At 45.0% G+C, this 288,358-nt stretch overlaps 1 protein-coding gene and 1 pseudogene across 2 annotated transcripts; both read left to right on the top strand.

Moving 5' to 3' along the window:
• The first annotated feature begins 60,960 nt into the window (after positions 1 to 60,960).
• Positions 60,961 to 274,292, top strand: PLD5 (phospholipase D family member 5). 2 transcript variants are annotated; one of them, XM_045816494.1, is made up of 10 exons: positions 60,961 to 61,149; positions 147,366 to 147,502; positions 182,673 to 182,841; positions 197,337 to 197,448; positions 225,399 to 225,526; positions 255,460 to 255,657; positions 258,973 to 259,109; positions 261,405 to 261,573; positions 264,961 to 265,075; positions 272,762 to 274,292. In XM_045816494.1, exons 1-10 carry the CDS (start codon positions 60,961 to 60,963, stop codon positions 273,016 to 273,018), a joined length of 1,611 nt encoding a protein of 536 aa, XP_045672450.1. In that variant the 3' UTR covers positions 273,019 to 274,292. The 2 variants fall into 2 exon arrangements, with proteins under 2 accessions (XP_045672450.1, XP_045672460.1); XM_045816504.1 differs by lacking the exon at positions 60,961 to 61,149 and adding an exon at positions 111,777 to 111,878.
• Positions 229,079 to 229,259, top strand: LOC123805825 (annotated as a pseudogene).
• Positions 274,293 to 288,358: the final 14,066 nt, after the last annotated feature.

Raw genomic sequence — 288,358 nt, 5'->3', positions numbered from 1 at the left:
TGAGAAGAGGAAGCCCAGTATTTAGAAAAACAAACCAACCCTTGGAGAGAATTTTCAGGGAGAAGAAGGAAAAGGCTGAGACCAAAGCACGAGATGAGAAAATACACCAGTGTCACGCATTTCAGGGAAGCCTTAATGTGGAGAGACTTAAAGAATCACTTAATTGCTCGTCAGTGTGTATGATCGCAAATGCTTGTGTTGCAACCTGCAGAGGAAAAGGAATAGAATGAAATAAAATGATCTCATAAGTATCCCAGAGTGGTGGCGAGATAGAATACATGCCTGAAACATATAAATAGATAGGCTTTTTTTTCTGAGTACATTATATACATATGGAAAGGAAAAAGAGGAATACTTCAAAATCTAGAAAATTTCCCGGCACCTAGTAGGCATTCTCCGTGTTGGTTGAATGAATGATTTCTTTATGTGGAGAAAGTATGCTCTTCACTGAGTGTCAGAGAAATTCATGTAATTAAAGCTGGCCCAGGGAGAAGCCCCAGTCTCCTAATGGATACGGCATCGGCCTCCTAAAGACGGCGCCAGGGTCGGTGCCTGCCTGCTGGGGGGCGGTTGCTGAGTGGTGCGTGTTGTATTCTGTCCAATTGCATGTGTTGAATTAATGAACAGATAAAGACAGAGACCATGTGAGTTAAACACCCAAACAGTAAGAGAAAGTGGACAATGGACAAGCATGTAAATGTAAAGATCTAGAAAGAGGTAAGGTCTAGAAGCATTAGGCTTTGTCAACTAAGTCGGCATCTGTTGTGCAAAAGACAGAGCATCTTACTGTAAATTCCTGACGGGCCCTGGTCACATTTCATCTCTCAGTTTATAGGAGATGGTAGAAAAGCTGGCATCCCATACTTGTTTCTTTTTCATTCATCAAAATCATTAGTCATTTAGAAATTTAAAAAAATCTTAGGCAAAGCATTCCTGAAGTTCACTCTACAACAGGTTGTAAACACTGGACACAAATAATGAAACATGTATCTAGACTTCAGGAAGATAAACATCAGAACTACTCGGAAGAATTAAAGTTTTTATTCGAATGCCAAAATTTGGGATAGGGCATATAGCTCACAAAAGGTGGAGCGTCATTAATAAAATGTACCTCTGACCACCCAAGAGACATCAAAAGAACTCAGAGTAGCGATATGCAAGAGCATCCTGATGAGAAAGGACAGCTCTGGAAGAATATGTGACCCCCAAAATGACACACACGTCTGAAGTGTCAAGATTCAGATGAACCAAAACCCAGGATAAGAGTCAACCATGGACCTTTTGTGAAAAAAAAAAAATTTAAAAGCAAGGGCAACAGCAGCAGAGAGATGCTTGAACTGCTAATAAATAACCAAGAGGCTGCAGAACAACTTGGCCGTGACTTTGCTTCACTGTTTTTCAGTGAGGACAACCTCCGTGTTCAAAGGTACAGAACAACTGACTCGCAGGAGGAGTAACTCTCCACGATGGCATAGCCGATTCTGTGTGCGGGGTCTCCTCCGTGGGAGATCCTTGCTGCTCAGCTGCTGGAAGACGCATCGCTGAGTGGTTTTTCGAGAGTGAGTGGGGGTTCTTCAGCCAGAGGAAGACAGAGGAATTCTGTGCCTTCGTTGGGCTGGGATGGGCACAGGCCCGTGGTTTCAAACAACAGGGTGGGCGGCCCTGCGAAGTCCCTACGTTGTACAGGGAAGCGGGATTTGCCTCTCCCGAGTGTGTCTCTTTAGTAGGGGGGTTGTTTTGAGCTGAAGACAATTGAGACCCCAAAAACTCAGGAAAAGCTTTTTGCTGCCCTTTCGATGGCCTAGAAGAAGTTAGATGAAGGGCCAGAGAGAGCAATGAGATCACTGGAGTTGTCTACAAAGAACACAGGCTAGGTGTGGTCGGGGGAACTCAGCGGGGTGGAGACCAAAGTCCTCTTGTGTCCCATTGCCTGCGTGGCGTAGCCACTTTTTGTTCACCAAACATTTGTTTCTCGTCTTTTCATGAAAGGCTGTCCTCCCCTTGAGGTCCCAGACTGCTGCTGCGTTCCTTTATGAATGGCATGCACGCTGCACTCGCCTGACTGCCTGGAGCTCTCACACACGGGAAATTAAATTTGTTTTTTTTTCCATCCTATTACTCTGTCTTGGGTTCACTTGATTATTAGTCCAGCCAAAGAACCTGGAAGGGTAGAAGGAAGGCTTCCTCCCCAGCAGTATTGAGGCGGAAGGTCAGGAGTATTCACACTGGAGAATCTGAGAGGCCTCTAAGACTTAGGAGAAAAGGGCGAGAGTTCGGCCAGCGGTGCGTGGCAGGGTTGATGCGGGAGCGGGGTGCAGAGTGGTGAGGCTTGGACACTTGCTGCAGAATTGGAAGTTGGAGCTGAATGGGGGACTATAAAAAGATTGCCAGAGTAACAACAGCCCGCACGAAGCTGGTGTCCAAGGCTTTATAATAGCTCCACTCGCATCTGATTGGGTATAACACAAATAACAGTTCCAGACAAAGAGAGACACGTGGGAATGTCAAGCAAAGACAATTCCAGGACTGCCTGTTTTGCCCCAGTAGTGCAGGCGGTACAGATGGAGTGTGCCCTGTCAACTGGTCAGACTAAAGAGCAAGTTGCGGATGTTTGTTTAGCCTGGTTGCCAGGAGCGTTTCACGTTTCCTGAGGCTCCCTTTGCAAGCTAGCAGCCCCTCTGTAAGTCTTTTCTCCAAGAACTTGGAACCAAGACAATAGGGAGGGCCCCAGGAGTTTACAGCAGATAAAGGGAAAGATGCCACTGGCCCTGAGGGTCCAGGGAGGTAAGGACAGGAAATTGGATGCAAAAAATTTGGAGCCTTCTGAGGGGTCACACTCCTGCAGCTATCAGAACTCTCTTTTTTTTTCTTGCGGGGCATGAAATACCCGCCACAATCATTTAAGTCCTAAAACCCAGTGTTCACAGGTACACGGATCCCCCCCCTTTCTCTTCCTTCCTGACCATTCTATTCCCTCCGTTCATCTCATTGATTTTTCTTGGTCCTTTTCCTTTCTTCCTCCCTCCCTGTGTCTCTCTTCCTTCCTAACCTTAGACTGATGATTTTTCTATTGGGAACCTGGCTGCTGTACAATGTCAAAGTACACAGAGCAATTCTCACTGACATGGGTATGTCGGTGCCATCCCAAGTAGCCTGATTGCAGGTGCTGCTGTGTCCTGAGTCTTTTTCTGGCTCTCCGTCTGTCTCAGGGACACATACACACCGTTTAAAGTCCTCGAATGTCACTGGAGTGTGACTTTCCATCCCCGCTGCCCACCGCTACCCACCATCACACTAGCTAATCAACATGGAGTTAACAGGGGATGGAAGAGTTTTAGATGACTTTCAGACCTAACTACTGATATCGAAGGAAAACAACTGGATTCAGAAAATCCAGGGGATCCCTCTGTGTTAATATTTGACTAACTCTTGATGTTCATATCCTGGATATGCAGTATCTAGAATATAATAAGCAAGTAAATATTTTCAAGTTTGGAGAAAGATAAAGTCACAGAGATGGAGTTAGCAGGAATCTTCTGCCCTACAAATGTAAAAAGAAGCCACCCTGGCAATGAACTTCCCAGTCTGTACCTCTGTCCTGGTACCGGGATAATTCCATTTGAGTTCAATTTAAATCCAAAATATCAACCTAAAGCTCCCAAGCACTGATGCTTAAAACAAAGAGTGGGAATTACGTTCATAAAAACAAACAAATGTTGGAACCATGGCTGAGATAAATTAAGAATTTTTTTTAGTTTACATTTATTTCCATGTTTCTCGCATTGATGTTTCTCTCCCCTTCTCTCTCCCTTCCCCTCTAAGAATAAACAAGTAAATAAATAGTGTTGGTATACAAGCTTTTATTGGTTGTATTAGTTTTGGTATTAGTATTGGTATATATTGTGATTTGACATTTTTATACCTTATGATGTGATCGTCCTCCTAATTCTAGTAATCATCTGTCACCGTGTAAACCTATCACAGCATCATTGACCAGATCTCCCTTCCTCTTCCCACCCATCCCCTCACCCCTCCCGCCGGGTAACCATCCCTTCTGTCTTTGTTTCTACAAGTCTGTTTTGTTTTTTTGTTTGTTTTTTAAAGATTTTATTTATTTATCTTTAGAGAGGGAAGGGAGGGAGAAAGAGAGAGAGAGAGAGAGAAACATCAATGTGCAGTTGCTGGGGGTCATGGCCAGCAACCCAGGCATGTGCCCTGACTGGGAATCGAACCTGCGACACTTTGGTTCACAGCCCGTGCTCAATCCACTGAGCTACGCCAGCCAGGGCAGTCTGTTTTGTGTTGTTTTAGATTCCACATGTAAGTGGATCCATATAGTATTTGTGTTTCTCTGCCTCACTTATTGCAGTTAGTAGAATATCCTCTAGATCCATCCATGTTGCTACAAATGTCACGATCCCATTCTTTTTATTGCTGGGAATATTCCATTGTATATACACTCCACAACTTCTTTATCCATTCATCTATTCATAGACACCTAGGTTGCTTCCATGTCTTGGCTATTGTAAATAATGCTGCAATGGATGTAGGAATGCATATACCTTTTCAAATTAGTGTTTTCAGGTTTGTTTGGTATTTTTTGATAAATACCCCAAAGCATGGTCATCTGGTATACCTGCTTTTAGCTTTTGAGGAATGTACATGCTGTTCTCAAAGAGCCACAGCAGTTTACAGCCCAACCGACAGTCGTGCACAAGGGTCCCCTTTCTTCCCACGTCCTCACCAACCTGTTGTTTGTCAACACGTTAGTTGTTGACTTTTTGATAATAGTTTTATGGTTTCAACTCAAGTCTTTAATTCATTTTAAGTTTATTTTCGTATATGGTGTAAGAAGGTGGTCTAGTTTCATTTTTTTTTTTGCATATACCTGTCCAATTTTCCCAACGCTACTTATTGAATAGACACTGTACCCCACTGTATGTCCTTGTGTCCTTTTCCAAATATTAATTGCCCCTGTAGGTGTGGGTTTATTTCTGGGCTCTCTATGCTGCTCCATTCATTTATATGTCTGTTTTTATACCAGTATTCGGTGGCCATTCTATATGTAGCCGTAAATTATTTACAAATGCTTTTCCTGAAAATACAATCTAGGTTTTCAATTTTTCAGAACTATAAAAACTCTTTAATAAAACACTTTGAGCTGTGTAAATCTTGAGCTATATAAACGATGGAGTACTGAAGAGCATTGAAAATTGTAAACTCATCTATTGTCGGGGAGGGGAAAATTATTGTTTCTTCTGTTGTTCTATTTTGTTTTGTTGGGGGTTTTTTTGGCTAGTCCAATAACTAAAAGGACATAAGACTGATTTAACAGAGGGATATTAAATTTAATCCTACAGTGAACTCATATCTACATGAGGAATTCCAAAGACAGTCAGGCACAATGGGGTACAGATGTCACCCCGGACTGAGAAGAAGGAGGAAGAGGCCTAGGGCTCCAAAGGGAAGGGAGGCCGTTCACGGGAAGATGGAGAGAGTTCATGTTTGGTAAACAAATGTTTGCTGGACCATTCAGAAATGCTGGGTGCCAGCAAGGACTTGGATCAAATGGGTCCTGCTGAATGCCTCCCTGTCCATCACACCTGGTTCATACTGAACCTTAGCGGCCTCTGGTGACACAGCCCTTCTATCCAGATCCTTTCAGACAGCTGGGGAGAAGGTCAAAGCTTCTTCTGGAGTCCCTGGGGCCTTGATTGTTCCGGCTTGAAAGAATCTGCCTACCACAGTGGCCCACGTTGAGATGATTTGTTCTCAGCCTCTACGCTGGCATTCCAGGTCACCAGAACCTACAGCATAAAGTGGCAATGTCCGCTTAGATAGGCACTGTGTTCTAGTTCCCTGATGGTTTCGATCCCACATCATGACTGTCAGAAATAGTGACAGATTGCAGTTATTCAGAAAGCAAAAGATAAAAGTAAACTCACATTCCAGATATATATATATATGCTGCAGAATAAAATCATATCATTTTTTAAAATACTAATTTGTGAGTAATATAACACTGGAATGTAAGCTTCATAAGAGCAGGGATTTGGTCTATGTTGGTTACTGACCACTTCCCTGGGTCTAAAAGCCTGCCCAGCAAGAATAGACACCCACTGAATATTTGTTAAACTGTTGGGTAAATATTATTAAAAACAAAGTCTTTCCACAAAGGAAGTGAAGAAAGAGGAGACTTTGATTGTTGCACAGGCATTCAATCAGAATGCGATAACTCACCTGGGCAATCCCCAGAGAGATCCATAATCCCCAAAGATAGAGAGAAATCTCACCCTGTTATGCAGCCAAACACACACAATCCGCTACATGCATGTTCCCAAGAAGCAATAACTCGTCCTCAAGTATGAGAACTTGACAATGCCGTGTGTTGCCCAGCCTTCATCCTGACTTTGCCTGGTAGTTGGGGTGACCATCTGTGCCATCACATTGGCTTTATCAGGAGGATACACCCAACTTCTCACAGCCCCCCGACGAGGCTCGTATCCTCTCACAGAAACTGGGGCGAGGGGAGGCCAGCTCCCAGGTTCCTGAGAAAGGCAGTTCTGGGTCTTAAAGCTCACAAAAAAAACATGTCTAGTTGTCACAAGGGTTTACATACATTTTCAAGAGAAGAGAAAAACATTAACCAGGACAAGCTTTCTAAGATGAATGCTCCAAGAAAAATGGGCAGAGTGTCCATTGCCTTATTTTAAACCTGTGTTTATCTTTCCAGAATGAGGAAGGTATTTCTACCACCCAGATCGCATTTGGTCCTAGAAAGCAAACATACCTGTGGCCTCAGTGACTGGTGACAATACTGCTAAGTGTTTTACCATAGAAGCAGGATTGGGAAAAACCCCAACCACAGCGTTATTTACTTTTAGTAACAACAAGCAAAATGATTTGCCTTCATATCACATGTATAGACCGGACCCTGAATGGTAAGCTTGCTAATTATTATTTCCGATTGTTAATGGCAGTGTGTATCTGTGTAACTATGCATGCGACTGTGTAAACATTCACTAATGAACCTCTCATGTTCTTCCAGGGTCAAGGCAGGCTTTTCAAAGCGACTGAAATAGTGTTGGGAAGACACTGATTAAATTAGGGGAGGCATGTGAAAGTCACTGTCAGATTAATCACAGGTACAGAAATGCTCTCTTAATTGAGCTGAAGAAATTCTGTGATTAAAGTTATCTTAATGATGATTCCAGTTCACTTTTCATATGTAAATCAAACCACGGGGTGCTCGGAGATATTAATTGGCCATGAGATTAATTGTTCCATGAGGTTCAACTCACTTGCTACTAACCCCTCTCTTCCATCAAGATATTGAAGAGGAAGAAATCATTTCTTCTCTTATCGCCACACACCCAGGATGGAGCCCTGAGAACTCCATCTTAAGCTCCTCAAGTGGGAAGTAAAGATATAATAAACACTGCACTGTCCTATAGTGGAGAATTTTCCTCTGCCCCCTGAACCTTCTTTAGGTGTAAAAATGGATTAAGTGGCACTAAGTGTGAGTATGTCTTGGGTATAAATGGCATGTTCCTGGGCATTAGAAGGATTCCCAGAGTTCTTGGGTTCTAAGTTTAAGGATTTTGTCAGTCTAGATCCACCCACCGATCTCATCTATACTTTGGCCAAAATATTTTAACCCTCCCATAGGAAAGCCTGTCACTGCGCACCCCCTGGGCCAGCCATTGTGCCTGGGTTCATATGCATTATCTTGTGTTGTCCTCACGGAAATCTTATGAGTGAATTTTCACAGATGAGAGATGAAGGCTCGGGTGTTGAGTGATGTGCCCTAAGTCACGTAGCTTGTAAAGAGCAGGATGAAAATTAGACCCTCATCAGTTCAACTTCAAAGCACATGTGTGATAAGGCACTTTTCTTCCGCCGAAAGCCGTGGCCAATGAAAAATAAGTTTCGTCTTCGTCCTTTAGCCAAGACCGCTTAAGGAAATCCCAAATCATTAAGTATTAACAACAGGAGCCAAGGATTAGTGCCACGAGGACCAGAGGAGAGCTGTAGATAATCGGAGATAATAGGCATCTGCCTTGCTTTCTAGGTTTTCTTCCGTGCGTTTAGATGTTTGCTTCTTCAGGCGACGGTGGTGGACAGCTTCCCAGGCGGGCAGCGTCTCTCGGTCACCCTCCCAACCACTGGGGCTCCCAGTGCAGAGCCTACTTTGGAAACAGTGCAGAATTAACAGTGAGGGCATTTCACTTTTATGAACCAATGTCTTCTGGGTAATGGAATGTGTTCATTTTTTTTTTAAAGTGACAGTAAAAGCCCATCGGTTTGTCTAATTTCCCACTAAGGGAGCTTAAAAAGAAATGAAAAAGGAAGGTGCTTTTTTTTTTCTCAGTGTAAATGGGTTTAAGTGACAATAAATCTAGTGAGTTAGATAGCCCCAAACCGTTCCCAGGCGTTGCGTCAGGCAATCCCAGCAGCCACATGGATGACCTTTTGCTCCTTGGCAAGACTTCAGTAGAAAACCCCCATGACACTATGGTAAGTTTATAACCAGCTGCAAGATGACACCCAGAGCTATGTTGCTCTGCATGGGAACAGACCACAGCCGTGTCTACGAGCCATTCCACAGGACGGAAACACAGGAGCGCTATCTCCCATGTTCAAGTTCTTTTCTTGAGAAGAAAACTTCAGTGACGTGACTGAGATTTGCGGAACCAGAAATATTCTTTGCCGAAAGTCAGAACTGTAAAATATTTGTTGCAAAGAATGAAACTGAACATAAATATAGAACTAACAAACTGATCAAAGTCATTAAAATGTCTTTCAATCATGGGTATTGATGCACTAAATTTAGAAGCATCTTAATTAGCTGGGAATAGGATTCTGGAGCACTTTTAAGGACTGTGTTGAGAGCGGTGTTTCCCTTGCTATTTTCAACTGGCTTGGCTGGTCAGGTTTCAGCTTCAGGAGTCAATGTGAAGCAGACATAGAACAAAAACAAAACAAAAACTGCAGAGGAAAAGCCAGTACATGCATATGTAAAAAGTGGCTGCTCTGTTTGGAGCTTCTTATCTCAGGTAAATATGTTTTATTTGAAACCTGGCATGCCCATGTTCTAGGTCCTGACACCGACAGTCCCTAAGGTCTTGGAGGAGATTTATGGCAATCTCAGATTTAGGTCCTTTTTAAGTCTAACTGAGCTTCCTAGAGAGCTGAGAATCCCCTAAAAGTCTGTGCAAAATTGTGTGCAAGTGTGTAGATTTGTATGATGTGATGTGAGAGAATTTTCAAGGAAAAGGGTCATAGTTTCCATCAGTTTCCAAAAAAATATATACAATTCAATAAGTTTAAAAGCCATACTATATGGATGTTTTTGGTATGTAAGTCTAGAGTTAATGACAACAAAGGACCAGTGGAGTTTCCTAATTTATTGAATTGGAGTCATAAATTCAGAAGAAATATCTCTTGTTTCTTTGGGAATATAATTTTCATTCTTTAGTCCCAGATAATGTTAGTTACTACACCAGAAATAGTGGTGAATAATTAGAAAGACTATTAAAAATAGAGTGGCAAGTAAAAATAAGTGTTTTTGAATAAAATCATCACTTAGGCCCAAATTAGAGAAGTACCTAGAATCCCTGCTTCATGGTGAAACTTGGGAAACTCTACATAAATATTTAATTTGTACCCCTGTCGGCTCCTGCAAACAGCCATCCTAAGTTGGCTGCTTCATCGCTAATAAAGCAATAGCATTACATCTCATCCGAGCCAATTTGCCTACTGAGAATAAAAGCTCCTCGCATAATTCATTCTGCATAAAATCATCTGGTTTTTGCTCGCTGCAAATAATTGATTCTTGGCACCAGAACTTGAACTATTTACAGTCCACGTCTGTTGAAATGACATTGAGATTTAGCTTAAACAAACAGAACCGAAGTCAAGGGTATGTTTTCTTCATGCTGTTGGTTGCACCTGTTGTAATGAAATCTTAAGATGCCTACAAAGATCTGTAGTAGGAATGGCAATGAGGAATTCCAAATTCTAACCCAATGATACTTTCTGATGCAATCTGTACACGAAGAAGAGAGGACACTGATGCCCGAGAGGAGACTTCTTTGAGGAGGCACAGGAAAGGTGACTTTCTGTGAGTCAGGAGCACATGGTGTGATTTGAGGGTTCACCAAGTCCAATATCACACTTAAAGACTCCTATAAAAATAGCACCTTATTGCCCTGGCTGGTGTAGCTCAGTGGATTGAGCATGGGCTGCAAATCAGGCATCACAGGTTCGATTCCCAGTCAGGGCACATGCCTAGGTTGCAGGCCATGGCCCCCAGCAATTGCACATTGATTTTTTTCTCTCTCTCTCTTTCTTTCTCCCTTCCCTCTCTAAAAATTAATAAATAAATAAAATCTTTTTAAAAAACTTATAAAAAATGTCACCTTATTTAGGAAGCAGCATATCAAGCAACTATGTTATAATGTTGTAGCATATTTTATTGACCTAAGTAATCTAATAAAGAACTCTAGCAAATTCTGGGAGAACAGGAACTTGGACAGCAGCTTTATGATACTGAGGGGCAGACGTGAATCAATGTTCAGCTGGGAAGCGAGTGTAAAAATAACTGAGAATTAACATGTAGTGAATGAATAACATCTACTAGGTATTGTTTTAAATTATTAGGGCTAGATAAATGAATACATATAAGATACTCCTGGCCCTGCCTGGCATGTGTAAATGCTCACTGTATTAACTATTATTATTAAGGTATTAGTGTTATTAAAAGCAATCTCAGCACTTACTATTACCTTGTGCACTTTGAAATCAAATGTAATTTTTACTGAGGTTTCAGATGGAATAACAATGATTATTTTAATTACTACTTCTTTTAAAAATGATTATGTGTAAACTCATAGGACAAACACAAACATCAACAGTTTAAAGTGCTTAGAAGCTTTGGAGAGTTTGAAACACAGAGAAGTTCAGCGTGGTTAAGTTTTTGGATGAATGCCTATAACAAGGTACGCAGAGCACTGGAGTCCCGGAGCTGTGCAGGCCCTGAGTTCCTTTGCTGACGCTGCAGACGCGGGACCTGGCTGCTGGGCTGTGCGGGCCAGGGCAGAAGACATCACCATCAGAGAGGGACTAGACCCCCTCGGGGTAAGGGCAGAGGGCTAGACCACCTGACCCCCGCCCCCTGCCCCAGAGGGCTGCCGAGAAGGCCCTGCTGGGGCTGAGCAAAGTCGAAGAAAGGAAAAAATGGAACATTTCCAGGAAATTATGTGTCTTCAGTCCCCTGCCCTCTTGGGGTTATATAAAACCAAGTGATAATGTATAATGACTTTAAAGGAATAAAAATAAGGTAAAGAATACCAGATATGAGTAACATACAAGTTTCAAAGAATATAAAAGGAATTAAAATGTTCTAATGGTCACACATTATCTTAGAAGAGGATAAAATCTAGATTAATTTTAGGTTTGGATAAGTTAAGTAAGAACATTATCATTTCTATGGTAATCACTAAAATAATAGAAGCAGAATGAAACTTTCAAACTGGTAGAAGTAAAAATAAAATAATAAAATATGCTTAGTCATTCTAAAAAGGTAGGAAAGAACAGTTAAAGAACCACTAAGCATAGGAAATGAATGGAAAATATAAAATATGACCAAATGAATCCAGATTTGTGATTAATGTTATGTAAATTAAAAGACAATCATTATCAGACAGTATTTTAAAACAAAGCACAATCAAATCTAACAATATGCTATTTGCAAAAGACAATTCTAAACAGATACATTCAGAAAGGTTGATTGTTCAGACAAGCATGAATAACATAAATACTAATAAAGAATCAATGAAACGAAACTTGAAGTGACATAATATCCCTACTGATAAAGTTCACTTCAGCCCTGGCTGGTGTGGCTCAGTGGACTGAGTTCTGGCCTGTGAACCAAAGGGTTATGGGCTCGATTCCCAGTCAGGGCACATGCCTGGGTTGTGGGCCAGGTCACCAGTTGGGGGTGCATGAGAGGCAATCACACATTAATGTTTCTCTCCCTCTCTTTCTCCCTCCTTTCCTCTCTCTCTAAAATAAATAAGTAAAATCTTTTAAAAAAAGGGGGTCACTTCATAAGTGTAAAAATTTTCATTTACCATGAAGATATGATAGGTAACAGCTTCAAAATATAGAAAGAAAAAAAACTGACAACTGGAAATAAGAAGTAGCTAAATCTATAATCATAGTAGAAAGTTAAAGTACACAATCCTGACACTTAGCAGCATGGGCAGACAACAGCTCACAGATTTAGAGAATATTTGAACAGCGCTATTGACACACCGACTCAATGCGGTAGACATTGCCCTGTGCACAGAATGGGAACCTAAAGCTCTTTTTGGCACCCTGAATAGGGAACTTTCCCATTAATCAAAGGCAGATATTTTTTATATAGTAAGCATGTATAGTTTGCATATAGTCACAGAACACAGAAAATAACAATGTTTGCTCAGTTGTTCCGTCTGCCTCACACCTTGCTCGCTTTCCCCATGAGGGGAGATCAGGACCTCAGAGCACCTCTAACTAATTGACCAGCGGCCAGAGCGCATGGCACAGTTGGGAAACTGAGGCAGAGAGGATTCTTGGGGGCTTTCAGGGTGGGAGGGTCCAGGGCTTTATGCAAGGCTGCAGTCACAGGTTACCAACAGTTCGTGTCCCGTGTTTCATCCAGAAAACCCTGTGTGACCCCTCTTTCACCTCCCTCCTTGCGGTACCCAGACTCGGGTGTGGCCCGGTGAGGCTGACCTCCCGGCTGCCCAGAGGACGCACGTCAGTAGTTACCTAATGCGAAGGTCAACCGGACACTTTTCCAACTTCTTAGCCCATTTCAGGCTCTCAGATTCCATATCCACTCAAAGCCGCACCACAGAGTCCTGACCTTGTACTGGATTTTCTCGTATGCACCGCGGGCAGGAACAGAAACGTCCCAGAGGGCTCACGGGGACTGTGGCGGCTGGGCCACGGGGGAGGAGTGACTAAGTCCCTCTGCCGCACCAGTGCCCTCTGTGTGTGCAAACCGGCCTCTTCTTCCGCAGCACTGGTCTCCGGGGGCAGCCACTGCGGTGCGCCCCCAGGGCAGCCATTTCCAGCCTTTGCGCATCTCATGGCGCACAGAAGCGAATGACTCAGGTTCTGCGGCGCACCAAAAAATGTACTGTTGGCTGACGTGACAAAAAAAATAGGTATAATTTCGACTCTTTCACACCAAGTGGCTATTGTTGTGTTGGCTGTTGTTGTTGTTTTAATTTGACAGTCTAAAGGAAAAGAGGTCAGTGCCCCTCAGTCAAGTCCCTTACTGCCTGTTTTATACCCTGTTGCAGCACACCGTTGAAAATCGCTGCGCTAGAGCATCTGTGTTGCCATAGTAACGGGCACGTTTGGTTACTAGATTCGAAGTAAGAGTGTCCCACTACATCTGAGGTGGGTGGAGGAGAGGGCTGGAGCAACCTGCAGAGGTTTCCAGGGCATCCGGACTGCGCCGGTGGGAGAGGCAGAAAGATCTAAGGATTAGGTCAGTCCCTGGCGGAAGGGGCACCCGAGAGTCAGAGCAGAAAGCCTGGCCGCAGGGATAGGGTGGACCTGGGAGCAGGGGATGAAAGCAAATCCAGCACCGGGGCCCTAGGGAGCAGGGGATGGAGCCCAGAACAAAGGCAGATGAGACGCAAGGAGGGTGGACGTTCCCCAGAAGGAGGCTGGGCCTGGGATGCGTTCCAAGTGGGCACCGCAGAGCCTCCCAGATGTGGGGAGAGCCCGGGGCGGTTTCCATTGTGTGAGGCTCCCGATAAAGTACAAAGGACATAAATAAGACAGGAGAAGACTCAGAGAGCGATCAGACTGACGGTAGCCAGAAGGGAGGGGTGTTAGGGAACTGGCTGAAAAAAAGTAAAGGGATTGAGGAGTGCAAATTGGTAGTTACAAGATGGTCACGGGGATGTAAAGCACAGCACCGGAATGTAGTCAATAATATCGGAATGACTGTGTCTGGTGCCAGCTGGGTCCTAGAACTAGCCGAGGGACCACTTTGTATACAATGACCTGACCACTGTGCTGTGCACCTGAAACCAATACAGAATGATACTGAATGTAAAGTGTAGTTGGAAAAGAAAATAAATTCTTCGATATAGAAAAGAACAAAAAGAATAGCTAATACAGGTTATGAAATAATGACATATTTTAAATGATTATATTTACCAAACTAATATTTTAACAAGAAATTAATGCCGTGTATGTGATACTTGCAAGGTTGTTGTAGGTTTTCTTTGAAACATAATGGTCAGTGTCTAAATCTAAAGCCCTTAGTGAATGGAAGGGCAGGGACTCACCATGCCCCTGCCTCACCCCACTGTGATGTCTTGGGCACCAGGCATGGCGTAGGGCCGGGCTGACTTAATTTGGCAGGAGATAGAAGCAGAGCAAAGCATCAGTCAGGGGGAAGAAGGCACTGGGAGGGATGCAGGGAGGATGGAAGGACAGCGGACGGAACAGATGCTATTGTTAGTGCTCCCTGGATCATTCCGGAAAAGCAGATCAGGCCCCCTCTGCATCCTTGTTTACCATGGTCTGAACAGGACAGCACCACAGGACAGTACCTCAACCTCGGTCTCCTCTATTGCTCTACACAGCGGAAAACAGTGTGTTTTAATACATGAACTGTCAGTAGACTAGGCAATTGAAAAGTATTCAGCTTGCTAGCCCTTGCTTCAGCTAAGCCTCATGAAAATAATCTCTGCCCTATAAAGAAGGACTTCTGCTAGATTTCAGAATGAACAGGACATATTTCAAATTGTTTCATTGAGGTACTTATTGTTCTCAGTTCACAGCAGAGACAATAGATCTTTGCATGGCCCTTGCAGTGTGGGTGAAGCAGCAGGTGTTTCTGAAGGTCCCCAGATGTGCTTGTACCCATTGCTCCACCCACTCAGGCATCTCCTGCTTCTAGTAGGGCGAGCTGGCCTTGCCAGCGGGCACTGCCTCCGAGGGCTCCCAGGGCAAACGCGGCCTTGTATTCTAAGATCTTTATGAAGGACCATAGATGCCCAGTGATAACAGCCATGCACTTTTAAAATACAGTGCACTTAAAAAATGCAGTGCAATATAAATATCATGTTAATAAAATAATGTTAACCTTTACCCTTACATAAGTGATTTAAATTCTGAGTTCACTGGACTAGTGGTGAATGCCTGCATTTTCTCCACTTGCCAACACATGTTCTTTACACTCACATTCTGTTATTCACATTACCCATACGATTTATTTGGAACATGTGTCCCCCACCCCACCCTCTACAGTCACAGGCACACACACCTGTCTCTTGCATGCTGCCATTTCTGTCTATTTCAATAATACCATCAGGATGCCTTGCTCAACACAGAGAGACTCAAGTCCCAACACCCATGGCTGAGAAACTTCCAGAAGCAGCCTCCACCACTCCCATTGTGGCTTCTGGTCCACGGTTTGTTCTGGTGGCAGTGAAGTGGGGAAGCTTCTCTTCCTTCACTGTCCCATGCTTGGTTCAAGGTCTTCTGCATTTTTCTGCATGCACCCACAGTGTCTTAAATCTGCAAGTACACAAACCAGACACTACCTCCTTATCTTCCCTGGTCATGATGCTTCTTGGTTCACCTCATCCAAACCCGCCCCCCAGTCTTTCTGTGTAATTTCTAAAAAGTAGGTTTAATGTTTTGTTATATAATAAAATACACAGGTATAAATTTCTTGCATTCCAATCTATTCCAAGTAGAAGACAACAAATCTTTGATTCTGAAGACATAATGCAATTAGACCTCGCTTTTTAAGTTGTAAGTTCCAAGTGAGTTTTAAAACCCACTGAAGTCCACGTGACCTAATATCAGGTTGGTGTGAACTCCCAGAAATGCAAGGGCATCCTCTTTGAAAAGCATGATGACCTTTCTGCAGATATAAAATTTCCAGGAAGTGATAACACCAGACAGAAAAATGATGATAATGTCTGTTATTGTCACTTACAGTCATCTTGTATAATGCAATAAATCTCTTCCTCGAAGTCTCAGTTGACCCTGTAGGCATACACCCAGAGCAAGGGGAAGAAAGTACATGAGGGGTTCCTAGTTCATGGGGTTGTTCCACGGAGTGAAGGAAATGATACTTGCTGAGTGCTTGGCACAGTGCTGACAGAGGGCTCAACTCAACCAGCCGTGGTTACAATTATTGCTTTATCCAGCCTCTCTCTCCATAACGTCCACCCACTTGCTCGTGCCGGCCTTCTGGAGGTTCAGGTGGTTAGTGGAATGTCTCTTCCAACTAAATAATAATCCAACTTAAAAATGGCAAAAATGGCTCCGGCTGGCATAGCTCAGTGGATTGAGCACGGGCTGTGAACCAAAGTGTCACAGGTTCGATTCCCAGTCAGGGTACATGCCTGGGTTGCAGGCCATGACCCCCAGCAACTGCACATTGATGTTTCTCTTTCTCTTTCTCTTTCTCCCTCCCTTCCCTCTCTAAAAAATAAATAAATAAAATCTTTTAAAAAATGGCAAAAATGTATGAATGGGTACTTCCGAAAAGCAAATGGGCACGTGAAGAGATGTTCAACATCATGAATCAACATGAAAATGCAAATTAAAACCACAGCAAGATACAAACAGCCACTCTGAAAAACAGTTAAGCAGTTTCTTAAAAAGTGAAACACACACTTATCATTATGATGCAGAAATTCTACTCCTAGCTATTTACCCCCCTCCCCAAAATGAAAACACGTCCACACAAAGATGTGCATAGAAATGACCAGAGTAACTTCATTAGCAATAAACAAAGATTCTGGAAAGAGCCTAACTACCCTTTAATGAAAAACGATTTATTTAATACAAGTAAATCTAATAAAATTAAAAAAATAAAATTCAGAAATTTAAATTAAAAAATGCAGAAAAAAGTAGAAAAATGACTGGATGGACAAAGACCGAGGTCTATTGTTGTAACGGAGTGGTATTCGGCAGTGAGAAGAGAGGGAACTGGGACCGTGCCTGAGGACATGGATGGATCTCAGAAGCGTACCCTGCTGAGTGAAAGAAGCCAGACACAAAAGCCAACATATTATCAGATTCCATGTCTATGACATTCTGAAAAAAAGTGAAATTATCATGACAGAAATCAGAACAATGGTTGCCTGGGACTGAGGCTAGCAAGGGGGTATTGATTATGAGGAATTGTTTTGTGGCGATGGGAGGGTTTTATATCTTGATAGTGTTGGCTAGACAATTCTATGCACTCATCAAAACTCATTAGACTATACACTCATGTGACCTGTTGTTTGTAAATTATATTTCAGCAAACCTGGTTTTAAGATACTGGATATATAATCTCCAACATGTGTGTACCCTATAGAACTCTATTTTTAAAAATGAAACCTCTTTACTCAGAAATTAGAAAAATGAAGACATGAAGGAAGGTGGGCATGTGGGAAAGAAGGAGGAAGGAAGGTGAGAAGGAGGGAGAAGGGAGGAGGAAGCGGGGGGAAAGGAAGGAAAATCAACCATAGCTTGAAGCACAGATTGGATCCCCAAAGCCCTGCCCATTCAGCTCCCCTGAGTCCCCCTCCACTCCTAACTCCCACCTCTGAGGGCCATTCCAACAACCTCCGAGACTGAATGGTGCACAGTTTGAAAACTGCTGTTGCCCTGGCTGGGTGGTCCAGTTGGTTGGAGCATCATCCCGAACACCGAAAGGCTGCAGGTGCCATTCCCAGTCAGGGCAAATACCTAGGTTGTGGGCTCCATCCCTGTCTGGGCACATACGGAAAGCAACCGATAGATGTTTGTTTCTTACATCAATGTCTATCTGTCTGTCTCTCAACCAAGAACATATCCACATATCTTCTGATGAAGATAAAAAAAAAAAACTATTTTTTCAGAGCAGCTCTCCAGTTCAGGAGCAAATGTTAGAATATAGGAAGAGAGCAACACAGCCATTTGAATTGTGCCTGAATATTTCATTTCTATTAGGTTTTTCTCAATCTAAAGTGCTGGAAAGACTAGAAGTGAAAAATGCCTTTTCCTCTGTCTACTACCGCTAGAGGCCCTAAGTACCTGTGAATAAAATGCCCATCTAACATGCCAAAGCCAACACAACTTACTAAAGCTTTATTGGTCCCATATGTCTACTAACGTCACCTCTCTCAGTGACACTAGATGACGCCCTTCATGGCTCAAGATTTGGTTTTATGGCTTAGCTGTCCATTACTTAAATGTATAATGACCAAACTCCTTTCTCTGAGCACAGCTTTGGGAACATGTAGGTAAGTCTGCAAAGTCACGGGGACTACTTGTGACTGTGCTTATTGAACCCAAGGTGGCAAAAGCTGAAAAACAGAAGCAGTCACACTGCGAAGCAAAACACTGACCAATTAGTTTTGTGTATGAGAGTTGAAGCATCTATTCCCATGCAGGAAAATTAACCTGCTGTGTTCTACTCTTTAGGGGACTGAGAAGCAAAATAGCAAAACATGGAGATGACAAATAAACCTCAGTCCTTGCTAAAACGCCAACTGTGCCAGTGATACTTACTGTCTTAATGCAAGTGAAGTGGTTTTTTTTTAATTTTTAAAAAGATTTTATTATTTATTTTTAGAGAGGAAGGGAGGGACAAAGAGAGAGAGAGAGAAACATCAATGTGAGGTTGCTGGGAGCCGTGGCCTGCAACCCAGGCATGTGCACTGACTGGGAATCGAACCTGTGATACTTCGGTTCGCAGCCCATGCTCAATCCACTGAGCAATGCCAGCCAGGGCAAGTGAAGTGTTTTTGATCTCTGCTCATCTGAAATTCTGTGGTAGATCTTGAAATGGCAACAGAACAGATGTAGTTACTGCTCATGTTATTTCCCTCAACATGTGTGCAGTAGCGATAAGGCAATGAAAGACAACGGACTTACCTCTCTGTCTGCCACCGATTCTCTCCATTGGAATGGTCACAGGCAGGTCATTTGAACTTCCTGAGCTTCAGCAATCTTATTTGTAAAATAAGATTATTCGACTCCACAACTCTCCCATTGTTATTTGTGCTAGAGACACGATGCCCTCTAAACGTTGCTGAGGTTGACCCCATCCACGGGGCACCTGCTCTTTGACCCCGCCTCATTACATCTTAGAGACGGGAAGACCGTGAAGGGATTGGGGAAAAGAAATGGGACGTGAAATGAAGACTACACTGGTTTAAAATCAGCAATAAAAATGGGGACAGCAGCTGGCTTGCCCTCATTCCTTGTGCCCTCTTGCCCTGGGTCGCATTCAGATCTATGGGAAACACAGAGAAAAGTGTCAAGGGCAGAAGGTCATTCCCGCCCCACCACCAGATGCCCTCCTGTGTGCAGTGTGTGAAGTGGAGAAAGGGAACCCCAGAGAGCTGTCCCATGTTGTGCATAATGTACTGTCACAGTCCGGAGAGGGAGAAGGGCAGGAGGAAGGAACCAACGGAGAAAGAACCCAGCAAATGCTGAAGCCACGGAACTCAGCTCCCCAGGGAGAGAAAACGGGCTTCCAAGACAGCGATGGGTGGGGTCTTGGGTTGCGAGCAGACTGGAATTTCATCAACTCTCTGAATAACCATGGATAAGACCTTTCTCAACATCTTGGCTTGCCACCTACACATCAAGGGACAATACAAAAAGTCTATTAAAAATATTTATCGAATATCTTCTCTGGCTAGGCACATGTTCTAGGCACATAGACCCTGGCCTTAAGTAGCTCACACTCCAGCACGGGTGACAGATGCACTAAAGCAACAAGAGCCACGGTAGAGGCAGGGCAAAGTGCTGGAGCCAGAGGAAAGGGAGATTGCTCAGCAAAGCCTTTTCCTTTCCCCTGTCTGGGACAGGACAGCCTGTCCCCCTCACCTGCTGGATTTTCTGGAATGAAATCTCTTCTCTGGAACTCTGGTCACTGGCCTTTGTCTTTCTGTAGTTATTGCCAAGCAGCGCATTAAGTGATCACTCAAGACTGAATGGACTGATGGTCATCTTTTATTAAAGATGACATTGGGAGAGAGTGATCAACCATGGGGACTGTGGTGGACAGGGAGACAAGGGGAGTCCCTTCCTACCAAAGCCTCACACAGGTTCTGCCCCCGCCCCCAGGACTGTAACCACTCCTGATCCCCGCTCACTACCTGCACTCCCCGGGCAGCAGAATTTTCCTATCATTTCAGAAGCAGCCCTGAGCCCTATGAAAGCACATCAAAACCTTTTAAAAAATAATTAGCTACTCTTTGGGGGGTGAGGGCTTTTGGATGTAGGGAGAAAAGAAGGTGGAGGAAAAAATATGCAGAAAAGTGATTTTCAAACTTCTTGGATAATTCTAGTTAGCCCAGATCTTATAACCATGAAGTTATCTTTAATGTGTAGTCCAAATTGCTCTCCCTTAATCAACACATTCTACCACTACCCTGCCTTCAGTGGAGAAGGGATTTGAGAGGCCCTTCTCCAACCCTGTGGCCTCTAGTAAGTCTATAGGGTTTGAGTTCAGTCCACCTGGGTTTGAGGCATAGGTGCGCCATTAACAATGGCTACCCTCTTTGTCTGAGCCTCTCTTCTCTTTTGTGTCCTCGTTTTCATCTATAAAATGAGGCTGATAATTGTACCTCTTTCATAGTGTCATTACGAGGCTCCAAGGAGATTATCCATTTAAAATGCTTGGAACAGTACCTGGTGCACAGCACACACTCAGCAGCATTATCTGGTGTTATAGAAGGTACTGCTCCCGGGGTGCTCGCAGAGGCTGGAGGAACACCTCGTTTCTGCTGTTTTAGAGCGTCCAGATCTTTACCCTCAAAACAAAAATTCCAAAAACAACAAAAAAATTGTGCTATTCAACTGTGGGCTTCGGGGACATTTAAAGCATAATGATGTCTACTAGAGTACATGTTCTGCTGCATGATTTTTGGGTTTCATCTTATGAAGCCTACAGTTCTTTTTCTACAATGTGGGGACAATATCTACTCTATATGTTTGTTGGAAGGATTAAGTGAGCTAATACATGCAAGTTCCCTAGCTGGATACTTAAATTCAATCAATCGTGGTTCCTGATTGGCTATGGAAATGGTTCCTCTCATTGTCTCTTTAGATGCATTGGTCTTATAGTTATATACATCTTATAGCAAGGTCCCTATCAGCTGTGGCTCGTGGGACTTGAGCAGCACCTGAGTTAAAGTACCCGCAAGTTAACTTGGTGTAAGAAGAAACATGCCTAAGAAAGATGAGTTGGAACCATCAAATGCTTGCTTTGGGAAACTTTATTTGAGAAAATAGGAAGGAAATTAACTGTGTGCAGTGGAATAACAAAACTAGGAGAGATAATGAGATACGGTCTAGACCATGAGGGAGCATGACAAATTTAAATTATGAGTAATTATGAATAAGCAAAAGCTCTGATCATGAGAAAAGATATACAAAATAGAAGCCAAAGAGGGCCAGCAAGAAGAGACTAGAAGGAACAGTTGACAGTATCTGAGTTCCTTTAATGGTGATATGCTTAAAAGAAGGCCCATAATATTTTGCTACTGACTTCCCCAAAGCATCTTCTTTCTTAGGCTGCATCAAAATTTGGGTCCTGTCATTGGCTCCCTAAGCACCTCTCCCATCCTCGATCTACAATATGCCTTCTCCTCTCTCCACCCCCTTCCTTTCTTGGGCTAATCTATGGGAGTCTCTGATGTAGGGGCAGGCTTGTGGGACTGGAGCCCTTAACTGGGAGAATCTAACACTAGCTTTAGGTTCATAGTGTCAGAATCACATTCGATTGTCGGATGCCCAGTTGGTGGCAAAGGATGAGAGAATTGGTTATTGGTGAGAAAAAAAAACTCAGACCTTGTTATATTTCTCTGTTCCCTCATTTTTTTAACTTTCAACATGTAGGTATTGAATGAACGGACTTGGTTTGACTAGTCGTCTAACAAATGTGTTGGGTAAATGTGTGTGTGTGTGTTTGGGGAGGTAAGTGTATTCATTATCTAAGACACACAGGTGCTTGCTGCTTTTGAAGAATGAGAGTTTAATAAGCTTAGGAATGAATAGTGAGGGGAAGCAGAGTTTGCTACCCCAAAATATGCCTTTTGGGGATATTGATTATTTTAAGCTGATTATTTTTTAAGAAACAAAAGGCTCAGAAAGCACCTTTGAACTTCCCCTTTTACCTGAAGTGGATTTGGGTAGAAAAACCTGCTTAAAGGAAAGGAGCTATCATCTTAGCATAATAGGATGCAAGTGTGGCAGACAGGGAGGATCCAAGCAAAAGTCTGTTTGATACTCTCCTCTGGGTCCCATTGTGTCTAGGTGGCCCCATGGACCAGCAAGAATTTACTTTGTGTTATTCACTCTTTGTCATCTACCTGTGAATTGCCTACTTTCCCTTTGAAATCCCAGACCCCTGCCCCCTCTCCTTAGCCCAGAATGCCATGTAAACCTCAACTGCTTGATGCCTCCTAAGATCTCATATTCGTAGGGAACCCCCATACGTGCATACGTAATAAAATTTGATTTTCTTCTGGTAATCCATTCCATGTCAATTTCACTCTTAGGCCAGCCAGAAGAACTTAAAGGGGCAGTAAGAAAATTGTTTTTCCTAGCCCTGGCGGGCATAGCTCAGTGGATTGAGTGCGGGCTGCGAACCAAAGTGTCACAGATTCGATTCCCAGCCAGGGTACATGCCTGGGTTGCAGCCTATAACCCCCAGCAACCGCACATTGATGTTTCTCTCTCTCTCTCTATCTCCCTCCCTTTCCTCTCTAAAAATAAATAAATAAAATCTTTTTTTTAAAGAAAATTGTTTTTCCTCTCCTCCAGTTTTCATGAGCCAATGAGGAGGAGGCAAAATAATTTTCCCCATAGGCATATTTTTGGGTTGCAAACTCTGCTTCCCCTCAATAGCTATTGGATCAGAATTTGTTGCTGCATTCGATTGTTGATGCTGTCACTTCTTCAGTAGCTCATGGAGTAACAACTGCCTAGCAACTAAGAAAGAATTAACTTGTTAAAGGTAGAAATTTTAACAATGCCACCATGCACTTGCATGGTATTTTACAATTTATAAAGAGCTTTCATGTCCTGTAATTTTATTTTCACAACTCTGTGAATTAAGCCCATATGAGAGTGGGGAAATGAAAGTTTAGGTCAGAAAGCTAATAAACTGTAGTTCCAGCACAAAGACCTGTTTCTTTTCATGTCAGCTGCAATATTTTAGTAGGTGACACTAACCCCCAACTAAGCACAGCCCAGCCCAGCCCACAGAAACCAAAAGAGAGACATCATCTGTGAGTTAAGTGAGGGAGGGGTACCCCAGAGCATAAGGGAGTGGCATTGTGTTGGGTCAGGACCTGATTCTCGGGCAGAGACAAGAACAGAACAGGGCTCAGGAATCCACCCATGGATGTGGGGAAAAAAAAACACATTTACCTTGGAATATTGTCAAAATACATCTATCCCAGCGCTCCTCTTCCTCAACAGTAAAGCAGTCTAGAAGTCATTAGGAATGCAAAATGTGCAGTGTGCAGAGCGTCAACTGTGCAGAAAACTTAATCTCTCCAGTTAAACTCTGTTGGGTGCCTGCATATAGAACAGGCATACAACAACATTTCTCTAATGGATGATGGAATGTTTTCAAGGGGTTTTATGATGCATATACATGAAGAACTAGAGGATATATATATATATATATATATATATATATATATATATATATTCATTCCCTGGCTCCCTCCAGAGTCTATTACTGTATTCCTCTATCTTAGACCATGGATTTACCCTCCTCCACAATTCTTCTTTTCATACTTAATCTTCCCTCTGTGTTCTAGTAGAATATCCTTAGCTACTGTTTTACTTCCATTTTTTATGTTCTAATAAATGAATAGCTACTATTCATCAAGGACTCTATATTCCACACACTGTGCTATGTTTATTCATGTATCAACTCAATTTCTTTCCCCAAACTCTATGATGTAGGTATTAGTATAACCCATTTGACAAATGAGGAAACTAGGACAGTGAGAATGAGCAGAAGATTGGACTCCAGGTTGTCCGTCTCCAAAGCCTGTGCTCTGACCATGAGGCTATACTGCTTCCAAATTCAGCCCTTTCTGCTGCCACAAACCCACCAACAATCTCTCCCCCTCTATACTTCCTTCCTTTCTCTGACTTTCTTCCTTTGGAAGATTACTGCTTTTCTGTACTCAGGAACCACCCAGTAGGTGCAGTTCCAAATCCTACGGAGCTCCCTGAGGTACCTCCTGCTTAAACCTCTCCCCCTCTTTAATCCTATACCTTTAACAAACATTTTCATTGGAATGTCCCCCTACAAGTTCAAAGCTGACATCCATTACCAATTCCATTTATTTTCCCCACCACTGTGGATGACGCTCCTATTTATTAAGCTTCAAACCTGGGAACAGTCCAGGACCAGGGCCTGTGTCAATTGGCGCTAGCTGGGTGGCCTCCTTATATATAAATCTTTATGTTGGCCAGAAGTATAGCAGGGGCTTGGGGGCACCACTGTTCCCAACACCCTTTCTATCTCCACTAGAAATATGATCCCTGGGAGGCGATTGACACAGCTTCTCTTTGGGAATCTCTCTTGCCTCACTTTCTGCAGACATTTCCCGATGAGCAGTTTGCCTCTTTGTACATCCCCATTTCTACACCACTTGGGATAGTGCAATGCACATTTACTACAAATGTGTATAGCATCCCACTGTGTATGTTACGCATTGTGCTGGCTCTGTGGGTGCCAGTTCAGCGACCAGCTTTACCCAGGAAAAGATGAACAATGGTAGGAACATGCAGCAGCTGGCCTGGCCTCTGCTCAGTGCTGCGGGCTCATTATGCGTTGTGGTCACACCTTGGCCAGGGGCTGCGTATGTACGTAGCACAGAGATTCCCCCTTCACAGTGCCCCGTGTCACTGTGCTCCGCAGGGTACTGTTTCATCATCAGGGCTGCTTTTGCAGCATCTGGCTGCTCTCGGTGCATTAGGTGTTCTCATCACACCGGCGATGTTTCCAAGTCTCTGTGCAATCACACATCCCTTCCGAATGTGGTCCAAGGCCAGGGCGTGGGCGCTGATGTGGGGACAGCTCCTGAAAGCGGTGGTTTGTGACAAATGTTCGCAGACACACACGAGTGTTAGGAGGGGGCTGTCATTATAGGTTGCCGTTTGCTCAGACGCTCCATTTAGTGAGACCTTGAGAGAAAACATGGAAAGCCCTTCATCTTATGCAAGAAATGCACTGGCACGGAATGTTTATCCAAAGGGGAAAGAAGAAATTTTGCAAAATGGCACTGTCTCAAATGCAAATGAAGTGAAATCCCTCGGGGAAATTAAGGAACTACCTGCTCTGTATATAAAAACTAAAATGAGCTCACCTTGTGTTCACAACCGAAACCCACGGTTCTCCACCATCTCTCCTGTCCTCTGAGATATTTGAAGTTGCCTCAGACAGCTCCCTTCGCCAGTAACTGAGAAGTCCCGTAAAAGCACTTTGGACAAATGCTCTCTGACACCTTTTATCTTCACACTATCAGGCACCTGGGTTTCCTAATGAGAAAAACTTCATTTCACACAGATAACTCGGAATACAATGGACTTCCGGTGCATCCAGCCTCGATGTCTTCTGGCAATCAATGCATGGGTGCAGGACACTGCTTTGACCTACCTCAGAATTAGGAAGATACATACTTGAATGTGCAAAAAGACGAGGTAAGGAAACACTATATCAGAAGACTATAACTCTAAAGTGAATAGATTTAATTTTCATTCTTTAAGTGGAGAACAAGGAAATCCCTAAAAAGCAGATATAAAAGATAAGGTCATATTCTTCCTGAATGTTTGCTCAAAATTATTTAAAAGTCATTTCCTTTGCAATTTTTTAAAAAGATTTTATTTATTTATTTTTAGAGAGGGAAGGGAGGGAGAAAGAGAGAGAGAGAAACATCAATGTGGGGTTGCTGGGGGTCATGGCCTGCAACCCAGGCATGTACCCTGACTGGGAATCGAACCTGCAACACTTTGGTTCGCAGCCCACGCTCAATCCACTGAGCTATCCCAGCCAGGGCTTCATTTCCTTTGCAATGAATAGCCTCGTACATACATTATTTTTTTCTTTTCTTTTTCTTTTTGCCAGTGTGACTGGGGAGTATTCCTAGAAATGAGATCACTGAGTTGAAGAGCAAATGGGTGTAATTTTTGCTGGATATTGCCTAATTCCCATAAATAAACATTGTGTGCAGTAACTAAACTCAATGCGTCGTGACTTAACATAAAGACACTTTTCTTTTGTGGTTCAAGCTTCAGTTTCAAAACAGAGGAGCAAGAGGCGGGCATGCTGAGCTGTGCAGTCGCAGTGACCAGCTCAGGGACCCAGGCTGATGGGGGCTTCGAGCTTTGTCCTGCCACCGTCTCAACACTCAAACGTCACCAGGTCGGGAAGAGCTCACGGAGAACTCAGCCTGTTTTCTAGGCTTTGTCCACAAAGTGACATAGATGACGTCTACCAGAATTTGTCACATGAACCTGTCGGGCAGCAAAGGGTCAGAATTTAGAGGACCACAGATTGTGCCTATGTGAACAATTAGTTATTATTCTCCTGCCATTTTTCAAATTTAAACTTTGAAAATATCAATTTAAATAACATGAAAAATACTATCTAACCAGATAAATTTCACAAAACTGGACAAATTTCTATGTAGAAAACTATACGTATTTTTAAGAAAAATATAAAATGATCTGAATAAATTGAGAGGTAGATCACCTTCCTGGATTGAAAACTCAGGATTTTAAAGATGTTCTTTATCCACAAGTGGATTTATAAATTCCCAAGTTTACATACCTCGATCAGCTAATTTGAAAGTATACAGAGAAATATGCAGCCAAGAATAATCCAAAACACAACTGAAGAAAAATAATAGGAAAAAAATTGTTCTACCTGATAGTAATATGTCTTAAAAAGTGGGCCAATCTATTGTTGTTGTAGCAATAGGCAAAACAATGAAAAAGAAGGCTCAAACACAGAGTCACATATGTTGGCATGATTTATGGCAAACGCAGCATGGCAGAGGAGTCAGGAGAGAAGAGCCTTCTTTGGGGATGCTGGAACACATTTTTGGAGTCAAGAGAACTCTACCTCACTCCAAAAATCACTTCCAGGCCCAAGTGTAAGAAGCAAAACAAAATTTTTGGAGAATACTCTAGGAAAAATTGTTTAGAATATCAAGATCAGGGGATACTTTTTAAGCAAAAAAAAGCCCCCCAAAACTAAACACAATTAAAAAATTAATTGCATACATTTAAAAGCCAATATTTCTATTCATCAAAAGTAGTCACTAAGAGAGAGAAATGGCAAGCCCCCTGAAAGAGAAGAAAATATTTGGAACATCTATAACCAACCAATGTGCTGATATCCTGAGCATAGAACTAACTATAAATCAATTAGAAAATCAGACATCCCAATGGAAAATTTGGCAAGAGATTTGAATAGACATTCCTAAAATTGGATCTTCAAATGGCCACCTTTTATAATAACTGTTAACTTTATTAATATCAGGAAAATGTGAATTAAAACCACCATGAAATACCAGAAATGATGGTAAGAAAATGACTGAATACACCACATTGTTGGCAAAGATGTAGAGTAACTGAAACCATCTCGTGTTGCCAGAAGGAGAGTAAATTGGTACATTTATTTAACTAGAGTTAAATATGCACTCGACTCAGTAGTTCACTCTGAGGTATACACCCAAAAAACAAAGATGCCCATATACTCCAGATGGCAATGTGCTGGGACCAGCTTGCACCAGCTCAGGAGAGATCTTAGTGCACATCTCTTCCCAATGCCACGCTCGGGGACTTCCCATAGACAGCTTGAAACCAGCCGTGGTGGAAGTATTTACACTGTGGAAATAGCCAGATGCTACAAATCAGGGCTTTTCTCCCTGGAAAGCCAGTTGTTAAGTATTTGGCAACATACCACTGGCTTCCGGAGAATCAACATAATGTTCTTATGTATAAGAAGCATTACATATAATATACCATAACAGGAGCCATACAGATGTTGTTTAAGGATAGCATGGGTAATTAATTCGTAACTATGAACACAATAGAATACCATATGCAATGCAATGAACAAACTGGAGGTGCACCCAGCCACGTGGATAACTCTCCCAAGCATGCTCTTGAACACCAGTGAGAAGTCACACACAAGAAAAGTATTTCTACAGTAGATTCCATTTAAGTTCAAAATCAATGAAAGCTGAACTATAGTCTGTAGAAATGCCAAATAAGAAGATAAACATTTGCAGGAAAGTAAGGAAGTGATAACCGTGGATACTGGGGGAGCCGCTGAATTCAGAGGGGAAAGGGGGTGTGATCAGGAGTCCACAATGGTGGGGGGGCGCCTGTGCTTCTGTGGTGCGGACAAGGGTCTACTTCTTGACCTTGGTGGTGGCTGCACAGGTGTTTGTTTTTCATTATGCTGGATATTTAGTTTTCAGATACTTGTATCTAAGGGGTTGCAGTCAATCATAGTCTCTACTGCCCAGGATGAGGATAAATCATACATGAAAAGCTCTTTGAAGCATAACTTGGAGTAATCACTGATTAAAAATGAGCACAGAGTGGTGGGTGGCAGTATAAAATAGGACTTTGAACTGGAATCTATTCAAAGAAATGGTAATCTTGGTATAAGGGAGTTAGAATGGTACTCCGATTGGATATGACAATAATAAAGCACATTTTATATAATTGAAGCCACTTTTTTTCCTTCTCAAATACAGACCAGGCCCAGTGGCAGGGGCCAGTTAAGACAAAGTAAATGAAACATAGTCTTTTTCTTTGAAGCCAAAGTTTAGCCAAGAAGAAAATTTGATTACTCAGTTGTTTACCTAATCAACATTTGCTTGGTCTCTATGATGTGTCAGGTACCAAAGATATAAGTAACGTTTCCAAGGAAAATACCTTTAATTCTGAAAAGGCACACATAAGTAAACACATGTGACTGCAAATGCTGTGCTGGAAGAATGTGATGAGGGAAGGAAGTAGCTGTGATCCACCCGGTAGGTAAGTGATGTGCTGGAGACTCTGAATGCACTCACTCTACCTCGACGCCAGACTTGCACTAGTCAAAGAAAGACATTGACCAGCTAACAACCGCATCTCTAGACTCCCTTGCCACAAGGATTCTGAATGTCCATCAGACTCTCAACTACATGCACACATGAGATGTGCAGGACTGGGTGGGGCCGTCCTTGACAATGACTGGCCCTTTCTGCAGGTGTGTGAGATCAAGGAAGTGGAAGGCTCCCCTGCGGCGGGTCCTGGGGGCACTCCCGGGTTTCCTGGGTGTCAAGAAGCTGTGGAGGCGGCCACAGGTCCAGGAGCTGGCTCCTCGATCCCTGGCTTACAGTTAGGTTTCCGGCGCTCTCTGCCGAGGCATTGAGGACCAGCTCAGGCAGTGGCAGCTGATGACTGCCAGCGCAGCTCCGGGGATGCCCTCCGAGGTGCCATTCTCCCCAGTGGGACAGCTGTGAGCTGTTCTAGAATGTGCGGAGGGCCCAGATGGAATCAGCTCCTTCCATGAATTTCGTTAGCACCTACTTCCCTAGACAGAATCTCTTTCTACTTCGAGCGGCCTCTCGTTTTAGCACTGACTCATGAATAGTACCAATGGAACCTCAACTCTTCGTTTACTAAAATTCATTGGAACGAAGTAGTTTACACACTTCTCATCGTGACTGCCGCCAAAACAATGTCTATTGTTCTAACTGCCATTGTTGCTTGGGAAATGCTCTCTGCAAGAGCCAGAGCTACAGGTGCTTGACCGAAGGTGAACACAACACGGCAGACACGTCTTTTTCTAGAATATTCCTTAGTAAGACATAGGACACAGAACTGCACCTTTCTTATTGCAAACAAACACTTTTTTCTTTTGTTGAAGTTAAATAGTTGTATGTGCCAGATGTGTCCCAAATGCTCATGCTATGTGTTTACCTCTTGGAAACTCCTGGCACGCAAGGCAAGTTGGCTTAAACAAAGAGAGCAAAAAGTGGCTGATAAGGTTTCACACTTATTGCCAAGGATGAGACAAATCAACTAGATAAGTAAATAGGCCACACACACCACCACCAGAACCCCCACTATTTCTTCGAGGAATTCTAAGCAGTGCACTGGAAATTTTCCTAGAACAAATCTATTTCTTGAATTCCCAAGAGCTGGGAACAATGCGATTCACCAGCACATTGCCTTAAAAAAATGGTCCCTGTGAGCATAAAAAAAAAAATCATCCAGGTAGAATTTACTCCTCAACCTTCTAATCAGGGAAAACAAGGTAATAATTGTCTTGTGTTCTCCCTAGAACTTCCTGAGATGCGGAGAGTCCATTTAGGATCTATTTTTTCTCCTCCTTCCGGTATCCCCGTGGGGCTGGATTCGGGAGAGCAAAATACAGCTCGGATCTTGTACACAGTAGGCTGTCAAAGGCTGTATCCTGAATTGATTATCAGCCAGGACCCGAAAGGCGAGGCAGCCAGTTCCCACCCTCTCTGGCAGGACGGGCGCGTGGACTGTGCATGCGGTGCGCTCTCCCCTCCGGCCTGTGCCCGCAGTTCAGGCGCACTGTGCTCATCCGCCCTCGCGGGAGCCCTGCCCCACGGCTTCTGCTGCTTTTCCTCGTTCACAAATAAGGAAGCATCGGCTCCGAAAGTGGCTGTTGCTCAAAGTCGCATCACCTGAAGTGTAGAGCCCAGAGTGCCAACCGGGGTTGACTTCTCTCAGAGCCCCTGATGCTGGCTGTGGGCACCACACACCGCAGGGGTGACTTGTCATTGGCGTCATGCTGCTGCAGCCCGTGATCGGCTCATCTCACAGAGTTAGCTCCTCGGAACTCCGGAACAGTCCGTGGTCACGGACTGCTACTTTCAGTAGATAGGGGTTTTTGAGGGATGGGGGGCAGAGCAAGGACAGGTCTCCAACGTGTTTGTTTTTTTAGAAAGTCAGGTTACAGGGACACACGTGTATACGAGGTACAATGCCTGCATCGCCGCCTAGGGGGCGCTGTGTGGCACGCAGATGGAACCTGCGGTGGGGGTGGGGGCATGATACAGGAGGGACAGCGGGACCGTACCCAGTGCATCAGGTTTCATGCGGAGCTCCAGTAAATTCTGAAAGGAAAAGATCATTATGTTCTTGTGAATAAAGAGCTAATAGTAAATCAGTTACATCAACGAATCCTATTTCGTTAAAGCTCTACTTCCCTTCCCTTTGGACACACAAAACGTACTAACTCCAAATTCCAACGTATGATGGACACAGAATTTTTTAAATCTTCACCTGAGGATACATTTATTGATTTGAGACAGAGAGAAAGAAAATCATTGGTGTGAAAGAGAAACATTGATCGGTTGTCTCCTGTATGCACCCCAACCAGGGTTGGAACCCACACCCTAGGTATGTGTCCTGACCCGGAATCAAAACCATAACATTCTGAGGTACAGGATGATGCTCACCCAACTAAACCACCCATCCAGGGCCATGTGAATGGAATTTTAATAGTGTAGTCACTTGTATCAAATCCCTTAAGACAAAACAAGACCTTCCAAAGAGCCGTGTTATTGCAGCTCGTGGTGCACACCCAGACGAGTGCTGGGCGAGAACCTGGGGCAATATCCCAGCTGCTCTCCTGTTGCTGATTATGGTTCTCACGGGCCAGCTGCCTCCCTGCTGTTCCCACAGTTCAGTTAGGACAATGCATAAGTAATTTGGATCGGAATCTGGTCACTCAAAGCCCAGAATCCTGACGAATTAAAGTAAGATCTGCTATTTATTGAGCGCCCACTTTATCTCAGGCATGGCTGGGTATTTTACATATACCTATTATCTTACATATAGTAACAAAAAATATTGCAAATGGGAGCTGTGATCCTTATTTTGCATATAGGAAACTAATGTTCAAAAAGTTACTCACCCAGTGCTACAAGCTAATAAGCGGCGCCAGGTGTGAACCCCAGACAGCCAATGCCTGGTTCATGCCTTTTCTACCAGTCTGTGCCTTACCGAGATGACTGTTTCTTCTCAAAACACCTTGAAACATCAATAACATCGTCACAGATTTTTTCAGGACCAAATGATACATGTGCAAACACGCTCTAAAAACTGTAAAAGGAATGCACAACCACCAAATGTTACTACTGCTTCAGATACTACCTCAGCAGGTTTTTCCACCGCAAATTTAAATGAAAAGGGTGTTGCTTGAGAGGAGCGGCCACACTCTGGGCCAACTTAGAAACATCCCTACTGAAGATGTCTTGGTAATTTCAGGTTTGAAATGACTTTTTTTACTCCCTGCTTCTCCCAACTGATAGCTTTGGTCGGGGGGTGAAGTGTGCCCCCGCTGGTTCCTCGTCCCTGCTGTGTCCACCCTCCCTTCCCCCCAGATCTCATCTTCTCTCCTCTTGCACCCACTCCTGGACTGACAGCCGCGCTCTGTGATGTACTCAGTGCCCACCACGAGGGCGCTGTTACACTCAGTTCTGAATTCTCAGAGTCCTTAAGACAGTCCATCAGACCTGTTCCAAATTTTGCATCATATCTTATAAGCGGGGCGTCTGGGGCTTGTTCTTTACTCTGTCCTTCTGTTATCAGGAAACAGTGCATGTGACAGACCAGGGCCAAATGGTTCTGTGTTGCTGCGAGGGTGCCAGCAGCTTCCATGCTTTTATCTTCTGTATGGTGCTTTCTCTTCCAGAGGACTCCTCATCCTCTTGTCATTTCTCCTGTCATTTCTCTCCACCGCCCTCCCTGCGTCTGCATTCTGTGGTCTGCACGGCATCCCGTTTCCTTTCCTACTCTTGGGAATGCATCCCCAGGTGCTTGCACAAAGCTGTGCTTCCTTTCTTTCCTGATGGGGCTGCTGAAGTCTGCTGTGGCCCTGCAACTCTCTCCTATGATTCTAGAACACCGTGTAGTGCTTCAGACCTGGGCTGAAGTCCAACCTACTGAATTCTGGTGTTGTGGTTTTAGTTATCATGGACTCACTTCACCACGTGAGGGGCCATTTAATTAGCCTCTATTTGCACTGGTAACATGGTGGGGTGTTCAGTGGCACGGGGGTTTGGCTTTGAAATGTATGGTTTCCACGTCAGAGTCCGCTACTAACTGGGTGCATCAGCCCCTAGAAAAGTTGCTTGCTTAGCCTGCCTGAGTCTGAGTCTGCAAATAGAACAGAGATTATCATCCTATTAACTCGTATGAGGTTGAAATGAGATAAAATGTGTTAAAAGTTCTTTTTAAACTAGGGAAGCACCACACATAAATTAGCTATTATTCTCGGAATAAACCATTCTTGTGAAGAAAAGGGCATGATCGCAGGAGGAGCCCTGAGAAGGGCCATCCCCCATGGGAGAAAACAAACATGAATTCTCATGGGTGCGTTCCACGACCTAATGTCGGTGATCTACAGTTCAGGGTGCTGGACTTTCCCCTTCAAAGAACCCGAGCAGCCTTTTCCTCAGCAGAAGCAATTTTGCCTTTTTCTCCTTCGCACTTGCCTCTCTTTCCAAGACGATGAAAGTCTTTATTAAACCAATATTTGCATCTCTCACTTTGGGTAACTAGTGCACAGAGAAATCCATGCTAATTTATATTTATTTAATCTGGACTCTGTAATAATCATGAGTAATGCTTAGCCACGGTTTACTTTAGCTCCCTCCATCTATGAAAAACAATTTTTTTCCTTAAAAACATAATTACATGATAAATATTACCTAGTTATAGTTTCAGATATGTAAATAAAATAGCTATTTTTAAAAACATATTTTTCACAGGTAACTAATAATAGCTGGTACTATATGACAAGCATGCTTCTAAATGCTTTATATGAATTCACTTACCTAAAAATAATTGACTTGATGATTTTCAAACATTCTCATCTAGCCATTTAATTACAGGAGAAATGCAGCTGGATGAGGTAAGTAAAGAGAAACTCACATGGAGGCGCACCACAGCCAAAGAGGCGAAAGTGAAAGATTGAGAAGACATCTTGAAATCACCCACGGAAACAACAATCTGAATGGCTGATACTTGTGATCACAAGCAAATGGAGCACAGGAGACAGGGGGGTAAAACCTTTCCACGAAAAGCAAGAAGTTGCCAACCCAGAATTCTATATCCAGCACGAGATCTCTCAGAAACAAAGGAGACATTGCTGGCGAGAATGCAGGCTGGCGCAGCCACTCCGGGAAGCAGTTTGGCAATGTCTTACAAAACTAAGCACGCTTTACTATATGACCCAGCAATCTCCCTTGTTGGTAAATACCCACACGAGTTGAAAGCTATTTCACACAAAAATTTTGCTCTTTATAGCCAACACTTGGAAGGAAGCAAGATGTCCTTCTGTAGGTGAATTAAAAAATAAACCGTGGTACATCCACACAGTGGGATATTACTTAATGATACAAAATGAACTATCAAACCACAGAAAGACATGGAATCATCTCAAAGGCATATTGCTAAGTGAAAGGAGCCAGTCTGAAGGGGGCCATAGGCTATGCATGTCAGTCATGTTCTCTAGAGAGACAGAACCAATAGGAGATACATTTATAAATAAAGATAGACCTACATAAATCTATATCTATCTATATGCAGGATATAAAGCTTTATTCTAAGGAATTGTGAAGGCTAACAAGTCCCCAGGTCTGCGGTCAGCAAGCAGGAGACTCCAGAGGGCTAGTGATGGAGGTTCTGGGCTGAGTCCCATTCTTCAGGCAGGAGAAGATCAGTGTCCCAGCTCCAAGACAGTGAGACAAGGAAAGCCAATTCTCCCGTATCCTGCCTTTGTGTCCTATTTAGGCCTTCTACATTAAAGAGAGCAATCTGCTTTACTAGTCGCTCAATTTAATTATTAATCTCATCCAGAAACACCCTCACAGACACACCCAGGATAATGTTAAACCAAATATCTGGGCACCCTATGGCCCAGTCACGTTGACACATACAATTAACCATCGCCCTGTGTGATTCCTGCTAGATGACGTTCTGTAAAAGGCAAAACTATGGAGATTTAAAAATATCAGTGGTTGCCGGGGATTCCGGGGAAGAAGAGAAAGATGAACAGGTGGACAGCAGGGGGTTTAGGGCAGGGGGTTATAGGGCAGTGAATCCGTGCCATGAGTTGCTATGGTGCTGGATACATGTCCTCGCACATTCGTCAAAGCCCATAGAATGCACAGCACGAAGAGTGAACAGTCACGTAAGCGGTGGACTTTACTTAACAATACTGTACCCGGATTGGCTCATTGGCTGTAACAGCTACATCGAACTAATGTAAGATGCAATAACAGGGAGACAGAGGGGAGGCAGGAGGGGGTTTGTGGGAACTCCTAGTACTTTCTGCTCTATTTTCTTTTGCAGACCTAAAACTGCTCTGAAAATTCAAATCTCTTCATTTAAAAACATAATGAAGGTGAAATAAGACGGTTTAAAATTAAAGAAACGCTGAAGTTTCTCAGACTGAATGGAAATGGCACCAAATAGAAACAAACCTTTTGGAAGGAATAAAGAGATGTAGAATTTGCCCTGGCCAGTATAGCTCAGGTGGTCAGACCATCATCCCATAAACTGAAAGGTCGTGGGATCGATTCCTGGCTGGGACACATGCCTGGGCTGCTGGTTTGGTCCCTGGGTCAGGGCCTGTGCAGGAAGCAGCTGTTTGATATTTCCTCTCCTTTTCTCCCTCCCTCCCCCTCTCTCTAAAATTCAAAAGCGTGTCCTCAGGTGAGGATTAAAAAATAAAATTACAAAAAAAGAGTACTGAATTCATAAACATGTGGGTAAATGGGAAAGACTGTCTTTTCCCTCTGAACTTGTGTTCTAATCACCTCTATTAGTCAGCATGATGTTACCCTGTGGCTCTGGAATGTAAATACGGGGAAAAGATGGAAATGAAGTCCTCCAAAATCGTTAATAATTTATATTTCTATAATTAAAAAATTTTTCATCCCAATTCAGTGGAATTCATGGGAGTTCCCTTAAGAGAATATGCAGGATGTCTAAAAGAGAGAAGTTAGATCGTGAAAATATGCACTCTCGGTTTGAATCTGATTCATTCCGCCTGGCCTCTTTTGGCCGCAATGGGGTGGGCCACTGAGTCCCTCAGCAAGGGAGGGAGGGCCCTTGAAAGGACTGCAGTCAGCCGGACAGTATTCAAGGGGACGGGAGAACCTGCCGCCCTGGCACCTGCAGCCAAAGACAGAGGGGGAGGGGCAGACTCCGGGGGGCGGGGCGCGGGCGGGGCCTGGAGCTAGATCGTGCTGCGTCTTGTAGGCCACCGGAAGAACTGCAGAGTTTACTGTGGATGAGATGCACAGCCAGGGGGATGTTTAGAACAGAGGGAAGAGGGGATCTGAATGACCAGTTATCTGGATCTCTGGCTGCGATGTTGAGCATGGAGTGTGGACAGACAAAGGTGCGCCCTCGCTGCCCCATCCCCACCCCGGGCCTCTGTCCCCGCAGCTTCTCCTGCTGAATGCTCCTCCTCCACACATCAGCATCTCGAATCCACCCCCACCCTGTTTTGTTTTGTTTTTTTTTAGGAACTGATTGCAAAATTGTTCATGTCGCGAATGAAGGTCCATTCTACCCTCTCTTTTTATTCGGGAATTGGCACTGGAGTGTGTCCTTACATTCTTTAAGCCCAACAGAGTATTTAAAAGTCACCCCCCTACCCCCGCCAGCTGTTACGTGGGAGATTGGCTGTGCGTCAGGTTCGGCTGTATCCCTAGAAGCAGAATCCCACCAGGATGTATTCTTTCCAAATTTATCAACTGAAATAAGTCGAGACATAGAACCTAAGCCCTAGGTGGCCAGGCCAATCGGGACACTGGGACTGGATAAGCAAGCCAAGGTTGGGGACTGGAAAGTTACTCAGCTAAGCACGGACCAGCCTTGATGCAAACACAGCTCAGAGTGCAAAACAGCTCAGAACTGTGGAATCCCAAGCGACAGGTCATGTATGGCCCTGGGCACGACACAGAGCCTGTCTGTGCCTCAGTTTCATCATCTCTCAACTTGACGATGACGGTAAATCATAGGTGACGGAAGAAGTAAGCAAGGTGGTTTCAAGTATGTTGATGACTCAGCACAGAGAGAAAGTGCAATAAATGTTAACTTCATCACCTTTTAAAATATAAAATGTGTTTTCTTTCGTTTTCATGCTCAGATTTTCTACTTTAAATTTAACTAATTTGTGCTTTATCTATGTGCATTATACATATAGTTATTTGTTCATTATCATATTGTTATTGTGTTTACCTAAAAGCAACAGATCTTCCTTTATCCCAAAGCAGCTCTCTCTTTGCAGGCATGGCAGAGGGTACAGAGGGCTGCAGAGCTGGGTGTCTTACTTTTGGGGGGGTCAGAGAAAAAGCTCATGTGCTCTGCCTGCTGTGCTCCCCACAAAAGTCTTCCCTTCATCTTGGTGTGTTAGCCCAGATGCCGAGATTGGGGTAAATGTTTAGAGATGTTATTAGGGGAAATGCCTGTGGGAGGAAAAATAGTAAGGGTGTCAGAGAAGCTGGAGAATTAATTGTCAGGTTGGTCCCAAGTAAAGGAGAGAGGGACACAAGGCAGGGAGAAGTGCCCTAGACTGTCGCCCTGCTGTCATAGGTAGGTTTAGCAACAGCTTCTGGAAACAGCCAATCCAAAGTCAGCCATCCAAGGAGTCCCTTCTCCTTAGTCGGGGGTTTCTTCCTCTGAGCTCAGTTCTGAGGCCTTAGGGCGCTGGCTGGGCACAGTTGGTGGGGCTTCTGGCGATGTCCGAGCGCCACTTGTTCAACTGAGGGCTGTGAGGTGCATTTTCCTGGCTGTCACACCTGAGCAGGAGGACAAACAGAAAACAAGCCACAGGTAAACTGGAGGATGGACAGGAAATGAGCCACACCTGAACAAGGGGTTGAATAGGAAATGAGCCACACCTGAGCAGGAGGTTGAATAGGAAATGAGCCACACCTGAGCAGGGGGTGGACTAGGAAACAAGCAGCAAAACTATCTTGCATTGGGTATTGATGTAATCCAGTTGTTAAGACTGGGCTACATCTGTAGGCCTGTGTTTTCAGCTCTATTTATCCTTATTTTAACCAGGAGCTTTCATTCTCAAGCTTAATATTTTTCATCGGCTTGAGTGGTGTGTTATTCTAATGAGGTGACAGCTTATCTGCAGAACCTAACAAAATGTTCTGTGCTTGAGGAACTTCTTGTGATTTACGGAGTCCTTGAACCCGTTCATTTACTTCACAGTCATGCATCAAGTGCCTCCTACGTGCAAGGGTGATGGAGACGCTGTACTTCCTGCCCTCAAAACGGATACGATGTACTTTCTGCGCTGGCCACCATGTCTCCCCTGGGGTGTGATGGACCCCAAAGACCAATCCCTCTTAAAGTAAGCTTGAAAGCTTACAACATTATATATTTATAAGAATTTTAAAAAGTACTCACCCATTTAAGGGTTCGGGTTTTATTCTCACTGAAAAATCTTAGCGGAGGTGAGAGAAGGCTGACCTTTCTGAGCATCATCCGCCTCAGCCAGCCCCCCCCCCCCCCCACCCCGCACCCAGCCTCCCTCGTCTCCGACAGCAGGCAGTTTCTGGGTTCAGACTTCGTCCACTGACAGGTTTGATGCGATTTGCAATAACATTTGCATGCTTCGTGTCAAGTCCTGGGCTGCCTGATTGAAACCCGGGTCGCGTTTTGATTAATGTTAGCCCGTATTTCTTCTCCGCACTCTCATGGTGGAATGAATGGCTGTTGCGGGGCTCCAGGCGCCAGGACCGGCCTCGGAATGGATGAGCACTACCTGGGGCCCGGGGAGTAGAAGATTGCTTTTGCAGTCGGCCCTTCCCCGAGGGACGCGTTTGTCAACAGAGAAGGAAATTTCTTTACCAGATTTATACACAAGTGATCCTCAGTAGCGCAGAAAGTAGCGAGTGCCATAAATCTTGGAAAACTTTACGTGTCTGTGTGGCTTGGAGCCTTTTAGAGCCTCTCACCTGCCTATTCACAAATGGTCACCTGCCCACGGGGAAAATCAGAATTAAACGCTCAGACACCCTAATGCTGGTAGAGGAGTAGGGATGAGGTTACCGATTGTTTGAATCTGGTAAGCAAGGTCCTGAAAACCTAGATTTCATCTGATATCAAGAGAGGCGTCTATTTGAATTAGATGTAGAAATCAAGGTCACGTGCTTTGAACAGAGTAGAACTAAGACCTCATGATTGCCAAACCCTGGTAACACTCCCACATACTGAGCATTTGATGAGAAGTATTGCGTTAATGAAGTCAAAAAACTGAGGAAGATTTTCTTCCTCTAAGCCTGTCTCAAGCTAATCATTCGAAGTGGTGAACTTCGGTTCCCTGTTTTAAAAAATCCTCTTAAGGGTTTTAAAGATTTATTTATTTATTTATTTTAGAGAGAGGGAGAGAGAGCGGAGGAGGGAGAAAGAAGGAGAGAGACATTGATCGGACATCCCCATGCCCTGACTGGGAATCGAACTGGTGACCTTTATTTTGCAGTCTGGCACTCAATCCACTGAGCCACACCAGCCAGGGCTGCTGCCAGAATTCTCACACTGACTTCACTGGAGCCACCCTGCTTCAAGCCACTATCCTCCCTTCCCTGCGTCACTGCAATAGCTTCCTAACCAGCTTCTCTGCTCTAGGACCCAGCTGCTGCCGCTTCCCAACGCCTGCTTCCTTCTGTCCTCAAAACAGCAGTGAAGAAGTCCCGGCCATCTCGGAGGCCGGTCATCTGACCGCTCTGCTGGGAACTCTCTGGTGACTTCTCTCATTCAGAGTTAAAGCTAAAGACGCTCCCTCTCCCTCCGTGTTTCTCAGTCCGCAAGCCTACAGTGAATGTACTGGTGTAAAAGTGTAAAAGTTGTCTGCGTCGGTAGTTTTCTTCTGAGTGGTAAAAACTGACACAGTTAAGACCAGTTGTTTCTGTTGAGAGGAACTTTCAGTGTGTTTCAAAATTATGTTTATTTCTTATTGAATTATTTTTATTTCTTGCATATGAAGGATATTAACATGGTTCCAAGGCACAACATGTGTTTAAAAAGGTATACTGAGAAAAATCTTCTTTCTTCTCCTTGTAGCCACTCCCCGCCCGCCCTCCCGCCGCAGGTAACTAATTTCACCACTTCCGGTCTGTCTGTCTGTGTTTCCTTTCACCGTATTGTGCAGAACAAACTGCAAAGGAGCCAGGGTCCAGTACAGAGGACAGAGGAAAAAACTGTGGTAGACTCACGCCGTGGAATGCTACAAAGAGTGCAAATGATAAGACTGCTTCAAGACAAGCAAGTGTGGATGAGCCTCACAACCATGATAATGAAGAAGAAGCAAGGTCACAAGCCAGAAGAACTAAACGTTTGTTTGAGAGAACATAGATACACAATAAAATGCAGCATAAAGCAGAGGAATGGCCATCACAGAAGTCAGGGATGCAGTGTCGGGATGCAGTCAGGTGGGCGATGTTCTGTTTGGTTATCTGGAAGTTTGCTTAATTTTTCATGCTTCAAGTACACATATACATGTTACTTAGACCTCTCTATGTACAACATATTTACAAGTTCAAAAAATTATAGTCCAAATACAGCATTTTGACTAAAAAACATAGATTTTTTTTTCTAAAAAGTAAACTTCAGAAGATAGTGTTTTATAGTCTTTCCCATGTGATTACCTTTATAAATTATGCTTACTGACTATTAACTCCCTGGTCCGGTGTGAAGCTCACAATTGCCAATATGAAATTGGCAAGAAGGGAAATGAAAAGTTTATTTACATCTCCGTGTTGGACTCTGGGAAGATAATGAGGCCCGGGTCCTCCTCGGCTGTGGGATGAAGGGAATAGTCAGAGCGTTAGCTAAGGCTGCACATTTCTCACTGTGACATTTAGGACCTGGCTCATCTCATTATTTCCGCCAATTATTCCCAAGAAGGGGTGGAAAGATAAGAAAAGAAAAAAAGGACTCCTCCTTTGGTCATTGCAATTTATAGGCTAACAAATTCATTTTAATGGAAAGAAACTGAGAGCTGCTCCACAAACGGTAAGCAATCGATCATCTTTACAGCGCCGGGATGTGATGGTCATGCTCAGTCCCTTCTGTCTACAATGCAACCTATCCCAGAGACTTGATTCCCTGCAGGCCACGCCCGAGACAGTTTGAGTACTTACGTTGATAGATTAGCTGCAAGAGGGACCCAGAACCCAGTGTGATTTGACTTAAATGGTAATGTGATCGTCTGGGGTTGGTGACCCCTGAACTTGTGGGGATCTATTGCACCACGAGTATTAGGCACAGAAGCCCCGCCCATCACCTGGCGATGATTAGTGCCTGGAGGGACAGCCTCTCCCACCCCGCATCTGCTCACTGCCTTAGCACGGGGTGTGGCAGCCATCACTGTGGGGTCCCTGTGGCTCTCCGCAACCAGTTTCCCTAAGGGCTTTATGCAGTCTTGGCTTCTGGACTCCTGGTAGCCCCCCTTAACACTGAGAAAAGGCAACTGACCGGGCCCAGCACTTCATGTGCCTGTGTTAAGCAGAGAATCAGAGGTGCTGACCTCTTTAAAAAAAAGATTTCTCCATTTTCATTCTCCTATGCCCTTCTCGACTCTTTTTATTGTTCAAAGTAATTTTATATCACTTAATGCCCTACTTTGACATTCACAACAACCTTGGCCTCCGTAGGTTCCCATGCAAATGGAAGAGAAGGACCAGGGTGTAGCAAAGCCGCAGGACTTGGATTAAGAGCCTCTGGCGCAGAGAGCAGTTCCAGTGTACGGCTGAGCATGGCTCTCAGACGGCTTCATGAAGAGATCCGGATTCCACAACTGACGTTTTGGTTCTCGTCATCTAACGGCTAAAAGTTTTCCGTCTGCTTCCTCTCTGCCTCCTTCCCTCCTGTCTGTGTGCTGATGAGCAAGGTCCAGCGCTGCTACAGCAGAAGATTTATCTCTTGTCCTTGAAGTAAATAGAGCTCTTTGGGCAAAGGGAAAATCAGATCAAACTCCTGCTGAGTCCTCCTTGAGGCCTACGACTGGCCCATTCTGCATCGTCTTTTATCCATGGTGTTGCTCTGCCCTTGGTTCTTCTGGGATGCTGCACATGTCAGATCAATGTGCTGTCCCTTCCCTCATTAGCTAGCCCTCCCTGAGCTGGTTACTTGGCTCTCTGAACTGCATTTCCACATCTGCAAAATAAAAAGAAAAATAGCCAGTTGGGAGGATTCTCATGGGTATTAACTTAAACGAGGACCTTTGACAAATAGCTATTTGCAGTAGCTATTATTGGTCTCTACCCAAAGTTTGCTATCTCTGCGCAATGGAAACACCCTTATGCAGTAGGTAGAGCAAGTTGATGGGCAGTGGAGGGCCCGAAGGTGGTGAACAAGTGCCATGTTTAGAGTGAAAGTATGTGCCTGACAGGCTTGCAGAGGGGGTTGACTAGATTTCCAAACACTTCCTCTAAGGTTGATGCAGGTGGAAGTGCTTCTTCTCAATTTTTCCTTCTAGTCCTAACCCAGGTGACTCAGTGGCCTTCCTGGCACCAGCAAGGGCCTGACTGACTTCTCCATTCCTCCAGAGACTTATTCAGGCAGCGGCTGAGAAAATTACACACACACACACACACACACACACACACACACACACACACACACACGAAGCAGCGCTGAGTGGTGGAGTTGGGGTCTGAACCCAGAGCTGAGGCTGACCAGTCAGGCGGTCGTTACTCTCCACCACAGATACTAGTGTTAATAAAATTAAAAGGTGAAATTCTGTGTTTCTAATCACTAGCATAATGAAAAAGCCGAGAAACAGAAACCTAAACAACCATCGTTAGTTCTAGAACATTCTAGAGTTGGCAATGAATATGTTATGTATATATGTATGCATATGGATACACATACATGTGTATGAGATATATGTGAAATATGTGGGTGCACATCTGTGTGTGTTTCATATGCATAGATATATCCATTTAGTATGTATACATGTATGTATATACCTACAGAACCATATACAGACTGCAAGTTTTATCAGTTCTATTCATATGGACATTGATTTCAATGGACTTGGTTTTTGCTTGTCCCTCAAAGAAAGTTCTTATATTAAAGACATCATAGCTATGGTTTTAAGGAGAAAGAACATACTCTAGAAGAATGTTATCATTTATATATTTTCATTCATGCTAATGAATTATAGTCTTACTTATTGAATAAAACATAAAAATAGCAAAAGAGAAATGATTGGCCGAATCTTGGTACCACAGCAAAATGCCCATTAGCATTTTCATGTCGTTCTGCCCAGCCTCCTTCCTGAAGGAATTTTCTCTGTGATAGTCTTCTCTACCCTGGCTGGCGTAGCTCAGTGGATTGAGTGTGGGCTGTGAACCAGGCATCGAAGTTTTGATTCCCAGTCAGGGCACATGCCTGGGTTGCAGGCCATGGCCCCCAGCAACTGCACATTGATATTTCTCTCTCTCTCTCCCTTCCCTCTCTAAAAATAAATAAATAAAATCTTTTAAAAAATAGTCTTTTCTGTACACCTCTTGGTTAAAGTATTTTAAATAAATACAATAACTCAATCATCTAACTGACAGTACTAGCCATTACTTCTCCCAGGAGATTTTAAATTCCTTTAGACAGGAACCATGTCTTCTTCCATTCCCGATATTTCTCTCCCGCCCCCCGCCAAGGCCTACCACAGTACCTGGTACCCAGCAAGTACGCAGGGAGTCTTGCTGACTCATATTTTGCTGAAAATTGTAGAAGACATAAAAGGCCCTGGGACTAAAGATTCAAGTGTCAAATGAAAGATGGGTTTTAAACTGAAGACACAGTAATAAAGCAGCCAGGCTCTTCCCAGGAGACCAGCCTGGTTCCAGATGTGCACTGAACACTGAGATTTCCATTTTCTCCCAGGTAAGCGTTCCAGTTCATTGGGTCCATTCATAACTGGGGACAGATTCCTGTCATTCAAATCAAGTTGGCCTAGAGCAATGGACTTATGCAAGTGGAACATGCAAAGTGGATTTTTATTAACAAATGCCCCTGTTCAGTCTCTGAAGAAAGTGCCGGAACTGCTTTTTGCATAATAAAAAGGATTAACTAAATGAAGAACTCCAGCTAATCTGAGAGTTTGCCCTGGCTGTTCTGGGGTGCTCTTTTTGAAAACTGGGAGGTCTTGATCTCACCGGCTTTCTTTTTCATTGCACCCTAGTTCAGCCTGCAAAAGGAGTTGCAATGGTGGGCGAAGTGTGCTTGTGCACGCACTCGTGTGTGTGACAGACTGTCACACTTCTGTCCAAGATTTTTTTACTTTAAAATATCATTGTTATTGAGCTAAAGGGGTGCATTTGCCTGTGTGCATCAAAGCCCAAAAGACACACGCGGGAGTTTGCAGCAGAGAAAGTAAAAGCTTATTTAAGGAAACAGCGCCAAATCTGGCTCCTTGACGGCCTCTAGGGGATGGGTCTTACAGGGGACTGAGGGAGTTAGGCTCCTGGATAGGGTCAGGTCATGGTCTCTATTGGTTGGAGGGTGCTAGGACAAGGGGTAGTGTGATCATTCCACCTGGTGCTGAGGTCAGCCCTGGCATCGGTCTGTCTGGTTTCACAAGGGTGTGGTTGGTGGGGACATTTGGCATTTCTGAACCTGGAGCTAGAACACAACGGAGGCCTAGATGTGTTATCTCGGGTTCGACTGAAACTCTGTCTCTGGGGTCCACAGACCTGAGGCTCTGTTCCTGAGGTTACTGGATGTGGATCAGAACCTCATTGTCCTGAGGGCCTAATGATGCAGGGAATGGCCTGCAGGGGTGGAAGAGGCAGGTGGGTCAGGGTGCTGGCTGAGGCCAGTTTGAAACGAAAAGATACAAGGTCAGATTAAAGAAATGAAGTTTCTGTGTGGTTGCATAATGATTGTAATGCCAAAATAATGTGAAATTTTGATAGACTCATCGTATCTGTCATTTGGTCGTCTTATCCATTCCTCCTCTCGGTATTTAAGTGTGTGTAGCTGTGGTCTCCCAGCCTGTGCTTGAATGTTTTCAGTGTTGGGGAATTTCCTACTGCCCACCTGCAAATCCATCTCTGAATGCAGAAATTTCTGAAGACTGTCTCCCCGCACCTTCTGCTCACTGGTCCCCCATTAATGTTCCCTTGAAGTGGGGCTTGCTTCCTACCCCTCCAGGTCCGCCTATGCCCCCACGCCCAGAAGACTCAGGTACTTAGCTAAGGGGGTGGAAGACACACATCCGGAGATTGTCAGAGGGAGATAAAGCAAATTTTTAATGGAAAGATGGCGGGGAATTGGTCAGAGGACAGAGAAGGAAGTAAATTCCAAAGGAGATGGTCCTCTGGGACCCGGAGAGGAGGCACAGAGCACAAACATGAACAGGATTTTGATTCAAATTTGAACATCCTAGAATTTCCACTGGATCGCCAACCCTATAGCCACACTCATCCCAGAGACTCCGGAGCAGCAAGGGGAGGGGACGGGGCAGTGGGCCACCCTCAGTGAGCTGGCCCCCTCAGGGAACCACCTAAAATAATGCTAACAACAGCTGCCATTGTTAATGAAGTGCTGAGGTCTTTATCTCTATCCTCTCTAATAACCCAGTTTGCAGCCAACCCTCTTGAGTTATCCTCACATTACAGCTGAGAAAACTGAGGCCGAGAGAGATACGGAATATGTGAAGGTAGAACAAGTGAGTTACAAAACCAGGCTGTAAACAAAGTCATTTGACCCCAGAGCCAATGAGCCCAGCTTCATGCCACACTGCTGGAGCACTGTGTAGCCGTGGACGAGTGGTGGTGGGGTGGTGGCCGCAGGGACGGAGTGTGTCTCTGCCCACTGTCCTCGGCCCAGCCCGCCTGTGGACATGTGCCGCTCCGGGGGCCCAGAGAACGTCTGCAATCAGAGACCAAACTCAACTGAGTACTCGGAGTCTAGGAGAGGAATGGAGAGAGATGAGCATTTGTTGAGAATCAGCATAAGCCAAGCAGAGTGCTAGGAATTTAAGATAATTCTAACATATAATGGATCTAATAAACTAAATAATAAATAAACTCTGTCTTGAAAACTAAAAATTTCCCCAAAGAGGATCTCTAACAGAGGAATGTTATTGAATTCAAGGCCTACAGAGGCCTCACTCTAATACCATGCGCTTAATGCATTTATTGAATTAATAACAGGTGCACAAAAATCTCCAAAAAAGGTAAAGCTAAGATTAAGTCAGCACTGTTTATGAGCACCAACAGGATTCTATGCAAGTGACACTGGGGACATGAGAGGAAGGTGACACAGCCCCCTCCCCTCACAGACACATGCCAGACAAGACGTTACATGCTAAGTCTCACACACGACTAGACAAGTGACAGGAAAGAGGAGAGGTGCAGGTTTTACGTAGGAGGGGGAGAGAGACAAGAGCCTTTTCCCTGTCCTTGAATTTCAAGGCTCAGCTCTGCAAAATTGGAAAAAGAAACCCTTTTGTTCTCGCACATAAAACAAGTCCCCAACTACCCACTACAATGACTAATGATGACTGCGCCAGGGCCGCGCTTTGGGAGCCGTCTGTGAAGACACACTGCCTGCGCTGGTTTCCAGCGGGAATTACAGGGAGGGGGCTGCTCGCTGAGCTTCAGATCAGGTTCTCCTTTCCTGCAGACTGCCGCCCCGGTCAACTGAACGCCCATTGCGGGGCGGGGAGGGGGGCGGGGCCTCCACACCATCCCTGCCCTGGGCCATTTCCGTTTCTCCCTCTAGGGGCAATGTGTTTACCCCTTGGAAGCCAAACACAGTTGTATATTTTTCTTTGTTTTTTTAACAGATAGTCCTGAAAGCACTGGTGATTCTGAGTGATCTATTTTGGCCATTCCTTCCCAAGATTCTGATCGTTTGTCTCTCTTATTTCCGAATGCCTTCAGATTTGTGCGCACGAAAGCTGAAAGATTGGCGTCCAGGGGCTTCGCAGAAGCCTGTGCGTGTGCTATACGCTAACGGGATAGAGGCGATGTCTGTGAGTCTCTGAGTTTGTTTTTGAAGAAAACAAGAGTGAGTCACAAAAACCAAGATGTAAATCGTACGGAGGTAAGCGAGCAAAGGAGTGTTGTGGGACCCCGAACAGGCTTCCTGTGCTCACGGGTCCAGGACGCCCACTTGTGGTCCCCAACTCCAGCCCTCAGGACCAAAGGCGACACTAGTTGCAACAGTTATATTGCCTCCTCTTTTACCGATTCTGCTGTGAAGGGACAGACAAAATAAACACAATAACTGCTTAATACACTAACCAATAGGATAATGTCCCAGGGAGTCTGTTCTCTTGTTCACTCTCATCAGGAGCCAGTGTTGCAGCCAGATAAACAGCATGCTGCTTTTCAGACGCATCTATGCAAACCGCGAACTAATATTTTAGTTTATTTTTATTTTCTTTACCTCCCCCCCCGCAGCTATCCCCACCTCCTTCCCCTGATTCCACCCGCCCTTGGTTTTGTCCACGTGTCCTTTATAGTGGTTCCTAAAAACCCTTTCCCTCCCCCCCATTGTCCCCTCCCACCTCCCCTCTGGTTACTGTCAGATTGTTCTTAATTTCAATGTCTCTATTTATATTTTGCTTGCTTGTTTGTTTTGTTGATTAGGTTCCACTTAAAGGTGAGATCATATGGTATTTGTCCCTCACCGCCTGGCTTATTTCACTTAGCATAATGCTCTCCAATGAACTGACACTTTAATGAAATAAGACTGTTGCGTTGTAATGAAGCAGGAACACAAGCCACGTTTCTCTCTTCTTCCTTCCTTCTGTGTGTAGTGGTGTCTGGCGGATGTTTAACAACCAGCTCTTGGTGATGGGGGTGGGGGGTGCCGATATGTAGTGTTCGCTGACTTCCATGGCATAAGTACTCCCATCATTGCTGAGTTCCAGTCACCAACCCGAAGTCGCTGAGCATGGACTTGAGAAGAACAGCGCACCCTGGCCCTCGGCAGCCTATAGGGGGCGGCTCTGCCCCGACACGGCCGACAGACACAGCTAAGTGATTAATATTCTACAGGCAAACAATCCTACGGTGAGAACTCTAATATTCTTCATGATTGAGTCCTGACTTGGCAAGCTATTACCTTCAAACTAAGATGAATGAGTTATTTACTGTGATATCATCACAGTGAGTATTGAATTTTTGATGTATATTTCCTGTCCAAGTGTACTGTAACACTCCAATTGACTCTAACAATAAGTCCTCCTCTTAAAGCTGACTTCACATTGCCTGTATTCACACATTGCTCTGTGCTTTCCTGGCAATCATAACATTAGATGCTCTTTTGGTAAATGATGGCAATTTCTTAGGTGGCATTTGTATTCCCAGGGGAATTCTGGGAAGAAAGTCACATAACCTCATAGGGAATTTCTTTTGAATTTTTTTTTTTAACCAGAGGATTCTTGTTGAGTCTCTTAAAATAACTCCATTCTCTTTTCTCCAGATAGTCTGCCCATGGAGTTCAAATTGCTGCAAAATTGAAGAAAAAGAAACTCTTCCCATTGAGAAGACAGGCAGAGGCAAATAAAAAGAAATGACTTTTTAAATGAAAGGAAAGAAGATCTTTGGAAATTATTCTACGTTCTAAGCTTAGGGATTGAAGGAAATAATGAAAAGTGTTGAGGTTTAAAATCCACAGATCCCTGGATAAGTCCTAATAATACAGAAGAAAGAGAGAGAGAAAGAGAGAGAGAGAAGAATGGGGGGATGGGGAGGGAGAGGAAAGGGAGGAAGTAAAGAAGACGGAGAGAGAGAGAGGGAGGGGTTGGAAGGCAGAAAAACAAAAGCAAAGACAGTACCTTTCAAGTGATAAGCTCGTACCAGGCATAGGGTCCTTGACGCTTTTCTCTTGGAGCCTGAGGTCTCCATCCTAACCCCCTGAACTATTTCCAGGAAGTGGAAACAGAATATATCCCTTCCGTCAACATGACATCATGTGAAACATTAGGTGATATTAATCATGGAATTCTGTGTTCTCCCCTCATGGCTCTCTTCCACCTCCTCCTGCAGCTCGTACCTTCTCTGGGGACTAGGGTCTGCCGCAGTAACTTCCCTTCCCTTCCCTTCCCTTCCCTTCCCTTCCCTTCCCTTCCCTTCAAGTCATGATTTCTGCACCTGTTTAAAACAGAGGTATTGCCCTGTCGTCAATCCCACCGGCTACGAACTTCCCCTTGTCCTCGGTTTTGGCCTGTCAGCTCTCACAAGGAGCGTGTTCTCACCTCTGGGCTCTAAGAGCACAGGGGGTGCAGTGTGGGGTGTACAGAGAACGCACCCTCTGCCCAGCGCGCTCTGCTTCCGGAGATAAACGAGGTGCCAGGGCAGTGAAGCAGCGCCAGCACTTCGGAAGGGTCTCAATGTCTTTGTAAGACAGAAATGTCATTACATGCCTTGATTCCTAATCACACTTTGAGACAGGGACATTCATGATCTTGAATCGCCCCGTGCCACCACTAGCAGCAGAGAAATGGAATGGCCACTTTGCCTACGAGGTTTTGGGCGCTTTCTTGATTTAGATCGTTTTAGTGCACCCCCTGGGAACAGTAAAAATCCTTCCCTTCGAAAAGCACAGAAGGCGATGTGCACTATTTTCTCTCTTCCTAGCCAATTCATACTTGGAAATATAATTGGACATGGATCATTTTGAGATAGAGGCAGGGGAGAGAATTCCCAAACTTTTTTTGCCAATGCTTTCCTGTGCCTTAAAGCTCCATCAGATCCCTGGGGTCTTGCACAGAACAGCTACTCAGTAAAAAGTACTTCCTAAATAAATGGCACGTGAGAGACAGAGCATTCCAGCTTGACCACCTGGAATCAATCCATTAGGCATCACACAGAGAGGTCGCCGCTGCTGCATCCCGACCCAAGAGGGACAGGGAGAGGTGAGGGGCGGGGGCATCCTTTCTGTGACTCCCAGATGGTGGTTATTACTTGAATGTGGTCAGTGCCTGTGACCATCACTGATGGCTCTTTGGGTTTATTTCTTAAGGACTAGGGGCATTTTGCAAGCGCAAACCACCTCATTGTCTCTTGACCCTACCGATATGTCAGCCTGGGTTGGCTGTGTGAACCTTCCCCTTACTTTGCCAGTTGCTGTTTCCTGCTGGCCAAGGAAATAAATAGATCGATAAAAAATATCTGTGTGCCTGTAAGGAAGCTCTGCTCAAGACATTGAATGTTTCCTGCCAGTGAATGAGAGAAAAGCCACAGTGGGATAGAGACTGGGTTTTCCCACTCAGGCTTGAGGCTTTGGAACTCTCGGTGGGATGGGATTAGGCTCAGTCACGTCCAGGGGCACCTGGGGGGCTAGTTGCCCCTACATGCTCTGCCCAATTATTCATGTACTATTATGGGGAAGGGAGCTTCTAGCACATCTTATGAAGCTGCCCACTTGTGCATTGTGGACTGATCTGTAAAAGCCATTTTAAAATCCAGCACTATTCTAATGTACGGTATTGTTGTCCATGCTATTTCTACTGACTATAACACCCTATGTCTTGTGCTTCACTAAGGACTGATACACAGAGGATGTTGCCCTATATCCTCCTAGACTTTGTACCCGCCTAAGCCAGAAGATGGGAGCCAACAGTGCAGGTGTTCTGAACACACTGATTCACAGGGTGAGAATTGCACCGAGCCTCTGCTAAGCCCCAGAGGCCTCACGAGAATTGAACAGAGATTACCAGAAGCCGAGGCTATGCTCCTTGGCAACAGTAACAGGTACTTGGGATTCGAAGTCATTTTTGCTCTTAACCAGTTAGTGGGTTGACCCTCCCGCCGGCACATTTTAAAATTTATGTATCTGACCAGGGCTCTGGTGTTGATTGTACAGACTGCGTAACCTTGTGAAAATTGCCTGTCACCGCAGGGGAAAGTAAAAATCTCGACGTTCTCAAAATGCACGTGTGAAGGCATGGCCCAGGTGGCTGGGGCACGCCATCAGGTGACAAGAAAACATAAATATCTTTGGGCAGGGAGATTGCTCAGGCTCCTGTCTTCACAGTGTGACATGTGAAAATAGAGGCAGTGTTATTACAGGGCAGTCGAAGTGTTTAGCATACAGGTTGCATGGTCTTATCGCAGAGGAGATGGGCTCTGTCTCTGCCCCTCTATAAGGGATCCTCGTAGGGCTGTGCCCTCCACCTGGCTTCCCACAGACTTCCAGGATCCAGCAGTTCCTGGCCAGAAAACGAGAGCATTCCTTAGTGGATTCAAATGCAAAATGAGAACACAACCTGGGCCATTCGAAAGGAGAAAATGGGGGAGGATGGAGCTGGGTTTACACGGTAGCATGCATATTTGCACAACACAAAGTCCAAGATCCTCCTTTTACTAAGCTGAAAATTTCATTGTCAGAACATTTGAATGTAGTTTATTAGCAAAACAGACACGAATACATTTTTAAGGATTTTTAAATTTATTTTTAGAGAGAGAGGAAGGGAGGGAGAAAGAGAGGGAGAGAAAAATCAATGTGTGGGTGCCTCCTGTGTGCTCCTTACTGGGGACCTGGTCCACAACCCAGGCATGTGCCCCAGCTGGGAATCAAACCAGCGACCCTTTGGTTCACAGGCCTGCGCCCAATCCACTGAGCTACACCAGCTGGGCCTAATACATTTTTTTTTTGGATTGAATGATGGGTCATAGTAATGTTAAACCATTTGAGATACATAAAATAAAGATTAGGTGGGGATTAATGTCCAAATCCAATACTCAAGGCCAGTAGTTGGCTGAAGTGTGATGTTTGCAAGAACTTCTGTCCGCCCTGTCCTTTAAGCACACCAGCAATTTGGAACAGGTTTTGACAGCCGAGGTCCATTCTAAATCAAGTAAGTGATGACGTGGTATGGATGGGATACATTCAGCGTGGAGCACTGGGGTCATGCTTTATGGGTCCCTACTTTGGCAAGATCCTGCCGGCCATGGCGTAACGTCAGCCTTGGCAGGAATAGCAGCTGGGAGCAGATCTGCCTGTTGCTCTATTTCTCTGACCTACTCACTGTGTGTGCCCATCTTCCTTCCTTCCCAGGGGCGACCTACAAGCACTCTTCCTTGCATTAGAACCACAGAGGGCTTTCGGGCCCCTGTGGGCAGATAAGTGAAAGGCCGTGTAGTAAGACCTCATGGAAAGCGGACTTGATGTCCCAGATCGGCAACAAAGACATTGGTTGGGAATAATGCTACAGATGCCAAGTATTTCTGAGGTGCGAGACCAGCCTGGCAACAGCCTACTTCAAAACTCATGCTTCCAGATCAACCCCATCATCTGCTTCTAAGCCAGACCAGAAAAGGAAGAGAATTCACTGACAGGTGAAGAAGCTAGGTGATGAGGATTTATCAGGGGAAGGGGTGTTTTCTCCGGTCACCTCAAGCCAAGGGAGGGGTCTTCCAGAGAACCAGTTTGGGAACTTGAGGGGTGAACCCGGGAGTTCGTGGGGACACTAGACTTAGGACCCAGCCCTTTCCTGGGGAAGTCTAGAGATGGAAGTTCAAGTCTTCCCCTTGAAGCATGCAAAGTCAAGGCTACTCTGGAAAGGTCTGACCATCTGGAGTTCAGGAGCAGGGATGCCTGACCTTCCGGGCTACAGTAGAGGCTTTTCCAGCCTTGACCGTCTTTGAAAGCTCCACCCAAGAAGCCTACTTGGAAGGTGACGTGGCCCAGAGGATGGGTGGACCGGAGGAAGTCAGAATGAACGGGGGCTGAGAGAGGTGCTCTACGCGCTTAGCCTGAGAACACCTCCGCAGCATCAGAACCACAGCAGTGAGGAGCTTGGCGCCGAGAAAACCTCCAAAGAACCGAGAAGAAGAAAGCAATCAGCATTCAGTCTACTCAAAGAGCATCAGGGCCTGGTGACTCCTGTCAGGAAGCGGGGTTCTCCCCCCTTGCCCTTCCTCCCTGTGGCGGCGGCCATGGCGTGCCACGGAGATCCGTTTTCAGAAGAGAAAGGCTTGTCTCTAGGTTTCATAAGGGTTGCCCGAAGATGGTCCTCAGCTATCAGCTTCCTTTGTGGATTACCTCAGCTGAAGAAAACCCCCTCGGTCAAGGTCACGACCCTTCCCAGGGCAACAGCCCATCCGATGTCATTAATGGGGGATGCAAATAAACTCCCAGCCCCTTGCTCCCTCTCAGGCCGCCCCATCTCCAGAGCACCCCCTGGAGTCATCTGACGCCTTTGCTGGGATTAACCTGCTTCTCCCTCGGGCCCCTCTCTTCCACAGGGGTTGGTCCCCAGCGCACTCCCAGGCTTACTCTCCGCATTAGAGTGCTCCTGGGGGGACCCGCCTGCAGGTCTCCACGTTCTGCCCCCGACCTGGAGGGGCTCCAAGCCGCAGGCAGTGAACTGCGGTGTCCACAGGACATCCCTCCCCCGCTGCAGGTTCCCAGAGAGAGGGGAGGACCTTCCAACGGCAAGCAGATTTGGAGTTTGTGATTCTGAGATCGAATCTTCTCAAAGTGCAAAAAATGACAAAAATAAACTGTGAAACATGCCATCAGTGCCCACCAGGAGCAAGGAGAGAACAGGTCCACAGTCCAAGTTCAACAGGCAGAGAACCCCCAGAGGCTTTCTGCCCACTTCCTGACCTGGTTACAGCAGACCTCGTGTGGAGAACTTGGGCTTTGGAATCAGTCCTGGGTTGGATTCCATTTCTGTCACTCACTCTTGTGTGACCTGGAGCAGCCCACCTAACCCTTGAAGCCACGGTTTCTAGCCTGTGAACTGGAGATGATAGTAGTTTGCTGTGAGGACTGAAGGGAGCCGTATGCAAAGCTCTCAGCACAGCTCCGGGCAGGGGGCGAGTGTTCGGACTTGCTGCTCTACTGAACAGCTTCTGCGCTCTTAGCCCAGGCAAGGATCTCCCAGGAAAGGGAGGATGCAGAAAACGACTTCTCGGGCTGGGCTCCGTCTCTTCTCACAGACGAGGAGCGTGACCAGGTGAATTGTAAAGAGTTTACATCAATCACGTACCAATTTACTTCCCCTGATAAGACTGTAACTGGAAGCATCGGTTCTTTGCAACTTCAATTGGCTGGTTGCAATCATATCTTTTGCTACATGGATTCGTGTAGCAATTTACATGCAATTTACGAGACACACTTATCAGCAAAACCAGTTTTTCACCTGCATTTGCTAGGTGGGTTCTTACCTAGTTGCGGATACCTGATTTTGTTAACCTGTTTTCCATCTTCTCCCATTCCCTCTGAGACCCTGGTCTTTAGATGTGAGTCCTTTTGTGTCTCCTGCATACTAAGGGACACCTTGGTTTACCTGTCCTCCAGGTACTATGGTTCCTCTGCTGGCACTTACAGCCTCCCTCAGCCATTGCTTGCAGGTATGTGAACACTGTGATCTTTGGGTATAAGTCAGGGAGCTTCCTTCTTGGAGAACCCAGAAGTTTCGATTGCCTTTCCCTCATAGTGTAGACCTTGGCTGTGAGATTCTCTCCGTCCAAATTTTAGGAATTGCACGGATTCAGAGGTAACCACAGATTTAACAAATAGCTTACAATAATTTAACTTTTTCTGTCAATAAAATTGTAGCCACGCAATCACTTGGAATAATCCAAGTGCACTATTGGTTTAATATATTAGAATTCTAGTTTTTAAATCTGTACTAGTGAAATAAGTAAGTGGGCAATTTGCTAACAGGATTGAAAGGGAGGCAACTGCATGTACCTGTTACTACATTGTTAAATTTAAATTATGCCCCACGTGTCCATTCCCAACAAGGACACTGAAGTCTGCAGAGTCGGCACTATCCTTCCGTAGCTGGGAATACCGCCACCTATAACCCCAGGCCCAGGTGATAGCAGATTCAGGAGATGCCCTTGGCACGCACCCGATTTCACAGTGATGCCTGAGCTACATCAAACAAATCCGTGTCTCCCTTCTAAAAAAAAGCCATTTTATTTTTTGTTTGCCTCTGTTCAACAACTCTGAGAGTGAGCTTCCTGCCTATAACCTACTGGCTTTTTCCAACCACTTGGACCTGCCTTCCCGGACCAGGTCATGTACGCCAAACTCTGGAAATGTGCATTTCTCCACAGCATAAAAGGCTGCCTCATTTGGGAACGAGTGATCATTTCTTAACATTTGACCCTATCTACCGTTATTTATCGTTTCATGAGGATTTGTCTAGCTTTAAGATTGTGCATTCATTCATATCAGGGTTTATGATTTCTCAGAATTGTGAATCCGTTGTGCTTATTAAGCTCTAAATACACACTGGAAACTCAATACATGCTTGTCAAGTTGAAATTATGAGTTCAATTTAGCACAGCCCAACTCTCTGTTTTTGCTAAGATCTTCTACATGTGTAACTACATTTTCATTTCAGAATCTCATCCCCATTCGGGTCCTTTTCTCGGGCACAGTTCCATCAGCTCACCCCCCACCCCCAGTGGTCTCCTCCTCCCCCGTGGGTGTGTTCTGCGACAACACTCACTCGCGTGCCTCCCCAACCACATCAGGCTTAAATAGTGTTTAATCTTCTTGTGTTTTATTTATCTTGTGTCTCCGTGGCCTAGCACACATCAATTACCGAAATGAATGCTTTCAGAAAGAACAGGAGTGGCCGAGCATAATTAGAATGGAAATGTTAAAAGGAGGAAATGGACGGTATTTGATGTGCCCTGTCTCTACTTGTATATCAATTTAATAGTTTTATAACCTGAAACTAATCCGTTAGGTTGACGTATTGACAGGCAGTCTTGGTTCATGACAGATGAATAGATTAACTAATTCTTCATCTATTATTTATACTCTGCCTATATTTAACAGAGCCATTAGCAAGAAAAGAAAAGCATTGTCAAGAATTAAGACAAGGGCAAAGAACTAGAACAACGTAATAAGGAGAAGAAGGATCTTGTTGGCCGAGGCCTAGAAAACCTAAGACCAATGGAGATTCTAGCAACTGAGCATAAAAATTAGCTTTGAGGTTTTTGAATTTCATTGCTGGGAACTGAATCTATTACATCCTACCTTCAAAAGATTTCTGTAATGTGCAGAAGCTATCAACACTGAACTTGGACAAGCATGGAGATAATACATATCAGCCTATATTTGTTTAAGTGATTTGCAGCAGAAAAAAAAAAGTACTCTTAATTGCCAAGAATACTAAAAATCTATGGAATCAGTACATTCCTCTTTAGCACAGGTGAACAGGTGGGGGATGTCAGAGGTGTCCAAATAGTTTTATGACATATACTAATTCCTTTTTGTTGGTCTCAATAACAGCAATAGGCTCAAAAAAAAAGTGAAAGAAAGCCATGAGCACTACCAGGGGGGAGTAAAAATGTAAGAAACCACACTGTCAACATCTGTTTTTCATAGGCACCCAAACACCGGAAATATACCTCATTCTCACATCACTTGACTTAATGTTAGATTTCAGTTTTCAGAATTGAGGGACGGGTGAGAATTATGGGGTGGCTTACCTCATCATCAGATAGTTCCTTTTTTACTGTTGAGTTGGACATGCTTAATATTGAATACCGTGACAGATACATAAAAGACAGTCCCAGGTAGTCATAGTAGAATTGAAACTATCAGGCTGACTTTGAAGAATTCACATTTCCAAGGTGTTGGGCACGCAGGCCGAAGGAAGTAATGATTTGAGCAATGACCTCATCATCTTAACCAATCCGCACTAGAAGTTAAAATAGTTCAGGGGTTTTTTTTCCTACCAGAAGATTTTAGTTGTGCTAAGCGTCCAGTTAATCATTTTAACTATTTTATTTTTTTTCAGCATAGACGTTGCATAATTTTTTGCGACAACAACATCAGACGTGTTGATATGGTGGATCTGCCTGGGGCTCCCCGTGAGCCCCAACTTTGTGTTTACCCCTTAGCCACGTGACAGGTTCAGTGAGGCAGAGCAGGGTAAGTCCCTGCTGGTGGCTGGTTAGCAAGTGAGCTGGCCTTGGAAGCAAGGATCCTAACTCTCAGAAACATCCCAGTCTGATTTGGTTCTTCTTCTCGGGTGAATAAAAGGGGAGCCTCCGTGTGAAGGTGTAAACTCAGTCTGCAAGGGCTTCCCTCATGCTGGGGGCTAGCTGACTCTCTCGCTACTCTGCAGCTCATCTCCGGGTCACGCTGGAGCTGCAGCTCAGCCGAAATGCAAGGGGCCCCGCAAGGCCAGGCAGGCTTGTGCTGTGTGAAGGCAATGAGAGTTGAGCCACCCCGGGCTTCAGCCATAATGCTGCCTCCTGCTAGTGTGTCTCTGGGGCATATGAGACTTTCTGGGTCTTCGTTTCCTCATCCGGAACACAGAGGTGGGTGATGTTTGCTTTGCAGGGTTTTTATGAGAAACAAATGACATAACGCCATTGATAATGGACCAACACAGTAAACAGAACACAGCAAGCACTCAAAAAACGAGTTGGTAGTCTAAAATAAGTTTGTGTATAGATGGATTTACTTTGTTAACAATTTAACAAAACAGTTTAAAAATCCACATGATCGTTTTATAATTGATCAACAATATCTACATGGCTAATGAAAATACTACATATAGAATAAAAGATCCTTCTCAGAGAATAATGTGCTACATTCACGTTTTCAGAAACATGCTAAATCGAGGACTACTTTAGTTTTGTTCTAATGGTATTTTATTATTCCAATGTTCTCCAGGGATAGTCTTATCATTAACATATGTATTTTTTAAAAATAATGCTGTCTAATACTCCTCAGTGCTTGCCCAAAGGAGCAGAGAGCTTACATCCACAGAGAAACCTGCATGTGATGTTCACAGCATCTTTATTCATCATCACCTTGGCTTGGAAGCAACTGAGATGCCCTTCAGTAAGTGAATGGATGAATAGCTGGTACCTCCAGGTAGCAGAACATTATGCAGAGCTAAAAAGAAATCTCTGTACTTGCGTCTGAATTTTCCTGTGAACCTAAAACTGCTCTAGAAAATAAAGTCTTAAAAAGAAAGTGATGCTGTCTAAAACTGCCAGACTTATTTCTTGGCGACAAAGAACAATTACTGGGGTCAGTGTTTTAATGCGGCCTTGCATAATGGGAGGGTGATTAGGGAAGTCACAATGCAGACTACCAAGGAAGGTCTCGTAATTGAAATGTTTTATTCATCAGTAATAAACCTTTAATAAAAGTTGGTCAGACGCAGCAAAAACACACACAAAAAAATAAACCATCGAAGTACTAAGAAGTATTTGTGATTTTTTGATCTGACTCAGTAAAAAAAAATAAAATCATTTATTCAGAGTCAGTGAATCTGATTCGCCAGCCAGATTCTGCAGACGCCTAGCTTTGAGTAGGTCATTTAATCTCCATAAACTATGGATTCCTTTTTTTCAAAAAAAAATGGAGATGGTAGCAACACCCAAGAAGACTTTGGGATAGTTTTCCCATTAAGTAAATGTGATAAAGGGTGTGCAAACATGTGAAAAGGTATGAAATATTATGGAAATGGTCACGATCGCTATAAAAGGCTTCATAAAATACTCCCAGGTACTTCTTGATACTTTCCGCCTTGGGTTTTATACCCAGGCAGACTGAGTAGAGACAGTAAAAGTTTGTGCTTTTCCTGATGTTTTTAATCCTAACAAACATTATCTCTAAATTGACAATAATGCCCTCTTCAGTATTTTGCCTGTAACATATGTGCTACCAGGATACTCCTTCCAAAAAAACAGAGATGGTGGCAACCATTAGAGTGGTTTCCCTATAAAGGCATAGTTTTTTTAAAAACAACTTTGATGTGAAAACCCGATTTGGTATGGACACCATTTGTTTAAAGGGGACACTTCGTTATTACTCTGAATTGGATATCTGTCACCTGTCCAGGTTTGGAGACGTCATCGAACCTATGGTATATATAATCCTATAAAGCAAAAATCGGAAGTATCCTTTGCAGAAAGGCAGTCAGGATTTTCCAACACTGGTATTATCAAAGATATCTATATATCTATATATAGCTGTCATTTATATAATTGGGTATATATATAATTGTAGGCATTTAAATTGTGCGTTTATACTCAGAGAAAAAGCAAAATCAGTGAAGACTAAATTGTTAGTAGCAAAAAATGGAAGACAAGGCGATGGGGTGTGTGGCATTCGCAGCCCTTTAATCCTGGTTCAGATCCTTGCTTTGACGCGTAATTTCTGCTTCAGCCTCAGTTCCCTCACCTTGACAATGGGGTTAATGACATTTACCTTGCAGAATAGCTGTGAAGCTCAGACATAACCCACCAGCGGGGTTTCACTCCTAAGAAAGCCAATCTAGAATAACAAAAAATGATGTGTTATTTGTATTTAGTTGTTCCATCCCCAAATTGAAATAGGATTTTATTTCAACTACTGGTATTACAATAACACCTTCTACTGTGGATGCTCTAAAAAGGTATGAGACACAATGCTTGCCCTCAGAAAACTTCAAATTCTCCGGCGGAATTTCTTCTTTGAACCCATCAGGCGCGTTGGACAGAGCTAAGTGACAGCTGCCGCCCGCCCCCCCCCCGCCCCCTCCGGGGCTGGAGAGAGAGATTAGTTACCCTTTGCAGCTGTCTCTCTTTAACATTTCCAGAATACTTCCCCATCTTTCATACATTTCCCAAGCTTTTAAATGGACCCGAGGGACCCTTACCACTAGTTATTATATATAGCGTTTCCATCAAACCACAACATGCTTTGAGGTGCTGACGCCAAAGCCAGCAAAAGATAAAGATTTAAGATGCAGTCATTGACATGCCATCTCCTTTCTAAAGTCATCGTGCCTGGCTGTTTTAAGACTGGGCCTGGGAGGGAAAGCTGGTGCAAAAACCATCGGGGAGGAAAGGCTGGTCCTGGGGACCTGCGAGCAGAGTGAAGGCAGAGCGCTAGCGGACAGGGCCCAGGTGTCGCTCGACTAGGAGCCGGCGGGGTGGCGCCGCTGGGAGCTTTGTTCGAAGTGGACGCAGGATGGTGAGCGAGCCTCGCAAGCCTGGCCGCCCAGCTCCTGCACCGCCAGACCCTCGCAGGAAAGTAGCGTGCAAAGCTCTACAAAACAGACGTCCTCGTGGCCATTTGCGGGGGGTTGCTAGGCACCCCCAATGCTCTAAGGACCCCGAGGTGGCAAGTTATTGAACTTTCAGAGTCAGGGGGCAGGGAGCCCGAGGAGTCAGGGCGGGCTGCGGGGGCGCTGCAGGCTGGCAGTGGGGGAAGGGCGGAGGTGGCTCCGGAGCTTCTCCAGATCCATCCCAGCGCCCGGCCGCAGGCGGGAGGAGGCGCGGAGAGCGCGCTCACTCCTCCAGGGGGCTGCTCGCCTTCAAGTGAAAATGCGGGAGGGAGCGCTGTAGCCAGTGGAGGACAGGCGGGCCCGCAGCCCAAGTCGGCCGCTCGGCCAGGGCGCGGCTGGAGGGGCGGCGGCGGCTCCACACTGCACCAACCTGCGGGCTCCGGCGGGCTCCGCCGCGGCGGCCCCTCCCACCGCACCGCCGCCTCCCCCAGCTCCCGCCCGGCCGGACCCTGGGTCCCAGTCGGTGCCGCAAGAAGCCGGCTTGCGGAGCGCCCGCTCGGGACGCCGCGGGTGACAGTGCGGCCACACCGCGCGCACCGCACTTCTGCCTCCCGGAGAAAGCTCCCTTCGGTCCCTGACTCCCTGTCGTACCCGCCCATCCTCCCCCTGTTTCCTACACCCCTCTCCTCCCCCGACCTCGCCCGGCCCACACCCCCCGCCCCTCTCCTCCGGAGCTGCCCCTCCCTCCCGGCCGTGCGCTCCCCGCGCTCCCCGCGCGCCCGCCCATTCCGTCTCCCGCTCCCACCCAGCCTCCTGCTCGCCCTCGGTGCCCCGCTCTCCGCGACCATCCCAAGCCCGCTGCGCTCCGCCCGCAGCCTGGTCATGTCAGGATGGAGATCCGGCAGCACGAGTGGCTCTCGGCCTCCCCGCACGAGGGCTTCGAGCAGATGAGGCTCAAAAGCCGCCCCAAGGATCCCTCGCCGAGCCTGACCCGAGTGGGCGCGAACTTCTACAGCAGCGTCAAGCAGCAGGACTACAGCGCCAGCGTCTGGCTCCGGAGGAAAGACAAGCTGGAGCACGTAAGGGCGCCTCGCTCCCTGGGGCCTCGGCCCGCACCTGCCGCGCGCGCACCCACCTACCCCGTTGGCCGCTGGAGCGCGCGGCGCTCTGGGACCTCGGCCGGTGGCCTGACTCCGAGGCCGGGCGACCGAGTCCTCCTTCCGATCCCGGGCGTCTTCTCCTGCACTTCCTTGCCCTAAGGACCGGGCGGTGGGGAGGGAAGGGGAGATACCTTTCCCGGGACTGCCTGGCCGCCGCCCACCTCGACCTCCCCTCAGACTTCCTCGCTGTAGGGCTCGTTTGCACTGTGCCTGGGGGTGCGGGGTGACAAGAAGTGGAACTGCCACAAGCGTGGTCGGAGGAACCCGGCGTTGCGCGGTAGTGGACTTTAGAAGGGGATTTGGGCGCATCTTTGGAGGCTATTTAACTCCGTCCACAAACTAACAAATTAAAAAATGCGTAAAGTTGTCGCCGCTGGCGACTCACCCTGGGGCCTCGTACCATCAGAGTTTTCTGTAGAGTGACCTCTGGGAGGAGCAATCGGCGACCCTCTCTAGCTGAGCCCAACTCGGGTGAGTTTGGCGGGTTGCCAGGAGCAAGAAAAAAGAAAGAGCCGGTCGCCCAGCGCCCCAGGAACCCACCACTGTGGGGGCGGGGGGGGGCTGAAGGGCGGGGACCTCCACTCCCATTCAGTGCAGGCTTCCCGCCAAGCATATACACGGGCTCTGGGCTGAGCCCCTGAGGGTCGTCATTCCGGAAGGCAGGTCCCTCCAAAGAGGCGTTTAGCGGATCCACAACTTCAAACCTGACCCATCAGCATCTCCTTAAACCAAATATTAAAGTGAAATAAAGAGGGTTATATCGAGTACAGCACAACCCGCTAAGGAGAGGATGGTGTTTCTTCCCGCGGAGCTGCATAATCTGAATTGAGTCTGCTCCTGGAATGTGGAGGTTCCCTTGTATTTGGGTCACAACGCCAGTTCTGCTAGAAAGGTAGGAAGGAGAACTTCTGGAACTCGCACGTCTCCCACCGCTGCACCACCTGAGTCCCATTTGCACCCTCCCCCCACCCTTCTCCTTTCCCTGAGCTTTGCTGAGACACGAGGAGGGAGCCCGCACAAAGGTATTTCTCTTACACTCTGAAAGGAAGGTCTCTACCGTTTCTCCAAGGGCCTGATAAAGTCACTGAAAGCTCAAATTTAAAGCTTTGATTTGGGGGATGGCTTCTGTCTTGTGGGTAGAGAACCGTTTCCTTAACATCAAAAGCATGTCTCATCCTTAAGACCAGGAAAGTACCTCATTGAAGATTTCTAGGATGGCGAGTTGTTGGAGAGGGAACTGTATCCACTTAAAAACGCAAGCTCTAGAATTAGCAAAGGTGGCGTTATTAGTTTAAAGAGGAGCAGATAGCATCCTCATGTAATTTGGCACTCGATGTTACCTGGTTTTGGTACCAGGGAGAATGGTCTGGCCTTAGGACGGTGATGCATCTTCATTTCAGCTTCCCTCGGAATGTGTGTTCATTTGCAGCTTGTGCTTTTAGCTGATCTATTTCCATTATTCTCTTACTGAAAATCAATAGTGCAGTCATCAATAGTGCAGTCTCCTATGAGTGTGTCCCCTTGAGTCATGACTGCATGCATCATATTTAAATGGTTCCCCCCATTTAGATTTTCACTGAAAGTACGAAGACACACTGGTACCAGGTGGGCCGCGGCAGCGTCACCTTTCTGGACAAGTAGGGGATGCTCAGCCACTCCTGAGAGCTGCAGACCAAGGAAAGGGGACTCTGGTGGTCTGGAAGCATGCGGGGATCTGTGCTTTCTTCTTCACTCAGGTGCTCCAGAAGAGAGCATTGTGTTCATTAAACAAATACACACACACGTACATGTATATATGTATATGTACATGTACAATATGTATATATGTATGTATATACATATATACACATATATGAATCACCTCATTTGTTATTTAAATTAATATATAGTGTGTTTGTTTGCTTTCTCAAATACATTTCCTGAAACGTATTCTGTTTTCCTCTATACTTGCTTTTAATTAGAAAGGGGGTTTTGCTTAAAAGAAAGTTTTCGTGATGTTGTTTTGCTCCTTTGAAACATGTGCAAACCGTTAAATAAAATAATATTTATGAAAGCGTGATGAAGAAGTTAAATTAGCATAAAAATGTAAATTTCTTTGAATTCCACTTCTGAGTGTTCAGAGTATATATCAAATGTTGTGTGTGTATTAGGATGTTTCAGGTAGTTTGGTGTTCGTTTCAAATTAGATAGTAGAAATTTAAAAGCCCATAACAAATGCTGCTTAGTGTATCATGGCCACACAAAGAGTGAAAATGGAATGCTGACTGTATTGTAGATGACGTTCTGGACATACGTGGCATCTTCAGATCTGGGTGTTGCAGATATTAGGATGAGTGTGTCGTGTGAAGTTCAAAGGTGACGGTAGCTTAGAAAAACCACCCTTTGTTCTGTCTAATCAGCTGGATGACCAATGATTTTCATTATGTTAAAAGTGAATTAATAGTTGTTATGGAGATCATGTGCATGAAAACAACCCACTGTTACCTTGCTGGTGCTTTAAGAGCCAATGTAGTATTAAGGGCAAAAATAAATTAGGGCTTCAGATGACGCTGGCACCGGGTCACTGCAGTGACGGGATTCCCTGAAATGAAACGTTGGGCCGTGCGTGGGCTCTGTCCAGACTCCAGAGGCGTTGCTTCCTCTGCAAGTCAGTAACACAGGGAAAGCTGACAACTAAAGAATAGATTTCCGCCCACTTCGCTGAAAGTGAGGATGCGTAGCTTCTTTCTCCTGTTCTAGTGTAAGGACTGTGTCCCCAGGCTGGACAAGAGAAAAGTGACATGAGCTGGTGCAGGGTTGGAACACTTCTGTAAATTTGATTCCTGTCCGTCAGTGGTCTGCTGATAATTAAGATGAACACCCATGCAGAAATAAATGTCTGTGAGGGAATTCTTCTCTTCGTAAGTCACGATTAGAAGCTACTAGGAAGACCAGTTTATACCATGGATTCTGGACATTGAACTCCACTTGGGAATTTCAGGGACAAGTAAAATTGCTGGCCATACGTAGAATGTTGTCGTACTACCTACAAACAGCATTTGTGGTTCTTTGATTGTTTTCCTCCCAGTTCTGCATCATAATGCCTGTGGCTATAGAAGGGTTAGGTGTGGGAAACAACAGAAGTCTATTCTCTGTGGGATCTGTATTTACTTTAGGTATAATGTGAAAGTGAGGTATGTGTTCTAGCAAAGCCAGAGGAGCACACGGACACCTCTTCAATGCCCCAGCCCCCCTCTGCTCAGCCGTCCCTCCCTGGGTCACTTGAGAGTCACCGTGTGGTTTCACCATCCAGAGACCAGCATGACATTAGACTACTGTCTGTTGGTGGTACATGGCCTGTTTGAACCTCTCTTTTTTTCCTGCAGAGTGGGAGAGGCTACTCTGCTTAGACACCTGGTTTTATGTTAGTTGTGCGCATGTAGAGGTTCCCAGATGCCTTGTTTTCTCTCGTGCATATTCGGTTTGCTTTGCTGAAGTGTGGATAAGAGCGGGGCTCAGCGTGGACAGACCTGGGTTTAGACTCTGATTCTACCTCTTATCAGCTCTGTGGTCTTAGGCAAAGTACTCACAGTCACCAGGATGGATGTACATGCTCAGTCCTCTGTAAAGGACTTGCAGGTTTGCTGGGATGATCCAAGGAGATCCTGGGGTGACGCGCAGTCTAATGTCGGGGACTCAACACGACAAAAGTATATGTTCCCCTCATGCTTCACGCCTGTGCAGGTTGACAGGTGGCTTGGTTCATTCGGGCTGCTATAACAGAGTACCTTGGACTGCGCAGCTGATACCCCACAAACATTTTATGTCTACAGTTCTGGAGGCTGGGAAGTTCAAGATCAAGGTGTGGGCAGATTTGGTGTCTGGGTTCATAGGCAGCCCTTTTCGTGGAGTCCGCACATGGTGGAAAGGGTGAGAGAGCTCCCCGGAGACTGTTTTAAAAGGGCACGAATCCTACTCACAAGGGCCCCACCCTCATGACCTAGTCACCTTCCAAAGGCCCCACCCCCGAATGCCAGCATGCTGGGTGTTAGGATTCAACATCCGAAATGGGGGAGTAGAGGCATCTGATTCTGGGGAAATACAAACATCCAGTCTGTAGCAACAGGAAAACCTCATTTTAGTTGTCTGAGCCAATGGAAGCTTCCTCCTGCTCATTGTTTTCATGATTGTCAAGGTTAGTTAATGGGATGCTGGCGAATCGTGCCATGCCTCTCACTGTTTCCGTCCAGAAGTGATACATCCTTTGGTCCCTTTTTATTGGCCAAAGAAAGCCTCATGGCTAAGGCTGCTTCAAAGAGGGTGAAGGGCCCTCACTGGTATGGCTCAGTTAGTTGGAACATCGTCTGTGGCCAAAAGGTTGTAGGTTCGATTCCTGGTTGGGGCACATGCCTAGGCTGCAGATTCAATCCCCAGTCCTGGTGCGGACGTCCCCGGCACGGGTGTGTGTAGGAGGCAGCCAATTGATGTCTCTCTCTGGCATCGATGATTCTTTCTCCCTACCTCTTTCTCTTCCTCTCTCTCTAGAAGCAATGAAAAAATGTCCTTGAGTCAGGAATATACATATTCTTTCCTTCAAGGGCGGGGAGAGGAAGAAAGGAAGGCAGAGTCAGCCAACACCCAGAAGAAAGAGAGAGAGAACATGCAGGACTTGCTCATTAGAATGACTACAACACATAGGCACCCAGCACAGGGCATGGCCCGTGTTCAATCTCACCACATGGGACCCACAAATGTAATTTCTTCTCAGACACTGCCTGCCTGTCTGGCTGGCGGAGCCCTCACACTATATGCAGAGATCTTCCACTCTTCCAACTGGAGATCAGCCTGTCTGCATAATAGTTCTGGACACAGGGTGTGCGGGTCCTTCGGCCAGCAAAGCCAACTCACCACCTGGAGCCTGTTAGGCTGCCTCCTTGCCTGGCCTCCAGTCTGTCCCCTGGGGTCCCAACTCTCTCCTGGGCAGTGGGCCCCTGCTGGCTCCCTGCCTGGCCATTCTGTGGCTGCCGACTCTTCTCTTTCTCTCTCTCTGCAGGCTCTGCTAGCCGAGACCAGCTCCTCGCTCGGTCCCCAACCCCTGCTTTCCTTTCCAGCTCTGCGCACAGTGACTCAGAAGGCCTATTTAAAATTAAGAGAGAGAGCAGAAGAGATCATTTGTAAAGAGTGGAACTTAGAGTCTTAGATGTTCGCATTTGTACGCAGCCTTACTTTCATGCTTGGTTTAGTAAGTGCCTCGCTTAAAAGAAACATCTCCTCTATGTGCGAATTTGCACCTGCTTAAATAGAGTTTATGTTGCCAGTGAATAGTAAATAAATGCCAAGTGCACACATGCCTCCTGGAATAAATTATTCACATGATGAGCAAGGAATAAATGGATGGGAGCAAACTTGGTCGCTGTGGTCTGGGCTGTCGTTATGTAAGGCTATTTATGTCCCACAGAGCAGATTCATGAAAGTATTATACCCCGCAGAGCAGATCGGTAAAGCACCAGAAGATAAAGTTCAACCTAAGGGAATGAGTCTTTGAAGTGTTCCATTAAAAATCAATCAAACAAACAAGCAGCAAATATCCCTTTCTATGTTTATGTATTATTGGCCTGACCGGATAATTTTAGTCGGGCAAACATTTACAAACATTAACATTTACCAGGATTATTTGCTGTGTGATTTTAGAGAAACAGAACAGACAGAGCCCGGGCCGAGGCAGGACTCGCTGCCTCTCTCTTTGGTTAAGAGATAAAAGTTGAACTGTTGAGTGGGTTCTGATGGATCTCACTGTTGTGTCCATTGTCGTGTTAGTTACTCTTGTAAGTAGCATATTTACCCCATTCATGGGCTTCTCTCACCTGGGCTGACATTTCAGTTTGTTTTGAAGAACCTTTGACTTCTTTGAACTCAGCTGGGTGTGGCTTACTGATTTATTTCAACATCACAGTCTGTGGTATCATGTTTAATATATTTAACTGGAGCCGTCCAAGTTACTGTATTTAAGATTTCTTTCCTTCCTTCTTACCTACGTATCCTAGCCACATACCACCTTCTGGCTAGTTCCTCTAAAAAGTTTTTCCTTCTCTTTACAGACTTCTGTATTATTTATCTCAGGTTTAAACCTATGTGACAGTTTTTCATTCTTCTATTTTTAGCTCCAAAGATTGAGAAATCTGATGAATCGTTTGAACTCCTGAGTTAAGGCTGTTGTGTTATGTGTTCGTGCTAAATTGGCTGATGGGGGGCTAGATAGGCAGAGGTAGACTTTGTGGTGAACTCTTGGCCCAGAAACTTTGCTTTCAGTGTGTGTATTGGGGACATTTAAAGCCACTGAATCGCCTAAGAGTCACACCTGCACAGATTGTGCTGTGTGCGTTTAGAGGACGGCATAAATGTTGAGAGCAGTGAAAATGCAAAACCGTGGTTGTTGAGAGACAGACCTTTTGTTGCCAAAAAAGTACGCTTCTGCTTTCTCAGAAACACAGAAAGATGGGCCCAGTTTCTGAACTCACATACCAAGCCCTTGAGCTTGGCAAACTTCCCAGGCAGACTTATTCACGTGCATTGGAAGACCTCACCGCTGTGTCACACGTGAAGGGGAGCCACCTGACCAGGTATCGTGAGACTGGCTGCCATGGTCACTGGGTGATAAATACGGTCCATCACCCTCTAAGGAGACAGCGAGCCTTGTGAACACACGGTTCCTCTGCACGGAGGCATCATTGTGCTCCTGCCAGTAAGCCCTGTGGTCTGATTCTTTGATAACATGAGGAGGTAAGCTGAGAAGATGGGTCTAATAGAGACAATAATTTAAAAAGCACTAACTGGCAAGCTCATTATTAACAGGCATTTACTGAGAGTATCTTGTGTGTGAAAGACACTTCATTAGGAGAGCGTGAGTACTTCATTGAACAAGCATTTATATGACATGCAGTGTTCCCAATGGGATGGAACATTCAATGATAGAGCAGGGTCCCTCCCTGAGGATGTTTAAGTTTTATAAATACAGTTATAATATAATTACAGTGCTGTGAATAATACAGAAAAGTGCAAAACAGTATAAGACCCTGCCTTCAAAGGTGTTGTTTAGACAAGGATAATATACAGCTAAAAAATAAGAAATGAATCCTGTCACATATAATGATAGCATATACCAAAGTTGTATTTATCCCATGATGCAAAGTTGACATAAAATTGGGAAATCAATTAAAGTAATGTGTCACATTAACAGAACAGAGGTAAACCCATGTGATTATCCCAAGAGATGAAGTAAAAGCATTTGATGAAATTCTCTACCTGTGATTGATAAAATTCTAAATGACCTGGAAGTCAAAAGAAACTTAAATTTTCTGATAAGGATTTCTTTAAAAAGATCAGAGTTAATGGTAAAATATTGAAAAATTGTGTAGATTGTGAGACAGGGATGTCCACTCCCATGATGTCTGTGCAGCATTGTACAGGAGGGTTGTAGCCAATGCAATAAGGCAAGAAATAGAAATAAAAATATAGGAATTAAAAGGAAGCAATAAAATTGTTATTATTAGCAGATGACATAATTGTGTACATTTGGAAATCCAAAGTAAACTACAGATACAGTTAATGAATTAATGATAATATCTTTGGGTTTATCACAGACACTGGATACAAAGTCAATACACAAAATTAAATTAGGAAAAATCAATTCCAAAATAAAACTGAAAACCATTAGCGTTCACACTAGCATGAAGACATCGAATACTTAGGAATAATTCTAGCATAAAAGTTTCAAATCCTTAATGAGACTGGTAAGGTCTCTTTAATTCTCTCCCAGATTGATCTATAAATACATTTTCAATGAAAATCCCAACAAGTTTGTGTGTGTTGAAAAATGGATATACAATTTATGTGGAGTTGCAAAAGGCCAAGAATAGCCAAGACAATCTTGATGAAGAACAGTAGATGGCTCCTGCAGATAGCAAAACTTATTCTAAAGCTAGGTTAATTAGAGCAGGGTGGTTTGGTGCCAGGATAAGGGACCAGATCAGTAGACAGAATGGAGAGTACAGAACAGACTTGTGTATATTTTATTGTTGACAGGTACTTGATTGATGACAAAAGTGGCAGGCACAGAAGTGCTCTGGGAAAGAGATGGGCTTTTAAAGAATGATGTTGAGTCAGTTATGTAACTACATTAAAAATGGACCTTGAGCCCTGGCTGGTGTGGCTCAGTGGGTTGAGTACTGGCCTGTGAACCAAAGAGTCAGTGGTTTGATTCCTGGTCAGGGCCCATGCCTGGGTTGCAGGCCAGGTCCCCAGTGTGGGGCATGTGAAAGACAACCACTGATTAATGTTCCTCTCCCTCTCTTTCTCCCTTACCCTCTCTCTAAAAATAAATGAAATATTTTTGAAAAAATGGACCTTGACTTCTCTTTTTGGCACACACAAAAGTCAGGTAGATATGGGTTATAGAACTAAATTAGAAAGTGAAACAATGAAACTTCTAGAAAATAATATAATAAAAAACCTTCATCAAGTTGGATTAGGAAAATATTCAAAAGAAGTTTAATAATCCCAATTTGTTAAGATCAGTAAACTGAGCTACATCAACTTCAGTAATTTTGCCTATAAAAGAGTCCATTAAGAGAATAAAAAGGCATGCCACAAAGCAGAAGGGTATATATATATATTTTTTTCAACACACATTCTGATTGAGAGTTTTAGCTAGAATATATAAAGAGCACCTACAAATCAATAGGAAGAACATAGACAACCCAACAGAAAAGTGAGCAAGATGTTTAAACAAGAAAGTGTGCTTGATGTCATCAGTCATCATGGAACTAAATAGTTAAAGTCATACACCATTATACAGTCATCAAAATGGCAGAAATTTAAATGATTGACGGTAACAAGTTTTGATGAAAACGAGGAACATCTCTGGCTTTCATGAGTTCTGGCAGGGCTGTAATTCATAGGGCCACTTTAGAATAGTGTTAGCAGTATCTAGTAATTTGAATACAGGTATACCTATGACTCAGCAGTTTTAAGTGTATATATATCAAACAAATATGTGTTCATGTGCACCAAAGACACGTACCTGAATGTTTATTGAAGCTTTGTTTTAGTAGTTCTCAATAGGATGCATCCATAATATCCAGTATAGTTGAATATTCCATTTTCTAATATCTAATATCCTAATACCCAATATAGTTGAATGGATAATGAACTCTAATTTATTCATACAATGTAATACATTAAGCAATGAAAAGAGTTTAATTATAACCATACATCTCTCTCTATATATATGCATTAATGTGGATGACTTTCAGGCTTGATTGAAATGAAGACAGATACATGAGAAGACCATAGGATTCAATTTATGTGGAAAAAACAGGCAAAGCTAGATTATGGATATAAAAATCAGTATTAATGACTACCTTTGAGGGTCAAATGGATACAAGGGAAGCTTCTGGAGGACCAATAGTGTTTTACCTCTTTTTTTAGGAAGTGGTTACAAAGCAACATTTATCAAGCTGTACCCTGAAGATTTGTGCACTTTATGTCTGCTATACTTCAGTGATGGCTTAGTAAAAATAAGTAAAATGTAGATAGCATCCTTCCCTTGCTTCCTGCTTGTCTCTGGCTATACCCTTCAGACTCTGTGCCTCCAGCCTACTGTCTCCAGCGCATAGACCTGGGGTTGTGACGCCTTCTGTCATTGTTGTTTCCACATGGGTGACTCTTACTTGTCACCTCCCCGCATGTGGCATCCTGCATCCTTGCTTCTCCTCTCCCCGACCACTAGCTTGCAGCAGCCTTCCATGTCCTCCCTGATAAATATTTCACTCTGTGTTCTGATGGTGTGTTTATTTGTCTTTTCCACTGGACCGTTCATTCTTTAATAAATCCTTAATGAGCTCCCTTCAGGAGCAGTTGTTTAGTGAATTGTAACTCCTGGGGCTGAGAAACCTTGAATTGCTCCTGTCCAGAGAAGGTGTTCAAAGGAGGCTTTGCCCTGGGCAAACATTTGCATTGGGCCTTAGGTGCCCAAGACAAAGCACTGCTGGGTGGAGGACTGGCATGAGCCAAGGCTTTGAGTGGAATCTTGGCAGCAAAAAGCATGTTTGGAAGATCAGTGAGTTAACTAGCATGACCAGGGTTTGCTTAAGGGGACATTGGCTGTGAAAACACAAGGTAGATCAGGATGAGACCTTAGAGGGTTTGAGGATTTGAATGGTAAGCTGAAGGTGTTGGGCTGTATTCTATAACAAAGGAGAAATATTTAAAGAAAGAGGCACTCTGGAGAGTTCAGGCTTCAGAAAATCTGCTGGTGGCATGAGGTGTTTAAGAATGAGAGCTGGAATCGGGGGGGTGTGCACTGTCAAGGTTCTTTTAGTGGTAGAGATGGGAAGGCACAAAAATGTGTGGCAGAAGTAGAAAAGTGGAGGCGGGGGCAGATGCAAGAACTATTGTGAACTCAGAGTTCATGGGACTCGGTGCTTTGCTGGGTGAGGGGAGTCTGAGAAAGCTCAGCCATTCAGCAGACATTACTGGGCCGGGGATGTCCCAGACATTGTAACTGGCAGGCTGGAGACAAGTACAAGGATGAACAGGGAAAATTCCAAAAACTCCTTGAGAGTTGGAATTCTGCCCTATTCATCTTTGTGTCTTGGACCCAAGCCACTGCTACTCTCCTGATCCATAATACCAACATTTTGATGATTATAATTAATGAAGATTCCGATTCCTGCTCCCTGCAAGGAACTGAGCTTCAGGCTTGAGAAGATTCCCATGTCTACAATTGGGCCTTTGGCCTCAGTTGCTTATGATCGAGCCCTTCAGAACTCAGCTTAGCTTTCACTTTTAAACCTAAAGCCTGGTTAGGTGCCCCTCCTGTGTGGTTCCCTAACATCAAGTGCAGGCATCTTTCATAGCACTTAATGCACTATTTCTTTAATTGCCTAATTCATGGTCTATCTTTTACCTTCAGTGGAAAATGTGAAGACAGCAATGTTGTCTTATTCACAATGTACCCTTAATGCCCAATGTGGTGGCTGGTAGACATCCAGCATTGATTGACTTGACTTTTACTGAAATAGTGGGTGAATAAATGAATGAATGAATGGTTGATTGAATGAATGAATGAATGGTTGAATGAGTGAATATGTGCTTAGGGAGGCAGGACTTACAAGTGGAAAAGAACAAAGTGCCACATACTGCTTGCCAAAGACATGCTACAGACATTAAATGCAACAAGAATTGAGTAGAAAGAAACATCAGAAGCTCCATGAGAAACTACTGAAAAGGGTTATGATCAAATGTCAGCTGGAGAAAAGAATGCATTAGGCTGCATCTAAACCATCCACAGGTTGAGATGCATTAAATTTGTTTTAGCCTTGGGAAGTGGGGGATTCATGGCCACTGTAGTGGCCTATTCGAATGTCTAATGCTATTACTTAGAGTGAATTTTTTTGGTTTTAATTGCTATATATCTTTATTTTTATGAGTCAAGAGGTGAACATTAACTTTTTAACTTCTCCCAAGTATGCTCTGGTACGGCTTGTTGTCATTTCTAAATCTGCTCATTCATTATTTAGCATATGGCCGGCTCTGGCTGAGTGCACTTGATTTGAGATTGTAAGACAGACACTCCGCAGCAGGGAGTGTGTCAAAATGGCCCAAATCCCCTTAAAGACCTACCAGGCTTGATCCTTAAGAATCTCCCACTATGATTTCCGGGCTTGTCTGTTTCTAAACGTTTTCCATTCCCTAAGATCTTCTTGCTCTAATCCATGACTGATGCACACATTGCTTAAAACCTGCCCTGTAAGGGTCCTAATGTATCTTTTTTAAAAATAAACTTTCGTTTTGGAATACATTTAGAGTTATGGAAAACCTGCAAAGATAGGAAGGGTGTTTCCTGTACATTCCTCACCTATTTCAGTTTCCTATTAAATTCCAAACTCTAGGCTTTATTAGAATTTCAGCAGCTTTAAAATTAATGTCCTTTAATGTACCACAACCCAATCCAGGTACCACATTCCATTTAGTTGTTGTGTGTCCTTAGCCAACCTCTGGTCTGGGAAAATTTATCATCTTTCATGACCTTGATGGTTTTTTTCCAGCTTTATTGAGGTATAATTGACTAATGTAATTGTAAGATTATATTAGTGAACATTGGGGTGATTTAATGTATTATGCACCTATTGTGAAAGAGTCCCATCATCATATCACGGAAAACATCCATCATCTCACATATTTATCTTTTTTGGGGGAGGGTGTGAGAAGATGTAAGTTCTGCTCTCAGCAAATTTCCATTATATAACAGAGTTATCGACTATAATCACCATGTATCTCTGAGATCCTCAGAAGTTCTTCATCTTAAAACTGCAAGTTTGTCCCCTTTACCAGACTCTCCCCATTGCCTCCAGCTCCCCAGTGGTTCTCCTCTAGTTCTATGAGTTAGACTTTTTTTTAAGATTTTATTTATTTATTTTTTTAGAGAGGGAAGGGAGAGAGAGAGAAAGACATCAATGTGCAGTTGCTGGGGGTCATGGCCTGCAACCCAGGCATGTACCCTGACTGGGAATCGAACCTGTGACACTCTGGTTCGCAGCCTGAGTTAGACTTTTTAATTTAGATTTTACATATTAGTGATACCATGCAGTATTAGTCCTTCTCCATCCAGCTTATTTCACTTACATAATGCCTTCAAGTTCCTCCATGTTGTTGCAAATGACAGCATTTCCTTCTTTCTCGTGACTGAATAATACTTTATCTCTCCCTCTCTCTCTCTCTCAAGTCATCTGCTGATGGACACTTAAGTTGTGTTCCTGTCTTGGCTATTGGGAATGCTGGGGTCTTCCTTTCCTTTGGACAACACCCAGAGTAGAATTGTTGGATCACACAGTGGTCCTATTTTTAATTGTCCGAGGAACCTGTGCAGTGCACACTGCTTCCCATAGCGGTGGCACCAACTTACACTCCCAGGAATGGTGCACAGGGTCCCCTTTTCTCCACATCCTTGCCAACACATATTTCTGGGGGGGTTTTTTGATGATGGCATTCTGACAGGTGTGAGGTGACATCTCATCGTAGTTTTGATTTTCATTTCCCTGATGATTAGGGATGCTGAGCATCTTTTCATGTGCCTGTTGGCCATTTGCATGTCTTCTTTAGAAAAATATCTATTCAGATTCTCTGCCTATTTATTTATTGGATTGTATTTTGCTGTAGAGTTACATTAGTTATTTCTATATTTTGGATATTAATTCCTTGTCATATATGGGATTTGCAAGTATTTTTTCCATTTGGTACACTGCTTTTTTAAAATATTTTAATAATGGTTTCTTTTGCTGTACAGAAGCTTTTTAGTCCGATGTAATCCCACTTATTTATTTTTGCTTTTGTTGTCTCTGCTTTGGTGTCAAATCCAAAAAAAATCACCAAGATTGATATGTGGTTTACTGCCTGTGTTTTCTTCTAGGAATGTTACGGTTTCAGGCCTTACACTCAAGTATTTAATCCAGTTTGAATTAATTTTGGGGTCTGGTGTAGGACAGGGCTCCAGTCTTACTCTTTTGCACGTGGCTGTCCAGTTTTCCCAGCATCACTTATTGAAGAGACCGTTCTTTTCCTTTTGTATATTGTTGGCTCCCTTATTATAAACCAGTTGTCAATTGACCATATTATACATGAGTTTAATTTGGGGCTCTTTTTTCTGTTCTGTTGGTCTCTGTGTCTGTTTCCATGTCATTATGACACTCTTTATTACCATAGTGTTGTCATACAGTTTGAAATCAGGGAGCATGATGTCTCCGGCCTTATTCTTCTTTCTCAAGATCGCATTGGGTATTTGAAACCTTTTATGGTTTCATACACATTTTAGAATTGTTTGTCCTATGTGTGTGAAAAATGCCATTGGAATTTGAATGGGGATTGCATTAAATGTGTAGATTTCTTTGGGTAGTATGACCATTAATTCTTCTGATTCATGAATGTGGAATATCTTCCCATTTATTCATGTCTTCTTCAACTTCTTTCATCAGTGTCTTATGGTTTTCAGTGTACAGGAGTTTCGCCTTTTAGCAAAAACTCATATAAAGATTTTTTTAAAAAGGCACCAAACAACAAATGGGTCAAAAAAGAAATCGGAAAGAAAACTGAAGACAAATGAAAGGGAAATACAGCACATCAAAGCATATGGATGCACCAAAAGCAGTTTTAGGAGGGAAGTTCGTAGTGATAAATGCCTCCATTAAGGGAAAAGAAAAAGCTCAAACAGGCAACCTACTTTACTCCTCAAGACACTAGAAAATGAAGAAAAAAACTAAACTGAAAGTTAACAGAAGGAAGTCAACAGCAAAGATCAGGATGGAAATAAATGAAATAAAGACTAAAAGAAAATAGAAAAGATCAACAAAAGTAAAAACTGTTTTTTAAAAGATAAACAAAATAGGCAAGCCTTTAGCTAGATTTCCAAGAAGAAAATAGGGGATAACTCAAATAAAATTAGAAATAAAAGGGGAGATAACTACCATGGATACCAAACAAATACAGAGGATCATGAGACCACTACGAACAGTTAGACACCAAACCATGAACAACGCAGAAGACCAAGGCAGAATCATGAAGAAATAGAAAATTTTAACAGACCAGTTACTAGTAAGGAGATTGAATCTGTTGTTGAAAACCTTCTAACAAACAAAAGTTCAGGACCAGATGGCTTTACTGGTAAATTCTACCGAACATTTAAAGAAGAATTAATACCAATTCTTCCCAAATTTTTCAAAAAATAGAACATGAAGGAGCTCTTCCAAACTTATGAGTCCAGCATTACCCAAACCTAAATGAGGATATTACAAGGAAAGAAAATTACAGGCCAGTATCACTGATGAACATAGATGCAAAAATCTTCAACAAAGTCTCAGCAAACCAATTTCAAGAGTGCGTTAAAAGAGTCAGACCCCATGATCAAGTGGGACTTATTCCAGGATGCAAGGATGGTTCAACTTCCACAAACTAATTAATGTGCTACACCTCATAAACAAAATGAAGGCAAATAATCCTATGATCATCTATCTCAATAGATGAAGAAAATTCATTTTATAATATTACAAATCCATTCATTGAATGTTCTGTAAATATCTAAATCCATCTAGTCTTATATATAGTTTTAGTTGAAGAATTCCTTATTGATTTTCTGTCTGGATGATCTAGTCATTATTGAAAATGGGATATGGACGTCCCCTAATATTATTGTATGGCTGTATATTTCTTCCTTTAGGTCTGTTAATATTTGCTCTATATATTTAGGTGCTCCTGAGTTGGGGGCCACATGTGTTCTATCCTCCTTTATCATTAGGGGGTCATATGTGTTGACCTCTTTATCATTGTATAATGACCTTCTTTGCCACTTACTGCAGTCTTTGACTTAATGTCTATGTTGTCTGATGTAAGTATAGCTGCCTCTGTTTTCTTCTGGTTTCCATTTGCATGGAGTGTGTTTTTCCATTCCTTTACTGTCACTCTGTGTGCTTGAATCTGCAGCGAGTCTCTTGTGGACCATATCTCTATCTCTTTTTTAATCCACCATCCACTCTGTATCCATTGATTAGAGAATACAGTCCATTCACATTCAGAGTGATAATTATTGTTAGATGTGGACTTACTATTTCAATTTTGTTCATTGTTTTCAGACTTTTTTGAGATTAATTTGCTTCTCTTTCTTTTGCTTCCTCACTTGTGACTTCATTCTTTTTGTGGCGGTCTGTTTAGATTCCTTTCTCTTAATCTTTTGTGCATATATTACATGTTTTTGCTTTGTGGTTACCATGAGGCAAATAAAAATGTTATATATATATATATATATATATATATATATATATATATATAAGATTTTATTTATTTATTTTTAGAGAGAGGGGAAGGGAGGGAGAAAGAGAAGGAGGGAAACACCAATGCATGGTTGCTCCCTGTGTGCCCCACACTGGGGATCGGCCCGCAGCCCAGGCGTGTGCCCTGACTGGGAATCAAAACAACGACCCTTTGCTTTGCAGTCCAGCAGTCAATCCACTCAGCTGCACCAGCCAGGGCAAAATATGTTATATTTATAACAGTGTATTTTAAGCTAATATCAACTTAAGTTTGAACTTGTACTAAAGTTGTATATTTTTATTTCCCCTGCAGCGTTTTATGTTTTTGATGTGACTATTTACATTTTCACTTTATGTATCATTAATAAATTATTGTAGTTATGGTTATTTTTATTTCTTTTGCCTTTTAATCTTCATGCTAGACTAATAACTAATTTGCCCTCCACTACTGCAACATTAGAATATTCTGCATTTAACTGTGTATTTACTTTTACCTGTAAGTTTTACACGTTCATAGGTCTTCCTGTTATTAGTTAGCATCCTTTTATTGGAGCTTGAAGAGCCCCTTCAACATTTGTTGGAGGGCTGGTTTAATGGTAATGAATTCCTTTAGCTTTTGCTTGTCTGGAAAACTCTTCATGTCTCCTCCAGTTCTGAAGGACAACTTCGCTGGGTAGAGTGTTCTTGATTGGCAGGGGTTTTTTTTTTTCTCATTTGTTTACAGGGTAAGGCAAAAGTAGGCTTACAGTTGTGAGTACATGAAACAATTTATTCTTGCATTATTAATTATTTTATTTTTTTTCCGTATGAACAACTGTAAACCCACTTTTTCTCCACCCTGTATTTTAGCACTTTGAATATATGGTGCCACTCACTTCTTGTCCATCAAGTTTCTGCTGAAAAGTCTGCTGTTAGTCTTAGGGTGGGTTCCTTACATATACTATGTTGCTTGTTTCTTGCTGCTTTTAAAACTCTTTCCTTGTGAGAACTTTTGACAATTACAGTGTGTCTTGGGGTGGATCTCTTTTGACACATTTTATTTAGAACTCTCAGGGCTTCCTGGATCTGGATGACTATTCCTTTTCCTACGTTAGGGGAGTTTTTTGGCTATTACTTATTTAGATGAGCTTTCTGCTCCTTTCTTTGTCTGTTCTCTTCTGTCTCTGCCTCCTCTCTCTCTCGTCTCCTTCTGGGACCCTAGAACGTGGATATTGGTCTGCTCCATGCTGTTCCATAAGTATTATAAAATATTGTTAGTGGTTAAAGACCTCCCTCCCCCACCAGAGATCACCAGCCTATGTGTGCTAACGAAACATCTCCAAGCAGAACCAAAAGAGCTGGGTGAAAAGAGAAGGAACTATGGTGAGATAGACATTGAGATGCTTGAGGGCGTGAAGCACTCTAAGGGGGACACACTTCTGGGGTGGCATTTCAGCTGTGTGAAAGTGGGGAGAGTGTGCATTTGTCTCTGGCGTCTCCCAGCCCTCATTTCAAGATGCTTCTTCCCAAGTACGGTCAGCCTGAATGCCTGCTGGGCTCCCAGCAAGAAGCCAGGCACTTCTGGCTTTCTCGTCCTTCTAACTCCCTACTTAGACCATGAACGTAGGCCTAGTGGGCACTTATTCATAGGGGTATCCTGTAAACCAAGAAAATGAATCATCATTATAATTGTAGCTCTTTTCACTCTAGGAAATGTTACAAAAAACAGAGTGATGGCCAGATAACCATTCCTAGGGCTTTGCTTAAGTGGCTTGTGAAAGAAATGTTTTACTATCATTCTACCTGTTTTCTTGAACACAACCAAAGATGGATAGGGTGCTTATATATCCTCTGAGTGTAAAGAAAGATGAAAGAAAAGGAGATGACCAGGGGCCATGTGGGTTGGATACAATAAAGCTGATGGATTGGCGTTAGTACTGTTGGAGCATCAGCCATGAACCCCACACACACAGGGAGCATTTGAAAGGCAGGCCTTGCTTTCTACGGCTTGCATAAAGTTGCCTTTCTGATTTTTTAGGATCCCTTTTTTTCTATTTGGATACGTCACTTCCCCCGGTCTTATACTGGGTTTAGAATAACTATCCAAGCCTTGGTGCTGAGGTCAAGGAAAGGAAGTCGAGAGGTGGGGAGAATCTGAGCGTTGAGGAGATAGGCAGGCAACAAGGCTTGGAGGTCCAGACGCACTACTGGGGATGGGGGAGTGTTCACCTGAGTTTAGTCTTTTATCTCTTTCCCGTGTTTACAGGCAGCACTGGAGGGTGTGCTTCTCGTGCACAGAGCAAGATGAGAAACTTGCCAGTGTGGCAACTTTTAGGGTCTCTGGATTTTTGATTAAGACCTTGACACATAATACACTTGGCTATTTTTGTTTGCTCACATAGGGAAAGGCTGGTGAGAATGAACATGCATTTCCTTTACTTAGGAACTTGACAAACTATTTCTGTAGAGCTGCTGGTCAACAATAAAAATGGATTAAATTTTTTTTTCATTGATAAAATTACTTAAAAGCGAAGTTCAATGTCTTTCATGGGTCGAGAACAGTGACTTCTTATTTCCGTACATTAGCTTTGATTCCCGCTAAAATAAACAGGCCACTACCTCGCCCCACACCTATTCTGAATCTCTCGCTTACCTGTTTCACACTAAACATAAGAAGGTAAATGGACTTCAGGGTAAAACTTTTGGGAGGTTGTTTGTGCTATTAATCTAGAAAGACATTTCCTTTTTTGTATGAGCAGAGTAGACTGATGATTACATTGAGACTTGTGTTGTTTCAGCCAATGGGCTTCTTTGAAGGAGAAAGAGACATCATATGATCTTTGCCTGAATGTAATTCCAAGATTACTTGTCCAAGCCAAGTAGGATATTAGGTGAATGGACTGATCATTACATGAATATTTATGTCTGTAGCTTGGGATAGTTACCAACAAGGGGTGGAAGTCCACATGGGTGATTTAGTATTTTATTGACTGTCATTATCTCCACAGTGAAAGGACTGTCATTCTCACAAGGAAGGATCTTTCTAGCGCAGCACCTTCCTAAAAAGAGTTGGGGGTCATAGCAAAGGCGCCCTGAAGTGTAGAGGCCAGCTGGCCCGCTAGCCTTGCTCACTCCTGCCCAGCACCCCTGATTCCGATTTGTGTCTCAAAGTTTACAGCCATCACACTTGATTGAGTTTCAGGGTTGCTTGTCAAAATTTAGACCCAGTCTATGAAATCGCTAAACGGCAGTGGTCTGCTGTCCTCAGAGCGTTTCTGAACCAGAAACAAAATTTTGAGTTTTAAGATCTGTAAGTGAGGAGGGATCACAAGAATTTCTAGACACCAGCTCTTCTCAGGAGCTCGGTTGTCAGGGGAGAAGCATGGACTGGAGGGGCAGGCTGCTCCTTCTGGGAAACGGGCGCTTGCCGAGGGTGCCGCTTCCCGCTGCCCACCAGCGCTTTACTCTTTCAGAAGCGTGGTAACCACCCTTCCCTTGGGTTCCCGAGAAGAAAAACGAGAACATTTGTACTGTCTCAAGCAGGTGCTACATATTTGTTTCTCCACTATTGTGGGTGTTTTTTTTTAAAGCCTCGTACATTTTCGACGCCTATGGTTGTGTTTGCGGGTCTTTTATGATGCCGTCACTCTGCTTGGATGCGCTGGGCTCCGAGGGGGAAGGGTAGCAGTTTCTCGGCAGACTGATTGGCGTTTGGACGTGGAGGTGCTTGAACTGTGCAAGCTGAGAGACAGTGGCCTTCACCTTGTCTGTCATCTCCAGGTCAGACGATGGCATTTGCAGTTGCCAGCTCAGATGGTAAGTCTCTCTTTCTCTGGTCCATTACGTGAAATCACAGGATCCAGAGGTGATGCCCAGAACCTTCCCGTGGTGTCGGTGGAATACAATAAAGTCACAAACGTATTAAAAATATATGCCCCTCACAGCTGCTCTTAGAAATACATCTTTATTTAGAAAAGCCCTCCTGATGCCTAATTAAATTTTCTTGTTACAAATAAACCCATTTCCCCATTGTTCTGGCCTCCTTAGAACAGAATAAAAAGCACAGACTCTGTAGTTTTTTTTTAAGGGGAATAGCTTTAAAATATCAGTTTAATTTCATATTAAATGTTAATTTTTCAAATTTCAAATCACATTTTACTTTGCATTTTAGCAGTAAAAAATTTTTAAAATTCAGATTAATTATAAAAACGAAGTTTTTAAAAAAGTCTGTGTGAAAAATGAAAACCTAAAGAACATTATTTTTTTCTAGGGGGAAACCGCCTTTTCCCCAAGTAGTCAAATGGTATGTTTTAGAGATGTAAATTTCTAAAGCAGAGATGAATAAACATGGATGCTTAAAAGTGAACTCGAGCTACGAGATCACTCTGGGGCGAGCTTGGAGTTTAGTTCTAGATGTTACAGTACAAGGAGTGCTTCCACAGGTGGGGGCGGGGATTTGACAGGAACCCCCCCCACCTCGTGAACGCTGGGAGCTAGTCTGTCTGCCCTGCAAAGGTGCTGAACATTCTGGCTCTGTTCTGGAATGAGGACTCCTAAGTGGGCCTGTGAGTCGCAGAGTCCAGGACGGGGCTCCTCATGCATGTTGCAGTTTAACAGGCTCTTGAAGGGTACTCACTTGTTGACACCCTTTTTTTAAAAAAAGATTTTATTTTATTTATTTTTAGAGAGGGAAGGGATGGAGAAAGAGAGAGAGAGAGAGAAACATCAATGTGGGGTTGCTGGGGGTCATGGCCTGCAACCCAAGCATGTACCCTGACTGGGAATCGAACCTGCAACCCTTTGGTTCGCAGCCCGAGCTCAATCCACTGAGCTACGCCAGCCAGGGTTGACACCCTTATATGTCCATTTTTTTTCCCAAGATAAGCTCCTAAAATAAATCAGTTGAAGAGAAACCAGTTGCTTTTGACAGAGCTTTATTTTAAAGACTGGTGATTTAAGTAATACATTCTGAGAGGTACCTGTGGAGGCACAAAACATCATTATTTCCTCCCACCTTTCTAAGTTCTTCTGTCTGAGCTTATAGTCAAATTAACACGGGACAGACGCAGTGGTGCCGTAAGAATATGAGAACCAAAGACTTATGGGGCAGTGCAGGCTTATGCCATTTTGGACAAAGGAGAAAGGGTCTGAGACACCAGAGGTGGATGAGAAGGAGTAAATGTATGGGAATCAAATTCTTTCCTGGCCACTCAGAAACTGTGAGCACTGAGGGAAGGTCGATGAACAGGCTATGCTAGATTGTTCATGGCTGCCATGTTGAGTTCATATTATGATGCTAAGGTGATGCTCCCTCTTTTTTTTAAAAGACTTTATTTTTATTTATTTTTAGAGAGGGAAGGAAGGGAGAAAGAAAGAGAGAGAGAAACATCAATGTGCAGTTGCTGGGGGCTGTGGCCTGCAACCCAGGCATGTGCCCTGACTGGGAATCGAACCTGCGACACTTTGGTTCACAGCCGGCGCTCAATCCACTGAGCTACACCAGCCAGGCAGTGATTCTTCCTCTTTAAGCAGGTTTTTCTATTCGAATTCCTTTAGGCAGGTAAATGGAGAGGGTCACAGGTTTCTGAGTCTTTGGTTTCTTTTTCTTTTTCTTCTTTTAAACATCCTTTTTTCTTTTAGTAAAGATTTTATTTATGGGTTTTTGGAAAGAGCGGAAGGGAAGGAGAAATAGAGGGAGAGAAAGAAGACTGTGTGGTTGTCTCTCATGCGCCCCCTACTGGGGACCTGGCTTGCAACCCAGGCATATGCCCTGACTGGGAATCAAACTGGCAACCCTTTGGTTTGCAGACTCATGCTCAAGCCACTGAGCTACACCAGCCAGAGCTCTTTAAAAAAATTATTTATTTTTAGATAGAGGAAGAGAGGGAGAAAGAGAGAGAGCTTTACTGCTTAATGCCGCGAAGTTTAGGAGTAGTGGATTTCATAGCTGTAGATAGTTGGAACGTTTCCTAAAAAAAAAAAAAGGAGATTGTAGTCTTCAGAGTTTAGCCCTTATGTGGCCCATCCTACTGCCGGTTGCATTACAGTAGAACAAATAAGCAAACCGAAGTACAAAGTAAGAAGAGGAGAAAATCGTAGAAGAAAGAAAAAAGGTAGAAAAAGCAACAGATGTAGATACAGATAACTATACAGATAGACATAGATAAAGGCTCAGGTTCATTATTAGCATAACTGTTTGTTATTAGACTTTGCTTCCAAATTCTTGGTAATACCCAGTTCACTTAGTTAATGAAGCCCTTTGCTACATTTGGTATCCTTTCTGCTAATTTTTGTTTCTTAATGGAATCTACTTTTGTAGCACATTAGAGCCTGAGGAAAGGAGCAAATGTGGTCCCAACTTTTCCCTAATTATCTCCTCTGAGATATTAATGTGCCATAAACACACAAAAACGGCTCATTTAACTAACAATCAAGTAGATGCACATCAAGAGTAAAACTTGTAAATGGTAAAAACCCCTTTCTCTAATAATTTGGCAACCTACATCTAAAGAATTAGTACTGTTAATACACTTTCGCCTGGAATTGTCTTCTTTCATAAATTTATTTGAAGGAAATGGATAGACATGCATACAAATATTCTTCAAGGGTGTTCATCACACCATTCATTCTTTCATTTATTTGGTCAAAAAAGTTATTGGCAAAGATAAAATAAAGAAAGATAAATATTTATTGGCATTATGATTCTAACACCAATTCTGATGTGTGGGTTCTTTCGGCGCTTTAAGCTCTTCTTCGACCACAGTTGGGTGTTGCGAGATTCAGCTCCGCTCCCACGAGGTCTGCTTGGAGGTAATTAATGTCAGATCCCGCAGCCTGAGGGCGCGGCTCCACGAGACTGGCTCCCCCTTCAGACACCCATTGAAAGTACAACCTCTGCTTCTGCGGCACTGTCTGTAGCCAGAGCCTTCCTCCCTCCTTGGGTTCCATTAAACTTGCTGCAGCAGCTCTCAGAACTCAGAAAAACGTGTCACCTACCAGATCACCGGTTTCTTATGAGAGGATGTAACTCCGGAAGAGACCCACAGGGCAGGTGGGAAGGCCGTGGGCGACCCATGCTCTCCGAGTGTGCCTCTGCCCAAATCTTCAGGCCGAACCCGGGCATGGGCCCTGAACGGGAGTCGAACTGGTGCCCTTTCGGTGTGCAGGATGATGCCCAGCCCACTGAGCCTCACCAGTCAGGGCACTGTCGGTGACTTTTAAACTGCCACTTCACTCGGTGCTCTCATAGGGGCGATCTCTGAACATGTGATGAAGTGAAAGAGAGGGACCGTATCTGAAATGCTTCTTACAAACCTGCCAGTGGGAAGATAACCCAGGGATGTTCAGTAAAGCTGAAGTAGGAGCTATCAAATCCTTACCTTATATGACATTAAATAGCAAAGAACTGCATATTGAAAAATTATTGAAAGCCATGTCCGTCTGTGCCTGCAGCAGTTTAACTGACTTTTTCAAGAGTCGTTGTAAGGAGTATTATTTTCTTCCGAGCTGCCTTCCACCTCAGAAGAGCAAAATTCAAGCAAGGGAGGGTTTTTGCCACCCCCCACCCCACGGCTTTATCTTCTTTATGCGTTTTTTAAAAAAGAATTAAGCCTATTTTAGCTCTCTGACTATTTTTGCCCATTGCAAAAACTTTCTGGTTGGAGTGTAACCCGGTGTTCTGAGGTATTATTGTAGCCTGAGGAGTATCCGTGGCTGCACCACAGAACATTAAAGAAACGCCTGTTCTTCCTTCGAAAAGCAAAATGGAACATTTGGGTGTAAGTGCTGATGGTGATTTCTTCTTCAATTTATGTTAAACCACCATGATGCCAGCATTAATGGGAGGAGTAAGATGATGTCATTAAATGTCAAACGTGACAACACGTGGAAGGTTAACATTACGTCTGTAGCCCGTAAGTTACCATGGGGCCTGATTATAAATGCCACGTGTGTTTACTTTGGTAGTTTTCACCACTCGAATAATCAAAACTTTGTTGATTTAAATCGGTGTTCTTTATGTTGTGAGTCTGGACCCCAGATGAGGCTGTGTTTGGTTTGAGACCAGTGATTGTCAGGCTTGGAGATCTTGCTACTCACATGCGGCCTTTTAGGCCCCTCTCTTCTTGTTGACGTCTTCACTTCTTCCCCATTCTTCGTCTTGACTCCCTTACTCATTCAGCACCAATATGTCTGCAGAATGGCAACGACATCTCAGCAATATTAAAGATATTATTTCTCTTCTAATTTTAGAAGGCCTGTTATAGCTTTGCTGTGTTTCTGCCTGGGATGTTGCTTAGAGCTATACCTTTTTAAAAATTTTTATTTATTCACTTTAGAGGAGTAAAGGAAAGGAGGGAGGGGGGGGAGAGAGAGAGAAACATCAATTTGTTGTTCCACTTATTTATGCGTTCATTGGTTGATTCTCCTGTGGATCCTGACTGGGGATTGAACCCACAACCTTGGCATATTGGGACGATGCTCTAACCAACTGAGCTACCCAGCCAGGGCTAGAGCTTATATCTTCACTGCTGTTTTCATTTGTGAACTGGTTGGAATCCAGCTCCACCAAAACATGTCTTTTCCTATGACTGGTAAAAAAATCAGTGGGCCTCCTGATTTATTAACCCATAAAGGCAAAAAAATTAAGTACATTTATGGTAATGTTAGCTGATTTTTTAATAGTCTTATAAAAGGAAGGTTTGCAGCAAAAAAAAAAAATAGGCTGCGATTATTATGTAAGAGCCCCCATAAAGAAATAATCGGTGATGATGGAGCGATGTTCTCTTTCTGTTATTGAGATTCCATGGATGAGAGAGCCAGAAATGAGTTTGAGAGAGTTTACGGTCATTTTGGAATATAAAATAAACCTTGGCTCGGGCTTGGGGTGGCGCGAGGCAGACAGCTCTTAAGTCCCAGCCGTTTCTGTTACGTAAACCCCATGCACAGTTGTGCACGTGTGTGGTCGGCCTGGGCTTGGCTTGTGTGACTCTGGTGATCGGACGGACTCTGGTGGTCCAGGGAGGCTGTGCGGCCGAGAGCAGATCTGTGGGGCCCTTCGGTTGGGCTGTCGCATGCCTAAGGGTGCCTGGTGTACAGAACAGGGGTTCTGGGGGTCATGGGCAGAAACAGGCATACGGCACCACTGGTGAGAAGGGTATGTGAGTGCCCTTGGCTGGCCAGTGGGAGGGACACCTAACCTTAAGAACCAGAGAGAGAGACAGGAGGCACCCCAAACGCCTGGGCAAATCTATCAGGTGGGATGAGAGATAAAAGGAGTTTTCTGTGACCTGTGGGCTCACTCCTAAGGACTGCATTGTAAGGTAGAGTGGCTCGTGGCTTAAGTCCCTTGGGGCAGAGCTTACCTATAAGAAAAGACTTGCAGTCGGGAATGCTGAGAAAGACGCCATGGGGAATATTACGTAAAATCCTTAGCCATGTAGGTCCCTCGCTGCTGGAGCCCTGCTCCAGAACAGGTCCCAAGGAGGTGACAGCCTCCCTGCCTGCCATCGGGGCGGGCTGAGAGTGAATAGTCCGCCGCCGTCCTCTGCTGGAGCCCGACAGGGAGGGGTGTGGGTGAGAGCCGCAGTTCCGGGGTCCCTGGGCTCCCTCGTGGCCCAGCCAGGGGGTCCGGGCGCTGGCTCAGACAGGCCCGCCCTCTCTCCACCTGCCCCCACAGGCTGTTTGGCTGCCTCGGGCTTCGGAAGCGGAGGGGAGTCTGGCTTCTCTTGCCCGGCTTCTGCTTGTCCTTTCTGCCCATGAGGTTTCTCATTTGTTCTGGGCCCGCTCAGCCCGCCACCTGGAAATTTCCCTTTGAGCCTGCGCGCGGGCACTGCCCGGGATGCAGTATGCCTCTGCTCACTTCTCTCTTCCTCCTTCTACTCGGGCCCTTGTGTATTGATGTTTGAGCAAACTTGCATTTGCTGTGTGTCCTCTGCACTTGGGACCTTGGACTTGAGTCTCAGGAAAAGGGTGGCACCAACCCCTTTATCTCTGTGGGGTTTCCCAGCTTCTTCCTGGTCAAGTCCAGGGGTTGCTCTTTTGTCTCATTGCAGGAAGAGTGTGGGATGTGACCAGGGTGAAGACGTGCATGACAGTCACGGTGATTGGCCAAGTGAGACATTCGGAATACAATTTAGGAAAATTGCTGACTTTTTTTTTTAATCCTAAAGGTAATAATGGAGTATTCTAAAACAGTATGGATTGAAATATTTCTACCTTCTTGTTGTAGTGCGCTTGAACTAGAAATTTATATCTCTGTCTATCAGGTTTGTTTCTTATTCTTTTTTTCTTTTTTTTTGTCATGTGTTTAAAACATAGTGTTATGGACTGAATGTTTGTGTCATTCCCAAAATTCATATGTTGAAATCCTAACCCCCCATGTGATCGTGTTAGGAAACGGGGCCTTTAGGGTCATGAGGGTGGAGTCCTTGTGGATGGGATTAGTGCCCTTCACAAGAAGAAACAGGGGAGAGATGACCCAATCTACAGTATTCTGATAAAGCAGCCCAAACGGACAGACACATAGTAACCATGTAGGTTGTTTTGCAATTTCATCAGAGAGATGGGATTTCTATACCAGGGCATACTGTGGCAACACTATGCATACTATTACCATATATACCGTGTGCTTCCATTGGTGGCTGGGTAGGAGAGACAGCGCATCAGAGGAGAGTGGGGGTACTCATGGAATTCTCAGCTACGTGCCTGGATAGTAGACATCCTCATTCAAAATGACTGGACATGTTGAAAATCAGTGGACTGTGAGATAATAAGAAACAATTATAGGGGTAGAGCTTGATACGTTGCTTACACAGATAAAAATGATGGGGACTAGGGAAGAGACGAATTGTGAGTTTCAAGCCTATGATACGTAGAGATCTTGAGCTGCAAAGTTCATAGAATTTGGGTAATGGCTGCTCCATGTGAGTGGAAGTGGAAAGGGGAGGTATAAACATACCAAGTTTTAGGAGTGCATATGGAAATTCACTCCAACTGTTTCTTGGAGACAAAGTCGGGTAACATCAAAGGGAAGCCACGTGTGGCCTGGAGTTAATTTCCAAAATAGCAAACAGGGCACCTCAGGGTGACCCTGTGGTCATGCAAAGCCCTGCAGGCAGAGCTCCAGGAGGAACAAGGAGGCGACGGCAAACTGATGAAGGAGAGCGAAGGGGTTGAGGTTGGTGTAAGACAGTGGGCTCCCTGGAAGATTTTCTTTGTGGAACAGAGCCCGGTTCACAGAACGATTGAAATAGTGAGAGCATTTAGACATAACACGATAACTACTTTTTAATTTTTCTACTGTTTTGTGCCATTGGGTTTTCAGCTCAGTAGAACTGTATCTGATGTGTTTGCCTTCTGAAGGTTTGGTGGCCTTTGGAGTTTTATTTTTCTTAAGCTGGTCAGTGTGTATACGTGCATATATCTATACCCATGTATCTCTGTCTCTCAATCTATTTATCTGTCTATCTATAAATAATATGGAAGAGAGGAGGGTAATTGGATTTTCTCATCTGGAACCATAATTAGGAACTCAGAGAGGAAAATTTTACCTTAAAAAAAAAAGACCCAGTAGATGAATGGGCGTGGATTTGGGAGCTCTAACACAGAAAAAGAAGGTGCTATGTGAAAGCATACTACACTAGGAATAGGACCGTGAAAGACTATGAAAGATAAGGAAGATGCAAAGAAGGTTTGAGCATGCCAGCTTACTAGTGAGAATTAAGAATGTAATTTAGATCAGTTTAGCCTGAGGAATCTCTTAGTTACGGTCAAGGGAATAAAATGGTTCTGAAGGGAAGAGACGGCTGTGCCCCGAAGGTGTATAGGTGAGGAAAGACGGAAGCCCAAGTCTAGAAGCTCTTGTTAAGCCTCGCTACACCAAGTGCGGTCCAGAGTGGCAGCCTGAGCATCTCGGGAGCTCTCGAACCTAAGATGCCTCCCTTCCGGTTTACTGAATCGGTTACCAAGATTACGGGGTGATTCAGGAGCCCATTGCAGTTTGAGAAGCACTGTTTTTATGGGGACTAAATAACAGTAGGTTTGGTGGAGAGTTTTTGGAGGATATTGACTTTCTCGGGATTAAAGAGATGAGTCGTGAAAAAATTCTGTAAAGTAGATGTGGGTTCTAGGCAAAGGGTTACTGCAAACCGGGGCGTTGCTATGTCATCCCAATATTAGATGGTTTAGGAATAAAGTTAATACAGTAGAGGAGCTGTTAGAGCCAGCCAATGAGGAACCCAGGCTGTTAAAAGAAAAACACATAGTATGAAGAAAATGTGTAACTGTACAAAACGGAAAAGGGTCCAAGACTAGAAATCTTATATTCAAGTTATAGCCTTGAAATGTTATGTTCAAAGGAAAGGCTGAAAGAAAACTTCTATGTATACAGACAATTGCAATATAAGCAAAAACGGTATTTGGTTTATTTTAGCAAAGCCGTGGTCCCTAAGAGGCAGGACACAGCTTGCTGATTTTGGCTGCATGCGTTTATTACTAATGAATGCATGAAAGCCTTGAGGCGAGGCGTGATTCTGGGAAAACAGGTGGTATGGAGTCACCAGTGAGACCCAGCACCCAGCCAGAGACTGCTTCTGGAGCCGTGCTGCTGGCCAAGGGTTATTACTGTTTGTCCACGGCGGGCTTCAGAGCTCACCAACGTGACAGTGGCCATGGGCAGAGGTGAGCTCAGCCACTCCAAGTGGGTCCTTTGGAAAGTTCTTAATCAGATGTCCCTCCATTAGTGATGCACTGAAATCCCAGGCTGGAGTGGACCCTTTCTGAGTGTTTCAGTCAAGAATTTGAGGACAAAGAAGCCTTGTCCTCTAAATGACAGCGTCAGTATTCTGTCTTCAGGAAGCGCCTTTCTGCCTTCTCCACATGCACGTCTGCGGAAGTCAAGTTGTCGGGCGCAGCTGGATGCGTTTCTGCCAGTGTATTCGCCGTTGCAGCCAGTGTGTCACTCATGATATGTGTTTAGTGCGTAGCTTGTTAGATTGATCCTAAGTCACGCGTGCCTCTATGCTCCTGGCAGCTGTATTTTTAATTGCAGTCATCAATTTTTCATTGCATTTGTCAATTTTTCATTGCTCTGTATACGCAATGTAGATCAAGGTTCATTGTCAATTGTGTATAAAAATACAATTCACTTTTTATATTGGGCTCATTGCATTTCCTGCCTCATTTCCTGTGTTGTCTCTAGGCCAATGTCTGAATTTTTTATGTTTTGTTCGGTTTCCTAATTATTAACAAGGGCAAGGCTTGTGCGGTACAGTAATTATCAGGCCCAGAAGAGGGAGTTTTGTGAGTTTTACTTTAGCAGAATTGATCTTATTCCACGTATCCTGTTCAATATACCACGTTTTCATTTAGCATTGTCATGAACACATCTTCATAGCATTAAAATTTCTTCATAAAAACATTCAGTGGCTGTTCAGTTTTCTATCATATAAATGTTCTATAATTTATTCAAGTAGCCCTTTATTATTGGACTATTACGTTGTTTACATTGGTTTCCGTATTGCTATAGCAAACCTTTGTATGTCGCCTTTTTGTATTTCTCATCCATTATACTTATTTCTGGTACAGGAACTCTCTCTTTGTACTACGGTTTCTTTCATGAGAGTCTCTGTGAGGAGATTACAAAGGATTACGGTTTCTCCATCTGCCCCAGTGCCTAGCCACCCATGGAGCGTCAACACTCTGTAAATGTCCCATGAACAGATGGGACTTGGTACTCCCCGATCGTCACACCTGAGAAATACTACCTTTTATTTCTGTAAGCTTGGACCTTTCCAAGAAACACCTACTCTCTCATTGGACCCTCACATTCCTGGGCGTCAGTACGTTGGAAATGAAGAAGCCGAGACACAGAGGGGTGGAGAGTAGGGCCGCTGAGTTAGTTGCTGGCCGAAGGAGACCAGGGTCTCAGCCCCCTGCCCCCCGCACCTGTACCTTTCCTCCCAGCTTGCCCTGAATCCTCTGAACCAAGCCAGCCTTCCAGAGGCCCTCTGAATTTCGGGGCCCCTCTTCTGTGCATTCTTTTCCCAATAACAGCTGGTGCTGTGAGCTTCTGAAGGCCTTTGAAGACCAAGTTTTCCTCTGGGAATCCGGGTTTCGGGGCCAGAGCTTTCCCGGGAGCCCATCAGTGGTGATGAGCGGAGATGCTCTGGCTGACCTTGAATGTATCTCGACCCCGCTGTTCTGTCATGTTCCATTTGGCAGTGTGCCCAGACTTAATGGTGGTCTACAGGGTTGCTTTACAAGTGTGTGCTTTGAAACATGCTTTAGAGAACGTGTTCTCGTGTAGCGCTTTTACACAGTCAGCGTCCCCAGACCTCACCAGCTGTGGACACCAACGCAAGGACACGTTACATTTAAAACTCCATAATCAGAGCTCCATGCTGTCCATTTGTGTGGGCACATTTTAACATCCCCCATATCTTTTTTAATGCTCACCTGAGGATATGCTTATTGATTTGGGAGAGAGAGGAGTGGGGGCGGGGAGAGAGATCAATCAGTTGCCTCTCCCACATGCCCCTACTCGGGATCAGACCACAACCTACATACATGCCCTGACCGGGGCTTGAACCTGCAGCCTTTTGGATGACACTCCAGCCAACTGAGCTACACTGGCCAGGGCCATCCCCTGAACCTTTTAGTACAGTCGTGCACTCGGGGTACAACTCCTATGCTGTTATGGATTCTTTCAAGGTTGGATTCATGTCTCTGACCCTTTGCTCCGTGCTGTTCATCGTGTTCCACCCGGGCCCCTACCGCACCAGCCCCGTTCTTTGCTTGTCCCAAGCCTAATGACCTTGAGCATTGGCTCACTCTGCCACTCGCCATTCTCTCGTCCACCAGTGAATGGTGTGGTCGCTTAGCCTGCACCGTCCGTAACACTCTGTTGTGTGACCTCTGCCTCCAGGGCCAAGCCTCACCTCTGAGCTGCTGCTGGTCCTCTCCAGATGCCATTACACACTGCTGCTCATCTGCGAGTGTAACCCAGCACTTCAGGGGTGACATTGGTGCATGGCATAGTTCCTTTGCTATACTCCTTCTTCTTTGAGAGTGGTCTAGTACTTTGTCGTCAGATCCAGTTGCGCAGAGTCCCGGAGGGCGGCTTTCCTGATGTGACATGACTTTTCCTCTCCTCATGACACACACGTGGTCAGTGAGTGGCACTGTGTTGCTTCGGTTTGGTCAACAACCATCGGGACCAGCATTTCCCATCTCTCTTTGGCCCTGGCTACAATGTCTTTCTCTTCTTAGAGATGCGTCTTCTCTTGCTTGTCCCCCACACACCTGGCCTGTATATGTGTGAACCCCAATAGTGGACAAGTTTGGATTCTTTTCCTGGGAAGTCCTCCAACCTGCATGTCAGTCAGTGGAGGAGGAAGAAGCAGATGGGCAGGGACCAGGAGGTATGTAACGGAAGTGTCTGAATTCCAGGGTCTGACCTTGGTCTGTCATACGGTGATACTTCCCATAAGGCATCACCTATAATACTATATCCACTTGTGGAGGTGTTTTGAGTTCCTACAAGGCAAATCTTAGTCCTGTCTGTAATTAAACATTTTAAAGAGGAATATCTTTTTTAATGATCATGGATATCAAGACCAGAGGGTATCTTTAAAGTTAACGAATTCTGAGATGAACCTTCCTTATTTTGAACTGAAATACAGTCATTCTAGGAAAAAAAACGACTGGGATTTTTTTCTGCCTGCCAGCCTTTCAAATACTTGAAGACATTCCTCATGCCTCACACATTTGCTCTTTTCCTTACTAACCTAACCCCCCCCCCCATATAGAGAGCACCTGTTAGTTTTCTAGGGCTGCTGTAGCAACATGCCATAGTCTGAGTCACTTGAATAATAAAATTCAATTTCTCACAGTTCTGGAGCCTGGAAGCCCAAGATCAAGGTGCTGGCAGGGTCAGTTCTCTTGGAGGGCTGCGAGGGAAGGCTCTGTCCCTGGCCTCCGTCCTTGGCCTGCAGACGGCTGCCCTCCTACTGCCCCTTTACATGTTGTCCCTCTGGGATGCACGCACTTGTCCCCGGCGTGTCTTCCTCTTCCGGTAAGGACACTCGCCACGTTGGATTAGGGCCCATGTGAAAGGCCTCCTTTTTTTAAAAAAATTGATTTCCTCTATTGTTTTATTATTTTCTATTTTTTGTCATTCTTTTTTTCTTTTAATTTTTTTAAAATTTTATTTAAATTGTTGTTGCAGTACAATTTTCTATCTTTTACTCCCATCCCAACCCACCCACCCAACCCTCCCCTCCTCCCTCCCATTTCCACCCACCCATAGTTTTTATCCATGTGTCCTTATACTCGTTCCTGTAAACCGTTCCCCTTTTCCCCTGAAATTCCCTCTCCTCTCCTCTCTGAACTCTAACTTAATCACCTTTTCAAAGACTTCATCTGCAAATATGGTCACATTCTGAGATACTAGGGTGGGGACTACAAAGCAGGAATTTTGGGGACACAGTTCAGCTCATAACAGTATCGTAGTGGTGTTTTTGCTGCTTTGGTTTGCTCCACTGAAGATACTGCAGGAAACTTGAACACCTTGGTGAACAAGGACAGTTACCTGGTTATAGGTGTCATCTGAAAAATTGCTGTTAGCTACTTACATTTGCTCTCAGAGTGAAGCCTCTTATGGCTTTCTTGATGTCCCTCTCCCCGCTCCTTTCCCTCTCTTTCTCTCTCTCTGCTTTCCCAATTGTTACTGGCACTTAACAGGAGGTCTCTCTTATTTGACACCCAGGGAAGACAGTGAAGGGGCTGTAACTTTTCAATTCAGCATTCATCCCTGGAGCACTGTTGTCACCAGGCACCGTGGTAGACATGAGAGACATAGGGGTGACTAAGCAAGAGCTCTGCCTGCTGGGAGCTCGTAAATGACGGGACAGCGAATATACACACGTGTATTTATAATGCAGCGTGTCAAGCGCGGTAACAGAACTACGAGCCAACTGCAGAGGTAGCAGAGAGAAGGTAGCAGTGAACCTGGGGCAGGCGGAGAAGACTTTAGGGAGCAGGCGACTTCATGTTTGGGTTTTGAACGACGATTAGGATTTGTCTGCTGGGTGAAGTGGGAACTCGAGGGTGCATTTTGACCACAGCAGTATTTATGGCTATAAAAGAAATGTGAGGGGTGGCAGAAGTGAGGATGCCACCGAGAAAGGAACGAGGCAGACTGGGATGTGGGCCATGCCAGTGAAGTAGAGGAAAACAGCCAGGAGGCTGGCGGAGACTCCACCGCAATATCTTAGATAAGGTATAATAGGAAGCTAAATGAAAACCGTGGCGGTGGAAATGGGAAGGAAGGGACACAATGGAAGCCTATGTAAGAAGTCATTCTGGAGGGGCTTGGGAGCACCGAATACGGGGCAGGGATGGGGAGCAGCCCGACTTCTGACTCGAGTCCTGGGAGTGTGGAGGTACTTCCGGCTGGTCATAGGAAATAGAAGAGCTGCAGCTTTGGGGGTGATGAGGAATTCTGTCGTGCACGTGTTGACCTGAAGGACTTGGGGGAATCCATCTGGACGTGGCCACTGGCAGCTGAGGGAGGGTGTGAGGCTTGTCCCTCATTGATCTCTCAGCTCACGCTTACTTTCCAGAAGACGATAATTCCACGTGAGTGTCTCCTTAGAATTAATTCCGTGATGCCTAACTAATAAAACTGTCATCACGTGGGTTACCAGTTTGTTTGGTGCTGGGTTTTCTGGTACCTGTGACTCCAGAGACTGAGAAGTAAATACACTCCACAAACTTACTGTTTCAGGAAACGGAATGTTCCCTGGTAGTTGCAACTCATTTAAAGAAAAAGAAACCAAAGAGCTCTCATCGGTTTGTATAGGTGCCTCTTTCAAGTTCTCACTGTTTTATGGAGATGTTTCCTAGCTCTGTGATAGAACCCTAGCTGTCGTGTCTTTGAATGTGCACGAGCCACCTTCCGTTTTCTTCCCTCGGTGTTCCCCGAGAGATGATGGATGTTCATGCTTGTATCTAATTCCAGAGCTAATCTATGGGTCTCCCTCTAGGGAGAAAAATTTTTATATGATTTTTGTTTCTCTTGTTTAATAGACCCCATGCTATGTTATAGAACATACTTATCCTCTTCTTCCGTAATACTGGAAACACAAGCCAAGTTCTTAATTTTCCTGACAGCGTGAGTGTTACAGCTAGCCAGGATGATGTCAGCCTTTTACATTCTTTGTGCGTACAGTGTATTGTCTTATTTATCGTCACGCTGGCCCTGTGTAAAGGAGTACGTGTCATTCCTACTTGGAAATTGAACCACCGTGGAGCGGTTGTGTTTTATTCAAAGACATACCGCAAATTTGTATTGAAACAGAGCCCAGAACACTGTTTCTCTGTCTTCCCAACTCTGTTTCTATCTATTTGCTTGTTTTAAATTCCACTCTTTTTTTTGACTGAAAGAATGAAGCCTCACTGACTCTTTAACTCTAGACTTGGGAACTCTTACAGCATGGAAGTCTACTGCTAACTGAGTTCCTTTTGGATGTCCTTGCTAATTTAACTGGTAGTGTCAGACACGTCTCCTGCACAGTACAAACCGTAAGTATGAGAATCGAGACTTCATTTGGACCAAGGGAATATGTTACTATACGTGGGCAGCTGTGTGTGTTCCAGCACACAGAAGTGTATGTGTGTGTGTAGGAACCGAGGTGTCGGTTGTTCTCACATTTGCTCAGCATCAACGACGCATTTCTCTAAGATGTAAAGAAGAATCACCGCTCATAGGAATGAAGTCATTCAGATTGGATACAATGAAAGGAAGGAACTGCTTCGCCTGGCTCATCAACGTATTATATGAACAGCGCTCCAGAGCTCTGTCCTTGGTGCTTTGAGCTCCATCATGTTAGGGAAACAGAACAACTTTGGAATTCCAACAAAAAGGATTGTATTACAGTATGGCACATATTGATAAAGGTATAACTTATATTAAAAACTGAAAACATGAGAGGAAAATCACACACACACAAAGGAAATATTCTCTGGGGGCACTTATTAAACATCATGGATTCCTGAAAGCTGTCATGCAATCTCAGACCAATGTCTTAGCTTATCCTTGAACATTTTTACTCACTTTAAAATAAGATCTCAAGGCATTTGGAGATTAAGAAAATGAAATGAAACATTCTCTTCTCTGGATTTCTTTTTTAAAATGTTCTTTGAAATTCAAACAATTCTACTCTTTTGATTAAAAAGTAGTCAAACCTGAAAGTTTATTTGGGATGCATCTAAAATTATTTGTTTCATAGGCTTTGTAATCTGAAACCCATATATGTTTGTAACACACGAAATTCAGAGTGGAGACTTGTAAAGAAAAAAATATATACATTATATATATATATGCTTATTTAACTTTACTTTTGTCAAAAATAGTTCTAGGTTTAGTTGCTTGATGAAATAAAATTATGTGTATAGTTTATTTAATTTTATTTTTTGCAAAACAATAGTTATAGGTTTAGTCATCTGCTGCAATAAAAACACTGTTAGATTATATTCAAGCCAGAGACTGCTGCATTTAGCAGAATGGAACCAGCCTCTCACTGAGAATACCAACTAGAGGGCTTCACATTTGGACTCCAGGATTCCACGGCTGAAAGCAGCACTCCATTATTGTAATCCTGGCAGCCTTGTGAACACAGTTTTTTTTTTCCTTTGATAAAACAAAAACTTTCTTTCTTTCTTTCTTTCTTTCTTTCTTTCTTTCTTTCTTTCTTTCTTCTTTTCTTTTCTTTTCTTTTTTTTCTTTTCTTTTCTTTTCTTTTCTTTTAATTGTTGTTCAAATACAGTTGTCTCCAACTTCCCACCGCCACTTTCCTCCACCCCAGCCTCAATCCTAACCCCCTCTGGCTTTGTCCGTGAGTTCTTTATCCATGTTCCTTGACGACCCTTCTCCTTCTTTCCCCGTTGTCTCCCCTCCCCCACCCCTCTGGTCACTGTCAGTTTGTTCTTTATTTCAGTGTCTCTGGTTATATTTTGCTTGCTTGTTTGTTTTGTTGATTAGGTTCTACTTATAGGTGAGATCATACGGTATTTGTCTTTCACTGCCTGGCTTATTTTACTCAGCATAATGCTTTCCAGTTCTATCCATGATGTCACAAAGGGTAGGAGCTCCTTTTTTCTTTCTGCTGCATAGAATTCCATTGTGTGAATGTACCACAGTTTTTTGATCCACTTATTTACTGATGGGCAGCTTGGTTGCTTCTAACACTTGGCTACTGTAAATTGTGCCACTACGAACATTGGGGTGCTTTGGTTCCTTTGAATTAGTGTTTCAGGATTCTTAGGGTATAATCCCAGCAGTGGAATCGCTGGGTCAAAAGGCAGTTCCATTTTTAGTTTTGTGAGGAAATCCCATACTGTTTTCCGCAGTGGCTGGACAAGTCTGCAGTCCCACCAACAGTGCACTAGGGTCCCCTTTTCTCCACAATCTCACCAGCACTTATTGTTTGTTGATTTGTTTATGATGGCCACTCTGACCGGTATGCAGTGGTATCTCATTGTGGTTTTAATTTGCATCTCTCTGATGGCTAAGTGATGCTGAGTATCTTTTCATATGTCTCTGGGCCCTCTGTATGCCCTCCTTGGAGAAGTGTCTGTTCAGGTCCTTTGCCCATTTTTTAATTGGATTTTTTAAAAAGTTTATTATTGTTGAAGTATAGTTGTCTGCATCCCCCCCCACTACCACTGCCCCCCCAGCCATCCCCACCCCCTCTCCTGATTCTGCCTCTCCTCAGTTATGTCTATTCATCCTTCATAGCTGTTCCTGAAATCCCTTCCCCGCTCCCCCCTCAACACAGTTTATTTTTGCACAACCAGCGGTACCCAGACCTTGCCCTGCATTTGGCCACCGAGCCGGACTTTGCAGGACAGTTCTTCACAGGGATGAAGACCAGGAGTCACTTTCTGCTCGATCAGCCCACCTTGACATTGAACCAGATGCCGGGTCCCTTAGACCGGTCCAAGCAAAGTGGGCTCCGTGTGCATCAGTCCTTTGGGAATAACTTTGGAAACTCTGTGGTCACGAAGCCTGTACATCTTTAGTTTTTCAAATTCCACGATTCCACTCAGCCCGAGCAGCTCAGCAGTGGGAGACAAACACAGTCTCCACATTCCATTTTCTGCTCTGTGACCACGCCGCATGTACAGGGAAACCCCTGCCCTTCCGTGAGCGAATCGGCAGGGCTTACCTTCCTTCCTCCATGACTTTTAGGTTCAACACGCCGAGATGCTTTTGCAGCACCGAGGAAAGGACCCGACCTCGTGGGCTGTTGAAACCCAGGGAGTGGAAAGGCCTTTCGGAGCCTTTTAATTTCAAATCCAGGATCTGCGAAAGCCATTCAGTAAATGAGTTCAACAAGTTTCCACCACTTCAATGACTTAATTAAAGCAAATTGCTTTCAAGTACAGGACAAAACACACTGGGGTGGCTGAGGGTAGGAACAGGAGGCAAAATTATCATCTTGGTTTTTTTTCTAGCCCATTATGAAACAAGCTTGATTGGCTTCAAAGTTCACGAAAGGACACATTTTATTTCCCCTAATGAATGCTGCCACCAAGACAGTCATAGCTCACATAAGGCTCTGTTTCAGAAGTACAGCCAGTGCCGTTGCTTATTGTGTGGGGGTGGCATTTACGGTATCGGATGGAGGAGAATGGCTGACCCTGGCAGTTCCGGCAGGCTGGGGGCAGATGCTGTATCCACTTGGTTCAGGAATGAGCTTCCTGAGCTCGGAGGCCTGCCACAGGCTGCACATGTACCTTGACTTCGTGTTGCCCGTACGCAGCTAGAATGGGCTGGAATCTGCAGGAACTACCTACATGGGAGGAGGGTCCCTTGTAATGTGGTAAGAGTAAGCTATCCTTGAGTGACCAGCATTGTTTTTACTGAAATAGTTGCCTTGCTTTCTGCATCAGTTAAAGGACATGGGCAGAGGGGAGGGACTTCGGAGTAAGGGAAGAACTGGGAGGTGTAGAAGCTAAATACCCCTGCAGTGGTGAGGTGGCAGGCAGCCCCCCTGGGGGAGGCCAGCTGTCTGGGCAAAGGGCCTCTGGGTGAGCCCAAGGAGAGGGAAAGTTGAGAGCCCAGGCCGGCTCCACCAGGGAGCCCTTGAACGTGCTCTGTCTTATGTAGGTTGGCGAGCGGATGCCCCAAGAACCACTGTGGTTTGGAAGGGGATCTGCCCTCATGCGGGTGCCAGAGGCCCGGCCACACTGTCTTGGACAAAGACTAGTGGCAGAGAAGCCCGCTAACCTCAGAGGAGACCGTCCAAGTCTGGAGCCAGCGCGCCACGCAGGAGCGGAGGGACGGGTGCCCTGGGCACAGCCAGACTCCTGGACAAGGAGAGCGAAGAGCAGGGCAGATGAGGGAGTCAGACTTCCTACTCACTGGGTTAACGGAGCTAGAGGTGAGTTTTAATTTCAAAAGTAAAGATCATCACCTAGTTTTATCCATTGCTCAGCTAGCAAAGCTGGTCATGTCCATTACATTTGGTGAATCAGGACATTGGTTTCTCCTTAATCACCATCAAAAATATTAGTACAGTTGACCCTTGAGCCACGCAGGGATTAGTAGGGTGCTGACCCCTGTGCAGTTGGAAATCCACATATAATTTTCGACTCCCCCAAAACTTATTATAGTCCCGTTGTATCTACGGAGGATTGGTTCCAGGGCCAAAACTGTGGATGCACTAGTCGCTCATATAAAATGGCCCTGCATCGGTGGATTCCCCACCATGGCTTTGCATCCCAGTTGAATTCACAGATGCAAAACCCATGGATTGGGAGGGCTGATGTATACTTACGGAACATTGTCCAAGTATAATTGGACCTGCGCAGTTCAAACCTGTGTTGTTCAAGAGTCAACTGTGTTGTTAACCATAATGTAAATATGATTACCCAGTATTAACAATTAGATACCTATTGTGTGGCCAGATTCTATAATAGAGACTTACAGACCTTGTTCCTTAATTCTTATAACTTTGCATGGCAAATTTTATGATTCTTGTTCCATGGAGACTTGGACACTCGAAGCAATTAACCAATGAGCCCAAAGCCACCCAACTAGATAAGGGAAAGCTCCAGAATTCAAGCGCAGGCCAGTCCCATCCTCTGGCCCCTCCCGCATGCTCTTGGCCGCCATCTTGTTTGCTTTTGCCAGCACATCACATTGACTGAAGGCAAATTATTTTCCGAGGGCAGATCATGAGCTATAACATCATCAGCTTCTTTATCTCCCTGTTGTGCTGGTGATTCTGATCTGGAGGAAGCACCTGTAACGTCATGCGTGCTGGTCTCAGCTCTTTGCGCCTGGGCCTTACACAGCAGCTGTTCCAAGTGCTGGTAGGGTCTCCCCCCAGGTGGGTGTTCAAGGGGGCCAAAGTGTGTGGGGTGAAGAGCTTTTACAACTCCACAAGAGCTCAGTAGCATGATGGGCCAGAATATGAGAAGACTAAGTTCCAAGACCAATCAGTACAGAAGGACAGTAAATGCCTGAGATGCTGCTCCAGCTCGTGAATGACCAGGGGCCTGCGAATTAAAGTGAAACCACAATGCCGTTTTGTGTTCGCCAGCGCATCTGGTGACACCTGGGGTCAGCAAGGGGCAAGCAAACAGCATCGTTTGCAGGAAATGTCACCTGGCCAGGCTTTCCTGGAGGTCAGCGAGGCATGACCTCCCTAAATTGTTGATGCCTGCACAAGCCATCTCACTCCTAGAAATGAATCATCAGGAACCATTGATACACACGTTTAGGGTATCTCCTGTGGCATTGCTTAAAATAGTAAACAATCTAAATGTCCACTTCCCGAGAGATTGTGGAGAGCATCGTCAGTCTGGAGTGAGCTTTGAAACCATGAACTTCAGAACCAGCTTGTCTGAGTTTGAATCTCAGCGCCACCTCTTAGCAGCTCCGTGACCTTCAGCGAGTTCTTTGTCACTTCTGTGACTCAGCTTTCTCATCTGTAAAGACAGTGATGAGTAGCACCGAACTCACAGGGTTGTCACTCGAGACTGAGTTTAACCATGTGAAACTCTTAGAAGCCAGCACGTAGTACGCAGGATAGAAGTGTTTCTACTGTTGTTTTTATTCTCCTGGGAGATGCTATTGGATCATTAAGAGAACGAAGCGTCCGACCTGGACTATTCCAGCAAAAAGATGGTATGTGACTAGAAGAATGTTTCAGAACAACATACGTGGTAAAATCCCACTTAGAAAAGTAAAACATAAAGTGAGGTTTTTAAAATCCGCAAATGCATGCATAAAGCTGCTGACAGTAGTTTTAATAATTTGAGGAGTGGGACAAAGAGTGGGCGAAGGTAAACGGAGCTACTTTATTTTATATGTCTCGAAAGTACTTCTATCTACTGCAAGCTTGTATCACGTTCACAGTGAAAAAATAAGAATATCACACCTCTCTGGCCAGTGTATTATGAGCATATTACATATGCTTGTATGGTTATTGGATTTTTTAAATTTTAATTATTATTCAAGTACAGTTTTCTGCCCTTGTTTATTGGATATGGATCTGATTATATTGATCTGATTATGAGAAACACTAGAAGTTCAGGCACAGCCTAAAAACTGCATTGTTTAAAATTTTGTTAAGTGAGGCATTTCATTACGAATGCCTAAGTCAGTAAATCGCTATGAAAACTCAACCATTTGGGGATGTGAGTTGTTTTGGAACTCCAAATACTTTGGCTACATTAAAAGACTTTATTATGAAAATAACAGATTTCCATTTCCTCTCTAATTTTATAACTCTTGGCAATACAACCTTTGTTGTACTGTGAAAGGTTTGAAAAGTGTAACATACTGAATCTTATCTTCTAAAATAGATACATTTAAAATTTTTGTCTAGGGGATTGAAAGATGCTGCAATATCATGGTATCTCTTGGAAGGGGGTTTGCAGAGCAGGTCGGGGAGATGCGCCTCCTTCGGGGCTCTAGCTTTCAGCTTGAGCCCCTAAATCCCAGGCCTGCGGTCACAGCTTTAAAACTACACGCCAGGACATTTGACAAGGGTGCTTGGGGGTGCTTGGGAGGCCTCTCTGGGTAGTCCTGGTGCCCACGCACGCACGCCACCTGGTGGGCTCTGGAGGTAACGGCAGTGGGTGTGACACCAACGCCAGCCCCTGTTGCAACTTGTCATCCCGCAGCGTGGAGGTCAAATGAATGAAGGTCGTATTTCTGTATCATAACTCTGATCATTCCTTTCTCCAGTGATAAGAGATGGAAATGACTATACTCGGTCAACAAAAGACATTGTTGCAGGTGGGAGAAATAATAGCACGGGTGTGCTGGTAGGCGTGATCTGTATAGAACAAAATAATAATAATAATAATAATTATTATTATTGTAGAAAAGGGCCTAAGTACTGAGGAGACGTCCTTGAGAAGACGTCCTTGAGAAGACACGAGGGGTGGGGTGTACCGTACAACAGAGGGACCGCCTTCCGTGGGGAGCATCCTTGCTCAGGGGCGGGAAGGCAGGTCCTGGGTATCCGGGTCCCAGGAGGCAGGGAGCGAAGTAAGAACAAAGGTCAGAAGCTGAGAGTGAGGATGGAGAGGGAAGCATTGGAGGTTTGGGGTGAGATAAGAAAATGTGGACTAGCCCTTCGGGAGAGGAGATGAACGGCCGGGCCAGAGAGGAGAGTGGCCGATGGCCCCACCTGTGGTGCCAGCATGAAAGTGAGTTTGCTTCTCTCTAGCCTCGCCTGGCCGCGCAGGTGCAGGAGCGGAGAGTAGGGGAGGGCGGGGTCCAGCAAGCACACAAAGCAGGGGATGTGCAAGGGACGGTGTGGGCTGGTTGTGGCCGCCCTGGCTGGCTTTGAGTTTCAGCTGGGCCAGGGGGAGAAGAGAAGACAGCCAGGGCCCAGGTACAGAGTGCTGTGCTGCTGTGATCAGTGGGTCGCCAGCCTTGGTGGGGGCAAACGTCGCTGAGGTCAGCGTAGCAGAGAGAGTGCAAGGGAAGACAGGGGCTCGAGGGCAGAGAGCGGGGTGCATCGCGTGGAGACTGCGGGGTGTTTAGCTAGGGGTGATGACCTGGGGGAGCGTGGCGGAGGCCGAGGGGAGGTTCATGAAAGGGGTGGTTCAGGGTAATGGAGATGCCAGAGAGCTGGAAAGGCCGTTACATACAGACGTCCTCGGGATTAAGACAGAAGTAGTGGTGGAGACGTTCTGTCACAGTGAGAAGAAAACAGACGAGACCGGCCTGGGGACCAGCAGATGATGGGGACAAGGACACTTTGTATTTGATGATCTAGTCTGATGGCACGAGACCCCAAGGTGGGGCTTTGGGGGGACAAGGGAGGGAGACTGAATGGTCTCAAAGTGGCCGGGAGGAGCAGGGAGGACACCCACCCGCACCTCCTCATCCAGGGGTACGAGGACTGAGGGAGAGGGGACAGCCCCCTGAGGCGGCTGCAGGGAGAAGGGTGCCTGGGGGTCGGTCAGCCAAGCTCCTCTTGGGGCAAGGTGGGGAGGGGGAGGTCGAGGAGTAGGTGATGTAATAATAGTACAATAGATGTAGGTCACATGAGAGATGTTATTAATCATATAATAGATATGTTATGTAAGATAATAGAATGCACAAATTATAGTATTGTGTTGTGTGGGTGCAGGTTTTTTAAAAAGGCCATGAGTTGTTCAAAATCACATTCTTCTTGCAAGACCGCCGTTCCTTCCCTACACATTTGACTCACGACTCCGAGCGTCGGACCTGCATGCTAACGCGTTTCCCCAGCAGAGCCCGGCGCATGGAAGGCTTTGTTGAATAAATTAATACAAACATCATGCCGACAGGCCGCCATCGAGGGGGCTGCGGCGGAGGCTTAGCGTTTCTCAGCAAGTGTTCTGTTCCGCTGCAGGCTCCGTTGTTCGGGGTCGCACACGCTTACTGAGAACTGAGTGCCCGCTCCGGTCCGGCTTCCAACGGGACCCAGAGAGTCCCCATTTCAGTGGGGATGCGTTTAGATTGCTGCAAGGCATGAGCATAAGATTAGATTTGTGAATGAAGAGCCTTGTGTGGTTGAGCTGTTTTTGCATTTATTTACCACCGTACTCACGGTGGGCTCATTTTTATTTATGCATGACTGCACTTGTATCAGCTCCGCTGTCCCTGAGGGTCCCAGGCTCCCGTGTGAGTGTCTGTGTGTGAGTGGGTGTGGTGTGTGGTGTGTGTGGAAGAGCAGGGGGGCAGGAGACAAGAGGGGAAAGGGTACACCTCTCTGTCACTTCTCCCCTCCCTTGCCTCCCTTCCTTTCATCAAATTTGAAACTCTAGAGTGTGGAGTACAGAATTATTGGAAAATAGGACGTTTAAGCTTATTTCGTAGTCCACTAATCCTATTGTTATAGATCAAAGAGTACCATTTGGGTAAGTGAATGGAATTTATCTATTTAAAGATATGGAGGGAATAAGTAAGAGCATTCTAGGTATCTTTTATGATATTGCATTACAGCCACACATTTTTCAACACTAGGTATATTATTTTGGTTCCATTCCGATGCACATGCAGCAGGAATTGGAGGAAAGCCCCGCCCCCTGCCCCCCCAACGCAGCGCAGGTGGGGATTGGGCGCTGAATGGAGGCACGTGCTTTTGAGGGACAGCAGCTCCTTGACTCCGGGGCTGTGCTCCAGGGTGGGGAACGCAGGCCCAGCAGGGCCGGGTCTTCTATGTTTAAAAAGAAATCAGAATACTAGATTTTTAAAGGTTGGAGACTATTCCCCCCGTGTTTACAACATGACAGAAACCCCCAAAACGATTCATTCCACAGGTGGCCAGCCTGTATTTCTGATACAGACCGTCCTCACCAAAGCAATGCTGCCAGTTATCGTGTCTGACAACAGCCAGGGTCCCTGCGGACTGTAATTCCGAATGAGCAGACTCACCTGTGGATTCGTCCTCCAGAACACTGTGTGGTGATGGAGATGTTCTGTGTGTCTGTTGTCGGATCCCGGAGCCATGAGCCCCAGGGGACTACTGAGCGCTGGGAACAGGGCTAGTGTGAGTAAGGAATTGCATTTTAGATTTGTTTGAACTTCAATTGAAATAGCCACGTGTGGCCAGTAGCTGCAGAGCCTTATCACTTGCATAGAAACTGGACCAGGAGCTACCGAACTGGACCAAACCGAGATACCACACCTTTGATTTGTGAATCGGAATGAGGAGAGAGGGGAGCAAACTCACCCCAGTATCGGCGGGGGCCAAGGCAAAACTTAATGCATCCACATATATGGAGCTGGTAAATCAAGCGGACACACTTTTTTTTTAGATTTTATTTATTTATTTTTAGAGAGGGAAGGGAGGGAGAAAGAGAGAGAGAGAGAAACATCCATGTGCGGTTGCTGGGGGCCATGGCCTGCAACCCAGGCATGTGCCCTGACTGGGAATTGAACCTGCGATGCTTTGGTTTGCAGCCCGCGCTCAATCCACTGAGCTATGCCAGCCAAGGCAAGCGGACACACTCTTAACGTGCTTTTTCCTCCCACATTCAAGGCCAAGTTCAAATTTAGATGCCTGGACTCCTAGGGCTTCTGCCCTGGAGCACAGTGCTCAGGGAGAGCGGGGCCCTTTGTCCCCACCCCAGCTCCATCCTGTGGCACAGATGCCCTGGACAGAGCGGAACTCTAGGACCCCAAGGGCCATCTGTGGGACAATTCTCCTGTTCCTATGACGTGTACCGCATACCCTCCCCCCGGCCCCTGGCCCCCTGCCTCTTGGCTGTAGCTGAATTTGACTTTGAGACACTGTGCACAGCTTTGTAGAAGCGTCATAGAAAATGAGTTCCTGTATCGATCTGGCAGGGACCGTGGGCCTCCCCGGCCGCATCGTCATTCATTCAGCGGATGCCTTTTGGGGCCCCGCCCACTCACTGCCTGGAAATGGAGGGATAATTGCTTTTGTAAGTGGTCTTGTGCTGAAGTCTTCAGAGGCAAATTAGAACTGAACTTGGCTCCTGCTTTGAAAGAGCGTTTAAAAACTGAGACAAGGAATGGGTACAGGTGTGACTTTGGCCAAAGGTTAGCAAGGAGAGTTCCCTTCATTAAACGGCTTGCTTGCCACCACTCAATTGTCTGTGGCAATCATTGATGCCGAAAGGACTGGGGAGTGGAGGATAAGTTGCCCATTGCTTATAATCCACGTGTAACTCAGTCCATTGAGTTCCATGTGATTAAAAAATCAAGTGTCTGAATGCTTAGGATGGGTAAACGGATTATCATGTCAATGACATCTTCCAGATGATTTATATTACAAAACCTGCTATTAAGGTAGATAAAAGGTGAAAAGATTAGTTGCAGGAAATGCGCGCCGGTGTGTATGTGTGGCACTGGAGCAGTTTTCAGTTGGAGGGCAGCTTCCAAAGCTTATTTTAAGCAATGGACGGATCACCTCGTTTTCTGGTTGGGGGCACTTCCGCCCCTGGGTTTAACTGGGGATGGGGGTCCTCGTTCCCGGCTCTGAAGGCTGGGGAGCTCCACCCTGATTGTGCTGCAGCTCCCTCTTGTGGTGAAAAGGAAGAACAGGAGCGCGGCCGAGACAGTTGAGAAGAAGCAGGTGGTCCCGCAGAGGACCGGAAAGGGTAAACGGAGGTGGTCTGCCAAGACTTGGGGCTACTAGTCAGCGGTCCCTGTAATTCAGGATGCTCTGGAACAGGTTGCCTGTGTTCTGCAAGACTGTCGAGACCCCGCAAAGGACTCTCTTCTGCGACTGCTGGCACCCCTGCCCAGGGCAGTCACCTCTCATTTCTCCTGAGTTTTCTCCCTACTGGACCCACTTTTCATGGTTAGAAACGACCTTGCATGATTTCCTACCTCACAAATGCTACCATGATGGGAATTAATGTAAATATTTTACTGCCGAAATACGCTTTCCCTTGTGTAACTGTGTTCGTAATATAAATATTTGGCGATCTTGGGGTGGTTTTAGGATGTGACGGTTTCTTTTTCTCAGTACCTTGACCTAATTTCTGCTGTGCCAACATCAATTTCCATCTACCGAAACAGAGACTTTTGAAATATTATTAGGAATTGAAGGGCATCGCTACATGCTTTGTGATTCTTAGACTGAGTGACTTTGCTTGAGATTAAACTTGAAAGCACCATCTGGCCGGTGCAGTTATTTCTAAGGGATTGTGTAACCGCTGGTCCATGCCGAGCTCTCTGAGCCCTCTCTCTGAAGGGGCTGCAACCACGGGGCCGTTCAAGGTGAGCGGGTGAGGCCACCCTCAACCAATAACAGAGCAAAGCATCCAGGCGACATGGAAGGTGGAGTGTGGGGTTCACGCTGGAGCTGGGAGAAGCAGGGAATGGGACACAGTTCCCAGCAGGACTCTCTTATTTTGAAGGGGTGGTTGGGCCTCATTCTGCCACCATGGGATTCAAGGAGTCTGTAGTCTTCATCTCCTCTGGATTCTTGCTCACAGGGGGCCCTGGGTGGTGGCGGAAGGGCTGGGTGTCACAATGGCCACACGGAGCTTCCAGTCTTGGTTGGCTACTTTTTGGGGATGCCGCATAAGCATTTTACTAATGCAGGACAAACATTTTAAAATACTGAGTAGGGTGGAAAAAGGAAGGGATTAAGAAAAAAAGAAAAAAAACTCATAGACACAAAGAACAGTGCAGTGATTGCCAGAGGGAAAGGGGGGGGCGGGTAGGAGAAGGTGAAGGGGGGATACGCAGTAACAGAAGAAGACTGGACTTCGGTGGCGAACCCACCATATAATAGACAGATGATTATTACAGAACTGCACACTATGTAATTTTATTAACCAATGTCACCCCAAGGAATTCAAACCAAATTAAAAAAATGAATAGTAAAACCGTAAGTTGATGAACAATCAGCGCTCTTTGGAGGGAGGAAATCGTGTCTTGTTGGCTTCCTCAGATGCATTTTAAATATCGTTTAAAGGAGCGATAAAGACTTTGCTGAAAAGGTAAAGTGGACTTGTTCTATAAGAAAATATGAAATAGGTGCTATCTGTACACGTTTGTGAAAGAATTTCTCTTGTACCCTTCCAGGCTCAAGGTCGGGCAGGGCACACCTCCACTGGGCCTTTTGCTGTGGATCTGCGATTCTTCAGTGTGGCACCCGCAGCCCCGCTGTTAGGGTGTGTGTGTGGGGGTGTGTAGGGCCTGGGCGATTCAAGAGGAAAGGACTGGCTTTTTGGATGTCCACATTTTTAATGAAAATATGCAATCTACTGTTTTGTAGAATATTTCCTTTTTTTTCTGCTTCTCACCTCCCACAGGTTTTTAGCTTTCTTGCTGGTGGGTCTGCAGCTGGGTTTCTGTGCAGTGGCTGTGACTCACTGATTCAGTGTGGTCTGGCCAAGTCGGGCTGAGAAGCCCAACATTGGTGATGAACACAAGTGTCCAAACGATCCTTAGCGTCAGTGGCATCCGGATTCAGTCAATAGACAGACGAGCATTCGGAAATCCTTCTTCGGAGTCCCTTGTGGGTTATGCCCAATGGTAACTTATTTGAAAAAAAAAAGTCTGTTTTTCTTGGGGAAGAATAAGGCCAATACCCTGTGTGAGCATTGCTCATTGCAGAAAAAGAACTGAGCAGAAACCTACTAGGTCTGTGTGCAGGGCTCTGGCACCGCTGTGGAGGGCCCCCGGCCTCTGGGTCCCCGCGGAGGACCTGGCGAGCGGCCCGGAGAGTGAGCGCTGCAGGAGGAGGCGGGGCACCCCAATGGGAGCATGCGCAAAGGCCTGGGAGCCGTGGGAGCACAGAGACTTGGGGGGACTGCGAAGTCTTCGTCACTAAAGCAGAGGTACTGGCGGGGGCCTGGGGGGAGGGGAAACTTGGAGACACTACTTATAACTTCTATGATGAATTGTCTGAATCGTCTGTTTTAAAACAGAAATTTTTGTTGATTGGTTGTAGAGGGAGAGAGAGGGAGGGAGGGAGAGAGAGAGAGAGAGAGAGAGAGAGGGAGAGAGAGAGGGAGGGAGGGAGGGAGGGAGGGAGAAGTGGTATCATTTTGTCGTTCCATGCATTCATTGGTCGATTCTTGCGTGTGCCCTGACCCAGGATTGAACCTGCAACTTTGGCGTATCGGGATGGTGCTCTAACTGAGCTACCCAGTCAAGGCCCCGTAGTGGGTCGTCTTAACTTTCCATCTTGGAGTCAGCAGGATGCCATTTATACATTTTACACAGGAATAACATGCTTACCCTTCGGTTAGATGGTAAGAGAGAACTAAAAGTCAGAAAGTCAAAAAGAAAATGAAAGCAGTGGCATCTGATGGGCGTCCGACGAAGGCAGGACGTGATGGAATGTGAAGTGGTTGCGCGCCAGTCGCGGAGCAGAGAGGTCGCTGTGGGTTGTGGGTGGCTGTGGGTCAGGGGCGTATCCTCGACGGGAGAACAAAGGACGTCGCACCCCAAAGAGCAAGCAGCAGAGATGGGAGGAGCTTCATCGAGGGCGGCAGCAGGGGTGGGGGGGTGTCTCCATGGCTGACGAAGACAAAGGCTGGTGGACAGCGGGGGAGAGGCTCTTTTCCTGGCCACCCCAGAATCGATGTCGCCACCTCATTCCACGTGAGTCCAAGGGTGAGAACAGCTGCAGCAAAGTGGGCAAGTGTCCGGGAGATGGGGTCATCAGCTGACACCCCACACCAGGCAGTGTTGGCCCCTCCCAGCTTGAGGACCAGTGTCCGACCTTCTGGAGTTGCAGGCAGCCCTGTGAAGCTTTATATGAACTCAGTCAGTACCCAGATCCTACTATGTGCACGCACCGAGGTACCTCTTGGCCACAAAAGTGGGCTCTGTTGCCTCACCTGGGCACCAGATCTGCCTACCAGCTCTGCTTCTCTGTTCCGGAAGACCACGGCCTATGGGGAGGAAAACGTGAGCAGTTTTCTGGGTCTCTGTTGATTCACAGCTACTGCTTGATGCCATTGGGCCTGAACCATGCCTCGGACTCTTCTTAGAAACCAGAGTCTTGGCCATAAGTGTAACCACACAACCAGCTCAAACTGCTCCTGTCCTGTTTCTGACAAGACCAGGAACCAAAGTTGGAACCTTGGATACGCCGCTTGGGAGGAACACTTGTGAAACACCAGTCACGAGTAAGCCTGGGAACCCTTAACCACCACCCCGCACCAGCCTGCCTCGAGCCCTGGGCCAGGGAGACAGATCTGCGTCTAATATCTCGTCTCCTCTCTAGTCCATTCTCAAATCGACGCCTTTCCTTCTCTCCAAAGCCAGGGCTGCGGTATTGGCTTCTCTGCACGTGGGGCAGAGAACCCCTGTTCGGCAACCCGAACACGGACTTTGACCATGGGGTTGCATTTGCTCTGGGACTGGTATTTACCTTTGCTGGAGGCTATTCCTGCCCTTTCTGGGCCCCACCCTTTTGGGGGACACGAACCTTCCCTTTTTGATAAGAGAAAAAGCAGTGATGAAAAAAATGCATCTGAAGCCTGGAACACAGCAGTGAAAGGAATTCTACCAGTTTGTGGGGCTCTGGCAATATTTCCGGCCGTTGCGGGAAATAATTAGTTGAGCCGATCCCTACCCTGCAGGGGCGTGGATGCTGTGCTTGGTGTGGAGAAGTGACCAAAATACACTTGGGGCCGTCCTGCTGGAATTTTCAGTAAGTGGAGAAGCGAAGGCGGGTGGACAGATGGCAACTGGTAGATGTTTTACTTTTGTATACTGTCATTTTACTTTGCTTTTTTGTTGTTATTTTTTAGTCCTCACCTGGAGGTATGGTTTATTGATTCTCGAGGGAAGGGGGAGAGAAAGAAACATCAGTTGGTTGCCTCCTGTATGTGCCCTGACCAGGGATTGAACCCACAACCTAGGTAGGTGCCCTGACGGGGATCGAGCCTGCAACCTTTTGGTGTGCGGGATGACACTCCAACCCACTGAGCCACCCAGCCAGGACTGTGTACTATTATTTCAAAAAGTCCTGGCCTGAGCTTCGCCTGAGATCCCCCCTAGGCCACGTGTAAGTTGTGTGAACAAAACCTTTGAGATAAAATTTTTAAGCACTAAAATGTTGACAAAACATAGGGAAAACAAAGAGCGCAACAGTTTGATACAGTCTAATTAACTGTTTGATACAACCCAGCTGGATTCTAAGAGTCCTAGCAGGTGGGGTTGCCACACTTGAACTTCGTTTGTCCTTCAAGATCAGGCCGTGCACCACTGGATCCTTGGATGAGCAGAGAACTCTTCTCGCCTCTGCTGGAAGTCGGCTCCGCAGGGTTCAAATATAGGTCCGATGTGTGCTCCCCAGCGCGCTTTGCAGACTCCCAGCAACAACGGAGCTGCTGGAACCCGGAGCTCTCCGCAGCCTTCCCCTCTTCCTTCCACTCCTTCTAGAAAGGATTCTCTTCTCAGGAATAGCAGCCAAGTCTGGTTAGGTTGGAGGTCGGCTCAGTGCCTGCCTGCCTCCCCTGGGTCAGCAGGAGCTCTGGCCATAATTTCACTCTCCGAGCAGCAAAACCCACCTCGGTTGAAAAGGAAAAGAGAGAGAAAGGTAACTGAATGGAGCCGCCCTCGCTGTTCACTAAAATGCTTAATGAGGGGCCCACCTTTTGAAGAGCAGGTTCCCCGGGGAAATTCTGAAATGCAAGCTGCAGCCTTCTTGCTCGGCTTGGCTGATTGCCAAGGCATCCAGGCCAGCCACTGAGGGACGGAAATACAACCGGTGGCGATCCCTTTGCACCACACAAAACCGCCTCTGCCGCCAAAGGCTCCGGTGGCTTTGGGAACAGCAGACCAGCAGCAGCCCCAGGCTGCCCGGCTCCACGGGGAGGGAAGGTCGTGTCACCATGGTAAGAACCTCTGACTTTCCCAGACCTACTTTGTTCCCGGAGGCAGAGTACTTAGCAGGTGTTGATGAGACTTTCCCCAGACTGACTTTGTTGCGAGAGACAGATACTTAGCAGGTGCTGCTGCTGATGGCTGTTGGTGGCATGAAACTGACAGTCACCTGAGCTCTGGAGCACTGTCAGCTTTGCATTAGAAGGGCAGGAATGCCTTTGTAGCCAGCACACTGAATTTGGGAAAAACGATCCCCTTCATGTCAGGGTAATGCTGCCTCGTAATTGAGAGAGCCGTTTGCTGGGCTCTGCCAGGGAAGGGACCGTCCTATGGGGACCGCCAATGTGAGCCCTGCTGAGGGCTGTCTCTGAAGTGCACGCTCTCGTCCGGATGTCATTGTCGTTCTCAGGAGACTTCTCCAGAGAAGTGCCTGCCTGCTCTCTTGGTATTTGCGTGTGTGGGTACAAGCCTGTTCGTACTGAAGCCGCTTTCTGTTCTAACGAGTGAATTGTCACAGTCTGTGAGCTGCACTGCTGATTGGAGGCATTCAGTGTTATACAGCAAACTTCTAAGTGGTTTTTTTTCCCCCTTTATGCAGGCAGGGATGCCAAGAGCCCACACCGTATCAGAAAGTGTGGTGTGACTTTTTGGGGGGGAAGTTTGTTGGATGCATGGGGCAAGGCAAACAGTGCCAGAGTCAGGTACACCTCCGTGGAGACAGGAGGGTGGACTTGGCCTTGGAAATGACTGTGGGCTTAGTTCATCGCCTCTGCTCCCTGTGTGACTTCTCTTCATCACTCAGGAGAAAGGGAGGTGGCGGTGACCTGGTCTAACAGTGAAGTCCCTACACGTTTCCTTTAAGGAATTCAGGATGAAGGACATTGGTAATAATATTACATAACGTTTAGGAGAAAATAAAACCTATTACTATATAGAGAGAATGCCTGAAATACACTTATTTGACTGCACAGCTGATGTGTGGGAAATGATTATTCCGTTCATAATCCAGATGAATGAAGGGAGCTCTGGGTGGCAGGGCGGGGTGGGGGGGCGGGGGAATTTATAGAAGTCAGCCTGCCTTTCCAGCACCCCAGAAAAGGGGGCAGTGGAGCCGGATTTATGAGACCATTTCAGTTCACTTCCCGCCCCTGGCACCCACCCTGGGTGGTCAGTCATAGGCGAACAGACCCCAGGAATAAAGCTGCAAAGATGAGGGTCAGATTCTCTTTCTCCCCGAAATCCCGCACCATTTGCCATTCCCTCCACTGTAGAAACCCCTGTGGCCTGAGCGGAAGTGGTCACACGACAGGCACTTCTCCTGAACCAGCGGGATGGGTGAAAACCGACCCCTCCATCCTGAGGATTACACGGGGCTCCTCAGTGCTCGGGAATGTTTTGCCTGGTTTCTTGAAACGTAATCGTTCTCCTCTTGAGCAGCCTGAGAACATTCCTTGGAGGATTAAAAAGCGCGGGGCTGAAGTGCCCATGGAGTCCCCTGCCAGCGCGCGCCAGCGCGGGCACAGCGGGAGCGCAGTGACAGTCCCGTGCAGTTGTCGGGAGACGTGCCAGGAGCCGCGGGGGGGGGGGGGGGCCTGGCTTCGCTGGGACGCAGCAGCACAGCCTGCTGGGAAAGTGCGCTGACCTCCGAAGGAGAGGGAGCCCACTCTCCTTCTGAGTCCGGGGCAGGGGCCCTGGGAGCTAGGAGGGTGGCCAAAAAGGGGGGCGCGTGTCACTGCAAGCTGCTTGCATCCCCACCATCCCCTGGTTATTTTGACTAATTACTGTTTAGAGAGTGGGCGGGGTGGAGGGGCGGGGTGGGATGACCCAATTGTACGGAAGCTTTGGTCTGCATGAGCTCTTCTAACTACAAACACTGAAATGATAGCACTTGTGTAGGACCAGCCAGCTTTCCCTCTGGGGAGAACTCTGTCCAGAAAGCAGTAGGCTCATAAACTAGTCTCTGGTTGTAAGGGGAGCGAGTCTGCAGATTAGACTTTCGTTCAGTCGCTTCCCCGATGCGGAGGAAACCGGCGTGTTTCCCGATGTGGTCGGTTTTCTCATCCCGGAGGAAAGAGCTCACTGTGCGTGCAGCCCTCTCGCCGACACCTCATTCAAGTCCCGAGCCCGTCAGCACTTGCTGGGTGTCCTACCAAACAGCTTCTGGTGGCTTTTTTGGCCTTAAGTACAAATTTTAAAGGCATGCAAATAATGAAATCCGTACTACGTTATTACAAACAGCTCTATTCCAAAGCAAATGAAGTGTCTAGATGTTTTCAAATAATATTTTATACATATGTAGGACATTGTGCTATATACCGAGTGTTTTAACCACATTAGTAATCTTCATCTTTCCTTTTAGACAGATGATGTCATTAGTTTCATTATCATCATCATCATCATCATCATCATCATCATCATCCTGATTGCACTGAGGTGCGGCTCAGAGAAGTGAAGCAATTTCCTAAGGACACACAGCTAGTCAGAGGTAGTGCCAGGGTGGGAACAGATGCAGGACCCTAACTTCTTAAACTCCCTCATCACACAGACAGCCTTCGCAGAGTGAAGGGAAGCCAGGGCAGTCTGCAGTGACGCAGCCTCCAAAACTTCCAGTCTCCAACACGTCTCTTTCTTCCTCACGTCCAACCTGTTCCCAGGGTCTATTCTTCCTTCTTGACGCCACCTGTTCTGGGGTCCTGGCATTTATAATAGGATGTATGCATTTGGCCTTTGTCCTGTTCCTGGCACAGAGCTCCTCAAACCCTTGGGAATTTCCTCAGTGATAAGAGCAGTAGAAATGTCTTTGGTTTTGTGAGTGAGGTGACTTTTGGACTGCACCTAAGGATGGGGACCGAGTGCCAAGGGAACCATCTGTGTGATTAGAAGACGGGAACGTTCAGTCCCACCCACTGGCCTCCGGGGAGGGGAGAGGGCTGGAGGTTGGACCAATCCCAATCCCCAGTGGGCAATGACCTAATCAACTGTGCCTATGTAATGAAGCCTTCATGAGAAACCCAGGAAGATGGGGTTAGAGAGCTTTGGGGTTGGGGACCACATGCAGATGTGGGGACAGTGGTGCCCGTGGAGAGGGCGTGGAAGGTCCTAGCTGCTCCCCACCTACCTCACCCTCTGCACCTCTTCCTCCTGGCTGCTCCTGAGCTAACACCCTTTCACAATAAATCAGCTATCTAGCAAGGGACCTGTTTCTCTGAGTTCTGTGAGCCGTTCTGGCAACTTAATTGAACTCAGGGCAGCAAACTGTGATTTATAGGCCATTGGTCAGGGGTACTGGTGATAACCTGGGCTTGTGGCTGGCATCTGAAGTTCATGCGTGGGGCAGTCTTGTTGGATGAACCCTTAGCCTGTGGAACCTGATGCCCTCTCTGGGTGGACAGTGTCAGAACTGAGTTGAATTCCTGACCCCCAGGTAGCGTCAGAGGGCTACTTGGTGTTGTGTGTATGTATGGGAGGAAGCCCCCTCCCCACCCCACCCCCATGTGGAAATTGGAATCTAATTTACATACCAGCACCGTAATTCATACCTTATGTTCCCACTCTGGCCACCTCCCCTTTTTTAGGTTATGGAATGAGAGTGAAATCACTGTGCTGCCCACCTGTTATTGTGGGATTTTTAGACAGTATTTGTTCTAATTCTTTAACAGCTACTGTTCTTCCCTGCAAAGTGGGAATAATGGTCTTGCCTCCGTTGGGTCATTGTGATAATCACGTTAATGTCTGTCTAAAGGAGGATGTCTGATGATGCTGGAGACCAAGGCAGACAGGGCAATGGGAAAGAAGCTTTTGAAATTATCCAGGTACGAGATGGTAAGGATTTAAATGAGGACAGTGGGGCAAAAATGGGAAAAGAAATCAAAGTAGGAGATGACGTGAATCTAAAATTCATCTGCAGTGGCCACCGATGGGCTGTGAAACATGCAAAAGAAAAGGGAAGACTCTGACCCTTAAAGCAAGTAGCTCAAGAGAAGTGGACACAGGTCCCGATTGCAATTCCTACATTCCCTGGCGGGGCGCCTCATAGCGAGGCAGGGTCTGTGCGTCGCAAAGGGAGTAAAAAAATGACGTACGTCAAGGAAGAAAAGTCTGGCAGTCAGAATGTATAACGGACGACTTCTATAGCTTGTGATCCAAACTCCAATAGGGTATTTAGAAGTGAGTGGCAACGTGGTGTGTCTGGGAAGGATGGAGAGGCTTAAGGTAAAAAGTAGTTTTTTGACTATGTCCCTGAGAAGGTGGAGGTTACACGCACCTACAGCCATTTGTCCACAGGTTTTGGAAGGTTCAAGGTGACATGTAGAGGACAAATAGTTATAGCTGGGACATTACTAATAGCTGCAGGGCAGTTTTCTTAATAATTGATCACCCGTAGCCACATGGATAAGACGAATGGGAAGACATGGAGGACGGTGAGTGGATAGGAAACCCGCTCTTCTCAAAAATGAAACCACATAGAGTGAAGGGGTGAGTAACTGTACTGATTACGGTGGGGAAAATACTGATTGTCAAGAAAGGGGATATCGTGGTGACAATTTTAGGGAATGGAATGTGTTGGTGTCTTTGAGTTTCTCCTTGAATATGGTGTCAAGAGCATTAGAAATGATAACTTGCTCTCATCAACAACATAACGTAGAAGAACAGTCTCTCTCATTCATTTTTCTGTGGTCTCCTGTGAAGGAACTGCACTCGATAGGCTAAAGGAAGCACAAAGCTGAAAATAAGCAAATATGGACTTGGTTTAAACGTTTATCCCATTGGTCAGCCTCGTTGGTACAGGTGATCCGTGATGGATGCTGGACCAATCCCATTTGGCGAGAAGACCCGGAACAAGTATACATGGGATGATGGAGAGAGGCATCCTTTGACGTTGCTGCTGATGGAGCATAATGTTGATTGTAAAATCAATGTGCTCGATGAAAGACCTAGAATAAAAAACTAATCAGTCAGATAACCCAGAAATTAAATAGGTTCAAGATGGATGAAGTCTCCAGAGAGATGCTGAGAGGAGTGGAGAGAAACGGTGTAGTTCAGGTTGTTAGCTTTAACTATAACTTTATTTTTTATTTTTTAAAAATTTTATTTAAATTGTTGTTGCAGTACAATTTTCTATCTTTTATTCCAATCGCAACCCACCCACCCAGCCCTCCCCTCCTCCCTCCCATTTCCACCCGCCCCTAGTTTTTATCCATGTGTCCTTTATACTCGTTCCTGTAAACCCTTCCCCAACTTAACTTTAAATGCCCTCCTGCTGACGTGGACATGGGAGTCACACCAGAATCCTCCTTAGGTCTTTCAACTTGAGCTTATAATAGTCCAAGTTCACTCTCCTCTGCCTTTCATTTTCCTGCTTCAACAGTTCACATTCATGGGCGTTCCCAGGTACCTATCTATCAATGTTTGTCTCTGCCCATCAGCTCGTCCCATCTTGCTTTTGGCATTTAGCCACCCAGTACGTGGATACTCTGCCCAGACGTTCTTGGCCGTGGGCATCTGTTTCTCGGCTCTCTGAGGGGCCCAGGCTGCCCAGAGCATGGCACCCTAGGTGGCCCTCTCTTGTGGCCCCGCTGTAGAAGGGCAGGTGCATCTATGTGAAGAACTTTGGTGTTGGGATTTTGAAGTTTGCTGGGGATTTAAAGCTTTTGCTACAAAAGAACTGGGAATAGCTGGGAAATTTGAAGACTGATTGTTGTAATTGCCAAAATCATTGTAGCTTGGGTTAATGTCCTCATTTATTTAATTACTGTGTTTAGTTTAGTTCCAATAGTGAAATTGAAATATAGTAAAACATGTATAGAAATGTTTTAAGAAATGGATAAAATCTCTGGTAAAGAGAAAGGGGGGGAACACACCCGTTAAACAAATCTCACTTTTATACTAGCTGTTATGCTTTAGATATCTGATTTTTATGTTTCTTATAACACTTTGGAGAAGTGTTTATTCAGGTCCTTTGCTCATTTTTCAGTTGGATTTTTTGTTTTTTTGGTGCTAAGTTATATAAATTCTTTATACATTTTGCACATTAACCCCTTATCAGATGTATCATTGGCAAATATATTCTCCCATTCAGTGAGTTGTCTTTACATTTTGTTGATAGTTTCCTTTGCTGTGCAAATACTGTTTAGTTTGATGTAGTCCCATTTATTTACTTTTTCTTTTGTTTCCTTGCCTGAGGAGCTATGTCAGAAAAAAATATTAACTATGAGAAATGCCCAAGATTTTACTGCCTATGTTTTCTTCTAGGATTTTTATGGCTTCAAGTCTAACATTTAAACCTTTAATCCATTTTGTATTTATTCTTGGGCGTGGTATAAGAAGTGGTCTAGTTCCATGTTTTGCATGTGTCAGTTCCATTTTCCCAACACCATTTACTGAATAGACTCTCTTTATGCTGTTGTATGTGCTTGCCTCCTCTGTCAAATATTAGTTGACCATAAAGGCATGGGTTTATTTCTGGTCTCTCCATCGCATTCCATGGAGCTATCCATCTGTTTTGGGGCCAGTACCATGCTGTTTTGATTACTGTGGCCTTGTAGTGTACTTTTATTTCAGGTAGCCTGATTCTTCTAACTTTGTTCTTCTTTCTTAAGATTGCTGTTGCTGTTTGGGGTGTGGTTCTGTATAAATTTTGGAATATTTGTTCTAGTTCTCTGAAATACACCATTGGTATCTTAATAGGAATTGCACCGAATATAGAGATTGCTTTAGGTAGTATTGACATATTAACAATGCTAACTCTTCCTTTCCTCAAACATGATATGTGCTTCTATTTATTTGTATCTTCTTTAATGTCTTTCTTTGGTATCTTATAATCTCTCAAATGCAAGTCTTTTACTTCTTTGGTTAAATTTATTCCCAGGTATTTTATTTTATTTTTATTATGTTTTATTATTACTTTTTAATCCTCACCCAAGGATATGTTTATTGATTTTAGGGAGAGAGAAGGGGGGGAAAGAATGGGCGGGGGGAGAGACAAAGAAACACTGATCATCTGCCTCCCACACACACCCCGACTGGGGATCGAACCCACAACCTGTTGGTGTACAGGACAGTGCTCTAACCAACTGATTCACACAGCCAGGCATTTTATTTTTTTATGTAGTTGTAAATGGGATTGTTTTTCTTAGCTTCCCTTTCTGATAACCCAGTATTGGTGTATAAAAAGACATTGATTTTTTTTTATATGATTCTCTTTACTAAATATAGGCCCCCTGGGAGCAAGGACATTATGTACAGAGGACCTGGGTTTGTGCCTTGCAAATAGTGGGTGTTCGGTAGATATTTGTGGAATGAATAAGTGAAACAGCAAATGCAGAAAAATAGACTCAGTGCATTAAAGGGACAAGGTAAGGTGCAGAATATGGATGTGGATTGCCTATTTGCATGAAAGGGGGCAACACAAATGCGAATATAGCCCTATATTAGGTTGAAATATAAATTCTGCGGCACTCCCAACCTGGTAAGAGTGGTTGCTTCTGAGACAGAGAACTCTCTCAAGGCTGCCTGTACCATCCCCCCCAGAACAACTGAAAAGGTTAAAAAGAATATCTTACTTAAAAACCCTCTGTATTTTATGGAAGAATTAGAACTCCAGGGGACTCGCGGGTACTATTGCTGGATTCCTACGGGATATGGGCTCTTGGTATCCTCTGTGTATTTTTGAAAGCTTCTGTTTATTATAGGGAACAAGAATTGACATTTTGGGGTCATTTTACTCCTTGCCATCTGTCACGAAAACTTTGACACGGGGATGCTATGGGCGCGATGTCAAGTTGGCAATGTTTAGAGTGTGATTTTTTTTTTCAATCCGAAAAATTCAAAGTCTGTATCTCAGTCTCATTTTCAATGGCCACATTTTTCTGTAAACTCTGCCTTTTGTCTTTTTGTCTTTTTTTTTTCTCTTAACCCCTGTGGCTTTTCCCCTATCGTTTTTCCATTTGGGTTTTCTGTGCCACAAACCTAACTGGGGAAAAGTAGACAAAAGCGCCCAGGAGCGTGGCCTCCATCAGCACCCACCCTGCTTTGCGGCGGCTCTCCCGTGAGCTCCAACCCTGGGCCAGCCTCACACACTCAGCAGCCTGCTGGGCTTTGTGCCAGGGGGGCTGTCCTAGGGTCGTGTTGGGAAATGAGAATATCATTTGCTCCTCTGTGGTCGTACTTAAACCCTCATGACTGGTTGGTGACGTTTCAGGGACACGTTGGTGGTCTTAAGTTTCAGCTTTGGATGGCAGATTTATAAGGACTTACCCTCTGCCCGATGAGCACGGGCACCGGCCACACAGAGACCGGGTGAAGGCCCTGCCTCTGTTATCCCGTGGTCCCCTAGACTTCCTGAGGAGTCCCCTAAATTGGCAGCTTCCCCTGTGACCCTGTCTTATAAGAAGCCAATTTGCTCCTTGAACTTTCCAACAGGAATCAGTGACTTCTAATAGTCATCCTTGGTAGTGTCAGTATGTCCCATTAAGGTTACTCTATTTCGCCCCTCCTGTCCTGCCCAGGAGTCTCTGCGGTCTTCGGACTCGTATATACAGGGTGGGACAAAAGTAGGTTCGCAGCTGTAAGTACATGCAACACCGAGTTTACTTCTGTATTATCATTTATTAATTCTTGTACTATTTTTCAAAAGAACAACTGTAAACCTACTTTTGTGCCACCTTGTATAGTAGGTGGACTGAGAAAAAATATTTTTAAGGCCCAAAAGATAACATGAGATAAAGTAGCCACCCTAGTTTCCCACCCACGCTAAGTGGCTGCTCCATCAATGTTTCTCGGCCGTGAGGCCGTAGTCATTACACATGGAGTTCCGTCGCCTTCGCCAGTCCACGAATCCCGTTTCTCACGTCTGTCTGCTCCCTTCACATCGCTGGGGAGCCGGGGCCACTTCTCTTCAGCTCACGGCGAGCAGAGCAGGCGCTTTCTCGGATCTGCTTGCGGGGTTCCTCTGGCCATCGGGGCCTCTGATGTAGCTCCCAAGGTGGGGTTAGGGTACGTAAGTGGTTCTGAGCAGCCAATGGTGCAGCGAGCATCCCTGAGCCTTCTGACTTGAACCCTCCCCCTTTATTATCTTCTAACGTAGCTGTGGGTAGGGGTCTGGTTTTCACTGGCACTCGGTGCAAACGGAGTACCCGGGACATGTGGCTGTCCAGGGGTCTTGGAACCGGGGTTAGTGTGGCTGCAAGGATGAAGGAAACCTACAGGTTAATCGGATGCTTGTCTCTTCAGATGTTTGTGACCTAAATTTCTGTTACTCTGTCGTCAAAGTTAAATCCATCTGTTAGGCCAGTGACAGCCAGTGTTGGTCAGTGTCACAGCCCTTCTTCTTGTGTTTATTTCCCCCTAAAACAGCTAAAACAAAGGAAAATGTGTAAAAATCAGCCATGGATGTGAACTGTAACAGGCACACCAGGGACACAGGCCACGTGGATCATTGTTTGAGGTCCTAGTGAGAATGAACTATGAAGACCTTGGTGGGTGACGTGGATGAAAGATTTAATCAGTGGGTTGGGCATCATCCTGCAAAGTGAAAGGTCACCGGTTCGATCCCCGTCAGGGCACATACCTGGGCTGCGGGCCAGGTCCCGGGTTAGGGGCAGCCAATTGGTGTTTCTCTCACATGTTGATGTTTTGCTCCCTCTCTCTCTCCCTCCCTTCCCCTCTCTCTAAATTTAATAAATAAAATCTTTTAAAAAAGGAATCATGACCACACAAACCTTTAACAAATGTGCGTGGACTTCAGTGTTCATGGGATGGCCCAGACCTGTTTTATGGAGCAACACTTAAATCAAACCCGCATTTCTTTGGAGATGCGTTGAATTGCTCAGGCCTTGGGTATGAGGCTTGTGGTCAGCTTGTGGGAACATGGGGGAGGCAGGGCCAGAGGACGTGCTGAGTCCATGGACAAGATGACCTGCCCAGAAACGAGCACAGAGGCCCAATGTCAGAGGGGCCCTCTGGAAGAGCTATAAAGCAAGCAGGGGTGAGGGGTGCAATGCCTTTTTCAGAGTTCACCCAAAACCAACAACAGTTAAAGCACAGTGATGGGCACTCAGCAGCAGACTCCAACAAGAAGGTCAGACGTGACTGCCACCACCAGGCTTTGGGGCCTGGGCTGTTTAGGACAGAGACCCGATCATAGCAAGGGACAGAGAGTCTACACGGAGAAAGCAGCCAGCCACTAGGAGCAGGAAGCAAGTGGGGGTGTATGTCGAGCACACAGATGACTAGTGGTCATTTCTGGGGGTGATGGGCTGAATGTCTGTGTCTCCCCAGATTCATACATTGAAGTCCTGATCCCCAATGTGCTTGTGAAGCGCTTTGCTGGATTTGGAGGTGGGACGTTTTGGAGGTAATTAGATTCAGGTGAGCTCGTGAAGGTGGGCCTGCAGGATGGCGTTAGTGTCCCTGTACGAAGAGACCAGAGCCCCCTCTCTCTCTGCCATGGGAGGACACAGGACAAGTGGCCGGCCACCAGCAAGCCAGGAAGAGAGCCCTCACTAGGAAGCGAATTAGCCATCACCTTGATCTTGGACTTCCAGCCCCCAGAATTATGAGAAAATAAATTTTACTTTATGAACAAATCTTCATGATGATTTAAAGGTGCAGAAGTAGTGATTAATCCTGAACATGAAAAAGAAGCAGGTGAGCTGAGTGGAGCCGGGGACTAGACCGGAGGCTGAACTTGGGATCTGACAAGGTGGCCGGGGTGCCCCCCCCCCGCCGGATTACCAAGGAAACCCAGCATTTGCTGGCAGAACCGGTTCCCGGCATTAAAGCAGAACCACATGAGAGCAACACCTGTTATTTTCATGTGGTCATGGCTAGCCCCCCAAACTCCCCCTTTGAGGGAGGGGCTGTCAACGTGAACTATTTCTTCCAGAAGAATACCCAATGGCAGCACCCAGAGTGCATTTCATGACCAAAATGGATCATCCTCATATAGACGAGGTGGGAAGAATGTGTTTAGATATTTTGAAAGGGAAGTGGTCCCCGGCACTGCAGATCCACACAGTTCTGCTGTCAGGCCAGGCTTTGTGAAGTGCTCCCAATCCAGACGATCTGTTAGCACGTGACGCCGCAGAGCAGTGGGAGACCAACGAAGCCCAAGCCACAGAAACAGCTGGAGCACGGGCTAGGCCGTGTGCCATGAATATTTACATCGATCCGATCATCAAGTGTGCATCGCTTCTGCTGTTCTGCCAAGACTTCTTTCTTTTCTGTTTGTGTTGAATGGACACAGTCTTAAAAACATTACAGAATCAAAGCCCGACATCTCCAGTTGTTTGGTGATTAAATGCATGTTGGCAAATCTAAAAAGAAAAAGAAAAGACACGGTGATGTAGACGTCACTGAGATAAAAAGCAAAAGTGGTGATCCGTCAGAAAAACGGCAGACACATGTTGTACGATTTTCCTGGGTTATTCCTGGAGCTCTGTGGATAAATATTGGAAGAATATTTCTATTCTTGTTTACAGAACCCACAGTTACACTTTGGCTGCTGATTTGTGGTGTTTTTTTTTTTTTGAGGGTTAAATCTTTCCAGAAAGTGTCTTCTCGCTCCTGAGTTAAATGCAAACATCTTCCGCTGAACTGAAGTTAAACTGTTTTTGGCCGACGTCAAAGTTGGATCTGCCTCAAAGGAAATTCTGTTTGGCTTTGAGGGTTATTTGAACTTTCTCGAGATCAAGTTTCCCTGTTCGTGTTAATATCATTTGTGACATCTTGTTTCTCATTGGATGACTTTCTCGTGGTCATTCACCTCTGACCTGTAGCGTGTTATTCACAGAGCCCTGGCTCCAAGCCAAGGCGTAAAGGGGCCGTGAAATGTCACCCAGCCTGGCAGGACCACATCCATCTTCAGGGGAGGCTGGCCGCTTGTGCTGCAGATTGGTGAGAACCTTGGCCTGGATGCCTCAACATCCATCACAGAGGAGTGTGGCTGCTGACCGCAGCCCCAGGGACAGTTTTGTCATTTCTGAGTCGTCCTTCAACATTCCTCCGCCTGTTTTACTCACTCACATTCTTATCATCATGCCTTCTTCTCAGATCCTTTCCTCCACCTCCTCTTCTACAGTGAGGCCCTGGCTAGGTAGCTCAGTTGTTTAGAGCATCCTCCCAATACACCAAAGTTGTGGGTTCGATCCCCAGTCAGGGCACATACAGGAATCAACCAATGAGTGCGTAGATGAGTGGAAGAACAAATCGATGGTTCTCTCTCTCTATTTCTCTTTCTTCCTCTCTCTCTCTCAAACAAATAAATTAATTAAAATTAGTACAATTTAAAGGTCTGTACAGCTGAAAGTTTGTCCCACAAATTTGTTTTCGAGTGTAGAGCTACAATGTGAGATTATAAAGTACTGGGAAGGGAGAGGACAGAGGGCTTGGGTCATGGGGGCAGCTGCTGGGGTTCCATGTGACATCCCATGAGCACACAACTGCCGCCGAAGAGCCCAGCTCATCAGGCCACGTGGTGTGCTTCCGGATTTTAATGGCAACCTGGTATTTTGCACAGACAGGAGGCTGGCCCGATCAGCCATTTGCAGGAGTTTCTAGACAAGGACTGATAAGCCCCTCTCATCCCTTTTTTCTAACCACAGTTCGCTGGTAACTGTACCTACCAAACTCATGCTTGCTTGAGGATAAATATCGGAATAGTGATCAGCCTGTTCTTCTAGCCAGAGAGTAAATACTCCCTCATGGAGGACAAAACTGTGAGACCGCAATTCGTGCACCAGCCAAGGCAGCTGACGAAATGGGAAGTGAGTTTGGCTTTTGTTTCTGTGACCCACCAGACCTCATTTAATTTTAAATGCTCGGTGCGTCAGTCAAAATAGGTGTTTCTTAGGGAAGGTTTCGGTGGCACCTCCTCTCCCCTGAAGTCTGTTGAAATTTGGTGCGTCTGCTTAACATGGAGACGGGAAGAAGAAGAGTACTTGGAAGTTTCTGAAATTGTTCTAGGACCAAACATCCGCCGTATTAGCTCTAGAGGAGTTCCTTTTCTAGAATGGAGAGGGAGTCGGCTCTGTTTCATTCTGATCACAGTTATTTTCCTCCCTGGCCCCTCCCCCTTTGCAGCTCAGACTTTGGTTATTTACACGAGGGAAAAACTATCAAGACCACTGAGGAAGATCTGTTCATCAGATTTGTTCCTTAAAATAGGGGGAAAGAATGAGGGGAAACACAACTATTTTTAAAGATTTTATTTATTTATTCAGGTAGAGGGGAAGGGAAGGAAGGAAGAGAGAAACACCGATATGAGAGAGAAACATTGATCACTTGCCTCTCACACACATCCCAACCTGGGACCGGTTCCTAACCCAGGCATGTGCCCTGACTGGGAATCGAACCGGCGATCTTTCACTTTGTGAGACGATGCTCAACCCACCGAGCCACATCAGTCAGGGAAAAACCATCTGTTTTTTTGCAGCGCACATCTGCTCCTGGTGTGGAGGGGTGTCAGCATCAGCTTCCGGGGGCTCTCATGAGTTTAGGGTTCCAGCGGGCGAGGGGAAACCAGTTTGTCAGCTCACCGTCACTGTGCTCAAAGTGATGCGCGGATGGTCTAAGAATACATACGTGAACAAGGAAAGCAGTTCGTTTTCCATAGGCGACGGTGCGGTTTCTGCTTTGTCCAATTTCCAGGAATGTGAGACCCACTGGATTCCAAATTATGAAGAATAACTAGAAAGCCTTTCGCATCTCCATCTGCCATGACAGTGCTTTTACTCTTCTTGAAGTTACGTGCTATGAAGTCGTTATTTAATTGTGGCAGAATGAAGCTTTTCAAGATCTCTATCCTTGTTGATACATGTGACACATGACAGTGGGGATAGTGTAGAGGGCAGGAAGAAAGGCACCCAGGTGACAGTATTGCTTGGTAATGTCAGTAATTGTGTTATTAGTAACACTATTATCAATGTTGACAATATCCCCTGGAGTTAAACCCTGGAAACTTTCCATAGTGTCCTTGAGACTTTTGATCCCCAAAACGAATGACGTTATGTGCTAGACAAAAACAATTCTAGTTTATAATTATGTATTATGAGACAGCTGTTGGGTTGATTCCCATTTTATAGATGGAGAAACTGAGGACCAAATAGCCTAAATGATTTGTCAGAGGTCTCCCGTTAGTGTCTGCTGGTGTCTCAGTATAAAAGTGATGTCATGGGCATTTAATCATTCAGATATTTTGCCCCGCTATCCTGTCCTCCTAGGTGTGCTGCCACATGCCCTTCCAGCCCACCCCACTTTAGCCACATGCCCGCCTCACCTTCCAGCTCAGCACAAGGCGCTCCCCCGTGGGAACACCTCTTTCATCTCCCATTTTCCGCTGCATTGGCATTTATTGTCTGCCATGCACAGCACCCTCTATTTTTCTCCTTTCTTAGTCTTGGCTTGTGGTCCATGCGACATTTAGCCTTTCACAGATACTCTTGGTTTCTAATTGCTGTGAAATACGCTTTATCTGCCTGCATGGGTTGTCCCGTGTTGTGGGCAGAAACTTCAGCTTTTGCCTGTTTGTTCTCACAGTGCTGAGTAAAGGAAGGCAGAAACTGGGGTGATCTGTAATGTTTAGATTTTCTGTAGCCAACGTTGTACCCCAAAATGGGGTTTGCAATCCTGTTCTGTATATGCCAGGTGTCCACAGTCTACTGTTACGTGTCATTGCAAAAAGGTTTACAGGAGTGCGAGGTAAGGGGGGAATTGAACTCCATTTTTCCTAAATAAATCCCACTATTGCCTAATGAAGTACTGTAGTTGCAATTTAAAGGCATCATATATATATACGCATACATATATATATATATGCATACATGTATATACACACACACACATAGATATATATATACATGTATATATGGGCAGTGTACTGCCAATACTGTGGAAACTTATGTCATAATCATTTTCAGTGCTCATTCACTTTTCATAAAAATATTTTTCAAATTATCTAGTTGTGAGCTGCCCCTTCTCTGTTGTATCCCAGGAAGAGGAACCTGCCAGCATGGTGTGTGAGGCAGCTCTCTGACAAACGGAATGCACCAGCAAACACTTTTGGCCGTGAACTTGGCAGTTTGCGCTGTAGCAGGTGTTCCCTTTCTGTGCGTGCTCTTTCTCTCCGATTCTCTTCCTTATGATATATTGAGTGCTTTCCATTTATCTGGGACAAGACCAGTGTGGTGCTTGAAAACCAAGTGCCTTAGCAAGAAGGGGCAGACCTGCCCATAAGAGTGCCTAGGAAGCAGGCTGCAAATGAGGACTTTCCAGAACCAGCCTAAATTAGAATACAGTATGAGAATTGATGGACGGCGAGTCCTTTCCATCATATTGCTTCCCTTCTCTTCGGTTGAATTTTACTGCGTTTTTAAAGGCAGGATGAGGCACCCCCGAATCCAAACTATTATAACACTGAAGAAAATTTTGCATTTCATAAGGATTCCTTATTTCATTCAATCTATCTTATTTTCTTCAAAGCTGAGCTTCTTTAATACATTCAAAGTATGCTTAGATTTAGAGAAAGCAACATCATCAACAAAATTATATACAAATGACCTTTGAGGAAATTTGCAATGGAGTGACACTAAATCCTCCAGACCATTGCCTTCTAGAAGATTCCCTGGAAGTTTCCTGGAGTTGTCCCAGCTTGTGCTTCTGTAGTATGCAGGGGACTCCGTGGTTGTTCACATTTCCTCACTGCCTGACCTATGACCTCCCACACCCCAAGCTCAGGCATGCCATGTGATTTGCTTTGGCAAATCGAACCTCAGTGGTGTGTACCTCAAATCACTGTTTAGTAGAAACATGCACTGTGATTGCAAAGTTTAGGTTGGCATCCTGCGATCCCCTGTTTTTTTATGTGATTTGGTCTATCCAGATGGGAGCTGCTCTTTCAGTCTTAACTTCCAAAAAAGAAGATGGCTATAACAGACCCCAACCTGCCCTGCGCCCTGGAACGCCAGTTACTTATTTATTTATTCAGCAAATCTTTAGAAGACGTCTAGGCACTAGGGATACAGTGAGGAGCAAAAAAACGGTCCTTATTCACATTCAGCTTAACATTAAATAATAAAAAACATTTTAACACTAAAGGAACTGTGAATTAAGTCTAGAATGTGAAAGGGACATGTGTTTTTTTAAATGATAAAATACTAGCGTCTTAAGGACGTTTATGGTTCTGATGGTCCAAGTTGACAAGCCACAGAGGCACACACACAGCATTATGACCATTTCAGTAGGAAATCTGGGAAGCATGGACTTGGAGGTGTAAGTAAGTCCGAGATGAAGGCAGGGTAATGAACAGGACGGGAAAGCAGAAGAAAGACAGGGGAGCTGGAGGCCTTCGTGTGTATATATCCTTCCAATGCTGAAATAGTTATGTCCACGCAGGAGAAGGGATTCTAAAAAGCATTAACATTTCCACTCACTTGCATCATAAGAAATGAGCACAGAGGTTAACTTTTGGGGGGTATTATTAAGATAGGCCAGTTTGGCATTTGTTTGCTTACTTGATTTATGATGACTTTTGCCAACAATAGTTTATTATTACTTTTTGATGTAATTATAGTCATCTATTGTTTTCCTATTTCTTCTGTATTTTGAATAGCTCTTGGAAAAGTTGTTTCTACTCCCCTATTGTAAAGGGAGTTACACATACTTTATTCTAGTTCTTCTTCGGTTTAAGTTATTTACATCAAAATCTTTGATCTGTTTGGAATTTATCTTGGTGTATCCAGTAAGAAAAGGAACCAATTTTTAAATTTTTCTATACAGCTCTCCCAATTTCCCAGTACAACTAATTATAAAGTCTTTCCTTGTCCCCAAACTGATCTGAGATGCAGCCTTTATTGCTTTCAAAATTTGCATTTGTAATTTAGTTGTCTCGTCTACTGCTTAATTAATTCAAAAATTATTCACATACTTGACTTATATTTTTATGATTCCACACAAGCCCTTTCCTCTGGGAAAAGTGGAGGAAGCTGTGGCTATAATTCTTAAGCTGAAATCACTCCATAGGAGTGAAGGTCACAGTCAAATTGCCCTTTAGATTTAATAATCTCAACATGTGACCTTTCCTTCTCAAATCTCTCCTCCCTTGCCGCAACCTTCAAGCAAGTGAACTTTTAATCCTTTTGCATTTCCCAAGTCATACTCTCGTTAATCTTAACCTGCTTTTCCTCAGTCGCTCACATTTAAACAGCACATGATCGCAATTTTTGCCTCCTAGTTATTTCTCCATGCTTTCCTATCCTTTCCATTCTTATTTCCAGTGTTGTATGTAGTTTCCACCTTAGACACATCACATTGGGACAGTGTTAACAGCTTTGCACGTGGCCTATCTGCTTGTCCCTCTTGGATGCGCCTTCCCCCAGCTGCCAGAGGGATCTGTTTCCAACAGTCATGTGACCGGCTCGTCCTCACTTCATACCCGTTATCCGCAGGGCAGAGTCCCGTTTCCTTGACAAGTCCTTCCAGGCCTCCCTGCCCCCTCTCCTTCCTCACCCCCTGCCCTCTGTCTCACGTAATCAGGCTTCAGCAATCCCACGCCACTTGCAAGTTATCGGACGCTCCAGATGCTTCAGATGGGTTCCAACCTCCCTCCTTGGCCAAGGCCAGTCCCTGCCTGGAATACCCACCTGTTCCTGCATCTCCATTCTGAGACCTCACTTCTTCCACACGGCCTGCCCTGCCCTGCCCCAGCTCTAGCCTTACCCCCAGGCTCTCGCACTGAAATTGTATTGATGCCTTTATCCTTTATGTTACTCTAAGTCTTGGAGTGAGAACTATAGCTTCGTGAATGGTGGCACTGGCCTGCAATGAACAGTAGTGAAAATGTTCATTGTTCTTGGCACACATCTCTATAATACCATTTAGTGTGTTGTGTAGTGTGCGTAGTTGCTTATATGTTTGTTCCTCTATAGATGACAAACATCTTGAGAGAGGGAATTTTATTTGTCCGTGTATTCCTAAGCCAAGGATAGAATCCATTACAGGAAATAAGAACTCAACGGGTACATGTTTGGGGATAAAAGAAATAGGGAGATCATAATGGCAAAGGGCCTGTTAAACATGATTTTGGAGAAGTGGTCGAAATAACCGAGAGTGTCCACCTCAGAAATCAGAAAAAAAGAGCATTTCCGAGACAGGGAGGACGGGGGTGGGCACAGAGAGAAGCTGTGGGGGTCCAAAAAGCAGAACTGGGGCCAGAGCAGGGAAGTGACGTAGAAGCACATCTCAGCTTCATGTACAGTAAGCAGGAGGCTCTGGGGGGGCTCATGAGCCTGCTATCCCTGGGGCTTTCAGAAAAGACTGGGCCAAAACCCCAACGAGAAATCACTACACACCCACCCGAATGGCTAACATAACAAATAGCAGCAGCACAAAATGCTGGTGAGATGCAGGGAAACTGGGCCGCTCCTGCGTTGCTGGTGGGAATGGTGGGGATGTTAGACGGTACGCCTCGGGGAAACGGTTTGACAGTTTCTCATAATACAAAACGTGCCTTTACCTCATGACTGGCACCTGCACACTTGGGCATTTACCCCAGAAAGAAATGAAGACTAGTGTTTATACAGAAACCTGTAGGTAAGGATTTATAGCAGCCCCAAACAGGTGAATGGTTAAACAAATTATGGTACATCCATACTATTTGTATTAGTCCAAGTTTTCCAGAGAAGCAGAATCAATACGAGAGATTTGTTGTAAGAAATTCCTTTGTGCCGTTAGGCAGCTGGGAAGTTTGAAGACCCAAAGTGGGCGAGCTGGAGGCCCAGGGTTGCAGGAGGTGGATCTCCTGTCAGGAAGTCCTAGGCTCCAGACCCAGGAAGACCTGATGCGGCAGTTACTTCATCTCAGGGCCCGAGACAGGAAAGGACCAATGCCCCAGCTCAGGTGGTCAGGCAGGAGAAGCTACCTCTTATGTAGCCTCTTACGCAGTGTTTGTCCTGGAGACACGCGGCATGGGGCCATAGGATCTCAGCACTAGGAGGACGTTCTTAGTCCGTGCATACCGTGCATACAGCCTCATAGAATGTCTGCAGCCCACCAAGCATCTGAATTAGGTTTTCATAATTTACCTATCAGTGTTTAATGGGATTCACTGGGCTCCCCTTAGTTCCTGAGTGAAACAAAATTATTCTAAAATAACATTTAAAAACTCGAAACAACAGTTTTCTGAACTCCTTTTCTTCCAGCATGTCACTTACTTCCCCCCCCCCCCCTTTGAAATATAGAGTGAGGCACAGAGCAATCTTGAGAAATTTGGAGATGAAGACATACTATAACAGATCACATATATCAGAAAGCGAATTTTTTTTTATGGGGGCCTGTCCAAGCAGACCTTTTCCTATAGTCACAGACCCCTTGGGTTGCTGAGTTTGTGATGGTTCTTGCACAGTGATGATTTCCTGTGGACCTCAGCTCCCCCGTCCTGCCTTGGTTCCTCAGGTGGGAGCTGGAGATGCTCTGTGTTTCAGCCTGGTGCGGCTTCTGCCTGCAGCGAGACGCGTCTCCCCCTTCTGTGATGAGTGAGAATAGGAGAACGGTCTTCCTGTTTCATGACCGTTGGCATTCACCCTCGTCGTAAGTGAAGTAGACCTCAAGAATCATCTAGTTCAATCTCCTGCCCCTCCCCCACTTTTCAACTTGAATTGGGACTCATATTCCTTATTTTTTTAAGATTTTATGTATTTATTTTTAGAAAGGGAAGGGAGGGAGAAAGAGAGAGAGAGAAACATCAATGTGCAGTTGCTGGGGGCCGTGGCCTGCAACCCAGGCATGTGCCCTGACTGGGAAGGACTCATATTTCTTTAAAGTGTTTATTGCACTTGATAGGTAGAAAACTGCTAGGGTAACTAATGTGAATGAACAGACTTTGACGGGTTGTTTACCCCAGGCCAAAACGCTAATCGTGGCGACGCTGGGTCTAGAACCCACTGCCGGAACTTCCCTCCATGTAACCCCGGCTTTTCAAAAGAGAGCAGCTACTGTTCAGCTGACTAGTGTCCATAGTGACTAACCTTTCTCTGTCAGGAAACCCTTCTCCACTTAGAACCTAATCCCTCCTTCACTCCACAATTCTGCTTCACCATCCTTCACCAAGACACATGAATCCTCCTCTAGTAAGAACAGCGGGATTTTTACTTTCCACGTGATTTATGGTTTGAAATAAATGTACAAGAGAAGCTAGTCATAAAGGATGCTTATTTTTAAGTTGTTGACCTTTTAAAAGAAATTGTGGAGATCCATTATATCCAAAACACTGTTCAGCTATGAAAAGAATCTCGAAGACTTAGGCATACAAAAAGCAAGTAGCAAAAAAAGGTGTATTGCTTGATTCTGTTTTGTCTGATAAAAAAACAAAACCAAGCCAAACTGTATATTTACGTAGGACCATACCTTTACAAAACTGCACAGAGGACACTACAGAAATACAGCACAGCGTCCGCTGTGGTCACCTCTGGAGAGAGCCGTAGCGATGGGGGTGGGTGGTATGAACTATGCTAGGTGGTATTTCAGTCTGAAAACAGAAATGTGTGATATATTGCTTGAGAAATTTGCAAATATCACAGAAGGAGCAAAAAGTAGGCCCACACCACACAAAACAAGCCACCGGCAGCAAAACCCAACAACCGAGCTCAGTACCCGGACCTTCTGCGAAGTGCCTGTTCTGGTCTGGGAGTCATCAACTTCCTGTGACTCAGACTCCCGCTGAGTAAGAGAAGGACAGAGGAGGAGAAGCCCATCTAAGAGTAAGTCACTGAGATCTCCTTCCCACCCACGGGCTTCCAAACATAGCGCGCCTCTCAGACCTGCCCACTCAAGGACCCCGGGGAGAAGCATGAACCCACGGCCTCCTGCCCCCGCGGGTGCAGAGCTGCCCCTGCAGTGTGCACCCCCCGCACCTCCAGCCTGTGCCTGTGTGCTGGAGGGCAGATCCTCCAGGGCAGAGGGTACAAGACCCCCGGTGTGCTTGAGAGCAGATGCTGTCGGTGGGAGGCAGTCAACACACCGACACACCCCTGACCTCCACAGCCACAGCCAGAAGCAGAGACAGGGAGTGGGTAAGCCAGGGCTCTGGAGGCTGCGGTGAGCCACCCTCTACCCACCCTGGCAAATGGCCCTCTGACCTGGGAACCATCAGCTAGGGCGCTGTGCCAAAAGTGCTTTCTGTGTTTTCCCTAAAGGGCAGACTGAACATCTTCAGGGAAGAGAACCCTGGCTCCACCTGTGTTGTGTGTCTGAGTCTGGCGTGAGCAGCCTAGGGTAGGTAAGAGGAAAGGGTTTCTCCCAGACCCCGCTGCAGAAGCCCTGCAAAACGGAGGCTTTGCCGTTCTCTCCTGCAACGGGTACTCACTGTGTATAAATTTATCACCCTCGTAATTCGCTGGCACCTCTTGCCATCGTTTCTGGATCTTGAAGGACTCCACCCCCACCCGCTAGGCACAGTGTAATTTTATTAGTTTGCATATTGGCAGTTATGTTCGCCCCCACAATTCCCAGTCTCCCCGTAGTCGCTGATTACTACATGCGGTGCTGTTTGTCACTTTTGAGAGAAACGTCCTCTGGTACGTGTTCATATTTTAGAGGGAAAAAATGAGCTTGAATATTTAAGAAGAAAATACACTGGTTTGTGGGGAAATTTTTCTCATGGTGGACATGGTAAATACAAATAAATCTTCTGGGGTGTCCAACCTTCTGGCATCTGTGCGCCACACTGGAAGAAGAAGAGTTGTCGTGGGCCACCCATTAAATACATTGCGACATGTAATCACAAAAGTCTCATAGTATTTTAAGTAAATTTACGATGTGGTGTTGGGCCGCATTCACAGCCGCCCTGGGCTGGGTGTGGCTCAGGGACCAAAGTTGGACATCCCTGGTTAAACCTGTATTTTTCTAGAAAAATACCAATAAAAATAGTTTTTTCTTTACAGCTAGCTAAATAGTAAATGAATACTATAAGCTTCCAATAAATGAGTGTTGTATAAAATAGGCAACCATATAATTTGTCTAATTATTCACATTTTAAATTGTTTTTTGTCTATAGATAAAGCGACCTTTACCCCTATCATCACTTTCCTCATCACTCTTTATTTTTCATCTTTCTACAATGCACAAGACATCTTACATGTTTTAAAAAACAGCTCTTCGGAAAACTTTTGATTAATACAGGGAAGGTCAACGTGGTGAAGGTTTGTGCAGAAAAAGGTCTTATTTCTATTATTCTATTTTTGTGGTGGTAACTGTAAAATTATGAATAATTCTGTTCCTTTTATTCTCAAGTTGATGTAAATTGTATCTTACAGTTATCCTGCCACAAACGCAACTGACTAACCTTGCTCCTGAAATATAGTTCATACCCTTCTCTCAGCATGAATGGGCTTGAAATCCCTCAGTCATTTTCTCAGCCAGGTGATGGCAGGGGGAGCTCCAAAGCACTGGAAAAGAACAGAAATGGGACAGGCTGAGACTGTTGCCAGAGAATATTCTTTTTTTTAAGATTGATTTATTTATTTTTAGAGAGAAGAAAGGAGGGGGAGAGGAAAACATCAATGTGTGCTTGCCTGCCATGCACCCCCCACAAAGTATCTGGCCTGCAACCCAGGCATGTGCCCTGACTGGGAATTGAACCAGCGACCCTTTGGTTCGCAGGCCGGCACTCAATCCACTGAGCCACATGTGCCAGGACTGTCAGGGAATATTCTATGTGGAAAACAAATGTGCCGTTTTTAAAATATATTTGAATTTTTTTCATTTTCACTTGCAGTTTACACTGAATATTATTTTGTATTAGTTTCAGGTATGCAGCACAGTGGTTAAACAGTCATATATCAATACTTTATAAGGTGTTTCTCCTACTATTGCCAGTACCCACCAGGCACCATACATAGTTATTACCTTATTATTGACTATATTTCCTATGCTGTACTTTACATCCCCGTGACTATTTTGGAACCATCAATCTACTTACTTCTCAATCCCTTCACTTTTTAAAATCAAGCAATAAGCAACAAGTGTTGGGGAGGCTGCAAAGAAATGGGAACCCTCGTGCACTATTGGTGGGAACGCAGATTGGTGCAGCCCCTGCGGAAGCCAGCATGGCGTTACCTCAAAAACATAAAAATGGGACTTCCTTATGACCCAGCAATTCCACTTCCGGGTATACATCCAGAGAAAATGAAAACACTGATTCAAAACAATGTACATACTCCTGCACATTGCAGCGTTGATTGCAGCGTTATCTACAATAGCCAAGCTGTGGGAGGAACCCAAGTACCCATCCATAGACGAGGGGACAAACACATTCTTTTCCATGACTGTAATCTCATTCATTAAGCAATTCATTCATTTAACAAACGTTTACTAAACACAGTTAGAACCGCTCTATCCATTGGGGATACAGCGATGAACATGACAGACAGGGGCCCTGCCCTCATGGGGCGGATGAGCAGGAGGGTGGACGGGGTGAGGCAGTAACAGGCTTTCAGCTCAGTGACTGTATTTTGAGGAAGGGAATCAGGTCAGGGACACAGAGTGCAGGGGACACTCCTTGTGGGACAGGACTGTCAGGCGTGGCTTCTCTGAAGAGGCAATGCCAGAACAGGGATCTAAACAAAGGGAGAGCATTGTAGACACAGAGAACAGGAAGCGTGGGTGATGGGAGAATGTAATGTAACATCACGACCCACGTGGCTGGAAAGTCCTTAGGGGGAGAAACGTGACAGGACGTGGGGATGAAGAGACCGCAGAGGCTGGGCAGTGGTGGCCTTCACGAGCCACAGAGCAGAGTCTGGCCTTTGTCCTGAGTGAAATGGGAAGTCTGTGGTGGGTGGGGGTGGGGGGAGGCATCAATATGGTCCTGTTTCTGCTTTCAGAAGACCTCTCTGGCTTCTGGGTGGACAATGGACTGTAGGGGGCAATCCTGTGGTGGGAGGCAGAGGCAGGGACCACATTTTGGAATACGTTTTGGAGGTATTGTTGATGAGGTTCAGTGATGGCAATCCACGTGGGTACAAGAGCCAGAGGAGAATTGAGGATGACACCCAGGTGGTCGGCGCTGGCACCATTCACTGGGTTGGGGACTGTGGGGAGAGGAGCAGGCTTTGGGGGCAGCAGGGGTATCAGGAACTGTGCCTTCCCCAGGTCTTGTATTCGAGTAGCTTACTAGGATGATATTGGGTGAGCAGTGAAAGATAACAGTGTGGATCTCAGGGGAGGGGGCAGGGCTAGAGATAAAAACGTGGGCAGTACCATTATGTAGGCGATAGTTAAAGCTCCAGGATCGGTTCTGTCCTCTGTCCTCTTTGTGGCTTTTGCTAACTTCAGGATTTCCTTCCGCTCTGGCTGGGTCTCCCTTCCTCCCCAGGGCTACATGTGGAAGGGGCTTATGCCCCTGGAAACGTGTTTGACAGGAGATTCCAGGAGGCTGCCACGGCAGCCTGGTCCTGGAGAAAGATCCCGAGACTTTCGGAGAAGATTGGCTGTAGGTCCATGGTGAACCACTCTCGTCTTGAGCTTCCAGTTCCTTCTCTGAAAAACAGGGGTAGTGATCGATTTCAACTCACGTGATGCCGTGAGCCTTTGTGTATGTAGTCATATAGCTATAAAGAGATTTGGATATAGGAAGTGCTTCATAAATGTAGTTAAAACTGAATTTGAATCTTATCTAAAGTGTAGGGTCCTGCAGAACAGGAACTTACATATTTATTCTTCCTACACCTGAGGTATTTAAACAAGCTTGTTTTTTGTCAGAGGCAAGTCCTGTGTTTCTTTATTTTGTCCTTCATTAAGCCTCAATATTTGGGCATTTAGTTATATTGAACAAGCTAGGATTATCAACTAGTGTTTTTGTTGTTGTTGTTGTTGTTTTTACATTTTAGCCTCCATTGCCCACCCCACCCATCAGGCCCGGAGGCAACAGTTAAAACTAACTAAGAATTGTTTTGTGTTTTGTGGTTATTCAGACTTTTTTTTGAGACAATATGGCTTTATTCTCTAGTCATATAGCTTTTCCTTCTAGGAAAGAACGAATAGGCTGAGCTCATTTTACATATCTGGCGTTTTCTTGTTGTGCCATACGTTTTTGTCCATAATGCATTTAATTTGGAAGCATTCCCAAGCTGTGTCAAAAGTGAGGGCCGACCTCTTTTTCAAACACAAATTGGATTTGATCACGTTTACACTGGATGCATGCAATTTAGTTATTTCTTTTTCACATGAATTCTCTCTGCTCATGCTGAGAAAACCTCCAGAACAGTGACACTTATTATAACTTCTCTCAATCAAGCCGCCAATAGTTATTGAGCCCCTACTATGTGTAGAACACGACACTAAGCATGTGCGGAGTACGAATCAGAATCATGCTCCGTCTTGTCCCCTAGCTTGGGAGTTAATTGTGGGGGAAGGTTTACCTTTGTGAGAAAGGAAATTGCTAGAAATTTAATAGCGGGAGGAGCCTTAGGATGCCGCCGCCTCCCCTGTCGCTTAGTGCACGTGACTCGTCTATGGCTCCCCCCACCCCATGGTGTCGTCTCCCTCCGTTGATCCCTACTAGCGAAGGGGCTCACCACCTTCTTGGGTCTCCTGCTGGAGTTTTAAAATTACGTGCTGATATTGTATAAGGATTTTCTCTGTGCTTTCCCTGTGATCTTTCTGTCACATGCCAGGCCGACAAAAATTTGAAGATCTCTAAAGGGCCTTGCATTTTAATAACCTGGATTTATGCTGTACTGGAAGTTGGCAGGAAAAGGGCTTTCCCATGTGTTTCTCCTCCCTGTAATCATGAGAGGTAGGCGTCATGACCTCCCATTTCGGAGGTGAGGAAAATGGATCTTAGAGTCAGGTGCCTAAGCTCAAGATCACACAGCCAGCATAACCAAACTTAAAACTTGCAGTCAAAATTCTGGAATCTTTCTTCTTTGATTACATGCCCTGCCTCTGATTACCATTTGCTTTATTCTCATTAATATTCTGTTTTTGTAAGGTGCATGTCTGATTTCTAGGACAACCAAATGTGGAGTAGGTTCTGCGAAACCCTATGGAAACCTTTTTTTTTTTTTTGTAAGATTTCTTCTTGGTTAACTTCACTCATGGGGTGAAAAGAATACAATTCGCTTCTTGATGTCTACCCTGCTCTCGTAACCCAAACTCCCTCCTTAAACAATACTTTCCTTTCATCGTGCCCCCAACTTTAATATCTCCCACACCTTATTCTTCAAGATCAATTTCTAAAATTCCCCACTTGTTTTTCCGTTCCCATTTCTGTTACCTTACTGCATTGTTGTAACACTGAAATAATGACCGCTTTATTATAGCAAACCCCGGTACGGTACTGAGCTGTAAGAAAAATCTGCTGCCAAGCCCTTTTTTCTCTGAAGTGACTCCTATAATCAGGCACAAATAATACACAGCGAAAGCCATAACTTTTAACCACCATAGACATTTAATCCTTTGGCCCTCGTCCGAGGTACTGTCCCACTTTCCTGCCATTTCTCTGGGTCTTCTACATAAAACACTGAGGATCGCTTGTTGTTCGGAAGAACACAGTCTTACCCCAGGCTAAGTCGGGGATAATTCTGGCTGGCCTGACTGGGGACTGATCTGGTGGTGGCACACAGCACGTTCAAAGGTAGAGCCTTTTGATATTTCACTGTGATGACGCCGACATGGAATCAGATACTTCTAATCGGTTACTTCCTCCCTCAGCTGCGAACACAGCATCTCATTATTTTCAACCTCTCAGTAATTGGAATAAACAACCACACCAAACCCATTTTGATCTTGGCATCAAATAATCGATGCTTTGCAAGATTTTGATCATGGAAATGTTTTCGAAGTATATATATTTTTTTATTTGCCAACAGAAGGAAGGGGATATAAAGATTGGACCTAAGATGAGAGCGAGTGTTAAACAGTTCAAGCAAAGAACAAGAGATCGTTTTTTTAGTGTATCTCTCCTTGTTTCTCTCTGTCTAACTGCAACTTAAGTATCCCCACTGTGAAGTTTTTTGTTAGTTGGCTGGTGTCTGTCGCGTAATCTGGGCAGGTTACTCTCAGCAGGAACTTGAATAATTTATCTTATTTTTCCTAGTGAACTGCATCAGACCTTTTAAATGCTCTAACAATGGTATGGAGCAGAGTCTAAGAGCATTCTGAAGAACACCAAACTTGTGCTGCAGATAGGATTATGGCTCTCTGAGCTCATAAAATGGAAGGGTAGCTGCCATTCTGGGTTATTGGGTTCCCATAAATCCACAGAGCTGTGAAAGGGATGCTGATGGGTGTTAGCGGGCCCCTGTTTATCTTCATCTCCCATGAAACATGACTCTGGCCGCTGTGGGGAGAGAGCTGGAATGGATGTCTATTATTCAAACCAGTTTGGCTGGAGTCTTGTGTCATTTTATATTATTAAAAAGGAAGGGTGTAGCCCTGGCTGGTGTAGCTCAGTGGATTGAGCGCAGGCTGCGAACCAGGCATCGCGGGTTCAATTCCCGGTCAGGGCACATGCCTAGGTTGCAGGCCATGACCCCCAGCAACCGCACATTGATGTTTCTCTCTTTCTCTTTCTCTCTCTCCCTTCCCTCTCTAAAAATAAATAAATAAATAAATAAATAAATAAATAAAATCTTTTTTTAAAAAAAGGAAGGGTGTAAAAAGTCAGAGTGGCATATCTATTTCTCAGTCTGCTGCTTGCATGCTGCTCTGAAAATCTTAAACAGATTTTTTTCCCCTCTAGGGTGTTTGAGGGATTTATAAATTCTAGCACAGTGAGATAGTCATTACTTTTTGGGGATTGTATTAGACATTGTTTTAGATGCTACATATTATCACACTAATATCATAAATACCATCTAAACAGGGTCCTTTGGAAGAGACAAGCAGACATCATACTGATGACCCGGTTTATGAAAGCTGTTGGCATGGGTAATTACAGCATGTTGAGAGTGCAAGCAATTATAAGCTGTACATTAAAATGCAAATGCTCTTTTTATTAATTAGGAAATGGGCCTCCAAGGAATATGTATGCCAAGGCCAAGAATTTAAAATTTGAGAATAATCGTATTTTCCTACATTACAAAGTATTCATTAACTTACGAGAGGAGGCCATCAGTTACTACTAATGAAAAGTGGCTACAGATTGAAAAGTGGCTTGCCGTTTGGCAGACTTTCCTCTTCTCGAAGACTCGTGTCGTTAACCCTCCCCCATCGACTCGGAGGACTCACCCAACACCCCGGCTCCTCCATGACTTTTCATTGTCGTCGCTTGCACGCCGTGTCATTCATCCGCTGCCATGATTACACCTTCGGTGAAGTTACTAGCAGGACAGCACCACCTCCCATACCCCGCACTGTATCTGCTCTGCTTTCAGCTCACGTACAGCGTGAGTGTATGGTATTCAGTACGTAGGCCCTTTTGTCCGTGCATGCGTGCATCTCTGTTTAATTAGGCCTTTTATTTTTTATATACAAGGAAATACTACTTGACCATTAAAAAAAAAGGATGAAATCTTATCATTTGCAAAAACGTGGATGGATCTAGGGGGTATTATGCTAAGTGAAATTAGCCAGACAGAGAAAGACAAATACCACGTGACTTCACTTCTCTGTGGGATCTATAAAACAAACAAACAAAACAGAAACAGACTCTAAGGCACAGAAAATAAACTTAATGGCTGCCAGATGGGAGGTGGGTTGAGAGACTAGGTGTAAACCGTGAAGGGAGTGAGGAGTACAGGTTGGCAGTTATAAAACAGTCACGGGGACGTCAAGTACAGCACAGGGAAAATAGTGAGTGGTATTGTGATAACTACGTACAGTGCCAGGTGGGCACTAGATTTATGGGGGATCCCCTTGTAAACTGTATAAATGTTTAACTTCTACACTGTACACCTGAAACTAACAAAAAATAATATTGGATGGCAACTGTAATTGAAAAAATCAAAATAAAAATTTTAAATTAAAAAAATTGTGAAATGTTTCCAAAATGGTACATTTTCACTCGTATTCACCACCGACCTTCGATAATTGTTAAGGTCTGCTACATCTACTGTGACGATAACTGTCCTTCCTGGAAAGTCAGGTAAATGCGTACTTTTCTCCCTTCACGTATCGATTCTCAGAGTAAGGAACTGGTGTGGCCATGTCTTTCAGTGATGACACATCAGTTTAACCGAACACATTGGAAAATACATTGCAGACAACGTGTAGACTCCACTTCTAACCACTTTTGAATGTAGCCTCCTCTTCAAATTAAAGTGCTGTGCACAATGGCCAAGACTTGGAAACATCCTACGTGTCCTTCGACAGATGATTGGATAAAGACGTGGTACCTACACACAGTGGAATAATACTCGGCCATAAAAAAGGATGGAAGAAGAGGTACTGGATTTTCTAGTCTTGGCGAGAGTTTGTCCTCCTAATGGTGCGCAAAATGCTAGAACTAACAGGAAAGTAATTAGCAGGTTTTGTGTGTATGAAAATCGACAGTTTCCGTTCAAAGATATAATTGAACAAAAGGAGAGGCAGAAGCTTCTGGAGCAGTAAAGAAAAAATAAACAGAACATAAAGGCAGAAAGAAATGCTTAAAAACTATAAACTTGGTCCAAAGGGAATCCCCTCAAAAAGGAAAAGCTGAGGGGAGAAATAAGCAAAAACAAGGAGGGGGTAAAAAGACATGAAAGATAAGATCAGGGCGTGGAATAACTTCTTGACGACATGAAAGTCCTGAAAGTTAAGAAAGGAATAGAATCAGTGAGGAGAAAAATTGAGATGAGCATGCTAAAAAGTGACAGGAGAAAATCCGACACGGAAGACGTGGACCGGCAGGAAGAGGGAGAATTGCTGAGTCAGCTTGAGCAGTCTAGTGCTGAGTCAGCTGCAGCAGTCCTGCTCCGAGTGAGAGAAAGGAAAAGGCTGGACCGGGGGGGCCTGGTGGACAGCTCACACTGGCTTCCCTGGGGAAACCCAAGCCTCCTTGAAGGAGCTACTTCTGCCTGGAAAGCTATCACTTCCCATATACCAGTCCTTGAAGAAATTTAATGGAAGAGACATAACATCTATTTGAATGGAATTAATAACTGTCAACATTTCTTCTGATGAAACATATAATTAAAGATCTTATTTTCCTGTGGCTGAATTATATCAGTTTTTTTAATATAGGGGCACTTGCATGTAATCAGTTAGTCAATCAATAAATATTTTATTAGCCATTTTATGTTTTCCATCGGGAAGGTGTCGCCAGATAACTAGGTCTCTGTGTTGCCGTAAAGATGTTCATTCATTCACTTTTCATTTTCCTCCAACCATTCTTTCCATGACAGCAGAAGTGTTTTTAGCCAAGTCTACCGGTGATTTCCACGGGACTTCTCTCTTGACTTACAGGCATGTCAGCCGCTCTTGACGTGCTCAAATGTCCCCTCCCCCCTGAAACTCTCTGTGCGGGCTCCCCGGGCACCACAGTCTGACCCCATTCCCGCCTCCCTGCTCCCCTGTACCTTTCCCTCGCAGACTCGTCCTGCTCTCCCTGTCCCAGTGGTACGGCGCTTCAGGGCTTGGCCTCTGCCTGTCTTTTCATTTTGATCTTTATTCTTTTCTTTGGCCGTGTCTTTTAGTCCCGGTGATATGAAATGCCACCGTCAGTGCCGATAATGATGTCAGTCTGTGCATCTTCAGTCCGGACCCCATCCCTGAGCTAAGAGTCATAGAGTCAGCTGTTTACTGGGCACAAGCCCTTGGTTATGACCAGGAATCTCCCATTAACATTCCCAAGTACAGCGCTTGGTAACTTGCACCTCACTGCGAACCTTCCGTCCTTGTGTTTTCTTACCTCCGTGAACGTCCCACCATAGGCTGCTGAGGTCCAACCCTGAGAACCACCCGCCATCCTCCTTTTCCCGCTCACCCCACCCACTCCACCAACCCCAGAGTCACTTCTCCAGCTCTAACCCCAAAACAAGATTTGAATTATTTCACTTATTTTTCTCTTCTTAAGTCATTTGTCTGTCGACTGACGTGGTGAATAGGTGGCCTCCTAACTGTTCCCCCGATTCCATTCTTGCCCTCTGACTTCACTGGGTTCGCAGCTTCAGTTCTCGGACGAAATATCCCTTCTTCGCTGACTGGTGTGGCTCAGTGGGTTAGGCATCATGTTGCAAACCTAAGGTAGCAGGTTCGGTTCCCGGTCAGGACACATACTGGGTTGCAGGCCAGGTCCCTGGTTGGGGGCATACGGAAGGCAACCTATTGATGTTTCTCTCTCACATCAATGTTTTTCTGTGTCTCTTTCTTCCCCCGTTTCCCTCTTTCTAGAAAAAAATAAATAAAATATTTTAAAAATAAAGAAAAAGAAGTGTCTCTTCTTCAAGGAGGCCTCACCTAACTACCACCGCCAGTCACCAGCATGTCAGCCTACTCATTGTCTACACGACATTTGTCAACATTGGACGTTATTTTGCTTACTTACCTGTCTACCCGTTTATTACTTGCCTCTCCAATTGGAATGGAGGCTCCAAGGGGAGAAGCCATGTCTGTCTTCTTTGCTGCTAAATCTCCAGGGTCCGGCATAGTGTTGAGATAGGCTCTGAACAAATATTGGTTCACGAATTAATTTTTGTTTGGCCCTGCATTTTAATCATTAGGCAGTCAGGCAAATGCAAACCCTTCATGCCCAAATATATCTATGTCAGATATCCCATTACGTGTGACTTAATTTATTTCTGGCTTGGAGAACTGAAGTATACCCAAATGAGATTTTGTTTATAATTTTATTGTTTCTTTCTGCTGAGACAAGTTCTTATTTAAGGGCCTCCGTGCTTGTTATGAAATGAGAGATAATGTCATTAAAAGCCCTGGCTTCCACTGCTGGAAGCTTCCACTGGACCTTGGCTATGGGGAAGTTCCTACCTATTAGTGAGCCCGTCTGTAGCTTCTGCAAGCCAGTCTTTTCCCACTGTCCAAAAAGAGACTGATAGTTTGAATGTCTTAAGATGAACCTTTCATTTAAATACTTTTCAATTTAATATCATTATGGAAAATCTTGCCTTTTATTGATGAGTATATCACTCGATGTTACAAATAGATATAAGACAACATACAATGTTCTGCTATTAAATGAGATTATATATAATATATAATAATAATAAATAACATATAATCTCATATATGTTATGAGATTATACATATACATATAATCTCATTTAATAAATATCACACCTGGCTTAGCCATTTCATCATAAGAATGGCATAGAGAATTACATCATTCTCTACCAATTGAATTCTAACCCCAGTGTGATTTTTTTATGTCAATGTAACACAGATTTGGCTTATTAAGATATAGTATCCTTAGCAGGAGGTGGGTTCACAGGCTGCAAATAATGGGAGTGTGGGCTCACTGGAATTAATTAGCTTCCAGATTTTCTTTTGTTTTTTACTGCTTCTGAGTTAAGATTGGTTGATAGGCTATTGCACTGTAATGTATATTATGGTGTTTTCTTTTTTCTGGATCTGATGATGCTGTAACATATTAGGGGCCTTGCTGATTCTGGAGAGACCATCCCTCCCAGGGCTGGCTAATTTCTGGAGATAGCAATCAACTTCCTTATGCGCAAGCCTTACGTATGGAAACCAGTCCATCCAAAGTCCAAACCCCCAGCCACCTCCTTTATCTTATTTTCACACACCAAGCCACCTTTCTCCTGCCCTAAAGTTACCAGACATCTGGAGACCATCCCGTAAGTCAGAACCCACCAAAATTATTCATGCAATCCAATCCTGACCTTGCTCACACTTGCCTACTCGGCCTCGTCTGTGCCTTCCCATGGAAACCGCAGCAAAGCCTCGGGCCCAGGCTGTCCCTGCTGACCGACTCTGGTGCGCCCCCATGAGGCCTTCTGTGGTGCAACACACCCTCTCCTCTTCTTGGGAACTCTTGAGTAATAAACTTTTCTTTCAAGGCAATTGGCTCTTTGTCTGTCAACCTACCATATCTGATTAAAGTAAACCTAGGGTACATTTCAAAACAATTGCACAGCACAGGAAAAAAATGTACTTTTCATCTCTTCTTCAGAATCTCCAAGGACATCCTATCTGATTGTTTGACACCTTTGGTAGCAGACACAAACTTTCTCTTTCTGTCTCATTCTATTTAGTTCTTTTTCTCAATCTTTTTGTGCCATTATCTGTTGCCATGAGTTTTGGCTGGAGGAGGATTTTGTTGTACTGTAACCTCCAGAGAAATGCTTATTCTTCAGTTCACACGTATTTGAAGTTCAACAATGAAGGTAGTCCTTTGCACATGAGCAAGCACTTGACTCATATCACAAGGTAATAATAGCACATAATTGTGTTGAGAAATAAAGCGAAATCATAGAGCTATGGGATGTACCTCCTTCTCCAGAGCAGGCCCTGAACATGATGATGAAAGTGGATTTTCACAAAGGTCTGGATTGAAATCTCTGAAACATGTTGTGGATGAATTGATTTAAAAGATTTCCCAGGGGATGGTTCCCAAGGTATTTTGAATACAGCTGTGATAAAGTTTGGAATTGATTAGTAGACATCAAGATTGTTCAACAGCTGGGTATTAATGAGCAATTTAGAACTTGGATGAAGAATGCCTAGGCTGATCTGGGACTCTGGTGTGCTGGGACAAAGCAAAGAAAGAGAGAGAAGTTTCCAGGAAGGGAATTTAGGATGAAGGAAAGTCATCGGGGCCCTTGAAATGTTAACTGCTGACACTGCTGCTCGGTTGTAGTTCAGTGAGTTTGCATTCAAGTTCTACCACTCGCCAGATGCTAGCCCTGGCAGATGACTCATCTTGTTAATCCCCTAACCTGTACGGATGACAATGACCATGCAGCATTGTTGAAAAGAGTAAGCCTTTCCAGGGAAACACTCCAAAGGCAGAAAAAAGCACTCACTACTCTCAGGGGCTTACGGGCATACTCAGTGGAAGTGAAAAATCTCCCAGTAGCCTCATGTACTCCCTTACAATCCAGGGGTGGGCGAAGCTAGGTGTACAGCTGTGGCACACTGAGCCAGGCAGGAAAAGCAAAGAGTGCCATCTATAATCAGCACTCGTGGACTTCTGGGAACGTGGAAGGAAAGTTCTGAAGTGTGAAGTCCCAGGAGTGAGGTGAGAGTGGGCCAGGGCCAAGAGGAAGGCGTTGGACTATGGAGGGAGAGACCGGGGTAGGGAGGAAAAACGAGTCAAGTCCAAAGTCAACAGTGTTTGTCGTTACTGGGTTTTCTCTTGTTAAAATCTTTTTGTTGTAAGGGGTTAAGCAAAAATAGGTACATAAATAAAAACCTCATAGACAAGAGCATGGTGATTACTGGAGGGAAAGGGGGGTGGGGGGAGGTATGAGAGGATAGGGGACAAACGGTGACGGAAGGAGACGTGACTTGGTGTGGGGAACACACAATGCAATGCACGGATGATGTGTTACAGAATTGTACCCCTGAAACCTACGTGATTTTGTTTACCAATGTCATCCCAGTAAGTTCAATTTTTTAAAGAATCAATGCTTACTCTTTTTCTCTTCCTGGTTTGACCATTTCCTAATAACTTATTTTGTGGCTCCGGAGTTGGTGAAGTAGTTGACTTCGCTTCTGAGGGAGTGATAAACAGATCTGCTAGGAAGGTGTGAAGGCTTGAAGAGCAAGCGCTGTGAATGGCTAAGCCAGGGGAAGATTTATGAACAGCCCGACAGCGACTCGGCTCTGCTTGCCTTCAGCCCAAGAGCACAGCCACCTGCTGTCTCCCTGCAGGAGGCGGCTGACCTCCGACTCAGGGCGGTGCCGTGTACAGATGTTCTTGTACTCCGCTCAGCTCCACGAAGCAGTGTTCTTTTTTTATTTTTTATTTTATCCTCCCCCAAGGGTATGCTTTTATTGATTTTGGAGAGAGAGAGAAAGGGGAAGAGAGAGAAACACTGATAAGTTGCCCCCTGTATACTCCCTGACTTAGGATGGAACCTGCGATGTTTAGGCGCACGGGACAACGCTCCAACCCACTGAGCCGCCCGGCCAGGGCACAAAGCAGCATGTGGAAACAGCTGTACACATGGCTAGTCATGGGCTTTCGCCTGAGTCTTTGGGAAAGGAGGTTGATAACCTAGAGTTTGGAAGGTGACGGTCGCAACAGGGGCTGGAAAACATTACCGAGCTGCTGTTTCATTGTTAACTTGCAGGAATGGGTCATGGAGTGAACTTGGCTGCTTTTGAGGAGAAAGAAGAAAAGCAGACTCCTCTGGAAGTCCTGACACGGCGGGTGAATTGTGGAACAGGCTCTAACAGAGTGGGGGTGTGAAGTCGGTGTTAAGGATAAGAGCGAAGGTCTCGGGCGTGTTCACCCGGAGAGCTGCCCTTCTCTGGCTGTGAGGGCGGGAACTCTTTCCCAGCGGATGCGCAGGGAATCGTGAAAAACCCACCGAATCTCGAGTTTCCTCCGCGGAAGCTGCTTCTCTGACTGTTTCTTTCTTCATCTCCTGTCCCCCCTGCAGTCCCAACAGAAGTGCATCGTGATCTTCGCCCTGGTGTGCTGCTTTGCCATTCTCGTCGCCTTGATCTTCTCGGCTGTGGACATCATGGGAGAGGATGAGGACGGGCTGTCCGAAAAGAATTGTCAAAATAAATGTCGGTAAGAGGTAACAAACAAAAATTCTCTTTTAGGGGGTGGGCGAGAAAGCCAGAGGGCCCTGGGCTGGGGAGAGGAAGCAGCCCTAACCACACGTGTTCATCCGAACTCGCCTCGGGCTTCAAGCAGGGGCCTGATTCTGGGTCCGCTGACCTGTGCACTTTGAGGTCGGGAAACTAAAAATGAGTAGAGATTCAACTCCCTTTGCCATTTGGGCAGATTCTGTGCAGAGGGGTGGTGGACAGAATGACATTTTGTACAAGTCTGCATTTCTGGAGGATTCTGTGTGTGAGGATTTGGCCTCTTTGGGGGATGGCTAAACACGAGGGTCCCAAAGGGACAGAGGACACCATGGTAGTTGTGCCATCAAATGGCAGTTTGAAAAACACCAACTTGAAGTGAGGGGTCAAATAGATGAACGTGTCTTTGAGGATGCACAGGCCTGCTCAGTCTGACCCAACGTGGCGCACAGTGTATCCATCTCGAAATGACAGCAGCTTTGCCTTTATGTTTCTGAAGAATGTCTCTGCATTCACATTAAACAGTGCCTCCCTGGGCCTCCTCTTCCTACTCATCCCCGAGAGGAGGAGGAGGATGGTGGTCACCAGGAGGGTGTAGCAAAGCACCGAGAGGGGGACAGAGAGATAAGAGGTCTATTTTTACATTCCTGCTGCTGCGAAACTGAAGTCAGCCCACAAAATCACAACAGTTTTTATGAATCAGCGCTTCTAATGCATTTTAATTGTAATTTTCCCTTGTGGGAAGAAACATTAGTCTAAATGTCCTCCTTTCTACCTTAAAATCAACCACCTGGTAAGGTGGATGTGAGTTTTTATCCTGGGTATTTTGTCTTGAGGGTTGAATGGCACAAAAAGAAAATCTGAAAAGGGCAATTGAAGTTTGTTTTCTTTTTAGCCCACGACATATTAGAGTCTGGTTACCAGGCAACTGCATTATATACAGAACAAAGGATGCAGGAGAGACATCAGTATACATTTTAGATGTATTCCTTCATGTTCAAAAGGTGTTTCTAAATGCATTTACTTCCCAGACTGAATTTGGGAGAAAACGTGTATTGGGAGCACAAGGAAGGCAATAGAACAACAGTGATCATTCGCCTCTTCTCGCTGAAAGCTCCGAACTCTCTGTGGACGAGGGGCCAGGGACTCCTCATTGGGCTGGCTGCTCCTCCCTGGCCTCACCCTATAAGGAAGACTGCTGGGTGCTTTGAAGGGCAAACCCCAGCACCTAGAAAGCAACTTTATAAAGGCCAAACTGTAACAACTGCCTTAAGACAAAACACCCCGTACCTTTTAACACACATTGCCACCTGTAGGAGGTAGTTTCCAACAACAACAACAAAAGGGAACCTTAAAATTATGTCTCTTTCACTTGGGGGAAGCTATAATTGAATCTAAATTTGACTTTGAATTCATACGATTGGAACGTGGGTCTGGTTCTTTCTTCCATCTTAATCAGCCACTCAGCTGATGAGTCAACACAGCTTGCCCCTCCTTCCAGAACGTATTCGTCAATGACCAACCACTCCCCTGGTCTGTTGGAGTCACGGCCTGGTTACTGGGTGCCATCCCTGCACGCGGCTGTCTTTTCTGGAATCTGCAGCCCCTCCAGGTCTTCCGGTTTTCTACAGCCTCTCCCCCTGTGTCCTCTGCTTCTGTTCTACGTTCTCAGCCATGTAATAGGCACATTCTGTGTGTGTGTCCCTTGGATCTTCTGCTTGCTGGGCAACTGCGAGTCCTGGTACCCCAGTGTGCTTCCGACCTCTGGTGGGACACGGTCCATTGTCCCGCCGTCTTGTCTCCATGCTTCTCATTTTAATTGTGTGGCATTTTCTTACATCACCCGCTCCCTCGTCATTATAGACAACCTCCAGTTCCCACGTCCAGGACTCTCTCCCACCTTCTTTTGTGCCTGGCTGACAGACCTCTAGGTGGCGGTAGTGAGAGCACAGGCTGCTCAGCCTCCAGTTCCCTTTTCCATACTGCCACGGTTGCCTCTTCATGCTTTTCTCCTTGGGCATCGCTATGGCAAAGGGGACTGCTTGCTCAGTTCTTTGGTGAGGTCCTCTTACTTTGTAATTAAACTCCCTTTACCTTCCTACCTCTTCTCACTCCGGAGAGTTGAAAGAATATCAACTCTGTCCGCAGCTTCTCGCTGTTTCGACTACTTCTTCCCAAGTTCTCCTCTCCCAGTGCACTCTTTCCTACATGTATTATTTACTTCTTCTCATCTCTGCTACTCCGAGTCACACCGCTCACTTTTATATGTCTTTCTAAAAAAAAGTATCTCCCTATAGAAAATATCCTATTTGTAATTCTTCTGTCTGCCGTATTTCTCTTTCCCCTTTTATTACTCTGCTGCTGTAATACTGCACTAGTAGTAGAATAATGATGCCCTCAGTGATCATAATTTCCACAGGAATCTATAAAATAAAAACTGCTCTAAACTTATCCTCCAAAGTGCTTTTGGTTAAAAGCTCAGTTGTTATGCTCAGAAACAAGATCTTCTGACTCAGTAAATGACTTTGACTTATTCTTTTGTTTCTCCGTGCTGAATGTCTGTGTACTTTTCACCATTTCCCAGGGTGTTTGTCATTGCTGATTCAGTCCCTTTAAATATACGCCTCCATGGCCCTTGACTACTTAAGGGGGTGAAATGTAAATCTCTCGTTTCAGCTAGGGAATTACATCTCGGTGGGCTCTGGAGCCTCACTGGAGAATTAAGAAAGGCTTATTTGGCCCTGACCGAGTGTCTCGGTAGGTTAGAGTGTCATCTGGATAAGCCAAGGTTGCAGGTTCCGTCCCCAGTCAGAGCACGTGCTGGAATCAACCAATGAATGCACAGATGGGCGGAGCAGCGCATCAATGTTTCTTTCTCAAAGCAATTAAAAAAAAAGAGAGTGGCTTATTCTGCCAGTTTAGATTGCATGTGTGCTGTGGCTTGGCTATTTTATGATTTACTAGAGCCCCTATTTATCACACTAGGTCATTCTTGTAAGAGTTAACTGTGCCCTGAAAAGTTCCTACACATCACACCCCCAGGGACCCGCAGAGATGAGGGAACTTACCTCCAGGTGCTACTCAGGTGCAGAACACCTGCTCTCAGCGGAACGCCCACTCTTACAGAGGCCAGGCTTCTGTTTTGAACTTTGCACCTACATCTGTCTCACCTCTCCTGGAGCGATCCTACTCTAGTTGTTTTAGGTTTTTACTCACTCATTTATTGGACTAGACACTCACGAGAAAAGGACCTTTCTTGACCACACCTCCCTGATAAATCCACCCAGAACTAGTCTGCACCCTGCCCCTGCCCACCGCAGGCCCAGTTCCCATACCAACATGGGAGTTCATTTCTGCAAACTCGCTAGACAAGCTGAGTAAACATAAAATTTGGGGTGGGTTATCACTGCCTTTGGGGGATGCCTGCCACCTCTTCTGTCCAGGTATTTATGGAGGCCCCTGCTCCTGGGCATCCTCACACTCGCCCTTCGTCCTCTTGAATCAGCCCCATGCCTGGGAGGTCACTGGCTTATTTCTGCTCACTCTTGCCCGCAAATCTGTGGATGTATTTTCTCTTATTCCTACTTGTTCTGAAGCAGGAAGGGAATGGACCAGCTCTGTGTGCATGTGTGATATCCACTGTTCCTGAACCCAAGAAACCTTTTTCATCCTCAAGTGAATGGACTTGGGTCTACAAAAGACAGGACCCAGGGAGTATCTTAGGCTGAGTCCCCAGTGTTTAAGTTACCAAGTCATCCTTCAGTAAGGGGTGGCCTAGAGTGCCAGGGTTTGGCCACAGAACGTATAGCAGGCATCAGACACAAACACACTTTTTACATATACTTTCTAAATTGTTTAATTTCTCTATTAAAAAGCTGACTTTTTGCCCTAGCCGGTGTGGCTCAGTTGGTTGGAACACTATCCCGTAGACTGAGGGGTCAGAGGTTCGATGCCTGGTCAGGGCACATACCCAGTTTACAGGTTTGATCCCTGTTCAGGGTGCATACGAGAAGACAGTCAATCGATGCTTCTCTCTCTTTCTCTCTCTCTCTCCCTTCCTCTCTAAAAAGCAATGAAAAAAAAAAGCTGACTTCTCTAAGTTCTATTTTCACATACTTTGTGTTCTGGATTTCTTCCTCTGATCCATTATTTTCTTACTTAAAATAATGATCTTTATCAGTGCCCATATCTACATCGAGAACAGAGCTGTACCTCTGCTGTAGGACATGCGTGATTTGGCTCCTCAGGGTAACGCTTGTAGAAGACAGCACTGAGGCCCCCGCACGCACTGCCAGTCGCCTGCTCGTGTTCTGTGCTTTCTCATCTAGTGTGTCGTGACCTTAGAGCCGTCCAAACAGACTCAACAGGCTGCGACAGAGTTTGATCATTGTTTTTTCCTTCAATGCCCAAGTTGTTTTTATTTAGCTAGACAGGGCTGTCTTTTGTACTTCTTTGACACTATTCCACCTGTTTGAGATCAACCTTGCTTTCTGGCGACAGCAAGCTGGTCTCGCCCCATTCTGATTTTTTTTTCTTTTTGTTTTTGCTCTGAGACATGGTATTATCTACTCCCTGGTTCCTTTCATGGAGAATTCTACTAAAGACCCAGGTTCCAAAGGTGGCCCTGTTGGAACTTAGATTGCCCCCAAGGATACTGGGGAAAAAGTACAATGACACCAGAGCAAAACCTCTTTTAATTACTTTTGTGACTGAGCAATACTGCCCTCCCCCCACCACTTCCCCTTCCTTCTTTTCATAGTATAGACAGGAGACCATGTTCTGAGAGCCCCAATTACCCGGTTCTGACTCTGGCTGCACCGGGTAGGAGATTGAAGGTCTTGGGTAAGTTTCCTACTTGTCTGTGCCACATGCTTTTAATCTGTCGAATGCAGACAGTTGCGGTGCCGTACTGGAAAGGTTTCCGTAAGGACTGAATATGCAAGCCCCTTCAATAGATGATCAAGCAATGTCGGCTGTTACTCTTTTCATTAAGGGACAAGAGTTCACTGCAGGTGTTCACCGCCCCCTTCTAAGTTTCGTCTTACTTTGTGGATAAAAGGGACAATGAGGAAGAGCTTACAATGCATGTTTTATCCTTTTCTAAAATGATGGGCTTTCCTTGTGAGATTCCTTTTATCCACATTGACTTTGATCTGCCGAGCTTTGTATCCATCACCCCAGTGGTGTCTTTACCCGGCGCCCCCACATGTTGGAGACTCCATTTGGTTTGGGCTTCCTGTGTGATATCCGAGCGCTTTGAGCACCGTCTGGAGAGAAAGAGAAGCTTTCCTCCACACCTGCACACCCCAGGGGAACACCGCAGACGGAAAAAGCCCAGCGCACCTGGCACAGCTGATGGATTTCCCACATAACGACATGGTGATGGAGATGAAAGGGAGAACAAAGACCCAGCGCTTGCGTCTGACATCCTCGCCCACGGTCCCCATTTGAAAACACAATGAACCCGTTTCCTTTGTAATTGTCTTAGTGTGTTTTTCTTTTATACCATTTCTATTTTTTTTTACAGAATCTTCTAGAATCTCAAGAAAGAGAGGCAATAAGCACTTAGGCTCAAACCACTATATTAAACAGAAGCGAGCTGTTTTATCCGTTTCTTATTGACTCCCCCTTGTCTTTCTATTTCTAAACTCCTTTCGCTTTGCTAAAGCTCTGACCTTGACATCTGCGTCCCTCTTCAGAGGTGACATTAATTCAGAAGGTGGCGTCCCCCCGAGACAGCTCCTTCAGCTTCCCTTCCGGCGCGGCATCCCCGTGTGTCCTCACTCATCCTTCCCTCCTCCCGTGCTATTCACAGGAAGCGGTTTCTCCTGCTTTCTCAAAGCCAGCCTCTGTCTGTGCACGTGACCCTGCAGAAATGGAGACCACCAAGTGAGAACACAAAGGCCATTCATCCAGGGCGTGCTATAGCAAGAGGGGCAGCCCCTGTCACGTGCATGCAGTAGAGACGCAGAGGCAGGCAGAGGGGTGGGAGTGCTTTAGGGAGGGGAGAAGGAAGCCCTCAGGTGTGCTCTTAGGGGGCCGTTGGGCTGGGGGAGCTGGAAACTGGCACCTTACATGAGTGGCCTCAGAAGCATATTTCACTGTCTCTGGTTGGTCTTAAGGTGGAAGCAGGGACAAAAATTAGGAAAGCTAGCTGTGATGAACCGAGTCCTGGCCACTTTGGTTATAAAAGTTATTGTTTGGATTTCTGGATTGTTACTAGAGGTAGTTACAAGTCTTTGTACAGGTCTGACTTACGGCAGATGGGCTTTCTGGGCTGGTTATGGAAGATGATGGGCTGGTGTTCTGAGCAGGGTGCTGCAGACTGTGGGTCTGACCAGATATATATATATATTATATCCATGAGTGATATATATGATATGTGTATATAGATCCATTGTCCATTTGTTATTCAGTCTCTCTTGGCCTTTCCACTGCCCACTTATACAGACAGACAATTAGTACTGGTTATTCAGATCATCTTATTTCTCTTTTCCCACTCTCTGCTTTGGCAGTTTCTACCCCATTCCTATGACCCCACCTCTGCCTCTCGTAAAGGGATGCCACCTTCCCAGCTCCGGCCATGGCTCCTCCCTTGTCTCCTCTCCTCCCCTTGTGCCCCGAGGTCTAGCTTCTCTCCCAATGCAGTGTCAGTGTGGAGCCCCCGGAACCCCCGCTCAGTATCGGTGAGGCGCTCACCACGTGTTGTTTTCTTTCTGTGCGGAGCTTCTAGTCCTTGTCCGGGCGTCCGCATCCCCCAGGGACCTGGGCACAGGTACCCACCTGCTTTGACTTCTCACTCCTTTGTCCCGTTTCCAATAACACAAGGCCATCTTGTTTCTGTAGCGGAAGCTTAGGCCTTCTGTTGGTTTTATCAGCGTTTCCATCTTCCCATCGTCTCCTCAACAAGATCAGAAACTCCCTGAGAATGAGAGGCCTCGTCTGTTTTCCTCTTTTGCGTCTTACAGAGTAGCTCACACATCGGAGCTGAGCAGCTACTCTTTTAATGGGCAATCATTTCCGTGTAAAAACAAGTATCAAATACAGCAATACGGTTGTTCATTGAGATAATATGTATTATCCAGATCAGCATATTAGTCCTTCATAGGGGATTCACTGTAGGGGAACGACTGGGGGTTATGAGAGGGAAAACCGAAGTCAACAGATTATTTATCTAAAGACTACCATATGGAAATTAGTCTGAAAAAGAAAGCTGCTGAGGAGTTGCTACAACGAAATAGTATAACCTAACATGGATTTTTTTTCTAACTAGCATGCAATGAATAACTTTTACTAATAATTCGGAATGGGAGGTAAATGTTTAATTTTAAATGAAGGGGGAAAAGAAGCCCTCAGGCATTTAAATGTGGATATGTCTATACTTCTGAACTCAATTCTCATGTGAAATGGCACCTATTAGCATATTTCACTAGCAAGTCAAGTAAAATTTAAATTTCCTGAATTATGAGAGATGTCATTAGCTTAGTGTCCTGAAAGTAGTGTTTATATTCCCATAGCTAAGATCTCAAAGATTATTTTTAAAATAATCTTTTATCCTTAGCATCGAATGTTTAAAGCAGGAAATCCGAGAGATCACGACGTCCCTGATGGTCTGTAATTACCGCCGTAGGAAGCAGCAGACGCTAATTACTCCGAACTATTAATTTCAAAGAAATTTCTATGATTATCGGTGTTGACATTTCCTGTCGCCAGATTTGTTCTCTAAGGAGGTTATTGGAATGTGGTTTATATTTGTCAAAAAGTTCACTGCACCCTGTCTCATAGGCACAGCCGTATCTGATCATCTCAGACAGTGTTGGGGACAGAAAGCGCAGGCGTCTCTTCCAGGGATGGCCTGTTTCGGCTGCCTTTGCAGAAGGGGCCTTTCGCAGTGACCGGGAAGAGCCGGCCCTTAACCTCGGGCAGGAAGAACACTGACCGAGGGAGTGAAGAGGCTCAACAAAACCCAGGCGGGTGAGCCTGGTGGATATTCTTGTATTTTGCCCATAGGCCTATAGTTTGTAATCAGAACTTCCAGTTAAAGTCGCTGCCCTCACTACGAAGACTATAATGAGAAAAACAAAGCTTTTTACAGAATTCACAGGAACTCAGCTTCTGAAGGTGGAGAACCTTTGGAGTGTAGACAGGCTTGCAGATTCGGGACACACAGCATTTAAAGACGGGGTCGTGTTTCAGAAGAAGAACTTGGAGCCTAAAAGCCCCAGCTGCGAGCGATGAAGTATTCTGCGATGAAGCCTCAGGCGCAAATCCGGGTCTGGTTTTCAGCTGTCGCTCCCACGTCAGGCAGCGGTCGGTGCACGTAGTGCACTGAACTTGGGCTCAGACGACCTGGGTGTGGTCCCGTTTCTGTCCCTTCGAGCTGAATTAGACAACTAAACGAATCCTCAGTATTGCCATGTAAAGGTTGGTGATACTTGTCCTTCCATCCATGCTGTTGAAAGATGAATGTATATACAGTCGCATATCACATAGTGACATTTCTGTCAACACCGGACCACATATTACAGGGGTGGTCCCATAAGATGATAATGGAGCTGAGATGTTCCTGTCACCTAGTGATGCCCTAACGTCACCGGACAACGCATGCCTCACCTGTCTGAGGTGAGGCCGGTGTCCATAAACCTCCTGTGCTGCCTGCCCTATAAAAGTGTAGCATATACGATCAGGTACAGGACACTATAATTGATAATGATAGTAAACAACTGCGCAACCAGTTTATGTATTAACTATATTATGCTTTTAATTGCTATTGTAGATTGTACTCTTTCTACTTATTAGAAAAATAGTTTGCTGTAAGCAGAACACTGTGTTGCTGGCAGCAGCAGCAGCCTCACGCCTCTCGTGTTCACCATGTCTCTCGATGGCGACATTTTCTCTTGTGCTGAATCAATCTCACATTGTTTCATTCATCATGGCCCCTAAACATACAGAATCCATAGCTAATTGTTGCAGTGAGAGGCCACATGGAGGGATTGACCCGGAAAGGAAAGGAAAAGTGATTAAGGACCATGAAGGTAGAAACCAGGGGTGGTTGGTGGTCGCCACTCAGGCAGGTCCCCCCCCGCTGCAGCTACGATCCTGGAGAACAAGAGCGTCTGCCCCACTGGAGCCACGAGGCCGACACAGACTTGGGGAGGGCCGGACTCAGACAGGGAGAGACTGCTCGTGAACACACTGGAGACCAGACAGAAGTGTGTCCCTCTCAGCACCGTGAAGGTCGTGGTCAAAGCAGAAAGTTTGCTGGCGATGCGGAAAGAAAAGGCTGCCCCGACGGTGATGCTGACTGTACCGCCGGCTCTGGGCGGTGGGAAGGATTCAAGAACCCACGTTCCTTCCTGAGGCGAGCGTGAGCAGCGAGGCTGTGAGCGCCGGCGTGAAGGCAGCCGAGGATGTTCGGAGACTCCGGGTGCGCGGACTGGGGAGGAAGATCACCTGCCGGAGAAAATACTCAGTGTGGATGAAAGCCCCCTGTTCTGGAAGCGGACTCCTGGAAGGACTTTCATCCATAAGCAGATCGAGTCAATGCCAGGTCCCAGGCTTTAAGGGCAGGGCCATAGTCTTGTTTGGGGGCGGTGTCACAGGCTACAAATGGAAACCTTTTGTGATTCCTAGAAATGGAATTAGTAGGTTAAAAGGTGTATGCATTTTAAGTTTGGATAGGTAGTACAAATTTTATTCCAAAGCAGCTGTACCATTAAGATGTCATTTTACTTGTTTTCTCCACTCTTGCCAACTTTGCATATTATCAAATTCTGTACCTTTGCCAACTTGATAATGAAAAAAGTGGGTTTTTAAAAAAATTATGAGTAAGGTTGAAAATCTTTACCCATGTTTGTGAGCCATGCCTGCTTTTCCACCTGTGACTTGGCTGTTCGGGTCCTTTGTGTAACACAGTTAGGAAAGGCGTGGCCTGCAAGAGAGCTAGGAAAACACTGCAAGGTATCTGAGAGCGGTAAAATAATCATTACGATAATAGTGACTGTAACTCAGTAAATGACATCACACAGAGCAAGTCTGTTTTATCAGAGCAGTATACTGAGATTTCTGAGCCTTTCTTCTCCATTAGACTAGAAATACCAGCCTGCAGAGATATTCACAGGTAGTTACTAATGCGCTTTACTTTTATAGAACATGGGCAATTGATGTTTTGTGCATCTGTAAGGAGAACCTCCACTGCCATCTCTTTGCTTCAATAATTGGGACATTTATTGCGTAAGATGAGCCAAGCTCATCCCGTATTATAAGTGAAGGACGTGATTCTGAGCACTCTTTTGGAAATGCTGCAAGCCGGGATATTTAGTGGTCCTACTATTATGCAGATGTTTTCTTGCCTCTAGTATAATTCTCAGTGATGCTATTTACAAGCAAGAAAAGTCAGCTGTTATATTGTCATTTCATTATCACATTACCCTGGTAGCCAGTTCTTATCGCTCAGGGCACTTGGAACTGGATTTCCAGATGGTGGTGGGCTGTGACCCATCACAAGGGAACATTTGTAGGTATTATTTGGTTTTGTTATTACGTCTATCACTTCTCATATACCTACCATATCATATGCCAGCTACTGTATAAGGTAGCTAATGTTACCTTGCTGCTTCTTACAATCAAGCAGATATTTTTATTCTACAAACTAAAGGATACATTCAAAGTTATTAAATAATCTGCACACCTACTGAGGGCTCAAGCTGGGTTTGAATCCAGATCTCACTGACTCTTTTCTTATTTTTATGCTCTGAGAGCCAAGTCAGGGCTGCTGTGACGAGGGCTGCCCACTGAAAGGGGGGGCAGTGTGTGACATTTGCACATTGTCCAACACCCTGTGCCCCCACCATGGGACAGGGCGCTTGCGTCGCCATTTCCTCTGGGCTCAGCTTGCCGTCAGTCTCCGCCTCCTGGCTTTGCCCCGTTTCATCCAACCACAGGAGCATCTGCCACCCACCGCTAGGCTTCAGCTGCCAGTGCAGACCCCCGTCATGTCCTGCTGGGACGGGCTGGAAATGTGTGGATTAAGACTGATGACAATAGACTGGCCTGTGTCCAGTCATGGCCCCGGAAGACGTGAATGTTCTGAATCACCGCAGCCCCTCACAGAACCTGCTCACGTAGTGCTGTGTCCTGGTCCAGAGCTCTGGGCTCCTCTCTGGATTTCCCCGACTTAAACCCTTAACCAGACCCTGGTCCAACCCTCTCCCCTTCCTCCTTGGGAGACCCTCGTCCCGAGGTCTCAGTGTGCTTCCCTCGGGACCCACCACGGGCATCTCCCAGAGGAAGGGGACTCTTTCCAGTGGACAAGTTGCTGACTGTTGACACCTCCCTATTGATGTTACTCCTCAAAAGAATTCATCTGTTTTTGCACGTTGCAAAGCGTTAAGAGGTAAATGCTTGCACTGCATTTTTTAACCTAAAATTCATCTAAAGGCTTGCATCTGGAGGTTGTTTTTCCACATGAAGTAGAGACTTCCTTTGAACCTGAGGGAGTTCCTTTGCTTTTTTCTGCTTGAAGTTCTGAGCACACGAAAGCCAAGTACCCTGCCAGCTGTGTCTGACATTCCCTCCTTTCTCCCGTTCCAGGCTGTGCTCTGGTCGGTCAGAGGTGACTCTGGGCCCTGAAAGTGCCACGCTGGCCCTGGCCTCCGTGCTTTGTTAGCCATTGCTTCCTTCCCTGAGCACGGCTTTTCCTCTTCCCTCCTAGGGAAGCCATCTCTCGGCTTCACCTGAGGCCACATCCCCGACCCTTGCAGGAGGTTTGCTCCGGTCACCTGGGTCCCTTTGACGTTACCGTTCTGGGCGCCACAACAGCACTCGGAGCCGACACTCCTGTAGAACTTGTCATCTGCTGTGAACACCAAGTAGTTTTTTCCAGCAATGTAACCAATCGCCACAAGGAGGCTAATTTTACAAAATTAACATCTTGGAGTCACTGAAAATTCCCGTTAAATATGTGCACTACAAACACATCTCAGTTTAACTGAGTCTGTAATGTTGAGCTAAACCACTTTATATAAAAGCTCCTGTGAGAACTCATTGTCTTTCCTTCTGTATTATTATTTTAGAAAAATGGTTAGAAGCCATAGGTCAGAGAGAGAGTTTCTGGAGTTCCGAAAGTGTTAACACCAAATGTTTTGTATCTCTCTAAATCTCCTTAGGTGCATGAGTATTGAGTTCGGTCTTGGTTCAAGACAGAGAATTAATGAAAGTTCAGTCAAGGGGTATTTTTAAAAATCTAAGACTCTCTCAATTTATGTGTAATCCAATCCAGCCTGGAAGTGTGATATTAAAGGGTGATTGCGTTGCTTCCTGACTGCTGGGTCTGTTTTCAGGTGTAGGCATGAATAATGACGTCTCAGAAGGTCCAGATTCCATTCTCTCCTGGGAGTCTCAGGATGATTGACAGGCCACCTTCAGCGAGCGGGCAGTTTCGGGGGAGGAAATTTCATGACATATGGATTAGGATGGGACTTTTCAATGTATCCTCATCACACCTTTGGTTCAGAAGGGAGCAGTGACATTCGTCCTTTGTATACGGGGTCCCCAAGTTTGCATCCCGTGGTTGGCCCCAAGGATGTCATGGACCGCCCGTTCGGTGAGGCTGGTAATGGCACATTTGGGGCACCACGTTGTCATCTCTGCACCTTTTTCTGTCTTCTCGTCTAGACTGTAAGCTTGTAGGGTAGGGAACTCGGTCATAAGAATATTCACATAGTTGGCAGCTGGCACAGAGCTAGTGGGTACCAATGCCCAAGTGCTGGTGATGGATGGAATGAAGAAACGCAAGGCTGGGGAGACGTGGGGGCCAGTGTGTCAGACAGCGTGGTGCTCAGATTAGCATTCATTCCTGGTACATTAGAATAAAGGAAGAAAAAGAACAAAAAATAAGCAACAAGGGGTAGAGAAAGGGAAACTAGACCAGGGAAAGAAAAGCTTTTGGTTTTCTGTGCACCTGCGGAATAAGCTTGGGAAGGTCACTTAATTCTTCCAGGTTTTCTAATTCTTCCGGGTCTGCAGCATGAAGAGACCACCTAACAGGACCAAAATCCTCTCCTTCAGTAATTTCATGAGTTCTAGAAATGCCAAAAGATTGCAATAGTTGATCATATATTTTTTCAATCTGTATGAAATACCCACATATATCCATAGAAGTTTCAAGCTTTTAGGATTATCTGCCAAAATTCAAGTGATTGACTCATTTTATTTTCAGTTGGCCCAGAAATGGGTAATCTGATTCCCGATCAGAAATAATAAGTGACTATAACATAATAAGATCTCCTGGCTTATATTTGGCTCCCAAGGTAATTTTCAGGAGTTCCCAGGAACTTCTGAGAGCTGCAGGATTGCCAGGGAAGGGGTGCAGCTCCCCAAGTGGAGGGGTGTGTGTGAATTCTGCCAGTTCCTCTCTGTTACTTCGGTTATGCCAGGGTACACAAGCCTTTGGTCTGGTGTAAGGAAACGTGTAAGTTATAGTAAGTTATAGCTCTGCGGAGAACCAGCATCCATGATGCCGACAGACAAGGATTCAAGTGTATTATTATTTTTAACCCCATGCAGGCTGAACCATCCTCCTGTATGGAGTCAGCCACAGGCCATAACTTGGATCCCTGCTTTCCCGTTAGAGCATGTGGGTGCAACAGAAGTTAGCTCAGAACGTGGAGAAGGTTGGAAGATGATAAACTAGGGTATGTGCTTGTTTCACGGAGGATTCAGGAGGACCTTTTGGACCTGTAGGGTGTTTTCTAGCTTTATGTTCTGTAAGTGTTTCATCACCACTAAATATGTACTCCACAAATTTACTTTGTTTTTAGCAAAGGGTAATTTGAGTCACTTTTGCTTGGCATGCAAATTAGCTTTTTAATGGAAATGTGGCACTGCCTTTGATTGTTGGAACGAAAGCATCTTGCTACCTGATCTCACATTATCTAGATTTATCCCCTTGTCTTGCAGTTGGCTCTCATTTACCTAATGGTAATGTTGAGAGCTGCCTCTGCAAATGCGCCTTCAAAGGGTTGGTTGCTTGAGGAGGGGAGGGTGGAACTGAATTGAAATTGATCAGGTTCCTTTCTCTCTGTCAAATTTTATTTTTCATTGTACACATCTGGCGAAGATAAAGATTTGAATGCTAAAGGATCTGCCTCTGCAGGGATTTACTTACTCTGTTGAACGTGCAAAGATTTCACAGGATCAGCCTCCAACACACTGCATTTGTTACCTTCCTTTTTTTTGTTTTTTAAGTCTTCTCTGGCTTTTCTATTTCCTCCTCACCTGTCATAATCCACCTCGGACCATCTGGGAAGCCTCTGACCCTATGCTCAGAGTCCACTGAAATGTTTTCGTGCTCCAAGAACTTACACATGAAACTGTAAATTGTTTTTGCTACTTTTACACTGGGAGGCTAAAAGGCACGTCTTCATGCACTTTCCTGTTGAGGAAGGGTTTAGAGTTCACCAGCTCATGGGCAGAATTCTGAAAGGGCACCAGCACACCTGGAGGAGTCAGAGAAAGGCTCCAGGTAACGTCAGCCAAGGGACTAGAGCGACCTGGGTGTCCCCTTCCTTACCCACGTGACTGGTGGCGACAGTGAGGAAGGCGCGCGGGCTGCCCTGCCCAAACTGCTGTGGCGAGTGCAGGGTGGGCTCCTGTTTGAAGGACCTGCCATCGCAGGTTGGGCTGTCAGACTCCTGTCGCTAAATTGAGAGAGATGACTGTTAGGCACCCCATTTGAAGGTTTCAAAAGAACCTTTAGTTAAAGGGAGGGCGATGGAGATAACCAAGGGCTGAATCGGCCATCCTCACCTTTGCAGGCCAAGTAGGCGACCTTCATGTTTGTATGTCACGAAGTAAAAAACCCATGGTAGCAATGTCATTAACGGCCAATTAAGATATGTTTCTTTCTTCCTCTATACAGTTTTTTCCTTTACCTGTTTTTTTATCTAACAAAATTAAGCATTTTTAACTTTCTGTTTTTCAGAATAATAGATTTGGTTAACCAGAATAACAATAATGGCAATAATAACTTACTGTAGTATTTCCAAAACTTTTATATATTCAACAGTTATTGCTTGAGTACCAACTAAATGTCAAACCTAGTTAGGCATTGTGGGGGGGTGTGGGGGGGAGAGAGAGAGAGATTGAGGTTGATTTCTGACCTTGTGGAACTTAGATTCTAGAGGGAAGACAGATAACAAATTATTATCTAGATACGTAGATGAGAAATGGATAGATAAGATAGATAGATAGATAGATAGATGGATAGATAGATAATGGGTAGATAGATATTAGAAAGCCACAAGTGGTGCTGTGGAAAGAAGAGGATGGAGCAGGGGGAAAGCCACAGGGAAGCAGGTGAGGGAGGGGCCGGTGGCGTGTGGCCCAAGGCAGCGCTCCTAGACAGAGGAGGGGAAGGCGGTCAGAGACGAAGGCGGTGGGTGTGTATCTGCAGAAGAGCGTTCCCGGTGGGAGGAGAGGGCGGGAACTGCTTGGCCTGTTTGAGGAGCAGCAGCGGGACGGCGGCCACGCCGAGTGAACACGTGTGTCCACTCACCGCGATCGTGGGTGAGGCAGTGGCCGGCACCTAATCAGAGCTGTGGTTCCAAACCTTTGAAAACTCCGGTCTGCCTCCGGTCGGCTTTCACTGCTCCCAGCGGGTACAAGCATGGGCACTTTCTCAGGTAATCCAGATACCTGTGTCCTGTGGCCCCGATCGCATTACCTCACATCGGACAGGTGTCCCATCGAGGAGCAGAGTGGCTTTCTCCTGCCACCACCGCACAGTTTTATAGCGAAACAGAACTCCCTCCTGGTTGACTGTGCACCGTTTGTCTTACTCCACATGGACTGCAGATAACTCAGTCTGAGAATCTCTGCTGGGAGGGAAATTTTCCTGCCGCCTCTGTCTGCCTGTTAAGCAGTGGTTCTCAACTGAGCTACGTGCTAGAATCATCTGGAGAACATAAAAAAAGAAAAAGAAAGAAAGAAAATACTGTTGTCCAGGCTCCGCCCCACACACATTCAGCCCCAGGTATCTTAGCTTCAGCTACCCAGCTGGTTCTACCGAGCCGCCACGGGCCAGAACTCCTGCTCAGGTGATCTGTCCTAAAATGATCACCGGGCCCCTGTAGGTTGGCACCAAGGATGTTCCTTTTTGTCTTACGATACGTTGGCTTCTCCCTCTCGATATGACCCTGCCTCCAGGGTCAGCAGACCTTGAAAACTTTCTGTCCGCTGCTCTTCTGGGGCTTCTCATCCCAGCCTCATTTAGATCGGTTCACAGACTTCAGGTTCAGAGCCAGAGATGGTTGATGACCAAGCCCTCGTCTGTCCGCGGCGTCCTGGTCAGATGCTCAGACTGGACGGCGACTCTTCAGATGTTGGTGTGAAGGGCTCCCGCAGTGCAGCGGGCCAGGCGGCACCCTCATTCCTGAGGTTTCTACCAGCTGGGTCGGGTTGCCGCCACCGCTTTCTCCGCGTCCATGAACCGTGGTGCTTCTGTTTTCATGAACAGGCCTGTGTGCACGGATATATCTGAGATGTGCTCAAACAATTGTTCACAAGTTAGACATTAGAGCTCAACTTCTTGTCGCACTGTTCAACGTGAACCCCCAGTTGACTCACTTAAATTAAAATAATGATCATTTACAGTGCGGTATCATAAATAAAGGGTATGTTAAGTTTTTTGTACTTATACTTTAACAAATATAACCATACGCATCAGTGTGTATGCATATAATTATATATACAGGTACACACAAAAATATACACCCTTATGTATATGCATTTCTTTGTATCACTATAGATTTGTAGTGATTACATATAATCTGAATTACATATAATCTGAGGGTCAGCTGACCTTTCTTGAAAAAAGGCTATTTTTTTTCCTGGGATTGTGTTCTTATTATTGGTGAGGATGTAAAATGAGGATATAATTAAGTTGTAGGATTACCAAGGTTCTTTTCCTTGGTAAAATAAAAGTGGGCAATTCAGTATTATCTCAAGGTGATTTTTACTTAATTTTACTGGTGTTTGGTATTAAAAAACCTGGTGACTCCATGTTAAGGCTGGAAACTCCTGTAGTCTGGGTGGGTTTCTCCACAGCCCCACCTGGCCCTCCTTGGGACTTAGAGCCACCCATGGGACTCAGCTCCACTCCTGGCCAAGGACTTGGTGTAATTCCACCTTTTAATCTCCTCTAACTCTGTGCTAGAAAACATTGCTTTTCTCTATTCTTCCCTTCCCTTTTCTTGATGCTCGTTTTTCTATTTTCTAATTAAAACCCATATTCCCACTGTTAAAAAAAATGACGGCCCCTTTTTCTGTGCCACCTCCCACTTGCCCAAGGCTGGTCTCCCCCAGGCCCACCTGGGCTGTCCCGATGTACAAGCATAGCTCCAGGCGGACTAAAATGATCAAAGATAACTTGCCAGCAAAGCAGAGGCCCAGCTGGTCACGGAGCTCTCTTTCTTTCTGCCCCTCAGCACACTCGTTTGGGAACTGACCCAGGCGGGTCCAGGTCTTGGCAGTGCTCGCCGGCCACACTGGGCAGGTGTGACAGCAGAGGAGTCTGGGAAAAGCAGGCTGCATCTCCCTCCTAGGAAGCCGCACGGCACTGCAGGTCCCAGCCTCACAGAGAGCTCGCTCCCTGGGGGTCGCCTCCCCTGACCTCTCCGTCAGCTGGGAGAAGGAGTGCGCAGAAACACAGTGTGTCTGCTCACTACCGTTTCTTTGCTCGCATTTTCCTTTACAGCCCCGGGCACATCCTTTTGTCCTACTTAGTGTCACTTGTCCCTGCTGTCCCTTTGGATGGTTTGTTCTTAGGCGAGCTGCTTTTCACGAATGTTCTTGACAGCCCATCCTAAACGCCCCCCTTGCAAACTGCGGATAAAAAGCACCAGTAAAAGCAAGCCTTGAAATATTGTTTTGACCGGCTGCCGAGGACCTCATTCCCACTGCGCAGCCTTATTCAGAGGCATTGAGAAACAAGAGGAGAGCGGTTTGCCGCTGGTCCGCCATCAAAGGGGATGGCATGAGAGCCGGCGGGCAGGCTCCCGCCCTCGTGGCTGTCCGGGCGCATTTCCTTGGCCAGTATTCCCGAGGGCGACTTTTCTCGGCAGCGTCGCATGATTGCCCCAGAATAGAGAAAGGAGTTTATTTTGAACACGGAACACGGCCAAGTTTTTTTTTTTGAAATGAGATTCTTAGCCGTGGACCTATTTGTTTTTTTAACTACCTCTGACCTAGTTCGTAATATCCCCAGAAGCAGAGCTAATGGAGAACCCGGTTCTTGCTTTATAGACAAGTCATAAAGATCTTAAAAGAAAATCACAGTTCATTCTGAGAGGAGATAGCTGACTTCACTTTGAGCTTCTTTTTACGATTGTTAGAATAAGAGAAATAGGATGGGCTTATATTTTTCTGGAGGCAAAGATTGCACATACTCTTGACTATTTCCTAACTACAGATTCTTTGTAAAAATAGATTAAGGTATGTTACCTGAATGTTAACAATAGTAGCATTTCTAAGTAGATAAATATGGCATAGAATGAAGAATGCTAAATGTGAGAAAAAGCTTAAAAAGTCATCTCATCCGCCCTGGCTGGCGTAGTTCAGTGGATTGAGTGCGGGCTGCGAACCAAAATGTCGCAGGTTCGATTCCCAGTCACGGTACGTGCCTGGGTTGCAGGCCATGATCCCCAGCAACCACACATTGATGTTTCTCTCTCTTTCTCTCTTCCTCTCTCTTTCTCCCTCCCTTCCCTCTCTAAAAAATAAAATAATAAAATCTTAAAAAAAAAAAGTCATCTCATCCATCTGCCCAGTACAAGAGACCCTTGTCCCCAGTCGTGACAAAAAGCCAGAATGCCTGTCTGGCCATCTCTGGGGACAGAGTGCACTGGGTCCCGAGACAGCGGCTCCACTGCTGGACGCCACTGTTAGAAATGACACTGAAAACGACATGGTGACCTTGAACTTGCTGCCCCCAAAACAGGCACTGCTTTTAAGTGTGCTAAATGCTTAAAATGTAGTAAACCATTTAATGATCAAATAAGAATGATAACTGACACCTATTGTGTGATTACTATGTGTTAGACACTGTGCCAAGTAAGCACTTTATATCCGTTATCTCATTTATTTCTTACATCAATGTTATGAAAACTGACTGATTCCCCTGTGGACACAGAAGGAAATAGACATAGAGGAGTTCAGTTACTTGCCAAGGAATTTTCCTAATAATCTGTGGTGGCAAAATCTTACCTAAATAACAGTTGGCTGCTTAGGTTCTTCATCTTGCTTAGTGTGAAGAGATACGAATGTATTTAGCTAACAGTGTGCTTTGTTGACAGTAAAGAATCGTAAGCACACGTGACCCCAGGAGTGTCACATAAAAGAGCATGGATCGTTTGGTGAATAAGAGCACCAGACAGCAGTTCCGGCAGCCCCAGTTGAAACCAGCCCCAGCCCCGTCACTGGCTGGCCCTGCTGCCTCGGAAAGCAATGGCCCGTCTCTTTGCCTTGGTTTCTTCCCTATTGAACCAAGGATTGAAGTAGCAGATCTTACGATCTCTTCAATCACTAACGATTAGTGCAGGCTGTGCCTGGAGCACACATTTAGGGTATTTTCTTGATCCTTGTATTTCAGTTTCAGAGAACGCTTCCCTTGATACTAACATCCTATGTATCTGCCTCTCCTGTCTCGGTACACAGAAGCTAAGTGTTCTGCCCACATTGATTCATATGAGTAGAAGAAAAGAAACTATAGATCAGTCAGTAGTCTTTGTAGTCTAGGGGAAGCTAACTGAATTCAGGAGGATTTGGTTCTATTAAGTATGCTGGATGGAAGAGAAGTAGAAGAATTTCACTGATGGCTCTGGGGATGCACCCAAGAGACAGGAGTCACGTCCATCTGCCCATCACTTGTGGAAGGAAGGGAGTGAGACAGGTGCCCAAATTATGTACTGTCCGCTCCCAGCATGTGTGTTTAGGGAACATGAGACCAGGCTGAAACTCTGCCCACGCTGCCTGCCATCTCTAATGCTTGATGACATCCTGTTATAACCGGCGTTGCTGACTTAGGCCCAGCAGGCAACACAAGGAAGTGTAGAGCCCCTGTTGAGGATGACTTTTTGCTGAGAACAATCCATCCTACAGCCAAGCAAGCGCTGGCATTTAAGTGTGGACAATAAAAGAACTGTGGAGTATCCTGATTCAAATTTATATGGCGCGTTTGCCTTTTATCATGAAAAGATGTTCTCTGTGACCTTCTCTGGGTAAAATATTCTTCCATACTCTAAGAACAAAAAAAGAATCCAATAAGTTAGCAATTCCACTCAGATAGGATGTGGCTGAAAATACCCATATTGACCAATAATCAAAGCCTTGGAAATTTTCATCCTTAAACTTGATCAGAAGTGACTGATTGAATTCCAATTAGAGAATCACGGAGGGGATAAAATTAGGGAAGTAATTTCCTGTAATAAAGTTTGAATTGTAGAAAAACAGTCTACATGGTCTCTGTAGCCTCTACTTCGTGAGTATATCCTGTCTCTTGGTTGAAGTTCCCATTTGCTAAATGTCACCTTTCTCTCTCGTGGAAATGCCAGGACACCAGTGTTCCCTTGATAGCTTATACGTTTTTCTCCCTTTTCTGTTTTTGCCTTAGGGTTTAATTTTATCCCTACCCTTTCCTTCCATCTTCTCATTCCCTCCCTTCTTTTCTCCCTCACCCCCACCCCACAAAAAAAGATCCCACAATAATAAAATGCAGAAGAGGGCTCATGGCATGTTCAAACTTGAGGGTGGCTATTATATATAATGCTATCTATATACACATAGATATATAGATATCTATAATGCTATATATGTATAGATATATACAACTAGTAATATTTTTAATGACTTTAAATAGTTTTCTGAGTTTAGAAATCTGTAAGTTAGAATTCTTAACTCTGGAAGGGACCTTGAAAGGTCTCTCTGGGACCCTCATTGTTCTGTAGGTAAAGTTGTTTTCAAAGAAATAACTCGCCCTGGCTGGCGTAGCTCAGTGGATTGAGCGCGGGCTGCGAACTGAAGTGTCACAGGTTTGATTACCAGTCAGGGCACATGGTTCCCCCATGGGTTGCAGGCCATGACCCCCAGCAACCGCAGGTTGATGTTTCTCTCTCTCTCTCTCTCTCTCCCTCCCTTCCCTCTCTAAAAATAAATAAATTAAATCTTTAAAAAAATTAAAAAAATAAAAAGAAATAAAAAAGAAATAACTCGAGCAGGAGACAGACTTTGCCCTAGAACCAAGTTCCGACGACCTAGTTCAATGTTCCTCGTCCTCAGCCCTCACGTCTCCTGTGCAGCTCTAATTATATCTTATGAATTTTTAAACTTCCCAGATTAGAGAATTGCAAGATTGAAGCTTTTCATAGACTGGTTGTAATGAGAGCAAATATAAATTAGAAGGTGATTTGGAAGTGAATCTGGGGCCTAAATTGATAGCTTCTGGGATGCTACTTAAATTAAAAAGTTAATTATACTGTGAATACGAATGAAAGGTTTATTGCTCATTCTTTAAAATATTTACATATTTATAAGAAACTTCATCGAACACTTCAGCGTTCATTTTTCTCGTGTCTGTAATACCTACTAACTATTATACTTTATAATAGGGTTCATAAGTTTTAAAATACACCTACATCCATCTAGAGTTCAAGGTGAGAAATTACAGCCCTCGGAGCACTGAACACTCTTTTAAAGGACAGACAACAGCTGCTGGAGGAAAGTGGGGCCACATTTGGCTAATGAGCGTGGTCCTTTAAGGATTAGAAACCCAGCAGTGTGGGTTATAGACACCTATGGGCAGGGGGAACAAATACGTCTTATTATCTCGCAAAAAGAGAACAAAGGAGAAGCCCCACACGCTGCCATTTATTAGTGTCAGTGTTCGCCACGTGGTCCTCACCCAGGCAGCGGCTGGCTGGCGTTGTCACGGTCACCCTGGCGCCATCCTGTGCACGCTCGGGAGGGAGGCTTCCGAAGGGATGGTGCGGGGCAGGTTTGGGTGCCAGCCAGAGCAAGGCTCGAAAACGGATTCTGCTGCTGATGTTGGGCCTCCTACATGACGCTATTTCCCCAAACCTCATTGTCTTCATCTCAAAAATGGGAGTACAGGTACCTGTGTCACAAGGTGATGTGATCGCGCCCGCAAAGTACTTGGCACGTAGGCATGCTCAGTAAATGGCAGCTATTACTCATCATCATCATCATCATCATCATCATCGCTATTTTTCAAGATATGGATGTATTAGGGGAAAAAACCAGTTTTTCTCTCCTGTGTGTCTCCTTGACTGCTGGTCACTGAAGGCATGGGGCTTTCCCATACTGAGCAACTATGCAGAGCGAGCTAGATGTCCTGCAATTTAACTCAGTTCTGACACTGTCTTTGTAGAGATAGCTTCACACCCCACAGGTTCCTTCACCTCAGTCCCACGAGACTGCCCCCCGACTTCAGATGCCAATCAGAAGGACTAGGTCCCCAGGTCACCCCAAACGTCTGCCTGACTGAGCTATAAATCAGACATTTCCGCAACCCCTTCCCTCTTAGGTTCATTTACTTGTGGGAGCAGCTTACAGAGCTCAGGAAACACCTGTGGTCCTCGGTGTAGTGAAGGGCATGAAAGAGGCACATGGACAGCCAGGTGAAAAGACTCGGCGGGTCGGAGAGGATCCTGAATGCAGGAGCCTTTGTCCCGGTGGCATTGGGTTGGGTCACACTCACGGGTGGGTTCACCCACCTGGAAGCTCTCCGAACCCCATACTGTCTTCATGGAGGCTTCGTCACATAGACACAATCGATCACTAACTCCGTGTTAGCCCTCCTTACTTCGCAAGACAATGGTGGGGGCAGGCTGGGAAATTCCAAGCAGTCTACTCATGACTTGGTCTCTCTGGTGACCGGCCACCACCCAGGAGGACACCCAGAGTCACCTCCTTAGAACAAAGACACTCGTCCCACCCAGGAAGTTCAAGGGTTTCAGGAGCCCTGTGTCAGGAATTGAGGACAAAGAGCAATGTAAAACTTTCAATTATTTCACAGTGGCTATATGGGTATTAATGTGCATTTTTCTAAGTTGAGCAGTCGTGTTCTTTTGACAGACAGTGATCAGTTATCCAACCCAGAAGTTACATTCTGCTTGTGAACTTATTCATTCCTGGCGAGGGCTTGAAAGTGTCATTGAAAAGGGAGCCCCAGCTCCACGTAGCGCGGGCAGGTTGCTACACAGTTAAAACACGGGAGGATTTGGCTTGACATTCCGTGTGCAGACCACATGCGCCGTGAGCAGCTGGGGCTTCCTTTCCGGTGACATTTTCAATCCCTCGCCAGGAGTGAATAAGCCGTTGACCGCAACTTTGCCCTCCAAACTGATAACAAGGAAAGAGCAAATGACAGCTTAGCCCAGAGCCCACATCTCTCAGCTCCTCCGCGCCTCCTCTGGGACTTCTGTGTCAAAAATTGATGGGAACTGCATGGATGTCATGTAAAGGGTCTTGTGGGGTGGGCTAAGTTTTACCCGAAATTCTTGTTTTTCATCCATACCTAAGTGTTCGTGTATATAAGTATGTGTGCATTTTAACAAACTTATATTTCCTCTGGTGTATGATTGGGGTTTTCTCTTTGTTGCATGGTGGGTGAGTTTGTTTTGGGAGTGTTTTTGAATTTTAATTTTGTATGTTCTAACTCTGACTTAAGAGAGGAACAAAGGCTTGTTTGTGTGGGAAGACAGGTATGGGTTATGTTCAAACTGCCACTGGTTAGAGACCACCACTTCTTGCTTGGAGAACATTTCATAATGAGGCCTCTGGCCCCTGCCAGAATGCGCCAGCTGTGGCCAAAGGATGTTCGGTATGGACCACGGGAATTCTTTGAATGTAAGCTTTGCGGGCTGGGGTGTGGTTTAGGATCGAGGTGTCCGTCCGGCCCATTGTAAGATCAAGTGCCACATTTGTGTGATGAGAACAAATCTCAGTTCCCAAAACTCAGATTTAAAAGAAATTCCACTTATGTCATTACATCAGATCCCAAATCGTCACTGAACTGCCAGGCTGTTGGCTGGCGGGAATTCAGTCTCAGCGCCGACTGCCCGAGGCAGTACCAGCTCCCAGAGTCTTCCCCAGCAGCAGCTCACCCGGAGGCCCGTGGCACTGCACAGGACCCGCGCTGGTTACCCAGAAGCCATCAGCACCATCCGTCTGATGCTCCTTCCATTCCTGGGGGCTGTAACGGTGGAGCCCCAGGGCCTAGGGGCCAGCCTCCCTGAGTGCAACACAGGACTCCGACCGCTGGGAGCTGGCCACCTTCCCGGCAGGACCCGGGCCAGGTGCTGGGTCCTGGGCTGCTCGCAAAACCGCCCTATCCAGTCATGGGACTCTGTCCTCTCTGCATTGGTGCTTCTCAGAGTCACTCTCCTGTCCCTTCCACTGAGGGGTACACAGTGTCATCTCTTCAACACCTCAGGATTTTGGACACCGTAATAGAGGAAGGGAAGTGGCCTGGGGACAGCCTCTGCCCTTGGCCTTGAACTAATCCTCTCCTGAGGTCTTGACTTCCTCCGGATGGATCCATGAAGGAAATGCATGTCTAAATCAATTACCCGGCATGCTTTGAAAGGTCCGAACATAGGAAGTAGGTAAGTTAATGAATATGTATGCAGGAAATATCTTAGTTGAAAAAAATAGCAACTGGTGACCGTAGTTGGCTGATGGGGCTGAGAACTGAAAAACAGAGTGACCAGGAGTAGGGGCGGAGTCTTACTTTTTCACTGGGGATCACCTGTAGTGTGTGACGTATATATCTAATATATACGTGTAGTGCTTTTTTAAAAAATGAAGACGTTTCCATCTTTCCACAAGGTCCTAGGCTATTATCGTAGTGGTCTTCTGATCTGTCTGCCACTGTGACTCTCGTCCCCTGTAGCCCTTTCCCCACAAAAGTCACTACAAAACTGTCCCATCCCCTCTAACATCTCAACTCAGAAGAAACTTAAGGCATATTTGGACTGTGAAAAGACACTTTTAGAAAAACTATTTTAAGTCTCTGGAAATGGCACGTGTTCTGCCAGATGATGCTAGCTGCCCTCGGTGGGCTGGAAATACAGCAGCCAAAATGGTCCCCTGTGCTGAGTGGCTACACTCCAGCCACCTGGGCCCCCTGTACAGACCTCTTGATTTAACCTCGTGATTCACGATCACTGCACCCCAAGGGGGCCACTCCGTTGGCACGTCCCTGCCTTTCAGGAGCCCTTCTTTGGTTCTAGAAGTAGCATCAGCTATATACAACTTTCCTAAATAAGAAGCGGCTATGTTCCTCTGAGGAGTCCTCCGCCCGGTCTACTTTCTTTCTAGGTTTGGAGGGAGCTCATTGAGGCATAGAGAATTTACCCAAAACAAACTGTCCCGCTCTTCATCGGCCACCGGGCAGCTTGTCGTTTAGCTGGTGTCAGTGTGATCTGGCCCGTGATGAGCAAAAAAGCATTTGTCAAATGATGGGATTTATTAAGGAAACCTCAGAGTCTGAGAATTGCTGAGATTCAAGATAGAGGAGGAAGGAAAGAGGGGGACAGGAATGCATACAATCTCTCTCTCAGGGAACAGCCCGTACACCCCAGCCCTGGCCAGTGATAGAGCAAAGCTCCGTTGCTGGGTAGCTAGTTACTAGGTAAGATCTAGTATTAAGGTCTTGAACGGCTCTCCTATCTTCGTCTTTGTCCTTTCTTTGAAAGCGAGTATGAGAAATCATTGATGGCAAGTCTTCAATTGCTAAAAATTTCACTATTCTTTCAAGGAAAGAGACAACGTGAATCAAAAAGTGTTCGAGCCAGGAACTTATTTTAAAATAAATCCAGTGATAACTCCTGAACTCCACTGAGTTGGGCCAGCCTCCTCTGTCTTCCACCAAGTAGCGTTCAGAAGTCCGAAGGCAAAATTGGACATCATAAAAAAGAAATGTCATGGTTTATGTCAATTTTACAAAATAGTATTTATCTATTTTAGAGATATTTCTCACGAAGTTTGAAACAGAAATGATTTTCTGGACAAGTTTGGGCTAACCAGAAAATGTTCATTAGCTTCAGTTACACGGTATCTGCAATCCTAGCTGGTAGCAGCGCCCTGGAGCCTGAGCGCGGGAGAGGTTTGAAGGCCAAGGCCAGGCTCAGGAAAGACTATCATGACTGATGTCAGGCCTATGTTGCTTTAAGAGTGGGAGGGGAAGCACATGTTTGTCATACTAGCCATCGTTTTTCTATCAAGTCAGGAATAGAATTAGGATTCTTAAGCTAATAAATCAGGCATTGCCTAACAACGGTGCCTTCCCCATCATCATTTTCTCAATCTAATCTCTCCAGTGCAATTGTTCATTCTAGATTCTGACCTGTGGTTCCTCATTCCATCAAAATATCTAGGAGAATGTACTCTATCAGGCCCCCAGCTCCTGCCGATTTTAGATTCCCCGGTGGGGCTCAGTCAGTGTCACCCTTCTCCTGAGCAAGTGGGCAGTTCTGACAAGAGCAGCAGGTGGAGGCTACACTGGGAGAAGCGCCTTAATGTGAGATCACATGGTCTTCCTAACGGAAACACAGAACTTTCCAGGCTCAGCGCCCAGCCACGGTCAGCCCTGGACTAGGGCCAGTTGGGACTGTGGGGCTTGTCCAGGCACAGTTTGTGGGGCTGGGGTGGGGATGCCTGTCCCAGGAGGAGGAGGAAGCTGAATACTCTGTCTCCCGATCTGGCAATTCACGCCTCTTCTCTGGGGCAGGGTGAGCAAAGGTCTGGAGAAAGGCGAAGTTGTATCACGCCCCAGAGCGACCTTGAACCTGGACGTGGCGTCGGAAATGGAGCAGAAGCATTTCCCTCCATAGTACCTGTATTCCTATCTGCTTTACCTTCCAAATAGGGTCTGCATCTCCCTCCTTCTCTCCATCCGCAGGACTCTCCTAATGGAAGCCACCACCATCTTCACATAGGCCCTGGACAATGGCAGTGGTCTTCCATTCACCCTTGTGTCACCTCTCATCCCCCTGCGACCCCGTGGTTCTTGTGGGGAAACCACAGAAGTCAGACTCATCCGTGTAAACTCAGCAGGGGTGTCCAACCTTTTGGCGTCTCTGGGCCACACTGGAAAAAGAGTCGTCTTGGGCCACACGTGAAATACGTTGTGACACATAATCACACACACACACACACACACACACACACACACACACACACACACAAATCTCATAAGGTTTTAAGTAAATGTACGATTTTGTGCTGGGCCGCATTCACAGCCATCCTGGGCTGCAGGTGGCCTGTGGGCCGCAGGTTGGACACCCCTGTAAGGGCAAATCAGAGCATGTTCCACCCCTACCCAATCGGTTCCGTGTCTTCCCATCACATGCAGTGCAAACTGCGATGGTGTATACACAAGCCCTGTGTAATTAATGGAATTTAGTACATGCTACCCCAAAATAGGGCACCTTGGCATCTGAGTATCCTAACCTAGAGGAACTGAGAAACAGCAAGTTCAGGAAGGACTTCCTTTTTTTTATTTTTAAAAAGATTTTCCCTGGCTGGCGTAGTTCAGTGGATTGAGCGCGGGCTGGGAACCAAAGTGTCACAGGTTCGATTCCCAGTCAGGGCACATGCCTGGGTTGCAGGCCATGGCCCCCAGCAACCACACATTGATGTTTCTCTCTTTCTCTTTCTCCTTCCCTTCCCTCTCTAGAAGTAAATAAATAAAATCTTTAAAAAAATAAAATAAGATTTTTATTTATTTATTTTTAGACAGAGGGGAAGGGAAAGAAAGGGAGAGAAACATCAATGTGTGGTTGCCTCTCATGTGCCCCTGACCACGGAACCTGGGGCCTGGCCAGGGACCCGGCCTGAAACCCAGGCATGTGCCCTGACTGGGAATCGAACCAGTGACCTTTTAGTGCTCAGGCCAGCACTCAATCTACTGAGTCACACCGGCCAGGGCAGGAAGGACTTTCTGACTGTCCTCGGCTGCAGGACATTTTAAAAGTTAAATTAGTTGCCAGTATCCAAGGTTCCAAAGTTTGAACAGCAGATCCTGGGTTTCTGGTTGCCCTGGGATGACCATCAGTCTTCATTGTCATTGGGCAGGTTGGCCGAGCTGTCCCTGGCCCTGCCTGGCCGTGGCAGTGCTTAGAGTTGCCTCTGCCTATAGGGCCGATGGGTGGGGAATAAAGGGCGGACTGCGTCTGTCTGCCTTCGTGGAGAGTCGCTGGGCAGATAACTGCTGCTCTGTGGGCCTGACCTGTGGCGGGCAAATACCTTTTCCAGAGGTTCCCAGCGTCACATAGCGGGAAGCCTCCCCTCCAAGAAACGACTTGGCTGGTGCCCAGAACCAAGGGGAGACCTAGTGAGGGGCACCAGGTCCACCCTCCATCCTCAGTCGGAAGTCCCGGAGATGCTTCTTGGAATGTGGTTTGGAGACCCCTGTCTGGGGGCAGGGTAACCGAGGCCCAGAGAGAAGCTGAGGTTTGGTCTAGTTCTCCCAGAACAGCTTATATCTTTAGGGACACATTGATGCCTCCATGTTTCACTGAGGAGGTCCCCATTAGACCTGAAGCAGACGCTGTGGAACTGCCCAGCGCCCTGGCTCACCTCTACGTTCCCCTGTAGCTGTGGTGAACTGTGCCCGCAGTAAAAAGCTGTCTCTGAGCCCTGGCTGGCATAGCTCAGTGGATTGAACGTGGGCTGCGAACCAAAGCATCGCAGATTCGATTCCCAGTCAGGGCACATGCCTGGGTTGTAGGCCATGGCCCCCAGCAACCACACATTGATGTTTCTCTCTCTCTCTCTCTTTCTCCCTCCCTTCCCTCTCTAAACATAAATAAATAAAATCTTTTAAAAAAAATCAATAAAATAAAAATTGTTCAGCCAAATAAAATCTTAAAAAAAATAAAAGCTGTCTCTGGTCCCTGGGAGCTGGCTGGGCCGTCACTGGACAGCCAGGAAGTCTGGGGTGTCGGACAGCCTGGGGGCAGCTCTCAACTTGTGTGGGCTGGGTTTTCCAAGGAGGGTTCCACACAGCCCCTCTGGGGGCTGTGGCTGTGACCTGCTCATTCAGGGCTTCCTCCCTCCACTGACTCTGCTCCCTCATTCCTGCTTTGTGGGGGACCCTTCCCCGACGAAGGTCTTACACCCGTGTCTCAGCTGCAGGCTCAGCTCTGGGGGACCCGAGGGCTCAGCTCTCGGGCTTCCCCAGGCCCTCTGATTCCTCACAGGGAAGCTGAATCCGCCCCCTGGGTGGTGAGTGATCATCTACTTCAGTGTCAGAGACTCCGGTTTCTCTTTGGGAAGGTAAACTTTGTGCCTTGTCCATGCTGAGCCGCCATGGCAGCCAGCTGACCCACAGCGAGGCCGCGAATGTGCACCATTCCCCTTTGAGTGCAAATCTAACTGTACCGATGGACGAAGGGCCGCTGGTCAGCTGCACCAACAAATGCCATCAGACGGCCAAGGTTTCGGGAGCGGAAGTCCATGCACTGACTTCCTGGCAGCCCAGGTAGAGCATCAAATCCCGTAACAGACCCATTCATTGTGCTAGGCAACGATTCTAACATGCTCACATCCATACTGAAAATATCATGTAGGTCCCGGCTTATAAGACACTCCTTTCAGCCAACGTATGTAGATTCTTTTTAGCAACTGTGCTATATCAGTTTGAGAACTTGAAGACATTTTTTTTTATTGTAAGTTTTTAGCCTGTAAGTTACTTCTGAAAAATTCTGTCTTGAGTGCTGGCTGTGAAACAGGCACTGAGCAAAGAACTTCACATAGATTATGTCCTCTAATCTTTGTAATAGCTTCTTTTTTTTCTCGGAAGTGGAAACAGATTTAAAGAGGTTAGTCAAATGTCCAGGGTTTCACAGCTAATAACTAACTGGCAGAGCTGGGTTTTGTCTGCCTCCTTGCAAATCCTTTCCTCTTAAGCACTTCTCTCTGCAATATTACCGACGTGAGGTGTGACAACCTAGTACTTGATACAGATTCTTATGTTGAACACATGCACGTATGTTTTAAAGCTAGCAAATGCTGAGACTGCGCTATTCAGTAGCATATTTAAGGGGAACTACAGATATTTCTCTTTTTTTAAATCCTCACCTGAGGATATGGGGCTCTTTTTTTGTTTTTATTTGTTGTTGTTGTTTTCTGCTTTGCTGTTGTTGTTGTTGAGAGAGAGACAGACATCAATGTGAGAGAGAAACAGCAATTGGTTGCCTCTGTACACACCCTGACCACGACCTATTGGTATAGAGAGAATGACACTCCCACTAGCTGAGCCACCCTGCCAAGGCTACAGGTATTTCCTTAAAAAGGTGGAATATAGCCCCGGCTGGCGTAGTTCAGTGGATTGAGCGTGGGCTGTGAACCAAAGTGTTACAGGTTTGATTCCCAGTCAGGGTACATGCCTGGGTTGCAGGCCATGACCCCTAGCAACCGCACATTGATGTTTCTCTCTCTCTATCTCCCTCCCTTCCCTCTCTAAAAATAAATAAATAAAATCTTTAAAAAAAGGTGGCATATAGTCCCTGAATTGAAAGAGAAATGTTGATGATCACATTAAGTTTGGAGAATAGATACATACACTTAATAAAAACAGAATTCTATTTTAAAATCTACTAGCAACGTAAAATGCTTTTCCTTCTATTTATTCCACTTACGCTCCCTGGACTCACAGTTCGAATCATTTGTAGTTTTGCTCAAAGTACCATGAAAAGCATGAAAATAGTTCTGCTCTATTGTGTCTCTCTCTATACAGCTTTCCCCCTTGTTATTAGGCATGAGAAATGGTGCTACAGCCTTTGGATACGGTTCTCTCGGAGATGGTTTCCGGCATTCCAGGGATTTGCCCGAAGGTGAATTTTAATGAGCGCTGCCTACTCCTTTCCGTACCAGCTGCTCTCCTGTGGGAATGAGTCCCACGTGGATGCTAATTCGATCTGCCCTGGAGAGAAGCGGGCTGTTAAGGTTGTTAAAGGCAGTGAAATGATAGGTCATGGAAATACGTGTTGTCCAGGCTTTTCAAAGCTGATTTCGAGAGGCTTTTCCTAGTGGGGCTTAGGAAACAGGCTCCGTGGCACAGAGGGGCGGTCAAGCTCCCCCGGCCCTTGGAGAGGGTGGCCAGTGAGGGGGCGAGCAGGGTCTTCGTCCTGAGCAGTCATTACCCAGACCTAAGTGTGCTCCTCCTCAGAGCGGGGCCTCTGTTTTTATTTTTATTACAATGCGTGATTTACACTGACATTTAGTAAAAACCAAACAGTCAGGAACTTGGTCTTCCTTGGCTCCCGGGGAATTTCACTCTCCTTTGCCTCCCGTCTTTTCAGTATTTTCTTCTCATCTTCTCCGCCTGCCCCGCTTTCTCTACCACCCAGAAGGGATTAGATGTTTCCTGTACTTGGCTTTGACCCAGTTTCCTTCTTTTGAAACTCTCTCTTGGTGATCTTACCCACTCCCAAGGCTTCGATAAGGGGGAGAATTTTTTATAAGAATGTGTATGACTACTATTCTGATTTTGGTGACCTACATTGGTAACTGGAGGGATGTTAAATTTCAGCTAGAGATGAGGGAAAATAAAGATCAGGCTTCCAGATCCCCCCTGAATTCCATGGGTCACAGGTTAAGGACTCCTGGTTTAAAGCCTTCTAAGAGAGAATCCTTATTTACATGCCTATCAGAAGCCACAGGGGATGATGGTGCAGATCTGTCTACAATTGCACAGTTGCTCTGCCTCCCTTATTTCCTGCGTTTGGTCTCACTGAGTTTCATTGGCTTCCTCCTGTCTTTCTCTGCATGCCTTTGATATCGAAGGAAAATTGAAACTAGTCAGTTCTATTTCCTAGCAGCTGTTGTGTTTTGGTTTTGGTTGTTTGGGGAGATTCTTTTTTGTTTGATTGTTACATATATTCATTAGTTGTAGGCGATGCTGAAGTTGCTGGTTACCTGGGGTCATTTCTTCACTCTGTGTATAGCTTCTATTAACATAGGAAACTGGACTTAAAATGGGGTAGAATTAAAAATCCAACTTCAACCTCTGTCTGTTGCCTTCAAAGGTTTTGAAGCAGATAAAAAAAAAATCTCCTCTTGCTACCTTTTTGACCCTGCCTCCCCTTGGCACCCCGAACACTGCATTCTCTTGGACCTCTCTTGTCCTCCCAACTCCCAAACGGTCTCATCTGAATCTTCCCATTTCTCTACCAACCCAGAAAACGCAGGCATTCCCCTCACATTAGACTTCGGAATCGTTTTTTTTAATAATCTCTCCCAATCCTCACTCTCCTTCCTTTCCCATGCTCCTTGCCATTTTTAACGCACCTCACTGCCTCGGTCTTCCCAGTTGTTCAGAGTTTAATGAAACTGAGCAGATATTCTTTGGATACTGACGGGGCCCTGAGCAATACGTTAGGCACTGGGGCTCCACTGCTGAAGCTGCGGAGCAGCTCCTTGCGTTCATACACCCTACGGGCTGGTAATCACAACCGAGTAATTTCACGAGTGGTGAGTAGGATGACGGGGAGTAACAGGGCACTGTGGGGGTTGATAATAAGGCGATCTAGCCTAGTTTGGGGGTGTAGGGAAGTCTGTGGGAAGTGATGTTTAAATTAGGACTTCGAAAGTTAATTGAGAGAGAGCTCAATGAGCAGTGTAGGAATGGAGATTAGAAAAATTCACATGCAATGCCAAAGTCTGGAGAAAATAGCAGGGAAGGAGAAGAAGAAAGAGGTCTAGCGTGGCTTTGATGTAGAAGTCAAAGAGGGTGCTTGAGTCCGGTGAGGCTGTGAAGAGGCAGGGCCAGACTGGTAAACGCTGTCCACCATGTCGGGAGTAGTAGAGGGCATCACCCTAAGAACAGTGGAGAATCCCTTAGGAAATTTTAATCAGGCAGCAGAATGCTTACATTTACATTTTTAAGCGATTAACTGAACTGTAGTAAGGAAAAATGGTTTGGAGGGGCAAGAAGCCATGTGAGCATACCGCTGGAGGTGACTGTAGCAGCGCTGTTACGAGAAAACACGGCGGCCCTGCAAGAACACCTCGCTTATTGTTGACTTTTATCTGTTTCTACGTTACCTGCTTCCCGTACCCAGCAAGCGTGCATTCTTTTAAGATTTGCTTTCTCAAATCTTCATGACGCGCATGCCTCTTTTCACTCCTGTTGATCTCATTGAAAATCCCCGTTTTTATTTCGGAGCTCTGGCAACAGCCTTTGCTCTCCACTGGCTTGTCATCTTCTAGTCTCCTTCATCTTTCCACTAGCGCCCGGGGGTGCTGTCAGCCTTGGGTCCCCAAAATGTACTAGGATGCTCCCAAAGGCACCGAAATGAAGCCCAGACCTCTCTTCCCGGCTCACAACCTCCACAGCGCGGTCCCTACGGTGCGCCAGTGATCTTGGCCATTGTGAGCTCCTGCTCTAACTCCCCTACCTCACCCTCCTCTGGGCTCGCCAGTTCACAAATGTCTGAATGCGCTGTGTATTACAAGCAGTCCCCTCTGCCTAGAATACCTTTCTCTTCCAGCTCAGCCTAAAAATTACATCCCTGAAGATTCATTGCAAGACCCACTTCCTCCAACTCTAGATGTCCCAAGCAGAATTAATTTTTCCTATGTGCCCACGCCCCAGTGGCGCTTTAGATGAATGACGCAATACCCCTCGAGTTAAACTTCCTGCTTTTGTTTCACCATCTCATAGAGTCTGCCTCCAATTTGAATCTTTATATCTGAAGCAGGCTGTTTCACTAGACTGTAAATTCCAGACTGCTAGGGAGATCTGTCATCGTCATTTCTGTGTTCCGTACAATGGTTTGCCCGTTCTGTGCTTGTCAGTGCTCAACCAGTGTTAAATTCAACTGCTGCTGGTGGTGGGGGGGCGGGGGGAAAGGGATGACTGGCCCCCGAAATCGTGACTGTGTCTGGGTCACGTGCCCAAACCCCATTCTGGCTGTGACGCGCACAAGGACATTTGACTAAGAACATTGTTTTTTGTTTCTGAAACTGGCAAAATGGAACTTGCCTCATTAAGAGAAACAGTTAACAGGTTTATCAAGAAGTGCAAGATTCCATGTTGGAACCCAGAAGTCATTCTCTATATTTCTTGAGCTCTCATTATGTTCCTGGCACAGAGGATGCCCAGCCATGAGTAAAACAGGTCTCTGTTCTGGGAATACTCACAGGTGTCTTTCTGAAAGATTGGAGTTCTCCCTCAAGAGTTTGGGAGAATTTACATCTCTTAAACTTGAAAACATAGTTCGTTTCTTTATTAAAATGTCACAGGTGTTCCCTGGCTAAGTCAGAAGTAAAAACCATACAGCCTCAGTTGCTACACCACGGAGAGCCAGGCACATGGAAAAAGAGAACACATATTTATTAGGGTATCACTCACTGTAGTTTATTTAGGGCCTGATTATTGCTGGCATTTTCTACATTCCTTATCTCCATGTTTAATAAAGTCCTGCAACAGGCAGGTTTTAAAATTTCCTTCTCAGTATCATTGTATGCCTTAGGCTGGAAAACATCAATAGAGATGTTAAGCAGTAAACATAACATTTGTTGTTTGTATTTTCTAATAGTAATGAAACTAACAATAGTGTAGCTTATGAGCTAGTTCTAATATATGCCCAACATTGCGTTAGAAGCTGGAAATGTACGTAACTTACTTTATGGTCTCAAGTCGCTCACAGAAGTAGTATCTTACATAAGAGATGCATTACTAGAGGGAAAAAGAAATATTAATATTAGAGGAATAACATATTCTTCTAATAACGTATTATTAGAAATATATTATTAGAGGAAGATGCTTGTGTAGGAAGCTCTGAATTTTTTCAAGGCTAATTTAAAACTGGACATTAGGGACAAATACCATGGTTTTATGAACTAAGAATATTAACTGGGAAAAACACAGCATAAACTCTTAGAACACGGTAGATTAGTATAGGGAAAATGCTTAAAAAGACTTCAGTGGCAACTGTAAATTATGAGAAATGTATACACCCAGAAGGAATAAAGAATATTTTTCAGATGTGACTGCATGCATGTATAAAGATCCGTGGCTTCCAATTTGACTAGATGTTGTTTGTTTGTTTTTCAAAATCTTTTCTAAGAATCGCCCTGGTGGAAAATATTCCTGAAGGCCTTAACTATTCAGAAAATGCACCATTTCACTTGTCGCTTTTCCAAGGCTGGATGAATCTACTCAACATGGCCCAAAAGTCTGTTGACATCGTGTCTTCCCATTGGGACCTCAACCACAGTCACCCGTCGGCGTGCCAGGTAAGCCGCGTCCTCTGTGCGTGTGATGGTTTTGCTGATGTGCCTGGCACACTCCTCAGTATTCTTGCCTCCGCTTCCCAAGTTCAAGCTCATTTCTTTAGTCTGCCATTACCGGTAGTACATGTACATCACTACATTTATATGTATGTGCTGTTGTTAATCCCGGGTTGCTAAGCTCCTGCTAGAATGCTTGGCTTTCAGGGGCAAAGCCATGTTTCATCTTTGCGTACCATAGGCTCTCTACATAGCATTGCTGTGTTGGGCAGCTTTGGGGGACACCATTTACATCACGGTACCTGTTGACAGCATGCCCCACAACTCTTCTATGCACACCGTGCGTGTTGACAGTTCTAATTCCGTTCACTGCTTGTTGAGGCATTTGGTTGATTAATTGGTGTTGTAATTTGCCGTTCGGATCTGGAGCCTGGTTTTTTTAATAGTAGAGTCAAACTTTCCAGTATAGTTGTATATTCTTCCTCTTTGATTTTTTATTTTTCCATTTATGTTGACATGCAACATTATTTTGGTTTCATGTGAACAGTGTAGTAATTAGACATTTATATAACTCATGAAGTGATCACACCATTAGGTCTACTTTCCCTTGTGGCCCCACACACAGCTTTACATTATTATTGACTGTATTCCCTCTGCTGTACTGGATGTCCCTGTGACTATTTTTATAACTGGCCATGTATGCTTTTTAATTAGTTGTATGTTCTTGACTCGGTCATATTTGGTGAATAGGAAAAAGAAAGAAAAGTGCTAGTTCTAATTACAAGAACAACCTTTAGGAAACTGACTAAATGATCTAAATACTTTCTAACTGACACGTCCTAGAGATAAGGAAATTCTTCTGGTCATCTTTAGGGTGTTTCCCTTTATACCGGTGTGACCGTGATAGCCCTGAGCTATCCAGGCCATTCTAGCCAGGCAGAGGACCTATAATTCAAGGTCCTCGACAGGTCAAGGATGAAATGTTTTGTCTCTTTATACACAAAATATGGTGTCTTTAAACCTATCTAGGCATACCTCATTTTTATCACACTTCGCTTTATTGCACTTTACAGATGTTGCATTTTTACAAATTAAAGTCAAGACCCTCCACCAGCAAAAAGATTAGGACCTGCTTTATTGAGATACTCATCAATAGCAGTGGTCTGGGACCAAGCTTGCAGTATCTCCAAGGTATTCCTGTAATAGGGATCTCATTGGTGCTTTGAAATCTGTTATTCAACTGTACTATTTTAAAGTAAAAATATATTAGAAAACAGGCAAAAACAGACAAACACCCACAAAGGCTATACTAGAGAATTGAATAAATTTACTATAGATGTTCCTTGACTTAGGATGGGGTTACATTCCAAAAAACTCACTATAAATTGAAAATATTGTCGGTTGAAAATTCACATAACACATATCAAATGTCATAGTTCAGCCTAGCTTACCTTAAGCAAGCAAAGAACACTTTAGCCTTCCGTTGGGTGAGATCATCTAACCCAAAGCCTATTTTATAATAAAGTATCGAATTTCTCATGCAATTTGTTAAATACTATGCTGAAAGTGGAAAAGCAGAATGGTTGTATGGGAATTATTTTCCCACTGCCGTAAAGTCAAAAAATTATTAAGTCCACCCATCATTGGTCGGGTATAGTCTGTAACTGTGTTCTGCACTTTTCTATGTCTACTGTTTAAGCAGGTGTTTCAGGTATTTATTGCTGCATATATTATCCCCAAACTTAGTGATTTAAAAAGCAACAGTCACGTATTTGTTCATGATTCTGGGCAGGGTTTGGCAGAGAGAAGTTGTCTCTGAACCACAGTGTTGATGGCTGAAGTGGCTTGCCTGGGGCTGGAGGACCCAGGGTGGCTTTCTTCCCTTATCCAGCATCTTACCTAGGGTGGCTGGGATGTCCAGTGGCTGGCTGGACCTTTCTCTGCCCGTGTCTCTCATCATTCAGCAAACAAACTCGCAATTCTTTATAGAATAGGTATACCTTAAAATGGCAAAAGCAGAAACTCTGAGGATCCTTAAGGCCTACACTCTGGAATCCTATTTACTTTTACACTATTCTGTGCATCACAGCAAGTCTCAAGTCCAAGAAGGGAATGAGGAGAATGGTTGGCAGGAACCTTAGAAATTAGGTGCTGCAGCGCGCTGTGGCCATAGCAATCCATAGCTCTTCCACCACGGCACTCATCTCCCCCTACGCTTTCATCCCATGACAGCAAAGGCTGTGGGTCTGGGATCTCTTCGTCTGCATCAGGTTCGGATCTGGAGGAGGCTTCTCCTGCAGGTGTCTCTTGGTTTGGAAACCTGTGAACCCATGCAAGACAAGTTCCATACTGCCACCATCCAATGGTGGAACAGGGTAACGTGACTATACTAGATACTTCTGTTCCAAAGAGGAGAAATGAGAGCACGTGTCAGTCACGAGTCCATAGCAGTTTTGAAATCCAGCCCAGCACAAATCAGTTCTTCCAAACTCTGGAAACAGGGAACGTTTCTAGACTTGACTCCTTTACTGTTTAAATCTAGTGGGTTTTCTGTGGAGTCTTGAGCCTAATTTCTCTTCGACTCTTCACAAGGAGAGAGCTGCATTTGCAGACATGAGAATAGAGGGGCTCTGCCTGCTCTGGAAATTAAACGGATTCAAGCAGGCCGCGGGACCCCACCCCCCACCTGTTCTTGGTCCCCACTAGCATGGCCCATGGGAAAGGCAAACGATAAGAAAGAATGAGGTTTACAGCAATGTTTGGAGGGTTTGTAGCTCAGCAAGATAGTGAATGTCCTCTTCTTCCTCTAGTCCTTTGGGAGCCATGGGACTGTTACTGGGGAATCCCAGGCATTTGGTCCTCATGGATCCAAATGCCTCCCTAGGTGTGACGGTGGTCCTTAAAGGGAGAGCAAGCATGTGGAGGAGAGAGTGCTTAGTGCCCGGTTTGCTCCACTGTGCCTCTCCCCTCGTCTGCCCCTCAACCCCGAGAGCGCTGTTCAAAACAGGGCTTCTAATTTAAAGGGCCCGGGGGTCACTCGTCTAAATACCACATGTCTTGTGTTTTTAAAGATTACTTTTAAAGAGTCTGATTCCTCTCCCTGCTCCCTCTCACCATGACAGTGTGTGTGTGTGGGGAGGGGGTGTTAGTTGTGCAAATACGGAGAAAGGAAAACAGGCCCTGCTGCCGACCTTTTCTCTGTGGGGGCAGTTTAAGAACCCCACATCCTGTTCTCCAAGCCACCAAGTTTTACCACTTCTAAAGAAGAAGGTACTTGACGAAAGCTTCTTTGATCTAAATTTTTTCCTGATATTATCTTTCAACTGGAATAGGAAATTCAGGACACTACTCAAAATGTTAAATTTGGGGTACCCACTATTTGGGCCTCTGAGCACATTGTTATTTCCACTTGTAAATATCGGCAGACAGTCATGGGCTGGCTTGTCAGGCTCAAAAAAAAAAAAATGCCAGGAAAAAAATTCACACCCTAATTATTCAAGTGAGCTCATTTAAATTTTCTTCAAGATGTTCTGGTGTCATGAAAATTGGCTCGGGTTCACAGATATTTTTGAAGGAAATATTTTTATTTGGGACACTAGAATAGTCGAACACGGCATTTACTTCTAAATCAGCAGAACCTGAAAAGTCCTAGATGGAAACCATAAGTGGCACATAAATAAATAGGAACTGGAACCCAAAAAGGGCCCTTCCACTTATTATAATGCCGCTGTAAGCAAAATGCACCGGGGAACAGCGCCGCTGGTTACACGCAGGCCCCAGCTCAGCAGAAAACAGATACAAATAAACATGGCACATGACATCTCTGTCTTCCCTAGACAAGAAACGATTTCATAAGAGTGAGCGATGGTCGTTATTAACAGAGTGATGAATGCCTGCTTTTTCTTTTTTCATTTCCAGGGAAACAGACACATACATTAAAAATGCATTTGTAATCTGTGTCTCCAAAAAAGAGATACTGGGTATTTTTTTATCCTCACCCAAGGGCATGCTTAATTGATTTTAGAGAGAGGTCAGAGGAGAAAGAGAGAGGGAGAGAAACATTGACGTGAGAGAGAAACACTGATCAGTTGCCTCTTGTACGCACCCCCAACTGCCCCGACAAGGAACTAAACCCGCAACCTGGGCATGTGCCCTGATTGGGGATCAAACCCACGACCTTTTGGTTTATGGGATGACACTCCCACCAGCTGAGCCACACCCGTCAGAGCAAGAGTTCCTGTTGTAACTCCCACCTTGAAAACCTCAGCTCGTCTTTCCTCCTGTCCCTGGGTCATCTCTCTGTGTTTGTTTCTTGCTGTGCAGAAAGAAAGAGGGCAGGAGCTTCCCTCGGTATCACAGCCAGGTTAAGGGCCAGTGAGGCATCCAGGTAGTTCCACAGGAACCATATTCTCAAATTTCATCAAACCACGCGGTCAGGCAATACGTTTTGTTTCTTTCTGTCTGATGATGAGTTTAGACCCTGAAATACTGAAATTTCTAAGACAACTTGATTGTTAATTTATGGAATAAAATGACGCGAATTTCTAAAGTCAGGACTGCTCAGGAAAAGCCAGAAAATACCACTCGATGAAGACTTATTAGTGCAGTTACCTAATTCACTAGGTAAATAGAAAGCCCCATTCTCGTTGAGTTCGCTGTGGGAACCAAATAAATAAAATGACAAATGAGCTGCAACAAATGAATCTTAAAGAGAGGTATTCACACTAAGTCAATTAGCTATTGGACTGCAGTGAGCCATGCTTGCCAATCAGATAGATACAGAGATACGTATATCTCCATATACGTATGTGGAGATTGATTATAAGAATTGGTTTACTTATGGAGGCTGAGAATTCCCACTGGCAGCCGGCCATCTGTAAGCTGGAGGTCGGGGAAAGCCATCGGTGTCATTCAGCCTGAGCCTGAAGGCCTGAGGACCAGAGAGCTGATGCTGAAAGCCCAGGTCTGAACCTGAATGCCGAGAACCAGGAGCATTCATCCAAGGGCGGAGGAAGATGGATGACCCAGCTCACACAGAGAGCAAATTCGCCGTTCCGCCTTTTGTTCTATTTGGTCTCTCAGGCTGGGTGATGCCCGCTCGCATCGGTGAGGGCATCTTCTGTACTCTGGTCCTCAGACTCAGATGCCAGTCTCTCCAACAGACACCCTCACAGACACACCCAGAGACGGGTGACCAGCTGCGTGGGCATCTGAGCCCAGTCAGGTTGACACATACAGTTGACCATCACATTATGGCCAGATTGGCAAGATTATGACATGTTTGCTCTTCGAACAGTATAATTTAATTAAAAAAAAAAAAAAACCCTGCTGCAACACCAGTGTGTACTTGATGAGGATCTGAATTTGATGCCCATGAGTTGAAGACCCCTCTGAACAACTGGTGTCTTGAAACTTGACTACATCAGAAGCAACATGGTGTTCTTGAACCTACAGCCACTACGGACTTGGGTGGTTGGTTGGCTGGTCAGTTTGCTGTTTTTTTCAGTTGAAGATCCCTCTGACCAGACCACATTCAGCGATCTCACTTTGACGTTGGTGCGACGCGCCCCGCCTCCACGTGTGACTCGGGTCTCCAGGCTCTGTCTGGCAGACCACTCATTCCCGACTGGCCATCTTCTTCCTACCCGACCCCAGCACTATAGGTTCACCAACAGACGAGAACTTTTGTGTCACCTACATGATAAACCTTTTCTTTGTTGTGTCTGGTTCATGGCCATCTCTATGGTTTGTTCCTAAATGGACAGTTTCTATTCTGATCACTTTATATTTCGACCAATGAGGCCTCTTACCCATCCTCAGGAAGCCCGCAGTCTGGAGTCGGCCACGGCCCCACACCCTCGGCACCGCTCACTCCCCGTCCCCCATCATTTTGTTATTTCTCCGCCTTCGATGTTCCCCTGAGCCCACTGTTCCTTCTCTCCCATCCCTGCGGCCCCAAGATGGGAACAGAGCGTCTCTACTCCCTCTCCAAGGCTCCTGAAAGAGAGACTTCATGCAAACGACCGGTGTCTACTGTGTAACACGGGGGTACTTCTGGAATCCAGAAAAATCCAATTGTAGCCTGATCATGAACTATTTCATTAGAATGCGTTTTGTTACTGATTTTTTTTGTAATCCAGAAAAAATAAAATTACAGCAGTTCCTGCTTTTCATTTTGCCTGGCAAAATGAAAAGATGAACACAGTTGACAGAGACTGGATCTTTTCAATAACTGACATTTTTTGAGCCTATTATAATTAGTAGGTTGTAGGGAAGCAGCAGAGGAAGCAGGATATTTTACATTTTTTTACAGGGCACAGAGAAGAGGAAATGAATGGAAACCTAATTAGGATACATACTTGTGCTCTGCTGTGGTTTGAATCGGTTTAGAGTAGGTTATGCTGTTTATTTTCAGGGCGCAGAGCTTGGTTTTGCCGAGAAAGCCAACAGGCAGCATTATTCAGGAGGCATGCATCGCAGTGCAGCGTGTAGGGCTGCACCTCTGCTAAACGGCACCAACAGTTTAGCAGTTGTGGCCAACTTTAGGCAAATGTCACAGCCCTGCTGATCCTCAGTTTCCCCATCGAGAAAACGGGCATGATAATGCCTGTCTTGTTTGACTGCTTTGTAAAAATCTGATCGGTTCATGTTTATAAAACAACAAATTGTGGAGCTCGTAAAAGAAGGTTGCTCTTTGCATTGTGTTTTTCTAGGCACTCCGAGTGGGAATAACTTTCAGCTATCCATTAAAAGATCTCAACTTTTATTATAGGAGGTTAAGATAATTCTACTCAGAGTATTAATTCAAGTTCTTTTACAGGGTTTAGGTTTAAAAAAAAAGAGAGAGAAAAGTGGGCCTATTTTTTAGGTAGATTCTTACCTTTCTCTCTCAGCTGGGCAGTTTTCAACCATGGCTGCCAACCTCCTGGGAGCTACCGAAACATACTGATGCCAGCCCCACCCCAGACCAGTTATAGCAGAATATTTGGAGAAGGGCTCAGGCTTTGATACTTTTTAAAAGAGGCCTTGGGGGATCCATGGGGCAGCCAGGATTGGGACTCACTGCCTACACCACTCCCGTCTAATAGACGTTGTTTGATTTTTATAGATTTCAAGACAAAGGGCCAAGTTAACCCCCTCCCCCATCCAGCTTGCCAACCTAATTTTACCTGTCTCAGTTTAATCCTGTCTATTCCTACTGTCCTCTCAGCCATGGTGTGAAAGGGCAGCAGCTAGGATTTGCATGTTCCGCATATTCCTGGACTGAGGGCCCGTGTCCTATTAATTCTTGTAGTTTATTGTCTGGCCCCTGGCCAGGAAGACAAGGGTCGGCTTGTGGATTTGAAACAGATTTCTCTTCGGCCTTCTCCTGCCCGGGATAAATATTATTTCAGTAAAACTGGTGCAGTGTCAGCATGAAAATTACATAACCTCGTGGAAAGACTGTCCCCTTCTTTTAAAATAGCATCTTTCCCCCTGTTCCACAAAATCAACACTCAGCAAATGCTTATAAATTAGCATTCTCCCTTTTGAAATGTGGCTACGGAGTCATTTTGAACGTGCCTGTGTTGAATAAATATTTATGAAGGTACTGGGCTGTTGCTGGGGAGACAAAATCAAATCAGCGTGGTCCCCACCCTCCTCTGCTCGGAGTGTCGTGGGGGAGGGCGGAGAAAGCCCGGGTCAGAGCACAGCGGGAGGGCGGGGCCTGCCGGATGCGGAGGCCGCGGGCGGCCTCTGGCTGGGCTGCTCGGCGGAGCTCCGCGCCTGTGAACTCCAGCCCTCCCTCCATGCTGTTCTTTCTTGGTGCATCACTGCCGCACCTCCACGCTTCCATTCCCCCATCTGTTGAGTAACTCTAATTATGTTCTTGCTCACTTCCCAGTGTATTTCCAGGGGAAATCATCAGTCTGATATAAACTCATAAGCACTCTGATTAGCAGGAGTTTAACCTCTTTAATTCTCTGAAATCCAATCACAGAGACATGAATGAATGATGAGCCCAGACAGTCTCCCCAGTTAGCTGGCTCGAACGATGACTTTTCTTTAAAGTTGTTTGCCTGTATGGTTGATTGTTGTCTCTTTAGATCTCCCTGCTTCTCTAGATCTTCCTTTCTCTAAGGTCAACTTACGTTTTTGGAACTTTCTTTTTAAAAGAATGGGTTGGATTTCTTTCCTCATTATAATGGTAATAGTTGCTTACTATAGAAAATTTGGAAAGTGCAGAGAAATGCAAGAGAGAAACAATCATCTATATGACTATCAACAAACTGTTTTAATAGTTTGATATTTTATGTAGAATTACATACCCATGCTTATATTCGATAAAGGTATATCTAAATTTTGAATGTTATGCTACACCTTAAGCACCTTTCAGTGTTATTAGAAACACTGGTTCATTATTTAACCTGGCTGCATAATGTACAAAATAGCGGATGCACTACATTAAATTTCTCTATTATTAAACATTAATGCTATTTCATTTTTTATGTTTCTCAATAAACTCTGCTGCATGAAATATCTCTGTGCAAAGCATTGTTTTCTTCTGGCTCATTTGCCCAGGGTTAATTCTCAGGAGTAGACGACTAAGGAGTCTGAGCTGCTTTCTTAAGACGGTGGGACTTCCAGGGAGAATGGGGAGCCCCAATTCTCATGGTGGCTCCCTAGGGAAGCTGGGTCATCGTGGGGAGACAGGGTGTGAAGGAATTCTGCCTCCGCTCTGTGAGGGGCCCCCTGCCCACTTGAAACAGTGACCACGGAAGAGCTGAGGGTTTGACACGTGCTGGTGTCCCTCCCTTGCCCAGTCACATCCCCTTCCTCTGCAGCAGGAGTGCTGATTGGCTGTGCCATCCACATGCCTCCAGACGCTGCTGAGTGGCCCCGCCAAGACCAAGTTTCTGCAAAGGGCCTGCATTTTGCAGCCAGGGGAAGCACTGGAGCAGACCAAGAGCTACTTTCTAGCTACTGTGGGAAACCAGCTGCTGAGGGCCCTGTGATTGGACAAACACACTGCTCCTGATAGGAATTCCTTGCTATGTCCTGGGTCATTATTGCCATGATGAGCTTACTCATCTCTCTTCATCTGCCCCCGCCAGGGATGGTTATGCTCACACCTACGGGGAGCATAATTGTGGTCACCATCATTAGGCAAGACCTTGATGATCACCGGTTCAGAATAATTAAACCCCTTCATGGGGTGGAACCTGGCAGCCCGCGCCCCACACAGCAGACGGTCTCTGCTGGCATCCAGCAGGCAGTCCTTGTTGCTCATGCCCCCAAAGTGGGTGTGCCCTACCAGGTTCCTGAGCTGTGACTGGTCCACGAACTCAGGACATTCGTGAACTGGTGTAACGGCCACCGTCTTCTGGCTTCAGCTGAGAAATCCCATATTGCACAGACATGTCCTCGAGAGCTGCTGGGACTCGGGCCACCACCCCCAACTCCACGGTCTCTCTCAAGCCCAAGCCTGCCCATCAAGTCCATCACCGTGCCATCTCCTACACGCCCAAGATCCTTCCGATGACTGGATTGCCGTTGACACTACTCTCAGGCCCCGCCTCTCACTGAACCACGCGCCAACCTTCTCATTCAGCCTCCAGTCTTGCTCTGTGTCGTGTCTTCTCCAGTCTGCAGTTGGAGGGTTTCGTTTTCTTTCTAGAGCAGAAATTCGCTTGTGTCCTTCCCTGTCCAACATCCTGAGGAAGTCCACGCTGCTTTCCGGATGAGGTCCAAACTCCTTGCCCTGGCTCGCGAGAGCCCGCTCACCTCTCCGTTGCGGGTCTCCACCTGGAGCATCCTTTTTCTTTCCTCCCTTCCCTCGGGGAACTTGCCTCACGTGCCTTGGACTCAGTCATGGTGCCCTCGTCACGCTTCCCTAGCCCGGTACTTCCTCCACCCTGGCATCTGACATATTGGGCTGTATTTGCCAAATTGTCGCTTATCTCCGGCACACAGCAGGCATCCAGTGAGTGTGTTGAGTGAATTGGCTTACAAAACAAACATCTTGAATGAATTTGTTTAAAAGATACTGTCTTGTGTGTATGAATAGAAGTTGACACTGACAGATACACAAGGAAATAATACATTGATGTTTATATCCCTGGGAAACTCTGTACATCCTATGAACAGAACTTTTAGTACATGTAAGCAAGTAAGAGACCAATCTTACAGATAATTCAACTAGTTGGTTAAATAAATAAACTAGCAAACTAAGACAAGAGGTGATTTATGCATGTATGGTCTTGTCTCCTAAGTCATCAATGTAAAAACAAAAGTCACAGCAAATGTATTGCTTCAAAAGGACCCCAATGGCTTAAAACAAATCCTTGTTTTCTTGTGACTCTATCATTAAATATTTAATATGATTAATCAGCCACGTGTCCTTTTTATCACTGAAATTTTACACACACATATACAAATATATGTAAGGATCTATATGTAGAATAATGGTACACCCGAGGTATATTCTGCATTTTCCCATGATCATGTAATCGTAAATACATACGCACACACATTTGGGTGCCTGTGTTTCTTCAGGATTGATTTCTAGGTGTGGATTCCGAGTGGGATATGTCAGGGTACCCTTCCCCCAAATTACTGACGAGAACAAATGTTGCCACTCATAAATTTTTTCCAGTCTCTCCGAGCACAAAAGAAACCTGTTTATTGCTTTGCTCTGAGCCTCACTTGACTACGTAAAGCATCTCTTTACGTCTCAGCCACAGAGGCTTGCTTTTCTTCGGCATGCCTCGTCTCATACTTTGCCCACATTTGACTGGGTTATTGACCTTTTCTTTTGAATTTCTGATATATTTCCACAGAGTCCAGTTATTAACCTATTTCTCATTTGCACAACAAATATTCCAAATTTTGCTGGTTTCCATTAACTTGTAGTATTTGTTGCTATATATTTCTTTAAATTTTTATAATTCCATAGTTCTGTGTTATCTTTTATTGCTACAGCATAGCTAGCTTGTGTATTCAATTCCGGTGGCCACTGTAACAAGTCCATACAGACTGTGGCTTACAACACAGAAGTTTATTCTTTCGCAGTCCTAGGGGGCAGGAGTCTGAGGTCCGGTTCACTGACCGAGACGAAGTGGTCAGCCAGGCCGCTGACCTGGAGGCTGACCTGTTCCCTCCGGAGGCTCCAGGGGAGGGTGCAAGTCTTGCTCCTTCCCGCCTCTGGGGGCGGCCGGCACCCCCTGGCTTGCGGCTGTGTCACTCCAGTCTTCAAGGCCAGCACCTTCACTGCTCTGCTCTCTGTCACATTGCCTCTGCCTCTCGTTCAAGTTCACAGTGACTGCGTTCAGGGTCCACCCGGACAGGTGATCCAGGATAATCTCCTCATCTCAAACTCTTTAACCACATCTGCAAAGATCCTGTTCCCATAAGGTATCTTTTACCTGCTTCAGGTTAGGTCCTGCATCTTTGGAGGTCGTCATTTAACCTTCTACAGCTGATAAGGTTTTCCCTACCCTAGGACTGTACACGGATTTGCCTAGATTTTCTCTAAGGTATTGGTATAGCTTTACTCTGCTGAGAACATATATTTTTTATGTGGTATGATAGAGGGGTCCTTCCACTTGGGCCCGATTCAACCACTTTATATTTTCCCAGACTAAATTAAAATAGCATTTTTGTTGTTGATAAACGTCACATTTACACCATTTCTGGATTCTCTATTAAGTCTTACTTTTATTTCTCCATTCCTATGCCTCTGCCAGATTAATGTGGTGATGGTGACTTTATGGCACTTTTTTTATACTGCTGAAATCATTTACAGCTGCAAGCTCCTCTCTGACACAAGATATTGCTTCATTTCATGGCTTTGCAATGAAGTGTTCGCTTATTCATAGGTTTCTAGAGAATACAAAAATTCACCTTTTTCCCATTGATTTTAGGACAATACAAGAGTGAGTTTTTCATTCCTCAAGTAGCTAAGATTTGTTTTGTGAGCTACATATTAATGGTCTGCTTCTCATTTTGTTAGCTTATGGGCAGAGAACAGCGCTGTGGAATACCTCATTTTAACTTCTGTTCAGGTTTTCCGATGGCATTGAAGAATTTTTGTACATGTTCCACAGACAGCCAAAGATTGTTTTGAGGGGTTTGAGCTATAGAATCTATAGAAATATATACATTAAAATCAAGTTTATTGAGAGTATGATTTAATTGTCATATATCCTCATTTATTTTCCATTAAATTGGCCCAAGTTTGAGAGATATTTAAAATGACTATATCGTGCTAGTGTTTGGATTATGTTTCTGCTAACTTTTGCTTTATGTGTTTAGCTGGTGTGCTGTCTGGGGCGCGCTACTTTATAACTGTCGTAGCTCCGTAAATTGTGCCATTACGTAATGATGGCCTGCCTTTCCCCATGAAGTATATTCAAGTCCTCCCACCTCTTATCCTAATGTTTACTGAGATTCTTCATCCCGTTGGTTATAGATGAATGCTTCTCAACTTTCTTTTCATTATCACCTTACAAAGGAGTTTTATTACAATTTTTCCCCTAAACTTGCCCCCTATGAAATTTTAATACTACAGATATATTGCACATTCACTGGATGTATATGGGTGTTTTAGTCATAAAAGTAGTGATTCACACACACATGCAAACACACAACACACACACACACACACAAAAGAACCAATTCTCAGCTTCTTCTGGGTGAGAACACCCCCACTAGAATGCACGTAATGGATTCTCAGCAGACTCCCCCGTGATGTGTCTCTTCTGTTTCCAGAATCTTTCCTTAGCAGGTGCGCCAATCACATCTCCATACCGTATTGCTCATCGCTTGTGTCTTCTCCCCTTCATCCCCCTTGATGGTGCTTGGTGTTGTTTACTGTTTGGTCACAGTCCATCCTTGAAAAGATTCCTCATACAGGTAATGTAGGTAATCTAGTCTCTAAATCTGTATATATTTGCAAATATTTCTTTCAAGCTAGCAAGTAAAATCCTTGACTGAGCGTCAGTCTTTTTCTTCCATAGCCTGAATTGACTTCGTGTTACAGATGGTAGGCTCCGTGCCAGTTGGCTCCACTTGCCTTGATAGGTAATTGTTTTGTTTCGTTTTGTATTTGGCCAGACGTTTGTAAGAATTTCTTTGTCTCCCTGTTGTTGAGTCCTTTTACAGAATGTGCCTAAATGTGTCATTCTGCATTCCATTTGCCTCTCTCTTCAATTATCTTTACAACAGGTAGATGCAGGGCTTTCCTCAGTGAAACAATTACTCTTCTGTTATTTGCATCCTTATTCCTTTCGCCTCTTTTTCTCTTCCAATGCATCTGTTAGTCTTGTGTTCTCACTCTTCAGTTTACCCGTCATCCTGAAGTTTTATCACCCTTACGTTTTCCTGCACGCTCCAGAGCTTTAGGGTTTTCGTCTTGGGCTTCTCTCTCTGCTGAGACTGAATTGCAGGAATCACTACCCTTCCTCCTCATTCCTCCATTCCTTCTTCTCAGTCTTCAGATCCTTTTGTGTATAATCCCTATCAACAGTCCCTTCTTATCAAAGTAAGATAACACTTTGCCACTTAGGGAGCATTAAGACCAAAGCCTTCTTTGCCTGCCTGGCCCCTGAAGGCTTTTGAGTTTATGGCCAAAAAACAAAAATACTGAGAAATCAATAAAAGAAAACCAGTTCCCTTTTGTGATCCAGAGAGGGAGTCCATATAAACACACAAGGGAAAATGAACGGGATAATGTCGCAGTCCACCCACCTGAGGTCAGGTAATGACTGAGCACTATCACTACCCAGGTTCCCCGAGACTAAAACGTACCATGATATTTATATGCTGGTTAAAATGCTCTTTCAACGATCGTTTTTACTTTGTTTTATTTCAGTTATTTTTAGGCTGTGCTAATGATAGATTTCTAGGCAGAACGTTAATTGAATTCAATGAAACAAGTTTTAAACAACACGGTAAATTCAGGCAAATCACTAATAAGTAGCGGTGGTTCTCCCTTAAGAGCTGGCACTGAAAGGATACTTACCTACTACTGATGTCTTTAATTCTCACAAAAACCTTTTACAGTGGGTACAAATGCCTGCATTTTACTTAGGGGAGAACCTGGAGATTAGTGCGATTAAGAAAACCATTTGTAAACTGGAAAACTCGCTGGAATCCAGTCTCTTGGGGCCCAAACACGACTGTTTAATACTCTCTGCTGTCTTTTTTTGGGTAGAAAACCTCAGAAGTTCTTGAAACAGTAAAACAAAGGGGAATTTGCACTGCAGCATTGAACTTATTATTACAGTAATTACCGAATTGCGCAATGCAGTACTCAAAAAAGATAACAGACTGTAATCTGTGTTCGTGTTACTATTCCATATAAATTCTCTGATAGAATTTTCAAGAATACCAATTGCTGAAGTGCTTTCCTTTTAAAATGTGAATGAATAGTTCAGTTTTCCATACATTTATGTATGCCTGTTTAAAGCGGCATCCATTTTGGTTTTCTGACTTTCTTTGTCTCTGACTATTTTTTCTAGGGTCAACGTCTTTTCGAAAAGTTGCTCCAACTGACATCGCAAAATATTGAAATCAAGCTAGTGAGTGATGTGACCGCTGATTCAAAGGTATTAGAAGCCTTGAAATTAAAGGGTAAGACCAAGGTTGATATGCTACTCTACCACCGGGTATTCCGTTAGGATACCTTTCATTCATTTAATATAGAGTTTCTTGATAATGAATGCATTTCACTTAATATATTCCTTATTTCTCCTTTGAAAAATAGTCTGAGTAAAGCCTGTAGATGAAAGTCTGATCAATCAATGACTCAGTCAATCACTAATCAATCAATACTACTAGGATTTTTAATAGTGTCGCATATGAGTCTATGTAAAATAATCTCCCAGCCGTTAGACAATAAGTAACTAGACAGAAGAATGTTGCCCTTTTTGAGCACCCCAATGATGTGGTTAGAGAAAAGAGACTTTGCTGGTCAGAACAAACGCTGGCATTCTGTTTCTCTCTTGCTCATCAAATGGAAACTGTCCTGCTGCATAGAAATCAAAAAGGTTTGAGTCTGGGAAACTTCCTGATTCACAACTTTTAAGATAATTTCACAGGAGAACACCCTGTATCAGCCACTTTGCAGTACGGCTGTGAAAACGGAGAGTAACGCTAAAATGACTTTCTAGATGTTGCTGTAATCTTCGCTAACAAAAGTCTCATTTCCAAACATTTTTACCGATTTATAATGCAAACAGTAAGCCTCTGAAAGGAATTGGCCTGTGTGAGCCAATGAGAAGTTTTCAAGAGGCGGGGCATCCCCAGGGGAGGACAAGGCATTGGCCTCAGTGGTGACCTCTCATCTGACATCCTTACACTTCATCCCGGTGCACTTTAAACACGCGGAGCATTTTGTGCGTCATTTCCCCTACACATTAATTATATAATGTTAATATTATATTTATATTATTACAGGCACATGTACTTATCACCACACATATTATTTCTCTATGCACAGGACAATAAAGAAAACTTACGAGAAACAGCTAGATCTGAAAAGCTTTACTCCGTGACTGGAGTGCAGCGTGCTATTTTTGAAAAACTAGAAAACACCCCGTTTAGTGCATTAGCAGATACGATTTACCTGGATCAGAAATGTGTTATTACTTTTCCTGTTTAAAAAATATGAAATGGGGTTCCCAACCTCTGGAACTTTGTTATCTGACATGTTTCCGAAAATGGATTCCTTTTGGTTAACTCTGAGTACCGGAATTTGCAGATAAGTGTTCTTGTGGAAACTATTCGTGTGCCCTTTGGGTTTGATTATCAAGGCCCCAGGAGTTCGGAAGGGGGTGGGGGAGCAGAAGAGTTCTATGACTTCCTGACTGTCCACCCGCAAATCTGTTCTGTGCCTCTTTGCCATAACTTATCCTCAAGCTTATTAACTCAATCACAGTTAAAACTAGGGAATGCGAGGGGCCGTAACAGCCTTTCCTAGGTGCTGCGGAAGATTTGGCTGCTGTAGACAGGATGTTGCTGTTAATGAATTTATGGTAAAGGCATGGTTTACATTTCTGCTGTGAACTATGAATTAAAACTCCATTACAGTCATTGCTTCTCACAAAAAGGAAGTGTTTGACTATCACAAGCTTATGTGTATATTACTACAACTTAGGCTCAAGTTCTTATCAAAATAAGACAACAAATGATTTCCTTTAAATTGTGGAGCAATACACAAGGCCCTAATTTCTCACAGCTGTTTCCCAGGTACTGATGGCAGGCCTATCTGGCTTTTATTAATATACATATTTATATATTAATATACATAATGTACATATGTGTATACATATATATACATGGTTGTATTTTTCTACCTCATCCCCTGACAGAGACATTTTAAATAATAACAATGATTTTAGAAATAATTTTTTAAGATTTTTATTTATTTATTTTTAGAGAGGGAAGGGAGGGAGATAGAGAGAGAGAAACATCAATGTGCAGTTGCTGGGGGTCATGGCCTGCAACCCAGGCATGTACCCTGACTGGGAATCGAACCTGAGACACTGTGGTTCACAGCCTGCGCTCAATCCACTGAGCTACACCAGCCAGGGCTAGAAATAATTTTTATGAAATAATTTTAAATCTGTGTTTGAAGACCTTGCTTGGAGGTTATCTTTTAATATTTTTAGACAGAAAGCCTGGTCTTTTGGTGAAGTTCCAGGAAAGGTTGTCCAGAAATAGTCCACAAAGACAGATAAGCACCGGGCAGCCACGAGCAGCTTCCGCTGTGGGCAAGTCACTGCATGTGACGCTAGTCAGACATCCTGGGGCAAAAATAAGAGTGAGGCTTCCCCGGAAATGGCGAAGTTGAGCGCAGGTGTGGGCCCAGTGAGAGCCAGGCAGGCTGGCAAGGTGGGGCATCCCCTCCCCCAAAAGCCACAGCACCCTCCACGGGTGGGGTGAGACCCTGGGCCATTCCTGGTTCCTCCCACTGCCCTTTCCACACCTCTGGGCCAGACTGAGAAGTCAGAAAGATGCCCTCGGGTTTGCTTACCAGGCCACCAGAGCATCAGAGCCACTTCAGTCTGTGGCCGCCTTGTGTCATTAAATTAAAAGAATGCTCCCCCAAATCAGCAAATTTCCCCTGCCCCTTCCTTGACATGAGTGGCTGGCCATGACCTTGAGTAATATGTTCCCACATAGGGCTCTCATCTCACTGATGGCATGTTAGATGATTTCAGGTCTTCCTGGATTTTTAAAATGTATTCTTTTAATATGTGTTTGTTAGGCTAAAGTAACTAGATGTCAGACTCATTATGTTATGAATAGTAATACTTAGGGCAAAGCTAAGTAAAAAAATTGCTCAATTAAAATATGATTTAAATGTAATTTAAGTAAATGTAGTACAGATGAGAGACAGACTTGGGTTTTAAAAATAATAAAAGGCAACTCTGGGACTTAAATGACAGCTTAGAAAAGATAGCCCAGGAGTTTATAAGGCATGACGCAATTTCCATAGAAATATATTAATGATTGCCACATACTCTGGGTTTGGGTGGGTTTTATTGTGGGTTTATTTTGTTGTTGTTTTTTTTCTGAAACCAAGGCAAATTACCCTATCAGTGAACCTGTTTATAGTCACAGCTGGGACTGTTATTGTAGCTTCTTTGGTAAAAATCCACATTTCCTGATTTTTTTTACCTTCTTATTTAAATTTTGGTTATCTGTTCTCTCTATATATTCCCCCCCCCACACTTAGAATGTTCATGTGAGAGTGTGATAACGGAATGTATTTTTTTAGGTTTCCTTACTTTCCAATTTACTTGAAAAAGATAACTTTGAATGTATGCACTTAGAATACATGACCAATAGTTTCTATTTCACAGGTTGTTGAAATCTGGTTGGGGCAGATACTTGAGGCAGTTCAGAGTTCTAGAAAGTGCTGTTGTTACGGATAGGAATGTCAGAGGAGTAACGTATGCCCCCCGGGCACACGATAAATACTATCTGATGAATTCGAAAGAATCAAACAAGAAATGGCTTTGTTTCCCTTTGTTACTTACTCTCTTGGACTAATTTTAAGTCTTGATGGGCAATCACTGAGTAGGTTCATAATGTACATGACAGAAGTAGGCTTTATGTTACCAAAACCAAGACTCAGCCTTTAGCTTTGAAAGTTTTACCTTCTCCTTAGTTCTGGAAGTAAATTCTTGTATTTTAGTTGTCATGTGTAATGAACACATTCAAGATGACATTGACATAATGCCCATGTGACTGTTCTCACTTGTAAGACTTGCCCCTACTTCTCTCTACTGAGAATTGACTCTGGACAGTATAATACTGCAAGGTCAAGCGTTAGCTGGTAAAGTGATGAGACTAATGTATATTGGTAGTTGAATTTAGCAAAGAAATAGAGATAATCGTGATTATACGTAATTTTTACAGGAAGAGATGTAACTAGAGTATGTGTCTACAGGAGTAATAATGGTTTCCAAAGAGTATGTTTTAAAGGAAGAAAATGAGCATGAACCACCTCTTTAGTATAAGCCATGAAGTACTAGCTGGTTGTGAATTACAGTGGTGCCAGCTATAGCGCCTCTATGATCAAGGGTCTTCCAGCGTCTCTAGAGCAAGCCCTTCAAGGGTTTGTAACAGGAGCAAAATCTCCTTTTTGGCCGAAACGGAAATGAAAAACTTCAGCTTGGAAGATAGATTTTTTTTCTAACTATGGAATCTAAATATTTCACCCTGACCAGTGAGGCTCAGTTGGTTGTCCTCAGTTGGCAGGTCCCATCCCCAGTCACGGCGCTTACGAGAAGCAACCAATCGATGTTTCTCTCCCTCTGTTTCTCCCTCCCTTCCCCTCACTCTAAAAATAAATTTTAAAAACCTAACTATTTTGACCCTTCATTTCGGAGGAGTGCAAACAGTTGGAAGGAAGAAGTTTTATATTAAATATCTTCAGTGCTCACAAAACCACAATCACTGTGTTGTATGTAGTGACTCATAGGTAGATCACTCATCATAACTGACACCAAGGCTTTTGTTAAGAAAACAGCAGAAAGATGAAATCTTGAAGTAAGTCTGGGGGGAAATGGCCACTGTGCAGACACATTGATTTTTTTAGAGCAATAATGAAATTAAGAAGGAAATAGAGTGCTGTTGGCAATTTGGGGGGGAAAAAAGATATTCCAAAGCCCTCGTCAGGGTTTCCCAGGAAGCCTCTCTCTCCCACACCCCTCCAAGCTGAGTCTCATCCCCTCCCATCAGCCCCCGGGGCTTCCCTCTTTCACAGCATCCACCCTGAGCGCACAGTTCTACTTCCAGGCTTTAAGCTCAGTGAGGGCAAGGTGGAGACTTGATGGCTGGCTCACGCAGGCAGCAAATTAATGTCTGTTGAATAAACAGCCCGAGCGCTTCGGGTGTGTGAGGAATCTCAGAGAACAGCTCTCAGATTTTTCCCCTCTTAGCTTGAGTCTTCATTTTTTGTAACACTGGGCATTCTGTATTTCTATGGAAGGGACTTAGGCAGGTGGCAAGTTGCCACATTTAGAATCAGAAGATTTAGAAGAGCTAACGAGTTTGGTCCGACATGATTAAGTCCTGGATGGTAACGAGGGGTAACTTTCTCGGTACCAAGAAACTATACCAGAAAGGAATTGCCCTTACTTAAAGGTTATGATGGTTCTCAAATGTTATGCTAATCGGGAAATGATGCTACAGGCCTTTGAAAATGTAAATGTTATGTAAATGCTGATTTTCATAGAAATTTACATACCACCTTTCTTCTGATGGAAAATAGTAAAAATGGCCTTTGAAAGGTTGACAAGATTTAAACAACTTGGGTTTGCATTTCTGTTTCTTTAATAAGCTCCCGTGGAAATCGGAGATGGGAACATTATTTTGAATGTCGTTTTTTCTTGTGGCCATTTGCCCCGTTGGAGGATGGAGTCCGGACCAGAAATTAGAAAAGTGTGTGTGGTTTGAGGTGTTCCGGCTGCTCCATTCATTCTGAAGGCTGATTAGCCCAGACTTAGGCAAAGGCATTAATTAAATGATTCCTTCTCCACCGAAAGTTAGGTACTCCCATTTGACTACCCTGATCATCGCTTTGGCTGACTGTTTTCAGCTCTCCTTGGATAAGGGTTTGAGGGAGTATGGAAGTACGTGCTTTTGTAGAATTATTAAGGAAATTCATAAACTCTGTACGTTTCCTCCTGACGAAAGTCTACATGCAAAACACAGCAAAATGTAAATAATGAATAAATATAAAGTAACTGCATAATAAACACATAACTGTATAGAAACAAAGACAGGCAGACAGGCATAGTTCAGTAACTATGTTCCGTTACTATGAATAAAGTAAGCTTCATTCATAGCTATAGCACGCAGATAAGAGGCGGCAAGGCCAGAGGCACTGTGTGTCGCCGTGGGATTTGTGCCGTTGGGAGACCCTAGTCTCCACTGAGACAGGATTCACATGGGGTGGGGTCCTGCTGCAGCCAACCCCCCATCTTCAGGCCTTTTCCTCCTGTGGCCGCTCAGAGTTAGGTTGGCAAAGATCGTGTACATGCGTGTACATGCAGCACACTTCCTAAGTGTAGAGAGAGCTTGGGTGTGTGAACACTGGGACATCCTCGTGATGGAACACCAGTCACCCTCCAGAAATCAAGTTCAGGGGGAATAGTCACTGACATGGAAGAAACATTCGGATGACATGGCTAAGTGAAAGGCAGCAGAGAACTACCGTAGTATTTCACTTTTGTTCAAGGATAATCTAGTTTCATGTATGTGAAAAGATCTACTGTAAGTTTTAATAGGGCTTACCTTTAAATGATGAGATTACAGGTTGGGTGTGTGTGTGTGTGTGTGTGTGTGTGTTGTCTTTTCAACATAAGCATAAGGCGCAGGCTAAAATCGGATTTTAGAGTAGGAATGTGTTCTTGGCTCTGCCACTTGGGTGACTTCTGTGAGTTACTTGACCTCTCAATGTCTCCATCTCCTGATTTCTACACTGGGATGATAATACTAGCTACTGTGTAGTGTTGTTCGAAAGACAAATGAGATAATGTAACAGGAAATGACACCGGCGTTCAGCCTGCCTGTCACTACCAAATCCAATAAGCAATGACACCGATTGAATCTTTTATGGGAGGTTTATTCAGATGGCCAGCGATCCGAAAAGATGGTGGGCTCATACCCTAACAAACCGTCTTTCCTTCTCTTTCCTGGCCAGATCTTTTATCAGGGGCTGGGGGAGGACAAACAAGGTGCCGTGAGGGTTTTGAGATTCAGAAGCTGCAACATTCCTGTCCTGGGCAGTTAGCTGATCTCAAGGGGGAGGGGTGGTCGTCTGCTCTCCCTGGAACAAAGGTTCCAATGTCCCCAGGCAGTAATCTTCTATCAGTGCCCCAGGAGGTTGGCTGTTTTTCCCAGGAGCCAGGATGGGCCTTATCTATAGTTTCTGAAACAAAAGCTTTAACATACACATCATTTGCTAGACTCATAACTTTTTACCTTAAGCTAAAATTTTCCAAGTCTTGAGTCCCCTATCGACAATCCATATAAAGTATTTAATATAGTACCTGGCACATGATAGGAATTTTTAAACATTTTTCCAAAAATGAGTATATTTTATGGATGGGAGCATGCTGTTGAGAAAGGAAAGGAAGGAGAGCAGGGAGCTGGGGGTGAGGGGAGAGAGTTCACTCTGTGGATGCGGCCTGAGGGTACCAGCCACAGCGGGGCTTATGTGATGGGGGAGCCACAGTGCAGTGCTGGGCCCCGACTAGGGCTGGAATGGGCTCTCCTGCTCAGCAAGTCTCCACTTGGGGCGTGTGGCCTAAAAACTACCCCCATCTCTACCCCTAGTCTCCCAGGGAAATTCTCATTTAAAGGGCTTCTCAGCTGAAAATGCGAACACTTACAAATACTGGGTGAGTTTAATCTAGCGGGGGCGGGCGAAGCCCTCCCTGTGGTTCTGAGTCGGAGGGTGCAGAGGGTGCAGAGGCAGGAATCCGTTGCTCATCCGGACCAGCTTGAGGACCGGTCTGCGCTTCCCTGTGAAGCCAGACTCGTGCCTTCCCCAGGGAACCCGCCCTGCTCAGCCCCCACACACCCACTCTGCTGAGCAGGAGGCCCTTGATCTGAGGCTGTTACATTCAACAAAGGGCTGGGGAGTGAATTTAATTATTCACAAAGCAAAGCTGATGAAAGGCAGCCACCCACCTGCCAACCTGCGAACTGACGCATCTATACCCCACTATGGATCCCTTAAGTGGATTTTCTATAACGATGCGTAAGTGAAGACTGTTCGTACTCAGTTTGGGACCACACTACTGAGACAGTTTCTGATTCACCTTTACGCTGCTTTTATTTATCACCAAGTGCAAAGTATGCTTATCTTTGAAATTAACCTTCTCCTTAAGGCTTCTTATTTTTTTCTTTTCTTAATTGATACAAATCAATGTTACAGTGGTTCAAGTTTGAAAAACAGGAGTGTCCTATGTGCTGTTAAAAAACAACCACATGCCTGGCTGGCATAGCTCAGTGGATTGAGCACAGGCTGTGAACCAAAGTGTCGCAGGTTCGATTCCCAGTCAGGGTACATGCCTGGGTTGCAGGCCATGACCCCCAGCAACTGCACATTGATGTTTCTCTCTCTTTCTCCCTCCCTTCCCTCTCTAAAGATAAATAAATAAAATCTTTCAAAAACACAATTGAATAGGGCATACCATTTAAAAAAACCAACCACATGGAGCCCTGGCTGAGTGGCTCAGTTGGTTGGAGTGTCATCCTGTACACTAAAAGTCTGGGGGTTCAATTCCCGGTCAGGGCACATACCTAGGCTACAGGTTTGATCCCCAGTCAGGGTGCAAAGCAACCAACTGATGTTTCTCTCTCTCTCTTCCTTCCTCTATCTCTAAAATTTATAAACATATTTTTTAAACATGGAAATTTACTTGGAACAATTTTTGAGGCTTCTAGTATAATCAGTAATGATAAAACATTCATAAGCTGAGTAGTTTTACATGATTAACTTATGTTTGTAAAATAACGCAATAACATTTGGAAGTTTAATTAAAGTTCTGAAGTCCCATTTGAATTTCTAAGGTTGGCAGTCATCTCATTCTGATTTGGAAATTCAGCTCTAAGTTTATATTCTCATTGGTTGTTATTGAGACCACACCTGAGAAAAGATGTTTTGGTCAGGGACTGCTCGTGGCTCAGAAGTTTCTATGAGTTCAACAGGCAGTGGGGGACAACCTACCAAGGCCTCGCAAGAACCTGAGGTCTCGACCTTTGAAATCTCAGAAAAAAAATGGCGAGCTATACCGAGTTTTCAGGAGCCCATTCTCCAAAAAGAGATGGCAATCCCTTCCAACACCTTCCTCCCTAATAACAGGTGGAAATCACTCCCCGTTTATACTCGTCCCCCTCAGTGGTCTCCAAACCCACAATTCTGTAAGAGACTTAGGTGCAGCCACACTCATTCAAAGCTGACCCTCGGCTGGGTGACTCTGTTTTTAGCTTAAGTCCACAGTGAGTTTTTCCCACGTATGAATTCCTATCAGTACCTAATCCACGTCACACATTCTGTAGCTTCACTAGATGCCACTTCGTTTTGCCTCCTAGTTGTCTCCATGCCTGTCTCCCGTCCCCATGATCAGGGATCACCTCTGCCACGTTATAAGTCCTTTCAGGGCAGCTTTAGAACCTGCTGAAGGCTCCACCATTACATGAAACTACAGGGTAGATAGAGGAGCACAGTCCCGATTTCCCACACTGTCGTGCGTGATGGCTTTGGTGAGCGTTTTCTCTGTCCCGAGTCATTCCCTACCCAGCCATCGACTGGTCACTCCATCGCAGGTCAAATATGCATATATTTCACCTCCAGTGGAGAACACATCCGTTCTCCATGCCTTGTGGGACTTGGAAAATAGTCTGGAAGATTTGGGAGCTTTGAGGGACACGGAAGAGCTGCTCCTGTGCCTCCTCCATCGCATTAAAACCAGGAAATGGAAATGTCAGTTGCTGTTCAAAAACACCGTCCAAGAAGGAGCTGGGATGTGAAGACGTGTGATATCGCGGTGTTTCAGATGAAAACGCAAAAGCTCTATTGAGTCATTAACAGAATAGTGGTGAGACAGGCTAAGATGGTTTATGTAGCTTCGGGCACAGAAAGAAGCCCTACGTGCACCTGACTTCTGATTTTGTGGGCACAGAGAGGCCACCGTCTGCAGAAGATCTGGAACGGACAAGAGCTGACTCAGGAGGAGTTCCCAGAACTCCCCGTCTCTCCTCGCCTCCCTTGCACAATGCCCTGACCTAGAAGGCACGCGGTTGGTCGCATTGAATTGGATTCCTGCTGTGTATGTACAACCACCAGTGCTCAATATGTATTTACTGACTCAGATCTCAAGACCAGATGGAAATGTGGCTCTCCAAAACCGAGAGTAGGCTCTTGTGATAATAAACATCTCTTCCTGAATCCTGCCTTTCTTTGTCCTCTGGTTTATCGCCCAGTGTGTATGTTCCCTCCGTCCCCGTGGCAGCAAGGAAAAGCCACCTCATTCTATTGGCACCTCAGGGGAAACTGAGAATGTCATTCACTTCTAGATTCCAGATAGAAGTCCTACAGGCTCTAGACCCCTTCTTCTCTGACCACTTGGATTACAGACTCCCCTTAAGCTACCTCTTCCCGCCTGAGCCTGCTCCCCGCTCCAGCCCAGTGCTCAGGGCCGCGTAAGTCCCCAGCAGGCACCTGGCATATGCGTTCAGTATGTGCCAGTCCCCCGCCGTGGCTCAGCAAGCTGTCCGCTTGGCAGCCCCAGATGCCTCCTTTCCTCGTTTTCACTGTGTTAGGGGTCTGTTCAGTCACTGACATAACAATGCCGGAGAAGCCATTCTTTTTTTAAATCACGTGTATGTTGGCTCCTTGCTAGGTGCAAGCTTTTCAAGTGGTGAAAGAGAGAGGTGAGGCACAGACTCGGCCCACAATCACCAAGGGGTGAGATACACATTCAACTGTGACTTGCTAGAAAGCCTCCAGCTTAAGGGTAATAACAGGGTTTACTAAAAGTCTCTTTTTTTATCAAAACATTCACCACAAAAAAAGATAATCTACGTACATTTGCAATATAATTATAGTTAATAATAGTAACACTAAGGGTGTTGTTGTATATACTTTACCTGTATTTGCTTTTAACCTTCTCTCATCCCTAGCAGGTAAATGCCATTATTAGTTCCACTTTCCAGATTAACTGAGTCATAAAAAGGTAGAATCCTGTGCCGAATGAAGGTCCCGTGGTTAGTGGGGGATAAAAGATGTCTGTTATGCTAATTCTTGGCAGAGCGCCCCATGCATCTGATTTTGGCCAAAATTATTGGATCTTTGTAAATTATACATTTAGCAGGGAACTTAGAAAAGTGTAAAAACATTCACCCTCTTCAGTGTAGCTCCTTTGCCTTCAGAATGAAATGAAATGAAAAAAAATGTAAGAAATTTGATTGTGGTACCGCTATGCACAAGATGTAGTTATTTTATAAGATCTATTTTGAAATGTGGCAAAGCATGGTTGCTGGTTCTCAGCAACACCTACTGAAGAGTAAGGGCTGGCGTCACGCCTGGTCCTAGGTAAAGGTGTCGTTCGTGATGAAATAAGAGACTCAGGTGTCAAATCAGGTGTGGCTCTATCATTTTCAATCATCCATCTATTCATTCATTCTGTCTTTTAGCAAATGTTTATTGTGTCCTTACAATATACCACTGACGAGACACTGATGGAAATAACTTGATCTGATTTGGACTTTCAAAAGACTTTTTTAGTTATTGTGTGGAGAATGGATTGGAGGGGAATTGAGGCAGGGAAACCAGGTAGTGGGCTGTTGAGTTACCCCCAGGTAAGCGATAAAGGTGGCTTGGGCAAGGGAAGGTAGAAAATATAAGTAGATTTTAGAGAGAGAACTGGCAGACTTTGATAAGGTATTGGCTGTGGGGATGGGGTCAAGAGAAAGAAGGAAATCTAGAATGACCCCAGGGTTTTAGTCCGAGCAACTGATTGATTAGAAGATGCTATCATTTACTGAGACAAGAAAGATAACAGGATAAATGGGCTGGCATGTAGGGAAAATAAAGAGCTCTATTTTGAGCATAGTAAACTCTGATTTGTGCCTATTAATGATGCACGTAGAGAGATTCATGTAGGTCTGACCCCCTCCTATGAGCCAAGCTCCAAGAAGAGTCAAGCCCTCAGATATGATTTGGGGAACTGTCAGTGTAGAGATGGGATGTATAGCCACTGAGCTGAATGAGATTCTCCCAGGAGCGAGTACAGCTGTAGAAAGAGGCCCAGGACCAAGCTCAGGGGCTGTCTAACATTTCAAGGCTTTATAGAAATGGAGGAGCTGGCGAGAGAGACCGAGAGGAGGAACAGTGAGGCAGGAGGAGGAGAGAAAGGTTTGTCTTACTTTCCTGAGAAGTAAGGCTAAGAGTAGAGGAGGGGCCATTGGATTTGGCAGCGTAATGTTCTTTGGTGAATTCAACAAGGGCATCATCAGCCAGGTTGACGGGCATTGAAAAATGATTGGTTAGGTGAACAATCAGAGACAAGCATGGATAACTCATTGCAGGCTTTTTGCTATGAAGAGAACCAAAGGGGAGAGGTAGCAAGAGTGGGAGAGAGAAATCAAACTTAGTAGGGAAATGAAAAGGATTGTCTCACAGTGTGGATTGTCCATTAGAGGTTTGTGATCATAATTTTAAATCAAAATGCAGCACCACGATTGTGAGATGTTTCTCCAGCAACCTTTAGCTATTCTGCAGGAAGCATAGGGGAGGCGAAAGGTTGAATTCAGCAGAGTTTAAGATTTTCCTAGGAAAATGTTACAGAGCAATGACCATGGAATGCAAAGTTGATCAGGAGGGAAGGAGCCAGGAGAGTTGTGTGACGGACATTGAAGAAGTGGTAAGGTCAGTGATTTGCAAACCTTAGCAATGTCCCAGTGGGACCCTAATGCAAGTGAGCTGGGAGGAGAGAAAGCAGAGGTCAGAAACTGTGAGCCTAAGCCCTGGCTGGTGTGGCTCAATGGATTGAGCACCAGCCTGCAAACCAAGGGATCGCTGCTTCGATTCCCTGTCAGGACATGTGCCTGGGTTGCAGGCCAGGTCCCCAGTAGGGGAGGCATGAGAGGCAACCACACATTGATATTTCTCCCCCTCTCTTTCTCCCCTCTCTAAAAACAAATAAATAATAAAATAAAAAAGAAAGAAACTATGAGCCTTAAAATCGACATTTTAAATGTACATTTACTGGTAATAAAAAAGTCTAGGATGCTATGGGAATGGACTACTAAAGAGAAAAGGAGAAAATGATCAGTTGAGGCGTAAAGACAAAGCAGCTAAGGAGCTAGGGTGTTGTTACCCATGTGGTTGATTTTATCAGTGACAATCCTACAGGGGTGGTGATGAGCAATAGAGAGAGCTATTAACTAGAGTCTTGAATGATAGAGAACCAGAAGGTTGAGCAAGGGGTAGCAATGGGGAATACAGCCAGAAGGCATGAATTTTAATGTAGTTTGGGATTTTGAAAGATTAAGGAAACAGAGTTGGGAAGTGACAAAAGAGATTAGAGAGAACTCCTACTCTACTTTCTAGCCCTGAGGTACTGGAAGTGTAAGACATAAAACAGCCTCCCAATAAGGGAATTGCAAATGAATTAAGGACCTTAGAATCACTGAGAAGGACTTTGATAGAATAGCTTGTTTCAGACTAACCCTCCTGCGGAGAAAATACAGTCACACGAAAGAGAGCTGTTTGACTGGATCAGGAGCAATTAAACCAGCAGGTCCTTGTGGGGCCGAGATCTGAGAGGAGGAAAATTCATTAGGATGAGCCCTATATTCGAGACCAATGTTTCTCGTGAGTCATTTGTCAATAACATCTCAGGGAACAGAGGTCAAACAGAAAGCAGAATCCTGACCTTTGCCTAAGTATCATCACTGGACTGAGGAGACAAAAATTGGAATCTTTTAAATACAAAGTCTATTGTTCTATCGGAAATTACCAGGCATGTGCAGGCACAGCAACAACTGACTGAGAGCAAAGCAAAAAAAGAGGACATGAGAAGCAAAGCGGCAGAGACCCAGACACTGGAGAGAGACTTTGACACCGCTCTTGTTAGTGTGTTTAGGGAAACAGGCTAACGGGATGGAGAATCTCACCAGAGACCTAGAGTTTTTAAAAAATCAAATGGAAAACCTGGGACTGAGAAATACGAAAGCCACAATTTAAAATTTCATCGTAGGGTTTATTGCAATTAGACACGACAGAAGAGGGGATTAGTGAGTCGTTGGCCAGTAGAACATATCCACAGAGGTGTATCACAGAGGAAAAAAAGATGAAAAACACAGAAAAGAGCAAAAGAAAGATATGGAACATGGTTAGGGAGCCTAACACCAGGATCTTGGGCATTCAAGGACTAGAGGAAAGGGGGAATGAAATGAATATTTGAAGAGATACCTCCCATAACTTTCAAAACTGACAAACGACACCAAGGCATTCTACAAATACCAAGAAAGATAAATACAAAGATAAACATACCCAGCCATGTTATGGAAAAACTGATGGAAGCCAAAGATAAAGAGAAAAAGCTTTTCTAAACACTGGGTGAAAAAGGACATATGACATCCAAAGAAACAACAGTGAAACTGGTAAGTGTCTTTTCCACACAGCTCACAGGGCCTGAAGACAGTGTAGCGACACCTGGAAGAAAACAATTGCTACCCTTCAGTTCCATACCCTGCAACCATGACCTTCAAAACCAAAGGCAGAATAGAGATATTTTATACAAGCAGAAATTCAAAGAATTTATTTGCAGAAGACTTAAAAAAATAGGGTCAATTTTTTAGTTAAAAGGAAAATTATTCCAGATGTAAGCAAAGGGAGGAGGGAGGAATGAAAAACATCGGAAAGGATAAATATGTGGGCGAGCATAAGCGGATGTTGACCGTACAAAATAATAGTAATGTCTTCTGGGGATTAAAGTACATGTAGAATTAACAGCACAAATAGGAAGAGGGAGAGAATGGAGTTAAAACATGCAGGTCTTTGCATGGTCCAGGATGTTGCAAAATTATCAATTTAAAGTGATCTCTAGGGTATCAAGGAAATAATTTACTTTGGTCACTAACAGAGCAGCTTGGATAAATTGAAAACTAATTGCAAGATGATGTTTTAAATCCAAATTTGTTAATAATTATATTAAATGTAAATTGTCTAAATTCTACTAAAAGACAAAACTCATCAGGCTATATATATAAATATATATATAATTATATAATTATATAATTACATAATTATATATTATATTATATTATATATTGTTATATTATATTATATATTATATATATAAATATATAATATATATATTTATATATGCTGCTTATAAGACACCTACTTTGCATATTAAGACACAGAGAGTATGGCAGCAAAAGGAATGGAAAATATCTTACATGTAATATTAACCAAAGGAAAATTAATAAAACTCTACTAATTACAAAATGGACTTTTCATACAAGAAGAGTGATCACAGATAACGATGGCCATTTCATAATGATCAAGAAGTCAATACAATGGGAAGATATAACTATGCTAATTTTTATATAGACCTAAAAGCATCCTCAAATGATAAAAACCAAAAACTGGCGCAAGGAAAAGGAGACAAGTTTGTAATCATGAAGATCTGAACATAACCTGTAAGTAACAAATTGCACAACTGTATAAAAAAAATTAAAAAATAATCAATACAGACGGGGGATTTGAACAGTTAATAAATTTGACCCACATAACATGTGTAGAGCACGACAACTTACAAATGCAGAATATGCATTCTTTTCAAGTGAAATGGAATGGGATTTTTGTCTAAAGAGAGTATATGCTGAGTCACAGGGTAAATCTTTTAACACATTTCAGAGCATTTGAATCATACAGACTGCGTTCTTTGGCTACAGTGAAATTAAGTTAGAAATGAGTAACAAAAACTAACTAGAAAATCTCCATGGCTGGGAAAGAAGCATTTATGACTTATTCCAACTAATGATGGGTCAACAAAAAATTACAGTGAAGATAATAACTTTAAAAATTCTATCATAATAACATATCAAAATATGTAGAATGCAGATAAAGTAGAAGGGAAATTATAGCCTTAAATGCATGTTTTAGAAAAGAAGAAAAGCTGAAAAGCAATCACTTAAGTCTCCATTTGAAGAAAATCCCCTTGTAGGGCCTGGGCCACTGAAATCATGTTCCAGGACTGTTGTTCCAGAAGTTTTATGGCATGTGAATAACTTCCCTTTCTATCTGTGATAAAATTCAACTGCTTTGTTTTTTAAAAAAGGGTAATTAATTTGAAGGGGTTTTTTGGTGCAATTTTCACACCAGGTGAATATGAATGAAGTTTTTCATGGTGAGTTAAAAATGTTTAACCCCAAGCAAGTAAAAAGGACAAAATATTAAACATAAGAGCAACACTTAGTGAAATGAAAAACACAACACAGAGAAACTCAACAAAACCAAAAGTTTGATTTTTGAGAAGATTAATAATGTCGTAAATTACTGAGGAAAGTGGTCAAGAGAAAAAGGGTGAAAACAAAACCTAGTGATATTGGGAATAAAAAAATCATCCTGCAGATAGTAGAGACATCAGAGCCATCATAAGAGGGTGTTACAAGCAACTGTGTCCCAGGCAATTTGAAAACTTACGTGAAATAGATGAATACCTTGAAAACGACCTAATAAACTGACATAGGAAGTACAGGAAAACAGATCACTCTCATGGAGTAGTTGTAGAAATTAGGGGATAATTTATGTAAAGCCCTTAGCATTGGTCCTGACATATATTCAGCTCTTGATGAATGACTATTATGATTAGAATCATCATAGATGGTAGGAACAAGGTCACAGGATGCTGGTAGGGAAATGATTAACAGTGCGGTAGAGTCGCAGCCCACTGGCATCCTTCTGTGCGTATCGGGGAGATGGGGTAAGAACCAGCCGTGTGGAATTTATAGGTCAAAACAGAGCCCCCTGCACAGATTAGAAATGGGGGGAGGAGGTGGCAGGGTTGGTGCCGGGCAGTGACAAATAAGAATGTCACAGGCAGGGTCAGTTACCACGTTCTCTGTCCATTAAGAATGTCACACCGACATGAAAAATATACCAGAAACAGTCTTGGAATGAATGGGATAAATATAAAGGAAGGCTTTGTATGACATTTATATTATAGTTCTAACATGAAAACCTATTCATTTGTTCTTATAATAACTTTAGAAATTAATACATAGCTACCTTCATTCAGAGCTTAAAAATATTCTGATGTCTCAAAGGCACCTTTTCCTTGAGTTTAAAAAGTGTGCAGGGTATGAAAGGCTTATGTTCTTTACAAAGACCTTTTCCTACTCGCTACAAAAGAAGAACAATTAAACGCTTAAAAATGAGATCAGGACATGAAGAGAGAACTCCCAGGCAAAAATAATTATAACGTATCAATGTAAAGCACATATAAAACAAGGTTCTCAACCCTCAACTGTAGTCACATTTCAAGAAGGACACATTAACAAACAGATACACTTTTTTACCTGTCAGATTTGAATTTACTGCATTTGGGGCAACTTACCCCTCTGTGCTTTTATTTCCTCATTGATAATATGTATATACGGCTAGAGAGAAAGATAGAACAGAAAGCTGGATGGAAAGACAGACAGAGAGATGATAAACACTTCACGGGATGTAATGGGGGTGATGTAATGTTTGCACAGCACTGATTTCTCCCTCAAGGCCCTCCCTAATATCCCTAACACTTGCAGAGGGCCTAGAGATAAATCACAGGGAATAAATGAATTGTGGGCATGTGTGACTAGGTATGTGAATGAGTTAGTGGACTGGCAGTAGCCGGGGAGGCCGGCACCGAAAGCCCCCTGGCATACTTACGAGCAAGTGCGCCCTTGGGACAGCCAGGCCCTGCTTGGAATTCTTTTTCCCAAAAAGCTTAATTCCACAGTTTACTCACCACAGGCAAGACAGTGACAGCTTTTAGTCTGTCACCACGTTTGTCATTTCAGCACACCCAAATAACCATGCTGTCAAGTCCGGGAAGTTACCTGTGAGCTTCTCTCTAATAAGATTTGAAAAACAGATCATTTGTCAGTTGGAAATAACAGTTGGTGCAAGACAAGAACATTGTGTTCTGGTATTTTGCTAGTGGTCTTTCATTTGTAGGTTTTTGGATTGAATAGAAGTCTAGGGACTCTTTAAGATTTCACAACTTCTGGGACTCTAAAGAGGTAATCACCAGGGTTTAAAATGTAATATTTTTCTTTTTTTAAGATTTTATTTATTTATTTTTAGAGAGGGAAGGGAGGGAGATAGAGAGAGAGAGAAACATCAATGTGCGGTTGCTGGGGGCCGTGGCCTGCAACCCAGACATGTACCCTGACTGGGAATCGAACCTGGGACACTTTGGTTCGCAGCCCGCACTCAATCCACTGAGCTACGCCAGCCAGGGCTTAAAATGTAATATTTTTCAATACGACAAAAACGTAACCTCAGATTTCTTTCTACCTTTCCGTGGGCTGCTTTCCCGACATCCCGTGACTGCCACCAGCGCTATTGATGTGTCAGCCCAGCAGCGTCAGAAGAAAACCCAAACCTTTGTGTGAGGTTTGGTAAAATTTACATTTTGGGAGGCCACCCTCTAGTTCCTGCCTTGGTCTAAAGTAGTGCCCTCTCCCATCCTTTTTCCTTCCCTTTCTAATGAAACTGACTGCAAATTCATTATTAAAATACATCAGTGCAAATCATACTTACCTGAATTTGTCTTCTGTCTGGCACTTACCATATTATGATTACACTTTTTATAATGATAACAAGTCCCCTTCCCAGCTCTGATCCTTGAGTCTTTGATCGAGCTGAGATCGAACTTAACACAGGCAGTGAGCCACTCCAGAAAGAAAGTCAACATCTATTGATAGATTAAGGGAAGAAAATTCAAGATTTTTCCCTGAGGTTCCTTCTTTGCCACCGATGATTCTTATTCTTCTTCCTACATTCTCTTCCACCTCCTTCTGTTTCATCAGCTAGTCCTTTCTGCCCCATGACCTTCACCTTCACTCTGGAAATTCTTTAGTTTATTTGGGTAACACTTTCTTGCTCTCCTTAAGCCAGAGATGTTCCATTCTCTCTGCCTGTGGGCCTAAAACTCCCCAGCCTTCATTATATACTTATCTTCAGCCTCTGAAAAGCCGTGTCTATTAGGGAGGAGAGAACAGCCACCAGTCCCCCTTACCACAACTAGAAAGAGACCATCTAAATTGTGTATCAAAACACCAATGCAATCCCAAGCTCGTTACATTTACTTTTAAATGATCCACAGGTCATTAACTTCCCAGGAAGACTATGGCTTTCAAGTACAGCTGTTGAAGGAGACAAATACTAGAAATCATTAACAATGTTTGAGGAACCAGTGGGGGTGGGAATTGAACCCAGCCATAGAGTGATGAGCGGGAGGAGGCGATGGGGTATGGAGGCTGCCGTGGTGCGGGGGGAAGACGGCAGGTATTCCCAGGTTTGTCCGGGGTGTGCTGCCAATAGGTGGTGGCCAGTGGAGGAATCTGGGAGTCAGGGCAGTGGAAACATTTCTAAGGACATGAGCGTTCTGGCCACTTGCCATGTGCAGTGTAAGATAAAAGCTTCATAGTCAACTGGGAAAACCCTGAAGACGTTGGCAGTTGTTAATAATCCCCTGACTCTGACACTAGTAGTAATAATAATGATGAGTATTTATGGAGTATTAAGTGCCAGTTATTATCTCCGCTGTTTTTGTCAACAGCTTTAAGGAAACTATTATCGTTAACATCTTGCAGGTGTGGCTCTGAGAGGTGAAGTGACTTGTTCGAGGTGACAAGTTAGTGAGGGGCAGATGTGCGGATTGTCCGGCCGAAAAAGACCCTGCATCTCAGCGGCACCTGCTGCTGCTGACTCAGGCGGCGTCAGGTGCCTGTTGTGAGATTGTGGTTCTGCTACACACTTTGTGTTCGGTCTTATGTAAAAATGTTGATGATAACCAGAGTAGTCATAAGTGTTACAGCCATCTCCCTGGCCACGTAAGTGAAGGAAAAGTCTTCAAAGACTGGGTCAGCTGCTTCGAGTCATTGTGATGGTGGTTAGAAAATAAAATACTTTGTCTTAACAGATGCTGCAACAGAGCTGTGGCACACGCAGGCATTCTGGGGCATGGAGTCCACATCAAAAGGGCGCCGTGGGACAGTTATCACGTGGCTAAGCAGGGTGGCAAGGTTGCCCAGGGACCTCGTGTCCTAGGTGTGTAGCTGGGGCCGAGCACCTGTTCCCACAGCCCACAGCAGCTGGAAACAGCAGACGGACCCCGCCTCCTGCCCTGTGGCTCCAGCTGCTCCGCGCACCGGGCAGGAGAAAGGTTTATAGGGCCTCCCCCCTGCAGTCACGGGGCAGGCATTTGAGGGTGAACGTGAAAGTGAGGCAGCCAACTGATAACCAGCACCTGACACCTTCTCTCCCCTGCCAGCCACAGAAAATGTCTTTATTTACCTGTTTCATAAGGTCTCCCGACTCCGATGTAACATAGAAATCAACCGAGATACTGGCATGCCTAGCAGGTGAACTCGCGGGAACTCAGGTGAAGACAGGGTTGGCTGTAAAAAACAGTAAAAAGAAACTCTCTGATTTCTGTGATAATTTGAGATATAGGGAAATTAATTATTATCCCATTTGGAACGGATGACGACATGGTGACTTTTTTCTCGAAGAGGAAGAAAAAGTGTTGAAACTGTTGGTTCTCAAAACAACGGCAGTGCTGGGCGTTTGTGTAAGGCATGTTGGTAGGTCCTGTCAACGTGCCCGAATTTCCCTCTGTTGTGACTTCCGCTTGGAATGGAACCAGAGTTTCAGCTTTATATAACCTTACCTCCCACCTACAAAGAGAGTTTTTCCTCTAGCTTATTTCCTTTGTGTGGCTGGGTCCTTCAGGGACCTAATGTGTCTACTCAGAATTTGTGCTGGAGACTCCACGGATTTCCTTTGAGGGGGGTAGATCATGGGACGAATGGCTCCTTGTTTTCTTAAACCATTGCATTTTCTTTCGAGTCTTAATTTTTTCTCTTTTACTCCAAACTTCTAACTTCGAAATAATCCTTGGTTTCACTTTTTCATCAACTATTTTAGTGATTTCTGACTCATCAGCTGCCAAAGGGAGGAAATACTGAGATACAAAGAATTTGGGGGGCTTTTCTGCAGCGTTTTGATTGTAGTTCAACTATTACATTCTGTTACCCAGGGGTGTCCAACCTTCTGGTGTCTCTGGGCCACACTGGAAGGAGAAGGCTTGCCTTGGGCCACACATTAAATACATGGTGAGACGTAATCACATGCAAAACAATCTCATCGTGTTTTCAGTAAACTTAGGATTTTGTGCTGGGCTGCATTCATAGCCATCCTGGGCTACCTGTGGCCCATGGGCTGCCAGCTGGACACCCCCGGTTAGTTATTCACGGAGAGAAAGACAGACTGGGGTGGGGGACTTGGGGTAAACAGAGTAATGTGGGTTTTGGCAAGAAAGCAAACTCCTCCAAAGATGCTGGGTCCCCATCCTACATGTCCCTGCCGCAGCGCTGGGCTCTGACAGGTCACCTCCGTCCACTGAGCACTGGAACCAAAGCGGAAGCCTCCAGAGTGCTCCTCAGTGCCCGCTCCCCATCGTGGTGGCTGTATGCATGGTGGTGACGCCTCAGCGGTGATGGGCAGGAGACAGGAAGTCGTAGCATGTGCTGTGGCTGCCAGCCTCCCAGACCCTACATTTTAGTGTAACTGATGAGCTGCTGTAGATCATGTTTTTGCTTCTGTGTTTTGAGTGTGTAATTTTCTCTTTTATGTGTAATTGATGCAGTATGATTTATGCAAATTTTGGATTTTTTTAAAGCCTAGTGGTTTCTTAAATCAACCATTCCTATAAATAGCTGAACCGTTGGACTCTGAGGCAATAACCAAAGCGTAGTATTTCCCGAGAAGCAGAATATTCTAATTCTAATAAAAATATGTGGGAGACAGGAGACAACTCCTCACAACTACGGTTGTGAGCCTAAACCCAGAGGCTGGAAGTGGATTGTCAAAGGCAACCTGTGAGAAATTCACAACAGTTTTGACAATGTTCAAATAGATATGTTAAAACTAAAACTGACATGTGCCCTAAGATTCATTCCCCCCCCAAAACTGGAACATGTAATTGATTATCTTAAAATTGTTCTGAATACCACTCCCTGAACAATTTGAAAGCAGAGCTGTGTCATGATGAGTGATTTTTACCCTTTGGTATCCCCTTTCACCTTCAAGCCAACGGATTCCAAAAATGTTGCTAATTAAATTGATTCAACTGTACTGGTTTTATTAAAGCCCCTGAGAACAGGCTAACTCTGACCTTTTTCGTTGCTTACACCAATCAATATATTCAGAAAAGAAGCATTTGATTGATGAGACAGATTCCTGCTGCAAACTTTGCTTTCAGGAAAGATCTGAAAGCCTTTCCAGAAATCTATAATTATTGATGCTGATGCAGTTCCATTCCATACACACCTGAGACTCATTAATACTCTGTTTAAAAGCTGGTGATCAACTCTTTCGTATAATACTCTTAAAAACACATGCACATGGGATAAAATATTTAAAAACAAGACAATGGTTACATCGGAGCGAAGTGGTGGGGGTATGGGGTCAAGCATAAACTCACATGAGACTCGATTGCAGGATTTCAAACTCTTGGGGCTGCCTGTCGGCATTTGGGCAGGCTTAGTCTTTGTTGTGGGAGCCGTTCTTTGTATTGGCAGCATCTTCGACCTCGACCCACTGAATGTCAATAGCATTCCTGTCAACCAAAGATGTTTCCAGATATGACCCCATGTCCCCTGGGGAGAAGGGGACAGAGCTGCAAGGTTGGGGAGCACCACTTTAGTAAGACGGTGAAGGTTCTAGTTTGTAGTAACATGGAAGGTTCACAGATATCTGTGTGTAGATGGCGCTTCCTAATTCACTTGTTATTTACATATATTCTCTTGAATCTATAAATGTCAGATCATAAAATACATTAAAGCTGCTGATAATATGCTTCCAACAGGTAACCTTCTAGAAATAAACTTGGAGGTGGAATTTGTTTGTTTTCCATCATGATGATCCACAGGGATGGTGGAGCTTTATTTTTCACTTTTTAACCACCACGTTCTGGCGTGTTTCTTTTTGTGTCATTATGATGAGTATTTTGACAGGATGTTTATTTTAAATCTTCAAATTTTGAAACATTCAAGTGTGCAATTTGTTCAACTTGCTGAATTGCAGAGCTTTTCAGGCTAGCACTGAATATTTTCAGTCAAATATTGAAAACATATGTATATATAAAGATTGTGGGACTTCTAGAATTATGTGTGCACAAAATAAAGTCAAAAATTATCTGATTAGTACCGTAAAAGTAACAGTGAAAAAACAGAACCCCTCTGAAAGCAGTTTAAAAAACAAGAAAGTTCTTGCAAAGATTTAGAGGAGGTCAAGGTCCCAAGTGAATTCGTCTAAGGGGATGGACAGCCACGGACCCTACCCCGCCACTGCCTCGTTCTCCATCCACTCTCTTAGGAGGACAACGTCTTCTGTCTCTTCTCTTTACATACCTGGTTCTCTCTCTCGCTTGCTCTTGCCCTTTCTCTCAAGCTTGCCTTCTCCTTGTGCCGTTAAAGGGGCACATATGAGACTGTGGCCACTTAATTTGGAAGTTCGGATTTGCAGACGAGAAAGACCCAAAGTCAAAGGTGAATAGTTAAGCGCTTTATTAAACGAGAGCAAAAAGAAAGGCAAGAATCAAGAGCGTACATCAGGAGACGGGAAATCACCAACACCTGAACACAGACACTGGGGAATCCCCAGAGGCAGCAGTGGTCGGGATTTGTCTGGGAACAGTTCCAGGGGAAGTGTCCTTCCCTCGGGTGGGACTCCAAAGTCTCACTTTGGGGGCTATGATTAAATATATTTTAGACAAAAGTGGCTACGTGCCAAGGGCCTAGTGTGATTTCGACTAACCGGTCCCTGTGGGAGAAGGGCCAGTTCTCCCCAGGAAACAGCTAGAGATCAAAAGGCACTAATCTCCCGGGAAGAAGGGCCAGTTCTCCCAGGGAGACGGCACGATATTTTGCTTTTCCACTGAAGGTCACAGCTCAGGCATAAACAGGGAGAATTCTCAAAGCCCCTTTAACCCTTTACTCCTACGGACTTGGACAGTCGTGTTCATACAGGTGCTTCAGCACAGCTTCCGTAATTAACTTACCTTGTGACCCAATATTTAAATCCCCCAAAGGGGAAATTTTATTGGTTTAGCTTAGGTCATGTGTCTACATTTAGTTCATCAGCTGTGGCCAAATAGAGACTACATAGATTGACTTTATACCTAGATCGCCCCCCTCTGCTCACGTGGGTGCAGCTCGCACTCCAAGAAGAGGGTGTTGACCAGGAAGAAATGGCGAACATCTAAACGATATGTAGCATTCGCTAACAAAGATATCCCATGAAGATTTTGTTTCCCTCCTGACAGAGACGGAAAAAATGAGAACTGCTATATATATGGGAAATACATCTGGATTTCAGAGGTAGAATTAAGCTCTTCTCATCTACATTGGAATTAAAAAATAAATTCTTCAACCAAATGTCTTCTGAGTTGCTTATTTCCCCCTGAGTTAGCCTCCTTATGGGTAAGAATATGTAAACATCCTGATGTTCGTCTTCAGAGTCGCTACCATTCACCCCATCTGCTGACACTGCTTTCATGTTCATCTAGAGAGGACGGCATTTCTGGAGCTTCACAATGGAAACGATAAATAATGAAGTAACTACTGTCCTTTTTATTTTGTATTAGTTTTGTATTTTTAAGTTGATGGTAAAGAAGAAGAGTCACAAACACAACCCCATCCTAAAATCAGCGTAGTAGTCACGGATGGAAGGACGGGCCCTGGGTCCGCGTTGCAGGAAAGTGGGCGTGGCTTTGAGCTGCACGCGTGTCCTGTCGTCCCTGTCTGCATCACACACGAGGGACAACCCTGAAATCAGCCTGGAAAGCAAACGTTAGTGTTCCTGCAAGAAATACGGCTGTAGGTGAGACCGTTGTTAATTCCACTAAATGGGACACGGGACACATCCCATGCTATGCTACACCAGTTTGATGCTGGCGAGTGTTCCTAGAGGAAGGTTCCACAGAATACGCGGGCGACTTGATTCTCCAATGTTGTAACATGAATCTCCAATCATTGTCACGTTATGCATTTTTTAAAAATAATTTTTAATTCATAAATAAGTTTTTAGCGACCATTTTCATTTTCCCTATGAAATTTCAATGGGGTAGGCTCTTCATTGAAATCATGTGTGTATGAAACAAAGCACGATGTTACCTGGTTAATACTGTAAGAGTAACTTAGAAAAGGAAAATAATCTCTCTGAAACCGGGAGCATTTTTCATTAATTTTCAACAGAGCATCTCTGTTAAAGCTCAAAGGAGTCGTCACAGTGATTGGGAGTTCCTGATTTTTAATGTTTTACTTCCCAAGAAGGGTGTAAACTTGGGGATTACCCACACACACTTTATCTTTGTTTAAAGTATATTTTATTGAGTATGCTATTACAGTTGTCTCATTTCTTCCCTCCCCTTTATTCCCCTCCACCCTGCACCCCCCTCCCACCAGCATTCCCCCCCCAGTTCATGTCCATGTGCCGTACATATAAGTTCTTTTACTTCTCCATTTCCCATACTATTCTTAACCTCCCCCTGTCCATTTTGTACCTATCATTTATGCTACTTATTCCCTGTATCTTTTCCCCCATTCTCTCCGCTCCTCCTCCCCACTGATAACCTTCCATGTGATCCCCATTTCTGTGATTCTGTTCCTGTTTTAGTTGTTTGCTCAGTTTTTGTCTTAAGGTTCAATGTGATAGTTGTAAGTTTGTTGTCATCCAAGTGTTTATATTTTTTATCTTTTTCTTACATAAGTCCCTTTAACATTTCATGTAATAAGGGCTTGGTGATGATGAACCCCTTTAACTTGACCTTATCTGGGAAGCACTTTATCTTGATTAGCAACTGACGGAGACCTGACTACCCACCACCATAGCAACACATCTGTAGCTTTCTAAAAGATTTAATTAGGACTTTCCTAGACATCATGAACTTATTTTGTAAAGCAATCATAGAGACAAGTACATACTTTCATTTTTCCCTTTTGGCATCTGAAAACATTAGTTTGAATTGTTAATAGTCCTATTAACCGTTGCTAATCAAATAGATGATCAGACTGAACCAGGAGCATCTGCAGGGACCAGACCCCCTACCACCGCCAGTCCCGTGCAGCCGCCAGCCGGGGGTCCCGGTGTGTCCCCGTTGCTGTGATGTGTGCCTCCTCCATCCCCGCCCCCCCGGCATCCTGGGGCCTCTGCGCCCTGGGTTCCAGGCTGCAGACAAAGAGGCTGGCACAAGATTATTTTCTGTGAAAAAATGAAGTCTAAGAAAATGAAAACTGGTTAATCAGACTTAAATAAATACATTTTTCAACAGCATTGAAAAATGTATTTATTTTGAACTAAGCTCTTTTTAAAAGATATTTTGTAACTGTATAAGTCAATAATATTTACTGTTTATATAAAAATATATGGGACTCTCTTTGCCAATTAGAATTCTAGCATAACACTAGGAAGTAAACTGAAATTCAGTTTGTGCAGATACTACTACAACTGCAATAAGAAGTGCATTTAAAAAAAGGTGCATGAAAGGCTTTTTGTAGTTACGTTGTATAGTCAGAAACATTAGATTTTAGATTTAACCATCTCTTTATAAACCATCTGAAAAGACACAGTAGAATGAGGATAACTTCTGTAACTAACCAGCAAAGATATTTTAAAATAAACTATTTTAAGTAAAATATTGAATAATATGCTTGTAATAACCTGACGGACATGTTGAATATGACTAAATGCATATCTATCCAGGTACAAATTAAGATAAAAGCATATGTCTTTAGAGATAGCCAGAGAATAAATAAAAATAAACAAATAGATCATTCTTAAATGGGAAGTGATATTATACAATCCATCGGCAGGAAAATACCTTTCCAGATGTACCATGAGATAATTTCAGTTGATTATTTTACCGCATCCAGTAGGTAGTTAGAGGCTAAGATGGGAGAATAAAACATATGGCGGGGGTTATTGTAACATAGATATCTCGGCATGGAACACACAGAGACGTTTAGCAATGGGGGTTACCTGGGGCCTGTACCTGTTCTCTGAGTGTTACTATCTAGGATGGCTGGAGGCTGAGGGCCATGCCCCTTCCCTTCTAGAATAAAGAACCCCCGCTCCACCCATGAGAAAATCTGCCCGGTGCTCGCTGGCTGGCCCTCAGTCCTCGCCCGACGCCGTAGGCTCTTTGCGTCCTCCTGCCCCAGGAGTGCAGACGGGTACTTCACATTTTCTCAAGGGCCCAGGTTAAGTGTACAGTGTAAATCACTCCTCCTTGCCGGTATCCCAGAGTGTGTCCTCATGCGGACAGTGTCTTCCCCTGGTCAGGAAGATTCTGACAGTAAAGTGGCCCCTGTGCACATCCTCTTCATCAGTGATGAGTGTGTAGGACAGAATGTGTAAGCTTGGCTCATTAAATGGGTGCATGTGCGTCTCTAATTTTAAAGAAATCGACCTTTAGCAGAAATTTATGTCTAAATGGCTGTGTGTTCAATGGACCATAGAATTGTACACTTGAAACCTATGTCATCAAAATGTCACCCCAATAAATTTAAGTTGAAAAATTTTTTAAAGAGAAAAGAGGACAGAAGTTATAAGTATGTAGCCCTGAGGCTTGACAATTGATCATGATACATTGTATGTAGAACAGTTGGTTACATTCAGCTCTTAAAATGCTTTTTTAAAAGAATTTTACAATAGTCTGAGTGACCTAGTTAACCCTTCTAGGCTGTATGTTAAGACTTGAATCATTATTGCTTAAATTAAGAACTACCCAGTAAAAAAAGGTGAGGATGAGACCACATCAAAATTAAATAATGAAGAGGAAAAATGAAGCAAAAGCAAGTAAAAGGTGAAAATATGTAGAAGGTATAAGGTGGTCATTTTCATGTTGAGGAGAGCTGTAACACCAAACAAGACTGGTCATTTTGTCGATTGCAAAATCCTATGAAAATTATCCCAGGAGACACAGAAGGAGCGCGGTACACCCGTCTCCCATCTGGACGTGAGTCAGATCCGACCCTTGTCGCTCAGCAGAGCCCCCTTGTCCTACCTGGAGGAAAATGCTCCTTATTCTTTTTTCCCTTCATGTTCCTCTTTCCGAGAACCAGTAACTCCTCGAGGTTCCTCTGTGCACCAAACCTAATGTAAACATTCGCCTTCCCTGAATTGTGATCATGGCAAACCATGAGTATCGGGGCTGGTAGGTGACTGATTGCTAGCTCAGGGCCTTGACGGGATGTCCTTGAACTCCTAGGAGCCGAGGTGACCTACATGAACATGACCGCCTACAACAAGGGCCGGCTGCAGTCCTCCTTCTGGATTGTGGACAAACAGCACGTTTACATCGGCAGTGCTGGCTTGGACTGGCGCTCCCTGGGACAGGTAATCTTTCCGTGTTCTATAAACTCAAGAGTTCTGTGGGCGTGGAACCTGCCACAGCCATACGGCACTCAGTCACCTCCGCTGTGGCTGAGGGAAAGAGACACTTGGCATGGTCATTTAACATCCCATGAGCTCCCCTGCATCTGTGAGTCAGCTCCTGGAGACTCCTCTCCCATCAACACCCACCCCTTCTCCTCCTCCACGCTGAGCACAAATGCCGTCTCCTACCTTGTCCACCCCTTTCCCGCAGTGCTCCATAGTTGGGATCGTGTTATTACACTTAGTCATTTCCCTTAAATCAGCCTCCCTTTCAACAGCGCTCGACTCCGTGGGATTTTTCTTGGTCGACCTCAGTATGACAGAAGAGTGCACGGCAGGAACCTTGCGTTAGAACAGATTTTAATTTGAGCAAAGTTGTGTGTGAAGCTAACAATTACATGAAGCATTCTAATGCATTCCCCAAGTGTCAAATTCAACCTAAGCCATCAGCCGTATGTATTTGGTGACGTTTTCTAGGGGAATCAGGTTATTGCCTTCAGTCTATGGTAAATAGGAGAAATAGTAAAAAATATCACCAACGGCTTCAGGGTATTAAGGGATTGCTGTATATGAGGCATTCTTCTAAGCAATTAAAGAGTATGAACTCATTTCATTTTTATAATAAGCTTTTGTTGTAAATACTACTCTCATCCCTTTATTTTACAAAAGACAGAGGCTAAGACACAAATAAGCAACTTACCCAAGGTCACCTTCCAGGAAAGGCAAAGCTAGAATTCATACTCAGGAAATCCAGCTCCAAACCCCTCGCTCTTATTTCACTGCTAATAATTTTTTAAGATTAGTTACATTAAAAAAAAATCATTTTCTTCCATGATGTTGCTGCATGCTAAGCTATAGATTTCCTCTCACACACTTTTCTTTAAGTAGAGCTAATGCTATTTATCAAAAAGACCCTTCGCTCATTTACGTCTTTCAGATGCCAAACCCAGGATGACGTGATAGCCAGAATAGGATAGGATGCCTCCGGGTTGAATTTCAAAGACTAGGAAGTCAGTACGTTTGTGTTTGAGCTTCTCCCTCCCCGACCTCCAGGGGTTCAGGGTCATCCCCTAGACTCCGTGGTGTGACCGCAGGGAGTCCTGAGGGAGGAAAAACAGCCTCCACAGGCTTTTCCAAACAGGGGCCTGGATTTGTGAATCTCAGGAGCCCCTAAAAACACCATCAAAGAAACCAGCAACAGCACTGATAAAGCAAACGAAAGACTGGCTAGTGTGTGAAGCAGGAAGAAAAGGGCACAGCAGTCCTAAGACCACAGGACTCTGGAGACGCAGTTCTCAAATAGGAGAAGCTAAGGAAGAAAACGTGAAAACCTATGTTTTGAGACAAAATTGCTTTTGTAATTTTTTTTAGCATCCCCTCTTAAATGAACTGCTAGCCTGGAGTTGAAGGTGGGATTACATAGTTTCACTGATCCCAGGAATGGCAATTCTGGAATAGGGGAGATTTTTCAATAAGTAATATTTTAACAAATAATGGCACTAGCAGGAACATGCTATTTAAACTCTGTTCACGTGTATTTTCATCTTAGTCCCTTTTAGTCCAAAAAGACCGGAATGGCTGTTGGGGCGCACAAGCTCCAGGGAAGCAGGAGGAGTTCTTCCAGCCACTGCCCGTCCCTGAGCTGCTGATGGGACCTCGCAGCCCCCGGGATGGGGCGTCACAGCGGCTTAGCCAGCTGCCCAGACCTTGTCCTGTAGCCTGGACGGGGAGAGAAAACGGACCAGCTCTGATGTGACTTGGTATCTAGTCTCACCGACTAGATCATCTTTTCATGTTGGAATTTACCTCAGAGGACAATCAGCGTAGTGTTTTCCAAGGCGTGCTCTGTGAAACGCTATTTCAGTGACGTGGCGGGTCACTCCCTGAGAGAACGGCTCTCTGCACCCTAAGACTGAGAAACTCCGGGTTTAATTTAAATATGCTTCTTCACTGTCAGATTCCTGTGAGCTGTTCACAATGCTAATAACCTTTGTGACTCTCTAAGGGGGTTCAGAGTCTCCAACATTCATTAAACCTGTTTGGCTGTGAGTTAGTTTTCCTAGCTAGCTTTCCGGACCAAATATTCCTTGAAGCCTACCTATGTCCACCAATGGTGGTCTAAGCCCACCCACCCCCCTTTTACAGATGAGAACACTGAGGCATGGGTTTGGAGAGGTGGGGTGGGTGGATACCAGGTCAGTGACATAGCTTCGTGGCAAACTTTAGGACTCTCAGGCAAACAGTCATTTCACTACAATGTGCTACCTTAAGAAAAATATGTGATTCCAAAGCTGTGAACCATAGGTAGGGTCTGTCTCCTTAGCAACAAAAGAACTGGACCACTGGCACGCCACCACTTACGTGTTAAAGAAAACCAACAGATAGTCATTGCATGTGTACTGTACTCAGGCAACTGCATGTTTGAAAAAAAAAAACATAAACCCACAAAACATTTCAAATTCCCTTTGAAAAACAACGTATTTAAGCACTCTTGAAACACAGCCACCCAGGAGATCTGCCAAGCAGGGCCAGCAACATAATCTGTGGGACCAGTGCAAAATGAAAATTTGAGGACACCTGTAAAAAATTTATCAAGAATTTCAAGATGTCAAGAGCAGAGCCTTAAGCCAAGAATGGGGTCCTTCTAAGTCAGGGTCCACCTGAGTTTGGGGCCCTGTGTGTCTCGGGTCCCATGTGTGTGAACCGTGCAGAGGGGAGTCGTCAGTCAGTGTTTTGGAGGTGTGGGAAGAAGAGCATCCCTGCAGACTAAACAGTGAAGGGCCCCAGTGAGGAGATGGATTTTGAGCTGAGACTTAAGAAAGGGATTCCAAGAGTGAGTGAAGATGCAAGGTTGGACGTGCATGTGGTGTGTTAGAAGAGGCATGAGCACTTTCCTGCAGGTGTCCCAGGAGTGTCCCAGGTGTTCCAGGTCGGGAATCTTGGAATGTAAGGCTGGGAAGGACAAGGGCAGGCTTGGGAAGGACTGAGCATTGAATGCGGATTCAGACCTGCAGGCTGCCACGGAACCACTGACCCCCTGTGGTCAGAGCTGGGACCTGACGACACTGGAACAGATCTGGAGCGCACGGGCAGAGGAATGAGGGCAGCGTGGAGACAGACAGCTGGTAGCTGTAATTAAAGAGGGCAGTGACAGGGCTCCATCTGAATTAGGATGCTATGAAAATGAATTTTCTGTGTCCACTTGGCAAGGCTATGATGCCCAACTGTGTAGTCAAACACCAGTCTAGAAGTTGCTGGGAAGGCATTTTTTAGATGTGATTGACATTTAAACTAGTAGACTTGAGGAAAGCAGATTGTCCTGCATCTTGTGGTGGGCCTCGTGGAATCAGTTGAAGGTCTTAAGCACAAAGATCGAGGTTTCTAAAATAAGGAATTTGGTCTCAAGACCATGGTGTAAAAATCCCACCCGAGTTTGCAGCCTGCCAGGTTGCCCATTGAATTTCAGACTAGCTCACAATCACGTGAGCTAGTTCCTTAAAATAAATCCCTCTCATTGCTTCTCGACCTTTGGCTAAGATCTAGTGTAGTATCTGTCCTTATCACTTTAATATCTGATATGTCCTCTATCCAAAGACTTTACACTAAATGGAGTTTTGGAGCTGGGAGATGGAATAGGAGCTTGCTCCTCGCATCAGCCCAGTGCTGCAGTGCTTCTGGGAACAGTGTACCAAAAGAAGAAGAAAAAGAAAAAGAAAAAAATCAATCTCTCTCTCTCTCTCTCTCTCTCTCTCCATATATATACACAATTGATTCTGTTTCTCTGGAGAATCCTGATTAATGCAGACGGTGACAATGAGACTTGGAAGGAAATGACACAGGACAAACATGGCAAAGCTGCCTCATAGTGACTGACTGACTGTGAGGAACGAGCTACACGAAGCCGTGGCCATTATTACTTCCAGCCTCTGGAGAGGGGCGCACTGGGGGAAGGACCGTCTTGTCCACAGACTTGGGGAGTGTTGGGGGGAGGGGCAGTCCCGATCGATGTCCAGTGGGCAGCTGACGAAACAGCCTAGAGACTGGCTGGTGCTGTGCTTTTCATCTAATAGCTTGAGCACCAAAGAGGGGTGGTTCTTGACTGACTCTGAAGCTGTCGATTTCCCGGTAGCTGCTCTTTCTGACGATGACCGTCTGGGGGGTATTGAGCAGGGCTGCGCCCCTCCGGCCTCGCCCAGCCCGGATGTCTTTCAACTCTCCCGGGGGGTTGCAGCCAGAGCCTCACATTAGCGACGGGAAAAGGTGCTAAGACTTGAGGCGTCTTCGATTCCCTCTTCTTGCCTCTTTTAAAAATTTCAATGAAAAGAACACAGAACTGAGGAACAGTTTTGAAGACCCCGTGGGCGTGCCGGTGGGCAGGAGGAGGTCACTGTTTGTACCGCACATCTGCTGGCTCTACGTTGACGTTTTTATCAGAATTTTTGGGCTTCTAGAGACAGGTCTTAGCTCTTCGGGACTTGGTGCGCAGCTAATGCAGATCACTGGGTACCGGAACCAACGTGAGGATGAGCCACGGTGAAAGGCAATTCGACTGCAAATACGACAGAGAATGATTAATATTTCTTAGGCAACGTGTAATGCAGGAAAACAGAGGGTGAATTCTCCCAGTATTGATTTAAAAGATTAACGAGGCTGCACAGAAAAGGTTATTTTTGTTGGCATATGCATTTCACTTTATTTTTTTCTTGGTTGAATGAAGTTCTTTTAAATGGAATTTATTGGGATGGCATCGGGTCATAAAGTCACATAGGTTTCAGGGGTAGAGGAAGTAGGAGAGGGTAGAGGGATGGATGGTGACGGAAGGCACACATGTCTTAAAGAAGATGAGGAGATGGTAGGCGCTGTTTCTTACAAAAGAAACATATGAGCAAACTGCATCTTCAATAACAAAGTTCTGCTTCTTTTCTGCAATTTCTAAAGTAACAGCTTGGTAGATAATCTTGTTCAAAAGAGCCTATGTAGGAAATCCTGTTTCCCGGTCTCCCGTGGGAGACATTCTCGCAAAGTTAGTTTATGTCTGTTATAAAATAGTCTCAAGTTGTGCAATTAAGTGAAGAAATAAGAGCACCATTAGCCACCCTCTGCTTGCATTCCCTACGACGAGATTCAGTCAATAGGTCCCACTTACTTCCCAAATCTTCCCTCATGGGAACCTCCGACCCTTACTGTAAATGGCATCATAATCTTAGATGTCCATTAAGGCTCCTTATGTGACATGTCTTGAGATCTCTTATCTCAGCTACTTTTTTTCCCCTAGATATAATCATTTGGTTAATGTCCCTCTTAAAATGGGACGCTTAAAATTCAACAGTAGCTCAAATGTAGCCTCCCCAGGTGGACTTCGGCTTGTAGTCACGTGAGCAGTTCATTTCTGGGAACACAGGCTAAGGGGAGAGCCACCGTTCAGCTCCCCGAGTTATTTCTGTTGGTTGTTACTAAGCTCACTGCTTGGCAATATAAGGTAGTGGTTGGAGTCCAGGAGGACTGAACCTGAACTTTTTTCTGCCTTTAATAATTATATGACTTTGGGCAAGTTTTTTTTTTTCATTTCTGTGAACTTGAATCTACAGTCGAACTAACAATACCAACCTCCTACAATTGCCGGGGATGAAATGGGGTGTCCTGGCACCCCCTAGCCCTGTGTCTGCAGCAGGGTCACTGCTCAATGACTCGCAGCCTTAGAGTGGACGTCTAGAAAACTGTTTTTTCCTTCCTTGCTCAGGTATCTGGATGAATGGATCAGGGGAATGCCGGAGGCTCTAGTGTCTATTTATTGTCCTGGGCGAAGACTACATAAATCTCCTCCCTAGGTTTGTCCAAAATCATGTGGCCTAGTTACCTGCAGAGTAAGGTGGGCAGCGACGCCCAAGGGGCACGGACCACGGGCTGTGTCCCTCTGAAGGGAGGTCTCTGATGTCTCGCCATTGAACTATAATCTGCATCAGGTACTTGCTGTTGCAAGTTATCATCACTGATATGTAGAAAGCAATTGACCAAACTTACAAAATCTGAGGGTCAGAGCTTAAAACTCGGTTTTCAGAAACATGACTTAACGAGATTTTAGCAAGTGAGTCAGACGAATGCCCACAAGAGGATATTGAATGAGGGTGTGAAATAAATGATGTCCATCCAAACGAGAAGAAGCAAAAGCACTGATTCTACAGAGAGGGAAAGGGAGGGGGAGAGAGAGAAACATCCATCATCCCGGCCAGGGGCCGAACTCACAACCTACACAGCACATGCCCTGACCAGGAATCGAACCTACCACCTTTTGATACACAAGATGGTGCCTCAAACAACTGAGCCACACTGGCCAGGGCTAAGCATGTCCATCTTAAAGCCATCTACAACAACGGGAATTGGAGCTTGGAAGTTGCAGGAGGAAGGATTTGTATCCGTGTAAGCAAGGACGTTCTAACCCTAAAGTCGTCCAGCGATGGACGGGCCACACTGGTGAGGGAGTCCGCTCCCTGTCCCCGGCAGGAGAGGAGTGAGACCTCCCTGGGCTGCAGAGGAAGAAACATTTCGGTGACGGGACCAGCAAGAGAGGGCGAGGAGCTCTGGTCTCTTCATCGGAGCTTAACCATATTGAGCTCAATAAATGTGAGCTGACACCATCGTCGTCATCATCATCATTATCAGTACTTTACACAACTTGCTACACACAGCAGGGAAGATGCAGGACACCTCTGCCTCCCATCCTTGCCTTAGGGACCAAATTACAGCTGTGTCTATGCCCAAGGGCCTGGCCACACCCACTCTCTATGTTGGGCTTGGTGAGAGAGGAGGGACCTACCCGCAAAGCTGGTCCACACCAATTTAGTAACATTCCTGACGCTGGCCTCAGGATGGTTGAGAACATATTATTCATCATGAAAATAAGTTTATATATGCAGAAAAATGCCACTTTAAACCATGGAGTTTTGTTTCATTTTTTAATATTGAGGTAGAACTCTAAGTGGCAAAGCTCACTGAAGACATACATACAGATTTTATTTTCTTCCACACAAGTTTATTAAAAATGTTCCACTGGATTTCTTTGAGAGTTGAGTCAGACTAAGAAATGCATTCATCTTAACCGCTTTATTTAAAAAGATTCACTTAAGTGATTTTTACTGCCCCGTTTTTCTCTATGGCTTTTGCATTTTAATTGGAAAAAACCGGAATGTGTTATCTTGATACAATGACTTGCAAAAATACTACTCTTACACCCATAAATCATTCTGCATACTTCAAATGTTACAGCTCAAGCACCTATTGTAATTAGCTGTCACTTCGGCCCTTTGTTGTTGAACTCACCAAAACATAGCTGTCATATATCTTAAGACATTTTCTGGAATTGAATTCCCTCAGCAACCTCATGTGAAAAATTAGCTCCAGGGCCTGGTTCCATTGTGACGTGGCCATCTCACCGCCCCCCCCCCCCACACCCACAAACTGGGAAAAATACTCTTCGGTTCTGAATTGCCTGTGTGGCTGGGTATGTCTGTTCTAGAAACGGTGGTTCTGAATTTCATCCTCAGAATCCTGTGGGAGAGGGCATGCTTCATGATAAAGCAAGATTCAGACAGACAAACACATAGGTACAAATGTTAGTAGATTTCGTTGTTTTGAATAAGAGCTCTATACTCTTCGGGAGTTTCCCATGCACATTGATTTGTGTGGTCCTCACAGCAGCCCTGTGATGCCCAGGACAGGCTGTAGATGCTGCATCTTGCAGATCAGGCAGTGGTGTCCAAGAGGCCAGTGGGAGAATGTCCCAGAATTATCCCATCAGCTAGCATCAGAGTTAGGACTGGGGCCTGAACTTCTAATTTATTTAACAGTCCTTGGCCTGGGTCCCATGCTTTCTCTCAATAATCTGCTTGGCCCTGGCCCGGCGGCTCAGTTGGTTGGACCATCAGCCTCTACACCTACGGGGCAGGTTTGATCCTTGGTTGGGGTGGGTACAGAAGGCAGCCCATGGGTGGTTCTCTCTCACGTCAATGTTTCTCCCTTCCTGCCTCTCTCTCTAGCATCAGTGAGTATGTCCTCAGGTGAGGATTAAATGCATGTATTTGACTGAACCAGTGGTCCAGATACAGGTGGGGCAAAGTGGGTTTACAGTTGCGGGTACACAAGACACAGAACTCATTCTTGTATGATTATTTATTCATCATTGTATGCTTTCCACACAAACAACTGTAAACTTACTTTTGCCCCGTCCCATGTATAGCAACATCCCACATTTACGGTGAGATCCCAGAGATCTAGAAACCGGATATTGGAGAGGCGTCTCTAACTAGAGTACACCCAAGAAATATATATATGCAAATTTTGGGCCAAAAGGTCGCCAGTTCAGTTCCTGGTAAGGGCACATGCCTGGGTTGCACGCTGGGTCCCTAGTTGGGGAGAAATGGGGGGGCAATCAATTGATGTTTCTCTCCCTTCCTCCCTCCTCCCTCTCTAAAAATAAATAAATAAAATCCTTTTTTACGTTTTAAAAACAAGAAATAGTTAATGAAGAAAGCAAGTTTCAAAATTCTATATGCAGGATAGATACCATATTTTGCTGTGTATAATGCCCACCTCTTTGCCCAAATTTTTGAGGGAAAAATAAACATGTGCATTATACATGGGTTGTGCCTGAAGTACCTTGTATGTGTTCTTGTGTTTTATAATTATTTGTCACATAAAATTTCTTGCACCATAATATGTTAAAAATAAATGCTAAAATTCCTTTATAATACAAAGAACAAATATCTAAAAATAAACAAACAAATAAATAATTGAATGAACAAATTAAAACAAAAGATTTTTTCCCCTGAAAGTCTGGGCCAAAAGAATGGATGCGCATTACACACTGGAGCACGTTATACACGGCAAAATACGGTGTATGCACATATACATGTACCTGGTGTTAATAGTGTCTTTGTCAGTTATGAATATGTCCAGATGCCAGTGGGTAAAAACCCACACTGGCTTATGCAGATCAGAGTTGGGTGGTTTTGCACAACAAAATGACCTGGCGGCTCAATGATGCCACCGAGGACCCTGAGTCTATCTTTCTGCCTCTCTACTCCTGTCACTTGCAGCAGGGTCGAAGGGTAGATGATAACCTGTAGTGGCCTCCTCCGTGTTCCAGGAAACAAGTGGGAAGGACAACGGCACTTCAGGCAGAGGACAGAGGGGCTTCTCCCACTGCGGACAGGCTCTTCCTTTGGGAAGGGAGGTGCCCCAGGCACTTCTGCATCTCCTTGGTTGCCACGTGGCCATCACTAGCTGTGGAGGAAGGGCTGAGGCTGGGTGCTGGGTGCTGGGATAACCAACAGACAGTGCAGACCATAGTGGATCTGGTGGAGGATTAACATAAACATTGATTTTATCCTCCTTTGACTAGAATAATACACGTTACTTGGATATTAGTGAAAATTTGAATTTTTAATAAGAAACTATCTAACCCTCATACTTCATCACAAATGTCACCTCCTCTTTTAAGCCTTTGTTTTAATAAGCAGATGATGTGCTTATGTGTTTGTCTTCTTCCCTGAAGGAAGATGCCATTAGACTTGGTAGATCGTGAGTTCAAATTGCTCGTGTGTCCAGGACAAAACTGTGTAATTTTTAAAAGCCTCAGTAAAATGGTGATTATATAATTTATGGGGGTTTTGCTAGGGTTGCATGAAATTAGATGAGAAAATAGAGAAATGACTAAGTAGCTTTTCAGTAACTAATTATCTTTCTCCTTCTGAAAATTCACAAAATGCCTTATCTTCCTCATGTTGCCGCATTTCGCCTTCTGTTTTAGCTGTTTGTTTTACATTTTCCAGCTTTTCCTTATGAAGCACAGGTACCCCTCATTTTTGTTTCATTCCATGCAGAATATAGAATAGCACCTAGCACATAACATCTCAGCCCCCACATATTAACAGTGAATTCATATTTTATTAAAAACACTTGAGCCCTGGCCAGGTGGCTCAGTTGGTTAGAACATTGTCCTGTGCACCAGAAAGGTTTCTGGTTCAAATCCCAGTTGGGGCACATGCCTAAATTGTGGGTTTGATCCGCGGTCAGGGCACATGCAGAAAGCAACCATCGATGTTTCTCTCTTTCTCTCCCCTTCCCTCCCTTCCTTCCTCTCTAAATTCAATAAACATATCCTCAGGTGAGGGTTTGAAAAACACTTGAGTTATACATCACAGGGTAACTCCCTCCCCACTCCGCCCCCGCCAAATTGATCATATTGCCTTTTCCTCCACACTCTGGGTTCTGATGTGACTAATGAATTGGAACTGTCGCCAGGCACCTATTTATGAGTAATCACTCTGAGTTGTGCTGACAGATGCTGGCTCCACAGTTGTCATCAGGAAGCCACAGGGGTCTCGAAACTTCTGGAATCCTGTCAACATCCGAAGCTGTGAAGGTTTTCCATTCTTTCCAAGAAAAATGAAGGAGTAAAAGAATCTCAGGTTTAAAATGCCATCCTTAAAAAAAGTGAAAGGCAGAGAGCTTTTTCTTTCCAATTCATTTCAGTAAGATAGCCATGAAAGGTCTAATTGGGGGAGTTGAGAGACCCTTAAGGAGCCCCTGAAAATGAGTTTCTGACAAATAAACAGTTTCCCTTCTGTGCTATCTCTCTGCCCCAGGCAAGCCTTGCAGAGCAGCCTCACCATTTCATTGTTCTGTTTCACCTGGAAATAAAGCAAACTCTTGCTTACGACCATCTAGAAAAGAGTTGCAGGCATGTATTTGCCCTCCTGCCCTCCACTGAAATGATGAAAAGAACATGAGGAAGTCACAGTTTATTGTATCAATGTTCTTGGTCAGAATTCTCCTAAATAACATATACATCTGATTATCCTGTTTTAGAAGCTTCCAGACTGATGTGCTGATCGTTGCTGTTACCCGGCCTTCCTCCCTTTCCCTCTTTAGTTCCTCATTTTTAGACGCACCCAGCGTGCGATAGGTCCCTTGCCTTTGGCAAATGAAGGATTATTGTTCATGGTAGCGGTGTGGGGCGGGGCTGCTCTGATTTTATGGGGCCAGGTCATTCATTTCAGGGACACACTGTGATGAATGTACATGTTTCCCAGGTGGATTCCAAATAACATAAACATGGGCAGCCGGCTGTCTCCACACATTACCCTTGTTTCATGCAGTGGGGTCCTGAGGAAGTCAGTTAAGCTCCTTTGCTTCAGAAGTCTGCCACAAGTCAGAGAAGAAGAAGTCAGAGTTGAGAGAGGGGGTCCTAGGACTTGGAAGGGAAGTTCTTGCGCCCATTCCAGGCTCTTAAGTTTTGAATCACATCTATTGATGATTGCCTTTCGTCTCAAGAATCCACTTCTGCTATCCCCTGTGAAAAATAGCAAAGTACATGTTGATGTAAGAACATTCAAACCTATGAAAAAAATTGAATGCGTTTATTAGAATTTATTTGAGTCAAACTGAGGATGCGCCCAGAAGCATAATCTCAACAAATGATAAAATACCCCAGAGAGTAACAGTTTGGCAGTTCTTTTCATGCATTTGGAATCAAAGTAGGATATGTAGGGGAGGTTACATGAAATCCATTGGTGCTAGGGGAAGGGGTCTGGACAAAGCAAGGCAGAAAAATCTCTGTGATCAGGTAAAAAGTAAAATGGAGACAGGCATACGCCTTTTACATTGGCGGTGGGTACAGGGGAGTTAATATTTAACATTTATAGTGAACAGGGGTGGTATCCAGGCTACAGGTCGTGTGTTCTCTCGAGGGTGGTTATGCCTCTGAGGGGTGTGGGAAAGAGGGGTACCCTGGCATTTCATAAATGCACGAGAACTATGGCAGGACTGGCTTAGGGCAAAAATTAACCCTTTACTAAAGTAGTTTTAGGGCTGGGTTGTGACTACTTGCTGTGACCTGCTGACTTAGGAATCTATGATCAGATCACCCTGTGAGGTTACTTTGGGTCACTGAGCTTGTCAGGCCTGTCACAGGGCCCCTGGACTTGTCAGAGTTGCCACGTGACCCCCCTTTTGTTCACAAACTTAAATGCTTCCTGACCTCCTGTGCACAGTCTCGCTCTTTTCTGTCATTCTGGCCTTTTTTTTTTTTTTTGGACAATGCAGTGGGATTTGAGTTCCAACAGTAGAGAGTAAGTAGTTTCAAACTTGCAGTTGAAAACCTTTTGAGTCATAACTTCTCTGAGCCAGAAAATACCTCAGAGCTGGGGTTCCCAAACTGTGCACTGAGGCACCCTGGGTTTACATGTTCGAGGAAAGTACAACAAATCTATTGGTCTGGTTACCACAAAAGTTACTAGCTCCAAGGAGTTCATAATTTCAGCCGTCCTCGTGAAGCTAGGGGGTTGGCAGTGGCTCTGATAAAAAGCAGTACTGGATAAGAGTCTTTGAGGAGCAGGACACAAGGTGGTGCCCAGCGTCATTCCAAGTTCTGAGTTGTGCCAAACAGACGCTCACATCCATTCATAAATAGTTGTGGTTATCTGGGTGTGAAAAAATATATTTAAAATGTATTGGTACTGCTTTTAAAAAACTGTTAAGTTGTTAGTACCTCAATAAAAATGAACCCGTTTGGTTCTAACTACTAAATAAATCAAAGTCTTAGGTGTTTCTTTTGACTTAAAAATCCTGTACAACAATTAATGAGACGTTAAGGGTCCTGTGATCTGAGGAAGTTTGGGAACCTCTGCCTTCAAGTCCAGCTAGTCCAGCTAGTCTAGCTGCCTATTTGATGGCATTAAAATACAGAATAAGGAATGATATTTTAATAAAATACTTAAATTATAATAAAGCAAAACATGTTATAGTTTATAACCAGCTGCTGTCATTAAAGGAAATTACAAGTTATGTTCAGTAATAAATACTCAAGTTAGGGATGGAGTCCATTGACATTGTATTAGTGTTCAACTTTCCTTTTACTACTTTTCTTATCTAAGTTAAGACAAAGTAAAATAAAACCTGTACTACCTCTTCCCGTTATTTAGATGATGCTGTGGTGGCTTCCTGATAACACTGATTGTGTGTCAGAATTCAGGAACAAAGACCATCGCAAAGTGAAATGACATGTAATCAATGGTGTGAAGAAACGTAGGAACAAGTCATGGAGATGAAGAGAGATATAGATACAGCATATTTTAAAAGTCAGTGATTTTACAGAAACACTTAAAACTTACATCCATTTTGGTACCCTTGAAGAACCTCTGTGAGCTCCCTGGAACCTCAGGGACACCCCATCCTCAGTGTCAGAGCACAGCCTGCGGAGTTTAACCTGCGCGACAGGGCTACTGAGAGCTCTGGGCCACTGGGGAGGCTTCCTTAGTTCCCTGAACTGTAGGGTTTTCTGCCTTTGGGGAAGCGAGGCAGACCGGGTAGCACTTCGAGCATCTTATGTGTAAACATTTGTCCTGCATTCATCTTCACTGATATCACAGGGAAGGGGTGGAAACTCATTAGCCTATAGAACCTCATTAAAGATTATCCCCAAAATTTCTGCCCTTGAAGGTAGAAATGATCACTCTGACTTTTACCACCAAGTAGAAATGAAAGAATTGACACCAAAGGGCCAATTTAGAAATTCACTTTTTTGATACTGACCAAAATCATCATTAATCAAACATTCAGCAGATACTTCTGAGCCTTGTTCTTAGGGAAGCAATTATATATGATTTGGGAAAGGAGATTGGATAGACTGTGGATGACCTGGAATGCTAAATTTAAAAGTTGGAGGTGGATCTTTGAAAGAGTGAAGAGCCATTGATGATATTTGACCTTGACCTAATCAAAGAAGTGTTTCAGAGAGATGCAGATAAAAACAGCAGGAAGGAGACATTTATACAGCAGTTAGTAGTGCTCTAAAGTCCTCCAATGCCGGGCTCAGGGGCACAAGAATTGATTGTTCTCTACAGCAGGACTCCAATAAAATTGGAAAGAGCTGCATGCATGCTATTTTAAATTTTCTACACATTAAAAAAAATTTTTTAAAGGTCAAAATAATCACAATTTAATGTAACCCAATATGTCTAAAATGTTAGCATTTCAATATGTCATTGATATGAAAAATGGAGATATTTTACATTTTTCATACTGAATCTTTTAAATTCAGCATGTCATTTGCACTCCTGAGCACTTCTCGATTCAGACTAGCCACATTTTTAACTGCTCGGTAGCCCCACACAGCCATCCACTACTTTATTGGGCAAAGCGGCTCGAGGGCCTTGCTCCTCCACCCGTGGTCTGCAGACCCGCAATATCGACATCGTTGGAGCGTGGCAGTTTCTGCCCCGTTTCTGCACAGTTCTCGTGTTGCACCCCCAACCTACTGAAGCAAACCCTACATGTTAATAAGAAGACCTATGCGATTTGTGTGCTTGTGAAAGTTGGGAATCACTGTCTTCTAGAACAACGCTTCTCAACATGTGGTTTGTGGGGCCAGAACCAGCAGTATTGGCACCACCTGGGAAATTTGGGGGCGCCAACACAGACCTATTGAATTAAACTGCAGCCAGAAGTCTGAGTTCTCCCAGGCTCTCCAAATGATTCTGATACACGTTTGAGTCTGAAAACCACTGTACGGGAACCTCTTTCTCTGAGGAGGACACTAACAATCAGCCTCAAGTTCTCAGTCCTGCAGCAAAGTATCTTCGTGTTGGAGTAGAATGTGGTAGACTCTAAGTGCACTATTTTTTTTTACTTTCCTTTATTTTGAATCTTTGAGTTATCTGTAAATAAAATCCTCCAGATATTTCATCATCAGGATTCTCTTTCTTACTTTCAGATTAGATTATTAGACTGATTTCTTGGTCCACCTGCAAGAGTTTGTTTTAGTTTTTTGTGTGTGTAGTGGTCCCACCAAGAAAGCACAGTATTTTCCTGAGTTATGAAAAGTTTATGTCCTCTCTGCATATATGGTGAGGCCGGTGGCTTCTGGATAAGGGTAGTCTTAGTACGTATTTTCTAGTCCATTACCATTTTTGTTTCATTCTATAGTACAGACTCTACAGCATGGCAGCAGCTTGTAATTCTGTGGAGATTACATTGTGATTTGAGTGTTAATTAATGCGTTCGTAGCTGGCAGCATATTTTGAACATCCTGCTCTATAGGCAGAGAGAATAATTGAAGTGGCATCTTGTCTCGCTCAAAAGCCTGTACTTGTGAACCACCTGGGAAATTCAGCATTATCTAGGAAAGTAGGAAGAAAAAAAGGGAGTCCTAAGATGGACTCATGAAGAAAAATTCCCATTTTACTAGGTTCATTTTTCTCCAGGACAGAGTGACGGACCCCGTAGATAAGAAAAAAGCAAGTGGAGTGTTTATTTTTAACTAAACTGCTTGGTTGCATTGCATTAGGACTCCCAGAGCTGCGGTGAATGGAGAGGGGTTCTCTCTGACCGGTGCTGGGCATTGGAAGTTGGCCGCAGGCTAGGCTAGGGCACCAATAATATTTACCCAAAAGTAGAGTAGCTGGGGTTTGTAATGAATACATGTGGCAGGTCTATGATGTGGACAATCACAACAGCATGTATAGTACGTAGACACTGGTCAAAGAGTTGGTTCTAGAAGCTGGATACACTTAAACCTGGAAAGCTGGTTCATAGCATTGGTCAGCACCAAGGACAGCGCCCAGCTACGTTTGCCCGCAGTTAACGGCATCATCTAGAGGCAGGCCCCAGGTTAACACCTATTTCAAGCTGTGAGCACAGGCTCAGTGGTAGAGGGCTGGTTGGTTCCATCCTGTCTGGGTCCTCAGGGCTGGAGCCCGAATCCTCATTTGAACCAGACATTCCCCTGTTCATCCCTGTCACTTCTTCTGAAGGTAGACCCCTTGCTAGGTTGTGTGGTGACCCGCCACCCAAGCACTCCTCGGCTCAGTGGTGAAAAGGGGTGAGTGGAAACCTATCTATTGGTCTTTCACTGGAATCCTCTGTCTCACGGGCATGTGAGCAACTGGCACCGTGAACCCAGCAGTGGGGGTGTGGCCTGTTCTTGAAAGGTGGATGTTTTTATTCAGAGATTTCATGGAAAATTGTGAGGCTCTCCACGGTTCCCCGACTGAAAAGAAGAAACCAATGAGGCTGACCCTGCTGTAGTTGAAAACCACTTAGCTGGAATGGTTTCCTGTGCTTTGGGAGCTAATCGTTGGAACAAGGAGGAGATCCCTCACGTGTGTTAGCGGAGCCCTTCCAGTGTTAACCTGCATTGTGTCCGAGGGAACCCAGGCTCTCGCAGCGTCTGGGGCGGGCTGGAATTCTTCGTTCCTGACACAGTGGCCTCAACTGATTAGAGCCTCTTCCCTCCTCTCTTCCCTTTGGCTTTGTAATGAGTGGTACAGGCCCAAAAGTTCATTCTAGAAAACGTCATTAAGTCAAACGGTTTCAGGTAGAAAGTGCGAATGAGTGAAGTCTCATTTAAAGAAGTGATATTTTATTACTTTTAAGTGCATATATAATGTAACACACCAAACCAGCTAGAGCTGCAATTTCCAAGTGGACATTAAGCAGCAGTTGTTGCTTTAATGAGCAGATAACTTATTTTTAATTAGTGTGGTTCGATCAGGTACTCAAAATAAGCTGGTCCTTTAAAATAGGTCAAAGGATGCATTCCTAAAAACCTCCAGAATCTCAGAAACAAGGCAAAAGTATACTGTACTTTCAGTCCAATTATCATCTTAAACTTGTGTTGTTTAAGTTAATAAGGAATTACTGTATATATTCTACTTCTCCTATAAACTTGGATTTGAGAAAAGACCAATTATGTTTATCACCAGCTTTCTGACCAAACAGCAGTGGGGTTGTTACAGCTTCAAAGCACATCTTTTTCTGTTATCTGTGATACATTGACAGTTTTAAGACTATAGTCTCAGCAGAAAAACATTTATTCTCAGAAAAAAAAACATTTATTCTCAGAAAAAAAACCAGACTACATTATCAGCAAAAAAAAAAAAAAACCAAAATACCATTAAGTCAAAACAAAATATCTGGAAATTTTTTAATTGACATGTTTATATTACTCTGGTATTATAAAAGACATGCACCTTTTATTGGTTGGCCCAATTAATATATTCTTTGTGTTCAACCAAAGGCTTTCTTTAAGGTTATTTTTCAGTTATCCATGATATAAGAATGAATAAACATCGATAAGCTTATTAAAAGATCTGTTGATCTTAATTAAGGATTGATCTTTATCACTTGACTTTGGTTTGTTGGTTGGATTGTTCTGTAAATGCTGGATGTTCTGTTTCCCTAGGTTTGTGCTATTGCCCTAGTATGCGCATTCTGAAAATGCCTTTCCAGTATATTCTGTCGTGTAGCTTGGTGAAGAAGCATCCCCTCAGGGAAACATTCCCTGATGTTTATATGTAGCAACATACACTGATGTGGTTTTCACGTCTTTAGCCTCAGCGGCAATTGAGTAAACAATTATTGAAACGTTTTAAAGGCAGACTGCAGGTCAATCAGAAAGCACCAGCCCGATTCCGCCCTGAGTCTCAGCACCAATGGCCATCTCACACATGCCAGATTATTTTGTTTGTTTTCATCTCGGCCACAATGTGCTTCACAGGCTGCTTTCACATGGCCACACATGCCCACAGTGTCAGTCCCTGCGACTCTTTGGCCTTGGGTGACTCATCTGTAAAATGGGGATTAAAAACACAGCGCTGACTTCGGAGTGTTGCTGTGAGATTCAATGCCATTAAACTGAGAAGTTTCTTGGGAAGTGAAAGATTGCGTAAATGTTAGTCATTACCGTCGTCACCATCACTGTGAGCGGTGCTGTCACTGTCACTGCTGTACCGGATCCCATAACGACACCTTCTTTTACATCCCACCCCAAAAAGGCTGCCAGCAAGCAAGTGAGTGACGGTGACTTTACAATAAGGACAGTCTGAAATCGACTCTATTGGGCCAACATAGGCTTCAGTCTTTGGTTCCTTCCTTTGGTCAGTAACCGAGTTTTATGTACCACTCACAGCTCAGCAACGCGGGTAAGCACACCCCAGCACTGGCCACGGCAGCCTGCGAGGCGTGTCATCTGCCTGTGAACGGTGAAGCCAGGGACACTTCGGTTTTCCCCAAGCCGGCTGCCGTCCGGCGTCACTGCTGCCAGCCAGCACCTGTTCAGTCAGTGCTTTCAAATAACAGTTAGTCAGTTCCTTGAGGAGGACTTTTTAGATTTCCTCTCTCCATTGGAGGACAAAATGGGGAAGGATTTCAAGAAACTGTCAGTAACTGAAGAGGTGGAAGATCATTTGCTGAATAAAATCAGTGTCTCTCCTGACGTGCCCTCCGATTTTAATAGATCTTGGAATTTGTGGAGGTAAAGGGGGTAGATATATTCTTTTTTCAATTACACTTGTCATTCAGTATTATTTTATATTATTTTAAGGTATACACAGAGTGGTTGGACAATTAGTGCCTTTATATAATTACAGAGCGATCCCCCCAGTGAGTCTAGCACCCACCTGACACCGTACGTAGTTATTACAGTGTTACTAACTGTATTCCCTGTGCTGTATTTCACATCCCCGTGACCATTCTGTACCTTCCAATGTGTGCTTCTTAATCCCTTCCCCTTTTTCCCCAGCTCCTCAACCCCCCTCCCATCTGGCAGCCCTCAGTTTGTTCTCTGTACCTAAGAGTCTGTTAATATTTTGTTTTATTCATTTATTTTGCTCTTTAGATTCTACATGTAAATGAAATCATACAGTGTTTGTCTTTTTCTGTCTGACCTATTTCACTTAGCACAATACCCTCTAGGTCCATTCCTGTTGTTACACATGGTAACCTTTCATTCCTTTTTTGTGGCCAAGTAGTATTCCATTGCATATATGTGCCACCGTGTTTTTATCCACTCGTCTGTTGATTGGCACTTGGTTTGCTTTCAGATCTTGGATGCTGTCTGTGAAGCTGCAGTGAACCTAGGGGTGCACGTGTCTTTTTGAATTAGTGTTTTGGATTTCTCTGGATACATGCCAAGAAGTGAAATTGCTGGGTGATAAGGTGGCTCCATTTTTAATTTTTTGAGGGGTCTCCATAATGTTTTCCACCGTGGCTGCACCAGTCTGCATTCCCACCAACAGTGCACGAGAGTTCCCTTTTCTCCACATTCTCTCCAGCGCTTGTTATTTGTTGGTTTATTGATGATGGCCATTCTGACAGGTGTGAGGTGACCTTCCACCGTGGTTTAAATTCAAATGTCTCTGATGATTAGTGCCCTTAAGCATCTTTTCATATGTCTGTTGGCCATCGGCACGTCCTCTTTGGAGAAGTGTGGGTTTAATGCTGCTCTGTGCCCAGGAGAAAAGCCTGGTGGTGTTCAGTTCCCGTCAGCGCCTGCGTGTGGGAGCGTGTGCACATGTGCGTGAACACAGGCAAGTGGGCTTTAGAATAGCTTGAGCGTATGGTTTTTCCTTAATTACACACATCACTCAGGTAAGGACATGAGGGCTTCTCGTGGCTTCCGAGTGTTTACCGTGGTAAAGATGAAACACGCTTTTTTGGCTTCGTCCATATTTCATCTCCAGCTGGTTGCTGGGCATTTGTTTTCCTTAAGGCCACACACACCTTTGTATCAGACTAAGAATGCGAAAAGGCTTCAATTAATTTTCCATAAATAAAAGCAACTCCTTGTCCTGGAGAACATGCCTCTTACGAAAGGGCACTGGAACCTCCCAACAGTGAAAGCTGCTTGTCCTAGAAACACGGCTACAGAAATAAACACCGGTGCAGCCTGCCGTCACTCTGTTCTCCGTTGTGTAAGTAAAATACCGAGGCCTGTTCTTGCTCCCTCTCAAAAACAAACGTTTTGTATGTGTGAAAGGCATATAAGTAAAGAGAAGAATGAAAGAGAAGGAAGACTCTGGCTGGGGAGCTCAGTGGTTAAGGCATTGTCCTGATATGCCCAGGTGTGGGTTGGATCCCCGATCCGGGCTCTTACAAGAAGCAGCCAGGGAATTAGTGGAACAGCACATCTCTCTCTCTCTCTCTCTCTCTCTCTCTCTCTCTCTCTCTCTCTCTCTCTCTCTCTCTCATTAAAAATATAGGAAAAATTTTAAAGAAACAAAGGAGGAGGTGACGAGGAGTTATTTCCACTGGGAAAATCCTCCAGCCCCAAGTATATACCCCACAGGGTTTCTCCTCCTCCTGAGGGAAAAGTCTTTGTAGGTTGATACTGGCAGGTGAGAAGACAGATATTTGGCCCTGGCTGGTGTGGCTCAGTGGATTGAGCACCAGTCTGTGAATGAAAGGGTTGCTGGTTCGATTCCCAGTCAGGGCACATGCCTGTGTTGCAGGCCAGGTCCCCAGTGGGGAGTGTGCATGAGGCAAACATACACTGATGCTTCTCTCCCTCTCTTTCTCCCCCCTTTGCCCTCTCTAAAAAATAAATACGTAAAATATTTTTAAAAAGAAACCAAAACACAGGCATTTGGTCTGTGGAAGAACATAGAAAGAATTTGCATTTTAGTCAGAGCAGCATGAAATCCATAACAGAAAAGTGCCTTCAAAGATGTACAAGTCAACATCCAAGTACTTCAAATTAATCATGTGTAACCCAAGCACAGAAGCACTAAGCAGCTGTATGATGAGTTGCAGGAGAAACCAGAGACCAGAGATAACGTAGGCAGGGCTTCCCAGAAGTAACGAGAAGGCTGCGAAAGAGGAGACGGAAGGAATGTAGAGGCGGTACCATTTCCGCCACATCCATATAAACTCATCACATCTGTCAAGGAGATTAACTAGCTCACTGAATGCTTGATATTGCTTCCATATAAAAGCAGACAACTGCATGTGAAGTTGAGTTCTCCAGAAAGCCGTTTCTAAAACACCCTTACCTTCTAGTGTCTTTCTGTGGCCTTGAATTCCATTTGCAACGGAAATAGGGTCATTGGCATGACTCACGTCTATGTCAGCAAGATGTCAGCGCGTCTGTGGAGTAGATGCGCCTCACGGACGATGCTGGAGAGCCTTGTTACCTTTCTAAAACATTGGGCGACTCACCGGATAAACTTGATAGAACTTTCCAGGGGTAGACACAGTTTCGCTTGCAGTAAACTACAGACATTTTTTCACGTACAAAATTAGACTTAACACTACTTCCCACACATTCACTTGGGCTGTTTATATCACTGGGGTTGAAGGAAATTTGATTTCCAAGAATAAGAGGTGATTTTTCTGTACTTTCCAAAAGTGCACACAAATTGCATGAATTTCATTTTGTTACTTTCAAATGCATAACCAACATATGGGTATTGAGGGTTTTACCTTCTTTACCCAAATACCTCTTTTCTTAAAGAAAGGTAATGGCTTTTACAGAAAATTATTTATCCCTTGCATGTATAGGATTTTCTAAATTCACTCCCTAAAAAGCCTAAAACTTTGCCATCATCAGGAATTGAATGATGAAATTATCAATAGATACCTGGAGGCTTATTTACAATTACTAGAAAATATTATATATGTGTATATATAATATATAATAATGCATATATAATAATAAGTATAATGCATATATATATACATGCATTATTCTTTAGCAGGTTCCCAAAAGAAGTAAAAGATCCTATTTATTTTCTGAGATGAAGGCAGCTGTTCTCTGCTGTCCTTCCTCTCTCCCTGTTCCTCCTCCTCTTTACTCATCTTCTCTTCTACAAATTCTTTTCTCTCCCTCTTTTTCTCTTCATTTTCTTTCACCTTTTCCTTCCTCTCCTCCTTCTTCTGGGTGGTTGGGAATGCACATTTAGCCCAGCCCAAGTATTGAGACACAAAAAGGCAGGAAAAATTCTGGGAAAGAGAAAGAACAGGAGCAGGTTTTATATAATGTACTTAAGGAGTAAGTGAAGTCACTGTCTAAGTTCAAATTTATGAGAAAGAATTCCCTTACTTTTCTGATTTGTTGATCAAGCATCCTTCCCCTTGATGTCCATATTTTGGTTCTTTGAATTCTAATTGAATTTTTTTAACAAATCCCCACAGAATCTTTGCTCTCTCAATGACAATAATTAAGGAAAATAGTTCCTTCTCTCCTTCTCTTTGTTTATGTTTCCATGGATTCTTTCATTATTTTTATAGTCCTAAGGTGTTTATGGCATGTAGAACCATCTGATGAAGATCAGGAGACACAAAGATGAGGATGGACTGGGTCGGAAAGCTGCAGGGTCTCTGACGACTATTTTTTGGAAGGATGATGTTGATTATTGGTAACATGATTTTTTTTTCATGTATTACTCTTTCTTCTTTTGTGGTCAGAACAAAAATGGGAGACTCGGATACCCCTCTTCATCTTGCCAGGCTGGAGGATCCTTTTGCTGCCAGCTCGCATCTCCTCCCTGCAAATATTTATAACCTAAAAATAAAGCATGTGCTTCGTGATTGCGGTATGACTTAAGCTGCTTATTCTTTCTAATTGAGCAGAACCTATGTTGACAGGTTTATTATTTTAAGCGAGGCGGAGCAGGGCTCCTCATAGCTTCTTAGTACCACAGCCTTGAGCCCGAAAGAGAAGCTGGAAATGAAATGTTTATTAGAAATATTCAGAGGAACTTTCCATTATCATTCATCGCTGGGGTCTCCTCTTTGGGCAATTCTTTTACTACATTAAAATTGCCTACAGGAGTGAGAAAAAAAAACACAGCAGCCTGAGAAGTAAACACATATTAGATTCCTGAGAATTTACCGCTAGACAATTTTCTCTGCGCTTTAGCTCTCTCAGTTACACAGTGACGGAAATCATATTGACCTGCTTCCCAGGTAATGGCTGAAGTCATTGCACAGCAGCTTTTAAACTAATAAATGAGTGCCCTGCCAAGGGAAAACAATTGAGGGAGTGGAACAATGAAAAAGCACTTCAGCAGTGACGACACTCGGCCCAAAGCCTCCGGTATGTTCAGAGCAGAAAGAAGCGCTCCTTCCTATTAGTGGCAAACAAAGGGCCCCACTTCTGTGTTCCCTGCCCTTTCATCAGTGATGTCAGCCTTTGGGAATTTTAATTGGAAATTTAATTTGGGGTAAGACTCAGAGGAGAATTGAACTTCCAATCCCAGCTTGTTAGTGGAATTAATGTTGCCCCATCTTTGTGATTGAATTCATCTTGTATATATTTTTTAAATGATGCCAAATAATTATTTCTTGCCAGCTAGGCCAGAAACAGTCTGTGAAAGATACAGGAGATGGTGGTATTTGCTCCACGCCAGGGCTGAGCAGCTGTGTCTCCTGCCTTGAGACGTTCTGTTTGCAAGCCCAGGGCGTGAACCTGAGTGGGACTCTCTCTGTCCCCGCGTGTGGCAGCTCTGACTTGCCCCGTGGTTGTACCTGAGTGTTCTTCACCTGGACTGAGAGATTATCAAGGCCTCAAATATATTTCTAATAGGCCTTGCTAGAAATGTGTAATCTCTACTGTCTTGAGATCTCTTGAGCAGAAAATTTCCTACCGCCTAGTGACATCGCAGCCATTTGTAAGGTGGTAATGCAACTAATGCCTCACATGTGTGTGCTGACGCTGGTGCAAACAAACCTAACACTCCGCCAGACCTACAAAAGTACAGCACAGACAGCCATGCCCAGTACATAATACCCAATAATGACAATAAACGACTGTTTCTGGTTTATGCATGTACTCTATGTTTTATCATTAGAGTATATTCTTTCTACTTATAAAAAAAGTTTGCTCTGAAGCAGCAGCCTCATACATCTCGTGTGTACCCCCTCCCTGGATTACTTCATTTCGTCGTGTGCTTGGTTTAATCTCATGTTGTTTTGTGCAGTAACATGCTGGATAGGCTTGTAGCCTCGGAGCAGTAGACTACCCTTCGAGCCTAGGTGTGTGGGAGGCTGGGCCGCCTGGGCGACGCACTCTCTGATGTTCGCTCAACAGTAGAATTACTGAACAAAGCGTTTCTCAGAACACGTCCCCGTCAGGAAGTGGCGCATGAAGGACGGGAAAATAACAACACCCCTCTTTCATCCTACAAATGACCCCCCTGTGTGGGGTGACTTGATCAATAAGGCCCCGCTTTATTGGGCAAAGGGGTCCAGGACCGGAACTTAAGGACATTATTCTGTGATCTTCCAAGTCACTTTCCCTTTGGGGTCCTCCGTTTGCTCGATTTCGAAATAAAGTTGAACTAGCTGTTCTCCAAGGTTCTTCTATTCTTCTCTCTCTTGTTCCTTCTGGCACGCGTTACTGTTCCTATCTCCCAAAGACAGCAAGAAGTTAAGGGGTACGGACCACCCGCTGTGGCAGGAAAGGGGCCGGAGAGGACATCCCTGAGCTACAGGCAGCCTCTGAGCTGAGATTCAATTCTTCCTTTCTGTTCCCAGGAACAAAAAATTTCACCTGGAGGGCAGAAGCAAAATCAAGTTACAGCTCCTAGTAATTACATTTCCTGCAGTAACTCAGAATATAAATCAGCAACCAACTGGAACCACGTTAGTTGATCACATTTGAGGGTTCTTTTGTCTCTGTCAAGAAAATCAAAGACATGCTTGTTCGCATTTTTATAAAATGATGAAAACAGCACACCGGACATTTGTAAATGATAAATTGAGCTGTGGTTAGGCTAATTAGTATTAGTCATTGTGCGTTACAGCGAAGAACAGTGCTGATGCCTCTCCTGTCGTTCTGCTTTGAATCCCGGGACCACTAACGTAAATAGGAATTCCAGGGCAGTGTGGAAGAGGACACACACACAGACAGTAGGACTTGCCTCTTGCCCACAGGATGCTGTGATTTTGTGGGTGTTCCACTTTATAAATAATTCTTCCTGAAAATGAAATACTAAGCCAGTCTGTATCATACTCGCAGCCTCCCTGCTCTCTGGCTGGACATTTGAGCCAGTCTGTTGATCTCTCTGCACCTCAGTTTCCTTCCCTGTAAAATGGGTTGTTGTGAGGTTCAAATAACTGCAGAGTTGTAAAGCGTTTAGGACAGTACCTGGTGCACGGTCAGCGCTATATTGAATCAGTACCTGTGGTTATTTCTCCCTATGCAGTAGGATGATCGTATTAAACCCACATATTCCACAAGGTCTCCCTTTATGTCCAAGTGCAAGGGACAGAATGGAACCATTGATGTAACTCGACTTTATTAAAGTCATCACTCTTAGAACAGCCTCTTGGCAGGGCACGCAGGTGTTTGAGGTCCTAAGCCTCTCTTAGTGATCACTAATGCTACATCCATTTTGTCAAAAAGACCATCAGTGTTTTCCTAAGAATAATTCCCTTCCAAAGAATCATCAGCTGGCGAAACTCCAGCCTTTTCAAGATTATTGTATTCAAACAGTTGAACCACTCAGTCAACCGTGTGATTGAGCCTAAAAGCCAAGAGAACCCGTCAGCATGCTCGGTGGGCATGTGGCTGGCGTATGGCTGGTGTGTTGCTGACATGAGGCTGGTGTGATGCTGACATGTGACTGGCGTGTGGCTGACATGTTGCTGATGTATGGCTGGCATACTGCTGGTGTGTGGCCGGGCTGTGCTCAGGGACCCACCAGCAGGCAGAGGGCTGATCCTGGCAGGTAAGTTCTGTACTATTGATCAGGCAACTTTAACAGTGACTCAGCTCATGCATCAGTCGATCGATTTAGCTTTTTGTTCCTTGGGAAATACAGATGTAGAAGCCCTTCAGAATCCCAAATCTGTGTCATTTTTCCCACTACCAGCATTTTAAGAAGGTTTGTTCCTATACTAGTCCTGAATTCTTTTGTTCTGGCTGAAAAAATCTGCAAAATGAGGCCAGTGCCTTTTTCTCATCTTCGGTCAACACCAGCCTGAACCAGGCAGGAATAATTAGAAATGGGCATGAGTCATTGTGAGGTTGAGAGGAGGATGCTCGTAGGCGGTGTCATTGTCCTTACATCTCCAGAGGGCCAGGCGTGGCTTCTTCCGTCGCCTTCAGCTTCTACCGCTGCATGAAGTCACCGAACAGAATGCCGCCAGGCCTGCAGAAAGCAGCTTACACAACCGAGGGAAGGGAAGGCTAAGCCTTTGCTCAGGATGGGATTGTCAGCAATACCGGTGGCACCGACAGTGACCCCTGGCATCCTGATGGTGGCAAATGGTGCAGGAGGAAGGTCCCGGGGATGATAGATTCTGCGATGTTCGTAAATATGCTTCAGATGAAGATCCGATCGTGCATCAGGGACAAACATCACTCACTTGTAATCATGGTGCCGTTAAATAAGACTTTTTATTTTATGCTTCCAGTTTTTCCATTTGCTCTTAAGGAATTGGTTCACCAGATTTCCAGATTCAAATGTGTGAAGGTAGACATTCCCAAACAAGATGCACAACAGAGACCGGAAGACAGAGCAACACTGACTGTCTAGGGGCATCCTTGCGCCCTGGACTCTTAATGGGCAAAGCTGCCTCCCAAAGCGCAGCCCTTCTTTAGGCCTTTGTTGCCTTCATTCGCTCCTTCCCCCTACACACCCCTGCTCTGCCGCCTGGGAACTTCCTGCCCCAACCACAGTATTGAATACCTACCCGGTCCTGCCCCCTACAGTGAGACTTAGCAGAGAGCAACAGCATACGGAGTGCGGGTCACTGTTCTCTGCTGCACTGGCTTGTTGTCCTCACAACACCGCCGCGTAGGTGCTGGGGGCACAGGGTGGTGTCACTGCCCCCCAGCAAAACGCAGGAAGCACGCGGAAGGAAAGGTTGCCATTCCGGCAAGCCGCCGTGGGCGGGACTTACAAAGGACTTGCCGTGGGAACTGGGCTCGTGCTAGGTACTGGGGCGGAGGGTTTAAGGGGGCAGAGCTTTGCGCGGGGTTGGGTGCTATCGGGAAGGAGGAGCAGCTCTGTGACTAGGGATCTTCACCAGCCTGTTTTACGTGGGAGGGGAACGAAGTGATGCTGAGGCTGTACTCGGTAGCAAAGCAGCCCTCACACCAGCCATGCTGGGGCTGTCTGCTCACTTCTGGGGCTCGGACGATGCTCACGTTTTGTCCGGGTTCGCCTTGCACGGAGCGGTCTTGTTTTTGTTTTGATCCACCCCGGACGGTCACGGGTGGCCCCGTCTGATGTCCGCGTCCTGGAAATGGCTTATGTTTAACAGATCGCCTGGGCTCAGCCGCAATGCCAGGCCTGTTCCTGGAAATGTCATGGCCAAGCTGACGGTCGCATGCCAGCTTCTGGACAATAGGGACTACCTGTCTCTCTCTTAGTGGTGTAAATAAGGTGAGGCACTTGTCCAAACTCATACAGCCCATGAGCTGAAGATGCGGAATGTTAATACAACTCTATCTGGTCTCAAAGCCCAAACTCTTAACAACGATTTGATCTCATTTTGCTTTCATGAAACTTCTGTTTTCATCTCCCTGGATTTCTCAAGGAAATCCAACCAAGTATCCTGGCATCTTCTGTGCGCAGAATTGCATTGAATCTTAAGAACAACATTGGCCACTGACCTCAGTGAGAACCCAAGCCTGATAGGACCTAAGCCCACTCTGTTTCAAGGGCAGCCTCTCGTCCTCCGCGTCGCACTCCTGTGTCAGAAGTCAGATTGTGTTCAGGTGTCACATCCATGCTACAAACACCTCTAGTCAGCGCTTTCCAGGCTTCCGGCTCCAGCACCCTCGTTTGGTGGAAGGGCCTGTGGAAACATGGAGGAGGTAGGAGGAGGGTCGCTGTTCCTTCCACGGGGCCTCCCTTCCCGTGGAGCCTTTTCACGAACACTCTGCAGATCCAGAGAGGAAGTTTAAAGGTGGCACAATCATTCTGCTCTTGACACTACACTGCCCCAAACCTCTGGTTACTCTCCTGCCCCGTGGGGACCCCTCGCCAGCCATTTAAGGCACCCTGTGATCTCACCTCTTCCTATTCTTTCCCCGTAACGCCTGCATATACATGCACTGCTCTGGCTGCGTAGAGTGACACGTCACTGTTTGAGCATCACTGTTTGTGCGCAGCTGCTGTGCTCTGCTTACACCTCCCTGCCATCACCTGCTAAAGGTTCAAGTTCATGAGCAGTAAAAACAGACCTGGAGAAGCAAGTGGGAATGTTCTGAATCATACATCTAAGATAGCCTGACTGCTGTGACCACTCAACTAGCCACGAATGGGTTCTAAAGAATGAATTCTATGTCCTCACACTTGTGACAGAGTGTCCGGAATCTGTTAAAGTAATATTGTTCATGGATAAAGACTCCCGCCACATCTGTTCCTTGATTTGAATGACTCTTTAACCCTTTAGGGCAAGGGTGTAGTAAGAAACATCCTCAGAAGGCAGAGGGAAGGTGGGCCTTGGTCTAGCCCCCCCATATTCATACGCTTGCACCCCTGTCCTGCTCAGCTCCGATCGCATCCCCGTCAGCCTCAGTGCCTTAGCACACGCCTGCTGTGCCTGACATGCTCTGCCTTCTCCCGCTTCCTTAACCTCTGATTGTCCTGGGTGTGTTTGTCCATCCAAGTCTAGGAATCTCGAGCAAAGAATTACTTGCCAGGTGCACAAAGACATATGCACAAGGATGCTCATTGCTTTATTTTCGAGTTAGGAAATAAAATAGGGACAAGTCCATGGGCAGGTCAGGTAACTTGCTGTGACTATCTATTCTGCTGTTAGTACGGAGCTGATAAGAGGACACCAGACGGGTACAGATGAATGTGGAAGATCTCCATGACACACTACTGGGGAGGCTTAGGGGCCAAGGTCACACGGTGGGTGACCTCTCCTGCAATCCTGAGCAGAGTCTCGAGTAGGGGGCTGGAGGACGAGATAGGAGGGGAGTTTAGCATCGGTGAACCCCAGCTCCCTAAAGGGTGAAGGCATCCCTACCAGAGCCCTTACTGGGTGTTCAGATCATAAACCATGTGTATTTGCACTGTCCTCTCATGACCAAAACTTCGCTTTGTCACTTTTATTGACGGAAGCAGAAGTCATGTGTAATTTTTACAAGGCAGCACTGGACCCAAATGAAGCCAGGGCTGCTGTGATCCTGGGTGTATTTGGTCAAGGTAAGAAAACCTGCACTCAAATTCGTCATCTACTGCTCACTAGATCTCTAGTATTTTTCTTGTCTGTGAGACCTTTATTTTTCTTGATTGTGAATCTTAGGAGGTGGGCAAAATAAGCTCTATGGTCCCTTTTTTTTTAAAGATTTTAGAGAGGGAAGGGAGGGAGAAAGAGAGAGAGAGAAACATCAATGTGCGGTTGCTGGGGGCCGTGGCCTGCAACCCAAGCATGTGCCCTGACTGGGAATCGAACCTGCGATGCTTTGGTTCGCAGCCCGTGCTCAATCCACTGAGCTACGCCAGCCAGGGCAATGGTCCCTTTTTTGTATGGTTCCAGGTCTGTTCCTCTTGAGGCTTGGGCAGCATTGGTAGGAATATTAATTGCAATACTTTTTAGTGAATACTGTAAGATGGGCACTCTTCTCAGCCCTCTACATGCAGGCCTGGAGAATTATAGCAACTCTTCAGAATAGATACTATCACGTCTGTTTTGTGGAAGAAGAAAATGAAGCCCAGAGACTTAAGTTTCTTGTCCAAAGTTACACAGCTAGAACGTCGTGGAGCTGGAACTTCATCCCAACCAGTCTGACTCCAGACTCCGTGATCTAAATCACTGGGTTGTGCTGCAGTTAAAAGTCAGCCTTTGTATGCCTAATGATTTAAGTATTCACACCAGAAATTAGTGTTAAGGAAACGAGTCTGAAGAGCTGATGTGAAAAGTGTACGTGAATGTGGGAAAATTACTTGTAAGAGCCCAACTGCAAAAGGAAAGCAAAATTTTACATTTTAACTGTCTTTATGAGGTGTCATTTTCTTATACCACATTGTGACATACTTCTGTATAAGAGTACAAAAAAAAGCCTCACTACTACTTTATTCTTGTGCATTTTTTTTCTCGGAATCTAACGCCATCAGACGCACGTGGCATTGATGCTTCCGATTTTAATTTCACAGATGAAAGAACTCGGTGTCATCTTCTACAACTGCAGCTGCCTGGTCCTAGACTTACAAAGGATATTCGCGTTATATAGTTCATTAAAATTCAAGAGCAGAGTACCTCAGACCTGGTCCAAGCGGCTCTACGGAGTCTATGACAATGAAAAGAAACTGCAGCTTCAGTTGAACGAAACCAAATCTCAAGCGTTTGTGTCGGTGAGTTGCCCCCCTTCTCCCCCGCCTCTCCCCCTCCACGGGCCCTGTATTAAGTTGGAATATTTGAGTGTGACCTTATGCTGGGCAAAAATGAACTCGGCAGATCCGTTGTGCTGCATTCCTTGAAGAGTTCCCGTGTGTCTGCTCTTATGCTCAGTCGCATGCTATCTCGGTGATGTTGACCATCCTGTGATGATGACAATAATAAATATTTAATAACCATTCCAGATACTTTGCACTAACTGACTTGACCCTCACCACTGTCCCTGAAGGGAGACCCAGGATGGAGAGCCACCAGCTCCCAGGGCTTCCACACCAGTTCCTCTCTTTGATGCCCTGCATCACTGATGCCCAGACTTGTTTTTAGCAATCGGACCCTCTGATGGAACGAATCTGAGAAAGCCCCAGTGTGTAAAGCAGACGAAAGCGGAGCTATTGTACAATACTTACTGGAAGCTGGAGGGCAAGAGACCCACCCAGAGGGGAAGACCCCTAGCAAAGGTCTCAGGCCTCTGACCTCCCTGAAAAACCACCACCCCACCCACCTTCGCCCACCTCGCCTGCCACCCCTCCACCCACTCACCGCCCTGCTGCCTACAGGCCCCAGCTATCTCCACCGTGTTACTGGCTGTGGCCTACAGCCCTGTCGTCAGACTTTAAAGTGTTCCAGAACCAGCTGGGGACCCCGTTTAAAACACAGACTTACAGCCTCCCCGTCCTTACCCAGGACCCAATCATGGCACCTTGGGTGAGACCTGGGAGTTTTGAGTTGCATCCAGCTCCTGAGTAGATCTGATGCTTAGAGAAACTTCTAAGTTTTAACGTGGCTGTTTCTCCATTGATTGATATCAGTGCTTTTGTGCCAACGACTTTTACATCACTGAAGGGCATTTCATTGAAGAGTGATTTGTGTCCTTTTAGCCTGTTACAATGAAAGCACGCTTTTCCACCATCTTTCCGTGCCAACATAATGGTGCACGTGGAGGTCCTGGCTGATGCTCTCAAGAGCATCAGTAATGCTGAAAAGAGGGGCAAACGCCAGGTTCTTTCTCATGGGGCCGTGCTGCAGCATCAGCGTTTGGTTTCTGACCATGATGATGAAACATGGCTACCTCGGCAAGGCAATAGCAAATGTAGAGACCAGCCACTCTGTACCTGAGTGAGTTCCTCCTGGAAAACAAACCCGCCTTCTGGGATGTGCAAGGAGCTCAGGAAATTCCTAGCTGAAACAGAAATTGGGCATTTGGACACCTTTCAGGGATGCTTTAGGATCCCCTCCAGAGTTTACATCCTCTTCTTCCACACGCTAACCTGATGGACATTCCAGGCAGAGCCAGCAGGCTGAGGGAATAAAATAGCGTGATTGCTTAATTTATGAATAGAGGTAAAAATGAGTAAGACAAAATCCCTAAAATCAAGCTAGGAACAGTCTAGGCAGGGAGATGAGGCAAGGGCAAGTTTATAAGTTGGAATATGCTGAACAGTTTAACAAGAGCATCCTATGATGGAAGGAAAGCAGAGGGAGACATGGCCCCTGGGTGGGGGTGTAAGAAAGTTTCATGGGGGAGATAGCATTTGAACAGGAACTCAGAGAATGTACAGGAGTCTCATAGGCAAAAATACAGAAGCACATCAGCCAGAGGGCTACTGGTGCAGAGACGCAGAGCCAGACGAGGTGGGAGACGGCTGTGGGGTGGCAGTTCTTTCCACTTGGGGTGCAGATGGCGTGGTAGCCGGCTAAGGAGGGAGGCAGAGAAAGAGACGAGGCTGTGGATACGTCCCTGCCAACGAGACCAGACTGGGCTCAGGGACCAGGAGCCCTGAGAGTGACACGTGTTTGTTTTTCCACATCATAGAAACCAGAAAGTGAGTTAGGGGGACATGCAGGAGCCCCCACGAGCAGCACTGGTGCCCAAATGAGGGAACCGGCCATCAGGAGCAGGGGGGACAATGCAGGAGACACTATAGGAACACCGGCCTTCTGTCTTGGTGACAGATGGAGTATCTGTGTCTGTGCTGGGGAGAGTGTGGACCCAGCATTGGTTTCTGTTTGGTTGGTTTTTATTTTTTATTTTCTTGTTGTTTCTTGGGGTGGAGGATTGCTTATTTTTTATTCTTTTTTAAACTTTGGAGCTCATCTTCATTCCAAAAGAAAAATATCGTAAATGATCAGAATCCCATTCTGATACTCACCTGTCAAGGTGGCTCTCTGGGCAAGGACACCGGGAGGGTGTGTGACCCTCAGCCCTCTCCTTTCTTCCCCCTGTCCTCCTCGTCCGGACACCAGGCCAACAGCTCCATCTTCCCTCTGTCCGAGCTGGGATGGGGTCCCCGCCAGCACCGTGTGGCTGTTGGCCCCCAGCATCTGAAGAGGAACCCTCACCGCCATCGCAGGGGAGCATTTGATGAGCGGCCCAGTACGGGCTTTCCGGGCAGTTCCGGAAGCTGTTTATTGGGCCTTTAGATGTTAGGCGCCTCTTACATTTTTTGCACTTAGCACTCGCCACAGCCTATTGCTTGTCAGAGGAAGACACAGGCTACAGAAACACCATTTTCAGTAGAAAAACAATGAGACACTCAAAGTACATCTTTCCCTTTCTATAGCAACTTGGTCTAAAAACACCATTCGCTTTTTTAAAGATGGAAAAACTACTTTGAACAAGAGTAAAATATACCTCAAGTATAATTTGCCTCTTTTTCATTTTGTTTTCAAGTCTTTCAGAGTATCTTCTTTTCCACTGTCTCTCCTGACGAATTTGGGCATCTTAATAGATCTCTCAGGTTTTCCTCTGGAATTATTGATGATCCTTTCTCAACTACCAACACTCCTCTTCCTGACCTAATGAAAGATTAGGCGGAAGGAAACAAGCTTTTTAGATTGTACTGAATGTTTTTATGGCCACATTACCTTTCCGATGAAACAACTTCTAGGGTAAAGTGCTCGCTATATGTATTATATGGTAATGCCTGAGGAAATTTACAGCTATGAACTCCAGGGTCACATAAGTGCAGAGTTGGGGCATTTCTCCAAAAATCAGAGATGTGTGTATGGAAAGCAAGAATTCCCCCCAAAATAGACTTAAAGGACAGATTTGAGACCGATTCTGCCACACTCCAACCTCTACACACCTCAACTCTGATTAGATTGAAAACACATGTGTCTTTTCTCATAGAGAACTGGAAAATAGGTTTACAAACATTTAGTGAAAGTCAAGATCCATTAAAACAGACTTTTTAAAAAAACAACAACAAAAAGAGAAACTCCCAGATGACAAAAGTTAATACTCTAAAAGTTTGGTTTTTGTGTCTTCACAGAATTCTCCCAAACTCTTTTGTCCTAAAAACAGAAGCTTTGACATCGACGCCATCTACAGCGTGATAGACGACGCCAAGCAATACGTGTACATCGCCGTCACGGACTACCTGCCTATCTCCAGCACAAGCACCAAAAGGTCAGGGCGTGCGTGACCTTGACTTAGAACCTGTCCCCAGGGCCAGACACTAAACAGGGGACTTCTGGAGAAACCAGCCCGGACGCTGCAATGCTATCAGATGATGTTGGCTTGCTCATCATTCAAATCGGCTGAGTGTGCATGTGCAGGTTACCCAGGATGCATCCCTTCCCTCAGTCCATTGTGAGGACTCAGGGTCTCACCCTACACAAGTACCACAGTAGTTTACATTAGAGGCATAAGAACAACTTCAGAATGAAGAGCGGGTTGTTTTCAACTTGAAAATTATTTGAAAACTAAAATAAGTGGGAAATAAAATAGCATTTTTTAAAAAAAATTGAAGAATATTAGTTGGGATGTGCCTAAATGACTTACTACAATGGAATAGGTCTGGCAAGAGTTTCCTTAAAGGGCGTCCCACCCTGTTGTATGCATGTCAGTCTTCATCAAACGCTGAACTGTCATAATACCTTTCCACTTAAAGGGCAAGGAAACTTAAAATACGTATGTTGTCTGTCAATCCATCCCTCTGCATGAGGAAGGGAGCATCTTAAAAGTGGAGAGGTTTTTCAACGATTCCTCATTGTTTCAGTGTGGAAATACACTGGATAAACCTAGGGGCAGACTGCACGCTCCTACACCACTGAGTGCGGGAATTCGTGGCTGCGCCCCCAATATTTCTCACTCTGGCTTTCTTGCTGGGAATGCAGAGATTCGGGTGCCTTGGGATGTTTTTGAATAATACACTCAATCCAGGAAAAGTGTTCCAAGTACACATTTCTGGGAGTACAACCTGAGACCTTTTTTAATTTGGAAAATTGCAATTTCAAAATAACCATTTATTGAGGTTAGGTGATTAAGAGTGCCCTACATGGCTTGAGTATTTTCCACGTTTCCAACTGCACATATGCATAATATGCAGCTTATTTGTGCTAATGACTATAGGATTACAAAAGGCGTATTTCCCCAGAAAGGGATTATTCCTAATGACCGTTGAAAAGCATTTTAAAGTGCACATTATTAAAACACATCTACTTTTAAATATTGGGTATCTTTTGAACATTCATGGTTTTTTTTTCACATCTTTTTAAACCCTCTTTTTCATGTTTTAATGTTTTTTTTAAGATTTTATTTATTTATTTTTAGAGAAGGAAGGGAGGGAGAGAGAGAGAGAGAAACATCAATGTGTGGTTACTGGGGGTCATGGCCTGCAACCCAGACATGTACCCTGACTGGGAATTGAACCTGCGACACTTTGGTTCGCAGCCCGTGCTCAATCCACTGAGCTACGCCAGCCAGGGCCTGTTTTAGTATTTTTTAATTCATTGTTTACTTGGTTTTAGATTTAGTTCTGTACTTCAGCTTCACTTGGGGAAGATTTTGAAACATAACAGATAGGTTTCACCTGATTTTATCATTCAGAAGAACATTGTCAAGGTTTGGTTAGGGTTGGATGATGATTCCTCATGACTGACAAAATCTTCATTCCACAAAGTTCCACAAACAAAATTAAGATCCCTTCATGGCCAAGGAGAAGGATTAGTGATTATAAAATATTTTGGAAATATAAAAGTTAGAGAAAACTAAAAGAATGTTAAAGAACTGAGAACGTAACCTGAAATTTTGCATTTTCATTATTAATCGACCATTTCAGCTCTTAGTCCATGAGCATTTTCATCATACTTTGGTATTTCAAAACTTCTAATGCCTCCAGCATTCAAAATGAAAAGTCATCAGAGACCTAAGAAGTAGTTCAAACATCCAGGTTATAATTAAATTCTATGAATAAAAAATACTTTTAAAGTCAGGCTGGTTACCTGTCTTTAAATCATCCTGGAAACATTTTTTTTTACTTTAGCTCTAAAGACGCATAGAGCAGAAGCTCATGCTGGGGACAGTTAGCAAGAGAAGGGCGGGTTGAGCAGGGTTTGGGGAGAGAGCAGTCACTCACGGCTCCTCACGAGCTCTGTCGGGAAGTCGATTCTTGGCACAAAGGTAGGTTTGGAGGTGCAGAGAGGGTGGCACACGGCAGTGGTCAGTCTATCTGTGCCCTCTGCCCACGTAGCCCAAAGCCTTGTGGGGGGACTCTTTTGTCCAGGGACAGGTCTATATCGTCCCTCGGTGCCCTAACCCAACAGGCTTGCATTTTTTCAACGTATCCTACAAGGTCATGTACATATCGCAGGACAAAGTAATGATCAGATTCACATCAGTGTTCTCGAAAGTCTAGTTCATTTACTTTCCAAAACTGACTTGCTTTCTTTATTTTTATCCATGTGAATATTATTTCCACAGGACTTACTGGCCAGACTTGGATGGGAAAATAAGAGAAGCGTTAGTTTTGCGAAGCGTTAAAGTTCGACTCCTCATAAGCTTCTGGAAGGAAACCGATCCCCTTACATTTAACTTCATTTCGTCTCTTAAAGCTATTTGCACTGAAATAGCCAACTGCAGCCTGAAAGTTGTAAGTACTGTGTTGACTTGGTTATTCATGAAAACTAGTTTCTTCCCTTTGCACACCTGTGAAAGCTATAAGCACACACATACATATACACTCTCAATAAGAACTAGAATAACAGTCTTTGATAGTGAAAGACTCTGGAAAAGGTAGGGTAGGCAATTTCTCAAAACAGTCACAGCCCCCAAAAGGAGACTAGAACGCAACTTTCCTGGCACACTCAAGAGTCTAGCCCCCCTTGCACACACTTCCTGTTGTGCCCTTTCCATTTCCTGTGAACGGCCTCCTTCACCCGCTAGTCTTCTGGGTAAGACATGCCCAACAGAGCACTGGGCCTCGCACCAGCGCAGACTCGCCCAGCCTTGGAGTCCCCTTAGTCTGGCTTCCTGCCCTCGCTCCAGGTCTCTTGGGCCTCATGCTAACCCAACGCTCCCTGCCCCGAAGGAGGCAAGACTGGAAATTGTTATACTCTGGACATGCTGAGTCTCTGGCGCAACTTGGACCCTCCTCTGGTCCTCACATGGGCATTCCCTTCCTCCCCACATGCTGTTCCCTCTTCCTGCAACACCCTTCTTCTCCATGCTCCAGCTGACCCACGCCCGCTAATCTTTTAGCCCAGACTCGACTGCAGCCATTCAACAAGTGTGTGCCTTGAGAGCCTACTGTGCCAGGCCCTCCCCTTAGGGGCCCAGGATGACAGGGGCTCTTCTGTCAGCTCTGACACACGGCTTCCAAGATTCCTGAGCCTCAATGTCACAGAGCTAACCGGAAGGAGAGAGAGACTGCAGGCCTGTATGCGTTAGGGGGTGAACGTGCCCATAGACTCCATCCTCCGCCCAAGTATGACCCAGCCAGCCGCACACGACTGTGAGGGAGGCCTGGGAGTGTGGTCAGAAAGGTGGCTGTATTCCCAAGGACACAAAGGGACAGCTTTGTAAGTGGTCACGGTCTGAAAGTTGGGGCACCCAGTGCCCGTTTTACACTTTTCCCACATGGAAGCTGGTGGGCCCCTCATGCTCCCTGTGTAGCTCCCCAGGGGTGTGGCCTCCTCGACAGCCAGTCTGGGCGTGATGCCTCCTGTCCCAGTGACACAGAAACTAACAACAACGACAGCAACCCCTAAACCTCCAAATCCAGATTGAAGTTACTTTCTTCCCACACAACCAGGACAGGACAGGGACCGTCAACACTCCCACTTCCTGACCCCTACCTGCCACTGAGGCCCTGTCCGCTCGAACCTCTGGTGTGAAAGGTCAAGGGCTCTCCTATAACACTCGTAATAAATGACCAGGAAAGTGGGATCCACCACTTTAACCTCCACAGAGCTTAGCCGGTTTCATCCGTCCAATGCTGACGGCCGTATCGTTTGAGCAAACCACATGTCCGCAGCTCACTGTTGGACATTTTACAAAACAGAGACCCCAAGCTCTGCTGAAGCCAGGCCATGCCCTTCTAAGCATCCCACAAAGACGAGGTAGAGAAGGAGCTTGCGGCCCCCACATCTAGGGCACGGATGGGTGAGGAGCTTTTCTAAGCAGGGTGGGTATCGGAACTTTGCGTGAGGCGTGGCTGCAGGAGTCGGGGGGCACTGACGAAGCAGATGGGCTGGGGTCAGGGCAGAGCACCCGTGTCCTTTGAGGAGGAGGCACCCACCCCTCACTTAGTGGGTCTTACCCACGAGGGGGCTCATGGGAAGACATTGCAGCTCACCAAGGTGTCCACGTGAGCTGGGTTTTCATTTTTTAATTCACTCACAGATCACTTTTAAAATGTCTTTGCTGTCACAGCATATTCAGTGCCTGACATTTTGTCGGGGAATACAATATAATTTCTACTGTCATGTTTGTCTCCCAGATAAAGCTGTTTCCCCTCTTTTGGACCGTTTTTGACTTTCTAGAGCAAATGGGCTCTCGGTAAAGCTGCAAGCTGTGATGTTGTCCCTGACTTAAATTAGGATGTATATTTTGTTCTCTTTTGAATCTCTCTCAATGCTACAATAGCTTCCTCAAAGGGAAAAAGGTGTGTGTGCAGGCACGTGTTGGGACAGAGTGTCCGAGCAAGGTCACTGCCAGCTGTCACGGAGTGGTGGGAAGCCTCAATGCCGACACGGCCTCACCTTTGACTTGAGCGCATTCACGGGGTAGTAAACCAGGTTGGAGAGTCCCCAAGACTCTGTGTGAACCCTCCAATGACGCAGATTTTGCAGAAGACAGGCACCGAGGAAGTAAGGTGACCCCGGCAGCTGTAACCATGACAATATGGCCCTGGAAGAAGGTTCCCCAATGAGGAGCAATACCCCATTCTTAGGTGGTAGATTTTGGCCTGTGCACCATGATTTTAAGGTTCTGTAAAAAATCAGAACAAAATTAGCAGGGCTGGAGAAGACCCTAGTGATCATCTAGGTCATCAGCCCCTTTTTCACCCCGGGGAAGGGGAAGACAGGTCGTCATTTCCTCACACCCAATGGGAACACCTAAGTTTTAAAGCTGTAAATGACATTTCCATTCCTAGGTATCATTCTGTTTTTCTCTCAAACACACATGGCCCCGCCACCACTAGAAGGCGTTCCAGGAAGGTTCCGTGTGGTTCTGAAAAGGTGCAATGTTTCCCAGTGTGCCAGAGCCTTGAGCCCTGGTCTTCGGTGGCTCTTCCTGTGAGCTCAGCCGCCACTGAAGGCTCATCCAAGCATTTCCATTTCTGAGAGATTCCCGAGGCACCAGCTCACCCACTCTTGCTGTCAGTCCTCCCCCTGCCCCCCCAGAACTTCCGCATCCCCGGCAGGAGGTGATCCGGAATGCTGTGTTTTGGGTCACATAGTTGAAATTCAGGATTCATGATTTGCAGTCGTGATTTTATTTTTATCTGCCTATTAAAAGAGCTTTAGACCTGGGTGTTTAAATGCAGAGTATTTGTTCCTTTGGCAAAATCTCTTTTGACCTTTGCAAACACCCAGTTAATCAGCTAGTCCTTGACAGGGGCCTGCCGCTGCGTCTAATGGATGCGGCACGTGGGAATACCCATTCAGGTCATTGGCACGCTTGGCAGAAAGCACCCTCGGGCCCACTTCAATGCCCGTGCACCCTGATGAGTAAGACAAGGAGGACTTAACAACCTCCTGGCCCTTGCCCTATTGAAGGAACAAATTTTGGGTTCATTTTGTACCTTAAAATGTTAATTATCGTCGAGCATGCTCATTTTCTCTCCTGCTGCCTATAGAGCTTTGAGAACGAAAATAGCTTCCTCTATGCAAAGTGACAAGATTGTGGTTTTAATAACCCAACATGAGGTCTGTTGTTGATATTTGGATAATGAAACGTTTCTGTGCTCTTCAACGAGACCGAAAATGTTCTCTCTTCACCTGCTTCACTTATTTACGTATTTTTTGTCTTCCAGAGATTTTTTGATCTGGAAAGAGAGAATGCCTGCGCCACGAAAGAACAAAGGGATCACACCTTTCCTAAGCTGAACCGTAACAAGTACATGGTGACGGACGGAGCGGCTTACATTGGTAGGTGTGGGGCCGTGAGCCTTCCTGGGGCACCATGCAGGTTCATGGTGGGGGAGCTGCGCTGCGCACCCCGTGGCGAAGAAGCAGAGACCCTGGAGGCCCCACCAGGGAGGGGGACAGGGCGGCCCTGGAGGTCAGGAAGCAGGAGGGACATGTCTACAGCTGACTCACCTACTCAGAGACCACGGGAGATGTTTTTTCATGAATGTTTTGCAGAAAGTCTATGGTCCCTTTGCCTCGTTGTATGGGTGGGGAGGTGACTGACCCATCAGAGGTGAGTCCCAGCACTCGGGCGAGCACAGCGCCGCGCCGCCCCCGCCCCCCCGGCCCCCCCGCTCACAGTACCGCGGCCAGCCCGCTGTGAGTGACTGCAGAGGCCGTCGGAGTTGCTGCTGCCTGGGCCGCTATCCCTCCCCAGCCTCTTTTTAATAGTCTAACTTTAGACATTTTACTGAAGCTCCCTAAACCTCAGTCTTCTCATCTGTAAGCTTCTACCCCATTGGATGAAGATTATGCAAATATACATGCAAATCACCCGGCACATGGATCATCCCGATTCATGTTAGCTCTTCTTATTGAGGTAGTAAAGCTCCAGGTGCAGAAATCCCACTTTCTGGTAGAATTACTAACAAACGTATCAAATCTGCTCTACTTTGCCACTGTGTGTGTATGTCCAGGGTAACCGTTCGGCTGGTACCATCACAGGCAGAATGGAAATTATCTGTAAAGCCAGGCTGCGTACATCTCAAAGCAGCAACATGGTTATTATGTTGAGTAGATAACACGGCAGGGTTAAAGCAGAGAGGAAAAACATGCGGATAGCAGGAAGGACTGTGGAAACTGTATTTGTTTTCCAGATTCAGCGAGTGAGGAAAAAATATGCCATTTTAACTTTGTAAAGTGCTTTGTCTTATTTTTTTCTTCTGGCAACGTTGCCAGTGGCAAGGTGGTTTTTCTTACCTGCAGTTTAGAAACGAGGAGACGTGAGCCGTCAGGTACAAAAGGACTCCCACGTGCAGATGTAAAGGGAAAGGAGCGGGGTCTGGAATCGGGGTGCCCAGACCCCCCCGCCCTCCTCAGCCCTTCAGAAGACTCTGAAAAATCCAAAACAAAGATAAAAACCTCGCAGACAGACAACAGTATGGCGATGACCAGAGGGAAAGGGGGTGGGGGAGGTAGAAGAGGGTTGGGGGTGGGGTAAATAGTGACAGAGGTAGACCTCCCTCGGATGGTGAACACACAACATGATATACAGGTGATGTGTTAGAGAATCGTAAAACAAGTTAAAAATGGACAACGGAGACACTGTCGCCGGCCGTTGGGGAGTGGCGACCTCCCGGCTCAGCTTGAAGATGTCCTGCCGTGTTCCATTTGGACTCGTCACGGTGCGCATCAGTAAAACAGAGCACTGGAATTTTTTAAATGTGTGTCGTGTGGGTTGTTCTAGAATATGGGCCTATTATTTTGTTCATGTTGCCCCTCGCAGTGCCCCAAGAGGTGGTCATCTGAACTTTCTCATATTCATCAACTTATGGAGAGTAGAATGAAGTCAGCTACTTTGTAAGCAACTGAAAAAAACAACTCAAAATCGCTTAATCGAAAGTGAGAACTTTTGGCTCAGGCATTGGGAAACAGTCGGATGTGGGGACTCCGGTCTGCACATTTCGCCTGCAGGGTTTACTAAAAGTAAGGCGTTGTGTGTATACTCAGCAGTGACTCGTGCCTGTATCCAAAAGTGCTTTTCTTTTTAAAGATTTTATTTATTTATTTTAGGGAGGGAAGGGAGGGAGAAAGAGAAAGAGAGAAACATCAATGTGAGGTTGCTGGGGGCTGTGGCCTGCAACCCAGGTATGTGGCCTGACTGGGAATCGAACCTGTGACACTTTGGTTCGCAGCCCATGCTCAATCCACTGAGCTACGCCAGCCAGGGCCAAAAGTGCTTTTAATGAATTGAGTAAGTGTTTTGGAGTCAGACGAACCTACTTGGAATTTAAACACCGACACTCGCAAGCCAGAAGACAGTGGAGAGTCACGTATCCTCTCTCTGCGGACTCCTTATTTATAGCTGGGATGGTTTTATCCCACTCCCACCCTTTGGCGGTGACACAAGGAATAAATGAGATAATATATGAAAAGCCCCTAACACTGTCTCGGCTGTATCTATGGAGATCCTTAGTAAATATTCCTGCCTGGCTGTGTCCCTTCTTCCCTTATAATGCACTCTTAAAATAGGCTGTATTTTTCTAGAGACGTGTTAGGTTTGCAGCAAAACTGAGCACAAAGTACAGAGGCTTCCCATACGCCCTCTGCCCCCAAACATGCCCCCTAACCCTAACCCTAACCCTCCCCAGCCTCCTCCAGCAAAGGGGCACATTTGTCCCAGCTGATGAACCTACACAGTGACACATTGTAATCACCCCAAGTCCACAGCTTGCATTAGGGTTCGCTCTCGGTGCCGTACATTCTCCGGTTTTGGGCAAATGTGTAACCACAACATTCTTTGATGAGTATGACGTCATTTGTCGTTATAGCGACATGCAGAGTGTTTTCACTGACCCTACAACCCTCTGTGCTCTTCCTGTTCGCCCCTCCCTCCCCCCAGCTCCTGGCAATCGCTGACCTTGTCACTGTCTCCATACTTCTGCCTTTTCCAAAGTATCAAATATTTGGAATCATATAGTGTGTAGGCTTTTCAGACTGGCTTCTTTCACTTAGTAATATGCACTTAAGTTTCCTCCACGTTGTTCAATACTATTCTATTGTCTGCATCTACCATATTGTATCCATTCACCTACTGAAGGGACATCTTGTTTGCTTTCAAGTTTTGGCATTTATGACTAAACCGCTATAAACATCGTGTGCGAGTTTTATACTGAGGAGCATGGTTGCTGAATCGTATGGTAAGAGTGTGTTTAGTTCTGAAACACACCACCGAGCTGCGTGCCGAAGCAGCTGCACCGTTTCGCATTCCCACCAGCAATGAGTGAGAATGTCTGTGGCTCCGCGCCCTCCCCTGTACGGTGTCGCCAGGGCTCTGGCCTCAGGCTGTTCTAATGGGTGTGCCGTGGTGTCCTGTATTGTTTTACTCTGCATCTCCATGGCGACAGACGGTGTGCAGCATCTTTTCATGGACTCGTTTGATGACCGTATATCTGCTTTGCTGAGGAGTCGGTCAAGGTCTTTGGCCCCTTTCGTGATTGGGCTCTTCATTTCCTTATTGCTCAGTTTTACGTGTTCTTGGCAATTTGGGATAACAGTCCTTCATCAGACATGCATTTTGCAAATATTTTCTTCCAGTGTGTGGCTTATCTTGTTCTTTTCTTGGCCGCGTGTTTCACAGAGCAGAAATTTTTAGTTTTAACGAAGTTCAGCTGATTGATTATTTCTTTCATGGATTGTGCTTTGGTGCTGTATCTAATAATTCTTCACCAACCCCTGCTTCACCTACATGTTCTCCTAGGAGTCTTATACTTTTGCATTTCACATTTAGGTCTATGGGCCTAATTTTTGTGACGGGTGCGAGGTCTGTGTCGAGATTCATGTTTGCATGTAGGGACCCTGCTGTCCTGGCACCAGCACTTATTGCAAAGACTGTCGTTGGTCCATTGTATCGCCTTTGCTCCTTTGTCAGCATCAATTCGCCGTATTTCTGTGGGTCTATTCCTGGGCTCTGTGTTTTAATGCATTTTTAATTGTGTTTATTTTGCACGTAGCATTTGAGCAAAACATCAATTCCCCAGAGTGAAGCATAGGTCTAGTATAAAAATATCGAAAGGGCACCAAGAGGAAAAATCCATTGATAATTTAAATAATTAGCAGCATGTTCTGGAGAGCTGTTAAGTCAACACTCAGACACCAGCTGAGAATTCTGAATGAAGAAAAATCCACACTAGACCTTGCCTAGAATTATAGCTCTATTAAATTTCCATAAGACTTGCAGAAGAATCCCCAAACAGTGTCATCTCTCTACTGTTTAATTCTCCAGAGAATATTTGAGTTAAGGTTGGCAAACTCATCTGGAAGAGGGTTTGCATTAAGAGAGGACTGACAAGGGGGTGGTGGGTTGATCGGAGGCACTGAGGAGGCTCATCAAGGCCCATGTACCTGCCCAGCGAGTTCACCTGCACCATCAGCGTGGTGTTCCTGAGGGGGCACCACGGTTCTGGCAGATGGGGCCTACACCTGCGTTCTGGAAGCTGAAATGGCTGTCCCCAAAAGAGCTGGCAAAACCCTCCCAGCTGGAAAACACACTGAAGCATGGACTGTGATGTGGAGGCGGAGCCAAGCCCTCAGGAAGGGACGAAAACGCCAGATACAGGAACTCTCTGTGCAGCTTTGAAAATGGCCTGCAGCTAGAATTCCTGAGAAGACAATTCAACCTTTTGAGAACCAATAGATATACAGGGTTTTGCCTTCATCTATTGTATTGAAGGAAAAAGCTGAATCTCACACACACACACAAAGGCTTCAAAATCTCACCCCTTCTCCCCCCTCAGCTCCCTCCCTCATGCTACCCCGAAGCACATTTCTGTGGGTTTTCCCTTTAGAGAGTGTGTTTGGCAGGTGAATGGAGCAGAGCTCCCAGTGTGGCTGAAGCACCAACCCTGGGCTGACGTTCAAGTCCACGGTGACGTGCATAGTTAGCACAACATATGTCTGTAGGATCAGAGGGCACAGGGAACAGAAGTGAAATGCGGACCCCGGAGTCAGATCTGGCTTCGCACCTCGCCCCGATGCTTTTTCACTCCCACCTTGGACAAACGACCTAGTCTTTCTGGGCCTTAATTTCCTCATCAGTGTAATGGAGTTCACATTATCACCTAGGAGGGCTGCAGTGAAGATTGAATGAGATAGTGTTGATGAGAAAAAAATGTACTGCCTTTGCTCCTATGCCTGGCCCTTAACTGTAGGGGTGGGATTTTAGTTCTTGAAAGGAGGAGCCTTTTGTTTCTGTAACGAATAAATGATGCCAGCAATGAGCAGACTTCAGAGTAACTCTCAGCCTGCGGTAGCCGCTCCCCCGGTTGAGGTCCCAGCCCTTGCTCGCCTGGCACTGGGCCTCTGCTCAGAGCCGCGGCCTCTGAGGGTGGCCGTGCGTCTGGGAGCACATTGTGGGGAACACAGCACCAGCAAAGGGGGTCTGTGCAAGGAGACCCCAACGTGGTATATGAACCATGTAGTAGACATCTCACCCATGTATAGGAATAAAATTCATCCAAAATTATGTCTATCGTGAAGCTACGGACAGCATCTTGTAGTGTTTTGGGGGGTGGGGTAGGGGCGAGATGGAGGAGAGAGGTAAGGAGAAGAGTTCCTTCTGTCGGCTGATCACATCTGACTTAGGCACCTGGCAGTAGGCCCCGAGGAACAAACCTGAGTCAAGTGGGAGAGACAAGGGAATCTCCTTCCCGTATCCCAGGGGTGCCGTATGGAAGAGGGTGTCGATAGGCCTGAGGTCATCTCATTCAGCAAACTCTCCTGCAGCGGTGCCTGAGACGCTGCTGCGGTGATGCAAAGTCAAGTTCACACTTCACACGCCTCCCGCTCTCCCATGGAACCAGCTCAGGACCAAAGAGGGGAGCACAGCTGAGAGCTTAGGCCAGACCCAGGTTGGTGGTAATTTAGGAAATAACCTTGTTAGTCTGGACGCAGCTAAATCTTTTTTAGGGAGAATCATTTTTCGTGTATGGCATTGTGGATCGTTTATGGAACTGGCCGATCGGGTCCACCCTTGATTAGCCATGTGATGGGCAACTTTATTCACCACTTTGAGTCTCACCCTCCTCATCTGTGAAGTGGATTTGAATCCTGCTGCCACGTGAGAAAATGTAAATAATAGGCCCAGTGTCCCCCTCATAAGAGGCATTTAATAAATGACAGCTCCTCCACCCTCCAAGTCCCTTGTCCTGTCTTCATCCCTAGCCCCTCCCTGCCATGCTCCAAGATCCGAATCATATTTTTATCACGTCCTTTTGGGGGTATGGCTCCCTAATTTCCTAATTAATAAATGTCTATGAGTCTCCCATTGCTCCATAAAATGCCCCCTTCTTGACTTGTCCAGCTAGAGTTAGATATTTCTTTCTCCTTCCGACTCCAAAATATGGGAGGAAAAAAGGCATTAATACAATCAGTTTGATGTCAAAACCTTATTTTTAATTATAGAAGGCATTCCCAAAAAAGGTTTATAGAAACTGATTTTTAGAAGATTCATTTTATTGTAAATGAACAGAAAAACATCTATTAGAATTTTGGTAAAGTTTTCATCAATGAAAAATCACCTTGCGAGGGGAAAAAAGAGAAATTTCTTGCTCTCATGGCATCGTCTGCACACATCAGGTGTGCTATCTCGTGCACCTTGTATTATAATTATTTTGATTCCCTCCTGGGCTCCCCCAAGGCAAGGATGGTCGTTTCTGGGTCTGTATCGTGGCCCCTAACACAGGACCTGGTTGACATTAATTAGATGCTCAGCACATGAATGTTAAATGAAGGGCAGAGAACAAAGACAGACATGGAGCTGTTGCCTCCCAAGGAGAACTGTGTCCCGCTGGGGCCTCTCCCGGTTGGATACCAGGCGCGATTTTTGAGTGGGAGTTTTGGGTGGCTCAGCCCTCGGATCTACTCCTGCCCTGAAGACTGACCACGTGGGAGCAACTCCGACGTGCTTAGCCCCTCCTGGGACACATCCCAGCCTTAGCATCTGTTACAGGCCCAACCGTGTCTCCCCAAAACCATGTCATGAAGTTCTAATCCCCAGTCCCTCAGAATACGACCTTATTTGGAGATAGGGTCCACACAGAGGTACCCAAGTTACAGTGAGGGCATTCGGGAGGGCCCTGATCCAAATTGATGGGTGTCCTCTAGGAAAAGGGGACATTTGGACACAGACACGCCCAGAGGGCAGACAGTGTGAAGCGCCGGCCATCCATAAACCAGGGAGAGAGGCCTGGACAGACCCTTCCCGCACGGCCCTCCCAGGGAACCAGCCCTGCCCACACCTCGATTCTGGACTTTTAGCCTCCAGAACCGTGAAACAGCACGCTTCTGTCGTTCAAGCCGCCCCGTCTGCGGTATGTCCTTACAGCTGCCTCAGCACATGGATGCGCTTTCTATCACCAGGCACTCAGAGCGGGGAGCCCCTGGTCTGAGGAGAGGGACCCAGAAACCAGATTGGCTGAAGCCCGAGCAAGGTGTATACTTGCATATTTAGAGTGGAACTGCTTCTCCTTCTGTGGCTTTTTCTTTGATACGAAAGCATCCGAGCATGATAATTAGAACCCCTCCTTTGTCCCAATGGATTAAGATGTTGTCCCCGCAAAGGTAGTAATCATCCATAGGAGTTTTCAGTGGATTCCTGAATATTTTAAATGTTGCTGTGTTTACTGTGCCTTGTGAATGTCAATAAGAAATAACATTGACAGAAAAGAACAGCAGATTCCTTGTTTTCAGTTTCAAGATGAGCAAAGCTGAGGAAAATGCCAAAATAACATGCAACTATTAATCTGCCATATGTAAGGCTTCTTGAAATTTTTTTTTCTGAGTTGTCAACACAATTTAGCCTCCCTGACGCTATCCCCGGGTGTTTATTATGTTTTGTTTTTTTTTAACAGAAGCTGCTGCGTATTTCACTATATGGGGAATAGTCTCCAGTGGGGACTCACCATTATTTCCTTTGTTTGTTTGCAGGGAATTTCGACTGGGTGGGGAATGATTTTACCCAGAATGCGGGCACGGGCCTTGTGATCAACCAAGCAGACGTGACAAATGACACAAGCATCATCAAGCAGCTGAAAGACGTGTTCGAGAGGGACTGGTACTCGCCCTACGCCCGAAGCTTACAGCCAACCAAACAGCCGAACTGCTCCAGCCTGTCCAGATTCAACCCCACCTCCGACAAAACTGTCACCTACAACGCGAGTGGGAAGGACCCCGCGAGTGTCTAACACGTGAATGAACACGCTGGTGGGACTGCTGGTGTTTCATATTTATACCTAAAGGACTTGAGGAGAGAAAAACAATTTAATATGTCTTTTTTTAGGGAAAAAGCACACTTATGGAAAATAATCTCTGATACGCCATGTAATATCTACCCGGATCTTAGCGGCGTGTACATGCAATTTAAGACTTTTGTATTTGTTACTTCTGACAGAGAATGTCATTCCAGCTTGGAAGTTAGTTTTTATGTTTGCATACCAATTTTAAGACTTTGACGCCTCTTTCTAGTTTTAGAACTTTTTCTGCTGACTCACGTGGTCAGTTCTTAGGAAACTTAGCATGAGGTAAGCTCCTTACTATTCTGAGAACTACCAACTTAGGGAAGAATGAGGAATTCACCTTAAACAAGAAACCAAAACAAGAATTTATCCCTGTAAACTATTTCTGAGACCTATACAGTCATCTTAGCATGAAGTTCTCATGCCACCCTTTAATACTCTTGAAAAATACTTTTTTTTGCCTCCTCCTTGTTCATTTTCTCCTGGTACCATAAATTTGTTTCATATCATTTTCTCTTCTCACAAAATGTTCTTATGAAATAGCGTCTTATATTCACCTCAACATGAGGTCCCCAAGTACGTCAATATTTTTTGAAAGTGTATGAATTCCTCAAAATGGATACCAAATGGAAATAGCAGCCTTTAAGTTTCACCTTTCAGCTGCATTTTTTTCTCTACCAAGTTGATATTTTAAAATCACAGCCAGCAATATGTACCCTTTCTCTCAAGCTCAGAAAAATTATATAGCCACCTGCTAATATCCAGCTAGCTATGAAGCCTGCATTATAGAGAATAAAGTAGTTTTTTACATTTTTGTTTAGTTTATGGTATTAGAAAAGAAAGATCTCTATGCGTTAGCGGGTTTGAATTTCTTTAGAATCATTACGCTGTTAAGAGTATGCCAGCAAACGTTTATAGAGCTATTTAATATACCTTCTGCTATTTAATATACCAAATGCGATTTAAATACTCTGCTTAACATATTTTACTAAGAGACAAAAATATTGGATTATTGTTCTATAATGTCCTTGTGTGTTGTTTTATATCTATCTATACGATGTATAACCCTATATTAACAGAGACTGTTGCCACAGCAGAGAGAGGCGTGGCCTCTTCAGAGCCCAGGCGGCCTCGGGATGTCCAGTGTCCATGTTGCTCCTGACTCTCTCCTTGGCCTCGGGTTTCTATGGGTAATGTAGGGACAGGAAATACTCACCTACCTCGCGAAGATGTTGTTACGGTAGGAAATATTTATAACTTGTTTTGAAATCAAAAGAACCTATATAAATGCTAAGCATTATGATGTAGAATCTTTTCCTTGAAATAATCTTTGTGGTATCCTGATAGAATCCGTCTACCAGGTTCTCCCAGAGAACCGACAAGGGGAAACAAATTCACAGCTTCTGGTTGCAAAGGTGGAGGAACACAGCAGTGCAAATGCCCTGCTGGACATCGCGACCGTCACCCTTGTGTTGGGTCACTTTGGCATAAATAACAGCAAAACATAAAACTCGACATTGTGCGAAGGGCTGTTCTTTGGGACTGGTGTGTCCTTGTGCTTTGAGAGCAAAGAATTGGAGTCTTCACGACATTTTCTTCTAATTCTAGAGATCTGATTTCTAAATATGCCACCAAGTGGTGGAGGAACCCGTGAGTCTTATCCAGTAGGTTTGCTTGGTGTAGAAAGCCTATTGTTAGGTATCTAGCAACCACATAGCTCCTTTCCTTGTTGTTTCCAAGTATTGCTTTATTGAATATTTAACAGACAGTGAAGAGAGCTATATTTTTAAGGATAGCATGTTTTTTATGAATGATTGGAGGATTCTTAATGAAATTCTTCATCAGTAATAGCCGGCCCACAAGGCTCCAAATATTCACCATATACCCAATCCCTGTTTGAATGGGAAGTTGTCCAGACAAGCAGCTCGGTAAAGTAAAGGTGGTTTGGTTGGTGATGGAAAACCAGAGCAAGCAAGTGAAGGGCAGGCGTGGAGACAGACACCACGTTCCGTCCTGGGCAAAGAAAGCCAACCTGGGCTGCGTTTGAAAAGGACATATGAATGGAGGACAGATGGCTGCTCCCTGGCTAGTTTTGTCTCCTGAGGGGTTTGTGACAGACACAGGAGGAGTGCCAGCTTGGTGGAAGGGGCCCCTTTGTTGTCACTATCTTTCACAAGTCATGGGACAAGAGAATCTTGTCCTCTATGAACTGACCATCAGAGCCATTTCCCTCTAAGTCCCATCAGAAGGTAGCCCCAGGACCTGTGCCCCGGGACTTTCTGCCACACTCCAGCAGCATCAGAGCCCCGCTTGGCCCAGCAGCCCCCCTGTTCAAGGTGGCCCAGGCCGCCGCCCCCAAGAGGTGACGCTGGCCTTCTGTGGCAGCCCGGGAAACAGCCCCGGTGCACAGTGTTGTAACTGGCTCCACGTCTCCCAAGACATTTCATCCTGCAGAACTTTCTTTTTCATTTGGACGCTTTGTCTACCCCTCCAGGAAAGGTCTTCCCCGCTTTTAGACTGTGTCTGTGCTGTACAGACTACCGACTTCCATTTCCCCCACAAACGTCCCAGGGGTGACCTCCCGGGGGTGGGGGAGGGAAAGCAAACACAAATCTGAGACTGTATTTTAGATTTCTGTGCCACTTCCATTAACCTAGTGCCTTACGTAACCCCAAGCATTGCTTTTGAACAGTGATTCACTACATGAGAAACGTCTGATGGGCCTTCCAGGTGAAAACTTGTATACGAGTGTCTGCACATTCCATGCAGCCTGCTCTTCCCCAGCCACACAGATCAAATGGTTGACACACACTCAAATATCAATTCTGTGGGTCCCCACTGCATTGCCACAGGCCACTAGCATATCAAATCATTGCATCACAGCTAATCAAACCACCATAGAGGACACAGAACATTCTGGATTATATCCATGCTCTGGAGACAGCACACTTTGAGAACCTGAAAATGACAGAAGCAAGGCACACTGAAAATGTCCCCACTGTCTTTAAAAGACCCTGTGAAGGGATACTTCAAGGACTTCTGAAGTCTCATGGGACGTGGAAGGAAAACCAGTGTCTTTAAAAAAGTCAAAGCAGAGCCAGTAAAAGAAATGAAAGGGCTGAGGATGAACTTGGCGTCTGTGTAGCGCTGGGCACCCCTTTTCCCGTGGGGCTGTGCCTGTGCTCTTGCTTGTCTCGCTTCTGATCTGGTCCTGGGGCGGATGAGCCCGATCACCGTTCTGGTTGATCATCCCCTTTGAAAACTGTTCTGTCGCTGCAGTTCAAAGTGCCTCACAGAACCTGGGATTGGCGGCAGCGCCTCTCCCCAGCCTGTGGCCATTCTCAAGTGACTTTGATTCATTCTGAGTTTTCTGTTTGGGTTTAAGAACTTTTATTGAACTCAGTTCTAAGGGAAAAAATGAAAAGACTGTAAGAATTTCTCGATAAGATCAGACCCAGGGTCCGGCTGTCTCAGGAATTCTATCTCAGAATCTGCCTTTTTATCACGTGTGACCACTTGTGTGAGTTTCTTTGTCCAAAATCCATTCCATTATGATTAACATTTAAGGAGTGCAAAAAGCTGCCTTCACATGCAACAGAACAATGATTGTCTGTCGTGAAAGGTACTTTGGTGTGGGTTTTTCAGACTCAGTCCCTTCTCTATATAACAGCACCATCTATTGTGGACAAATGTACGATTCTTCAGTTTTCTGCACTTAGTCTCAGTGAGCTGGTACACTTTATTATAAGCATTTTTTAAATTTATTTTTATTTGAGTATAGGTGGTATACAATCTCGTATTGGTTATTTTAGTTGCAGGTGTACAATATAGTGATTCGACATTGTTATATCTGACAATGCGATCAGCCCACTAATTCTAGCACTCATCTGTCACCGTCTGAACTGAACACAGTATTGTTGACTGAATCCCCCTGCTCCTTTTCACCCCGCCCCCGTCCCTCCCCTTTCCTTCTGGCAACTGTCCCTTTGGTCTGTTTCTGTCTCTTTTTATTTTGTTTGTTGTTTGGTTTTTGTTTTTAGATTCCACGTATAAGCGAAACCATGTGGTATTTGCCTTTCTCTACCTAACTCATTGCAGTTTAGCATAATCCCTTCTGGATCCATCCATGTTGTTGCACATGACAAGATTTTATTCTTTTTTATTTCTGCATAATATTCCATTGCATATATGGACATCTTCTTTATCATTTCTTCTATCAACACACACCTAGGTTGCTTCCGTGTCTTGGCTGTTGTAGGTAGGGCTGCAATGAATATAAGGGTACACATACCTTTTCAAATTAGTGTTCTTATTTCCTTTGGATTAATACCCAGCAGTGGAATTGCTGGGTCATATGGTATCTATCTAGCTTTCGTTTTTTGAAGACTATCCATATTGTTTCCCATAGTGGCTGTCCCAGTTTGCAGTCCCACCAACAGTGCAGAAGGCTTCCTATCAGCCTTTTTGAAGGAGAAATTCACATAATGTCCGTTTGGCCTAAGGTAGGTTGGATGAATTCATATTTACCATTGTTCCATCGGCTAAGATATAGCATCTTTTCCTTGTGTATGCTGGTAACCAAGTGGGTATTTATTGTTTTTACCTTATTCCTTTACATTCGTGGGAGCCTTCCAGCAGCCCTGAGGCCAACCTCCGTTCCTAGCCTGCCCTTCCCACTTGAGAGAATTTCCATCTTTGGCCGAATCATGAAGACACTACTTTTTATGGTGACTGCTTAGGTATCCTCCAGAAGTTTTTCAAAATTGTAAAAGCTGGATTTTCTTATTTTTGACCCATTAGCTGTCTTGTATTTACAGAGTTCTACAAAAGGTCACTGATGGCTTGCGTGCCTTCTGGCAATTTGATGAAATGTGAGATTGAATAGACCATGATGCATTTTCCTTTACTATGTTTAACTACTAAACTTCTAATTCTCTTACGAAGGACATCTTGAATTTTTAATGTCTCTTTATGTAAATAGGATAAAGTTGTACCAGGACATATCTATATTATTAACCTTAAGATACCTAAATAAATTGGTGTGATAAAGGGCTGAATTTGGGAACATCATTAAAATTCTGAAACCTTTTGTACAGCCAAGTGCTCACTTTTTTTGGATAAGTATTATATATATTTTTTATTCCGTGAGATGAGGCATTAATGTTTTTCTTCACCTTGACTTCGGAAACAAGCCAGTCCCGCTGAGTATCCCAGCTGTTCTCCAAGTGATGAATACGTACCTGCAGCTGCATCAATGGGCTATGTCCTGCCCATGTGGTATATTTGCCCAGGGAGGCATCTTTGCAACAACATTCCTGTCTCTCTAAAAAATAAGTGTGTGTCCAACATGTCTTGGTTTTGAGTCAGTACAATTGGATTTTGTAGTGAAGAAACCATTGGAGAGACCAGGCCGTATGTCCTGGCCCAGGGACAGAAAAGGCATGTGTGGATACGATTTCAGCTGCCTCCGCTACTTCCCCACCACATGCTTCTTTCCAGGCTTAAACCCACAATCAAAAACTCCTGCTCGCTACACAATAAACCCATACTGAATCACAGGTTTAGAGAAGACCCTGAAAACCGCCCAAACCAACCCCTCCAGATGCACAAGTTTCCTTCCCATTTGGCAAAACCAGAAGTTGAAAGTTTACTCCAGCCAAACATGTCTGAGCTCTTGGTACGATGCCTTTCATAAGACCCACACAGAATACAATTGCGTTGATTCGCTGAAGGAAATTAGATGTGAGGCAAAGCCTTATCCATAAAAAAAATGTGTATTCTATGTGCACACTGTAGGTGACCTTTTTATAAAGAAATCTGAAGAGACATGCTTTTCTAAAGCTGTCGTTTGGGGGTTTAGCGAAGGCTGAATAAAGCCAGCTTTCGGAATCCGCCACAGTCAATCAGAATTTGATTTGATCAGCAGGTTCCGAATCCTTCGGTTTGTGGGCTTTGTTTTCAGTTGGACTCAGTCTGGCACGAGAACAGTCTGTGCAAGGAGCCCAGTTAAATCGCAGCGAGGGGGAAGGTTATTGAGGATTCATTTTTATGTCAGGTGGGGCAGAAATTAGTAAGGAAACTATTTTATGTTTACAAAAGGGATACCTGGCTCTCAAACCCATTCCTGTTAGCTCAAGACACACTGGAAAATTGTGAATTCCCTTATGGACTCTACTGTCGTCCAGGGGTGGACAGTTCTCAGGAACAGTTGAGAAATCTTGAGCTTATAAGACACAAACATGGACACACCTAGTTTCTAATTTGGGGTGTCCCCACATAGGTATATAACAGATCTTGGGAGTATGACCTCAAGTTCTAGGTCTAAAAATATTAAAATTATATGTGACTCTCCAATATGAATGGGGGAAGAAGATTTTTTTTAAATGTTATTTATTTTTAGACAGAGGAGAAGGGAGGGAGAAAGAAGGAGAGAAACATCAATGTGTGGTTGCCTCTTGCACGTCCCCCACTGGGGACCTGGCCCGCAACCCAGGCGTGTGCCCTGACTGGGAATCGAACTGGCAACCCTTTGATTCACAGGTTGGCACTCAGTCCACTGAGCCACACCAGCCAGGGCGGGGAACAAGATCTTTAAAGACAACTCAGAAAATATGTTCCAATCATATGTATGCAAATCAAAGTTTAATGTATCATTTCACATACTTTTACTTCTATGTAGAGATTATCTGCTTCTTTAGAAAGCGCATGTTGTTAAAGGCAACATCCCCCTCTAAAATGTAAGAAAAGAAAGGCAGCACCACAGTTTCAGAGAGGCTACAGTATTGGTAGAGTGCTCTGGAAATCTTCCATGAGAAGAGGTCATTGAGAAACAAAGGCTTTTGTGCCCGGCAGTAAAGCTGCATGTTTTCTGTATTTTGGGGGTTGGTCTATAGTTGTCCTGGAGCCCTGGACAAGCCCCACCCATAGCTGCTGTGTGATCCGAATCCTGTGTTCTGTCACGGGAACTTGCCACACTGGCCACAGTTCATTGCACCACGGTTCATACATGACCCAAAGAAGCCATTTACAGGTCAAGCGGTGGCCTAGGGAAGGAGACGTGCCCAGCACGGGTATTCTTGTTGGTGGCACCTGGCCCAACGCACCAGCACCCTCCTTTAGGGAGCCTGAGCAGGACACACGGAAGGTGAATGTCGCAAACAGCATCCAAAAGGAAGAGAGGAGCTAGATCACCCTAATGGTGTGACCTGGAGCAGTAACGGCAGCGGCTCCAGCAGTGAAGGTAACAGAGTTCTGGTTGATTCACTGTTTGTGCTCCTGGGCTGCTGGAGTAATCGTGATTGATTCCTGAACAGTGAGGCTGGACTTTGTGATTGCTGGGTTGCTTTCTTATCTTCTTTACTTTCTTATGTATCCACGCAAATAAACTCCCATTAATTGAGATAACCTGACTGCATGTCTGTTCTTGGCAATCCTGAAGGACCTAACTAACACCCTAAGTTAAAGCTATCCTCGTTTCTAAGTAGCTTGGAAGCAAATGAAAAAGTCGAGGAAGCACTGCAGTATATACCATGCTTTGATTAAACAAGGACTTGCATTGGAAATCTTCATGGCAAATCACCCGAATCCAGTCTGTAAGGGTTAAACATCCAACCAGTGGTGACCAAGTATCCTAGATTCTAAAGATATATTAGAAGCCTTGAAGATAGAAATTAAAAAGCCATTTAGGAGATGACTACGTGACAGACACAGTTGGTTAGAGCTGGAAAAAACATGAACACTTGTGAAGTCCAAACCCATCATTTTTTTTTAATATGAGGAAAATGAGGCGTAGAATGCACACTGAGTTAAGTAGAGGCAGATGCGGTCTAAATTTAGAAATTGTTGGTAAAAAATATTCTGATGATTGACTTAATACATGCAAAAGTTGCTCACAATATGCTAAGCGTTCGGGGCGAATGGTTAGTGTACAGGGATATGTAAAAGCTGGAAGTGAAAATACCCCTAAGAGGTCTGACAAAGTCAGATGGGTCTTGAAGATGCCATAGGAGGGAGTGGGGGGGAGCGGGGGAGGGGGTCAGCCTGGCGTCTCTTCCTACTGAGTTTAGGTGGGGGTGAGTGATATCAGAAGACGGTCTGTAGTTATGTGTTCTGCATCACAGGTAGCCCATTATGGGCATTCATTCAAAAATGGAAAGAATGCCACAAAACTACCATTTAATTCAGGGCTTGGAAACAAATTCTTCTTTTTTTGAAGTTCGTCACTTAGCCAGTCAGTTTGTAGTTTATATAAAAAGGATGCATGAGACAGACCATTTAAGTCCAAGGGTTGCTGACAGTCGAACACTGTTAAATTGGTATGGTCATGTGATCACGGCAGCCTGATGATGCTGCACCCGCATGCGACGTTCCGTCCTGCGTGTCCAGTTGCCTGGGAGGTGGTCCCCAGTTAGTCAGTGAAACAATAACTTAGGAAATGCAGCGAAGGTGTTTTGTGGGATGTGGTTAAAATCTATGATCAGTTTCCTTTTTTTTTTTTAATATTTTGTTTTTATTTATTTTTAGAGAGGGAAGGGAGGGAGATAGAGAGAGAGAGAAACATCAATGTACGGTTGCTGGGGGTCATGGCCTGCAACCCAGGCATGTGCCCTGGCTGGGAATCGAACCTGCGACACTTTGGTTCGCAGCCCGCACTCAGTCCACTGAGCTATGCCAGCCAGGGCCAGTTTCCTTTAAGTAAGGAAGATGACTCTAGGTACTCTGGGTAAATCGGATTCAATCAGATGGGAAGTCTTGTTTTTTTTTTAATTCTTTGTGTGTGTGTTTTGGGTTTCGAGTTTTGTTTGCTTGTTTGTCTGTTGGTTTCATTTGGATGGGAAGTCTTAAAAGCAGAACTGAAGCAGCCCCGCAGAGGAAGAAATTTCAACTGTGGACGGCAGGATCGCCTCCTGCTGGAGAGGCCTGGCCTGCCCTTCCTGATGGCCCACTGTACGAGTTTCAGACTTGCCTAGCCAGCCCCACACCAGATAAGCCAGTCTCTTGCCATAAATCCCTCTCTCTCTCTCTCTCTCTCTCTCTCTCTCTCTCTCTCTCTTTCCACTCCCACTTCCTCTCTCTCTCTCAAATCAATAAATTAAAAACATTTTAAAGAAATGAAATAGAAGCATTTTGCAAAGGAAAAACGGGTGAGGGGCATGCACGCTGCAGGAGAGGGTGTGACGCGTGCAGCTGAGCCTGATCTGAGGTCACACTTTCTCCGTCCAGTTGTGAGCTGGTTTTCAACCCTGCGATGCTTGTCTTTAAATAAAAGTAGACATGATGCCTGGACTGCTCCCTTTACCCTTTTGCAATATTTAACACAAAGCCTTACACTTAAAAATCAGCATGTAAACTAGACACTGGGTTTGGAATATTATTTTTACCTAGTGAATATCCCCTCTCTTGCCTGACGCTTTTTTTAAAGATTTTATTTATTTATTTTTAGAGAGGGAATGGAGGGAGAAAGAGAGAGAGAGAGAAACATCAATGTGCGGTTGCTGGGGGTCATGGCCTGCAACCCAGGCATGTACCCTGACTGGGAATCGAACCTGTGACACTTTGGTTCGCAGCCCGCCCTCAATCCACTGAGCTATGCCAGCCAGGGCCTTGCCTGACACTTTTAATTTAAGTAGCTGAAAGAAGCAGTTCCCAGTGGCACTTACATGGATGCAGTTTAAACGTAGACTTGAACTGACATGTTTAAAAACAGATGCAAAGAGCAGGGAAAGGTCCATGAGGCCAGCAGGGGGATCTTGAGCTTCAGCATCCGGTTCCTAGGATGACATTTACAGGAAAATAGCTTTCTGAGGGGAAACTGTAGGGCCAGACTTCAGAACAATCAGTAATGAGGTTGCACTGTCACCTTCTTTCCCATCTATCCTGGGTAGAGGGGTGCCTGCGGATGCCCCCCAGCCCCCGAGCAGCCTGCCAGCTGGAAACCTGACCCTGCCCTCAGTGGGGATGGTGAGTCTCCATCCTGCAGAGACGTCACTCTAGTAGATCCCTGTGTCCCCAGCACTCAGCACACAGGTAGCTCATAGTAGGTGGAGAGTAAGCAGGGGTTTTTTTATTTTATAATTCAGTTACAGCATATATACAATATTACATAAGTTCCAGGTGTGCAACACAGCGATGAGACATTTGTATAACTTACGAAGTGCTTATCGCCATCAGTCTAGTATGCATTTGACACCGTATGTATTATGACCTCACAGCATTATTACATTACAGTATTATTGACTGTATTCCCTGTGCTGTCCTGTACGTCCCTGAGACTGTTTTTATAGCTGCCACCTTGTAGATCTTAATGCCTTGCCCCTTTTTCCACTCAGCCCCCAGCCCCCTCCCCTCCGGAAGCCTGCACAGTGTCTCCGTTCTGTTTGTTCATTTATTTTGCTTTTAGATGCCACGCATGAGTGAAACTACATGGTGCTTGTCTTTCTCTGTCTGACTTATCTCACTTAGCACAATGCCCTCTAGGTCTACCCGTGCTGTCATACGTGACAAGGCTTCATTCATTTTATGGCTGAGAAATATTCCATGGTATGTATGTTTCATATCTTCCTTATCCACTTGTCTGTCGATGACCACTTGGGTTATTTCCATACCTCGACTGCTGTAAATAACACTGCAATGAACCCAGGGGCTCATATATCTTTTCAGCTCAGTGTTTTGGATTTCTGCAGACAAATACCCAGAAGTGGAACTGAATAAGCAGTTGCTGAGTGAGTGAGTGAGCTGATGGATGAGTGGCATTGCTTTCAAGACCATTTTCTTGTGTGCGAATTAAAGGGACACGCCTCTCTGTGTGAATTGTTCATTAGTAAAGTGGTCTTTGAGGCCACGATACATTTTTGGTTAACCCATCTGTACACACTAGGAGAGGGCCTTTCAGGAGGCTGCACATTCCTACCAGCTAAGGTTTAAAAACCGTGCAGCCAGGTGCTGGGCAGGAGTGCTCTTGTTAAGGATTGGCATGGCTCTTCCAGATGAAATCTCCTGGCAGCATGCAGGTGGGTTTCTCAACAGTATGTGGCATCTGCAGCGCGTCCTGGTCCCCTGGCCTGGCCTCATGGATGTTGTTTGTCACCACCTGGGTTTGGGGACTAGAAAGACAGGGGGCTGCTGTAGCTGGGCTGTCACCAAGGCTCAGCTGCTAACCGTCGTCAGTGATTCAACTCTAGCCCATTACTCAAGGTCGGTTCGGGGAGATAAACACACAACAGGAGTCAGAGGGCAGCAGTGTTAATGACCCTGGGCAGGACAGGAGAAGGAGGAGGGTGGCAGTAGAGAGAAACGTGGGGGAGGGGGGAAAAGACAGTGTACAGGATGTTGGCGAACAAGATGAAGAAGGTCTTTGACCCAGAATACTCCGAATGGCTGCTATCACTGAGGTGGGCAAATAAGGACCTGTTGTATGGGGCAGGGGTGGGGTGGGGTTAGAGGCAGAGGGCAGTGTTCACTTAGACAGGCCCCATAACGGTCTTCAGTGTTTACAGATCTTTTAGGGAAAAGGAATTCAACCTCAATACGTCTGGAACTGGGATCAACGGAGAGGAGCTACAGGGAGACAGATCTTAGCCAAATAAAGGAAGTGCTTTCCAACAGCAGAACTGCCCGAGGAAATTCGGAATTTACAAAGCACGGTCCTCAGAGATTTTTAGCTGTAGGCTGGACACAGATGTGGCAGGCAGCTGATGGAGACATCGGCACAGGAGATCCCTGTTACCCGATGTGTGGGGTGCAGACCTAGGACTTGGTAGAAGTGCAGGCTCTCGGGACCCACTCCAGGCCTCTGAGGCAGAGCCTGGGGGTAAACAGCGGCCCCGGGGGGTCTGGGCGCACCTCGCAGTGTGAGAAACATGGCTGCGGAATGATCACCTTCAAAGCCCCAAAGCCTCGATTTTGTGCGTGGTGGGAAATGAAACTGGAAAAAGAGATTGGAATTAAGTCATAACAACCTTGAACTCAATGCAAAGGAGGACTAAGGACTTCTTTAGGCATCTGGGAAAGGAAGTTTGAACTTATGTTTGTGGCAAGGGAATGGGCCGTGATCAAATTCTAAATTATTTTCCATCCATGTGGACAGTGGAAGCATCTCATTGACAAAAGAGTTATTTGCATTTTTTACAAACAGTTTCCAAGACTTTATTTCTCTTCCAGGTAATCTGCTTGTGATTGTCTGGAAGGCTGGACAGCAGGAAGCTCTGTTTCTCAAGGAAATTGGTAGTGACTCCCTAGTTCAACATTCAAGGTCACTCCACTGATAGCTCTCGTTATCCGTGGCTGACAAACTCATTCACATCTGGGAAAACCCACACCAGACAGTCGACAGTGTGTACCTCTGCAAGTCGGGATTAGGAAACTATTTTTTCTTGTACACCTGTGTTATTTGGCTTATTATAACAAGTATGTATGCTCACCCGTCCCCATGACAACCATAAGGACTCAAAAACAAAAGCCTCAACTCTGTAAGGCAGTGAGTAGAGAGAAGGAAGGCCCCACTATGTTCTCGCTGCCTTTTGCTTAACATTCTCCATCCCCAGCCACTGAAGTTATGATCAGCTTTTCTGCCGGACGATGTTATCTCCACTGTTACTCTCTACTGGTGTTTAACAGCTGTGAACTTGCAGCAGAGTGACTAGGAGACAAATGAGGGAAGGGGGCCTGGATGTCAGACAGGACAAATTCCTGCAGGAAACACCTTTTTCTGGCCATCGCCTGCGCCAGTTTGGGACAAGCACATAGAAAAAGGCACATCCGCTTTGTTACCATTTCTTCAGAGGGTTTCTTCTCCTAAAAGTACTGACAGCCAATGTTAGAAGAAGAAGCCTAAAAAATCATCGTTCTGCATTTTACATCCTGCAAATGTATGTTCATGTATTATACTTCAATTGCCCTCACACAAATCTGTGACACATACTGTTTTAAAGTTGTTTGATACATACTTAACTACAGCCGTTGTGATTAGCATTATCAGGACAGTTTTGTAGACAAAGGGGTCTCAGAGTGGTTAGTTCAGAAAAAGAATGGGAGGGTTTTTCCGTACCACTCTGTGCTCTTGAAATCATATTTCCAATATTCATTTGTGAAACAACGAAAGGATGATGTTACAATGTATTTCTCTACAAAGCAATCCTCTAACATGAAGTTTAGGAATAATTGCTATCCTCTATGAAGCAAGTATGAATGCCAGACTGTGCACATGCGTAGTTGTTCATTGTCACCTGCAAAGCAGGCCTTAGTACCCCCACGTTAGCGACAGAGGGAGGGTCAGAGGGATCAAACACTGTGCCCAGGGCTACCATTTTCAAGGCTGGATTCCAACCCAGCTTTAACTTCCAAGACCGCGTGTTGTTGTCCCTGATGACACCGTTTCTCACCACAGACCCCAGGGCTGCTGGGAAAATCTGGCCGGGCAGGAGGAAACATCGGTCCCCAGCGCTGTCCCATCTCCATCCGGGTGTCACTCCCACCCTCCATTGTCTGAGACCCCAGCCTCTGAACAGACTGTCGGATCTTTTTCCTGCCACGTCGCCAACAGCCCGTGTGAAATCCATTTTCTCCAAACCACAGAACAGCCTCCCCAACTGGAATTCCGGTTGAGTCTCGAGGTAATATTACACTGATTTCTTTTCCTCCTCCTAATAACCATCCATCCTACCTACTCGCTAAATCCTTGGCTGCATCAATATTCATTATGTTGTTTAGAGAGAGAGATATTAGAGAACAAACAGTTTATGAAGTCTCGCCTGATCCCTAACAAAGATGGATGAGAGGGAGGCCAGCGCATTAGGCCGGCAGACGCCGGTTTCAACACGCTTGGCTCCTGGACTCGCAGCCGCTGCTCCGTGGGTGGAAGAGAATTCTCCAGGCTCCTGGGATGCCGTCTGAGAGGGTGTCCGCAAAGCAACCCTGTGCTTGGTGAAACGCAGACCCCGAGCTCCCCAGCACTGATCGTGGCTGTCTTTGAAAACCCATCATTTAGGAAACGGGCAGTGAGGAAAAGACCCTCCTCTCTCCTCCCCCCAGAATTACCCCTACGAGCTTAAAGCAGAGGCTGCAGGATTCAGGAGCTTTTTTTGTGTGAATTTTAGGTGGGACCTTTAGAAAAGCCGAAACGTGAGACCAAATGGCTCCTGGAGGCAAGCATTATTATGCGCCCCCTGTATGTGGGAGTCCGGCATCACACTGTGGTTATAAAGAACAGATCCCGTGGGATCCTTAGAGCGGAGCCACAGTTTTGGGAAAGTGTTGTGAAACGGGCGCGCTGAAACCAGGCAGGCATCGCACTGCAGTGGAAAGAGGAGGGGCCAGGGGAGCCCAGGACCTTGGCCTTCCCGCTCTGCCCCGTGCTGCCAACGCGCAAGTCAATGACTTCTTTCTGAGCCCCACTTACTTCTTCATTGGTAGAGAGGGAACAATGCCTGCAGTGCCTCAGCGTGGACTTCTTCTGAAAATGAAGTGAGAAAATGCACCTGAAACCCTACACAAACAGTATTTATTATTAAAGGCAAACAAGGCAGCCTGCGTCACACAGGGCCTCAGGGGGCAGAAGAGCCACATTCTCCAGATAGATGGTGCACGTGACTTTCAGTTTTATTAAAATCCTCACCCAAGGGTATTTCTATTGATTTTTTTAGAGGGAGAGAGAGAAAGAGAGAGAGAAGCATCTATCAGTTGCCTTCCACATGTGCCCCAACAGGGGAATCGAACCTGCAACCTTTTGGTATATGGGACGACATTCCAACCAACTGAGCCACCCGGCCAGGGCAGATTCTCACTTTGGATCAGACCTTTAAGTGGATAAGGCCAGGGCAGATACTGACGCTGAGTCAACAAGAGATGTTTAGTCTTCTCTAAAATTATGCATCAGGATTTTTTTTGAAGTATTATATTAGCAATTGAAATCAGAATTTCTCTTAGGGATTTTTGTTTAGGAAAATAACTTCATCAGCAGGCTGGAGGTAACACGTGTCCCTCCTGTGATACATCAGCAGGAGTTCAGGCAGCAGAAGAGAGCGCTAACCCTATGACCACTAGCCCCTCCCCCGCCCCCACAGGCGGGATAGAAGCGGGGGTTTGTCTGGGAGGAAGGGCTCTGAGCCCTGACCCTGCAGAGACCAGCCAGGGCCACAAGGGCAGGAGAGACTGAAGGGGTTTTGAAGAGGAAGAGCTAGCAGTGCTGTCACAATGGTCCGTGCTGCCCCCAGTTTGCAGCAAATCGTCTGCACTCGCAAGTGAACGTGCTGAGACCGTCGGATTCCGGAAGAGCAGGAGCCTGAAGCCAGAG

Source organism: Phyllostomus hastatus, unplaced genomic scaffold (assembly GCF_019186645.2).
Source record: "Phyllostomus hastatus isolate PE091 unplaced genomic scaffold, TTU_PhHast_1.1 phas_contig_148, whole genome shotgun sequence".
Taxonomy (NCBI): domain Eukaryota; kingdom Metazoa; phylum Chordata; class Mammalia; order Chiroptera; family Phyllostomidae; genus Phyllostomus; species Phyllostomus hastatus.
This window is presented reverse-complemented; position numbering and strand designations above follow the sequence as displayed.

What these genes read in the sequence shown, in the direction of transcription:
- PLD5 (XM_045816494.1), top strand. Translation starts at nt 60,961, where the DNA reads ATGGAGATCCGGCAGCACGAGTGGCTCTCGGCCTCCCCGCACGAGGGC. An exon ending in ACTGGCGCTCCCTGGGACAG is followed by an intron (nt 225,527 to 255,459) that starts GTAATCTTTCCG and finishes TTAATTTCACAG; the next exon opens with ATGAAAGAACTCGGTGTCAT. An exon ending in CCAACTGCAGCCTGAAAGTT is followed by an intron (nt 261,574 to 264,960) that starts GTAAGTACTGTG and finishes TTTGTCTTCCAG; the next exon opens with AGATTTTTTGATCTGGAAAG.